Source organism: Doryrhamphus excisus, chromosome 15 (assembly GCF_030265055.1).
Source record: "Doryrhamphus excisus isolate RoL2022-K1 chromosome 15, RoL_Dexc_1.0, whole genome shotgun sequence".
Classification (NCBI taxonomy): domain Eukaryota; kingdom Metazoa; phylum Chordata; class Actinopteri; order Syngnathiformes; family Syngnathidae; genus Doryrhamphus; species Doryrhamphus excisus.
In genome coordinates, this window is record NC_080480.1 from 12960794 (window position 1) to 13247540 (window position 286747).

A 286747-nucleotide genomic window follows, 5' to 3' on the forward strand; every position below is an offset into this window, starting at 1 on the left:
CGCTGCGTCTCATGATGGATTGAGCGGAGGTTTTTGTAAATATACATGGACCCCGCCCTTGAGCTCGTTCAGCTGTCTCAGCACAGCCGAGCGCAGATGGATCGCTCGTTTTTTTTTTTCCCTTTGCCTTTAAGAAAAGGTTAAGTTACAATATTGTCACAGATCGTGGAAATATTAGTATTACTCCCCACGCACATGAATGCCGCCATGCACGTTTGATTTATCATGTGTGGGCTTGAAGGGGAGGAAGCATGATGTGTGTGTGTGGGGTGGGGGTGTACCGGCAGACAACTAACAGCCTGGGGAGAGAGTTTTGTCTTTATCTCCGTGCCACAAAGGCCACCCCGGGTACTGCAGGTGTGTCGGAAAGCGACTCCATCGATCCGGCCGCTGTACAGCCGATCTCTGCCCACATACTCGAGCCCTGAGGACGACTATACGGGAAAAGGCCACCAGTAAAAGGTCAAAGGATGTTTGCTAAATACAAGGATGAAGACTCTTGAACCAGTCATGATGTGCTATATATATATATATCACTATATTGACACTTACTATGGTACCCATTATGTCATTGTATGGCCATATCACCTTGTACTTTGGTATATGAAAAAAAAATTAAATTAAATTAAATTAAATTAAATTAAATTAAATTAAATTAAATTAAATTAAATTAAATTAAATTAAATTAAATTAAATTAAATTAAATTAAATTAAATTAAATTAAATTAAATTAAATTAAATTAAATTAAATTAAATTAAATTAAATTAAATTAAGCTGGTACAGTCACTTCATTAAGTATACTGTGTACACTTTGCACTGTAACTGCAGTGCTTTCCCAAATGAATGAATTGCATTACGGGGCATTATTATAAATTCATTCTGTTTTATCGTTTTCATGACTTCTGGACATATTGTACCGAGCAGCCTGGACAGAGAGACATAGCCTCAAAAGACAGACACAGCCTGTTTGGATGTTATTAATATGTTCTTAGTCCGGTTAGCACTGTATCACTCAAGCACAGTAATGCTAACAGATTACATGTGACCACAAACGAGTGCAGCATAACCTTTATGCCGCCACACACAAAGCCGCTGAGTAAAGAGTCTTGCATAAAAAAAAAAATTTATAAAAAAAAAACTAACTATATTAGGAAAGCAGGAAGTGAACAAATGTAACAGTTACTGATTGTAAAAGTACCAGATGGAGGGGTAGGATTTAATAAGATTTGCTTCTTCCTACTCCTTTTGGACATGTGGAACTGTGAACTGATTATGTGATGCATTCAATTGTAATCTGATGCATGTTCAAATGAAATAAAACCATTACCATTACCATGAAACTGGCATATCTGTTAAGTGACTTCATTGACGGGGCTTCCATTCTCGTTTCCAGGAAGCTTATTACCAGCTGCAAAACACCAGATCCCCACTTGATATTTTGCACCACCAAAACAAATAAAATAAATGAAATAAGACTACATTTACACGATGGAGGTGTAACTGGTGTCCCAAACAGGCTACAGTGGGAACCACAACAACAAAACATGCCTTGGTTGGGACCATTTCTACTAGAGATGCTCCGATCATGAGTGAAATCGGACGATATAATTCAATTAATCGGTGGGTCTGTTGCTTTAGATTTCTAATGCAGACAACACTTCCTAAATATTCTAAACAGGCAATTTAACACTGTTCGATATATACTGTATGTATTCACCGCTATTTATACATGTAATAAGATGTCACGCTTCAGTTGTTTAGCCTTAGCAGTTAATTCTGGACTGGAGTCAATGTCCATTAAATGTAATCTTGTTTTTCAGACCAGCACTTAAACCACAACTTCAGACAATTGGCCCCCCGATGAAGACATCATCCATCATCCTAGTGATGCTCTGCCAGAACACTGGTGTATAAATATGGAGGCTTTTCAAGTCCTACCTGTTTTGTTTTTTTTTGTTTGTTAGTTTTTTTTTTTTTTTAAATGTCAACACAATCATAACGCGCACAGACGAGAGTAAGATATTTCCCATCTATTTCTGCAAATCAAAAGAGTAAAAATAAACCCTCACACCTATTCATCAAGCACCAATCACTCTGTCAGCAGCAGCGGAAGCGTCGCCGTCTTTTATCTGGCGTCATTATTTCACAGTGCCGTGGCAGCTGTGTGTGTCCGTATTCGCGTGCGCGGTTCTCCTCGTCCATCTTATCGACTTTGCCATGTATGAAGAAACCCAAAAAAAAAAAAAAAATCACACAGAATTGAGCTCAGAAATGTGAGGTTGTTTGGCTTAATGAAGCTGTGAGCCACAAGAACACTTATCTCAGCATCAACAGCGCTGCCGGGGGGGGCTCGAAAATGTTTTCTGTACATAAGCGAGGCGGGGACCAGGGTGAGGCACCGAGGCATGGACTGCCAGGCTGGCCGGGATTGATAAAGTCCAGACTCATTGGTGTCTTTGTCATGTGATGCAAAGCCTTGAGTAAAGCAATACTAATTACAGAATTGGAATATGGGATTCAATTAGAGCTCACACATGAGGCCCACAAGCTGCCCGAACACCCACTCAGTAACCATCGCTGGAAAGTAGTGTGAAATCAAACAACAAAACACAGATTTTGGACTCAGATTTGGCTTTTTTTTTTTTTGCGTGTGCTCACTCTACACCTACACAGAAAATCCATGGACACACACACACACACACACACACAGAGGAATTCATCTATCAACGGTTCACTGTGCCCTAAAGCAAGCGAGATCTGCAGCAGACATTGATCAAAACGACTTCTTACATGAAGACGTTCAAATCTTGGATATCAAAAGCCTTTTACTGCCAGAAACTCTCCAACGCGGCGGCGAGAGTTGTTGGGAGAGGAAGCCGGCACACACGCAAACAGGCGTGTAAATACACAAACTCAAACACACACCAACTCGCCTTGCATGCTCATTATTTTTTTGCAGTGTTGTGCGCATCCGTACGAACACAATCAGAAGATGACAGAAACCACCTCTTGCACAATGCAAGGCAGTCAAGACCATTTTTAGACCCGCACTCCTACAGAAATAAGTCTTTTGCATTCTGGAAGCTAGAAATTTGGGGGAAATAAGATGAAACATACAGACAAGTACACATTTGACGACTTGTTTCAATGGAGTTCTACCATGGAGTCACTATGTCTTGAAGCATCGGACGTCAGTCTTCACTGCTATTTTCCCAACTATAAGTCGCTCCACACTCGTGAATAGGTAGGCTAACATTTATTCAGATAACTGTAGCTTGGGGTTGCACGGCGGTCGAGTGGTTAGCAAGCAGACCTCAGAGCGAGGAGACCACGGTTCAATTCCACCCTCGGCCATCTCTGTGTGGAGTCTGCATTGTTGTCACTTCCTGTTCACACGTCTGGAAGACACTTTTTTAAACACATTTTGTCTTAGATGGCTTATTTTCTCTGATTATATCGACTATATTGTGTAGTATGAGTGTAAAGGCGACTATAGGGGTGTTATTTCATGTCTAGAGGACTCTAATAATGTTAAAGCATTTTGTTTACAAATGTTTAGGAAGCGGCTGCACGGAGAGTCGAGTGGTTAGCACGCAGGCCTCACAGCTAGGAGACCAGGGTTCAATTCCACCCTCGGCCATTTTTGTGTGGAGTTTGCATGTTCTCCCCGTGGGTTTTGTCCGGGTACTCCGGTTTCCTCCCACATTCCAAAAACATGCTAGGTTAGTTGGTGACTCCAAATTGTCCATAGGTATGAATGTGAGTGTGAATGGTTGTTTGTCTATATGTGCCCTGTGATTGGCTGGCCACCATTGGCTGTACCCCGCCTCTCGCCCGAAGACAGCTGGGATAGGCTCCAGCACCCCCCACGACCCTCGTGAGGAAAAGCGGTATAAAATGAATAAATGAATGAAAATTGTCTAAGCAGGCTGCACAGCGGCCGAGTGGTTAGTACGCAGGCCTCACAGCTAGGAGACCCGAGTTCAATTCCACCCTCGGCCATCTCTGTGTGGAGTTGCCTGTGAGTTTTGCAATATTGGATATTGTAGTTCGGTTCCCCAGGGTGACAAAGTTAGCATTGTGTTACTTTGGAATGAAAATATAGTTTTTATTCTTGCAGCCGTATAGAAATAATCTTGTAATACCAGATATAAAAGTAATACAGACTAATGGAAAGTGAATGGAGTGAGGTTACGCAGAGTTAGCGTCTTGTTACCATGGAATGACAAGACCATTTTCATCCTGCACTCCTACAGATATACGCTTGCACTGTCAGATATGCCAACAAAACAGACTAGTGGAAAGTGAATGGAGTGAGGTTCCCCACAGTGACAAAGTTAGCACTTTCATACCTTGGATTGACCATTTTTAGCCGATATTCCTCTATAATAATCTTGCAATACCAAACATACTAACAACAGAGACTAGTGGAGAGTGAGTGGAATGAGGTTCCTCAGGGTGACAATGTTACTGTTTTATTTCCTTGGAATTGCAAACATACCAACAGCACAGACAAGTGGATAGCGAATGGAGTGAGGTTCCCCGGGGTGTTAAAGTTCTTTAAAATTGCTTTGGAATCAAATAATTTTTATTCTGCACGCCTACATAAATCTTCTTGCAATATCAGATATATTAACACAGATTAGTGGAAAGTGAATGGAGTGGGGTTCCCCTGGGTGTTGAAGTTAGCCATTTAACTGCCATTGGATTCAAATCAAATGATACATTTTATCCTGCACACCTTCATAAGATATTTTGCAGGCAAATCATTTGAGAAATAAAACTAAGGATGTATATTTAAACATATTTGCATTTATAACCCCTAAATTAAGAAAATTAGCATTTTGGGGGCCGGTTTCTGCTGTGGCTGAACTGCAACTTCCAGTATTCATGTAATTGATACACACAGTGATGTTATTACATCATCGCCTGGCTAGAATTATTGTGCGAGTTACGCAATCAGATGCACTTTCACTTGAATCAAAAAACACCTACTTCACTGGAAAAATAAGACAATGAGACGATACAATCAGATAATAAATACCCTGATAAATAAAATAATAAGATAACACCTATCATGCTATCCTCAAGAGTGAAAGTTGCCCCACTTGTAGTTCACATACTGTAAGCCTAAGGTGGAAAAAAAATAATAGAAACCTCCTCCGAATGCTCCAAAAGCCTCCACAAAAGTCAAGCAAAAGCGCCATCCTTCTGCACAGCTGCTAAGGAGTTCTTTGCCATTTCTCACACTGTTTTGCATATTTAGCCTCCCTTCCTGCCCACATAGATGTTAATGCACTCCCACACAAACAGATCGGTGTGAACAGGGCAAATATATTCTATTCTTCGTCTCTCTCTATCTCCCGCCGGCTCTCATTTCTCACCTTTCCGACGGCATCACACCGCCCAGATTTGTCCATTGCTTGCAGGTGCACAAAGTCGTTTATTTTATTTTTTTTTTTTTCCTGAGTTTCTACATCCCAGCATGCTGGATCAGCTGAAATAGGATCCTCATCCCCTCAGATCTCGCTGTACCCCTCTCCACACATACTGATGTAGCCTGATCTACCCACAGCCGGCACGTCTGGGGTTCCTAGAGAGCGTCTCTGGGGATTGACACAGCCTGTAGACTATAGCCGCTAAAGGTTGGTGGGTTTAGAGTGGTACTAAGGTCTGTGACTTTATACCAAACAAGCCGGAAACGGTTAAGCATGTTGAACAGTCGTAGGTTGCCTTGGTCCATTTTGAATTTCCTGTTGTGCAAAAAAAAAAACACAGTGTGCCAGCACAAAACTATTTTAATGTGCATTTCATGGACAATGCATTTCAATCCGTCCGTTTTCTATGCCACTTATCCTTGTTTTTATCTATCCATTTTCTATACCGCTTATCTTCACGAGGGTAGCGGGCATACTGGAGCCTATCCCAGCTGTCTTCGGGTGAGAGGCAGGGTACACCCTGGACTGGTCGTCAGCCAATCACAGGGCACATATAGACAAACAACCATTCACACTCACATTCATACCTATGGACAATTTGGAGTCGCCCATTAACCTAGCATGTATATGACAAATAGATAAGATGCACAGTCTACTTAAACTGCTGATATGTAATAAAATACTACAGTAATCCCTCCTATACATAAAATAAACCTGTTTACAACCTTCTAATTATGTTATTTTAACATTATTAGTGCAATTTAGAATGGAAATAACACCCTATTAGTCACCTATCCACTGGTATTAACCAACATAGTGGACATAATAAAAGAAAAGAATAGATATTAGACATAACTAAGACATAATAGACACACATATTAATTAGCATTGGGAAAGTGCAATGTTGTTCTTCCTGTTCTGGACCGTATTTCCCGCAGCGTAACATTACTGACACCTAGTGACCAGCGTAGAATACTACATTCGGAATATCAGGGGTGTCCAAACTTTTTTACTGAGGGCCACATATTGAAACATCAATAAAATCGGTGGGCTACTTTATTATTTTTTATAGTTTTATTATATTTTATTTTAATAATATTATAATATAATATTTATATGATAATAATATTTAAATAATAACAATATTTTATTTTATTATACTTCATTATATATTATTGTAATATTTTTAGCTATTTATTTACTTGGGCACATAAAAAGTTAGCATAGTGTTATTAATTATTACTATCAACATGTCTGATTTTTCTGTCTAATTAGTTTCTTCATTTTTCCCCATTTGTGCTGTTTTAAAAAAATTTACTTTATACAATATGCAATTAATAAATAAAACAAGTGGCGGGCCAAAAATGGCCGCTCTTTGGACACCCCTGCCTTATACTGTATATATTGTATTTTTGTTCATTTTGCCGTTTTTATGCTATTTTGTTTTTATTTGGACTAATAATGGACCATATTCAGCCACAAAACAGCAATGATTTATTCCTGAATATATTTTTGAAACACCCTGATAGAGCAAAGCCGTAAAATTCAAAGCACAAAGTGGCAAAGTATTACTGTAAGAAAAATACTTTGAATCTAACACTTTCTAAGGCTCAACAAGAGACAGGTCTGGCACGTTCAAAGGCAAACAGGCAAACATTTTTGATCTTTTCTTCTGGCAGTGGGTTTCAAATAGCACTACAGAGCCTTGTTGACACCTATAGGAGTATTAATAGATGCCTCATTGTAAAAAAAAAAAAAATGCAAGCTCAAGACCCACGACCATTGTCCCTTGAGAAAATATACAATTGGTTGCGTACTTTTTACACTGTGTCTATGGAGACGTATCTTCATGCATACCAAACTAACTATAAGACATTTGTCCCACATGAGCACTAAAAATACCCAAATCCGCTCTTAGGAGGCCGCATTTCCCCGTCTTCAAGTGACCACATTTGTCCTCATTATACACAACGCTCGGTCAACAAAAGCAGCCAAACAGTTTAATCTCATTTAATGTGGAAACAAAGTCTGCTTGCAAGAAGTTAAGGAGAAACTCTGATGCTCCAGCGATCCACCCCCCCAAAAAAGAGGTAATCAGTCGCAAGCGTTATTGCATAAAGTCTTATGTACAGCAAATATGAAGTTACTGATACGTTAATTGTTATTCTCGTCGACCCGGTGTCTACTAGGCGACCAAGCAAGCCGAAAAATCCATGGAAGGGGAGCCTGGCTGTAGACGTCTGAAAGACTCGCTCCATTCAAATTGAATTAGAATCATGGAGGAGCATCGTCAAGGCCAGAGTGCCATTAGATGACTAGATGGAGCAAGTAGGGGCAAGTAGGAGCAAGTAGGAGGAGGGAATGGTGATGGCGAACTCAGGGCAGCCGCTTGCCTCTCGTCCTCTTCAGGCTGGGCTATCAAACATCGAGATCGCTCAAATTTGGTTTGGACCTTCAATCAAAATCTATTTTTTTTTAAAAAGCGTATAATACAGTCGTCCCTCGTAATATTGCGGTTCGATTATCGCTCCCTTGCTATATTGCAGTTTTTCAGAAATTAATGATTGCATTGTTTTCTGGTAGACTGTGGTCTATTAATAACCAAAACATATTGAAATACAAGGTACTATACAAGTAGTATTCTGGTCACTAGACAGCAGTAATCTTACATGGATGACACATTACCCTCCCTTTCACTTCATATAACAAAGACACTGATGCAGAATGAAAAAAAGGTTCTCCTCGCATTTTGTGTGGAAGTGGTAAGTTTGTGACTTCTTGCTTTGTCCGTCTTTCCCACTATGTCTTGTAAACAAAGAATAATAGGAGCGTAATGATAACTGTAGGGGTGTTAGTTCATGTCAGGCGGCATCAGGTGTTATTTATGATATTGGCTGAGTTGATTACAGACTTTTTGTATCCGGCTTTTACTTTAAAATTAGTAATTTATTGCAAATGATCAATAAAGTATCACATTTTGGGAGTACCCCAAACAGGAGACAAAAGAAGGTTTTCGGGCACTGGGTCCTCCTTGGCACTTTTGTGTATTAAAAAGACTGGAATGCTATGTATTTGTTTACAGCAGGGGTCTCAAACACGTGGCCCGCGGGCCAAATGTGGCCCACAGGACACTAGTTTGAGGCCCCCGCCTTGATACGAAAGTTTAATGTTAGTGCGGCCCGCGCAAGTTTGATATGGATGCTGTATGGTATCATGTACCCAGAAAAAATTATTACATTTGATTAATGTTCATGTTAAAGGTTAAATAACTGTTAATAGTTATCCTCCCTATCCGTGTGGAAGTGGTAAGTTTTTGGCTATTTAAGTTTAAAGGAAATAACTTGGAGGCTACCATTTAGGTCACTAGCTCTCTAGTGTGCGAGTTAGCATGTGTCTCAAGACCCTGTAGTTGCGCAATATGTTGTAAATAAAAAAAGTATAAATGTGACTATAGTCGTGTTTTGTCATGCCTACAGGGCTCTAATAATGCTTTGTTAATTTTAATCTGAAAAAAATAATTTGTCTACCCACCAACTATATGTGGTTTCTTAAGTTTTTATTATTTGCCATCTTATTATTATTATATTTATTTATTACTGATTGATTGATTTTCTTTATTCTTGATTTGTTTATTTTTCATCTTATTTTGTGTAGAAAAATAAAAATTAAGATATTTGAGAACAGTGGAATGTTTTATCAGAGCTTTTCTTGTAGAAAATCGGAACCAAAGCAAAGTTTATTCATTTTTCTGTTTTTAATAAATGAGTTTTTTGTTGGGTTTTTTTTTTTTAGGAAAACCTGATGCAGCCCAGTCTCACCCAGACCTTAGCTCCAGTGGCCCCCAAGTAAATTGAGTTTGAGACCCCTGGTTTACAGCAAGGGGGCCACATATGGAAAAGTCATAGGAGACGGGGGCCAATTTAATACTTTAAATTGTATTTAAGAACAAAAGACCAACCCCCACAGTATGATTACACTTTTTTTCCATTGTTGCTGTTGAAAAGCCGCAAATGGCCTCTGGCCCGTAGTCTGGACATATCGAGCGGATGCATTCCTATTTCATAATCCTGTCCCATACTTGCTGGACTCCACGTGATAAGCCGCCTTACCGTACCAAAAAAAAAATAAAAAATCCGATCACGAATACATGTCTTGTATATCCCTGAAGCATATGCATCAAAGTTTCCATGTTTGACTACAGTGACAAAGATGAAATATTAGGAGGAGGACACTTGCAAAAAGGGGGGCACAAAAGACGCAGCTGCAGCGACTGGGCGGCGTGAGAGGAAGCGAGACGGGTGACAGACTGAGAGAAAGATGAAAGACCGTGGGAGGAAGAGGAGGCGTATTAAAGTCAAGCTGAAAGCAGGTCAGAACCAAATGGAAATAGCAGGTGATTGATATGCCTGTCAACGCACTATGACTTAGGGAAATATGGCCCGGGAAACATAAGGGAGGATTCAGAAGATTACTGTTAGATGGACACATTTGGTTGCAGGGAGGATGAGGAGACACTTTTTGGAGGAGAAGTGGCAAAGAAGAAGAGGAGGAGGAATGCGATTGAAGTCATTTGGATACAGTTTGGAGAGCATCGTGGTGTGAAAAAGGAGATAGCAGGAAGGCGAGATATGAGAGTTGGCCAGATAGAGATAGATGGACTGGCCTGCAGTGAGACAGAGTTATCGGCCGTGATCGATCAGGCCCGGCTGATGCCAAATGGGGGGTGTAATGGTGGGTAATGATATGAGCCTGCAGAGGCAGCACACTGCATATATGGAAGTGTGTGTGTGTGTGTGTGTGTGTGTGTGTATTGCATCAGTGACCACGTAGCTCACACTTTCATTAATTATCACACATCACAAGCAGGGTTTAAAAAAAAAAAAACTCACAGGCCTCAATATTGGGTACACCTACGCAATCTAATGAGCTCCAATACAAGAGCTGCCATCAAAAAAATTGAAAAAATGCTCACTTTTTTTTTTTATTAAAAAAACAGTTACTATGGTACCGACTATGTCATTGTATGGTCATATCACCTGACAAAAAAAAAAAATAATAAAAAGTGGTCGAGTGGTTAGAAGCCCAGGGTTCAATTCCACCCTCGGCCATCTCTGTGTGTGTAGTTTGCATGTTCTCCCCGTGCATGCGTGGGTTTTCTCCGGGTACTCCGGTTTCCTCCCACATTCCAAAAACATGCTAAGTTAATTGGCGACTCTAAATTGTCCATAGGTATGAATGTGAGTGTGAATGGTTGTTTGTCTATATGTGCCATGTAATTGGCTGGCCACCAGTACCCCCGCCTCTCGCCCGAAGACAACTGGGATAGGCTCCAGGACCCCCCGCGACCCCGTGAGGAAATGAATGAATGAATGAATATTAGGAAAGCAGGAAGTGAGCAAATGTCTTGAACCAGTCATGATGTGCTATACATATCACTATATTGACAGTTACTATCAGTACCTCGTACTTCGGTACGTGATTAAATTAAATTAAATACTTTAACTATATTAGGAAAGCAGGAAGTGAACAAATGTAACAGTTACTGATTGTAAAAGTACCAGATGGAGGGGGTAGGATTTAATAAGCTTTGCTTCTTCCTACTCCTTTTGGACATGTGGAACTGTCAACTGATCATGTGATGCGTTCAATTGTCATCTGATGCATGTTCAACTGAAATAAAACCATTACCATTACCATTACCGCTTTAGTCACACTATTCAACGAGGTGTCCAAAAAAATGACAAAGAGCTGTCAAGTATGATGTCTTCCAATTCTGCACCGATGTAAACAACTACCGCAATAATAAACACGGCGTTAAGTGAAGTGTCAATCAAAAGTCAGCATTGTTATGAGCCGTAAATTTGGCACGTTTTTTTTTTTTTAATGCAACACCTATACTGGGTTAGATCACTCATCCTGTACTCTCTATTATAGTCAATCTGTTCGCTTTGTCCCCATAAATGCATTACCACCAGCACATCAATTGATGAATCATGGTAAAGAACACACACACACACACACAGAGAGAGACAGACATACGTTTATCTGCACGCCCTTGGCAGACCTACTGACTCTTAAACAGTTTCCACAGCAACATGAAGTGGCCGACAATAATGTATTCTGTTACAGCTAGGGCATGATTTGAATCGTCCCTCTGCCTTTCTTCTCTCTAATCGAGCATTAGCCTTTTTTTTTTTAATTTATTATTTTAAAACCACCGCATCGAAATTGACTGCAAGCTGCTCGTGGACATAAAAGAGACAAAATGCCCTCCTCGCATTGAATCCCACTAAATATATGCAACAGTTCTTCTACGGAGTGATACTCAAGAGGATACAAAAGTATCCCGATTGGCTGAAAAACAGTCCTGCAAAAATGCATGCTCACTGGCACCACTCATTGGACTCGTCTCTGGCCATTACTATGGTAACAGAATCAGGAGTGCAATTCAGAAATTTAGGCCAATAATATATCTCGGTAACCTCACTCCTCCACTCACAGGCTGGACGAACAGACACACTGTAGACCGGAGGACTACTTTAGTGTTTTGGTTAGGATTTATAGAAAAGAAATTCATATTTTTACCTGAATAAAGTTGCACTTTATGTACTAAAAAACTTCAAGCTGGTTAGCTAGGGAGCTAACTAGTTTGTTCCTTCTGAACTTAAGACGGCAAAAAATGTACCACTTCCACACAGATGATGTTGCACATGCCATGTTAAGGGAATGTCATGTCAGCCACAGTTTTGTGTCATTACTGCCACCTAGTAACCTGAATACTACATATCATATTTCAAAATGTTTTGACTAATAACAGACCATAGCCTACCATTAACGGGGGGTGTAGCGTGCAAGAGGTACGGCATTAAAAGGGATATTTTAATGCATGCACAAGCACCAACTAGTTCATGGTACATTTTTATTTTCATAAAATAATTATTAATAATAATTTATATATCATAAATAATATAATAAATATAATAGAAATATATAACATATGTATAATATTGATAATATTTTAATTATTTATTATTTATATATTTATTTATTATTTTATTATTAGTATGTTATTAATAAATGTATCAAAGCATTTCTCCCTATTTTTGTTGAAAACAAAATACATTTTGATGAACTTATTTACTAAAGAATGTAAAAAGGTAGAAACAAGCTTTATTTCCTGATTAAAGATTAAAGAGTCTAATCCACGGGTGGGCAAACTACGGCCCGAGGGCCACATGATGCCCACCAAGCATTTTAATCCGGCCTTCCAGTTTTTCAACTTTCAGTATTTCAACTTTTAACATACAAGCTGGCAACATGACTTGCAAGTCGGATAAAAAAAAAAAACAATAAAATTCAATTTCGGAAATTGATGTGGTCTGATGTTTAAAGTGCTCATGAAAAAAGATACATATAGCTGATAGTGTGACACTTTTACAGATAAAATTAGACAACTAATTCAATGCAGAATGTTAGAATTATAAGCGTAAAATAGTGTGTGTGTTAAGTATATGTTCTGCCCCCCGGGGCCCACAAGTCAAAAAGTTTGCCTAAACTGTGTTTTCCCATGTTAATATAGCCCTAAAAAACAATATTCTGTGATAATCGAACAGCGAGACACCATAATAATTACCATGAATGTATGCATATGTATGTAAAACAACGATTTCATATTGCTGTAATATTTAATAAACCCACTTAAATCATGCATTATATGGGTTCTACAAAAGAGGAAGAAAAGAAACCTCATACAAGAATGTGTAATCTTGTTTGATTAAATTATGAAAAAGAAACGCGTTTCAGATGTGGAGTTTAAAGCGAACAAGGGCAATTAAATTTAAATGATTACACTTGCAGCCTGTGAGGACGGGGATGTGAAGCGTACTGCTCGCTATGCAACATGCTGCGAAAATCCGGGCTACGCCGATGAACAAGAGAGATGGACTTGAGAAAAATAGATATTGAATTTCTGCAAAAATACTTAATAAAATATACTGTAGCTAGTTAGGACTGGAACTTGTATGCCTCTAGTGGGCTTACATGAACCATTTCATAAGAAAAAAATAACTGTTGCATCCCTGATTAAAAGTCAGGCTCACTTTAATCCAAAATGTTGCTCCAAACATCATTTGTGACATTAAAAAAAAAAACATACATCCGATGGCTCATTTTCAGTTGACCTCACGCAAAGCGATGAAAAGCTCAACGAGAAGCAGCGACGGCATCTTTCCTTTTTCGCAAACTTCTCGCCGCATCACAGGCCGTGTTGTGGACAAACTGGCGAGTGAGGATGAGGGGGGAAATAAATGAGAAGGAAAGGCTCGTTAATGAGAAATGCTATTTTTACCGCTTTGATGTCCCCCATGCACATAAGCACACAGCTTAGACAAAAACAAATTAGAGACATCTACAGCCTCCCAAAGACATTAAAAACATATTAGCACCACTACCATGCCAGGACCCACATTTGCACATGTGCTATGTGTGTGTGTGTGTGTACATTTCCAAACTTCCCAAAAAGTATATTGCGCGTGTTTGCACTTGTCCACGCTGCATGGCATTACGCATTCACTGTGACAGTCGTTCCTTATGGCTCGTAATAGACAAACAACATAATGGCACTATAGTTTCTGCAAGGCGAGATGACTCACAGGCGCGCGATGATTAATTTCCCAGCGGAGCTCGGTATAGAATACAAATCAACAAGCCAAGTGGTGATGAATGCACTTTGTCTAACTTTTACAACTAATACAGATGTCAATTCTCTATCTGCTCCGAGGCTGTTACTCATATTTTGGCATGATGGGGAGGAGATATGAGCTTGAGGCTGAGGGGCGGGCGGGGCGGGGTGGGGAGGGGAGGGGGGGGGGGGGGGGGGTTTGGGGGAATGGCCAAACGAAGGAATCCAGCCTTGTAGGAGGGGAAAGTTTACAAAGATTAATTAGTGAACAGCCACATTGCCTTTGTGCTGCCTATTTAGGATGGACTCCAATGAGTATCATTACTGTGATGGAGGAAGAAAAAAAAAACATTTTAAGCAACTTTTTCGCTATTTTACCACCACTGAAATAAATTTTAAGTACTTTTATATGATACTTCCATGTGACATGTGAGACATCTGGAGCAAAAATCTGAAATCAGTCACAATTATGTGAAACATGAACATTACTGTGCATTCTAGGCATGAGAAAACTAGTTAATATGAGCTAGCTAACAACGGACATCATAGAAAATACAGTCTTGTGCTGGAAGACACAGCCATCCCAGGGACAGAAGACATTGTCAGTGTTGTTGCTTTATGTAGTATGTGTATCTAGTATAATAATAAATAAATAATACATTTTATTTGTATAGCGCTTTTCAAAATACTCAGAGACTTTACAGAAAAATGGAGTTGAATTAAAACATGTAAACGGTGTAAAAGATACGTTAAAAATACAACATTCATTCATTTATACACAGTTTATACACAGTATAGTATGTCTATTAAGTACGTATGTATGTATGTACACCTTTAGTGTGCATTCTAGGCATGAGAAAACTAGTTAATACGAGCTAGCTAACAACGAACATCATAGGAAATACAGTCTTGTGCTGGAAGACACAGCCATCCCAGGGAAAGAAGACATTGTCAGTGTTGTTGCTTTATGTAGTATGTGTATCTAGTATAATAATAAATAAATAATAATACATTTTATTTGTATAGCGCTTTTCAAAATACTCAGAGACTTTACAGAAAAATGGAGTTGAATAAAAACAAGTAAACAGTGTAAAAGATACGTTAAAATACAACATTCATTCGTTTATACACAGTTTATACACAGTATAGTATGTCTATTAAGTATGTATATATGCCTTTTGGTAGTGTTTTAAATCATTAAAATACATATTGAAACTATTAGTACATGTTATCATCAGTGTACGTGTTAATACATGATCACAGCATGTATATTAAATGATGCAACGTTGTTAGAGGTTTTTTTTTGTTTTTGTTTTTTTTTTTTTAAGAGGTGTGTCCCAATGACGTGCATTGTTAGCTGGCTCATATTGACTTGTTTTCATGTTTTATATTGCACAGAAAAGAAACCAAAAAAAAAAGCATGGAGAACATGTTCAATGTACAGTTTAAAAACAATAAATACAACAGAACTCTTAAATTCTAACACACTGACTGACAAATGATCGTCAAAACAACAGCCTTCTTTTATCCTTTGCAATAATCCCTTACACAGACTACTGTTGCTGCTGTGGCTCCATGCCCCACCAGAACACATTCACAGCAACACACACCAGTACGAACCTTATTTATGTCTTAAATGGCCTACTTTTATGTCTACTATATTGGGTAATATAAGTGTAAATGTGACTATAGAGGTGTTATTTCATGTCTAGAGGGCTCTAATGTTGCAACTGACATTTAGAAGGTAGTAAGCAGGTTTTCTATGTTGTAATTAAAAAATATTCATTTTATAAATAAGAATTCCGGATCTGAAACCAATTAACCACAATAGGGTCAACCTGATGCTATCATATCATATTATATCGTATCATATATCATATCTGTACAGACAATGTATTAAGAAGCATTTCAAACAGTCTCACTTGCCATGTATGGACGTATGAACATCCTGCCTCTGACTCTAGCTAATACTTTTTTTTAAAATATTAGAGCCCTCTTGACATGAAATAACACCCCTACAGTCACTTTTACACTTGTACTGCCCAATATATTTGACTTAATAAAAATAAATAAGCCTTTTAAGACATACCGCAATGTGTTGCTATAGAGAAGAGTGAGTGGCGGACATTGAAGCGACGTCGTGGGTTCAAAGTTGACTTTTATCTTGCCGTTAAGGCTGCTATAGTGCCGTAATGTTTCAATTAGGGGTTACTGTGCCTGATGCGAGATCATATTCATATCTGCAATAAAAGCCTGTTGTTCAGGCGATCAAAAAAAAATTCATCTTTGCGTGTTTCACGAAACATTACAGTAACATTACTGACACCTAGTGACCAGTGCAGAACATTCACAGCGTCTTTGAATGCATTTTCTACATGCCTGATATTTGTGTTGCAGTTCATTTAGCCATTTTTATGCTTATGCTTTATGCAAAGGTATACATCATTTACTTCAATATGTATATTTTGGACTAATAACAGCCCATATTCAACCACAAACACCATGAATGAATATATATTCTTGTAAATCCGTGATAGAGTGAAGCCGTGGAATTCTGCTGTGCTGTATGTCCGCCTTTCTACTTACTCATGCACATAATAGCCTCGCTGCAATTATCGCCTACTTTCAATTAATGTTCTCTTTGCTGCCTCAGTAAATAAATGCCCCCCCAACTAGAATTAGAGCATTTAAGGTAAAAGTAGCCTTTGCGGACCTACCTGATGGATTTATTGGTATACATATAGGAATGCCACAGGGTCTCACTTTTTGGACAACTTCCCAGTAAACTCAAGTGACAAAACAGAAAAAAAAAAAAGAAAGATTCTTTTAAGTGTATCACAGTTGATCGCATGCATGGATTTCAACATGGTTGCCTGACGGACAGAAAGTAAAGAAGTGAAAAAAAAGACACTTACGGCGTATCTGAGTGAAAACAGAGAGGACAGGCGAGATGAGGCAGGACGGCTTTAAAACGAGCACACAAAGAAAACGTCTGCAATAACTGACCAGTGACTCTGGACCGCAGTTAATATATCTAAATAGATTTTAGCTCCAGCGCCACAGAGCTAATGCGCCGGCGCCAACACGCTGCAAAAACAAAACCAACTCACAATTGCTTTAATTCCACCTGCTGGCTTTGAAAGTGAAAATAGGAAGTGACATTATACACACACACACACGTATATATACGTATATACACACACACACACACACACACTGTGCTTGGCTTTGGTGCCTGCCTGCAGCTTCATTGGGTAGGTGGGGGCAGCAAGGTTGCGGGCTGCAATATTAAACCATCAATCACCCCACCCCAAATTAGGCATTTTACATCACACAAGCACTTACAGCCCCCCACCCCCCACCCCCTCCCACAGGTGGGGTCCAAGCCCGAGGAGAAGAGATTACATCACATAAGCAATGATGGGGGGGGGGGGCAGTGAGAGCCATGAATACATTACACCATCACTTCCAACACAATAATCGATCATAATGAATAAATATCACATTAACTTGTTATTTCTTTACTCTCAGGTATATATGAAGTATGCATATGTTCAAGTTGCAATATGGCTCCCTGCACGCACGCTTCCAGTAATACAATAAGTGATTCACACATGCACGTTTTGCAATATTATCTGAAACGCTATATAGATTTTCTAAATAGAAAATAGGGTTCATCCTTTCGTTTTTCAGTATGTGGCCCTCAGTGCAAGAGGTACCAAGGAGAAACCAGAGCCATTGAACACTATAGAAAGTAAACTTGGATATAGTAGCGTAGTCGGTGTACAACTAATCCACATAACTTCGAACTTCTTCTCTTCACTACAGATGATGTTCTGTCCCGTCTTGTGATCAGGACGTCATTAACAAGCACAGAGCAGCACAAGCAGCAAAGAAACCAAACAAAATGACAGCGAGGCGTAACGCGATGGCCTCTAAGGTAGGCTGGGGGAAACGTAGGAGTTGAAAAAGAAGACAGTCGGGAATATACGCAAGGGGGGGGGTTAGGTTAAATGACGCATGTACTTGTATTTAGCCCAATTAGCTCTACTTGAAGGGGTCTCAGATAAGCTGGGAGATATCATTTTCTACCGCTTATCCTCACGAGGGTCACGGGGGTGCTGGAGCTTATCCCAGCTGTCATCGGGCGAGAGGCAAGGTACACCCTGGACTTGTGGCCAGCCAATCACAGGGCACATATAGACAAACAACCATTCACACTCACATTCATACCTATGGACAATTTGGAGTGGCTAATTAGCCTAGCATGGTTTTGGAATGTGGGAGGAAACCGGAGTACCCGGAGAAAACCCACACATGCAAGGGGAGAACATGCAAACTACACACAGAGATGGCCGAGGGTGGAATTGAACTCAGGTCTCCTCATCCGCCGTGTAGCCGGGGAGATAACAGGATAACATTCATTCATTCATTCATTTTCTACCGCTTTTTCCTCACGAGGGTCGCGGAGGTGCCGGAGCCTATCCCAGCTGTCTTCGGGCGAGAGGCGGGGTACACCCTGGACTGGTAACATGATAACATGATTTATTCAATTCATGTTTATGGGCAACCAGTCCAGGGTGAATCCTTCCTCTCACGCAAAGTCAGCTGGGATAGGCTCCAGCACCTCTGTGACCCTCGTGAGGATAAGCGGTAGAAAATGAATGAATGAATGAATGTTTATTGGCAACCGGTCCAGGGTGAATCCTGCCTCTCACCCAAAGTCAGCTGGGATAGACTCCAGCATAGAAAATGGATGGATTTTTATGGGCAAAAAGATTCCCTATTCTGTGTTTCTAAAAAGATATATAGACAAATCAAATTATTTTGTGAATTAATATGACCTATTAGTAAAAACAAAATCAAAATGTAAGCAAACTTTTTGTATTTGTTGCCTAAATTAAGCATTTTCAAGCCTAAAAATAACAAATAAAAGGCCTTCATGGGACAATGATTTCATGGATGTGTAGTATTCTACATGAGACACACAAGCACCAGTCTTGGTCACCGGAAGAACAGGTTCTATTTTCGGTCTGAATTGTCTCACAACAGACACAATATAATCCCTCATAAAAATTCTCAACCCCCGACATCACTTCCTGTCTGACCGCCACTCTGCTCCCCTGGAACCACATTTACAGTAACACACACAAGCTATACAAAAATATTGTATAGGCTTTATTTTCTGTTGTGTAAAATAGAGTAATATGAATGTAAAAGTTACTATAGGGGTGTTATTTCATGTCTAGAGGTCTCTACTCGTATTGAAGAAGGTTGGAAAAAGGTTTCCTATGCTCTATGAAAATATTAAATTTCCATGATACCAATTAACCCCGGGATTACTGTATATGTAAAAAGATGATGAAGAGACAGCTCATTAGCATTAAAGCTACAGACACAAAATGAGGTGTTGCGTGAAGAGCTGACTTTTAAACTGTCTAAATTCCAGAAACTAGGTTTAGGACACAATTGTTGGACCTTTGAGACCGACTTTAAATATTGGGCCATGAATCCTACCAAAATATGAACTTGGTTGAGTAGTATTTGATAAGAAGACTACAACGTTGGTACATGAGCTGTAGAGCCCGGAGAGCATCATCACCGGGGAATATAATGTACTTTGTTTATGCTTTTGCACATAGAGCAAATTTTGGGTAGGGGATTGATAGAAAAGCTTATGAAAGCCGTTGCTCTCACTCATGGTAGCTCCGGCGGGATTTTTTAGAATCTCGTTACATTGGCTGAGATAAGCTGCCCGTGGGCGAACACTTCTCTCTGTGCTTCTGACCCCGGCCATGCAAAACAATGTAACCTCTGCAGCAACTTGTGCACAGGAGGAGAAGGTAATCAAGAGCATGGAGAACATTTGTGGAGCTGAGGAGGAGGAGGAAGAGGAAGAGGAGAAGGGGGGGTTGGTGGAAGGCAAAGAGGAACTGAAAGGTAAAAAGCGGCGTATCTCGAGGAAGTAAGAAGCAATACGGCGTCGGCAACAGGAAAAGGCGAAGAGAAAGAAAGAATACAAAGTGCTTGTTGCCTAATGGAATACATTAAACCAGGGGTCTCAAACTCACGGCCCGCGGGCCACGTTTGGCCACGCTAGTTTGAGGCCCCCACCTTGATATGAAAGTTTAATTTGTTTAATTTGTTTTTTGATTTGCTTATTTATTTCTCCATCTTTTGTGTTGAAAAATAAAAATTAACATTAAACATTTAATTATTTAATAATAAATAAATAAATAATTTGTTCATTTGTTAATTTGTTTTTTGATTTGCTTATTTATTTTTCCATCTTATTTTGTGTCAAAAATAAAAATTAAACATTTATTTAATAATTAATAAATAAAAATTAATTTGTTAATTTGTTTCACTTGTTTCGTTTGTTTTTTGATTTTGTGTCAAAAAATAAAAATTAACATTAAACATTTATTTAATAATTTAATAATAAATAACAATGAATTTATAATAATTTATTATAATTTAATGTTTGATCAGAGTTTTTGCAAAGAACCAACGCACTGAAAAAGTGGAGGGTATAGCCGAAGCATTGAAGACTATTATATTATGTATATATTTATTAAGATTTAATATTTAATATAATTAATATTTAATAATATTTTTATTCCATTTATATTTATTTATTTATTTATTTATTTATTTTTACCTGACCCAGACCCTAGCTCCAGTGGCCCCCAGGTAAATTCAGTTTGAGACCCCTGCATTAAACCATTTCATTCATCTGTGACAAAATATAATACACATAATATACATTTATCTACAGTATACAGCCAGCAATGTTATATGACATCATTTCCTCTGGGTGTGACCTTTCCGGCTTCAAACCTGAGACTGCACAGGAAGAGCGACACCTCGTGGTGTACAATCGACCCCAATCCACCACCGCCGCCGCCCCCGTCCCCGTCCCCACACGTCCCACCTCAATTGACTTTAGCATGACACCTGCCTCCTCTTCAAGGAGGCTTAATGAAGCCACATTCATCATAGCGGAACACTAACTATAGCAATTATTGGACTGACGTGTGCATCACTCACCATCACTCTCTGAGTGTGTGTGGTTTCTATAGCCCAAAATTAAGACCACCGGTTATGGATGAGGTGTCAGATATTATGGCTGCTCAACAGTAGAATGCATTAAAAATATATATTTTTTCTTTTAAAAAGGGAGGAAGAACGTTTATATTATTGATCGAGAATCATCACACCCGGTGCGCACACACACACACGCTCACATTGAGGAAGCAATTATAAATCAATTAGAGCTGAAATGAGGAAGCCTGGCTGTGGCACAGTTCACAACGTAATGTTTAGTTTGGAAAAGGGAAAAACGGGGGCTATTTTTCTAAATTGTTGTGTGGGGGGGCTACATTTTCATAAGGCAGGAAGGGTGATGGGGACGTCTCCCTTCACTAATTATGATGATTGTGTATAAAATACTCACGCCTCATAACTTACACTAAGTGGCGAATATAGTCGTAAATAAAACCAGAATGTGGATGAATATGAACATGGATGCTAGTCGAACGTGCTGCTTTTAAGGCCCACCAGTCAAAAAATACTCTCGGTATGACAGGACTGCTGCCAAGGGCCGACACCGGAAAGCGGCGACCCTTCCCACTTCAGTCCTTGAATGCACCGTGGTAGATGATGATGATGTAGCCTTTTATTCTTGTCACTTATACAGAAGTACAAGCGAAATAGTGCAATCACCCGTCCATACGTATACAACATACTATGCAGTGAAACAAGGGGTGACAGGACGGGATGATTGGGCGATAAAGGGGGGGAGGAAGGGGGACAACACTAGAAAAGGGGAGTGAAAACAACAACTCCAAACTAGACTCCTATATGAAGGACTGTTAGCTAACGTTCTCCGATGCTGCACAGCTAGATTATATTGGATCTTCCCGGTTCTAGGTTTCCGGTTATTGCCAGTCCCGCCTCAAAGAGATGGGGCGGGTTGGGGAGGGGCAAATAAGCGTATCTGTAAATGGAAGTTCTGTAAAAATCAGAGCAAAAATACCGCATTCATGCTCCGTTCTTGCTCGTTCTATGGCCATATTAATATGCAATAAATACTGTTGTGTGCACGACCCCTCTCTCTCTCTTTCTCAGCCTCGACATGCTTGTCGCTCAACACTTGTTGCTTGCAGGACGAGGACTGGGCTCCTGGCCTAAAGAGCGGGTGAGGCGTACGGGCGCCTGCCTCTTTTGTACCTGTTGGTCAATCCCCGGAAGCTGAGGGTACTGATGTCATAATGCAGTTTTTTTTTTTTTCCTAATCGTCATTTTAGCATGACAAGACTGCTATGCTGCTTTTAAGGTCCTACCATATCTTACTTATTGTGTGGAAATATGGGGTATTAACTATAAAAGCAATCTTCACTCGCTAAATGTACTGCAAAAAAAGGTCAGTAAGGATAATTCATAATGCCGCCTACAGAGAACATACTAACTCCTTATTTCTAAAATCACAAATACTTCAACTTGCTGATATAGTTCATCTTCAAACAGCTAAAATAATGCATAAGGCTAAAAATAACCAATTAATGTCATGCTAAAAATGTCATCCAATACTTCTCTACAAGAGAGGAGAAATATGATCTCAGGGAAGAACTACATTTGAAACACTTATATGCTAGGACTACGTTAAAAAGCCATAGCATTTCAGTATGTGGAATCAAACTATGGAATGGATTGAGTAAGACCCTCAAACAATGCACAACGATGAGCCAATTCAAGAAACAATACAAGCAGTTGATGTTTGCTAAATACAAGGATGAAGAGTCTTGAACCAGTCAAGACTGGTTGACAGTTACTATGGTACCCATTATGTCATTGTATGGTCATATCACCTCGTACTTCGGTACGGGACAAAAAATTACAAAAATTAAAACAAAAACAAAAAAAACATTAAACTGTATTATGGAAAGCAGGAAGTGAACAAATGTAACAGTTACTGATTGTAAAAGTACCAGATGGAGGGGTAGGATTTAATAAGCTTTGCTTCTTCCTACTCCTTTTGGACATGTGGAACTGTGAACTGATTATGTGATGCATTCAATTGTAATCTGATGCATGTTCAAATGAAATTAAACCATTACCATTACAAGATCCTGTACATAACAGGACCCTTCATCTGTTTAAGGACATACAACACAAAATGTGAGTCAAAGATCCCCCATAGGACTCCTTCCCTTCGTTCCCAAGTCCTAAAGTCTAGCGCCCGCTAGAAAAATTATTCGCGGAACTATTCATAGGAAGGGTTGAAACTAAAGTCTTGCCATCACTCTCCCAGAAAGGAACATGACACCTGTGATTAGACGCTGTACCTTCACAATAAAAGTCGAGTCATCAAACTCCTCCAGGTGCTCAGTGGGCCCTCCCAGATAAAGCCACACAGACACGGCGGCGTTCGCCCAATCACAGAAGTTACAGGGTCGATCTATCACACCGTTATCTACGGAAGAGGAATATTACCTGGTGCCAGGATAGCCCCCGCCGGGCACGCGCCGATGTAGGAGGCCGATAGCCGAGCCAGCTGTCATCCCTCCAGCCTGATTAACGACGTGCCCGGACCGGTGTTTAATGCCTTTAATATGGGCCGATGACGACGCCGTCACGCGGGCTGGGACACGCCCATCTCTGGTGACTGATGGAGTCGGGCTCGGCGCTCTGCTTTGCCATGCAGATACTGTAAAAATAGAAGCACACATCATTAAGAAATCACTCCTTTTCATTTCATACCTTGCTTTGTGCCATGTGGCGTCGCTTGATCACACAAAGACACACACTGGGGGGTTGGCTGTGAGAAAAGCATGCATGGTGAAGCACTACTGCGTGTCACAATAAACTATCAATTTGAACCAGGCATGTCATTTACCACCCAGAGTTTTTTTTTTTTTTTTTTATTAACCAGGAAAGTAAATTAAAAAACAGTACAAATGGAAGTCGATACTTTTTTATATATTTTATTATATTTAGACATTTATTTATATTTTATTTTATTATATATATTTTTTCTTTTGTTGTTTTGTCTTATGTAAGATTCTGTGATTATATATGTGTGGGGAAAAAATCACTTAATGAACACTTAAGACTGGTGCTTGTGTGCCTCATGTAGAATACTACACATCATGAAATCATTGTCCCATGAATGCCTTCTCCACTGCTCTGGCGTGGAGAAGGGGTAGGATTTAATAAGCTTTGCTTCTTCCTGCTCCTTTTCAGACATGTGTGTGACATGTATGTGTGTATATACGTATATATGTCATTCATTCATTCATTTTGTACCGCTTTTCCTCACGAGGGTCGCGGGGGGTGCTGGAGCCTATCCCAGCTGTCTTGGAGCGAGAGGCGGGGTACACCCTGGACTGGTGGCCAGCCAATCACAGGGCACATATAGACAACATAACAACCATTCACACTCACATTCATACCTATGGACAATTTGGAGTCGCTAATTAACCTAGCATGTTTTTGGAATGTGGGAGGAAAACGGAGTACCCGGAGAAAACCCACGCATGCACGGGGAGAACATGCAAACTACACACAGAGATGGCCGAGGGTGGAATTGAACCCGGGTCTCCTAGCTGTAAGGTCTGCGCGCTAACCACCATATATATATTTATGTATTAATATGCGTATGTATGCTGCATGTATATATGTGTGTGAGAGTGTATATATATATATATATATATATATACGTATACATATATATATATATATATATGTAAGTATATAAATAGATATTGCAAGTGTATATGTGAGATACATTAATGTAACATAGTATGCATGTCTGAAATAAATTAAGAAGAACAACAATGAACTCATCAGTGGTATTAATACAACAGTGGCACTGTTCCTGCAGTGTTGCATCATATACCATATACGTCTTTAATGACTGTGATTTCGAGAAAATAGGTAAATAAACATAAGCATAAAATAAGCATTTCTGGCACTGAACAGTTTTCTGCAAGGGTATGAAATTCAACTGATAAAGCCAATACTTCTCACCATTATTAGGGAGCATATTGTACAAAGTACAAGTGTTACACTTCATTTGTTTTTGTTGGGGTTTTTTTTGACATATCGTACTCATTTCGTACACAGCCACAAGAGGGCGTACTTGCACAGTGTCTGGGTATTGTTATGATAGTCTGTGATGTATTGACTAGCAGTTAAGGCTGCAGCGGAGTTCACTTCCAACATGGAACACTACCCAGCACTACACAGCATCATTTGCTGTGACATTGACATGTTTGGAATTCCGGAATGATGTGCCGTCAGTGCAGCATGTGACCTTAACGTTGATCCAGTAAGATGTTGGGGGGGTGTCTGGGGGATGCTTCCACCTTCCTTGCACTGAATAATGAAACAGTTATTATTGTAGTAACTCCTCTACACAGTTACCGCAAACTCTCCTCCTCCTCATCCTCCCTCCTGTTGCTGTATCGCCATGATCTGTCTATTACTCTCGGCCCGCCTCGCTCTCCTACTCCCACCTGCTAATTTTCGCTTCCTGCCGCCAGTTCTCTCGCTCCTTTGCCGGCGCATCGCTCTTTTTCATCATCCATCACCTCCTCTGCAATGTTCTCATTTAATCATCCCCTCAAGAAATATATTCACCTCGGAACAAGCCAGGGCCCCTTGGAGATCATAGGCTGCCGCTGCAAACCACAGCCAATTCCAGAGCTCCCGGGGAGGCCAATGGGAAAGATGGGAGGTTTGTGTGTGTGTGTGTGGGGGGGGGGGGGGGGGTAAAGTCCAGGAAAAGAGGAGCTAAGAGTAGGAAGCGAGACATTTACAAGGAACAGGGGGCGGGTAGCTGCCAGCGTGTAGGAGTGGAACGCGACCAGACCCAGACCCGCACTTTGGCCACCCCTGCCATAAACATCCCTCGCTACATTGTGGCCTTTACTCTTACTCTCTTACTTGTAGTTGAATATGCCCTATTAGTTTAAAATATTGCATATTTAAGCAAATTGTATGAATTCTTGGCCGAGAGTAAGCATTTCCATCTATAGGATGATTAAATAAAGAAAATACACATACTGTCCCTTGTTTATCACTGTCAATTATGACTTTGAGCTATGAGCTATGACTTTCTAAACACTGTAAAAAAACGTACCACTTCCACATGGAATGGGAGGTGAACTTTTTCACTCCATTCACTCGTATCTACAGTACTGTAATGTATCATAAATGTAATATTATGTCTTTCAATAACTGGTCACTAGGTGTCAGTGACATTACATTGATGAGCCAATAATCAAAGCATCAAGATTATGTATTTCTTTTTCATTATTATATTATTATTATGATTATATAATTATTATAGTGTCTACTATATTAAGGAATAGAAGTGATTATAGGGGTGTTATTTCATCGCTAGAGGGCTCTAATGTTAAATTGTATTCAGGTTTTCTATATACAGTATGAAAATATTCTATTCATTATAGAAAGGAATTATACTTTGCTATTGATATTGATATTCACTTATCACAGATTGGTTCCGGAACCAACTAACTATGATAAACGAGGGGATGACTGTATAATGCAGCCCATACTTTCGCTAGCAATATAGTCTTGGAGAAGCCAGACCATTAATGCTGAACTTCGGCCAATAAGGAAGTTACATTTAGTAAAAATAAAACAATAATTCAGCCTGTTAACTATCATATGTATTTTTGAATGATTATGTCTAACCTATTACTGCTGGTGAGAATACCGAGTGGTAATTTGGTCCAATCCAATCCAATCCACTTTATTTATATAGCACATTTTATAAACAGTTTCCAAAGTGCTGCACAGACTATTAAAATTAAAATTAAAATTAAAATTAAAATTAAAATTAAAATTAAAATTAAAATTAAAATTAAAATTAAAATTAAAATTAAAATTAAAATTAAAATTAAAATTAAAATTAAAATTAAAATTAAAATTAAAATTAAAATTTAAAAAAGTACAAATTAACTTGAAAAACACGAAGCAAAGCAATAAAAGTATTTAAAAAAATACAATTTAAAAAACTAAAAACTAAAAATTAAATTTTTTAAAAAGGACTAAAAGACAGCAGAGTTAAAAGCCACAGAATAAAAGTGGGTTTTAAGACGAGACTTAAAGCTTTCGATGGTGGGGGGCCTTTTTAACTTGAGAGGGGAGCGAGTGCCATAGCTTGGTCTCCCCTGGTCTTGGGCACCACCAGTTGGATCTGATCCTCGGACCTCAGTGACCGCACTGGAGTGTAAATGAGGTCTGAGATGTATTTAGTGGGTCTGCCCATTCAACGCCTTAAAAGCAAACAATAAAATCTTAAAATCAATCCTAAAACACACAGGCAACCAATGCAAGGAGGCCGGAATCGGGGTGATGTGCTGCAGAGTTGTGGACTAACTGTAAACGGGAGAGAGATTTTTGTCTAATTCCGGAGTAAAGTGCATCACAGTGGTCCAGACGTGATTTGGTGTGTTGATATTCTTAACAGCCGGCCTGCATTAGCTCTGTTTAGTAACTTTAGTAAGCTATGGCTTCCAGTAACATTTAATAAAACAAGTTGAGAGAGGTGCTGGACCCAGGTGCTTAGTGCTAGTTGACTCACTCTTATCATGTGTGGGTTGGATTCAAATGTCTTCTTTTCCCCCTAGTCCAGAGTGGCATCCCGCAGGGAGTCTACCATGAGGTAAGCACACATCCAAAAACAGAGTGAAGGCGCAGGGTGAGATCACGATGTCCCCCCTCAGATTGGATTTTAATGAAATATCAGTTCTCAGAGAGGCTCGCCTTAAGGCTTGTTAGCTGGGGTTTGCATCACGAAGAGAATATCAATGACATCAAAGCCCGGTCCCCTCGGGTTTTTAATAAACACTCACCTGCCACTTCATTAGGTACACCTGCACACTCTAACAAGCTCCAAAAGACGAGCTGTATCAGTGTGTCTGCTTTTACAGACGGTAATGTTCAGTTTTGATGACAATGTCAATGTTTATTATTCTGGTTTTAGTTCATGGAGGACGAAATAAGTCGTACAAAGGTCAAGAGATGTTTTAGACCACCGTAACGGCCTTCTTAAAAAAAATATGATCTCAAGGAAGAACTAAATTTGAAACACTTATATGCTAGTGCCATAGCATTTCAGTATGTGGAATCAAACTATGGAATGGATTGAGTAAGACCCTCAAACAATGCACAACGATGAGGCAATTCAAGAAACAATACAAGCAGTTGATGTTTGCTAAATACAAGGATGAAGAGTCTTGAACCAGTCATGATGTGCTATACATATCACTATATTGACACTTAGTATGGTACCCATTATGTCATTGGATGGTCACATCACCTCATACTTTGGTACGTGATTAAAAAAATTAAATAAAAATTTAATTTAATTTAATTTAATTTAATTTAATTCATTTTCTACCGCTTATCCTTACGAGGGTCGCAGGGGGTGCTGGAGCCTATCCGAGCTGTCTTCGGCCGAGAGGCAGGGTACACCCCGGACTGGTCGCCAGCCAATCACAGGGCTTAAATTAAATTAAATAAAAAAACTTAAATTATCTTAGAAATGCAGGATGTGAACAAATGTAACAGTTACTGATTGTAAAAGTACCAGATGGAGGGGTAGGATTTAATAAGATTTGCTTCTTCCCACTCCTTTTGGACATGTGGAACTGTGAACTGATTATGTGATGCATTCAATTGTAATCTGATGCATGTTCAGATGAAATAAAACCAGTACCATTACCGGGCTCACGAAACGAGCTGTACTACATCTAGAATGCTGCTGCTCGAGTCCCGCCTAGAACCATATGACCATATTAGTCCAGTACCCAGGTCTAAAGTAGTTTGCATGTTCTGCCCATGTGTGTGCGTGGGTTTTGAATGAAAGCATGGTAAACTTAGGTGTTATACATACAGCACATGGACAGGTTGGGTTTAGTTACAGCTCATTTCCCCTTTTCAACGTCATGTTTAATAGATATATCCAAGTGTGATGCACTACACCACTACAAACAATAATAAACAGTATTGTTTCCATCAAGGTGTGTATATGATCACACTCTGTATGCACCCAAAGTGTGTTAAATGGATGCCAAAATGCAAAACATCACCAAATGCAGCAGGTAGCTTTTTCTACTGTGGTCTTTTGCTTGTTAAATAGATGGATTATGTGAAAACTACTCAAATGATACCCATTCAGGAGGGGGTGGAACATGGGCCAAGGAACAACTACACAAGAGGTGCTGAGGCAGGATTTTTGTTTGTTTACTCTTGTTAACATTACATTTTCCTTTTTTTTTTTCCTCAGTGAATAATGCATGAATCTTAATAAGAAAAGTCAGGCATATACAGGAGGAGTGTATTCATCAAGGTGTACAGTTTGTTGACATCGGAGCATACACGGCCGTGGCTGTTTTTTTCTTTAAGTTATTGTCACGTCGCACTTTTTTTTGCACTTCCTGTGAGGTTAAAGATGCCGCCTGCCCTTCCCATCTGTGCGTTTATTCACACATTAGCACTATTTACAGGCAAAGTGAAGACGCATACACACACACACCAAAAAACATGCACGCTTTCATGTGTAATTGCATATGCGGGGGAACAGAATGTAAATGCAGCAAATAGTTAATGCTACATTGTGCGCGCTAGAAGGTGAGTCCATTAGCCAGTATGATCAAGGACGTGTACCACAAATGAAACACTCCATACAAAATGTCCCCGCCGCTTGTAAAGCGACAAAAAGTGTTTTGATTTTTTTTTTCTTTCCCCATATATAAAGAGTCTGTGTAATAATCATCTATAAGTGGATAATCTAAGAGTACAAGCACGCAGCATGTACTGTAGATGTGATAAGCTACAATGTTTTCCAGCTCTCAGCTCCCAAGTGATGTATCATAACAATAATCACTGTCAAGCCCGGCATATGAAGGTGTTTCTTTCAGAAGATGCTGGAAGTGGAGGGGAGGAGGAGATGAAGGCAGAAGTGTGGGTAATTATGAAGCCGTAATGGAGTCGGCGTCTAGCAAGAGCCTAATGAGCTTACAATAGTCCACCGTTGAGAGTTGATTCCCGAGAAGAGGAAGGAAAAACATGGGCCAATAGGAGGTGAGTCCGGACATTCACAAGGAGCCAACATGCAAAATATACCCCCCCATGGGTGGTAAAATAATATTAACTCATTCAATCCAAGACATTTTTCAAAAGCAGTCCTCTTCATACTGGATTTGGATATTAACTGATTTTTCAAGGCACACAGAATATTGTGTTATTGGGCTTTGTAGACATGGTACAAGCCAAATTCATATAAAATGCACTTCTGCCATCTTATATCAGAAAATATGCTTGTTTGACACAGAAAAGCACATTTATTAGCATTTAGCGTCTACCAAGTGCTCACGCTTCATGACACACTCTTGGTAACAGTAATAGTAATAGTTTTATTTCATTTGAACATGCATCAGATTACAATTGAGTGCATCGCATAATCAGTTCACAGTTCCACATGTCCAAAAGGAGTAGGAAGAAGCAAAGCTTATTAAATCCTACCCCTCCATCTGGTACTTTTACAATCAGTAACTGTTACATTTGTTCACGTCCTGCATTTCCAAGATAATTTAAGTGTTTTGTTTTTTGTTCATTTTTAATTTAATTTATTCTATTCTAATTTATTCTATTTTAATTTAATGTAATTTAATTTATTCTATTTTAATTTAATGTAATTTAATTTATTCTATTTTAATTTAATGTAATTTAATTTATTCTATTTTAATTTAATGTAATTTAATTTATTCTATTTTAATTTAATGTAATTTAATTTATTCTATTTTAATTTAATGTAATTTAATTTATTCTATTCTATTCTATTCTATTCTATTCTATTCTATTCTATTCTATTCTATTCTATTCTATTCTATTCTATTCTATTCTATTCTATTCTATTTTATTTTATTTTATTTTATTTTAATTTATTTTATTTTATTTTATTTTAATTTATTCTATTGTATTTTATTTTATTTTAATTTAATTTAATTATCTTTTATTTAATTATCTTTTATTTTATTATCTTTTATTTTACTATATTTTATTATCTTTTATTTTATTTTAATTTAATTTAATTTGTCACATACCGAAGTACGAGGTGATATGACCATCCAATGACATAACGGGTACCACAGTAAGTGTCATGACTGGTTCAAGACTCTTCATCCTTGTATTTAGCAAACATCAACTGCTTGTTTTGTTTCTTGAATTGGCTCATCGTTGTGCATTGTTTGTACTCTTTGTGCTTGAGATGGTAGAACAAATTTGTTGCGTTCCCACCTTCTGACATCATTGCATATTATGATCTCTTCCTCCCACTTCTGCTGATTTTACACTTTTTTTTTTAAAACCAACATAGCATGTGTGCTTTATGGCATATATGTCAAACTCCGGCCCGTGGGGCCAAATCCAGGCCCGCAATGCAATTTTATCTCGCCCGCGGAACTGTGACCTTATCATGCAAAGTGTTGACAGCGATCTGTGTAATTAAGCGATTCCTCTAGTATAAACTACTCCACTGGGATTTTCATTTGAAAAGTAGAAACAACATTCTCTATTGCACAACAATAATCACCACTTAATACGGGTGCCATATTCAGATCAAAAGTCAAAAATTCATTGTACATAAACTAAAAAAGCAAAGCATGATGGGAAACACATCATCTGTCCATTCCACAGCTGTAAACTAAAAATACTGGACTCCACCGTGCAGCTCAGGCACACAAGAGTAAGTCGAAATTTCAAGCAGGAATGAATGGACATGAAAAAAATGCACATTTCCCCCATAAAAAATATCCACATGGGTCGGGGGTATTGTCTAGTTTGTCCCACCACCTAAAGTAGGCTTTGAGTTTTGGCCCTTTGTGCGATCAAGTTTGACACCCCTGCTTTATGGGTTAGTGAATAAAATGTCCGTTAATTATTGTAAATCCAATTGATGTAATACATCATTGGATAATTCTGCCCGGTAACTCAAAAATGGATATTGCCTGACTAACTTTTCTTATGGGATATCAGCCTTTGCACACATTGCTACAAAATCTTCAACAAACTATTTGGTTACAGGGCTGGACACTTGCCATCAATGAGGAAGATCAAGGAAAGATCCCAGAATGAAAGTACACAATTTTTTCATAGGTTGGCTGTTCCTGCGACTTATAAATGAAAATATATATAATTTCACACAAGAGTGCACTCTGGACTTTCATACCGATATCTCCTACTTCTTAACAATTCAATATTTAAACAGTAATTAGCTTACAAAAGACAACTGAGAACGACACAAATGCGTCGTCTTGCCTTCCAAGATGACGTCATGTCTGTTTTGGTCAAGTAGTAGTAAAATAAATTACAAACAAAAACTGCGACTTATACTCCAGTGCGACTTATGTATGTTTTCTACCTAATTATGCATTTATACGCATATATACGTGTATATATATATACACACACGTATATATACATACACGTATACATACACGTATACATACACGTATACACACGTATACACACGTATATATACGCGTATATATACACGCGTATATATACGCGTATATATACGCGTATATGTATGTATATGTATATGTATACACGTGTATATATACACGTATATATACACGTATATATATACACGTATATATACACGTATATATATATATATATATATACACATACATACATATATATGTATATATATATATATATATATATGTATATATATATATATATATATATGTATATATATATATATATATATATGTATATATATGTATATATATATATATGTATATATATATATATATATATATATATGTATATATATATATATGTATATATATATGTATATATATATATATATATGTATGTACGTATGTACGTGCATATGTATGTATGTACGTATGTACGTGCATATGTATGTATGTACGTATGTACGTGCATATGTATGTACGTATGTACGTGCATATGTATGTATGTACGTATGTACGTGCATATGTATGTATGTACGTATGTATGTGCATAGGTATGTATGTACGTATGTATGTGCATATGTATGTATGTACGTATGTATGTGTGTGTACGTACGTATGTATGTGTGTGTACGTATGTATGTGTGTGTACGTATGTATGTGTGTGTACATACGTATGTGTATATATATATATATATATATATATATATATATATACACACACATACGTACATATACATAGCAGTTTTCTGTAGAAAGTGAAACCTAAGCCTGTGTGCACTGAATGTGCCAGGTGTGTGTGAAAGTGAGAGTCAACTCTGACTGAGACCAATGTACAGTATCTACTGTATCTCCCAGTGATTTCCCATGAGTCATAGCTTAGTGCTAGGTGAGTATGTGATAAGTTATTGGACTGACAATACACTGAGCTATTACACTGTATGATACCTAAGCGTGGCAGAGCCTCTGAGCAGGTTACATTGACTGTACATATACAAGTAGTAGACTACAAAATGAATATAATAGACTGCTGGGAATCAGTGAATACTATTTCATGGAAGAAATACTACAATTTAGCAATGTTTCTGATAGTGTTTGGGTCAACAGAGAAAGCTCTGCTGGCCCTGACTGCACGCCACGGTCCCTTGAGAAGCTGTAATAAAAATGTTTGATTGCTATGTTTATCCAGCAGGAAACATCTTATTTTTCTAAATCAACACCACAAAGAAAAATCTTAGAAAAATTCTGTCATTTCAGATAAAAAAACAAAACCATTTGGAGATACATGCATTTTATTGGGCAACATCTGTTATTATGCGGTGATGTATTAGCCTCCTTTGTTTACTTTTTTCTTTAGCAGTTTGAGTCAACTTCTTGTCATTTTACTATGATTTATTTTTTTGAACACTGGACATTCCTGCTGATGTTTTTGTGCCTAAAGACCCAGAAAAATAAAACAAAACAGGTAGGTACTGTACATTACAGGGGAATAACTTCACTTTTAACAGAAAAGCAGTGGGAGACAAAGCTTTCAGGCTCAATTTTCACACATACTTCACTCACTAAGTGCTCTTTGTGAGCTTTGTGCATGTTTCCCTTCATTACATTTACTACTAAATACAGCAAGGTGCGTGAAAATATGCATTTAAAGTTAAACTGCTGCAAGTCCCACGTGTAAAAAAAAAAAAAAACTAAATTCAAATAAACCAGTGAGGACATTAAAAAGGGAGTTAAACTGAGTCTTTAATAGTTTTCCAGCGACTACGGCTTATAACGTAATCCTAGATGACATGTTTTGGAGTAAGTGTGAAGATTAGGCGGTATTTCAGTGGCTTTATCAGAGGCTTTTGGGACACACAAGTCGCTTCCCACCCCACACACACACAGGCATCCCACTTTGCACAAGCCCGCCACGAACCGCTCCTGCACGGCTCACAAATATGCAACAGCTGTAAAAGTAAATCGATGATGAAATCAGGAGGAGGCGGTGTGCACACAGAGTGACAGTGGAATATAAATGCAGTTTACTCTACCATATGTAACGTGTGGGAACAAAGGGCACAGTAATGACATGTACCATGAAGCTATAAGAAGATTCAGTTTAAAAAAAAAAAAAAAAAATCATCACCCTCAAACATTGGCATTTTATGCCGTTTTTGGGTGCTTCCGGGGGCCCCTGTTGAGTGTTAGGTTTCCTCTTTTTTTTTTTTTTTTTTACTAGAAAAGTGCATTAGAAGCAAGTTGAAAAAAAAACATACTAACCCCTTACGTTTTTTGTCAAAAATCACCAAATTCAAACACTGGCATTTTATGCCATTTTTGGGTACTTCCGGGACCCCTGTTGAGTGTGTGTTAGGTTTCCCCATTTTTTTTTTTTTTGCTAGAAAAGTGCATTAGAAGTAAGTTGGAAAAAAAAACTGAAAAAACCACATACTAACACCCCTTACGTTTTTTGTCAAAAATCACCAAATTCAAACACTGGCATTTTATGCCATTTTTGTGTGCTTCTGGGGCCCCTGTTGAGTGTGTGTTAGGTTTCCTCATTTTTTTTTTACTAGAAAAGTGCATTAGAAGTAAGTTGAAAAAAACTGAAAAAAATGACATACTAACTAACCCCTTACGTTTTTTGTCAAAAATCACCAAATTCAAACACTGGCTTTTTATGCCGTTTTGGGGTGCTTCCGGGGCCCCTGTTGAGTGTGTGTTAGGTTTCCCCTTTTATTTTTTTTTTTACTAGAAAAGTGCATTAGAAGCAAGTTGAAAAAAACTGAAAAAAAAAGACATACTAACCCCTTAGGTTTTTTGTCAAAAATCACCAAATTCAAACACTGGCATTTTATGCCGTTTTTGGGTGCTTCCGGGGCCCCTGTTGAGTGTGTGTTAGGTTTCCTCATTTTTTTTTTTTTTTTTACTAGAAAAGTGCATTAGAAGCAAGTTGAAAAAAAAACTGAAAAAAACGACATACTAACTAACCCCTTACGTTTTTTGTCAAAAATCAACAAATTCAAACACTGGCATTTTATGCCATTTTTGGGTGCTTACTGGGCCCCTGTTGAGTGTGTGTGTGTGAGGTTTCCCCTGTTTTTTTGACCTGTAAAGTGCATTAGAAGCAAGTTAAAAAAAGGAAAAAAAAAAAAAAAAGAAGATTCAGTTCCGGTTAGCTTGACGATACGGTGGTTAACTTCTCTTTAGTCAGTTAAAATGTTACTTCAAACAAATTCTGTACTGTACTTCTGTACTTTTATTTTAAATGGCGCTACGGTAAATGATAGAGAGCAGTGCTCTCTATCACTGAAATTATTTCCGGAGTGTTTAAAAAAAAAAAAAAAAAAAAAAGCATGTGACACAGCACTATTATTATTGCACCGCTTTGAATTTTTTGGGAGCCAGTGATGTATTACCTTTTAGGGCAATTTCTGGTAGCGCTCCGGTCTAATTAGCAAGCTAATTCATCTCACTTGCACTGTTTTTTCAGTAACACCTCCATGAAGGCGGCCATGGCGGGCGGCGTATAAGAGGAGACGATTGTCAAAGAATGTCGGTACATTAACTGGAGATTGCCAACAGAGGTCAATAAAGGTCAGAGATGACTTAACAGCACTTTAAAAAGCACCTGAAAGAAGGTTGCATTCATTATAATAATAATGTCGATTTTGCTTTTATTGGTTAAATGCACAAGCGGGTGAAGTTGTATATTAATAATAATACATTTATTTGTATAGCGCTTTTCAGAGTACTCAAAGATGCTTTAGGAGTAGAGAAAAAATAAAAATACAGTTGAGTAAAAAATGCATTAAAATACAATATCCAAACATTCATTTAGAGCTAAAACAAGGCTAAAAGCGGGGCGCAGCAGTCAGGTATAAAAAGTTAGACATTAAAAACAGATTTAAACAGTTTTGAGTTGTTTTTTGAAGGTGGGAAGGTCAGGGCAAGCACGGAGTGAACGGGGCAAAGAGTTCCAGAGGGTGGGGGCAGCAATGGAGAAGGCTCCGTCTCCCCAGGTTCGGACTATTCTGGTTGATTATAGCGGCGTATGTAGACACGCAATTGGAATATTCCTTTCCATGTATACCATTGCTTTCCGAAAGGTCATTCGGAAAAACTCATGTAAAGGTGGCCACTGTTAAGTTTCAGGAAATTGTGTTCCATCCATTAACATTCCATTCCATTTTTTCCCGAGAAAGACGCAACACTGGTGTCTCAAGTGTTATTATTTTGTTTAAGTGAAGGAGTATAGGTGCACTTGAGGAAGGCGGCTATCAGGAAGCACGCAGCGTTTACACGTCGACACATCGAGCCACTGAGGCGTGTTGCTATAGAAGCGAGGGCGGGCAGTCCCCCCCCACCTCCCCTCCTCTAAAAAGGGACATCACACACCTACACACAAAAGAAGTGTTCACTTAATGTGCTCCTGAGGGACCGGCTCTCTCTGCAGCACACCATTCATGCCTTCAACAGTCTCCCCTTCTCCTCCGCTGCCTTTCAATCACCGTTGCGCTCTTGTGCAGGTAAAGGGTGTATATGAACAGAATACATGGCATTTTATTTTATTGGGCTCTTAAGGTATCCACTTAGAACAACTTTTTGTACCACTTGATTATTGGAGATTTTCCTTAAAGGTGCACGCTTCAACGCCACATAGGAAATAATGTTATTGTTTGCTAAGAATTGCACTAGAGGGCAAAACGCCACCAAGGCTGAGGAATCCAATCTCATACATTTAAAGCAATGACAGTCGGGACAATATGTTCAGTACATTTTGCTGGATTTCATAAGAAAACATGAATCATCTTCCAGAAGCTACTTTTCCATGGTAGTTATAGGTTATCACATGGTTTGGCTGGTATCAGGCCGAAGGTCGAGTATGTGATGATCTTATTATCACATACTATTTAATCATGAGCTTATTATCGCGTACTATTTAATCAAAAGACCATTTTGTTTCCAGAAAATGTTCAGTTTATTACATGTATTATATCTAAACAGTGTAAACACAACAATTGCCAAAATATTTCAACCATAATATTTTATCAACAGTCTTATCTTATCAATGTCTGACAATTAAAGTTCCATTAATCAAGTTTGGGTTTTTTGGTGACTGGAGAAGCACTAGGAATATTTATAGTGTGTGTTCACGCTCGTGCGCTGTTCTCTGATTGGTTGTTTCACGGGCACGATACCAGAGCAGCGCGCTCTGAGTGGACAGCTACAGGGGCTGATACTGGACATTATCACATACTACAGTATTAATTGTCCCTGTACCCTAGAAAAGGCCGAAATGATACTGTGTCAAAGCCCAGGGCAGTGATACTGATAAAATATAGAGTTTAACCATGTCAGTATCAGCCCCCGTAGCTGTCCACTCAGAGCGCGCTGCTCTGGTATCGTGCCCGTGAAACAACCAATCAGAGAACAGCGCACAAGCGTTTTTTTTTGCTGTCGTCTGTGCTCTGTCAACATGTCAGCGGTTGACACACCCGGCGAAAGACAAATAGGGAAAATAGCAAACAGAATATTAGAAATGGAACGTTTTATCACCATTAATGAGGAGGACACTCTTGAAATGATCGAAAAAACTAAAAATGCAAATACAAGTCGCGACTGCAACTGCAAGAACGAACGAAGACTGGTAGAAAGTATTCCCCCGCGTGAGTTAGACAAATACGTGTCTATGTTTATTGTAACGTCGTTGCCGACGCTATGGAAAGGACACGACTGTGATCGCTAACAAGCTTTTATTACACAACAATACTGGCTACTGTCGGCCGTAACCACGCCGTTGCAACCACCGCCAGCAACGCAACAGTGCTTCCTCAACACGACACGCCCCCACCCCTGGTGCATTCACAGTCACGCGGAACAGTCAGACACTCAAGAGCACAACATGTCAACATGAACACGTCAGGGTCGCTACATTATTTTATCAATCAGAAGAAAATGGGGATGAATACGAGCCTGATTCTCTCAAATCAAAATTCAACTCTCTGGCACGTTACATGATGGAAAAATGAAAGTACGTGATAAGCTCATGATTAAATAGTATGTGATAATGAGATTATCACATGGTTTGTCTGGTATCAGGCCCAGTATCATGCCCCCGCGTGCTAGAATCAGCTGGATGACACAATCATCATTTCGGCCTTTTCCCGTATCATTCATGAGCAGTTTCTAGGGTACAGGGCCAATTAATACTGGATAGGTTATCACATGGTTTGTCTGGTATCAGGCCAGGTATCATGCCCCCAAGTGTCAGTATCAGCCCAAGACCGAAGGTCTACTGGACACAGTTAAACTCTATATTTTATCAGTATCACTGCCCTGGGCTTTGACACAGTATCATTTCGGCCTTTTTCCCGTATCATTCATGGGCGGTTTCTAGGGTACAGGGACAATTAATACTGTAGTATGTGATAAAACCCGGTACACATTTTCTTGGAAATAAATGACATTATCGTGCCGGCTGAAGCACAAACAGTAATGAAAATATCCTCCTTGGCAGAACTAACAGCAACACTTAAACGGAGTGTGGCGCACACGGAACAAACACGCTGGAACGCTACAATGTTCAATGAGAAGGCGAGGCTCACGTTGGCGTTTGTGGATGGTTGAAGGTCTCTCTGTGTGACTGAACCAAGGCCAAACATTCACAATGGACGTTTGAAGCAAGGCGGGGGGGGATATCGCATGCACAACATAAATAAAGCAATTAAATGAAAAGTCTTTAAAATTATACACTATGTCTAATTCAATGAAGTCGCCTCTTATTTTCATTTAGCTTTTTCACCCAATCCCAACCGCCCTCGCCGTTCCCTACACATTCACTATTTGACCCTGACGTTTTTCCAGCGCGCAGGTTAAAGCGCTATCCGCAAGACGTTCACCATTTATAGCGGCACACTTTGACCCCCCCTCAGGTAGAGTCTTGGCTTCAGTTCCATATCCATCAGGCAGGCAGTTGTGGAGGAGGAGGAGAAGGAGGGAAGGATGACAACATTTGCAGGCGTGCATCATAAGAGCCTGCAGCACTACAGCACAGTGTGAGTACTACCCGAATGACATGGAGGGGTTTGAAATTGCTCACTGATTGTTGACTCCGAGCATCGCTTGAAAACGTGCGGGGCATCGGCTGTTGAGAAATGCCAAGCATCAATTAAACAGCCGACATGGACCTTTGACGCTCTTCTGTGGATGCATGGTGGTTGTTGGGATGCACGGCTACAAATTTCACAAAGCGTATCCATCATGTGCAAAGTCAATTTCACGTACTGAAGAACGAAAGGATGCAAGGGTCACTTTGATATTTTGGAACCCAAAACATGCCAAGAAATTTAAAATCGCAGCTTTGTGATGATATACTGTAGGTGAAAATGTTATTTTTATGAATGTGAGTGTGAATGGTTGTTTGTCTATATGTGCCCTGTGATTGGCTGGCGACCAGTCCAGGGTGTACCCCGCCTCTCACCTGAAGACACTATGATAGGCTCCAGCTTATCCCTCGTGAGGATAAGTGGTACAGAAAATGGATGGATGGACAATTAAATTAATCAGTAAAATGATACTAAGAAGAAAAAAAAAGATGTCAAGGAGGAAGTAACAATTGACCTTATATGACTTAATACTTCAAAATCAGTATTTCTAACATTTAATGACGGATATAACTGCAGTGTTTCCCATACATTCATTCATTTGGAGCGGCCCACCACAATAAATTTGCCCTTATAAAGCCATTGTACACACCTGATCTGCCAGAGAATAAGAAGACACAGCAGGAGGGATTAGAGTTGCCAACTTAGCAACTTTATTGCTTTGGCTCAAAAAGTGTGTAATACCGCTCCTGATAACACTTTACAATAAGGTACACAAAATTACAGTAGGTAGGTTTGTTCCTCGTGTTCCTAATGAAAAACAAACCTACCTACTTTGTTCCTCATTACTTCCTTAGTAACTACTCAATTTACAGTATGCACCATTGTTCCTCAGGAACTACTCTGCTCAGTTCTCACTCTAAATTTATGTGGCTTAGTTCCTTTGTAAGTACTCTAATCATTACTTCCTCAGTAACTACTCAAAATTGATGTGTCCTAGTTCCACAGTAACCACTAATAATTGGTGGTTCATTAGTTTCCCCAATATCTACCCAAAATGTATGTGCCTTAGTGATTAGTTAATTGGTAACTACTCTAAATTTATGTTTCTTTTTTTCCTCTCACTAACTGCTCTACACATTAGTTCAATAGTTCCTCGGTAACTACTCAAAATTGATGTGTCCTAGTAATTAGCTCCATGGTAACAACTCTAAATGTACATTCCTTTTTCCACACGAACTGCTCAAACACATTAGTTCAATAGTTCCTCAGTAACTACTCTAAATGTATGTGCCTTAGTTCGCCAGTAACCACTCTAATCATTGGCGGTTCCTTAGGTTCCTCAGTAACTACCCAAAATGTACGTGCCTTAGTAATTAGTTCCATGGTAACAACTCTAAATTTACATTCCTTTTTCCACACAAACTGCTCAAACACATTAGTTCAATAGTTCCTCAGTAACTATTCTAAATGTATGTGCCTTAGTTCGCCAGTAACCACTCTGATCATTGGTGGTTCCTTAGGTTCCTCAGTAACTACCCAAAATGCACGTGCCTTAGTAATTAGTTCCTCAGTAACTACTCTAAATGCATGTGCCTTAGTTCCCCAGTAACCACTCTAATCATTGGTGGTTCATTAGTGTCCCCAGTAATTACCCAAAATGTATGTGCCTTAGTCATTAGCTCCTTGGTAACTACTCTAAATGTATGTTGCCCTATTCCTCACTAACCGTTCTACACATTAGTTCAATAGTTCCTCAGTAACTACTCTAAATGTATGTGCCTTAGTTCCCCAGTAACCACTCTACACTGCCTCAGTTTGTAATCAGTTCCTCGGTAACTACTCTACTCAGTTCTTGAATTAGTTAGTTCCTAAATAACTACTCAAAATGAACATATTTTAGTATTTAGCTCCTCAATAACTACTCTAATTGTGCCTTAATCATGACTTCATTTGTTCCTAAGCAACTACTTTATTTTTGTGCAGCTTATTGTATAAGTGAGACCACACTACCAATAGTGTCATTTAGTGAGCCTACACTGGGATCCTAGTCTGTGGTCTATAAAGATCTGTTCTAATCTCCAAGGATTCCAGTAATACTATATAATAATAGTACTTGACCCTGGTCCCTCAGGCTGTTGTGTTGTTGGAGACAATTGTCTCCTCATTTGTCATTGGCCGAGACGTACTATGACACCAGGAAGTGACTTGGCCAAGATCTGTGGTTCTGATCTCTAATTCATAGACTGAATGTCTTTATCTGGGAAATATCAAGTGGTCACATTGTTGGTGGTATTGCGTTGTCATATTACCATGACAAAACACAGTCACCACTAAAAAGCCAACATATGGATGGTAATAAAGCTAATTAGCATCTGGCTTCCTGTGGTAATTAGCATCGCGCAACGCGGAGTGCAGACAGTTCATTTGTCCGGCTTACTTATCGGCCATAAAAGCGTAATTAGCCGTGTTAAGGGCACAGGTGATGTAGTATAATCATTAATAATGGATGGGTGTCACCTCTACTGAAACTCTGGGGGTGTGACAAAAATCCACCCGAGACTTCATGAAATACAGCTGGCATCACTAATATTGACACTAGTCCTTATTTGCAACTCTTCTGTATACTTCAGGGTCGGGAAATGTGCATTTTAAAGGTTTCAACAGGTGCACCTAGAAAACCCCACGCCCTGATTCCAAGCTGCTATTTTCAAAAAGAGAACAGGAGCAACAGCAAAAAAAGCCGTGGGGGGGTGGAGGGGGGGTCAGAGATGAGTCACACTTCAGGGCCAAAGCATGGCTCTGAGTGAATCAAGGCAAATTAAGCCAGTGGGGGGTGGGATACGGTGGGGGGGTGGGGTCTAAAAGATGCTGAACACTTCAAGGCCAGCAGTGGTGCTTTGGTCCTCCCTGGTGGAGGACTCAATTCTCACCACCTGCACTTTAATTAGGGATGACGATGCTTCATCCATAGCCCGCATGCAGAGAGCAGGGCAGGACAAGAGGGATGCATACTATATGTAAAGAGCCCCGCTAATTAGTGGATCTTAGTGTACACTTACAGGGAGGAAGGGTTGCATGAAAAAGACTTACTGTAAATTAATAAGGGTAAAAAAATTATTATTTTTTTCTTCCGCCAAGCACAAATCGCACAAGGCGAAATGTTTTCTACCCTGTTGATACGTTAGGAAGGAAGCAGGATGAAACAAAAACAAAAGTGATTTACATCCCCCCCCCCCAAAAAAAAAAAATAATGAGTCAATTTTATGCACCACATATACTGCACACACTTAATGTTTTTAGCTTCGAGATAGCCCATTTGAAATGCATATTTAATAGCGTGAAGTTAATTATTAATTACAGTAATCAAGGACATTGTTTTGTGGCCGAGTGGAGCAGTAATCCACCAGTTCCAGTGAAGATGGCTGCTTATTGTACAGTGGAACCTCAGTTTGCATACACCCCCGGTTAGCGTGTTTTTCCATTTGTGTCAAAAATTTATGTTAAAATGATGCCTCAGTTTGCGTATATGTCCCAATTATTGTATATTACGCCATACTTTTTGTCATGTTATTAATACATAAATAAATGCCTCCTCAGACCTTACAAACCGCTGGGCTTTACTTTCTGACGTCGTTAATTAATGCGCGCTAGTTTTGTGTGTGAGATGAAGCATACGCGGCGACATTGCAGCCATCTTGTTTATATTGAGTATGTGTTCCACAGCGGTTTAAGATGCTAAGGTGGCAGCCATTTTTAGCTGTTCCTGCGACCTGACCTCGGAGAAGTGGAAGGCGATGGATGGATAATGATGCTAACTGATATTCCACCGTATGTGTAGGTGAATACCTCGGATTTATGGTCACAGCTAGATTAATTTTGGGTATACGAAAGGAACAAAATCCAAAAAAATCTATTTAGCTGTTTAAACAGCTTTAAATATTATTTTAAATGAAAGCTAAAAACATGCACACTGCTAGGTCTTTTTAATAGGTAAATAAATATAATAATAATCACTCACACTACCAAGTCACTACCTCCACCTAGAGGACTGGAGTGGAACAGTCTCACCCAGCACGAATTAAATCAATCCTCTCCTGAATATTTGACCATTCCTGTGTCCCACCCTGTTAGCATGAATGAAGTCTTCCAACTTTCCAAGCTGCGAACTTTCCACCGTGAATTTTCGGTCCTTTCCTCAGAGGACATGTGACCGTCTAAGGGTGGCTGCCTTCTCCAGGATTAAAAAAAAAAAAAAAAAAAGGTGCTTGTTAATCCCCTGCCTTTGTGGTGATGGCGGTAAAACACATTTCCGTGCTCATGCTCTGTAGCAGCCAGCTTTGGTGTGTGTTGCTGGCTTAAGCTTTGGCACAACAAGGAAGTGAGCAATGAAGATCCAGACATTTTTTTTTTCCTCTATGAGAGAGATTTTTTTCCCCCCCCTATACTGTTGGACGCGTGTATTTTGAGGATTAGTGGCTTAATCGACCTTGTAATGGGGAGATCAGAGTGGCATGGAGGCATGGAGAGAACCACACACTCACACGCCGATACTCATATTTGGACTATTCTGTCATTTAAATGTTCCCCACAGTTCCACACCTGACTGTGGTCAGTACGGGTGTCGAGATCTTGCAAGATGAAGACATGTTGAGAGTTCTTGTTTGGTGACAACATGACCAAATCATGAATACAGTAATATGGGAGTGGCAGTGGGCAAGGCATTATTGGAAGCGCACATTTACATTTACACGTACAAAGAGGTGATGATGCAACTCTACAATAGAAGAGAGCATGTTTGATGCAACCACAAGGCAGCAAAAGTACATTTTATAAAAACTCTACCCGCATTTCTCACACAGCAACCAGGAAGTGAAAAGGCATCTTGTCGTATTGCGTGAAAAAAGTTATGCATTCAAGGGAAATTTTAAGCACACGCACACCTGCAACCAGACGTGTGTACACACAATTCAGTTGCAAACGTGAAAATTGTAAATTTGCATTTTTTTCATGTAATTTCAAGTTTTGTGTTTGTTTTTTGATGAATATACATAGCTAAATTTGTGTCAAAGTGAAAGTTATGAGCCTGCACTGTGGTTGAGTGGTTAGTGTGCAGGAGACCCGAGTTAAATTCCACCCTCCACCATTTCTGTGTGGAGTTTGCATGTTCTCCCCGTGCATGCGTGGGTTTTCTCCGGGTACTCCGGTTTCCTCCCACATTCCAAAAACATGCTAGGTTAATTGGCGACTCCAAATTGTCCATAGTTATGAATGTGAGTGTGAATGGTTGTTTGTCTATATGAGTCCTGTGATTGGCTGGCGACCAGTCCAGGGTGTACCCTTCACATAAAGCCTTTTCCTCCCTTTTTTTTGTTAACGATATTTTGCTGAAACTGACCTATGTTTTACTGCTGATTACTAAAGAACGGAAAAGGTTAGAAACACCTTTTATAAAGAATATAGATATGATAAAGATAAAAGAAAGTGTAATATTTCTTTTGGTATATACCATGTCTATAGTATAGTCCAACAACACAGTATTTTATGTGCCTTAGTCAAAAATGGCCGGTACCAAGAGGGTCGGATTTTTAAAAATGGGATTGTATGATTAACTGCTTTAGGCACATCTTGCAATCCACCCTATCTTGGTGTTCACAGCACCAGTGGGTGACGTGAGGCTGTTGTTGATGTCCAAGTAGAAGTTGTAGAATTCTACATTTGATCAACTTTACTTCAACATTTGTCAGATGAACCCATGTAGATGGTCGAACTTGTCTGGACTCTTAATCACAGAGCGGTTCCGTTGATGCTCATTGCATGTAGCTCAGCGCTAACTTACAAGTACCAATGATCACCTGCTAATATTGTTATACAATATTATAGCAGTAGTTCATTTGGTCTCTTTGAGAGTCAATTTGTGGGACAAACATTTTAAAATGCACCTGCATTGCTTTTTGACTCATTAAAAAAAATTGTCTAGTCATATTTTCATTGTACTTTTCTTAAAAGTAATGTTAAAATCTCACCTGGTCTTGCTGTCACGGAATGCAATCGTCTGCGTCGAATGTGTCGTCTCATCTTGTGAGTTGCTTGAGTTGGTATACTAATGATGATAAAATGAAAAACGTTCTGCCTTTTCTTGATTGATGATTTAATCCTGGACACTGGAGGGAAAATGGACACAAAAACCTGACATGAATATCATGGTTTCATAGAGCGGCTCTGATATTAACTGTAATTTCATGCTGTAAAATGATTTGCCGTGGAAGTCATTATTGATGTGCTGCTGGCATAATGTGCACACAATTTCTGCTAGACAGATAATATTGACCAAGTGGAGGAACTTTGGAAATTCAATAACAATAGTTACCTTACATGTCTGCCACCATCACACGCGTTAATTAGCATAGGAAGCGCTCTGAGCGCCTTATGTTTTGCTGCCAACACATACCAGCTTGCACAGCAAGAACCTGGGCTATAATTATGGGCCATATTACTGAAGAAAACTTGAGTTAATTATGGATTGATATCTAGAATCATTGTGTCCAAACCATCATGATTGTTGTCACAGGCATATTTTGGATGCTAGGTTTTATTTGGCACTCTTTTCCGTGACCGTAACATTAAAGACTGCAAAAAAGTATGTACGATTGATATTGCACACACAACATAGCAACAACAGAACCAATGTTGTAATGGTGGTACGGACCAAACCGCTTAGCCGCCGTTAATCCAGCTGATAAGTTCATTGTAAACAACTGTAACAATACAGTAAATGTAGCATGCATGAGTTTCAACTGAGTAGTGCAGAATCAATATTGTAATAGTGGTACGGACCAAACCGCTTAGCCGCCATTAATCCAGCTCATAAGTTCATTGTAAACAACGGTAACAATACAGTAAATGTAGCATGCATGAGTTTCAACTGAGTAGCAACAACAGAACCAATGTTGTAATAGTGGTACGGACCACTCCGCTAGGCCGCCATTAATCCAGCTGATAAGTCCATTGTAAACAACTTTAAAAATACAGTAAATGTAGCATTGCATGAGTTTTAACTGAGTAGCGCAGAACCAATGTTGTAATAGTGGTACGGACCAAACCGCTTAGCCACCATTAATCCAGCTGATAAGTTCATTGTAAACAACTGTAACAATACAGTATATGTAGCATGCATGAGTTTCAACTGAGTAGCGCAGAACCAATGTTGTAATAGTGGTACGGACCAAACAGCTTAGCCGCCATTAATCCAGCTAATAAGTTCATTGTAAACAACTTTATCAATACAGTAAATGTAGCATGTATGAGTTTTAACTGAGTAGTGCAGAACCAATGTTGTAAAAGTGGTACGGACCAAACTGCTTAGCCGCCATTAATCCAGCTAATAAGTTCATTGTAAACAACTGTAACAATACAGTATATGTAGCATACATGAGTTTCGACTGAGTAGCGCAGAACCAATGTTGTAATAGTGGTACTGACCAAACTGCTTAGCCACCATTAATCCAGCTGATAAGTTCATTGTAAACAACTCAAACAATACAGTAAATGTAGAATGCATGAGTTTCAACTAAGTAGCGCAGAACCAATGTTGTAATAGTAGTACGGACCAAAATGCTTAGCCGCCATTAATCCAGCTGATAAGTTCATTGTAAACAACTGTAACAATACAGTAAATGTAACATGCATGAGTTTCAACTGAGTAGCGCAGAACCAATGTTGTAATAGTGGTACGGACCAAACTGCTTAGCCGCCTTTAATCCAGCTGATAAATTCATTGTAAATAACTGTAACAATACAGTAAATGTAGCATTGCATGAGTTTCAACTCAACTAGTGCAAAAGACGTTTTAAAGTGCACGCAGAGGTAGATAAAGATGCTATAGGCTGGCCAATCACTTTGAGTGGGTAATAAAACCGGCGTGTGACCCGTTACAGTTACGCAATGTAGTACATAATGCAGCAGAATGTTCACGGCGAGGTACACTGTATTCGCTTGATATGAGCAAGGTGTAAAATGAAGTTATGCATTGTGCATATGCTTTCATGACATGAATAAATACTATTTATTGAACCGAATGAATATATTTATGAGTAGGTTAATGTTTGCTGCCCTACCTCCTCAACATGATACTCCACATAAGGACCTTGAGTAATAAATGTGTAAGAATCCATTATACTGCACGAATATGACCTACATGTAAGTGTCAGAAACCTGAGCAACAGTATCAACATCATCTTCCTTCTTTTACAGAAAATTATAAAAGTCGAAGGAAATGATATATATATATACATATAGGAATTATGGATGCGCCGAATGATCAATATCGGCTAATTTCCATGAAAAGCATATGTTTTTGCAACAATGACAGCTTGACACAAGCTTCACCAATCGCTTCCCTTACCAAACCTATTCTTTCACCTTTGTTTACACGTTTTGCCTAGTTGTCAGTGCCCTTACTTTGCAAGTTATTTGCCTCGCTTCTTGTCGTCGGACTCCAAATATGACTTTTTACCACAGTGACATTTTGTTTTTAAAACAAAACAATGCGGTTAATTGAGAGCTCGTTTTTGTCCCACGGGAAAGCTGCAAGTGGATATCACGTGCTTGGGGTACGTACTAACTTCAAGAATCACTGAACAACTTTACAATTTTGTTGTCATTATACTAATTGTGTCTTGTTCTCCAAACACTTGAGTGTGGCTGTTTAATGAACATAAAAGGAGCACAAAATAACGAAATAAAGATGGTCACATTGAGTGGAGGTCTGCATCCTTAGTAGCAATGAACACTTTCATTTTCCATCTCATTCAGAATTGCTTGTTTTTCCACCCACAGACAACTCTGTTTTTCATGTTGTTTTTACTTCTAAATGTACTCTAAATGGGCAAATCCTATCCTAACCAATCTGAAACAGAGTGTAGACGTTCAGTGCTATTTATTGATTGAATGCCCAATGCAATAGAACACATATCAGTTGCATGTTCCAATACTTTCAATTGCATGAAAAATGGCTGAGTTCTAATAAAAGTTGCACCTAAGCCAGGGGTGGGCAAATATTTTGAGGGCCGCATTCAATAACAAAATTGTCCGGGGAACCAGAACATAAATTTAACACACACACACACACACACACACACACTATTTTTGATTATAATTTTCCTTGAATTATTTGTCTAATTTTATCTGTAAAAGTGTTCCACATCATTCATTCATTCATTTTCTACCGCTTATCCTCACGAGGATCGCGGGGGTATGCTGGAGCCTATCCCAACTGTCTTCGGGCGAGAGGCGGGGTACACCCTGGACTGGTGGTCAGCCAATCACAGGGCACATATAGACAAACAACCATTCACACTCACATTCATACCTATGGACAATTTGGAGTCGCCAATTAACCTAGCATGTTTTTGGAATGTGGGAGGAAACGGGAGTACCCGGAGAAAACCCACGCAAGCACGGGGAGAACATGCGAACTCCTCACACAGAGATGGCCGAGGGTGGGATTGAACTCGGGTCTCCTAGCTGTGAGGTCTGTGTGCTAACCACTCGACTAGACCACATAAAAACTATGTAATTTAATTTTACAGTTTTGTTGCAAGTCATGTTGCCAGTTTGTATGTTAGAAGTTGAAATGCTTAGAAAGCAACTGGCGTGTCGGATTCAAACGCTTGGTGGGCTGCATGTGGCCCCCGGACTATACATAGTTTGCCCACCTCCTGCCCTAATTTGTGCAACTGGTCCAGAAGTAAGTACCTGGAAATAAAAGCGAAAATGTTGCTCTTGGGTCTCGTATTCCTCCCGTCGTCAAACCCTACAGCAAAAATAAAGTAAATAACCTCACTGATGCAGTACTATTAGAGGGTACTATATGTTGTATGGGACTACACTTGGACTATGCAAATTGGTGTCACCATCCCGTTTATTTACAATATCTGTGTTATAAATCGCCAATGCATTTATGACACATTGCCAACCTAAACAGGGACCTTGCTTACCAAAAGGGTGGCATCGGACTGTGTGTTTTTAAACTACACTGGTATGAGTTTAGCATAATTCATGCATGGGGAGGTGTGTTTGGGAACAACTGGCTGCCTATTGGACCGGCGTATCGGCACACATTGGAGGCCCTGGCAGGTTTGGAGATGTCTGGATTAGGGGGGGAAGATTAAAGTGGTGATTACACAATATCTCCGCTCTAATGATCCCAACTGTTTGTTCATCTTATCAGCCGCGCTGCACCGGATTCCGCTTTTCGGAGATAACGCACGGATTACAACTCCAACTCAAAACCACTTCACCAATGCCAGTCAGGTGGTGGTGGTGAGGGTATAAATGACGGCGGGAATCAGGCCGACAGAGACGAGATGGAGCGGCGCTGCTGGAAATTCATGCCGGGGTGACTCAGTGGGCAGATCTCTGGAGTCCACACAAGCATTAGCCAGAGTGCTCATTGTTCATTGAGACAATACGCCGACCCCCCCCCAAAGAGACCTCTGCCTACTGTGCAGCCGCAACATATTACCTATGTGGGAGCTGTGAGTGGGGGGTAAAGTGTACAATGGACTCTAATACACCATGCCTGAGTACATTCTCTGCCTGTTGAGGAGCAGAGGTATGAAGTTATTAGTGTTCATGTGTGGTGTGTACATACACCCCCCCCCGCGGGAGAAGGCAGAGGCAGTGGCCTTTGACAGAACGGTGGGCATGTGCTTTTAATATAGTGCTGCTTCGTTTCCTTCAAGGTCCCTGATAATATAAAATGTAATTTTTAATGATGTTATAACAGTAATATGTGTCCCTAGAGACGGGTTATGAGCACCAAACGTGATATAACTCACTTTTTAGGGAAACGGTCACCTTTTGTGATGTCCTGCTTCCTTTGTAGACGTGACACTACGGCTGTGTTCGAAACCGCATACTTACTACTACATACTATCCGTACTCCAGACTGCATACCCAATCCATCAGACGGTATGCAAAGCGTTTACACTACAGTGTACTACATGATAAACCACAATGCATTGCGCTCCGACCCGAGCCGAAATCGACAGACTGAAGCTAATTTCACTTTAGCTCTAAACTCTTTAAAAACATAACTTTGAGATTTTTTTTTTTGTTTTTTAAATCAGGCAAGAAAGTGGCCGTTTAGATCCAGAGTGTGCCATTTATTTGTCAAAATACTAACAGTTTACAATTTCGTTCAGACGAATTCGGCAAAATTCAAGCTAGCTTCCGGTTATTTTCACAAAATAAAACACCCCCTTATTTTTCTCATACAAAAAAAAAAAAAACAATGATAAATCACTGCTTTTACTTTGAAAACAAAAAGCAAAGCAACTCGCATTATATCCTGCTTGACACCACCGTTTCTTAAGCAAATAAGCGGTTCAAATTCCCACAAATTGTCCATAGGTATGAATGTGAGTGTGAATGGTTGTTTGTTTATATGTGCCCTGTGATTGGCTGCATGGCGACCAGTCCAGGCTGTACCCCGCCTCTCGCCCGAAGACAGCTGGGATGGGCTCCAGCACCCCCATGTGAAGAATATTAATATTCCAAGATTAATTAGCGACTCCAAATTGTCCATAGGTATGAATGTGAGTGTGAATGGTTGTTTGTCTATATGTGCCCTGTGATTGGCTGCATGGCGACCAGTCCAGGGTGTACCCCGCTTCTCGTCCGAAGACAGTTGGGATAGGCTCTAGCACCCCCATGTGAAGAATCTTAATATTCCAAGATTAATTAGCGACAGTGTGAATGGTTGTTTGTCTATATGTGCCCTGTGATTGGCTGCATGGCGACCAGTCCAGGGTGTATCCCGCCTCTCGCCCGAAGACAGCTGGGATAGGCTCCAGCACTCCATACGACCCTCGTGAGGATAAGCGGTAAAAAAATGAATGAATAAGATTTAGTAGCAAATGAGTGCTTTTTCGTGGTTATTATTGGTCCAAAAAATATGTGGCCCAACTTATTACAACACAGACACACGCTCAAACATACCACTGTTTTTTCTGAACTAATAACAGGCTTGGAAGAAAAGAAAAAAATCAATACACTCTCAGACGGATAAAAAAAATAATAAAAAAATCAAGCTTTCCTTTCTACTGCTACCACTCTCACTGCCTTCTGGATTGAAATTGTCCGCCTCCAGATCTCCGTGGAAGTCCATGCAGCACCGGTCACTCCCTTAACACCCCTGAGACTGATCGATACCAATAATAAGACATTTTCCCAGGATGCTCATCTTGTTTCTACGACCCATGCCCCCCATCAAGGCCCGGCCCAGGAAGCTGCATATCCACGCATCTCTAGGTCATTCCAGCCCTTGCATTTTGTTCTGAAGGTCCTCCAGGATTCGTCATAGCTCTCTCTCATCACCCGTGGATATAAAAAGAACGGAAGAGGAAGCCATTTGAGGAAACGTAGATGCCGTAGAATTAAATTCATCCAATCTGGCATCTTTTCATCTTTAATGGAGAGCAAAACAAAAAGCGGATTTCTCGATTTAGGCTGCAGATGGACAGAAGACTGGAGGCGCTCAAGATGGGCAACAGGGACAGACATCATTCCCATTTCTTGCCGTCTTCCAATAAATTGAAGGAATTGGAGTAAGACATGAGTAGGCAGCCTGTTTTTTTTTTGTTTTTTTTTTATTTATTGTTTTGTAAAGCCTTGGCTCAATTAAAATGCTCTATGCATGCCAGTGAAGCCCGTTTGAAATTAATTGAACCGACAGCCTGCGAGACAAAGACAACCAACAGATATGTGTCAGCGGTGGGAAAAAAGAAAACTCTTTATGACCCTCAGCCCACTTTTTTTTTTTTTTTTTTAATATAATATACAGTATAGAACCCCCGTTCCATCGCTGCAGTTTGTTTTATTTATTTGAAGTTAGTGGCTTAATGAGATCCCAGTGGTCCTACCATAACTACCACGAGGAACAAGAGGGAGACAATGTCAGGAAAAAGCAGGGAGGGAGAAATGTAGGCGAGGGATGACACAGGAGACAGGAAGGATGGCTATGGATCAAACTAAGTGAAGGGGGGTAACAGTGCATCTATTTGTTTGGGAAGCTTCTACTCCTGACCCACTGCACACAAAAGGGTGAATATTTGTGTTGAGGGTGTTAATATTTTTCTGTTATTAACCACCATGAGTGGGGATGACTTGAATTTTCTCACACACACACCTCAAGAAAACACACACATGAATTCTATATGCATGTATTCGGAAAAGCATGGAGTGTAACATGCAGAAGGTTACACAATAAATGGAATTTGTTCCACATGTGAAAATTGTAAGTTCATTTTTAGTTATATTTCTAGATAAATTAGTATTTTAATGCAAAAACATATTTTGTGTGTTGTGGCATAGTAGTTTAGATATTTTGGCTAAATATATACGTAGCTAAATTTGTGTCAAAATCAAAATTATGCTTGAAATGCATCTTTTCCGTGTTCTGTGTTCTACTGCTGATGACTAAACAATGACAACAAATATCCTTGCATATAATATAATAGTGTCAAACTGTGGTCGGCTACACGGTGTACAAGTGGTTATCGCGCAGGCCTCATAGCTAGGACACCCGAGTTTTTTATACGGATTTTCAAGCAGATATTGGCTAAAATATATAGCCAATATCGATTAAATTTGCGAAAGTATATTCATTTTAGGCTGCACGGTGGTCGAGTGGTTAGCGCGCAGACCTCACAGACCTTCAATTCCACCCTCGGCCATCTCTGTGTGGAGTTTGCATGATCTCCCCGTGCATGCGTGGGTTTTCTCCGGGTACTCCGGTTTCCCTCCCACATTCCAAAAAACATGCTAGGTTAATTGGCGACTCCAAATTGTCCATAGGTATGAATGAGTGTGAATGGTTGTTTGTCTATATGTGCCCTGTGATTGGCTGGCGACCAGTCCAGGGTCTACCCCGCCTCTCGCCCGAAGACAGCTGGGATAGGCTCCAGCACCGCCCCCCGCGACCCTCGTGAGGATAAGCAATAGAAAATGAATGAATGAATAAACTGTGGTCTTAAATCAGCCATAATTGCCAATTCGTTTAGCAGTCAGTTGCCATTTACTAAATAAACACAGCTGTCATTCCGACTATAATGATAACAGAACATCAACAAAACGTTAAAAAAAAAACTCACATTGGCAATGATTACTGCACCGACAGTGTAAACATAAACATGGAGAATTTTTAATAGGCAGCACCAAATTGTTCCGTGGAGGTCAAAATGAATCAGTGTCAAGCAGCCACTATACTACATATAATACAGTACAAGGATGTATGGGCAACACTGCTGTAACATTAGCATGTTTTTTTAGCACAAAACATGTCCGCCATCAAGAAACATCTTTGGTGGAACTTAGCCAATTTACTGGCCATAAGTTATTGATCATTCGTCTAATAAATGATCATCTGCATTGCACGCATGGTCGAGTTGAACCTGTTTATGTTGACACCCCTTTGGACTGGCTGACTGATGTCAACATAAGGGGTTACGGACATAACCAAAACAAGTTATTCACTTTCGCCATAAAGAGACAAAGAGAATGAGCCATCATATATTATATAATATTTTTTTTAGCCTACATCACTTTGTTGACATTATTTTCCTCCATTTGCACGTCTTTTTATTTACATTCTGTATTAGTGTTATCTAACAGAGCAGCTGCAGTAATTTTGTTGTACGTCTTGATAACAGTGATAATAAATCTTTCTCTCAGTGGGCCACAATTACAAAAAATAAATGGGTGCTTTTGTTGCTATGGTAAGCCTTGTTTACGCTTACAACATACAGTATGTGCTGGTGGTGCGATTCTGCTCATCTCATTCATTTGAACGGGTTAACTTTTCCACCGCCTATTAAATCAAGTCGGGTTGAATTCTCAAGTAATTTCTGTAGTTACCATGCATACCCATGCGGCAACAAAATCCTTTCCTGCCAACGCGCACCATTTTCAGTCACAAATTACATGCCAAACATGACATTCATGTGTAAACAGAATGCAAACAATGCACATCGCGTATTGCTACAGTAAATTGTGGTACAATGTGGATGCAAAATGTGTAAACACTGCTATATAATGTGACCTGTGTTTGATTCATCCAAAAATATATAATGTATTAGTTATTTTTTTGTCTAAATTAAGCATTTATAAGCATAAAAACAGCTAATTTAACTAAAATACAAATAGAAGGCATTAAGAAGACTGATATGTAGTATTCTACGTCACTAGGTGTACTGTAGTGAGGCATCCAACATTGCAGAAACTCGTTTACCATGGTCGGGTGTGGAACCAATTAACCGTGATGAATGAGGGATTACAGTACTGCCTTGCTTTTATTTTGAAGCTTACTTTGCACAGAACAGGAAGTCACTGTGTGCACGTTTTCAGACTGTATGTTGGCGTTATCGTTTCACATTTCTTCGTGAAAATGATGTTAATATGACAAAACAGACAAACGGACTGATTTTTCGTCTAAATGATAAAAGCATGTCGACGTTGGCTTAACCGGACACCTTTCAGTAAGAAGAAGAAGAACTCTGTCGACATAAACGGGATGGAAATAAGCGGGTATTACACGTATCCAAAAGAAATAAAAGATAGTTGTGTTTTTTTAACCGAAAAACAGTCGTCCTGTGGTGTTCAACAGTTGCTTATTGATAAACATCCCTTGTGAGCGACCAGATTGCATACCTCCAGCTCGGCCCGAGACCGATTGGCCACAGCGCCGCACCGGCAGCGAGCCAGCCCCTTTGTGCCCAGCAGAGGAATAGAAAACAGATGCCACATAAAATGCTCTGGCTGTGTGTTGTTGATTCACTCGTTCCATTTTCTCTCTTTGAACAATGCTGCTTTAATACATGGCTAAATATACTGGGTGTGCTTAGGCACCACGGTGGATCGAAATCGCTATACAAAAACAGACCGCTTAAAAAAAAAAAAAAAACACACATCTAACAATTGCAGGGAAATGTTGAGGGGAAAAGCACCATTATTTTATATATTTATCAGCCATTTATGTCGAGTATGAATGCAATTTGCTTTTTAATCCCCTTGTCAATCAGATTTACAGGATGTCAACACAATAAGAGTCCTGGTGCATTCGAGGGAATATTTATTATGAAGCCATTCAATGTCAGGAGTTCAATTCAGACCAATTCAAGGCTCAGGTTTTACAGTTCATTAACTGATTACAGTGCTGAACTTATCAATATCACCCTTATCACCCTGGACTGGTGGCCAGCCAATCGCAGGGCACATATAGACAAACAACCATTCACACTCACATTCATACCTATGGACAATTTGGAGTCGCCAATTAACCTAGCATGTTTTTGGAATGTGGGAGGAAACCGGAGTACCCGGAGAAAAACCATGCATGCACGGGGAGAACATGCAAACTCCACACAGAGATGGCCAAGGGTGGAATTGAACTCAGGTCGGGTGAGGCCTGTCCGCTAACCAATGTGCAGCCATGTTCTTGTTTTATGAGATACCTAAATTGGAGACATTTCAACATTCTTGAAATATTTCAGTTTGTGTGCAGTGAATCTATAAAATCAGAGTTATAACTTTTCGATTGAACTACAGTGGAACCTTGGATAGCGTCAATCCGTTCCAGAAGGTCCGAGTTGACCCAAAACGTATGCTAACTAACCCAAAATGGAGCTAAGGAAAGTTGCAAGCTCAAACATTTGATTAAGGTCAGAAACACTATTGAATTAAAGAAAATAACTAATGGCAAAACAGGAAGGTGGCGTCCATTATGATTTGTCATTTATATACATTTCGAATTGTTTTATACATGAAAAACTATAATCATAAAAACACGTGTTGTGTTACTACAAAGTCAACCACTGATGACATCATAGACAGGTGACAGAGCTGACTTCCGGTGCCTGTTTCTATTTATCCACAAGCAAACTGGTTGATAACGACAATTTGTGTCAAAAAAATACAGTGTATTAAGAACACAACAAGATGCACGCCATATTGTATGGTAACCAGAAAATGTACGCAAACCGAGGTAAAGTTTTCTATGTTAACCGGGGCATACACTAACCAAGGTTACACTGTACTGAACTTGGACCAAATTACATTTTTTGAAACTAAAAAAACTAAGACCGGCTAGCATATGTATAACAATTGCAAGTTAAAATGCATAAAAATTGTTATTTTTTATTTGGCATGAACAAAATAACCGGCATTCATAGCTCTTAGTCTCAGAAAGACAGATAAACAAGTTGCTCCTGCCCTCAGTCTCCTGTTGGATAAAATGTGTCAAAAATAGTTTGCCACAACAAAATAGGATGCATTCATCTTGCGTGATAATCCTCAGTTGAGGTTTTTCTTTGGCATTTTTTGGCTCGGCCACATCATTTCGGACGGAATTGCAATTTGCCGTCTGACAAAGTGAAGGAACGTCTCTGCTACTTGGCAAGCCCGTGTGGCCTGATTAACAGGAGAAGAGGAGATCTCAGTCAAAGCTGGAGACTGGTATTGAATATCTTCTCCCCAGTCGCACTCGAATCGCACTTCATTGTGTAGCACCAGTTTAACACCTTTTCTTTGTCTGCAGAGAATCATCGTCACATGTGAACATCCTCTCTTCTCAACTTAATAGCTTCGATGATGTCTCACTCCCACGTTCGGATCCAAACCAAAAGTTCATCAGTGTCTTCTTTAGTGCCAACTTGGCTTGTTTACCTTTTCTTTGGAAGGCGTACAAGGACCGGTAGAGGCAATATAAAGTTAAAATGTGCGACGAATCGAGGCAAAGGACACAGAAGGGCGAGGAGATGAGGGAAGGAGGGAATGCAGGGCTGAAGGGTTTGCAAGAGCTAAATCAGCACTTATGCAAACACTCCACAAAGAGTGACGCACACATTTAAAAAAATTGTACACAGCCATTCATGATGTGTGTTTTGGTGTATGACGACTATCATCCATATCAGGATGTCACACTGGGCTAAGTCTTCTCTTGGAATAAAAAAAAAAAAAAAAAAAAGTGACCGCCCCGTTGTGCTGTGAGGCTATTACATGGTCTAACAGAGCTAGACTAATAACATGGACAGACTGAGTCAACCTTCCAACTTATTTCCCAGATCATCACGTGTTGGACAGGAGTTAGACCCATTTTTTTTTTTTATTCCTACCACCACCTCATACCTCTCAGCCATGATTGTTCACACACACACGGACACTTGCAATGATGCATGCACGAGAGGTATGACTGTAAATGACAATTGCACTGCTCCCTATGGGATACTATATAATATATGCTAGCATAGATTGGACAAACTCACCTTTTGTATGCAGCGGTTCAGGAGTAAACCAGGGGCGTCCAAACTTTTTCCACCCAGGACCACATACTGAAAAAAAAGAACACAATGGCAACTTTCAGATTTTGGCAACACATGTAGACATGCAAAGAATTATATTATTTATAATTATATTATTTATTTTATTTATTTATTTTATTTATTAATTTATTTATAATTATTGTAATTATATTACAAGAAAAAAAATGCATCTCAGCTTTGTGATATAGGTGGAAAAGCATAAGAACTGCTCTTTTTTTCCCCCCATTTTCAATTTTTTTTTATAAATAATCAACATACAATTATTATTCTAATTTTCCCCCAACCTAATTATCAAAAATGAATTTTATTTTGTTGTGTTTCATAATCTTAACATTAAAAAATAATTTTTGTATGCTACAAAAATATTTTTGCTAAACCTTTCCTCCTAATATTTTGTCATTAATATTTAAACATGCTACAATGCTACTTTTTTCCTCATTATGATGAGGAAAATAATATAATAATAATTATTATTTTTATTTATAATAATAAAATTATGACTTTTCTTTAAATCATAATGTATTTCTTAATATTTTTACCTTAAAATTAATGTAGATTTTTCAGTTTTTGCTGTTTTTTTTTTTTAGTTTTCTTGTTAAATTGTATTTTTAGAGGTTGCAGTGAGCCAACAAAATACTTCCGCGGGCCGCATTTTGAACACCCCTGGTGTAACCCCCTAAACACTGGCCTCCTTTCTTTTGAATTATTGAGCTCTTTCTTTCAAGGAGACCGCTTCTCTCCCCCCCCCCACCCTACATCACATGAGTAGGCCGCCATCAAAGCTGCTTCACCGCTCCTTCACCCATGTCTGCGGACACCACCCGCCCCAGCCTGACGTCGCCTCGTGACATTGACGGAGTCGCTCTTACGTCCCCTCACTCTTTTCTGCCTTGCTCCCTCTCCATCTTATTTTAAGCTCCCTACCCTGCTTCGCCTTTTTTTCTTTTAATCTCTCCAGCTTGCCTGCGCTCTCTCAATCTTTTTGTTGTTGTTTTCGCTTCAACCCTCCTTCTTCACTTCTCTCCTTCCTTGACTGTGCTTCTCTGTAATGTCACGGCCCACAGATGGGTGTCATTGAGTTGATGATGGGAGAAATGAGTCAAGGCAAGTGGGGGGTTAAGGCTGCGTTCTCAATTGTGGTTCGGCACTCTCATCGAGAGAAAACATTTAAAAAAGATACAGTGGAACCCCGCTGAGCACTAGTAATCCGTTCAGGAAGGTCAGACTATAACCGAAACATACTCTAACTAAATGTGTTTTTCCTATAAGAAATCATAAATAAATACATCCAAATTACTTATCAAAAAGTCAAAACAGTTTGAGTTCCCATCGTTGTTCGAAGTTCTCACTTGATGCATATGCTCTTTACTGTACAACCTCACATTCTGTGTGGAAGTGGTAAGTCTTTTACAGTTTTGTCCATACTCTTTTACAGTATTGACAGTTACTATGGTACCAATTATGTCATTTTATAGTCATATCACCTCATACTTCGGTACGTGACAAAAATCAAATAAAATAAATAAACAAATAAAACATAAAAATAAATATATTATATACATATAATGATTATAAAAAAATATATAATATAATAAATAAAATAAACATAAAAAATATATTAAAAACAACTATATTAGGAAAGCAGGAAGTGAACAAATGTAACAGTTACTGATTGTAAAAGTACCACATGGAGGGGTAGGATTTAATAAGCTTTGCTTCTTCCTACTCCTTTTGCATGTGTAACTGTGAACTGATTATGTGATGCATTCAATTGTAATCTGATGCATGTTCAAATGAAATAAAACCATTACCATTTTGTCCTTCTTTCCCACTCCCTTTCAAACCCTTAAGTTTAGAATAAATCAATTGGAAGCCAACTCATTAGCTCGGTAGCATGTAGCATCGGCCATCTCCTGTGTCCCTGAAGTGATCCCGTTGCCTGCGCATTATAGTGAAGTGGTGTTATTCCATGTCTACAGGGATTTAATAATGGCAAAATAGGATTTATAAATCCAACTATTTTCTATGCCGCTTATCATTAGCGTCGTGGGGTATGCTGGAGCCTATCCCAGCTGTCTTCTGGTCGCCAGCCAATCACAGGGCACATATAGACAAACAACCATTCACACTCACATTCATACCTTTGGACAATTTGGAGTCGCCAATTAACCTAGCATTTTTTGGAATGTGGGAGGAAACCGGAGTACCCGGAGAAAACACACAAACACATGGGGAGAACATGCAAACTCCACAAAGAGGTCGGTGGTGGTGTCTCATGTTAGAATGCTCGGTGCATTGCCATCCAGACACACTGCAGTTAGCACGCTGCCACTTGCAATGGGAGGCCATTCAGACGGGTGCTTGTGTGCGCTCTAATGGCGTTCCATTACAATCCCCCAAAGGACCCCTTTTGAGCAGACGCATGCATTGTACCGCTGTGTTATTATGTCACCTGGAACCAAGTGTATTGCTTGGAAGATAAGATGTGAACATTTGTAGTTGGGTAGCTCCATCTTTTCCCGGTGAATGGTCAAATCATTGTAGGGGGGGGGGGGGAACAAAAAAAATAGCAATGACACCTTTTATTCCCTGCTCTGTTTTCCATCACTGAGAGCAATGAAGCAAATGTGGAGGTAATAGGCGACAGTGGCAGTACACGGAATCCCAAACCTCATCAAGGACACATTTTGGCTCTGCGCAATTACAACATGGAGATAATCGATATGAGCTCTCTATTAAATACAATGATTTTGCACGTGTCATCTCCCTTTATCGCTCACGGCGGTCCGTGGAATCGATCCAATCAGTGGCAAAGCACGGAAGGCAAACTTTAAAGTCCAAAAAAACTGTAAATATTTCCCCAGCCTGTAACAAACAACTGTTTCGGGGAGCAAAAGGTGTGGATGTGCAAAAGGATTTGGACCTTAAATGTGTTGTTGTGAGCTTTGTTTGAGCAAGAGACAGATGTTTGCTGAGCCGCAAAAACAATACATTCAGTGGAAAGTGCTTCTGGAGAGCCTCCCACTGCTTTTTTTAAACTAACAAACAATAAAACAGAGCAACCTTCCTTTAAATCTACTCTGTATGGAGGAAAAAAGTACGGCGGAACCCAGAGGCAGTCTGCACTCACTTCCACTTTTTATATTTCAATATGGCCACCGCTCAGCTGGACTTTAGGTGATACAGTACGACGCAGTTAATTGGTTCAAGACCCAACTGTGATAAGTGAATTTCCACAAAGCAGGATTCCTTATTTATAAAATGAATATGTTAGTAGAGAGCCGAACGGTGGACGAGTGGTTACCACGTAACCACCATTCTGTTATATTTTATAGATTCCAAAATTGTCGACAGGTATGAATGAGATTGTGAATGGTTGTTTGTCTATATGTGCCTTGTGATTGGCTGGCGACCAGTCCAGGGTGTAACCCGCCTCTCGCCCGAAGACAGCTGGGATAGGCTCCAGCATACCCACGACTCCAGTGAGGATAAGCCGCATAGAAAATGGATGGACGTTAACTGGCGACTCTAAATTGTCCATAGGTATGAATGTGAGTGTGAATGGTTGTTTGTCTATATGTGCCCTGTGATTGGCTGGCGACCGACCAGTCCAGGGTGTACCCTGCCTCTCTCTCCCTCTCTCTCTCTCTCTCTCTCAAAGACAGCTGGGATAGGCTCCAGCATACTCACGATCCTAGTGAGGATAGGATTATTTCAGAGTAGGCCAACACATGTAGGCGTACTTCTGTTGTAGTCAAAGAGAGCCATGTTTTGCTTTACACTTTCTCATGCACTCCACATCACTACTGACTCAGACAGCTGGGATAGGCTCCAGCATACCCCCACGACCCGAATGGATGGATGGATATCATGTATCTTATATTTTTTTTACCATTTCTAATTTTAATTAGCTATACTTCGTTTCCTTATTTGACTTTAAGCAGCGTGTTGTGGCACTTTTTGATTCTGGAAATTAACGTGAAACCGATGCCGTATTTCTTATATACATACGTCTACTGTTGTCTAAGAAAAATAACATTAAATCAACTTTCAACCGACCTTCCGGTCCTTTCAGCAACACAAACTCGGCACAACGCCACACATTCAGTCCATACTCAACTCATTTCACTCGCTCACTTCTTTTGGTTTTGCAGCATGTTTTATAGAGCAGCAATTTCTCATTTGAAAAAAGAAAAAAAAAACATCACCCAGCTTCACCTCTTGTTCTGTTTGCACATATACTGACAGTCAGTCCATCTTAATGTATAAGAACTGAGTGGATGTTTCACTGCCCGTTCGGTTGGGTGGGACGTAACTGGCTCTGTACATCTTGTACGGAACAGTAGTGTTCATGTAGGGGCGTAGCCGTCTGATGAAGCGACTGCTCGGTCATTGCTCCCATCCATACCACCAAGTTTGTAGAAAGAGCGAGCGGAAGGCCGTCATTTACTTTTTTTTTGGGGGGTTGAGTGTAACTTGCCTGCGGAATAGCTAGAAACTGGAATGTGGCATCTGATCCTTGACAGAAAGGCTATGTACAGTCATCCTTTGCCACTGTGTGCTTTCAATTTCGCAGCATCACAGTGAGTTTTTCAGAATACTGTATATTAATTAATAAGTCAACACTGTTTTGTGGTTGACTACAGCCTATTAGTAAATAAATATGCATATGGTAGCAAACAATGCACAACGATGAGCCAATTCAAGAAACAATACAAGCAGTTGATGTTTGCTAAATACAAGAATGAATGTGCTATACATATCACTATATTGACAGTTACTATGGTACCATTATGTCATTATATGGTCACCTCGTACTTCGGTATGTGACAAAAATAAAATTAAAACCAAAAAAACACACAAAAGAAACTTAAACTATATTATGAAAGCAGGAAGTGAACAAATGTAACAGTTACTGATTTTAAAAGTACCAGATGGAGGGGTAGGATTTAATAAGCTTTGCTTCTTCCGACTCCTTTTGGACATGTGGAACTGTGAACTGATTATGGGATGCCATTGTAATCTGATGCATGTTCAAATGAAATAAAACCATTACCATTAGCACATATTTCTGGCACAAGGTAAGCATTTTGGGCGGCACGGCGGTCGAGTGGTTAGCGCACAGACCTCACAGCTAGGAGACCAGGGTTCAATCCCACCGTCTGCCATCTCTGTGTGGAGTTTGCATGTTCTCCCCATGCATGCGTGGGTTTTCTCCGGGTACTCCGGTTTCCTCCCACATTCCAAAAACATGCTAGGTTAATTGGCGACTCCAAATTGTCCATAGGTATGAATGAGAGTGTGAATGGTTGTTTGTCTATATGTGCCCTGTGATTGGCTGGCTGGCGACCAGTCCAGGGTGTAACCCCGCCTCTCGCCCGAAGACAGCTGGGATAGGCTCCAGCACCCCCCGCGACCCTCGTGAGGAAAAGCGGTAGAAAATGAATGAATGAATGAAGTTAAACCCTTTCAAGCAACTAAAGTAGGCATTCAGAAGACGCATTCAAAGACAGTGAGGAATCTGAAAGTGAAAAACCTGAAAGACAGACTTGTTTAAAGAATTAAAAATGAGTAAGTTTCAGTTTACTACCTGTACCTATCACATTGCATTAGCCATTTTACTATGCTTCTAATACTAGGTCTCTCATGTGGATAGAGATGGCTCACAAATAATGTAACCATATCGTTATGTGCGACACAATGGTATGGTATTTGAACTAAAACTTTATTTTGGCTTTATGTTGTAAAGCAGGGTTCTAAAACCCATGGCCCACGGGCCACCTTACTTGATGTCAAAGTTTATTTAAAGTGCTGCCTGTGTTCCCTGTGGGGATCGGGACAGGCACTAGCTTGCAGGCAGGTTGAAGGCAGCTCTTTGATTGGGCAAGCAATAACCAGCACGGAACCCGAGTGAGTACTGGGCGTGTGGTGGTAAGGCCGACTGGCTCAACCATACATTTTCCCAGCACACCATGAAGTCTCACTCCATGGGTGCCCATTACGGTCAAGCTAGCGGTAGATCACCGAGATAGTTTGGGTTCATCGCACAAATGTCACTTTGTAGATTTCGTATGACATCAGTCAGCTGACATTAAGCTCCTCTCCTGATTCACTCTCAGTGGTAAGATGCCTACATCTCTGACAAAAGTACCGTACACAAAAAAATATATATAGTAATACATGAATGCTAGGTAGCCATTTTGACCGACATATGAGTAGGACTAAGATTATGTACTCAACTAGTAAGGAATTATGTATACCGGTACTATGTGTGTATCTTTATTTCCATATTGAATGTCATCTACTACTTTGATTATATGTAAACACTGTTTTGTAATTTACAATAAGCTGTTATTAGTCTGAAATGTATATTTAAGCAAATTTTTCATACTATTGACCTAAATTAAGTATTTAAGCACCAGACTTGATCACCAAGGACAGGCTTGTATTCTGTTTTGGATTATCTCACAACAGTAAATACAAACATTCATTCATTCATTTTCTACCGCTTATCCTCACAAGGGTTGTAAGGGTGCTGGAGCCTATCCCAGCTGTCTTCGGGCAAGAGGTGGGGTACACCCTGGACTGGTCGCCAGCCAATCACAGGGCACATATAGACAAACAACCATTCACACTCACATTCATACCTATGGACAATTTGGAGTCGCCGATTAACCTAGCATGCATAATAGCAATAATAATCATTATCATCATAATACTACTTACTCCAGCGAAAACTCCACTCTGAATCCCGGGCGTCATTTATTTATGCCTTATTTTCTCTGATTGTATGTATATACTATATTAGGTAATATGGCTGAAATGGTGACTATAGGGGTGTTACTACATGTCTAGGGGCTCTAAATAAAAAAAAACATATATAGCAGGCTGTAAATGGGTTTTCTATGCTCCATATGAAAATATTTCAATTATGAATAAGGAATCCTACTGCGGAAATCAAGGATTACTGTATGTTGTTACTTTTCTGACCCCATCAAGTTCTTTCCTTCAACACCAACACTCGAAATAGGGAGATAGTCACCACTGATGGCGGGGGTGTCATGTCAAAACAATATATTTTATTTACATTCTGCGTGTGCCTTCCCTGAACTGGGTCTTAAACCTCCTAGTGTTAGTGCATTGAGTGGAGTGAACTTAATTTGGCCTTGTGAAAAAGAAGGTAGGACTACCAGGACTTACACGTAAAAAAAAAATAGACATTAATTCAGAGATTTAGCTCCAAGCTAAATGAATGTTGAGCTGTGTAAAAATAAAAAAGGGGTCATGCAGAGTGAAGCTGTGACAGAAGAACACAGATTTTTTTTTTTTTTGCTTAAAATGTATTTCTAGGGGCCCCAGACTTGTATTCTAAAATGTGAAAATGTAGTATAGTGGGATGATAATAATAGCCGCCAAGCTAATTAGAAGATGACTTCAATTAAGCATTAAGCAACAAGATAATCTCTGTCATTTCTCCCAACTATAATGCGAGTGCTGATATTCATTTGTGTGAAAGATGGTATTCATTTTCTCTCTGTCTCACACACACACACACACACACATACAGAAATATCCCCCTTGGTGCCACTAGAATGCACTGCTTGGTAGTTTATTTCTGGGTTTGATGTGTGAAGGGGTTACAGTGCATCCTGCTGGTGGAAAGCAACCATAACAGGCCTGGAGCGGCATTAGCCGAAGGAGTTCTATTGCTTTCTAAGTTTTTACAGCAGGTATTGACATGTTAGAAATATAGTACATGACAGTAGTTGTTAAAGCTACACTATGTAACAGTTGGATTATCGGACCATACAGCACAAGGTTGTGAGGTGCAATGTTGTACACAAACTGAGACAATATACTAAAACCGAGGTAAATATCCAACCAAAACCAAATCATACAAAAGGTTATACAGCAGGGGTGGGCAAATATTTTGACTTGTGGGCCACATTGAGTTAACAAAATTGTCCGGGGGGGGGGGGGGGGGGGGGGCAGAACATATTTAACACACACACAATTTTACGATGTAATTTAATTTTACAGTTTTGTTGAGGTTTTTTTTTTACTAAAGACATCCGACTTGCAAGTCATGTTACCAGTTTTTATGTTCATTCATTCATTTTCTACCGCTTTTTCCTCACAAGGGTGCTGGAGCCTATCCCAGCTGTCTTCGGGCAAGAGGCGGGGTACACCCTGGACTGGTGGCCAGCCAATCACAGGGCACATATAGACAAACAACCATTCACGCTCACATTCATACCTATGGACAATTTGGAGGTACCAGATAACCATCCATTTTCTATGTGGCTTATCCTCAGCAACTGGCGGGCCAGATTCAAACACTTGGTGGGCCGCATTTGGTCCCCGGGCCATAGCTTGCCCATCCCTGCTACACAGTAATCTCTCTTTTATTGCGGTTAATCAGTACCAAACCCGACCGTGATAAGTGAATTTCCACAAAGGATTTATAAATAGAATATTTTCATAGTTTGAGCATAGAAAATCTTATATCAACCTTCTAAATTTGGGTTTTAACATTATTAGGGCCCTCCAGACATGAAATATCTTACCTAATACAGTACCCGATACAGTAACTCGAGCATTTAAAACAGAAATACGACTTGTGTTGCTGTAAATGTGTTCCGGCACATGAGTCGCGACAGTACTGGGCCTGTTGTGAGCTCATTCAAACCTGCAATAAAAGCCAGTTGCTCCGGTGCTGGTGCTTGTGTGTCTCACCAAACATTACAATAAGTGACCCCTAGTGACCGGTGTAGAATACTACATGCCTCATTACAGTTCATTTATCCATGTTGTTGCTGTAAATGTATTCCGGCACATGAGTCGCGACAGTACTGGGCCTGTTGTGAGATCATTCAAACCTGCAATAAAAGCCAGTTGCTCCGGTGCTGGTGCTTGTGTGTCTCACCAAACATTACAATAAGTGACCCCTAGTGACCGGTGTAGAATACTACATGCCTCATTACAGTTCATTTATCCATGTTGTTGCTGTAAATGTATTCCGGCACATGAGTCGCGATAGTACTGGGCCTGTTGTGAGATCATTCAAACCTGCAATAAAAGCCTGATGTTCCGGTGCTGGTGCTTGTGTGTCTCACCAAAAATTACAATAAGTGACACCTAGTGACCAGTGTAGAATACTACATGCCTCATTACAGTTCACTTATCCATGTTGTTGCTGTAAATGTATTCCGGAACATGAGTCGCGACAGGACTGGCCCTGTTGTGAGATCATTCAAACCTGCAATAAAAGCCTGTTGTTCCGGTGCTTGTGTGTCTCATCTAACATTACAATAAGTGACACCTAGTGACCATTGTAGAATACTACATGCCTTAGAGTTCATTTATCCGTGTTGTTGCTGTAAATGTATTCTGGCATGAGTCGCGACAGTACTGGGCCTGTTGTGAGATCATTCAAACCTGCAATAGAAACCTGATGTTCCGGTTCTGGTGCTTGTGTGTCTCACCAAACATTACAAGTGACCGGTGTAGAATACTGCATGCCTCGTTATAGTTAATTTATCCATTTTTATGCTTGAAAATATTGAATTTAGACCAAAAATACGTTGTATCACATTACATATTCAACCACGAAACAGCATGATTTATTCATTAATATATTTTGGAAAAAGCATGATAAAAGTGAAGCCGCAAAGTTTGAAGTGGCATGAGACGACTGGATAGTAAAATTCAAATCAAACAAGTCCGGTAATGTCCAAAAACTTTTAAGCAACAAAGTTCTTTGCGGCGTCTCACGTCACCGCACTCCCAGATGCTAAATATATGTAAAATAATGCTAAATAATTTCTAAATAATGACGCCGGAGAGATAAAGTCAAAGAGCTTCATTCATCCCGGGAGCCATGCAGACGTTTCCCTCGATTATTCATGCACCTCCAAACTGAATCATAAACATTTATTCTGTACACACGTACAAATGACGGCAATCAATTTCAAGTGTCGTTCAAAGACAATATGAAGTACATCAGTCTGTGATTATTAACTTAGTGGCGTTGAATGCGTCCAGAGGGGCTCACTTTCAGACAAATGGGCTTCTTGGAATTTTCCACATTAGGGCGCCAAGCGCCGGTGCATTGGAGGGTTGGCGCCGGTCGTTGTTTAGGCCGCAGAAAAATACAGCCTTCATCGTCAAAATTGGATGTGTGTACATTAATATAAAACATTACTGGTATTAATTTGTAGTGTATTACATCTTAACCATGCATGCAATGTACAAATCAATATAGATATTTTAATACCGGCTTCTGTACCATTAAACTGGCTTTATGATGCCATCTTTTAAAGCAGCGTGTATGTTAGAGATCTAACAAAGCATACATTTTATTACATTAATCCGCCTAACAGCCTGCAGGCCTCATTTGTAAACAGCATGTCATGAAATAGTTGCAGATTTAATATCCACCCAATAAAGTTGGGAGTTGCACATTACATGGGTGAGGGTTGTTAACGATTAGGACGTTAATGTGACGTCTGCAGAGATTCACGATTTGCAACATTAGGAACACCTGCATAGTCAATACGAGAGCAGGCAGATTTTTAGCATCAGATCATCCATTCAACTGAATTATTCTTTTACGCAACGCAAAAGACACAAAGAATACGTTTACACCAGTCAAAGATCCTTTATAAATCAGAAAAGTGCAATTTTGAGGGGAAAGTCATGAATTTAGTACTTTGTCAACTTTATTGTGGTAATATTAAGGCTTTTTCTCTCATAAACCTTCAACTTTATTCTGAAAAATGTCTGACTTTTTTCTTGTTCTTGTTATGTTATATACATTTTTTTCAGAAATTTTTGACTCTCAGATTTAAGGCGCTTTTTCTTGTAAATTTGCAATTTTATTCTCATAACTTTTCCTTGTAAATTTTTAACTTTCTAAAATTTATGGTGCTTTTTCTTGTAAATTTACACGTTTATTCTTGTAATTTACGACTTTTTTGTTAGAACTTTGACTCTCAAATTTATAGCACTTTTTCTTGTAAATTTAGAATTTTATTCTTGTAATTTACGACTTTTTCCTCATAAATTTTTGACTTTCTGAAATTTATGGCGGTTTTTCTCGTAAATTTACACCTTTATTCTCATAATTTACATTTTTTTCTGGTAAATGTATGGCTTTTTTCTCGTACATTGTACAAAAAGTTGTACAGTTAAGAGAAAAAAATATTTACAATTAAGTAAATTTATGAGAAAAAAGTCATACTTTTTTTGTCTCTCGTAATAAATGTTTCTCAAAATGACAAAAAAGTCTTGACAACTTTATTTTTGTTTATTTACGAAAAATTCAATATTTGATTCAGATATTTTCTATTAAAAAGTCATACATTTACGACTTTATCCTTGTGAAAGAAATGTTACATATTTGAGAATAAAGTCAGAAATGGTGGCCCTAATACTCCATTGTACTCTATTTTGAATCACCTACTCCAAAATCACAAAAAGTCAAAGATCCTCTATATGACAGGAGTGCACTGGTGCTTTTAAAAAGGACCAACTACAAAAACACAAGTCAAAGATCCTCTATATGGCAGGAGTGCTCTGCTGTTTTTCATGACCTAATCTGCATAACCCACCAAGCCGACTGTTATTATTGGTAGTAGTATTATTAACTTACCGTTTAGTCAAAATAAGTTCCACTTCCTGTTCTATACGGTCTTCATCCCACTTATGGTGTGGTATCACAATAAATTAGAGATTAAAGAAGGGACATCACGCATGAGCGGGGGATTTTCCAGAGACGATATTTCTTCTGAATGAAAGAAATTTAAGGGCATGGAAATCAAAGTTATTGAATCCAATGAATTAATTATCTGTTACATTATTCTCTGCCGTAACCGTTATTTTTGATTCAATGAATAAAGCTCCGGACATTCCTCCAATGCACACAATCCGTTCATCCAAAAAGCCTAAAAATAGCACACTTATCAAACCCAGGAGAATATGAAACCAAATGCAATGCAACCATTTTTTCTGCAAAAACATAAAACATATTCCATCATTTCCCCTTAAGCCGCCTCCTGGCTTTCAGCGCATGTGGACCGGCATCGTGTTTAAAAAGTTTAGGTCAGCATCTTTTCTTTTCTTTTTTTTTTTTTTTAAGAACTTGCTGAATTTGCTGACTTGGTGGTTCCACCTTAATTTCCAAGCCAATAATAGGAGGTACTTTGTTGTTCTACATTGCACCTGATGAGATTTTTCTCAGCGCTACCCCCTTTTAAGCTGGTGCAATAATACTAATAATAATAATTCACACAAGTAAACACAAAATGGGTAGAAATAAGCCTGCACTGTTCCATCTATAGCCCAGTTAAAGAACTAGGCTACAACTGAGATCATATTTTGGTCGTTTCAGTGAATGTGTAGTACCCATGTTTGTCCACTAGCATGTGCTATTGCTACCTGTGATCAAATGAGCACAAAAAGCTGCTTGTTGACATGCACATATGATAGGAATATCCTTTAAATTGCAATCAAATCAGCTAAATTACAAAAAAATTTAACAATTGTGTTAACATATTTTTTTCAAAAATTAAACCATTACAACAAGAGTAATGTGCAAATTCCTGCAATAAACTATGACCATAATATAAAAGACAAAATAAATAACAAAATAAATGATAATGGTTAATTCAAAGATAACATATCACCACATATTTTTTTTAAAAAGTCAGAGTTAAAATGAATAATACAATTAATTTAAAACAATGAAATTGAGCTCACCCGTGATCATAATAACAGCCAGTGATATAAATGTATTAATAATTCCAAGTAAATTGTATTTTGTTAAATATTTTAAATAAAAAATACATCTAAAATAATAAATAAATACAACCGTGCATTAGAAATAATATACAATTAAAATCGATTTTATTTGGTGTACATACACCAAGATATGAGGGCTTATATTATTTTTAGAAAAGGTAATTATTTAAAAAAAAATGCTTCCTCGCTGGCTAGTAAAAACGCCATCATTTCCTCTGAACAGCAAAACATTGTTGTACCAAATAGGTCAACGTTTGCATGGGGGGGAGACCCATCAACAATATTCAATGTGAACTATACAGGGCAACAATACTTCATACTGTAGTCCAATTTTCTATCAACACATTGTACCAAGTGGATAGAATAAATCCGCACAAGATGTGCCTTCGGGAACAATTTATTCCTCACAAAATGAGGGAAATGTCATTTTGCACATATTGTGGGCACGAATGGTCTGTTGGAAGGCGGAGGGTTTTTTTTCGGGGGGGGGGGGTTACTGTGACATTGCCGTACATTCATTCTAATTCCAGAAATCGCCACAATAATTATTTTATAAATAGAATAATTAGTAATTCCAATAGAAACATACCAGTGGAAGGGACGTTGTCTGCAGTCAGGTGAGTGAGCTGAAAAGTGGGAAAAATATTTTTTTTTAGTAATTTGACACACACAATACCCAACAGATAGAATAAACACAAATGATGCATTCAATGTCACCTTGCAAGCGCAGCTATTCGTAGAGTCGATGTTCTTTTCCAAAAGAAAACCCAAAGTGTTAATATATTTTGGCTTTTTGTAAATCTAAAACCATTTCTGCTACACTTAAAGTAACCTTTTGGCAATGACGAGCGTACGTGTAATCGCAAACAACCTTGATTGCTTACAGGTGTGCGTGCTCTTACAAATTAGGCAAAAGTGCAGACCAAAAAGATGCTGTACGAGTGGGATATAATTGTGGGATATAAATGTTTACAGAAAACTACAAGTGGAACACAGCGAAATTAGACCACGCCAAAATATTTTTTAGATAATTTAGCTAGCTAGCTAGCGTCTTTTTATCGACAGAGCTGCAACCCAAAACCGGAAGTAGAAGAGACACTTTTCACAACAAAACCGGAAACGTACACAACTCGAGTTGCAAGTCAAAATGTGAACAGATGCTATGTTTGAATTCGGGGTCTGCATCCTACTAGGTCAGTAGCCTATCTAGTCTACGAAGGCCAGGCTCCTCCTCCAGCCGCGTACAACAAAAGCCTTGTGAATTCAGACGGTCTAGCCTTCCTTACACTTCCTGGTTGTGTCACGTGATCTCGTGTTTACACTGACGTCCTGACAGAATGACATTTGTCTTCAATCCCGAGTTTAGTAGCATCACTAAAGTGAAGTAGAACAAACAAAATTTACATAATAGCAGATAAGGTTATTCGTTTTTTTTATATAGGTTTTAGAGGGGAGATGTATCTCCAGTTAACAGCGTTAATTCTGCTTTACAAATGATTACTGTATTTAAATATAGTAATCTCACAGCACGATGACGTCATGCGTCATGCGCACTTTTAACCAGGCTAAGGCAAGACAGACAGCTAGATAAATAGTAGATAAACTATAGGCGGGTCTGTATTAAAAAAAAGTCAAAGGAGAAATAAAGGGAAGTGTGATTTTGTATGTGTGTGCGTGTGTGTGTGTGTGTGTGTGTGTGTGTGTGTGTGTGTGTGTGTGTGTGTGTGTGTGTGTGTGTGTGTGTGTGTGTGTGTGTGTGTGTGTGTGACGCAAATAGTTTTTTTTTACTGTTTTGCTTCATAGTTCCCATCAAAGTCAGCGATGGGGTGGAGGTATAGGAAATGAATGAAATCTTCCTTTCATATCTATAAAGCAATACTCCATTGATTCTGAGTCAAATTAAGGCCGGTATAAGGAATGCCAATCCGATACCGATACAAATTCACTTTATGTGTTTGGTAAATTATTAAAATGTAGTGTATTTCATAGAATAGTGTAATGATTGTTGTTTCGTGGTTGACTGTGGCGTATTAGTTGTCAAAAAATATTGAAAACAAGTACCCATAATCATATAGAAGTTAATGTAACCCAAGGAAATAAGTCAGCTTCTACCTCAGTAGATATATTAAAACAACCTATGCAAAAATTGTAATGGTAACACCAATACTTTATATTCACTCAACATATTGCATAAATAACAGCATTTTAATTGGGTGGAAATTCTTTCCATAATTTTATTACGTTATTTTACTAAGCACCAGTGCACTCCTGTCATATAGAGGATCTTTGACTTGTGTTTTTGGAGTAGGTGCTTCAAAATAGAGTACAATGAAGTATTAGGGCCACCATTTCTGACTTTATTCTCCAAAATGTAATTTTTTTTCACAAGAATAAAGTCATAAATGTATGACTTTTTAATTGAAAATTTCTGAATCAAATATTGATTCATTATTGATTGATAAATGACAGCATTTTAATTTTTTATTACATTCACCCAAGAAATTATTTCTTTGAGTGTATATATAGTATTCTGGTCACTAGACATCAGTAAACCCTGAAGTATATCGAGGTAACAGAATGATAGAGATCCAATGAAGCTCTAAAAACTTGTCATGACAATCGTGAAATGTTTCTTATTCTGAAAATAAACGCACGGGCGTCAGACTTAGAGCTCTCACAGTCTCCATCCTGACTGCGGGGCAGGAAGTTGTTGAGACAGCTGGGCTGGGTTTGGCTCGGAGGTCCCTCCTCATTGTTTGAGAACTCCGAAACATGCACAGTCAGACACAAAACAGTCGCAAATTGTCGCATGTAGGTGTTCCATCTCTACACAGGCAGGAAGAAGGTGGGAGAGATAACAGGATAAAGGGGCCCTGTCTGCTTGCAATGTACATCAACTCACATGTTAAAGCCTCCAGATGTCATTCAAATATCATTTATGGTTGTGACACAGACTTACCACATCTGTCGGAGCACTCTTCCTGTAATTCTGACTCTTTGTGCTCACCAAGACTCCTTTTTTTTTTAGGTCATGTTTGTGTCAGCAACATTTCAGCTCCAGCTCCCCTGGAGGCGAGCTGTCTGTCACTCTCACGCCAAAAGTGACCACCCAGCTTGGCAGTGGTATGGTGGAACGCGGTGACCTACAAACGGCCTTGTCACTCCGGTTGCTCAAAAAGGGAGAAAAGTCACCGAAAGGTTGTTGGTTTGTTCACTCAAGTTGACATGCATGGCCAGTACAGAAGATCATCAAGTGTTGTGATGTTTAGATAAGACACTGGACAAAAAATAGAAAAGAAGAACTATATCAGAACATCACACCCCCTCCTTATTCACTGTTTCTGCTTTTATGCTTATTACATGTGGAATTTTTTTACACTATATGCTTGGGGTCTTGTCCCATTCCATCTCACATGCAACCTGTCGCTAGGCAGAACTCACACCCATAGGCCAATGAAAAATAAATAAATAACAAGGCTGTTTGAATGACAAATTATGGGAACTTATGGCGTCAGAAAGACACACTTTAAAAATTTGGGTATTTTTTTTATTTTATTTTTTAATTTAATTTTTCAAACTTTAAACTTTTAATTATTATTATTTATTCAAAATTATGTAAATTATTTGTGAAATTTTCTGTTTACGCTGTACATTGTTGTTCATATTTGATGTCATCTATTTATTCATCACATTATTATCATTATTTATTAGTTCTATCTATCTATCTATCTATCTATCTATCTATCTATCTATCTATCTATCTATCTATCTATCTATCCATCTATCCATCTATCCATCTGTCCATCTATCCATCTATCCATCTTTCTTGGTGTGATGATAACCATAGAATCAGGAATACAACCCAAAAGAATATAGTAATAGATTTTTTTTAATTCCTGTGATGATGACCAAGGGTGGAATTGAACTTGGGTCGCCTTTTCATTAGATATAATATATTTGAGTTTAAAAATTTGTCGCCACATGTGATGAAGGCGTGATGGTGGCACCTGCACCCAAACCGGTGTTTTACATTATATCTGCTATGTTTTTGGATAATATTGCGGTCTTCAGCAGGCACAGTATCATAGTCTCAGCTACTTGTTGCTAGGCGGAATTCACTTTTGTCCTGTCCAGCATTTGGGGCAGATAGTATTATTGATTTAAATACCCTTACACTACACCTTTCCTTTTTATATGGAGTATTATTTGACTTTACTTGATGTTTTGTTGTTATGCAAATTTGGAGCTGCAGGACGGGAGCAGGAGGGGATAGAAAAGAAGAAAAACAAAAACAGAGGGGTGATGATTATAAAGACCATATTGGAGAGGACAAAGTATTAAACAGCCAGTGATATTACAGAAATGAAATTAGTGGTAATAGTAGTAATGAAAATATGAACCATGAAAGTAAACAGAGTGACAATAACACACAATAATATAATAATAACAATAACAACTATGATGTAATTCGATCTGTCCCTTACTCAGATCCTTTAGTCTTTTTGATGTATTTTGGTATTCTTTCATGACAACTTTAAAGGCTGTAAGCACGTTTTTATGCTCTGTTGTCTTTAAATGGTGAGTAATTTTACTTTATTTTTGTTTTATTTTGGCCAGTGTACTCAAAGCAGTTTAGCGTATCCACGCAGCAAGTTGCCCCACAGGCAGTGTGTCCCCTGACCCTCTGTCCCTACATCACAAGATGCCTTACACCCCAGGGGAAAAAAAACCCAAATTAGAAAATGTTTTGAAAATACGACCTCTATGTTCCAAGGTCAAAATCAGGCATCGCTGTCCCATTGTTCCACATGGACACAATAAGCGGCAGCATCCATATATATGTCATCATCATAGTTATAATGTAATGTAATGTCCCTGCTTGGCATCCATCTGGACGCTGTGAAACAATGACAGGATCACACAGTCTAACGTATCCTCCAAAAACAGAATGATGACATACAAAGCCTGTACAAAATATTCACCCCTTCATGTTCCCCATGATGACCAGGATTTCATTAATAAAAGCAATAAAAGGCTGAATGATCAAAGGGGGTAATACTTTTTAAAGGTACCGTATAAGGAAGTTAGAGGCTGACTTTTGTGCAAAAGCATCACACACACAAGCAAGCAAGTCAAAAGCGAGTGAGACCTCCTCCCCTCTGTGCACGTCCCGCCAATCAGGGTCGCATTAATCGAGGGGCTGTCAGTGTAGAAGAGAAGCAAAAAGGGAAGAAAGTGAAAAGAAGAGAATAGTTGTTTCTGGTCACCATGGCTGGGAGGAGGACACTTCTTCTGGGTGAGTGGAAACTCTGCTCCTGTACAGAACTTCAATGGAAAAATCATCTGTTTTTAGAACTTTTCAAACTTGAAAGCCTTTTAAGATGACATTTGCCTAAATAGAGCGACATCTATTTGGGGAGTTTTAGACTATTTAGACATCTTTCTATGGGTTATGATTGATACTTTTTAGCAGATAATGATGCGGAATAACATGAGGAGAGAGAACTCGGTAAATAGCAAGTAGCTCCACAACAAATTGATGTGCAAAATAAACTAAAATAAACTAAAATAAACTAAAATAAACTAAAATAAACTAAAATAAACTAAAATAAACTAAAATAAACTAAAATAAACTAAAATAAACTAAAATAAAAAATATAATAAAATAAAAAATATAATAAAATAAAAAATATAATAAAATGAAAAATAAGGGGCGGCACGGCGGTCGAGTGGTTAGCGCGCAGACCTCACAGCTAGGAGACCAGGGTTCAATTCCACCCTCGGCCATCTCTGTGTGGAGTTTTTTCCGGGTACTCCGGTTTCCCCCCACATTCCAAAAACATGCTAGGTTGATTGGCGACTCCAGGTTGTCCATGGGTGTGAGTGTGAGTGGTTGTTTGTCTGTATGTGCCCTGTGATTGGCTGGCGACCAGTCCAGGGTGTACCCCGCCTCTCGTCCGAGAACGGCTGGGATAGGCTCCAGCACCCCCCGCGACCCTCGTGAGGAAAAGCGGTAGAGAATGAATGAATGAAAAAATAAAATAAAATAAAATAAAATAAAATAAAATAAAATAAAATAAAATAAAATAAAATAAAATAAAATAAAAAATCAGACAATGGACAACTTTCTATACAAGAAAATAAAATAAAATAAATTCAGACAACGGACAACTTTCTATACAAGCTGTACACTGACTGTACTACAGTATGTGCATGAGTAGTATTGTCCCTGTATTTTCGGGCACTAATAGACAAAAACACACTCACACCTATGCCAGTTAACCTGACTTGCATGTTTTTTGGAGGAAACCGGAGTACTTGGAGTAAAACCACGCATGCACGCACACGGCGCGCATGCAAACTCCGCACAGACATGCCCAACCAAAGATTCAAACCCATATCCTCCCGATCGCCTGACTGTGTGGCCAACCTGCTAACCACTCGTCCACCGTAAATCCAGTTTCAGAAAAGCTTACTACAAAACACGTTTTTACCATTATAGTTTTGATATGCAGATAACAATTTGACATGTATATCAATAAAAAAGATGAAAGAAGGGGATAAAAAAAATACTGACTTGACATGACTGCTCCCAAAGACACAATGTGGCAGCGAGATCAACCACTACCAGCTTTGTGTTTTGCCATGAGTTATTATTTATTGAAGCGTATTTTGTCTTAAGGGAAGGTAAAAATGTTAATTTAATCCTTTCATTGGTAAAATACATAACAACAAGGGTGGATACTGACCAATGTACTATTCCAATGTACTGTAATAAAAATACTTGGTGGAATGTGAAGGGTGTGTGGAAGGAAAAAGTGTCGCAACCAGCCTCTTTCTTCCTGTCTCCTGATACTTTATACCCATTTTGGGTGTCTGAGACAACCACAGAGGACTGACTGTGTTCACAGCGATCCGAGAGGATGTTAGTTATATTTTACTCCCACCAATGCCAGCTAAGGTTTCCTCACTTCATAGGAAGTGAATGATGGCGCACATGGCGTTTGGGAACAATCTGAGGAAATGAGGGTGAAAAGAAACGAGGGCTTTTGACTCTTTGACAAAGTTTCTTTTCAAACTAATTCATGTATCATTTGACATCTGGGCTGACACGCTTTTAGTCAAAGTGATTGAGGTGAAACTGGGTGCCGCTTTAAGAGATGTCATGTGGGAGGGAAGGTGATGAACTGTTGTCATCTTGACTCCAATGTCATGTCTTCTTCCTTTCAGCTCTATGCCAGGTGTCCGTCTTGGTGCTGTCAGAATCACGCTGTCCAGCGGGATATACTTTAAACAATGGCCGATGCGTTGGTAGGAATTTTATTAAACTCACCAAACAACAAAAAATATTTACAAGGTTTGATGCAAGTGGTTTGTGGCATCCAGCAGGTGGTACTGTTGCAAATAAAAGCATTTCCATTATATAGTATAACCTTGGTTAGCGTCATTAATTCGTTCCATTAATTCGTTCCATTCAACAAATGACAAAAACTTCAACACAAAACACCTGTTACATGCAGCATTCAAATACATACATGCATTCAAAATGCATATAAATTGGGGCTGTCAATCGATTAAAATATTTGATCATGATTAATCACATTTTTTTGTCCATAGTTAACTCACAATTAATCGCATTTAATCGCAGATGGAAATAAGTTTTTATGCAATTTCATGTAAAGGGATATCAATTTGTGAACTTTGGGCCATTATTTAAAACAATACAGTCAGCAAGCATATTTTTGTATTACTATTTTTCTTTATTATTAGCATAGTAGCTCTTAAACTCGCCCATAAAAGTTCAGCAAATACAAAATGTGAGCAAGTGAGACCGCTCACACTAACATGTTTTTGTTTCTTTGTGTCAGCTCAAAATAAGATTTGTGTATTTATGATACTGGTTTTAAATTCAAAATGTTTATGTAAAAAAGCCTATTTAGTAGCATTCAGAAAGCATTATTATTAAATAATTGCCTCAATGCACCTTTCCTTCATGAAATGTACAAATGAAAATACCCAAAACACAGGGCAATAGTCATAAAACATTTCATCCAAATTGTAAACCTAATGTGATTTCATTTCTCTTTTAAAACACATTCAAATACATAGAAATTAACCATTATATTACTGTAAATATGATTTTGTTACAATACTAACTATTTTCAGTTTTTGAATGTGCGATTTGTCCTACTTTTTCGACTGTCATTGAACGCACCGACTCACCCTTCACCAATGCAAAGAGGGCTGTATGGATGTATTTGGATGTATCCCCCCCCCCCCCTTTTTTTTTTCTTTCACCTCATACTTGCTCCCGAATGCTGATACTATGTGGGAATGCATAGAGGTAAGATTTGATGACTTTGAGTGCTAATGTGCATCATTGTGGTAGTTTGATGCTAAATCGCTAACGCTAGCAAAACACAGCAACAGGAGATACGTACAAATAACTTTGGTCTCACTGGGCTTTGAAGCTAACTTTACCTATCTAAATACTTTGCCGCCGTTAAAGGGAACTTCCGTTAACGCGTCATTAAGCATTAACTTTGATATATAAATAAGAATATAAATAATCATGAAAGGTTACTTTTACTTTAACTAAAGACAATACTGTCATCAAAGACATTATGTGGTAATAAGAGCAACCATCACCAACTTCCTGTTTTGACATGAGTTGGGTTTTTTTTCTTCCTTCAATAGGGTTTCTCACTTCAATACTGTAACCGAAAATTCATAATTCATTCATAATTCATAATTTAGATTTATTTGGAATTTTTGAGTCAACGGCTGATGACATCATATACGGGCGACATAACATCCGGGTTCGGTTGCCATTTTGTTTCCTCGCTAATAGGATGCTAACAAGTCTTAACAAGTCTTTCATTGTCAAAACGAAACACAGCTAGCATATGTCAATTTCACATTCATCGTCTTGGATTTATTTTGCTTATTTATTTTTGATTGAAGTAGAAAGATACATTTTCAGAGAATTTCAACTTCTCATGGCTCCTTCCAAAGATGTCCGCCCACTTTCATCTTAGAATCATCTTTACTGTCCCTACCCTTCCCCCCCCTCAGGTAAAGGAAAGCGGGTCTTTGATATCTACGTTTGTCTTGTGTTACCATGGAAACGCTTCCTGTCCTGAATCCATCGACGCTTTTCTGCTCATAAATATCACATGGCACTCTAGTGCACCTTTGACTGTGTGTGTGATTGTGTGCGACACATATATAAAGATATAGATTTGTGTTAGTTTGCTGTTTTGTATTAACATTTTTGAAAGTCAACCTCTGATGACGTCATATACGTGGTTTGAAACCCAGTTGTCATTTTGTTAGCAAGCTAAGGATGCATTGGTAAAACTACATTACATGACATTGTATGCTAACCGTAAAAAGTACACAGGCAAAATGTGTAAATGTTATACATTAACCAAAAAACATGCTAACCGGGGCAGATGCTAACCAAAGTGGTACTGTATTTGTATAAATGCAAAAAACAATATAAACCACATGTTCATAGCTCATCTGAAATAGCATAAATTGTGTTTACTCTAAGTTGAGAACCACTGACATAAACAGTCAAATCAAATCCCCAATTAATGTGTCTTGTATTCTTATTGTTCTCATTTCTGACTCACAGATTTCGACGAGTGCGAGGAAGACTTGGACTACAATATTCTATGTTCCATTTACTCTGTTTGTGTGAACACCATTGGCAGCTTCAGATGCGATTGTCTCGATGGTTTCCAAAGAAATGAGGAATACTGTGAAGGTATCATACATCAATTATAAGAATACGATTTAAGAGCTTTACAGCTGGTTTCATCTGTTGCATTGGTATATTTCATTTCCAGATATAAATGAATGTGCGGAAAGCAACGTATGTGGACCTTGGGCCACATGCATTAATACCGTACCACGCTATGATTGTGTGTGCAATGAAGGATTTGTCTGGAAAAATAATTCTTGTCACGGTAAGATGCATCACTATTATATGAATATGTAGTAATTAAGGATGTCCGATATTGGTACACACCTTTAGAGGACTAAAGCAGGGGTCTCAAACTCGCAGCCGCTAGTTTGAGGCCCCCACCTTGATACCAAAGTTTAATGTTGAAATGACAGCTTAAAGCTGTGTGCATACCGGACACAAGTAACATGATTTTAGCTTCATTTGCTTTGGATTAGCAATGAAGCTAAAGGCTTATGAGGGTACAAATAAATGCAGGAAATGATTTGGAATAAAAGGGAAAATACACATCAAGATAAAGCATCTCATCAAACATGTTGTTAAAGTTACGACGCTGCTCCCAGATGGAACTGAGTACGATGCTAACTTGCTAATTGGGTAAAATTATTAAGTTTCATTAATGTTCATGTTAAAGGTAAATAACTGTTAATACTGTACATTTCAATCTGAAAAAAAATAATTTCTCTACCAACTGTATGTGGTTTCTTACGTTTTTCTTATTTGCTGTTTTATTATTATTTTACTTATTTAATACTGATTGATTGATTTATTGTCTTTATTAATATTAATTTGTTTATTTATTTTTTTTAATCTTATTTTTTGTATAGAAAAATAAAAATTAAGATATTTGAGAACAGTGGAATGTTTTGGTGTGGAAAACCGGAACCAAAGTACTGAAAAAGTGTAGGGTATAGCACAAGCAAAAGCATTGAAGATAGTTTTTTTTATTGATTTTTTTTCCAGTTTTTAATAAATGCGTATTGGGGTTTTTCTTAAAACCTGATGCGGCCCAGCTTCACCCAGAACCTAGTTCCGGTGGCCCCCAGGTAAATTGAGTTTGAGACCCCTAGACTAAAGTTTGAGCAAAATTGCTTGAAAAATATGGCCGACATCAAACAAAAAGACTTGGATGTGAGCAACTAATTTCTCATGTGTCATTGAGCATTTGTCTAATGGTTATGTGATATCTATATGACATGTATACCACGTCTTGTGAGGAATGTGGATCAGTACAGAATTATGAATGTCATTTATGTATTTGCTATGTAGATGTGAATGAGTGTCTGCAAGCATTTCATTGCGGCCATGAAAAGATATGCATCAACACGCAAGGCAGCTATTACTGCGCCTTGTTAGAGTTCCCCACCGGTTTCTCAGAAGAAAAGCCATCTGAAGGTGAGAACTAAAGAATATTGCACCTTGCAAAAATTATATACAAGATAACGTAACACATTTATCTGCAAAGTAGAGCATAAATTATCTCACACTATAAATACATTGAAACTGTTGGCAACATCCTGGTGTAGCTTACATGACAATATTTAACTTCTAAAGAGATAGTTATGGAATCTTTGCTGTGAATGATAATGTGCAAAATAGATTGATGAAGATGATGGATAGATAGATTATGGATATTGATAGATGATGGATGGATGGATAGACTTCCTTTATTGTCATTGCACAATAAAACAGCAGTGAAATTGCCAACAAAATGCTGTTGCCTGGCTCCCATATAATAATAATAATAATAATGTGGAGAATAAATAGATGACATCGAATATGAACAACAATGTACAAACAATATAATAATTCTACATTTGATCAAAATTAAGATCTGTCAGATTCATACCTCACATTCATACCTATGGACAATTTGGAGTCGCCAATTAACCTAGCATGCTAATTCCACACAGAGATGCCCAAGCAAAGATTGGAACCCAGGTCTTGATCTCCTGACAGTAGCCTATATATACAATGCAAATTAAAGGCAGTATTATTTATGCTAGGAGTCCAGTGGGACGGCGCCCAAACTACCTCCTAACTGCCTCGTGGTGGCCCGTAACGGCGGCAAAAAGTTTTCGGCAATAAATGTCAAAATGTTTAAAATCCTCATCACGCCGATTTCCTGATCAAGTGTCCACCGAGTGGAACCAAATGTTGCAAACAATCCACCTATTGAAATCCACTCGAATGGCCACTACGCACCAAACACATAATCTTTGGCGTGAACTGGCACCAAGTGGCACCGGCCCAGTAGACTCCTAGCATCATAGGTGCAAACATGGCTCGCGCCATTACATTCCAGTGGATTCCAATAGGCGGATTGTTTGCGACATTTGGTTCCACTTGGTGCACACTTGATCAAGCAATCTGCGCGACCAAGATTTTAAACATTCTGAAATTTTATTGGGGCTGCACGACGGTCGAGTGGCGCATAGACCTCACAGCTCGGAGACCCGAGTTCAATTCCACCCTGTGTGGAGTTTGCTTGTTGTCCCCGTTCATGCATGGGTTTTGTCCAGGTACTCGGGTTTCCTCCCACATTCCAAAAACATGCTAGGTTAATTGGCGACTCCAAATTGTCCATAGGTATGAATGTGAGTGTGAATGGTTGTTTGTCTATATGTGCCCTGTGATTGGCTGGCCACCAGTCCGGGGTGTACCCCGCCTCTTGCTTGAAGACGGCTGGGATAGGCTCCAGCACCCCCCACGACCCTCGTGAGGATAAGCGGTAGAAAATGAATGAATGAATGAAATTTTCTTGCCGCCAAACTAATTTTTTGCCGACGTTACGGCCCACCATGAGGTAATTGGGAGGTAGTTTGAGCCACTACACGCCACTAGGCACCTCATTGGCGACACTAGGGGCCACAGCAAAAGCCCAGCTATGAAAAATACACAGCATTTACAGCAAAGTTGAAGACTGGTATCAATGAATGCTCTTGTTTTGATTTTTATTGTGTCTTTGTGACCTCATTTGTGCCCTTTTTGTTTTTTTGTAGACATATGTTTGTCATATGACTGCGGAAATGGAACCTGCCACATCGGAGCCAGTGGCCATTACTGTGAATGCCATGTAGGGTTCACCAATTATGACAACAACACTGCACCTTGCACGGGTAAAACACCATCAGAACACATTTTATGCAGCAATGATTGTAATCTGTAATTAAAAATCCTCTTTCCTCAGCATTAAACTGCGATGCGTTCAAGGACACGGAGGATCTGAAAGTGGTAAATCCACACAAAGAACACAGAGAAGATTTGAAACGATCACCTTGTGTTTACCTTTAACCGATTCCCCTCTAGAATCTTCCCATTGCACGTGATCTCATAATACAGCTGGAAGGAAACTGTGGGGATCCAAAAGGCTTGGATGCGGAGATGCTACTCTCGGTATTTCCCGCCAAAACTTTGCTGAAGAATATTCATTCATTCATTCATTTTCTACCGCCTATCCCAGCTGTCTTTGGGCGAGAGGCGGGGGTACACCCTGGACTGGTGGCCAGCCAATCACAGGGCACATATAGACAAACAACCATTCACACTCACATTCATACCTATGGACAATTTGGAGTTGCCAATTAACCTAGCATGTTTTTGGAATGTGGGAGGAAACCGGAGTACCCGGAGAAAACCCACGCATGCACGGGGAGAACATGCAAACTCCACACAGAGATGGCCGAGGGTGGAATTGAACCCTGGTCTCCTAGCTGTGAGGTCTGCGCGCTAACCACTTGACCGCCGTGCCGCCCTGCTGAAGAATACAGTTTTTGAAATAAAAAGCTATGTACTGTGTAGAATTATAATGCATTATACTGACATGAGACTAATATTTAGCTGAAGAATGTAGATTAAATATTAAAAACAGCTCCAAGTAAGGAAATTAATTACGTTACGTTACCTTTTTTAGCATAATTAACACATACGCAACATGGCAGGCCATGCCTCATTGTTCATAATAACACAGCTAAAGTGTGATGGAAACTGTAGCGCTCTGTTTAGTGTTCTTTGTGAGATGACACATATGGTTAGTCAGACTGTTATATTGAGTAATGACCTCCAATTTCCAACGGGTTGACAAGGTCGTTGTGGGTTTTTTCATAGCTCATGATTGGCTCCTGTCAAAACAGTTTTACCTCTAAATGAAGTGAGTGTGGTTTAATACGCTGGAATTTACGGCAAGTCCCGTCCTGTCATAAAATACAGTACATATTTCAGACATAGCCGGAAATTGTGATGAATCATGATTAATTCGTTTTTTAAAAACAGCGATTAATCATAAACATAGCGAATGAATACCTGTCGGATCCAGTCAATGATGCAACCCTGAATTTGTCTTTCCGTTATGGCTGCAGGCACTCTTGGATATAATTGATCAGATCTTATCAACTGGAGTCCTGACAAATAACAGGAAAGTGTCCATCTTTCTGGACTTTGTGGAGAGAGTTCTGAAAATGATAGGATCTTTCATAAACTCCCCCAGGGAAAAAAGATCCACTAACAAAACAGGTAAGTCCAGTAATACAGTAAACCTCGGATATATCGGATTCAATTGTTCCCACTGGTTTTGTCCGATATAAGCGAAATCCGTTATATGCGTATACCGGAAAATGTCCGTTTTACGCATATATCGGATTTATATCCGGTATATGCGTAAATCGGATTTTATCCGTTATAAAAAGGCACTTCCTTGACTATGTTTCCAATGTACCTGGACTGGGCAATGAAAAGAGACGTAAGGTAATGAGAATTTAACTTTATTGGACTCTGAGCATAACAAATTGTTAATTAAGCTAGGCCCTGTTACGCCCGTCAGGCCTACGTTATTTCCAATAGTGAGGTTAAGATCTCATTCACTGCTGTGCTAGTATTATTGACGTCACTCACTTTTATATTTGTCCTAAATCTGGAGCCAGGAGAAAGACAATAGCCAGTGACATCAACAAGATTAGCATAACGATGCGGCCATCCGATATATGCGAGGGAAATTTAATGGAAATGCATTGGAACGGGACTGGAGATTTTGTCCGAAATAGGCGAAATCCGTTATAAAAAATCCGATATATGCAATGAATTTTTATTGGAAATGCATTACAGAAAAATCGGTTCTTTTTTATCTGTCCGTTGTGAGCGAATTTCCGATATATCCGAGTCCGATATATCCGAGGTTTACTGTATTACAGTGTGTTAATATGTGTGATGAGACATTTTTTTATGTGGTCTATCTTCAGAATTGGAGCTTCTTTCCTACAAAGGATCCGTGTCACCCAAGGAGGTTGTGAAATTATCAACCAAGCCAGTCGAGTTAGATATCCACTTGGAAACAGTGGCTGGAGATTCCTCGCAGGTCCAAGGTGGGTGGGGGGGACACGGCCATTGCTTAATTATGACGATGGTACTGTTGGGCGCATCACCTTAATTGTGGTGTTTTTACAGGCTGTTCAACCGTGTTCCTGCTCAGCTACGCAAACCTGGAGGACTTCACTGAAGGCTTCTACAGCAGCATGAATGTGCAGGCAAAACAGAGGTTCATCATCAACTCCAAAGTAGTGACCGTCTCCGTCACCAACACCAACACGAGTCACCTGGAAGAGCCGGTCACGCTGACTTTTCACCACATCAAACAGGTAATTATCGGCTTTGCAATAAAGGAAGATAAAATGGTTGAGGCATTATTATTATTATATTATATCAATATTATAATATTGTATTGCAGTTATTATATCAATATTTTATAATATTATTTTAATAATAATGTATAAATGTTATTGTCATTATTATTTATTATATTATATATATATTATAATATTAAATATATTATTTATTTATTATTTAGTAAAAATGATATAGATAATAATAATATAATAGAAACTCAAAATCAATAATAATAATAATATAATATAATAATTATTATTGATAATAATAATAATATATTATTTATCATTGTCATTATTATTATATATTATTTATCATTGTTATTATTTAGTGATAATAATCTAATAATATAAACACTCAAAATCATTAATAATAATAATAATAATATATTCATATTATTATCAATAATATATTAATATGGTTATCATTATTATTATTTAATAATAATGATAATAATAATATATTATTAAACATATCAATAATAATATTACTATTCATTATTATGAATGAATGATAATAATATATTAATATTATTGACATTATTATTATTTAGTAATAATGATAATAATATATTATTATTATTATTATTATTATTATTATTATTTTATTATTATTATTATTATTATTGATTTTTGGGTACTGTGGCTTCCTCCCACATTCCAAAAACATGCATGTTGCGTGTTCCATTGGCTTGCGGCAAGTCCAGGGTGTACCCTGCCTGTCGCCCAAAGACAGCTGGGATAAAGAGGATAAGCGGCATAGAAAATGGATGGATAATTTTTTCTTAAATTTTGTGAAGTCAAAATCATTAAGTCAAAATAGTCTCATATTAATGACATCCATATGGTTGCCGTTCCCAGGTGAATGGTAGCAACCACGTCTGTGTGTTCTGGAATGGCTCCCAAGATGGGGGCTCCTGGTCTTCTAGCGGCTGCACCCAGGTGGAGTCCAACCCTGAATTCACCGTGTGTTCCTGCAACCACTTGAGCTCCTTTGCTGTGCTAATGGCCCTCTACGACGTAGAGGTAAAAACATGACGTAGTGACACCCAATAGCTTGAGTCTCTTCATGCGACTGTCTCTTCTCAACAGTATAGGTTTGAGTTGCAGCTGTTGACCAGGTTGGGCTTGTCCCTGTCACTCGTTTGCCTGCTAGTGTGCATCCTGACGTTCTCGCTCATCCGCACCATCCAAAGCTCCAGGAACACCATCCATTTGCACCTGTGCATCTGCCTTTTCATCGCCATACTCCTCTTCCTTGGAGGCATCTCCTGTACAGAGAACCAGGTGAGTCCAACCTGCCTGTTTCACACTGCCCGCACCGGGGCTCGAACACAGCACCTTTTGGAATGGGAGATGAGAGCGCTGACCGGACTGTCGACCCAGCGTTCAGCGCCTAGGGAGTGAGATTTTACAAACATACACTCAAACCTCACTCCCATTCAGGTCACGGCACCAATGTAACTCGTATGTTTCACACTGCCCGTGCTGGGGTTTGAACACAGGACCTTCAGAATAAGAGACAAGGAGAAGCGGCATAGAAAACAGCTGACCGTTGGGCTAAAAGGCCAGACTGTTGACCCAGCGTTCAGCGCAGCTCTGAATATGATAGAATGATGTTTTGCCAAGTAGGATTTTATTTTATAAATGGAAAGTTTTGGTATTTAGAGCACAGAAACCCCGTTTATGACCGTCTAAATAGGGTATTTAACATTAGACATTAGAGCCCTCTCCACATGAAATAACACCCCTATAGTCACCTTTATGCTCATATTACCCAATATAGCATATTACCCAATATAGCAGAAGAAATACCACATTAACATTATTAGAGCCATGATTACAGCTCTCTTCACATGAAATAACACCCCTATAGTCACCTTTATGCTTATATTACCCAATATAACAGAGGAAATACCACATTAACATTATTAGAGCCCTCTCCACATGAAATAACACCCCTATAGTCACCTTTATGCTCATATTACCCAATATAGCAGAAGAAATAACACATAAACAGACTCACACTTATTTAATATTGGGAGACTTTTTGTTGTTTACATGTCACTGTCTTTCAATGCGTTTTCTTGTTATTTTTATTTTAGTTAATTTTAGGTCATTTTTATGCTTGAAAATGCTTAATCTAGGCCAAAAAGACATAAAATGTGCCTCACACTTCAGTTCAATTCCACCCTCGGCCATCTCTGTGTGGAGTTTGCATGTTCTCCCCGTGCATGCGTGGGTTTTCTCCGGGTACTCCGGTTTCCTCCCACATTCCAATAACATGCTAGGTTAATTAGCGACTCCAAATTGTCCATAGGTATGAATGTGAGTGTGAATGGTTGTTTGTCTATATGTGCCCTGTGATTGGCTGGCGACCAGTCCAGGGTGTACCCCGCCTCTCGCCTGAAGACAGCTGGGATAGGCTCCAGCATCCATGCGACGCTCGTGAGGAAAAAGCGGTAGAAAATGAATGAATGAACATTATTAGAGCCCTCTCCACATTAAATAACACCCCTATAGTCACCTTTACGCTCATATTACCTAATATACCAGAAGAAATACCACATTAACATTATTAGAGCCCTCTCCACATTAAATAACACCCCTATAGTCACCACAGGGCACATATAGACAAACAACCATTCACACTCACATTCATACCTATGGACAATTTGGAGTCGCCAATTAACCTAGCATGTTTTTGGAATGTGGGAGGAAACCGGAGTACCCGGAGAAAACCCACGCATGCAAACTCCACACAGAGATGGCCGAGGGTGGAATTGAACCCTGGTCTTTTAGCTGTGAGGTCTGCGTGCTAACCACTTGACCCAAGTGTGGACACATAGTTGCAAATAGGTTCTGTAAAAATGCTATTCTGGTTTCCATTAGATCGTCTGTTCAGTGGTGGCCGGCCTTCTTCATTTCTTCTTCCTGGCATCCTTCTGCTGGATGTGCATGGAAGGCGTGCAGCTCTTCAGGATGGTCATCCTGGTGTTCCACACCAACCTTCAGACCGTCTACTTGATGGCAGGCGGCTACGGCATCCCGGCTGCAATTGTGGGTGTCTCGGTTTTTGTCAACCCCAATGGATACGGCACAGAGAAATAGTAAGTACTTGCTGGTGATTGTGTATTTTCAAGTCACTACAGTACTTGCAAATACTGTACGTGTTGCAGTTGCTGGTTAAATCTGGAATTCATTTGGACTTTTTGGATCCCGGCGTGTGTCATCATTGCTGTAAGTACCAAAAAATAAATATGGATAATGTCTCCACTATTGATGCTTTTTTTTTGTTTGTTTTCCAGATAAACTTGGTCTTTTTCATTATTACCATTTGGAAGCTGGCGCAAAAGTTCACAGATTTAAACCCAGATTTGGACACCTTGGCCAGGATAAAGTTGAGTCGGCTTGTGTGAAAAATGAGTCCCACACAGCAATGTGAAACACATTTCACTGACGTACCCCCGCCCTTTTATGTTCCTTTGCTGCCCCCTGCAGGGTATTCACCGGTACTGCAATAGCCCAGCTGTGTGTGCTGGGCATCACGTGGATCTTTGGCTTTTTCCAATTTGGGGAGAGAACAATAGTGATGTCTTACCTGTTCACCATCTTCTCCAGCCTCCAGGGGCTCATGCTTTTCATTGTGCACTGCCTTTTCTCCAAACAGGTCAGCCACAAAACGTCACTCAAAAAAAAAAAAAAAAAAAACCTGAGCAAACCTTTCAAAGCATTTTGGATTTTAGGTCAGGGACGAGTATGGAAAATTCCTGTGCAGATTCTGTGCACCTCAGAAGAAGAAAAACTACAGAGAATTAAGCTCACATTCCAGCAAACAACAGGTAGGCACGTACATACATTTGTATACACAATATATGTACGTGTATATGTATTTCAGATAACCCTGCCTTATGAAAGTGTATTGACTTTCATTATGTTTTAGTCAAATTGGTTATAGCTGGGCTATTTTCCTAGCATAATAGTGTCTACCGATGAAAATGGCTAAAACTGTTACTATGCTAATGTTAGCATGCTCGCAATTTTAACATACTAACCCCCGATAGTGGTGTTTATATATGTCTACCCATTAAAATTGCAAAGAATGCTACTATGCTAATAGTAGCATGCTAGCAATGTTAACCTAACATGATACCACAATGTATGTGTTAATCAAATTGGAGTTTATAGCAGGGCTATTCAACATGTTAATGAGTATGGTAGTATTACCTAGTGTAATAATGGCTAAAACTGTTACTATGCTAATGTTAACATGCTCACAATGCTAATATGCTAACTCCCGAGCATGATAGTGGTGTTTATATATGTGTCTACCCATGAAAATCACAAAGCTAGTATGATAACAGTAGCATGCTAGCAATGCTAACACCTAGCATGATAGCACAATGTATGTGCTAGTCAAATTGGAGTTTATAGCAGGGCTATTGAACATGTTAATGAGTATGTTAGTATTACCTAGCATAATAGTGTTTACCGAAGAAAATGGCTAAAACTGTTACTATGCTAATGTTAACATGCTAACCCCCTAGCATGGTAGTGGTGTTTATATATGTGTCTACCCATGAACATCACAACGAATATTAGTATGCTAACATTAGCATGCTAGCAATGCTAACATCTAGCATGATAGTGGTGTTTATATATGTGTCTCCACATGAAAATCACAACGAATGCTAGTATGCTAACATTAGCATGCTAGCAATGCTAACACCTAGCATGATAGCGCAATTACCAGGCAGGCTCAATGTCCTGAACAAGTGCTCTGACCATTCATTCATTTTCTACCGCTTATCCTCATGAGGGTCGCGGGTGCGCTGGAGCCTATCCCAGCTGTCTTCAGGCGAGAGGCGGGGTACACCCTGGACTGGTCACCAGCCAGCCAATCACAGGGCACATAGTATAGACAACCATTTACACTCACATTCATACCTATGGACAATTTGGAGTCGCCAATTAACCTAGCATGTTTTTGGAACCCACGCATGCACGGGGAGAACATGCAAACTCCACACAGAGATGGCAGAGGGTGGAATTAAACTCAGGTCTCCTTGCTGTGAGGCCTGCGTGCAAACCACTCAATCCACCGTGCAGCCACATTTACACCTATTAAAAATCAGTCCCAATTTAAATATAACAGTTTTTTAAAAGTTGAAATAGAAATTAAATGAAATACTGTGGTGAAAAAACATGTGTTGTCTGTCATATAGTGACAAAGCATGATCCAGAGCAATACATCACTGCAAGCATATTTTTTTTATCCTGCTGACAGAGCAGCAGGGCCTCTACTGATAATGAATGAGCAATAAAGTTGTCTGTGGTGACTGATAGTCTCGTCTCTATCTTCCTGTCATCCCAAGGCATACAAGAGCAGCCAGGAAACGGTACAGTCACGCCTCTGAGGAGCGCAATACTCGCCTTCTTCCGTCATACTCAACAACCGCTGGCCATCATTGATTTGCAGTTGATGCACCGATCTGCAAAATGATATCAACTGCAGTATTTTTCACTGTGACTGTTTTGGAAGCTACTGACATGGAAATGTTAATCGTGTCACAGTAATTCGGTATTCTGTTGTCTGAACTGAGAAATTATTGAATCAATATGTTCAAAGGACACAACCCCAAGTGCATAATGGGCTTTATGCATATTACTCCCATTTGTTTCATAAGTGGATTTAAACCAAATTATCCAAATGATTAATAATTGTATCAAGCCTGTCAGCTTGTGTCACCCAGGTACTGTATCTAATTAGGCCAGATAAGCTCTTGTTAGTGTCTCTGATGTGATTTATTTTGTATGTATATGTTGTTTATTGTTTTCCTGGCGTTTTCCACTGTATAAAATGTATATTTGTTAGTGACAATACATTAATTATTCAGGATACTAAAGTATTTGTTTGAATAACAATCATATACAATATTTATCAAGAATATTTTGCTCCTTTACACAACCACAAAGGCCTTACATCCGCATTGTATCAGAGTGGTTCCGCATCATGGTGCAACAAGTCATAACAGTTTCCTGTGTGTCATCTAACCGATCGCCAGTATCTGTGATTGAGAGCTTTGTACTGTACTAGGTGTTTTCCACAGACAGTGGATGCCCCAACAAAGTCGATGATTCTTCATAAAGACTGCGGACTCTCCATGATCCGACTGAATTCACCGATTCAAGTCGACGGATTGAGTGCAGACTCGTAATGATTGAATTGGTTAACTGACTTGAGACTCACTAGAAAAAGAGTCGATTCTGTAGTATGACTCAGTAAAGAAACTGAGACGACTCATTGGTCCCAGATGCGTTATCATTTGATTTAGTGAGTGAAGTAATATGTTGAATATTGCAACACCACTGGCTTTGAACACGTTTGTGTCCCACTGTGACTCTTAGATTGTTGTAATCACTTATTTTTGTTTAAATGTTTCTCAAAATTAAAATATTTTAATCGAGTTGTCTGACAATTGATTTGCAACAGCACCCATGTGAACTTGAGTGACGAGCCCAAATCCATAAACTAAAGCAAATTCATCATCACGAGTGGATAGTATTTGTTTAATAATGATAATAAATGCTCTGAACGTCTTAGTCATCTTCCACAGAGACGCCGACATAACGGAGGATGCACAAGATACTTATGCAACATTGTATTTAGTAATCTGTGCCACTGGTACCATTGTCACAGCAACCGCCAGCAAATCCGGTGTGACGGTAAAGGGGCGGTGTCAATATCATCCAATAGAAATAGCGCTCTGCTTGACGAGCAGGTCGTTTCATCAATAGCCGAACTCCTAGTGGCGCTCACGTGACAATTTGGGCGGTGCTTAGTCGGCGACGTCTCTTCAACATGGAGTGCTGAAAAAAGGCAGGACCACCCTAAACTTCTCAATAAGATTTATATGTCTTAAAGTTGATAGATACAAAAACAATGGACACACACATGTAAACGCCTGAAGACTACCCGACTACCGTCATACGTCGAACGACATTGGAGTGCCTTTTTTTCTTCTTTTTTTTACAGCAACCACGCTAACCTACCGGCAGCGGCATATCAAAGTGTCACAACTAGTTTCAAAAAAGAAGAAAGGACGCCATCGCATCCACATAATCGATAAGGATAACATCGATAGTAACTTCCGTTAAACTTATCAAGTTGTGACGTGACCTCTAGTTAGGGTTACTGGGTGAAAGGTGACGCTATTCGATCGGTCTGTTTATTTGAGGTAAGTTGGGTTCATGCTGTGTGTGGTCAACCTAACATGCTTGGTGTATATGTTTTAACTAGGATATGAGTTAACCTCATGTCAAAATATATATCTATATTCAACTGTGTCTTTCTTTTTCGACCATAAAAAGAGAGAGGACATTAATGTCTTTGCATCTAACTATTTATAGAATGCACAATGTGGCAAGTGTATCCGCCTCCCTGGGCTCCATGGGGCTGCTGCGTCTCTGTGGGGTGTCCTGGTCCTGGAGTGTTGCAGCCGGACTGGGCATGTATTTGGGCACGAGAAGCTGGAAGTATTTCTACATCGCGGCACGCACTGCCAAGAGGGACGCCAAGTAAGTCAAACACGGATGGTAAAAAAAAAAAAAGTTTCCAAAAAGACCCTGTAGAATAGGTATGTCCAACTCGCAGCTTGCGGGCCGAATCAGGCTAATCAATGACTTAAGACCAGCTCAGGAGTACTGTACTAAAGTAAGTCCATATTCACTCGTCCCTTGCCATATCACAGAATTTTGCGTCTCACTTCCTGTCTGTCCTCCACTCTGCTCTCAGGGAATATATTTATAGCAACACATATGAGCATGAGTCTTATTTATGTCTTAAAAGGCTTATTCACTCTTATTATGTCTGACATATTGGGTAATACAGGTGAAAAGGTGACTATAGGGGTGTTAGATCATGTCTAGAGGGCTCTATTCATTCATTCATTAATTTTCTACCGCTTATCCTCACAAGGGTCGCGGGGGGTGCTGGAACCTATCCCAGCTGTCTTTCAGGCGAGAGGTAAACCCTGGACTGGTCGCCAGCCAATCACAGGGCACATGTAGACACATGGAGACAAACAACCATTCACACTCACATTCATACCTATGGACAATTTGGAGTAATTAACCTAGCATGTTTTTGGAATGTGGGAGGAAACCGGAGTACCTGGAGAAAACCCACGCATGCACAAGGAGAACATGCAAACTTCACACAGATGGCCGAGGGTGGAATTGAACCCTGGTCTCCTAGCTGTGAGGTCTACGCCCTAACCACTCGACCGCCTCTAACAATGTTAAAAACCATATATTGGACATATCAGGTGTCCACATTTACACAAATTGTGTTTGTCCCTGCTGTCCCTTCCCAGGGGTCTGTACGTGCTGCTAAGAGTGAAGCTGGCGTTGTGGCGCTACATGCGCAACGGAAGCAACGTCCTCTCCATCTTCGCCCAGACGGTAAAACGTAACCCAAACAAGATTGCACTAATCTACGAGGCCACCGGGGAAACGTGGACTTTCGCCCAGTTGGATCAGCTGTCCAACTCGGTGGCCAATTGGGCGAGAAGTCAGGGCTGGATCTCGGGGGACGTGGTGGCCCTTTTTATGGAGAGCCAGCCCCTGCAGGTAGCGCTCTGGCTGGGCTTCGCCAAGGTTGGGGTGGAAGCCGCTCTTATCAACTTCAACCTCCGCAGCGACTCCCTTCTGCACTGCATCGGGGTGTCGATGTCTCGGGCTATTGTGTTTGGAGCTGAGCTTGCTGATGGTAAGAAATCTGTGCTTGTATTTTAACTTAAGAAATAGCCATGACGTCTTATTTCTTCCATATGTCAGCCATGTTGGAGGTCAATGCCTCCCTCAACCAGTCCATGGTGCGGTTTTGTACCGGAGACCTCAGTGCTCATCAGATGGCCTATTTGGCTGCGACACCGCTGGACCCCATTTTAGCATCTACACCGGGGCACGCCCCTTCACCTTGCATCCCACGGAAAAGCATGAACGGTGAGCAGAGTTATTCATTCATTCATTCATTTTCTACCGCTTATCCTCACGAGGGTCGCGGGGGTGCTGGAGCCTATCCCAGCTGTCTTCGGGCGAGACTGGTGGCCAGCCAGTCACAGGGCACATATAGACAAACACCCATTCACACTCACATTCATACCTATGGACAATTTGGAGTCGCCAATTAACCATTTTCAAGCATAAAAAATGGCTACATTCACTTAAATACGACAATAAGGTATTCAGAAGAGCATTGAAAGACACGTTGTGCTATGTAGTATTCCACACAGGTCACTAGGGGTCAGTAGGTGTCCATTAAGTTACATTGCAAAGTGTAAAGGTGACTATAGGGGTGTTATTTCATGTCTGGAGGGCTCTAGTAATATTTATTCATTCATTCATTTTCTACTGCTTATGCTCACGAGTGTCGCGGGGGGTGCTGGAGCCAATCCCAGATGTCTTCAGGCGAGAGGCAGGACTGGACACCCTGGACTGGTCGCCAGCCAATCACAGGGCACATATAGACAAACAACCATTCACACTCACATTCATACCTATGGACAATTTGGAGTGGCTAATTAACCTAGCATGTTTTTGGAATGTGGAAGGAAACTGGAGTCCCCGGAGAAAACCCTCGCAAACTCCACACAGAGATGGCCGAGGTTGGAATTGAACTCTGGTCTCCTAGCTGTGAGGCCTGCATGCTAACCACTCGACCTCCATGCAACTGAGTTACTTTCTTAAATATAATACATTTTCTATTCTTTCATATTAGACTCTGAAGTGTAAATCACTGAGCAGTTCTATCCATGCTAAAACGACAAAGTTTCCATACATCCGACCACTTGTTCCGTTTCATAACACACAGCATACATAGAAGAGATTCCTGTTATTCGGTAATTAAATACAAGCCATCAACAAAGGTGTAGAATCCGCCCAGCAGACACAAAGGAGTGAGCTCCACTTCCTTAACGTCATGCAATGCACTTCTGAATGCTGTAAAAAAACAAACAAAAAACAATGCAACCCAACTCCTAGCCAACAGAGCCATGAAAGTACAGTTTGGACACAATCCTCTGTCGCCTTGCTGCACCACACCTACCTGACAAAACATGCTGTTTGGTTACCAAAAAGCCAGCAAAAGTGGGAAAAATAGAACAAAAAGATGTAGTGTAATGAGAAAAAGTGTAAAGTAAAATGTTCATACTAATCATTATATTTTTCCCACCAAAATAAATATTTTTAATATATTTATAATATATTAGGGCTGCACGGTGTGGAGTGGTTAGCACGCAGGCCTCACAGCTAGGAGACCCAAGTAAGACTCCAAATTGGTCTCAAATTGGTCGTACCTCCCCCATGCAAGTCACCCTTTTAACATGCATTCTTGTGCTATGACATCATTTAGACGTCAATAAGTCTCCAGGTTCCACAATAGTTTATTGTCCAAAATATGATGGGCGGATAAATGAGGCGGGCTCATCTAGCTAGGGGGCGGGTCAGAGGGTGCTAACATGTTCATCCATGACGTCATGACAACTGGAACTTCAAAAGAGAGTGACTGAAAAGTGAGAGAGATGATACATGCTGTGCTGCACAGCGACCGAGTGGTTAGCACGCAGGCCTCACAGCTAGGAGACCCGAGTTCAATTCCACCCTCGGCTATCTCTGTGTGGAGTTTGCATGCTCTCCCCATGCATGCGTGTTTTTTTTTTCTCCGGGTACTCCGGTTTCCTCCCACATTCCAAAAACATGCTAGGTTAATTGGCGACTCCAAATTGTCCATAGGTATGAATGTGAGTGTGAATGGTTGTTTGTCTATATGTGCCCTGTGATTGGCTGGCGAACAGTCCAGGGTGTACCCCGCCTCTCGCTCGAAAACAGCTGGGGTAGGCTCCAGCACCCCCACGATCCTAGTGAAGATAAGCGGTAGAAAATGAATGAATATTTTGCATTATTATGAATCTTGCATTATTATATTATTGCTACTGATATTTTATTTATAATTATTGTAGTGTGTAACTGGATTCACTGTTGTCTTCTCTGCAGATCATTTGTTTTACATCTACACGTCTGGCACCACAGGGCTGCCCAAAGCTGCAATTGTTGTCCACAGTCGGTATGGTACCCCTCACTCAAAGTTCTCCGTTAAATAAAATAAATAAAAGGCACACATCTGATCATATACTAAGAATGTCTGCTTTGTGTTTCCACCACAGGTACTACCGGATCGCCGCTTTTGGCTACTATGCTTTCAGCATGCGTCCGAATGACATCATCTACGACTGTCTTCCCCTGTACCACTCAGCAGGTTTTTAAAGTCTTTGTGAGCACTTTTTTCCCCACCCATGACAAGTCAGAGCAACTAATGTATTAACTTCCCTCTGTGCAAGGTAATATCATGGGTGTGGGCCAGTGTCTGATGCATGGCCTCACCGTCGTAGTGAAGAAGAAATTCTCAGCAAGTCGCTTCTGGGATGACTGCATCAAGTACAACTGCACTGTGAGTGATTTAGCTGTTTGTTTGTGTTTTAAATTGAAATTATGGCGGTGTTTCAGAACTCCTATTTCCTCACAGGTAGTGCAATACATTAACTTTTACATAACTCATACATGATTGACATGATGACATGATTTTTTTCCACTACAACATCCATGAAACTCTAAAAACTATTGTAAAAACTAAGGCAAAAATGTACCACTTCCACACTGAATGGGAGGGTAACTTTTTTCCCACTACAACATCCATGAAACTCTTTTAAAAAAGATGTACCACTTTCACACTGAATGGGAGGATAACTTTTTTTCCACTACAACATCCATGAAACTTTAAAATAAATTGTACAAACTAAGGCAAAAATTTACCACTCCCACACTGAATGGGAGGGTAACTTTTTTTCCCACTACAACATTCATGAAACTCTACAAAACGTGTACCACTTCCACAGTGAATGGGAGGATAACCTTTTTTTTTCTCACTACAACATCCATGAAACTCTAAATAAAAAAATGTACCACTTCCACACTTTTTTTCAATTCAAATTATGGCGGTGTTTCAGAGCTCCTATTTCCTCACAGATAGTGCAATACATTGGAGAAATATGCCGCTACCTCCTGTCTCAGCCCGTGCGACCGTCGGAAAAGGGCCACAAGGTTCGCTTGGCTGTGGGAAACGGTCTACGGCCCAGCGTGTGGGAGGCCTTCACCGATCGCTTTGGGGTGAAGCAGATCGGGGAGTTCTACGGAGCTACTGAGTGTAACTGTAGCATCGCCAACATAGACGGCAGGGTCTGCAATCACATTTGTTTTCTTTACAAATACTGTACTAAACTAATGTAATCTAATTCTACATGTTCAGGTGGGAGCATGTGGGTTTAACAGTCGCATCCTGCCCAACGTTTACCCCATCCGCCTGGTCAGAGTGAATGAGGACACTCTGGAGCTGGTCCGGGACAGACGTGGCCTCTGTGTGCCCTGTCAACCCGGTGACTAATCACCCACTTTTTCGCTAATGTTAAAAATGACATGAAACCAGACACGTTCTTGTCCTCCAGGAGAACCAGGGCTCCTGGTGGGTCGCATCAACCAGAAGGACCCCTTGAGGCGCTTTGACGGCTACGTTAATCACGAAGCTACGAGGAAGAAAATAGCCCATAATGTCTTCAAGAAGAACGATTCGGCATACTTGTCAGGTTAGCAGACATGTTTAGGTTAAATAGTCAATGGAAATATAATGATGAATTCCCTCCTTCTTTGTCTCCTAGGTGATGTTTTAGTGATGGATGACCTGGGTTACATGTACTTCCGTGACCGTGGAGGCGACACCTTCCGCTGGCGAGGAGAGAATGTGTCCACCACAGAAGTGGAGGGCATACTCAGCAACCTTCTGGGCCAGACAGATGTGGCTGTGTACGGCGTTGCAGTGCCTGGTAAGCTGCTTTTAGCAGTATGGGTACTTATTATTATATATGACATTTGTTACTTGATTGACTTCCACACTGAATCGGAGGATAACTTTTTTCCCACTACAACATCCATGAAACTCTTTTTAAAAATGTACCACTTCCACACTGAATGGGAGGATCCGTTTTTTTTTCACTACAACATCCATGAAACTCTAAAAACTAAGGCAAAAATGTACCACTTCCACACTGAATGGGAGGATAAGTTTTTTTCCCACTACAACATCCACAAAACTCTTTTTTTAAAATGTACCACTTCCACACTGAATGGGAGGATCCATTTTCTTCCACTACAACATCCATGAAACTCTAAAAACTATTGTAAAAACTAAGGCAAAAATGTACCACTTCCACACTGAATGGGAGGATAACTTATTTCCCCACTACAACATCCATGAAATGCTTAAAAAAAGATATACCACTTCTACACTGAATGGGAGGATAACGTTTTTACCACGACAACATCCATGAAACTCTTAAAAAAAGAAGTACCACTTCCACACTGAATGGGAGGATAACTTTTTTTTTCCCACGACAACATCCATGAAACTTTAAAAACTGTTGTAAAAACTAAGGCAAAAATGTACCACTTCAACACTGAATGGGAGGATAACTTTTTCCACGACAACATCCATGAAACTTTAAAAACCATTGTAAAAACTAAGGCAACAGTGTACCACTTCCACACTGAATGGGAGGATAACTTTTTCCACTACAACATCCATGAAACTCTAAAAAAAATTGTACAAACTTCCCAGGTGTGGAAGGGAAGGCAGGCATGGCCGCCATCGCAGACTCTGACGGCAGTTTCGACTGCGGCAAGTTCCTGGAGAGGATTCAGGCGTCTCTCCCGCCGTACGCTCGGCCGGTGTTCCTGCGACTCTCGCCGAGCGTCGACACCACGGGTAAGAACTCTTCACTGATGATTTCATATTGCTGAATCACAAATTCTCACATATATTATATTCACCACACATGCAGGTACCTTTAAAATCCAGAAAACCAGATTGCTGAGGGAGGGTTACGACCCTCGCCTCACCAGCGACCACATCTACTTCTTAAACGGCAAAGCCGCACGCTACGTAGCGGTAGACGAGGAGCTCTACGTCGCCATAATGGAGGGCCGCATGCATTTATGATGTGGATCGTGGATGGAAGACTAAGCGTTTACTGCACCACTCGACAGGAGTTTAACGCCTTCAAGGAGCACTGTTGAGGTGACGACTCACTCCCTAGGAAGTACTGTTACTCATGATTCATTTTTATTTAACGCCGTAGGGATAAAATGTCGCGACATGTAAGGGTATTTATCCACTCCAATAACTTCCATACATTAAATGCCTCACACCGCATAGAGCGGCTTTGGTAGCTGAGACATCCCGGTCAGGGATTCCCATGTAGGATTTATTCTTATAAAGTAAAACTCCTGTTGTGTGTCAGGATGAAGCCTCTGCACAGGAGGTTATAGGTCAAATACTAATAGTTTTCATTTTTTTAATACAGTGCACAGAATCTAATGTCCACACATCTCAAAAGTAACGTATGTGCCTTACGCCTATGTGTGTGTGTGTGTGTGTGTGTGTGTGTTTGAAAGACCGTAAAAGAAAGTGCTGCTTGTTAACTGTAGTTATTTAAATGTATGTATACTTGCCTCGTTATTGATTACTGTATTAGCATTTCATTCTTTTTACCAACCAACAATGGATCACCGGTATTGTACAATGTATTTTAAGACAGCATTTTGGTTACCAAATAGTTTGTTACAACAAATAATTCCAGAAAACAATGGTATTGCATTCATAATGCAATTATGCATAATGCAATTAACCTCCGGTTTGTTTATTCTAAACTTTTTTTTTATGTAAAAAAAAAATGTACCACTTCCACATTGAATGGGAGGATAACGCAAAAAAATGCGTTTACAAAGAAGGATTTTAGCAGGACAAAAATGATGAGTTTGACGTCTGTGGTTATGTAAAATTATCCACAGTCATATCATGTAGCAGGTTTTGAAATATTTCAATATGCATCCTCCAAGTTGTTTTTAACGAAAATTAAACCATTTCAACTTAAAACGCGCCTCGTGTTGTTATTTTTGTGAACCGATAATAACTGTGGTGTGTGTAGCACTGGTGTGACGCCGGATTCATTTTGTGGTGCGTGAGCTACCATAGCAAATAACCACCGCCGTGTCTGACTAGCGCAGCTGCGGCTGTAGGCAACTTCTGAGTCGGTCCTGTGGTGTGCAATATACAGTACTTATCGATAAATGATCATGTGATCAAGATCAAAGAGAGATCGAATTTTTTTACACTTTCTCATGCACTCCAAATCATTAGTAAAGTTAGAAAATGTACTTCCTGGTAATTGATGCTACGCAGAGGCAGAAAAAGGGGTGGTGCTTGTAAAGCAAAATGATCAATATGTCAATAAAACGCAAAGCTGGTACAGTTATTCCACTTTATTCCCATTATCTATTCCCGTAATTCTTCGTCACTTTTCAACTTTCCGTGGCTTCAGTCCGTTGAAAGATTTATCTTTGCCGGCAGGATTTTCAGCGGATGCTCCTTACAGGCCGTGCAAAAGTAAGGAAAGGCTTTTGGGGTAATGACATCATTGAAGGTGTACAGCGGCACTCTCTCGACGGGGTCATAAAAGGTCACCTTTCCTCGGTCCATGTCCAAAAGCACCCTGATCACATCCGGCTTGGTCGTCATATTGAGCGGCTCCCAAGGCGCCGTGCAGGCTTTGTGCTCGCCGTTTCGAAAGCGTATCGTCCAGAATCCTTCACCGGGCGTGAGCACGTGCTTGCCCTTCCTGTTGATGGACTCGCTGGCCACGCCCACCACCCAATAGGTGTTCTTCTTCACCTCCACGCTCCAGCTGTGGCGCCCGGAAGAGTAACCCTCGGCGCCCAGCATCTCCGCGCTGATATCGAAACGTTCCGGGTTGTTTGGAACCTTGAAGTTCTGCGTGGAGTTTTGAACCACCATCAGGTCCTCGGATAGGATGAAGCAGTTGGCCGCCGTGTTGGGATCCACGATGACTGGACCTTATGATGAAAAAGAGGCCATATTGTTAAAGTTTTAGGGAAATAATCTTGGAAAGGGCTGCACGGTGTTCGAGTGTTTAGCGGGTAGACCTCACAGCTAGAAGACCCGAGTTCAATTCCACCCTCGGCCATGTCTGTGTGGAGTTTGCATGTTCTCCCCGTGCATGCGTGGGTTTTCTCCCGGTACTCTGGTTTCCTCCCACATTCCAAAAACATGCTAGGTTAATTGGTGACTCCAAATTGTCCATAGCAAGTGGTTAGCACGCAGGTCTCACAGCTAGAAGACCCGAGTTCAATTCCACCCTCGGCCATGTCTGTGTGGAGTTTGCATGTTCTCCCCGTGCATGCGTGGGTTTTCTCCGGGTACTCCGGTTTCCTCCCACATTCCAAAAACATGCTAGGTTAATTGGCGACTCCAAATTGTCCATAGGTATGAATGTGAGTGTGAATGGTTGTTTGTCTATATGTGCCCTGTGATTGGCTGGCGACCAGTCCAGGGTGTACCCCGCCTCTCGCCTGAAGACAGCTGGGATAGGCTCCAGCATCCCCTGCGACCCTCGTGAGGATAAGCGGTAGAAAATGAATGAATGAATGAAAGGATACTATTATGCTGATTTTCCGACCCTTTATATTGAGTAGTGGACTCCTATAGAGCAGCTACACACAATAACCTTTCTAGATCTTCTACCCCGCCTTTCTCACAAAAACAGCTGGGATAGGCTCCAACGACCCTCGTGAGGATAAGTGGTAGAAAATGAATGAATGTGAGAAAGAGTGATTCACTGTTATGGGAATTAATGCCCACTTCTCATAGTATTAGGAAGACTTATTTAAATTTTATATATAAATTGAATGGAAAACCCTGTTAAATGTATAAATGACCCTAAATTCCCTGTTAAATGACATTACTTCATGAATTCCCATGGATAGTAAACATGTACAAGTCTTCTCAGCACCATTGTATTTTAATGACTGTTGTTTTGCACCCCTAAAGGGTTAAAACCGTTGGTGTTCGGGCCTGCCTCCACCTTAGAGGATACATTCTGTGGATCCTACACCATCCTTTCACACTATACCTGGTCTATTTAGTCTTTGAGTGTAAATTCACCAACTTCGCGATGGATTCAATGCCCTAAGAAGGCATGGATGAGTGAGAATATTCGCAGGCATTTGTTAAAGGACTCACTGTATTTGACTATTTTCTTCATTTTCTCCCAAACTTGATATTTGAGTCTTCCAAGATGCTTCGCCACATCAATCAGCGCACCAGAAAGCAATTCTGGCTCAAATGAATTGATCCAGGTTCTGTAAATACACGGTATAGTTATAGTTATAGTTATATTATAGTTATCTTGTGTACCGTGAGATAAGTAAGTCTTTAAATCAAACGTACCTTCTGATGATTTCTTTGTAATTCTGAAAACAACAACAAAAACAATCCTCACTGCATTGTTTTCGACAGTTATATATACAAAATATGTTGATGGAATCGTACTTTAAGAAATGGGATGTCTTGTGTTTTCATCTCCTGTTCCACCAAGCGGATCACATTAGAGAGCGACGCCATCTCCTCGTTCATCTCCTCGATGCTATGCTGGATCATCAGGTTCTTCTGAGCCTCCTCGGCTTTCAATGCGGAGAGCCTGGCTTCCTCCTGCTCCTTCAGGAAGCGATGGAGCGCCTCGAATTCCGCTTTGATCTGAGTCTCTGTGTGTTCTGCCTGGCACTGCGTGAGAAGATTAGAGTGACAGGTCAGTTGCATGCTCACGTTTATGGTAATGGTAATGGTTTAATTTCATTTGAACATGCATCAAATTACAATTGAATGCATCACGTAATGAGTTCACAGTTCCACATGTCCAAAAGGAGTAGGAAGAAGCAAAGCTTAATAAATCCTACCCCTCCATCTGGTACTTTTACAATCAGTAACTGTTACATTTGTTCACTTCCTGCATTTTTAAGAAAATTAAATTAAATTAAATTAAATTAAATTAAATTAAATTAAATTAAATTAAATTAAATTAAATTAAATTAAATTAAATTAAATTAAATTAAATTAAATATTATTATTAATCAATTATTAAATTAATTACTTTAAATTAATTAATCAATTTTAATTTAATTTAATGTAAAGTTTTTTCATTTTATTTTATTTTTTTATCACGTACCAAGCTTTTTGATTGGATTTAGGTGGCAAAAACAATACAGAACTATATTTTCCTGTCTTGTTAGCACCCCTATGGTTGAGGCAGTTAACTTTCATTAATAGATGACCTCATGTACAGTATACACAGTGTATGGACATATGTTTTTTTTATGTAAAGTTTATAAAGTTATCCTCCCATTCAGTGTGGAAGTGGTACATTTTTACCTTAGTTTTTAGTTTACAATTTCCATGAGATAGCTGTGTTTGGAACCGTACCTTGACATGCTCGACCATGTCTTCACACACCATTTTGGCCGTTTTGTACAGCTGCAGCTTCTCCTTCAAAGGCCGCAGGGCACCCCTCAGCTCCTCCTATAGAACCAATCGACGGGTAAAACATAATTGAGATTAATTGAAATCTATCAGTCTGTAAAAGGTTATAAAGCCATTTTCTAAAGCTTTGGGGCTCCAGCAAAACACAGTGAGAGCCATTATCCACAAATGGTGAAAACATGGAACGGTGGTGAACATTCCCAGGAGTGGCCGATCAACAAAATGACACCATTTTAGAATGTGGGAGGAAACCGGAGTACTCGGAGAAAACCCACACATGCACGAAGAGAACATGCAAACTCCACACAGAGATGGCCGAGGGTGGAATTGAACTCGGGTCTCCTAGCTATGAGGCCTGTACGCTAACCACTTGGTGACCATGCAGCCTTTAACCGTGACAAACACTTTCTCACACCACTGTACAGTAAATGTATCACCTTATGATATTATTACACATTTGATTATCATTTTTATTCATTCAGACTTGTATTGAAATGAGATGTCAAGGTGAAATTTGAGTATAAACTATCTTATACTTGATTTTAAATGAGGTTTGATGACAAGAAAATATACTCCAGAACTGTATGCAACTGTAAGCATTTGTACCTTTTGCTTTGGTGGGCCACATATAACAATATGGCAGACCCAATCTGGCCCCAGCGCCTTGAGTTGGACACTTGTGCTTTAATACAAGGTCATTGCGGCATGTGGCGTGGAACGTGAATGAAGATGCCATGATGTGATGGCGCCTCATAAATGGATGACATCTGTGACGAAGGCTGAGGCTGGGCGACCTGATGACAAGCGTAAACCTAAACTCACTCAGCTTTGGGGCCAAGCGTGTATTCTTTTCACATTCGTACCGCAAGTCTTGCGAGAGGCGGGCGGACGGACGGGCGGACGGGTGGGTATGCAGCAGAATGGAAGCAGTATCATAAAAACCTGCAGGGGGTCTCAAGTTTCAGGCCCCATGCGGCAACAGTCGACCAAAAATATACATCTATTATTAGAATGTGAATTATCTCTGCTAAACATCAACATGAATATTCCAGAAAGTCAATAGCAGTGGGAAGGAAAAAGCCATAACATATTAAATTAATAAATTAAATTAAAAAAATATTGAATTAAAAAAGAATAAGAAGTTTGAGGAAAATATAAAAATTGTTTAATTAAAAATACAAATATAAATCTATCATTAGAATGTGAATTATCTCTGCTAAACATCAACATTAATATTCCAGAAAGTCAATAGCAGTGGGAAGGAAAAAGCTATAACATATTAAATTAATAAATTAAATAAAAAAATATATTGAATTAAAAAAAAGAATAAGAAGTTTGAAGAAAATAATAAAATTATTTCATTAAAAATAAAAATGTACATCTATTATTAGAATGTGTATTATCTCTGCTAAACATCAACATGAATATTCAGGAAAGTCAATAGCAGTGGGAAGGAGAAAGCCATAAAATATTAAATTAATAAATTAAATAAAAAATATATTGAATTTTAAAAAAAGAATAAGAAGTTTGAAGAAAATATTTAAATGATTTAATTAAAAATAAAAATATACAGAATAGATATAAACATCAACATTAATATTCCAAAAAGTCAATAGCAGTGGGCAGGAAAAAGCCATAACATATTAAATTAATAAATTAAATTGAAAAAAATTGAATTAAAAAAAAAGAATAAGAAGTTTGAGGAAAATATTAAAATTATTTAATTAAAAATAAAAATACATAAAATAAATGTTAACAAAATTAAATAAAAGCAATGAATAAAACAGTAATCACAAACAACAAAAAATAATTTCAACTAATTCTTTTTAAATATAATATTATATATATATGTCATAATTACATTGAAAAATGCATAATATACTGTCAATCAAACCTACAAATATTTGACCCATAATTTTCCATCCATCATTGCTAGAGTGTGTCAATAACACCATTATTGATTATTGGTACTAATGTGGCTGACGTGGCTTTGCTTACCTTACAGTCATGAGCTCCTTCTCCAATGGGATACAGCCTGTGTCCTCTGTGGGCTGCGGCCTTCCCACACATTCCACAAATGGGCTCCAGGTCTTCCAAGCAGAAGAGCGTGAACTTCTCCCCGTGTTCGGCGCAAGCCTCTGGGTCTCTCTTGCTCCTGTCGTCTGTCACGAAGGCCTCATGGGCCCTCTCCAGCACCATCTGATCCATGGAGGTAAGAAAGGAAATCGGGCACTTGTGGGTCCTGTGAGACAATGTGGACGCTATTAAGCGGACGGGAAGAGGTCACCGGGTAGGTGAGCATGTCCGGCAGCCATGAGCAAGACAGGAAAATATCAGAGGGGCCCCTCCCACTCCCTGACCCCCACCCTCCCCCATGCAGGACAACCTCAGACTTTAAGCCCAGAAATAAGTGTTAATACCCAAGCTCCCAGAGGCATATCTCATGTCGGGCCGCGTTGTTTGACTATGCATGTTTGCATGTTGCACGTTCTCAAATAAACACTGCACGTCTAAATAGAACAAAAGGGCTTACTTACAAGCTAGTGTGTCACGGCTCGCAAAGCCTGAGAAAGACAGCGGGGGGAAGAATTGATGACGCCGAAATATTTGAACTCAGTAACGACATGATCCCCTTCGTGATATTCGAGATGCATGTTGAAAATCATACAAATAAATAATAATAATTAACACGTCACATAATTGATAATTGATACATTGATTATCCAATCCAATGCACTTAATTTATATAGCACGTTTTATAAACAGTTTCCAAAGTGCTGCACAGACTAGTAAAATAAAAAGTCAAAATAAAATACAATAAATAAAGGTACAAATTGAATTTAATCAAAAACTAAAAGATCAAATCAGAAATAAAATAGTAAAATAGATATTAAAATATTAAAAACAAGCAAAGCAATAAAAGTATAAAAACAATTAAAATAAAAAAATAATAATAAATTAAATTAAGATTATTAATTAAGATTAAAAAATTGCTTGCATTTAAAAAATTTAATAATTAATAATTATTCAAAGATTGAATAAGATTTCATTATAATTAAGTTAATTATATAGTATTATTTATGAAATACTTTTATATATTTTTATAATTAATAAAATAAAAAATTGTGATTTGAGATTGTATTTAAATGTAATTTAATTTAATAAATATATAAATATATAAATATATAAATATATAAATATATAAATATATAAATATATAAATATATAAATATATAAATATATAAATGTGTAAATATATAAATATATAAATATATAAATATATAAATATATAAATATATAAATATATAAATATATAAATAAAGTGATTATATTAACTAGGGATGTCCAATACTGGCCTTTTTGCCAAAAACTGATATTGTCCAACTCTCAATTTCCGATTAAAATAAAATAAAATAAAATAAAATAAAATAAAATAAAATAAAATAAAATAAAATAAAATAAAATAAAATAAAATAAAATAAAATAAAATAAACAATTTCTAATACCGATACAGGTATCGTGATTGGGAAAAAATCTGATCTAGATTTCAACTGCATTTTTATGCTGATATCTGTACCGATAATTATCAGACATCCCTAGTAGTAGTAGTAGTAATGTGAAAATATGACAATGTTCATTTTTCATGATGGGGGGGGGGGGGTAATCTGATACCGATATCAACCAATGTCACTGATATCGGGCCAATAATTAGCAGACATCCCAAATATTAATATGAATTAAATTCTACAAACCTTTCTACAAACATGACTTATTTGACTCTAAAATAATTTCATTAAAAATATGATGTAATGATAACTTCTAACATATAATATACTGCATTATGCTGATAGCTGGTTCCTGATCACATGAAGATGCGCATTACTGTCCTAATTTGAACTGTAATATAGTATTATGTTGTGGGAGCAAATTACTAGAACTAAAATAGGCCGCAAACATGTGGAGTTGAAATCTTCCAGGGAGGGGGGGGATACAATCCTGCCAGTAGTGCAGTGTATAACATGATTGAGTTTCCCTCACAAGTGCTATTTTAAGACACCCAGTCCGCTGTCAAAGCAGGCAGGTGAGGCCACAAACAATGTGAAGTGTATTTGTGGCGACTTCAACTATTTACTACGACTCTTGTTGTTGTCATTGGAGTAGACTGATGCTACGCTATGGTGCATGTCTCCTATAGGAATAGTCCTACTGCATTCTGCCGGTGAAAGCTTAATCTCCCCCTCATCCTCACGGACCAAATGAGTCATCTATATAGTCTTGTCCACACCAGCGAGAGGGCGGCGGTTCAGAGTTAATGGGGGGGAGCTGCTAACTGACGGGAGTCAACAGATGCCTACTCAGATGCCATGCTAAATTGGTAGTACCCCCCCCCCCCATGCAAGTCACCCTTTTAACATGCATTCTTGTGCTATAACATCATTTAGACGTCAATAAGTGTCCAGGTTCCACAATAGTGTATTGTTCAAAATATGATGGGCGGGCTTATCTAGCTAGGGGGCGGGTCAGAGGGCGGTAACATGTTCATACGTGACGTCATGACAACTGGAACTTCAAAAGAAAGTGAGAGAGATGATACATTTGATACGTTTGATGCTGTGCTGCATGGCGACCGAGTGGTTAGCACGCAGGCCTCACAGCTAGGAGACCCCAGTTCAATTCCACCCTCGGCCATCTCTGTGTGGAGTTTGCATGTTCTCCCCATGCATGCGTGGTTTTTTTTCCAGGTACTCCGGTTTCCTCCCACATTCCAAAAACATGCTAGGTTAATTAGCGACTCCAAATTGTCCATAGGTATGAATGTGAGTGTGAATGGTTGTTTGTCTATATGTGCCCTGTGATTGGCTGGCCACCAGGCCAGGGTGTACCCCACCTCTCGCTTGAAGACAGCTGGGATAGGCTCCAGCACCCCCCACGACCCTTGTGAGGATAAGCAGTAGAAAATGAATGAATGAATGTTTGGTGCTGAGAAGCAGTCTCTACGGGAGGGGTGGGCAAGATTTTTGACTTGGGTTAAACAATTTGGCGAGGGGGGGGGCTATATATAGGTGGCATCAAGCAAAATGACTTGCATTAAAAAAAATTTAAACATTCCAATGTAGGTATACTATAAATATTTCGTTCATTCATTCAATCGCAGGGGTGATGGAGCCTATCCCAGCTGTCTTCGGGCAAGATGTGGGGTACACCCTGGACTGGTGGCCAGCCAATCACAGGGCACATATAGACAAACAACCATTCACACTCACATTCATACCTATGGACAATTTGGAGTCGCTAATTAACTTAGCATGTTTTTGGAATGTGGGAGAAAACCGGAGTACCCGGAGAAAACCCACGCATGCACGGGGAGAACATGCAAACTCCACACAGAGATGGCCGAGGGTGGAATTGAACCCTGGTCCTTTAGCTATGAGGTCTGCGTGCTAACTACTCGACCGCCGTGCAGCCTCCCATAATATTATTATCATTATTAATAGCGTAAATACTATAAATATTTCAACCTTTTGTTGTTAATGAGCACTTTTGTTTCATTGTATTTTTTTAAAAGTGCCGCAAGCCAATAAAAAACAAGCCCCCCCCCCACGGCAGTACATAGATGAACATGCAACTATGTTTTCCCTTGGGGCTTCATAAATCTTAATAGGAGAAAACAAGACAGTTGAACCGTCGACACTCGCTCAACCCGTCTTTCCGGATTTTTATTTGCAAGTCGTATGAAGAAAAAAAAAAACACATGTTCACCGTGTTGACTTTATTAATGATTTTTCACATCACTGATATCCAACACAGTGCCTTGAAGAAACATATATTGTAGTTAGCGGTTGTTAGCTTAGCTGCAGTAGCAAGAAAGATATGTAACAACAAACGGCATACCAAGAATGTATGCAAGAGATTTAAAAAAAAAAAAAAAAATCCAACTACGTCAAAGCTCTCGAACATGTGAGCTTTTGCATGCGGCTCACATGACAATACAGCATCGTCGTCGCCATGACACCGTGTCAATACAATAATGTGCTTTCACAAGGACTATGTAGCATGAAATGTGTTTCACTTGAAATGAAAGAAAAAAATTCATACATATAAATACACCTCCTGACAGGAAGTCACATGATCAGATTGTATTGCATCATACCGTGAGCTGTTTTTTTCAAGCACAGTGTACAATAATACTAATATTATAATTGAAAATAGAAAGAGCTCTCAATAATAAACATTGAAGATCAAACTCATATAATATATTTAATTTATTGTATGATTTTAAATAAATTAAAAAATCAGTACTTCATTAATCGTGAATTAATCTGAGTTGAAATGAGTGTATTTACATAACATTCTTATTACAGTGTAAGCTCCATTATGTTAGTTAATTAACACTTTGTGGTTTCTGCCTCACATCAGCTTCCGGTCAGGCAGCTCGGACGCCCGTCCGGAACGTTGGTGCCGCACTTCCAGGTGTTTGCTCTGCACGCTGTCGAAATGCAGCAGGAGTTCGGCGTAATCCACTTGGGCCTGCGATGCCCACTTGGCGGCGGGCTTGCGCTTGGCGTCCATGTACTTGGACTCGTCCACCGTCCTCATGAGCTCCGGGTTGGGGACGCACTGCAGGCGATGCGAGAGCAGCTGGAAGGCCTGGCTCTGAGGGAGGAGCATGAGGAGGCCGTAGAGAGCCTTGATCAGGTAGGGGTTGTTCTCCACATCCAGCAGCTGCAGGCGCAGGTACGTGAAGATGGGACTCTCGATGAGCTGCACCAGCTTGTCCACTTCCATTAAGAAGTCCACCGTCACCTCCAGATCGCCGAACTTCTGAATGAGATCATACGCGTGTTGGTAGTTCTGCGTGAGGAAACAGAGCGACACGGTGGCGACGGGGTTGTGGCACCAGGATCGGTACAGGCAGCAGAAGAGCGAGCAGCTCTCCGCCGTGCGTAGATCTTTCAGCTGATTACGCAACTGGAAGAGCTCAGCGGATGTGAGCAGGATGGTGTTGAGCGTCTGCACCATAGTGGAAGCGAACTTGAGGTCTTCCTCCTTAAGCAGGATATCCGCCATGGAGTGGAAGATGTTCTCGGCGTGGAGCAGCAAGCAGAGCTGGCGGATAATGAAAGCGCCTCTGCTCTCCAGGAGCTTCCTCTCGGTGCTGAAACGTTTCAGAAGGTTGATCATGAACTTGTAGAAGTACGAGTTCATGCTAGGGGTCGACGGGGAGGATTCGGATGTTTTGGCGCCTGGCTTGCTACCATCTGGCACCTTGAGCTCCACACCATCGCAGGTGACTGTTAGATCCGTCTGTCCGGCTGGAGAAGATGCAATCTCTGCTAAGACCTCCAGATCTTTAAGTATCACCTCATCTGACTCGTCTGACAGCGTCTTGAGCAGCATCGGGAACAGGCTATCCGTGTGGCGGAACATTTTACGCGGCGTCTTAATATAGAGATGGTACAGCCACTTGAGCACGGCGATGCGGGTCATCATACCGGTGGAGGTGTCATGGAGATGGCGGTCCAACACCTGCACGATTCCATCCAGGTCCAGAGTCACCTGAGATCTGTCGGTGCTCGCCGGAGCGAAGAAGCTAATATTGCTAAAACTGACAGTTCCCTGTGATGCGTTGAGCGTATCGCCGCTGTCGGGCTCCGCCTTGCTGAGACTATCTTCTCTGGACGGGGACTCGGTGCTCTTCTCGTCCTCGTCATCATCATCATCATCTTCAGGGGTGACAAGTTTCATGAGGCTGTGGTTGCAGGCGCTCGCAGCTTCTTTCGTGTTCTTCTTCCTGTCGTCGTACGAAAGGCAAGGAAGTACGGCGGTGAGGATACCGGAGGAATACGGCAGAACTACTCGTCCCGCAAGCTGGATGAACTCCCTCATCCAAGTCATGGCCGTCAGCTGGATGAGATCATTGGTGATCTTGGCCTCATCCGCTACCTGACAGTGTATAACCAGGATGTTGGCCATCTCTGCAAACTTCACACTGGACGGCGTTTTCTTAATCTCTTTCAGGAACTCCCCGAGAACCACTTCGCAGGTTCTGCGGATCTCCTTGCTGTTGTCGCCTAAGATCTGAAAAAGACCGTCAAGGATTTCCGGGAGGTAGTCAAGTAAGTTGATATCGGGTACCGACTCCAGAACGTGAATCCAGGAGATGATGAACTGTCGGGCATATTGATTGTTGGAATAAATTCGCTCCCGAAGCAAAGGGACAAACGCAACTAAGTCGAACTTGTTGCTTTCTGTCACAATGTCTTTCAGGAGTCGGTCCAGAAGCTCGGACCCGCTCTTGACATTGGGGTCCGGGTCTGCTGCAAGCTTACTGAGTCCATCAAAAAGCAGGTTAAAATGGGGCAGAACAGCCCCCCTGGCCACCTTAACGATGTTATACAGAGCCTCGCATGCGTAGTAACGCAAACGGCTGTCCGAGTCATTAAAACAAGTAAGTACAGGCTCAATTAGCTCTTTCAGATACAAACCAGAGTCCTTCCCCAACGCGATGGAGCAAGCAGCCAGGCCTATCAGCCCCCCTTTGCGGCTGTGCGGGTGCTGAGAAAGCGCAAACTCCGAGGCCAGAATTTGAATCACGTGACGGATCTGCGTGGAGTTGTTTTGAGCCACGAACTCCCGTACCAGTTTCTCGATTTCCAGTGCCGCTACTTTCCTCTTCTCGTACAGTTTATCATTGAGAGCCCTTACGATGTTGGGCGTCAATGGCGAAAAGTCCTTCTCTGTGTTCATTGTCGCGGCGGTGGTCCAAACAAGCTGTCTTTTAATGTTTTATTCCTGTTAAAGACTACCGAATAAAGCGATAAAATGATTTCATTTACATGAAATGATGCGAAAAAACGATCTCTTGACAGAACCAGGAAGCGGCAAGTAAATGCAACGCAGCTGACCGGTTGTTTCCGCCGGAAGTGTGTTACTGTTATTCTTCTTCTTTTGGTTTAATGGCGGACTTTTAAAAAAGGTGCACACCGCCATCTACTGTACCAGAGTATGCAACTACAGCCATGTAGCTTATTTTCTATTAATTCAGCTAGTGAGAAAGACGAAAATAATAATAACTGTAATATTCTAATCATATATATTATTTTATTACGTCACTGATTTACGATAAATTCTTAGCAAAAACGATCTTGAGCGTTGCTTTTACCGGAAATACGTCACCGATTATTACCGTGTGCCATAGCGCTAGATTTGGTATCAATCCGATACCAAGTCAATACACAGCCGATATCGATACCGATACTTTGTGAAAAAATTAAGCAATCTGAATCAATCAACATCTGAATTAACGGTTATGGTCTTTTTGTGATTTAACTTTTAGATTATTAATCAGTTAAAATTCAATTTTACAGTTTATAAGTCAATATAAAGTACATTATTAGCACAATTATCACCCGACAATCAATATTATAAAAGATGTAAAACAAATAATTTGTTAAAGTAGTATAGATCTTACATTTTGAATGAAACCGCTGCAGTTGAACTGGAAACCTGCTGAATCCTAATTATTGATCTTTTCCATGGGTATCGATTAATATTGATACCAACGTTGGAATCGGTATTTGGATCGATCATCCAGCCACTACCGACTATTCTCATAATCTGATTGGTTGACGCTCGTTTTGAACTAGTAGCCTTGATGTTAGCTGCTTCCGTGTGATTGTTTAATGAAACTTGCATTGTACACTCATTTATTTCTTATTAATTCTTACTTCCGGAAACGTCTTTAGTCATAGAGAAACGTTTGGAATAGACGAACGCGATGGAGTTGACTGATTCTCTCCAATCAAAGCTTTCCACCATCATGGACACAATGGTAATGCCCGCCTTGGCAGAGCTCTGCAAGGTGGTGGGTGAAGAAACGGCCGAGCTTCGTTTGGAACTGGCCCGGCTTCGGACTCTTAACACGGCCCTGACAGAGAAGGTCAACAAGCTGGATAATGGGTCGACTGGTGCCGGAAGTGTCGCCTCCAATTCGAGGATAAAATGTGCTGTGGCCGTTCAAACTGAACAAACAGTGGAAGCCAATGCAGACGGTACCAAGTGATTACTTTCATCCTGAATATCAGGGGTGTTTACAAATGGGACAGTCGGCGAACTTCCCTTCAGAGAATATAATACGGTTGGGACCTCTTCTATTTTATGAAAAAGTCATATATTTTTTTAGAAGTGGTATTTTTACAGTATTTTCAAATGTGTATCCTCAAGCATGGTATAGGGGGTCCCCAGCCATACATGTATTTTAAAAAATAATATACAGCTTCGTCTCGGCCATAAGTCAACTGGGGTAGGCTCCAGCGACCCTCGTGAGAATAAGCGGTATAGAAAATGAATTATTGGACGCATAGTAGTTAAGTGGTTAGTGTGTTGGCCACACAGTCAGTGTCTACGTCTCGGCCAGAAGTCAACTGGGGTAGGCTCCAGCATACCTGTGTCCCTCGTTAGGATAAGCGGTATAGAAAATTAATTATTGGACGTATGCATGGTGGATAAGTGGTTAGCGTGTTGGCCACACAGTCAGCGTCTGCATCTCGGCCAGAAGTTAACTGGGGTAGACTCCAGCATACCCGCGACCCTCGTGGGGATAAGCGGTATAGAAAATGTATTATTGGATGCATGGTTGATAAGTGGTTAGCATGTTGGCCACACAGTCAGCATCTGCGTTTTGGCCAGAAGTCAACTGTGGTAGACTCTAGCATACCCGCGACCCTTGTGAGGATAAGCGGTATAGAAAATGTATTATTGGACGCATAGTAGTTAAGTGGTTAGCGTGTTGGCCACACAGTCAGCGTCTGCATCTCGGCCAGAAGTTAACTGGGGTAGACTCCAGCATACCTGCGACCCTCGTGGGGATAAGCGGTATAGAAAATTAATTATTGTACGCATGGTGGATAAGTGGTTAGCATATTAGCCACACAGTCAGCATGTGCGTTTTGGCCAGAAGTCAACTGGGGTAGGCACCAGCATACCGGCGACCCCCGTGAGGATAAGCGGTATAGAAAATTAATTATTATTATACATGAGTAGCGACTTGTCCCGCGTTGTTAGACGGTCCTTGAAAGCACCACCTAATTTTTTCCCACAAAGTTAAGATGAGTGCTAATGAGCAAATTTTCGGCGGTACACCTCTCTTAGAAGCAAACTCCAGGCTTGTACTGGTGGTCTGTATTCATTTAGTGCTGTTAATTTGATGTTATGTAATGTTTTACATAGGTTTTGTGTTAAATCTTTTGGGGGGACTAGCTAGCACGCTGTTAATGCTATTTGGATCCACTCTAATCTTCAGCTATGGTCACTGTGACCAAAATCTGCCAATATCGAACTACTCAATTAATTAAGATTATCCGGTGACTGTATTCATTTATGTGGCTTTTGTGAACGTCCAACTTCAGATGGAGACATAAGAGAGGAATTGTGTCTTCGCCTGTGGAAAGAAAGATACCATTGTAGTCAGAAGGAAGACAATTCCACATCTCAGCAAGGAGAAAAGGTGAGATATGTTTCATATAAGACTCATTGTGCTACTACGTCCACTATTTGAGGAAACAATTGCAGAGTCCTTTTTTTCTCCTAAAAAAAGCTTAGAATTGCATTTTACAGCACTTTTATTGTGTTTTGCAGGGTGTGATGTCTAAATTTCCTGTGGTTCATATCAAAAGGGACACTCATATCAGTGACATTGCCAACCATCCAAAAGGTACAATAAAAAGGTGGCATAACTAATTAGAATTTTTAGATGCACATTTGGTTTTTTCTTATTGTATTTCTGTGTAACAGAACAGCAAGAAGAAACAAAAGGCGATCTCAACATGGAGGTGGATAAGTCACCGCAAAAGAGTTTTGAGTTGGACGGTTCAGCAGATTTCTATGTAGACACGGAGGACAACTCTAACACCAACCAAAAATTTTCCTGTGACCAATGTGGCCTGGTGTTTTTTAACAAGGGAACACTGACTCTACACCAAAAACAGCACATCATCAACACCACCTTCTGCTTCAAATGCAAAAAGCAATTCCTGCACTCAACTAATCTGAAATCTCACGTATGCCAGCCTCAAATCTCTTTTGTTGACGCTACAAAAACCTGCGAGGTGTGCGGTAAGACATTTAGCAGCCCTTCTGGTTTAGAGATGCACAAAGTGGTTCACACTGGGGCAAGGCCTTTTGTGTGCTCCTTCTGCGGGAAAGGATTCACACAAAAGGGCAACATGAAAAATCACATGCGAATCCATACGGGCAAGAAACTATTTCACTGTACTCAATGTGACATGTCATTCATGCAGAGTGTTCAACTTAAACATCATTCATTGTTGCATCATGGCAGCAGTTAAACAGTCCAACACAGGGAGGTCTTTTAACGTCTAATTTTTCCAACTTTACTTTGCTATTTTGAAAAAAAAAACTGTTTATACAGTTATTAACGATCAGTTGGGAATTTTATTAAATCAAGCTTTTGTATTTCACTTTAAAAATGTCATTTAATTATACATTTAAAAAACTATCGTTGACTTGAAGTTAATACACAGCGTTAACGAGCGCTTAATATCAGGAAGTTATATAAACAGGAAGTGTTACGTTGATTTGTGCAATTTGATTGGTTCAGCTACCGGAAGTACGTCTCCAGCTACATTCACAAGGCTAACGTCGAAAGCTTGAAGTGTCATGCACTTTTATGTTCATGTAATTCTGCTTATACTGTTTTGTAATTGAAGTTTGTAATAAAATATATATTTTTAAAAAAGGCTTGAAGTGTCATGTCGATTTGTGCAATTGGATTGGTTCAGCTACCGGAAGTACGTCCCCGGCTATATTCACAATGCTAACATTGAAGGCTTGTAGGCTTCAATAGCCGAACCGGTTTTGTTTTGAGTTTGATACTTGAGTTGATGTAAGTAGTCAAATTTGCCATATCTTATGTTTCGATAAAAACATAATTTGGTGGAGAATTAAGTGTTAGAGTCTATACGCGCAATGGCGTTTAGTGTTTCCCTACAGTCAAAGCTCTCCTCCATAATGGAGGCGATGGCTACATCCGCCCTGTCTCAGCTGTGCAAGGCGGTGGATGACGACACGGTGGAGCTGCGCTTGGAGTTGTCTCGGCTCCAGACTCTTAACTCGGCCCTGACGGAGAAGGTTGACGAGCTGGAGTGCGAACTGACGGCCGCCAGATGTGACGCCCGGAAACTGGGTAAAAGTCACCGAACGGTCGCCATCCAGACAGCTGCCTACATGGACATCGGAACTGATGGTACGTTTGTGTTTATTTTGCAGTGTAGGACATATCATTAGCTCCGCTCTAATGATATCCAGCAGCGTCACACAATATGCATTTGCAAATGTAGAAGTGTACCTAATCTTCACTATTGTGTCTGATTGTGTCCTTACCTTCTCAGAGTCTGAGGCTCCTGTCATAGAGGGAGTCTTTGGAAAAGACTGGTGCCTTAACTTGTGGAAAGAAAGGTTCCATGGCAGTCAAATGAGAAACACCACAACATCTCATCAAGTGGACGATGTGAGTTTCCGAGTATCTCTGATACATATTTACACAGCTAATGTCTTCCTACCCCTTTTGCAGGATATGGATATGTCCATGCCTTTGGACTTTGGTTTTTCTTCAAGCGACTCAACAGAGCTGGAGAAAGGCGCAGAGTTTTGGAGTTTCGAGTCTCTTTCGGAGGCTGTTGAACGCTGGCAAAAGTCCAATTTGGTGGAGCTCTATAAGCGTAGTTCCAGGAGCGTGGAGAATGCCACAAAGCGGGCGAGGAAGAAATCGTACAGTCGGGATTTAGTTTTCGCCGAGCTGGACTTTGCTTGCACTCACGGTAGCAGAGGGTAAGTCATGCAGCAAAGAGTCCAGAATGTATTTTGGCTCAATTCAACATGTCTGGAAAGGAGTTGGAGGACTCATTCATTCATTCAACGAGGGTTGCTGGAGCCTATCCCAGGGGTACACCCAGGCACATATAGACAAACAACCATTCACACTCACATTCATACCTATGGACAATTTGGAGTCGCCAATTAACCTAGCATGTTTTTGGAATGTACCGGTAAAGGTACCCGGAGAAAACCCACACATGCACGGGGAGAACATGCAAACTCCACACAGAGATGGCCGAGGGTGGAATTGAACCCTGGTCTCCTAGCTGTGAGGTCTGCGCGCTATCCACTCGACCACTGTGGAGTTGGAGGACTTATGTTCTCTAAAAGAGAAAGAAAACAATAAATAATGCATACATAGATAGCATGATAAATAGTGAGGTTCCCTCTCATCAGTTCATGCATAAAGACTAGGTAGGACTTCCCTGCCCTATCAGTTGAGTTAGGGCGGTCTAGGTAGGACTATTCTATTTCACATTAGCATACTGCTATATAATTCTTTAATCAGTACGTTTCTTAATTTGACTCTACATGCTATAAGTATAATAATTAGCACAATTGTAGTTTTTAACTTATGTCTTCCATTTTTTCTAGCCCCGCCTTAAAACGCTGTCCATTCACCATCAAAGTACGAGTTACACCCGACGGAAGGAAGCTGTTCGTAAAGGACATCAGTAGTGTGGATTGCCACAACCACGACATATCCCAAGTGAGAAAATATACACTGTGCCGTAAGATGATGCAAATCATTTTTGTCACCTCGGTTCCGCACATTTTGCAGGTTTTGATGCCCGGTTCTGAACAAATGGACGTGATTCAGGTCAAAGTCGAGGATTATTTGGAGGACGCCGCCGACAGCTTCCAACAGGAAACGCTCTGTCAAGAAGGTAAGTGAACTACTCATGTATGTTTTATTGATTAAAAAAAAAGCCTCCAATTCACGACAAACATGACCTCAAAGCTCTTTCCATATGTAGCAGGTCTAAAACTATGCTCCTTACACACCAATTGAAACCCATACAAGAAACTTTGGCGACGGAAGCAAGGAAAAACTCCTAAGGAAGAGACTTCATTATGATGGTATTACACGTACTAAGAATAATTATCGTAGTTATTAGGTGCTAGTAATGTGTGGTCTTGGAGGAGCATGAAACTGCTGCAGTGTTGTTGGATTCAGTTTACATTTTGGGCGTTTCTACTGTCAAAAATTGGGGTCTTTGGTTGGGGAATCAAACACAGTAGTGGGAGACACTCGTGGTAGGGTGGAGCTAGCCTCACTGTCTTTTGTTTATTGGCTCACCAGTGAATCATCTCAATGGGAATTTAATGGGACAAATGTACATAAGAGGGGTGTAACGGTACATAAGCATAACTTGTTTTTTTTATGGTCACACTTTGGTTCATTTTCACTACAGTAAGGGAATAAAAAACTGATTAGTAAAATTACTCAAATAAATAGAACAGGGGTGTCCCTGTGGTGTGGGGGCTTCTTTTTTTATTTGGGTGGGGGATTCAATTAAACAAAAAGCTTGTTACCACGACTGAAAAAAAAGTTATCTCAATGGTAAGTCAGAATTATGAGATGAAAAGTCGAAATTATGAGCTTAAAAAGTCGAAATTATGAGTTTAAAAAGTCAAAATTGAGATCAAAAGTTGTAATTAAGAGATAAGTTGTAATTATGCTGCACAGGCCTCACAGCTAGGAAACCCGAGTTCAATTCCACCCTTGGCCATCTCTGTGTGGAGTTCTCCTGCTCCTCTCTGCATGTTCTCCCCGTGCATGGGTGGGTTTTCTCCGGGTACTCCGGTTTCCTCCCACATTCCAAAAACATGCTAGGTTAATTGGCGACTCCAAATTGTCCATAGGTATGAATGTGAGTGTGAATGGTTGTTTGTCTACAGTCCCTGACAAAAGTCTTGTCGCTTATCCAAGTTGTAGGAACAACAAATAATAACTTGACTTGTAGTTGCTCAATTGGAATCAGAAATGACTTATATGAAAGGCAAAGCCCTCTAGATTATGCTTTTTTTATCAAAATAAAGTTTTGTACCATTCATTGAGTTTTATCATTTAATTAGGACATAAAGGTCAGATTTTGCTTGGACAAAAGTCTTGTCGCATACAAAAAAATGTAGAAATAATACATATACTTAATGTTGAATACACAAATGTGCTACAATAACATCAGAACATAAAGTCATTGTACCTTGGAAAAAAGAATTAATATTGTGTATGGCTTCCATGAGCTTGGAGGACTGCATCCATACGTCTTGGCAATGACTCAAATAACTCATCTGGAATGGCCAAGAAAGCAGTCTTGCAGGACTCCCAGAGTTCATCAGGATTTTTTGGCTTCATCTTCCAAGCCTCCTCCTTCATCTTACCAGACATGCTCAATAATGTTCATGTCTGGCGACTGGGCTGGCCAATCCTGGAGCACCTTGACCTTCTTGGCTTTCAGGAACTTGGATGTGGAGGCTGAAGTATGAGAAGGAGCGCTTCTCATCCACTCTGCAGATCTGTCGCACACCCCCATACTGGATGTATCCCCAAACCATGATTTTTCCTCCACCAAACTTGACTGTTTTCTGGGTGAATCTTGGGTCCATGCGGGTTCCAACAGGTCTTCTGCAGTATTTGCGGCGATTGGGATGCAGTTCAATGGATGATTCATCAGAAAAATCAACCTTCTGCCACTTTTCCACTGTCCATCCTTTCTGCAAGCTGTGGGCCTTGGCAAATGCAACACGATTTTTTTGTTGGCTGTTGATGGCAACATCAACAGCCTGAAATATCAAGAAATTCTCGCTGCCCATTACATTCCAAACCACAAGAAAGGGCAAATTCTGCAGCAGGATGGCGCTCCTTCTCATACTTCAGCCTCCACATCCAAGTTCCTGAAAGCCAAGAAGGTCAAGGTGCTCCAGGATTGGCCAGCCCAGTCGCCAGACATGAACATTATTGAGCATGTCTGGGGTAAGATGAAGGAGGAGGCTTGGAAGATGAAGCCAAAAAATCCTGATGAACTCTGGGAGTCCTGCAAGACTGCTTTCTTGGCCATTCCAGATGAGTTATTTGAGTCATTGCCAAGACGTATGGATGCAGTCCTCCAAGCTCATGGAAGCCATACACAATATTAATTCTTTTTTCCAAGGTACAATGACTTTATGTTCTGATGTTATTGTAGCACATTTGTGTATTCAACATTAAGTATATGTATTATTTCTACATTTTTTTGTATGCGACAAGACTTTTGTCCAAGCAAAATCTGACCTTTATGTCCTAATTAAATGATAAAACTCAATGAATGGTACAAAACTTTATTTTGATAAAAAAAGCATAATCTAGAGGGCTTTGCCTTTCATATAAGTCATTTCTGATTCCAATTGAGCAACTACAAGTCAAGTTATTATTTGTTGTTCCTACAACTTGGATAAGCGACAAGACTTTTGTCAGGGACTGTATATGTGCCCTATGATTGGCTAGCGAAAAGGAAAAGCTGGAAACAGTTCTCAAATTTCAAACCAGGTTTTCCTATTAGTTGGAGGAGTATAATAAAACTAAAATAAAGTAAAACATTGGTTGACTTCCTAGCTCACTCTTTCCCTATGTCGCAGTGAGTTCCATAGGTATGAATGTGAGTGTGAATGGTTGTTTGTCTATATGTGCCCTGTGATTGGCTGGCCACCAGTCCAGGGTGTACCCCGCCTCTCGCCCGAAGACAGCTGGGATAGGCTCCAGCACCCCCACGACCCTTGTGAGGATAAGTGGTAGAAAATGAATGAATGAATGAAAAGTCGTAATTATGAGAAAGTCGAAATTGAGATAAATTTGTAATTATAAGATAAAAAGTCGAAATTATGAGATTTATGCATGTGCCATAAGTGCCGCCGCCTTCACTTGGCAAAAATGGCGACACAATTGTAGGTTGGGTATACTATGTAAATGTTCGATGTTTGCTACATGTGAGTTTTCCGTGGTCGCATTCTTGTTCAGTAGTTAACCCACCTTGCTTACATTTTTACTGTCTTTATTTCAGTAATTAGTGATTATTATTTATTGTATGTATAATTTTCTGCAGCACCTTGGAAACTGTTTATAAACAATAGCAATAGAAATAAAGTGGATTGGAGTTAATAATGCGAACCTAGAGCTGACTAAAAATACGTACAAAATGTCTCTTTGTTAGCTTTTTACAAAATAAAATAAAACCAAAATGGACCCCGCATTGTAGACATGTGACTTTGGATAGTTGTACTTCTTTCCTTCCTCAATTAATGTGTTCCGTGTGGGAATTCGGTACACAACTGTGCCGATTAAAAAAAAAAAAAAAAAAAAGATTAAGAATACCGTTACACCCCGAGTAAATAACCGAGAGAGAATTCAATGTAGTTCATGTTTTTTTTTTCTGTAAAATATCAGCCCACAACAGCACACCGTGGACTATCCGCGAGGTACAGACCTTCCTCGGCATCCTCGCCGAAGACGAGGTGCAGCGGGATCTCGTTGGCGCGGTGCGCAACAGGAAAGTCTTCCAGCTGGTCTCGCAAAGGATGGCCGCCGAGGGCTTCCACCGGACGTGCGGGCAGTGCCAGATGAAATGCAAGAAGCTGCGGTGCGAATACAGAAAGATCAAAGAGCAGAACAGACAAAAGGCGTGGAGGTGGTTCGACCTGGTGGACGCCATATATGGCCGCAGGCCGGCCATTGAGAGGAGGGCGGGACACATGCGTACCACCACTTCTCTGCTGGAGGCCATGATGGAATCTGTCGGTATGTAATCTACCTGCACTATCAATTAGTAGTTATAGTACATGTCTTATATGTTTAATTGAGACTTTCCTGTGTTGTGTGGCATCAAGTTTGGTAATTTTGTGATGAAAATGTAAGCAAAACACAAATTGTGTGACAAAATCAAATTGGATGGCTAACTGAAGCTGAATTTACTTTAATTATCGCTACTTTTTGTGGGCCCATTGTGGGTATACGCCCACCACTTCACAGGGCAGCTTTGAAAAAAAAAAAAATCAATCAGAAATCACTCCACACTCTTTATTGCTCCCTGGTTCTACTATATCTTACTTATTGTGTGGAAATATGCGGTAATAACTATAAAAGCAATCTTCACTCGCTAAATGTACTGCAAAAAAGGTCAGTAAGGATAATTCATAATGCCGCCTACAGAGAACATACTAACTCCTTATTTCTAAAATCACAAATACTTCAACTTGCTGATATAGTTCATCTTCAAACAGCTAAAATAATGCATAAGGCTAAAAATAACCAATTACCTAAAAATGTCATCCAATACTTCTCTACAAGAGAGGAGAAATATGATCTCAGGAAGAACTACATTTGAAACACTTATATGCTAGGACTACGTTAAAAAGCCATAGCATTTCAGTATGTGGAATCAAACTATGGAATGGATTGAGTAAGACCCTCAAACAATGCACAACGATGAGCCAATTCAAGAAACAATACAAGCAGTTGATGTTTGCTAAATACAAGGATGAAGAGTCTTGAACCAGTCATGATGTGCTATACATATCACTATATTGACACTTACTATGGTACCCATTATGTCATTGGATGGTCATATCACCTCGTACTTTGGTACGTGATAAAAATAAATAAATAAAATGGAAAAAATTTAAACTTTAAATTGAGTTTAATTTAATTTACATACTAAATTAATAAATTTTTTACTTACTGATGGAATATGAATACATAAATTGTCATAACACACACAATACCATATTGTGTGCACCACAGTCCAGTTTGGACCAACAGTCCAAAATTAATTTAATTTAATTTAATTTAAACAAAAAACTTAAATTATTTTAGAAATGCAGGAAGTGAACAAATGTAACAGTTACTGTTTGTAAAAGTACCAGATGGAGGGGTAGGATTTAATAAGCTTTGCTTCTTCCTACTCCTTTCGGACATGTGGAATTGTGAACTGATTATGGGATGCACTCAATTGTAATCTGATGTATGTTCAAATGAAATAATATCATTACCATTATTAATAAATAAAGCAGGCTTTGCTACGCATCTGAAAACAAATTCTGTAGCTCCACCACCCATGAGTCACTTTGCTCCACACGTGGTGTTTTATCCCAACTTTTTCAGTTGAAAACCTGGACTCCCCCTGCGACAACAGCGAACAGCTCATCTCTGTCGGTTCCGGCGAGATACTAACCTCACCGAGCAGTTCGCCTTGCACAACCCCAGATCCTGCAGAACCGGGACCGTCAACCCAGTGCAGCCCTCGCCTTCTTCATATGCCTTCCAGAAAGAGAAAGGCTCTGGAGGAAATGTCAGCGGCGGCCCAGAAGATGGAGGAACTACACGAAGAGCGCTTCCACATGTACATGGAGGACGCCCGCCAAGCCAGGCGGCAGGAGGCCCAGTTGGTCAGACAGAAACTGAATCAGTCGGCGGCTGTCAACGACGCCTTTTTTAAGGTTTTTCATTCTGAGGTGAAGCGTGGCCAAGCGAACTGAACTTTGCTTCTTATTTCAGATGCTCTACTGTTGTTTTGATAGATTGTGTACCCGTGCCATAGAAGTAAGTCACTCAAGAGGGCGTTGAGGCCTCCAAAATAAAAGCTTTCCATGCTGAACTGTTCTGCTTTCTGCTACCATGTGTGGAAGACATGAACCAAGGAAGAACCCCATTACTGTGTGGGGAAATACACGTAAGTATCCCATTGTGTGCCGCTCTCTTTCAACAGTACATGGAGAATGCTTCTTCAAGGAACGAATCATCATTGGATGAACACAAGCCCGACCACACGGATCAAGCCTTCACCTCAGTCAGCTAACATGGGCGATGTAAGTTTCATATTTTGGTTTTGCTTCATGCTAGTATTGCTATCATTCGTGTCCTTATGTCTCACTCCTTCATGTTATGTATGGGATATATAACATGGACGCTAATGTGTGTCCCTGCTTATCAACACCAAACATGACAAAAATCTATTCTTCTACTTTTTAGTGGTCAAACACTCTATTTTGAAGGGCTAGGCTTCATCACCTCATTAGTATTAAAGCTACAGACACACAAAAAGCTGTGTGCCCAGTCGAGCTTGTTTACTAAAAATCACTGTTTAAATTCCAGCATCAAGGCTATTATGGGACATTCATTAATTCATTCATTCATTTTCTACCACTTATCGTGAGGGATGCTGGAGCCTATCCCAGCTGTCTTCAGGCAAGAGGCGGCGTACACCCTGGACTGGTGGCCAGCCAATCACAGGGCACATATAGACAAACAACCATTCACACTCACATTCATACCTATGGACAATTTGGAGTCGCCAATTAACCTAGCATGTTTTTGGAATGTGGGAGGAAACCGGAGTACCCGGAGAAAACCCACGCATGCACAGGGAGAACATACAAACTCCACACAGAGATGGTTGAGGGTGAAATTGAACTCAGGTCTCCTAGCTGTGAGGCCTGAGTGCTAACCACTCATACCCCGTGCAGCTCAGCACAATTCATTCATTCATTTTCTACCGCGTTTCCTCACGAGGGTCGCGGGGGGTGCTGGAGCCTATCCCAGCTGTCTTCGGGCGAGAGGCGGGGTACACCCTGGACTGGTCACCAGCCAATCACAGGGCACATATAGACAAACAACCATTCACACTCACATTCATACCTATGGACAATTTGGAGTCGGCAATTAGCCTAGCATGTTTTTGGAATGTGGGAGGAAACCGGAGTACCCGGAGAAAACCCACGCATGCACAGGGAGAACATACAAACTCCAAACAGAGATGGTCGAGGGTGGAATTGAACTCAGGTCTCCTAGCTGTGAGGCCTGCATGCTAACCACTCAGACGCCGTGCAGCCCAGCACCAAACATGAAAAAATGTATCATTTCTCATTTTTCAGTCACTCTGTCATGACATCATGGATGAACATGTTACCGCCCTCTGACCCGCCCCTTAGCTAGATGAGCTCGCCCATCATATTTTGGACAATACACTATTGTGGAACTTGGAGACTTATTGACATCTAAATGATGTTATCGCACAAGAATGCAAGAGACATCTGAGACTTTTTTAAATTGTTACTTTTAAGATTTGCCTAGCAACATGAAGTGTCCTTTTTTCTATTGGTCTTGCACAATTTTGTACAGGTATTCATTTCACTCCAATAACGGCCCCACTAATTTATTCCAACTATCAAACCATTTGCTAATGTATATATTATTGTTTTATTTTTTTGTTATAATTGCGTGTGGGCCATATCAGTAGTGTAAATTAACAAGACGCTTCACTCGGGAGGTAAGAGATTTATTAAATAAAACATCCCTCAAAAATACAAGTGTGCTTTGTTTTGAATGAAGAATGCACTGAACTTGATTGAACGTTTGCACATTTTTTAACACCTCACGATCATGGCGGCGGGGGGGAGGGGGTGGGTTAAATCTGAACATGCAACAAGGAAAAAAACAATACAGGGAGGGGGTCATTTCTATTATGGCAAGTGCACGCTAATCAAGAAACGAAACAATACTCTGGCGTTGTTTCATTACAAGGCAGTTTGTCAGGTTTTATGGTGATAAATGCTAAAGAAATATCTCACCATTTTCCCATAAATAACATTTAAAATCCCATTCCTGATACTAAATCAAAGAAAAGTTGAAGCGGGATTTCTTGCAAAGAATAAATTGCACCATTACATCTATGTTGTAATCTTATTCACCCCCTTTCAGGCACAAGAAATTAAAAAAAAAAACAGACTGAAGCTCATTCACAAGTACAGAAATTGTGCGTTTACACTGTATTAAAAAAATGTGACGAGGTAGTTTCGCTATGTGTGCAAACAATGTATTATTGTAGCTTTAAACTAGACCAGACCTTTTGGATGGCCTTGGAGGAGGTATTTAAAAGAACATACAGCAAATGTACGAGAACATGCCATGCAGATGAGGTCAGCGGTTCGATGAGGTATTCACAATAAGTGCCATTAAAAGCGCTATCTGGTTGACCACCACAATGTATTTGGCCCGTGTTCACATCTGTGAAGTGCTGCGATAAATTGTTCCAAATAGAACTCATGTGAACTGTGTTGTATACACACACAATAAAGCCTCTTGAAGGGAATAATCAGTCAACCACAAGAAAATAAAACTAATGCAGAAATGCTCTCTACTTGTTTGGCTGTTGCAAATTTACAGATACTTACTTTTTTTTTTTCAATTTATGACCTTTCATGAAAGAGTGTTAGGGTGACACTGAAAAGGAAACACAATTTTAATTGTAATAGTTACACAATGTCAGTTATTATAGACGTTTTCCTTCTAATATTTGTTAATTTGTTGTAAAATAATACATGTAAAAAATAATACATATCCTGATTTTACATAATTTTTTATGTAAAAGTATATATATTTTTTAATTTTATTTTGGAAAATATTTTTTATTTTTATTTGTAATACGACTCCATCCATCTATTTTCTATACCGCTTATCCTCACAAGGGTCACATGAACGCTGGAGCCTATCCCAGCTGTCTTCAGGCGAGAGGCGGGGTACACCCTTGACTGGTGGCCAGCCAATCACAGGGCACATATAGACAAACAACCATACACACTCACATTCATACCTATGGACAATTTGGAGTCGCCAATTAACCTAGCATGTTTTTGGAATGTGGGAGAAAACCGGAGTACCCGGAAAAACATGCAAACTCCACACAGAGATGGTCGAGGGTGGAATTGAACTCGGGTCTCCTAGCTGTGAGGCCTGTGCACTAACCACTTGACCTCTGTGCAGCCCATTATGGGACTTCTGAGACTTATTTTACAGTAATTTGACTAATAGATTATTTTTGTAGTATTATACATTTATTTCATAATTTCGTAAATTTATTCTTGTAAAATTATTACTTTTTCCATATTATTTCAAAACATAGGGAAATTTAGATGCACAGGTTATCTTTTTTTTCTCTCAATTGCTGTTTTTAAGAAAAGTTCCAGGCCTCTGTTGATAAGTTGTGTCAAGTACAACAGGTCAGTGTTGCCTCAGTGGAATTCCTTTGGCTGTATGAAAATATCACTACCAACTATTACAGGCAATATGGACTAGAAATGAGCATGAGTTTTGTGTTTTTTTATGTTTTGAAGCATTTGAGGCAAAAGGGATTGCACTACTCGCTGCAACCACCAGAGGCGCTGTTGAGTCCGTTTCCACTAGCAGCAGTTTTTTGGTGTTCTTTATGTTGTGGCATTGTTGTTTATTCAGTCATTCATTTATTTTCTACTGCTTATCCTCACATTGGTTGCGGGGGGTGCTGGAGCCTATCCCAGCTGTTTTCAGGCGAGAGGCAGGGTACACCCTGAACTGGTCGCCAGCCAATCACAGGGCACATATAGACAAACAACCATTCACACTCACATTCATACCTATGGACAATTTGGAGTCGCTAATTAGCCTAGCGTGTTTTTGGAATGTGGGAGGAAACCGGAGTAAACACATTCATGCAAACTCCACACAGAGATGGCCGAGGGTGGAATTGAACTCGGGTCTCCTAACTGTGAGGCCTGTGTGCTAACCACTCGTCCGCCATGCAGCCCTATTTAAAAAAATGCTACCTTTTATTGTTGTGAAATGTCTGCCTTATTGTCATTTTATGTATTTATTTATGTTTTTTTTTTTTATCTTTTCAGTGTGGCCCTAACACTCCTTGGTAGACACGTCGGCACAGGCCTCAGCAGAAGTACAGGTCTGCTCCTGTCTAGGTGTTCTTCATGTGATTGAAACACTGATGGTGGTTCAAACCGTACTTGTAAGCGTAACATTTCCCACAGTCCACGCAGCTGTACGGCTTCTCCCCCGTGTGCGTCCGAAAATGAATGTTCAGGGAGCTTTTCTGCGAGAAACTTCTTCCGCAGTCCGGACAGCTGTAGGGCTTCTCTCCGGAGTGGACGCGCTGGTGAAGCTTCAGGTACGTCTTCTGGGCGAAACGCTTACCGCAGACCGTACAGCTGAAAGGCTTCTCGCCCGAGTGGCGTCTGACGTGGACTTTCAGGCTGCTGAGATAGTTGAACACTTTACCGCAGAAGAGACACTGGAAGTGCTTAGGTGGCCTTGTGGGTTTTGGTGGATAGCTGACGAAATCTTTGGCGGCGGCGTTTGTGTAGTCGACGTATTCGCTGCTCGTGGCGGGAGGGTTTGTGTTGTTGTCGAGCATCGTGCTCATCGCTGCGTCCTCGATCAGTTTGTCCATAATGCTTGGCTGCGAGCGCTGAGCTTGACCGTCCACCATCAAGGGGAAGCTGCTCAAATCCTCTGAATGAAGCTGCAGTTCACTGACGGATCGATGGAGGGCGCTCTCGGCCTCGAGCATCCCCATATCTGCACAGCATGAAAAATGACATCATAGTAACAATCAATAATAATGAGGCGTTTAATGTCTATTCACCTTTCCGGTTATCTGTCATCCTTCTCTGCTGGCCGAGGGGATGATCGTCATACGTTTCCTCCTTGACAAAAATGAGGTCGGGTTCTCGGTCCATTATGTCCAACACCTGACAAAGACAAACACATAATCGTCACCAAGCCTTCTCACTGGGTCAACATGGAACCTCAAGTTATTCCTGAGACCTGTGTTCCCATGCTGGACATGGCGACAGGCTCCACCGTCTCTTTCCTCTGAGGCGGGACTCGTTTGTCTTCTCTCCACAAGTCCATGCACCAGTCCTTCCCAAAGACGCCATCGATAGCTGGGGCGGCCTGCTGATGCTGCTGGTCTGAAAGTGAGACCATTGTCTTAATACAGCATGCTTTTAACAAGCAGAAAAACCAATTAGGATGAAAAGGACGTACTTTAATCCAGATTCACACTTCCTATATTGTTAAAATTTCACATTAAACACACCAGGAAACAAAAGATCTCTGGGTTTACACAATACAAAGTCTGGATCTAAACCGGATTTGTTTGCATCTTGTACACAAATTGAAATGACTCCTAAATACACAATCTAGATCAGATCTAGATTAAATTTACAGGTTCTAATGCTGAATATGTGCGGTCAGATTGCATATAGTAAACATGACCACTACTTACACTATGTACTATGTCCATTTAAGACATATAGTATATATAGCCCTAAATATAACCACTACTGACACGATGTACTATGTCCATTTAAGACATATAGTATATATATATATAGCCCTAAATACAACCACTACTTACACTATGTCCATTTAAGACATATAGTATATATATAGCCCTAAATATAACCACTACTTACACTATGTACTATGTCCATTTAAGACATATAGTATATATAGCCCTAAATATAACCATTACTTACACAAAGTACTATGTCCATTTAAGACATATAGTATATATAGCCCAAAAATAACCACTACTTACACAAAGTACTGTCCATTTAAGACATATAGTATATATATAGCCCTAAACATAACCACTACTTACACTATGTACTATGTCCATTTAAGACATATAATATATATATAGCCCTAAACATAACCACTACTTACTCTATGTACTATGTCCGTTTAAGACATATAGTATATACTACATATATATAGCCCTAAACATAACCACTACTTACACTATGTACATTTAAGACATATAGTGTGTGTGTGTATATATATATATATATATATATATATATATATATATATATATATATATATATATATATATATATATATATATATATATATATATAAAACCACTACTACTTACACTATGTACTATGTTCATTTTAGACATATAGTGTATATATAGCCCTAAACATAACCACTACTTACACTATGTACTATGTCCATTTCAGACATATAGTATATATAGCCCTAAACATAACCACTACTTAGACGATGTCCATTTAAGACATATAGTATATATAGCTCTAGACATAACCACCACTCTTCATATGCCAATTCAGATTGGTTTCAAACACAAACCAGATCAAATCCTGATTACTTGACGGTTTCTGATCCCACGTTTAAATAGCATCCTACAAATACCCTTACGATGTGAATTACCTCAGGATTAATGTTAGGTTGCTTCCAAAAACACAACGGAGATCAGATCCGGATTAAATTTCGAGTTCCTCAATGTGGCACCTTGGACACCCCTGAGCTACGGTATGTGGGTGTCAATGTGGACACGTAAAGTCAACAAAAGAGACACATTACCGGATTTATGTGGCTCTTGACCTTCGGGATTCCTGCGGCCGATGTTGTTGACATGTGCCGGGTAGTACTGCGCCTCCCGGGCGGCCCTCAGCTGCACCTCCAGGGAGTAGCACTTCTTCTTCAGGGCCTCGTTCTCGCTTTTGTGCAGGGAGATCTCGCCCAGGAGCACGGAGGAGAATTCGTCCGCCAGATTTCCTATCTCCACCAGGGCCGTCTTGGTTATCTTCTCCAGTATAACCGCTAGCTGCGTTCGGAAATTTCGGTTGCTGGTGTCGCACATCATATCGGCGGCTGGAGGCGCAGTGTAAATAGAGATTTCGCCCCCGCTACGTCCCTCATGTATCAGACAAAAGCTGAGGGAGTGGATAGTACTCTGACAGTTAGCTGTTAGCTGCGCCGCGGTGCATTGTGGGGTGGAAGACTTTGCCCTTTCCGAGTTGCGCCTGAAGGCCGCACTGTATATTACAATAAGACACTGTTTAACCAAACGAGAATATATTTCAACCAATTACATTTCTGATAATAGTGTGATATAATAATGATTATAACAATTATCGTCTATAAGTACCTTCTTCGTCCTTATCTTTTAATCTGCTTATTTTTAAAACGCGATTTTCTTTAATAATTACTATTCAAAGCGTTTATGTGAACATGATTTATTCAACTCACTCACATCTGAGGTGTCCTTGACTTTTATTTCGAAAAGCCTTCCGGAAGTTATTGTTTTTAGCATCGTATCTACTGCCACCTACTGGTTTAATTGAAAAACTGACGACACATTCAAGGTTGTTTATAATGCAAACATCTATAGAAGGTACAGGAATAGATAAATATTGTATTACATGATTAGGACAAATTATTAATATTTTTGTTCATTTCTGTACTTTAAATGCAGCATCCCTTACAACCTATGAATGAATTACAGAGTTTTTTTTCCCCCATGTTAAATGTTGCACCAGGAAATTGAGTTAATTTGTTGTACTGATACCTTTATTATTGTTGTTTTTATATTTTAGAAGATCTGGCTGGAGAAGAATGCTTGACTTCACGTTGACTGATTACCATACATCTGCAAATCTGGATCAAGATGGACTAAAAGGTGCTTTTTCAGGTTGCAGTTCTTTGTAAAACCCTTTCCGCATTGCACACAAACAAACGGTTTCTCTCCCGTGTGCGTACGCTGGTGCATGTCGAGGGTGCACTTCTGGATGAAGCCCTTTCCGCAAACGGGACAGCGGTACGGCTTCTCTCCCGTGTGAGTGCGCTGGTGCGTATATAAATGCCCTTTTTGTGCGTATCGCTTCCCGCACAAGGTGCACCTGAAAGGTTTCTCTCCCGTGTGACTCCTCTGGTGTATTTCAAGCTGGCTGTAACACCTGAAGCTCTTGCCACACTGCAGGCAACCGAACTTCTTAGCGGTGGAGTTCCTCAGGTTGTGCATCTTCACACTCCTGAGTGGAGAGGCGACAATCTGGGGGCTGCTTTTGGCGGGTTCTTGGTTTGTGTGTCCAGGTGGAAGCTGTGGATTCCACTGTGCATTTCTGTGTTCGGGTGCAGGGAGAGATGGGGGTGCGTTCAGGGTCACAATACAGTCGGGGAACACTGGCTGAAGGCGTTCTTTAGAATGCTGGCTCACATCTGGGCTCTTCTGGGTGTCTGCTAACAAATAGAAAGTCATTTTAAATCAAACTGGAATCAAACTATGGAATGGATTGAGTAAGACCCTCAAACAATGCACAACAATGAGCCAATTCAAGAAACAATACAAGCAGTTGATGTTTGCTAAATACAAGGAGAGTCTTGAACCAGTCATGATGTGCTATACATATCACTATATTGACACTTACTATGGTACCCATTATGTCATTGGATGGTCATATCACCTCGTACTTCGGTATGTAATTTAATACATACTTAATTAAAATTTAAATTAAAATTTTAATTTTAATTTAAATTTAAATTTAAATTTAAATTAAATTAAATTGGCACGGCGGTCGAGTGGTTAGTGCGCAGACCTCACAGCTCAGGAGACACCCTCGGCCATCTCTGTGTGGAGTTTGCATGTTCTCCCTGTGCATGCGTGGGTTTTCTCCGGGTACTCCAGTTTCCAAAAACATGCAAGGTTAATTGGCGACTCCATAGGTATGAATGTGAGTGTGAATGGTTGTCTGTCTATATGTGCCCTGTGATTGGCTGGCGACCAGTCCAGGGTGTACCCCGCCTCTTGCCCAAAGACAGCTGGGATAGGCTCCAGCACCCCTGCGACCCTCGTGAGGAAAAAGCGGTAGAAAATGAATGAATGAACTTAAACTATATTAGGAAAGCAGGAAGTGAACAAATGTAACAGTTACTGTTTGTAAAAGTACCAGATGGAAGGGTAGGATTTAATAAGCTTTGCTTCTTCCTACTCCTTTTGGACATGTGGAACTGTAAACTGATTATGTGATGCATTCAATTGTAATCTGATGCACGTTCAAATGAAATAAAACCATTACCATTACCATTTTATATGCTTAAACGTTAATGTTAGCATCTTCTGAGCATTTACAGTTTCTCTTCCAGATCTTTGATCAGTCATCCGTAGGCAATAGAATAATTAAATACATACTATTTTCCGGTGTTCTCTCCTGTTCAGACTCTCCATCCTCCACCTCTACTGGCTCCTGCTTCACCACCATCAGTTCAGGTTGCTCTTGAGCTGACTGAGGAGGCCAATTGAGAACACACAAAAATCAGAATCTATTCTAAGGTCATATTTATGCAAACATGACAGAAAACTTACTTCAAACGCCGGAGTCTCCTCTTCTTGCAAAGGGGATGAGTTATTGTTGTCCCATGGAAAGTCACTAGGAAGCAAAAGTTTCAGAATAAATACAGAGTCCAGCTGCCAAGGAAAAGCCATGATAGCACCGACTTGGTATCTACCTGCAGGCTGCGAGCAGGAGGCAACAAGCCATACCTCTTAATGACAGGTCTTGTCCTGTCAGGCTCCAGCAGCACCGAGTTCTCCAAGCCGACCCCTGTGTCCTGCTTGCCTCTCTGTGCCATACGGAGCAGTTTCTCCATTAGATGCAGCTTCTCGGTGAGGGAGGCGACTTCGTTCCGCCCGCGGGTGATCTCAATTTTTAGCATCTTCGACTCGATCTCCACCAGCTTTCCAATCTCCATCACGGCTGCTTTGGACAACGCGTCCATAATGGATACGAGTTGGGTCTGGAAGCAGAAAGCGGACATGTTGTACACCGGGAAAGAGTTAAAAGCCAGGGAGAGGCGTACGTGCTTGCAGCACAAAAAGTGTTTTAATATTTGCAGCACTACAGGAAGTGCTGCTTCCATCTAGCGGTTGGGAGGGAATCCTACACACGAACTTTTCGACGTGTATCTGCCATTCCTGGAAATAATTTGTCAATAATTTACATATTTTCTAGATTGTTTTAATAATATACTTTTAAACGCTTATCCATTGCCCCTCGAATCTAAGACTTCACTTACCACCGTGTATTGTATACACAGAACGTGATTGGCAACATTTTCTCTCAGGCCACTGAGTTGGACACCTCGTTTACCATAATGCACTGCGCCCCCTTCATTAACCACCGTGTATTGTATACACAGAACGTGATTGGCTTACAGAAACTCTTTCCAGGAAGTGAGTAGTATTTAACCATTTAATTAATTATAATCACTATAGCACACTGATAAAACATCGTTTTTCATCAACGTGTTTAATTAGGCATATTTTTAACCACTTACTAATACAACTTTTTCTCTCAGGCCACTGAGTTGGACACCTCGTTTACCATAATGCACTGCGGCCCCTTCATTAGCCACCGTGTATTGTATACACAGAACGTGATTGGCTTATAGAAACTCTTTCCAGGAAGTGAGTAGTATTTAACCATTTAATTAATTTTACTCACTATAGCACACTGATTACACATCATTTTTATCAACATGTTTAATTAGGCATATTTTTAACCACTTACTAATACAACTTTTTCTCTCAGGCCACTGAGTTGGACACCTCGTTTACCATGATGCACTGCGGCCCTAACACAGACTGTGATTGGCTATTGAAACCCGTTCCCGGAAATGATTTACATTTGCCGACTGAAAATCTTCCTCTTCCAGTTTTAGCACTGATACGTTGGGTAAATGCTCTTTTAACACCATAAACTGCAGTTTAACAACTAATAATATCTCATGTGTACGAAATGTTATCCCTTTCGTGTGTTTTAATTTATTGTGATGTGTTTTGTAGCTTCCCAGTTCTAGGTATAATTTAACATTAGAGTAAACACAGCATTGCACAAGTAAACAAACTCACAGGCGCCATGATGACTTGCAAAACTTTGTTTCCTCTCATTTTATTGCACCATTTTTATCTGTGCTTCCCCCAAGGTAACATAGCATAGCATGGCTGGCAGGAGAGTCGTGGTGTTCCCCTCCTCAGCAGAGCTGGGTCCAGCATTGGCCCACTTGGTGACCTCCCGGGCTGAGAGGGCCATCAGCTCCAGGGGCAGGTTCACCCTGGGTCTCTCTGGAGGAAGCCTGGTGACCATGCTCAGCAAAGAGCTGCTAGCTATCGCTGGCCTGGACTGCAGCAAGTGGGTGGTCGGGTTCTGTGACGAGCGAGTGGTGCCCTTTGATAACCCTGATAGCACATATGGGCTCTATAAGGTACAGTATAAGAGTGAATGCTTTTGTTTGCTTGATTGCATATTACTTAAATATTTGCTTGACCTTTTTTTTGCAGAATCTTTTCTTTTCCAAGGTTAACATTCCAGAGGATGGAATCTTGTCCATTGACGCCTCGCTACCAGTGAATGAGTGTGCTGAGGATTATGCCCACACACTGAAAAAGGTGCATCTACTTTGTTTGATTTGACCTGTTACATTATTTTTATATTACACGCTTCCAAATATATGCAGGCCTTCCCAGATGGTGACATACCCGTGTTTGATATGCTGCTTCTGGGCATGGGGCCTGATGGACACACCTGCTCCCTCTTCCCCAACCACCCTCTTCTGGAGGAGAGCGAGAAGACGGTGGCACCAATCAGCGACTCTCCCAAACCACCACCAGAACGAGTAACCATGACATTTCCTGTTGTGAACGCAGCACGTGCTGCCGTTTTTGTATCCACTGGAGGGAGCAAAGCGCCTGTTTTGAAGGTAAAGTACAGCTGAGTTAAAGCAGCCATTTAAATGTGACATTTTGAATGTGTTTTTTTTTTGCTGCAGGAGGTATTAGAAGGAAGAGAGGGTCCAGCATTCCCAGCAGCCCGCGTCTCCCCGACTAACGGCGAGTTATTGTGGCTCATCGACGAGCCCGCTGCGGCCTCCTTGACTATGCAGGTGGAAAGGATGGGCTCTGGGGCCAAACTTTAAAACATTCCACACGCAAATGATGAAGAAGCTTTTTTCCAAAATGGAGACAGACTAATGTAGTACTTACTTACTAGAAACATGTTTGTCTGTGTCCTGCTGCATCAGAATAGATAATACTTAGTTTGCAATACAAGGAGTCACAAACATTACTAGAAAAGCCAATTAAAGTACATGCGTCTTTGCTGACTGTTTGGCGTTTTACTACAGTAAAAAATGAAAACTAATACTCATTTTGCCTTGACATATCTTCATAATCTTATAAAGAACGCGAGAATGTCTACTATTTGATGACCTAATTTACTGTAGCTGCAAAGGAGTCAAAATGTTAGACACAGCTTTCAACTACAATAACAAACTACTACAGCAAAATGCTGTCTTTGTAAAGGCTACATTCTTTTTGTATTATATATAATAATAAATTTTATTTATTTATATTTATTTAATATTAATTTAATATATAACATTAAATTGTAATGCAGGTAAAATCTCCATAAGAAGCAAAGTTCTACAACTTCGAGTATAACATCGTTCACATCTATGGTAAAGATCCCTTCTCTCCTGCAGGGCCCATCCCCTTTAACATGACACCTCCTCCCCTTTAAAGCCGAACTTCTGCAGCTTCTATACAATCTTTTTTTCCCCCCCTCTACTGGTCTAAGATGTCCCCAAAGCTGACAGCTGCAGCATAGCACCGTGTTTCCACCGACCACTTATTTATTTCATTATCTTCCATCCGTGTCGTGTGGAATCATGAGTGGAATGCACGGTTTCGCCTTCCCGCTACTGCTGCTGCTGTCCAGCTGCACACCTTCCCGGGGATACTTCTCGGAGGAGCGCTGGAGCCCCGAGTCGCCGCTGCTCGCACCCCGGGTCCTCCTCACCCTCATCTGCCGCAACTCGGAGCACTCCCTGCCCTACGTGCTCGGCACCGTGGAGAGGTTGGACTACCCCAAAGAGCGCATGGCTGTGTGGTGAGTAGTTGCTAAGGAAATGAGGAGGGGTCTTATCAATCATAATAAGGCAAAGTATTACAAAATTTTCCCCCCAGATTAACTCCCATCATAAATGTGAGTTAGCTCACTTTGTAGTGAAGAGGAAGCATACATTGATCTGTATACGTGGAGGGGGTGGGGGCGGGATTTTGTTGTTGGGGGTCCAATACACACTCAGACTATTACTTATTTCTTATTATTATGAAGTATTTCAACTTTATTCCCATTAGTCTTTTTTCTCATAATATTATGACACAATCCAAAAAATATTTAGCCTTTATTTTTGTCATATTGTAACATATTCCTCAACCATTTTTTGTTTTTTTCTCACAATATTATAACTTTTGGAAAATATGAATGTCCTTTTTTAATTAATGTCTCAACAATAATATTATTCATAATCATAATATACAACTTAATTATTGTAAAGTAGTAAACATTCACTTTCAGTGGCTTTCTATTTATGATTCTGCCATGCACTAACCTGCACTGAGACAACTTTTCTATATGAAAAATAATGTTTTAGACCATTGAGCCCACTTCAGCCTAGGCAAAAGTGAGGGGCGGTAAAAAGAAGGGTATGTGTTTCCCTCCTAATAGCTTAACAACATGCTGCAACAGCCCACCCGTGCTGAACAGTGTAGTGCAGAACTCGGATGAGGTATGCTTCAGCTTCATTTTATGTGGGCAAAGTTGTGAATTGTCCCCCCTCGTTTCAGTCAGTGGAACTTTCTTGCAAATGCGCATGAGTGGAGGACTGTTTCTTCGATCCCCCCCGCCCGCTCGGCATACATCAGCAGTGTGATGTTGTAAAGACTGTACAAGTGGACGCCGGATGTCAATAGTTATGCATTGCAATGCTAAGGGCGAACATTCTTTCAGGCCGATAGTGTGTGTGTTTTGCCATGTTTGAGGATATGAAAGGTAGTCGAGCAATGGCTTAGCACGGAGATGCTGTGTTGTCACGCTTCTTTGTGAAATGTGCCTCATTCCAACCGCTTCTGGCTGTTGCCCAGTGTGAGCTAAATACCAGCTCTGCCGCTCATGGTTGACCCGCAACACAACTCGGAGATGGTGCTTAAGCTTAGGACTTTAAAGATGTTGTGTCAGCAAGTTTCTTCATTTTGACTCCTATATAGCCTTGAATATGTGGCAGGCGTCAGTGTGACATGTGACACTGCATTGGCAGCAGCATACAGCCTCGTTAGCGCAGTAGGTAGCGCGTCAGTCTCATAATCTGAAGGTCGTGAGTTCGATCCTCACACGGGGCATTTTTTGGGGTTGTGTGTTTTACGTGGCAGCGTCACTGTTTACACTCTTTGCACTCTAACGTTTTGACCTCTGCTGACCCCTCAGGGGAGTCAATGAGGTCAGTTCTAATATGCACAGACAGGTCATTGATTTAGCGATGCCTTTTCCCCCTTTAATGTCCATGGGTAACCAAAATACATACTAAAAAACACTGCAGTACTCAGCAGCAACCAGCAGAGGCGCTGTTCAGTAATGTATGGGCAATTGATGTACAAAACAACCATGCAACGTAACTGTATGAAAAATATATAATGTTAAAATTAACATGAACATGTTGAAAAGCCGCAGTTAATTAATAAATGAAGCTTTTCCGTCAATTTTGTGCAACTATATAAGCGGTAGAAAATGAATGAATGGTTGTTGATTCATCTTGTAGCTATTGAGTCAAAATGGACTGTAGTACTTACTACAGCCTGCTGAAGCGCTGTTGAGTCAGTCTAAACTGAAAATGCAATCAATTAATTGTAGTATAATTCATCTAAAAATGATCTCTTGTTGTATTTTTCCAAAAATAAGAATTTGTTACAAATTGGGTTGAGAGTGCTTATTCCCACAGCTGTAGGCAATGGTTACAGTGGTACATTATGTTGATGTATGATCCAACAGGGTAGCAACCGACCATAACGAGGACAACACCACAGCCATCCTGCGTGACTGGCTCATCAAGGTGCAGAATCTCTACCATTATGTGGAGTGGAGGCCCAAAGAGGAGCCCAGGTGGGTTTCTTCTCTTCATTGTTGTTGTTTTTGGAGTAAATGAAACCCATTTATTATGTTTCTTGCAGCCACTATGAGGATGAAGAAGGTCCCAAACACTGGACAGATCCCCGTTATGAGCATGTTATGAGGCTTCGGCAAGTTGCACTGGAGTCAGCCCGTGAAATGTGGGCCGACTACTTTATGGTAAGTCGCTGTTTAAAGACAAATCCACGTTCCAAGTGGTTCCCAAGCTCCAAGGTTGTGTCGTTCAATAACATGAGTCGGATAAGTACAGGGCCGTTTCTGGCCCTGGGAGCCATGTTGGAAGTTGAGCCTGTCATATTTGTCTGCCTCTTCTGGTTAAAGATTATCTGTTGTGGTTCTTCTGGATGTCTGCTCATACAGCGGCACAAAGATGAACGTCGGTGCATGTTTCTATTTGTACTCACTGCTGCTTTGGGTGGGTGTATAATTTAGCAGAGTGTTCCGTTTAGAGAGGAGAGCTGCAGCTTTTTTGAATGAAAACTCAATTTGGCCTCTCACATGGCTTACTGTATCTGCTTTTTGTTGTCGGGGTTGCCATAATTTCAAGGCATCCTGCCTCCATCTCATTTGTCATCCTTCTCCTCGTGTAGGTGATGGACTGCGATAACCTCCTCACCAACCCAAATGTCCTCTGGAACCTCATAAGCGAGAATAAGACAGTCATCGCTCCCATGCTGGACTCCCGTGCCGCTTATTCCAACTTCTGGTGCGGAATGACCAGCCAGGTACACACCGTGCTGACGTTAGTGACCGAGACGAGGTATTTCCTCCGCTAACATTATTCGGCTATCCTCAGGGCTACTACAAACGCACCCCAGCCTACATGCCTGTGAGGAAGCGCGTGCGTAAGGGCTGTTTTGCAGTTCCCATGGTGCACTCCACCTTCCTCATCGACCTCAGGAAAGAAGCATCCAGGCAGCTGGCTTTTCACCCGCCTCACGCAGAATACAATTGGGCTTTCGACGACATCATTGTGTTCGCCTACTCGGCTCGAAGGGCAGGTAAAAACTTAACAAACTGACACCATATATAAGTAATGTATTTAGACTTCATTGTTCTGATGTAAATACGTCGTTGTTGGAATCTCCTTATCAACCGACCTGCACCAGTTTTGCCTATTAAAGGAAAACTGCACTTTTTGGGGAATTTTTCCCACCCACGGACACGCACATCTTTCTCTTTTCTGTGCTTTATAAAGATATACAAACAGATAAAAAGAGGCAGATAATTAAAGCAAAGTAGTACAAACAGTACAACAGTAAAAACACTTATTATAGTAATTTGGTCATTTTTGAAGCATTACCAAGACTTCCTTCCTTGGTGTATTGATTTCACATAGCAACACAGAAAAGAACACTACACTTAACATTATTAACTTGTCTAAACTCAAAACCAAAACATATAGCATGGGATGGCCAGTAGCTAGCAGGTGGTGTGTGTGTGGTGAGGTGTCACTACTCCAGTAATATAGTTATTGGGCGTAACAATGTTAATAACAATAATAAAAGCAATATCACTGTAGCTTGGTTCAGGTCACTTTATGTAAATGGTGCATTGAGTTTGTCGCTAACATGAAATTAGCTCATTCATTCATTCGTGAGCATGAATGAATAAATGAAATTAGTATTGTCAAAATTATAAATAATAATGATAAATAATGTTCATTCATTTTCTACCGCTTATCCTCACGAGGGTCGTGGTTGGTGCTGGAGCCTATCCCAGCTGTCTTCTGGCAAGAGGCGCAGTAAACCCTGGACTGGTGGCCAACCAATCACAGGGCACATATAGACAAACAACCATTCACACTCACATTCATACCTATGGACAAATTGGAGTCGCCAATCAACCTAGCATGTTTTTGGAATGTACGGGGAGAAAATGCAAACTTCACACAGAGATGGCCAAGGGTGGAATCGAATTCTGGTCTCACTAACCACTCGTCCACTGTGCAGCCTAGTTGACTTTTTATTGTATGTAAATATAAAAAAATTACTTAAAATATTATATTATCAGGCCTATTCAAATAATCTTCATTCATTCATTCATTCATTATCCTCACGAGGGTCGTGGGGGTACTGGAGCCTATCCCAGCTTTCTTCTGGCAAAAGGCGAAGTACACCCTGGACTGGTCGCCAGCCAATCACAGGGCACATATAGACAAACAACCATTCACACTCACATTCATACCTATGGACAATTTGGAGTCACCAAGTAACCTAGCAAGTATTTGGATAACATGCAAACTCCACACAGAGATGGCCGAGGGTGGAATCGAACTCTGGTCTCGCTAACCACTTGACCACTGTGCAGCCTAGTTGACTTTTTAGTATGTAAATATAAAAAATGACTTAAAATATTATATTATCAGCCCTATTCAAATATCTAAAAAAAACAAAACAATTAGTTATTACATGTTATTATTAACAATTAGGAGTGTAGTACTTAATGCTACCAGCAGAGGTGCTGTTACATCAGTCTCAATTCAATCCGTTTTTATTATAGGGTAAAGAGGTGTAAAAAAACATTTTTTTTGAAGTTATTTTATGTATATATATGTATATATATATATATATATGTATATATATATGTGTATATATATATATATATATGTATATATATATGTGTATATATATATATATATATATATGTATGTATGTATGTATGTATATATATATATATATGTATGTATGTATATGTATATGTGTATATGTGTGTGTGTATATATATATATATATATATATATATATATATATATATATATATATATATATATATATATATACAGTACCACCCTGGTGGTCAAAGGTTATAGCGCTACCTGCTACTATAGTATATGAGATTTTTTTAAACACCATTGTTAAGTGCTGAGATTTTTTTTCCCAAAGCCACAGAGTGGAGTCAACATTCAGTTTTAAAAATACCCCGTGCATGCGCCTCCATTGTTTTTGCCATTTTCAAATGAGAACACACCAAATGTGGGCCTTTCTTTGCTGTCAACAGACGTGCAGATGTTTCTCTGCAACAGAGAGACGTACGGTTACCTCACCGTGCCGCTGCGTGCCCACAATACTTTGCAAGACGAGGCCGACAGCTTTGTGCATTCTGTGTTGGAGGTAAACGGTGAGTATATCACTTTTTTTTATGTCCTTGCTCACATTGGCTGGCTTATTCTACTTTATGATATCTTTTTGTAGTGCGCCACCCCCCGGTGTTGCCATCCCAGTTCATCCCAGTTCCCTTGAGACAGCCGGACAAAATGGGGTTCGATGAGGTGAGGGAACGACTTCTTTGCTCATTATCACCCCCTTGCTGTTCAGAACGTCACTAAGCACTTCTACGGCATCATCAGGTGTTCATGATCAACCTGAGAAGGCGTACTGACCGCCGAGAGCGTATGCTGAGAGCCCTCCATGAGCAGGAGATTGCATGCAAGATCATTGACGCCGTAGATGGAAAGTGAGTTGAATGTCATCTTTAAAGGGGTCATTTCACTGAAGTGTAGTTTCATCATGACTCTCTTGTCCCGTGTGGTAGGGCATTAAATAGCAGCGATGTCCAAGCGATGGGCATCCACATGCTCCCTGGATACAGCGACCCTTATCATGGCCGCCCGCTGACCAAAGGAGAACTGGGGTGCTTCCTGTCCCACTTTAACATCTGGAAAGAGGTAATGATAAGTGTAGGACTGTTGGCGTTATATCATGAAAGATAGAAGAAAATGCCATATTTACAGTGATTATGCACTTCATGTTTCGACTATAAATTATATAAATATAAATGTATAAATAAATATATATATTTCTGTTGATGAAAAAAATATAGAGATATTTAAAATATGTTTCACATAAGTTTATAAACTTTACCAATATTTATGGAATTATTTTATTTATTTATTGTATTATATTATGTAATGTTATATTATTGCTATATGATTATGTGCATATACTATTTATATAAATATATTATCAGCATTAATATATTATATTAATATGTATTATATGACATTAACAATCATATATTAATATAATTAATCTATATAATTAATATAATCTATATTATGATATTATATGTATTATAATTAAATTAATATTCATACATTAATATTTGTATATGATAGTAGAAAATGAAGTAGAAAATGTTTTTAGCACTTTTTGTTCCAAATGCAATTTTGTGTTTAAAACCCCCCCACAATTTAATAATGTAAAAATAATAAATATACTACATAAATTTAAAGTTTTTTTTCTTACTAAAAAAAATGAATAAAATATTAGAAACTATGCCATTTATTTTCTGTAGACCATTAGAAGGGCAGTTAAAAATTACAATAAAAATCGGGGTTGTCAAAAATAGCTAACTAGTTTTTTTCACGAATTACGTTAAAATATTTACCATCATTAAATATCCCGCAGAGATTAGCTCTACTTTATAACTTCATTCTGACCTGAACACATCAACAGCAGTGCAATTCCAATACCATTTATGTATCTCCAACTAGTTCGTTCATCCTGGGTACGACACTTCCTCATTGTCACTAGAAGACAGCGAGGTGCATTCAATGACACTCCGAAAATCACACAACCTCTGTATTACATGTGTACATTACATGTGTGGTGTAAATAAACAGAAAGACAAAAATCGGCACATTTCACACATTGTGGCAAATGGTGATTAATCATGATTCATTCATTTGAAAACTGTAATTAATTTGATTAATATTTGAAATCATTTGACAGCCCTGAATATTTAAATATGCTGAAGAAGCCCTGCCTCCTCACTAAAATAAAGTTTTCCGTACACATTATTAAAGTAGTAAATAAGCGCAAATAACGATAATAATTTTTACATCGGATGCTTGATGTCAGGTTGTGGAGCGAGGCCTGCCCACCTCGCTGGTCATCGAAGACGACCTGCGCTTCGAGGTCTTCTTCAAGCGGCGCCTCATGAACCTGATGAGCGAGATCGAGGATGAAGGACTGGACTGGGATCTCATGTCAGCGTTATTCTTAACTCCTTCCACTTCATCCCCGAGCTTGGTCCTCACCCTTCTTCTCCACTTTCTCCCAGTTACATCGGTCGCAAACGAATGCAAGTGGACCACTCCGAGAAAGCGGTGCCGAATATTCACAATCTGGTGGAAGCGGATTATTCCTACTGGACTCTGGGTTATATGATCTCCTTGCAAGGAGCTCAGAAGCTTCTAAGAGCCGAGCCTTTAAAGAGAGTCCTGCCAGTGGATGAGTTCCTACCAATCATGTTCAATAAACACCCAGTGTGAGTCACGCTGTAGCCTACTCTCAACGCTCTAATTGGAAGCATGAAAACATTCATTATATGGAACAATTCAATGTTTTTCCTTTCAATAATGATATAGAGTGCATGAGAAAGTCTCTTTGTCGGCATGGTCATATATTAACAAGTGTATTGCACAACACAGCAGCAACAGAACCAATGTTGTAATCGCAGTCAGGAGGTAACTGCTCAGCAAACTTGTATTAATGCCACTGATAATAATAATAATAATAATAAAAACAACAATAATAATTATTATAATGATTACTGATAATAATGATTGGTATTTAATTAATTAATTAATCAATAATAATAATAATAATAATAACAATAATAATAATAATAATAATTATTATTATTATTATTATAATTATTATTATCAGTGGCATTAATAAAAGTTTGCTGAGCAGTTACCTCCTTACTGTGATTACAACATTGGTTCTGTTGCTGCTGTGTTGTGCAATATACTGACTTATAATTATACTATACTTATATAATAATAATAATAATATATGACTATGCCGACAAAGAGACTTTCTCATGCACTCCATGTCATTATTCAAAAGAAAAACAACAACAACAATAATAATAATAATAATAATTATTATTATTATTAATAAATTATAATTATAAATGTATATATAAATACATTATAATTATAAATTTGTATACTTAATTATAATTATAATTATAAATGTTTATATATAATAATAATAATAATGCACACCAACATCCAACATTTTAAAGCGCATGCAGAGGTACATAAAGCATGTGGGTTATAGACCCTTTAGTCGGAGTATTAACTGCAAATATGAAATATTATATTTTCTAATCTAACCTTCTCCTCCACAGGTCAGATTACATGAAGCAGTTTGAGACCCGAGACCTCAAAGCCTTCTCAGCAGAGCCCCTCTTGGTGTACCCCACCCACTACACGGGCGACTCGGGCTACATCAGCGACACGGAAACGTCCACCGTGTGGGACAATGACAAGATCCGCACAGACTGGGACAGAACACGCTCGGGGAAAACCCAGGAGCAGGCTGAGCTCAGCACCGAGGCCCAGAACTCCGACGTGCTTCAGTCGCCTTTGGACAGCACAGCACGAGACGAGCTATGAGACACCACACCCCGCACAAAAAGTACCCTTTGTTTTTTTTTAAGTATTATTTGGCTGTGGCATTACAGATTAAGGGATGTAACAAATGTTTGTGGTTGATCAAAAAGGCACTAGACTTGCCATACGAGATGGCATTTGCAGTACCCAACCTGTGTCTGTCATACAGAAACAAACCTTCATATATTTTTTCACGTCCATCGTGACGTTACACTGTGAATCAGGCTACGACTGCATGTCACTGCAAAATTAAATTCATCCTAAATCATGCAATCTGCAGGCCTTTAAAATCTAGAAATCGCATTTCTGTTCACAATTTGCATGTGGATGCTCCCCCTCATATTTCACAGCACACCTCATAATCCATACAAAATAAAATAAACCCCCTGCTGTCTTTCAGCAGCATTTTTGGACATGCCATGACACCATTACTGCTACAGAAAAAATACAAAAAATCTGGGAAAAATAGTGTAGAAAGAAATCCTAAAAATACAAGAAAATATGTCTAATTTTACAAGATTAAAATTGAATTATTGTAGTTTATTAGAAAAAAAACCTTTGAGAGAAAAATCTATATAATAAGAATAAATAACATAATATTACAATGATCAAGCTGTAAGAAAGTGTATTTTTAACATTACAATAATAAAGTAATAATTATTAAAATATTCAAGTAATAATTATAACATTGTAAGAATAAAGTAGGACTTTTTAAGAGGAAAAAAAATCATAATACATGAATAAAGTCAACTTTTGACATGACAAATGTATAATTGACAAGAATAAAGTTGGATTTCTAAAGGAAAAAAAGTATAGTACAAAAATAAAGTCAACTTTTGATGTGGAAAATACATAATTAACTAGAATGAAGTTGGATTTTTAAGAGAAAAAAGGGTAGTACAATAATATTTTTCATCTTTTTATATGAAAAACATATAATTGACAGGAATAAAGTAGGATTTTAAAGAGAAAAACATCAAAATACATGAATAAAGTCATTTTTTATGTGAAAAACATATAATTGACAAGACTAAAGTTGGATTTTTAAGAGGAAAAAAAGCATATTACAAAAATAAAGTAAACTTTTGACATGAAAAACATGTAATTTATAAGAATAAAGTTGTTTTAAGTGAGAAATCCATAATTGACAAGAATAAATGTGATCCTTTTAAGTGACAAAATATAATAAATTGTAAGAAATTCTCAATATAACCAGAATAAAACTGCATATTTCAAAGAAATGTTACAGTCCTCATCTTAACACATGATTCTGTTTATGTTCATAATATGAAAACCCTGTAAAAAAATACTTTATTCACATAAATTGAAGCCTTTTTCTCTTTATAAAGCTACTTTAAAATTGTCCTCTGCTGCCCCCTACCATGCAATTCCCACAGTGCCACATCAGCTCCAAGGAGCAGCTGTTCACAGTGTTGTCGGTGAGGCAAACCGCCGTGCAGGCCTCAAGTGGGAAAAGCGTTTGCAGATGCCCCTGTCAGACATCCACCCTGATGCCTTTATCTTCCAGCCCAACATCTGTAGTGACATCTCGCCTATTCCATATCCATAGGATTCTAAATACTTTATAATAACACTCTCCTGCAGATGCAACATCCACTGCTTATGTAATCGGACAGGCTCATGCCCACCATAAGACAAAATAGCCTTCACTTGAGAACTAACATGCACTTTATGTCAGTCAGTAGAGTTTTTACACCTTAAGTCATTTATGGCGCATGTCTCTAATTATCCCCTGAATGCGGACTGCCAAGGGATGCCGAGCTGAGGCGTCGGTTGTACATTTAAGAAAGTGAATTGATTAAAAGACACAGTAAAGCTCACTTGGAAGTCCCGGTGGTCACATTTATTGATGTTTGACCGAGGTAACAGATGTCAACATGTCTTTGGTTACCAGTACATCGAGACCAGAGCGCTTAGCACATGGATATCGTAAAAGGTTCCGTCTCGTCGTCTGTCCTTTTATAGTGTCCCCTCTCCATTGCCATACTAGATTAACAAAATATTTTCATAGTCCGAGCATAGAAAAGCTGTTTAATATGTTTTTTACCATAATTACCCCTGTTGTCACCTTAATGCTAGGAGTCTACTGGGCCGGTGCCAGTTCGAGCCAAAGATTATGTGATTGGCTCACTGTAGCGTCGAATTAATGTTCGCTCGGCATGTTCCCATGTTGCCGTTATTCTGCGCCACAGCGAGCCACTACGCGCCAATCACATAATCTTTGGTGCAAACTGGCGCCAGCCCAGTGGACTCCTAGCGTCATTGGCGCAACTTGGCTCGCGCCATTACATTCCAGTAGGAATGTAATGGCGTAGGATTCCAATAGGCGACATTGTTTGAGACATTTGGTTTAAACATTTTGAAATTTTCTTCCCGCCAAACTCAATTTCTGCCGCCGTTACGGGCCACCACGAGCCAATTGGGAGGCAGTTTGAGCCACTGCACGGCACTAGGCACCTTATTGGCGACACTAGGCGTCACAGCAAATTGCATTGGCGTGAACTGGCACCAACTGGCGCCGGCCCAGTGGACTCCTAGCATTATTGGAACAACTTGGCTCGTGCCATTACATTCCAGTGGATTCCAATAGACGACATTGTTTGTGACATTTGGTTCCACTTGGTGGATGAAGATTTTAAACATTTTGACATTTTATTGCCGCCAAACTAAATTTTTGCCGCAGTTACGGGCCACCACGAGCCAATTACACTAGGCGCCACAGCAAATTGCATTGGCGCGAATTGGCACATCTTATCATTACTCTCCTAGTATTCTTTGTTTACACCATAATACGCAGGCTACAAGATCACTGAAAGCTTTAAACATTAGCATGCTACCGAGCTAACTCATTAGCGTACGTTTTATGTACTCCAAATTTAAGAAAGGGCTTCAAACGGAGTGGGGGAAAAAGACAAATTAAGAAGCCAAAAATGTACCACTTCCACACTGAATGGGAGGAGCTCTTGTTTTCATGTCGGACATGCAGCGTTGTTGTAATTAAAGTAATTAAAGTAACATTACTGATGCCCAGTGACCGGAATACTACATGTAGCTTGTCTTTCAAGTTTTTTGTACTCATAATTATTTATTTTATTTTATCGCTTAAACTGGTTTACATTTAATACTGATTCCATTTTGTTATGTTAACCTTACCTCATATCAACTGTTTTTTTTAACCTGTTGCCCTGAGATCACATGACGAAGGTGAAGGTGAAGGTGCCATCATTAACTGATGCTCTCATCCCGCCACCGTTTTACCGCTAACACGAAAAGTGATACACATTTATGGGTTCCACCTGAATTTTCCGTAAAAAAATTGGACTCAAAAGACAAGTGAGTTTTGTTTTTCTTTGGCTTTTTTGTGTGATGTCAACACGGAAGAATACCCATAAGACGCCACTAGGTGACAGTATTGCTCTGTTCCAAATGGTGAGTAAACATACACTCATATTATTGTTAGGAATGTTAAAATGACATAGTTAATAAATGTACTATTTTGATGTTAAGAATATATGCTAAGCTATGTGTCATAAAAAAAAACATCCACAATACCCGCAAGTTGAATACCCCTGTATTGACTATGTTTCATTCTAACGTCAAAACACAAGCAGCTTGTAGGCGGGCCGAGATGCACTTCCTCTTCCTATGGACCAAACCATCAACAGGAAGATGCATTCAACTGAATGTCAGAGTGGCGTTCAGTGAACACTCGGCTTCTACTACTGAGGTCATGTGATGTTTGAGTTGTTAAGTTGCAGTTGAAGAAATGGAAGAGGCTCAAGGGCCATGTCAGGAGTCCACTCAAGCGACAGGTGAGTATAAAGTTGATTTTATTTTTTTATTCCATTCCGATGCTTAGTATTTTTTTAATTCAATGAAGCAATTTCTGTTACCGTCTGCAACATCCTCTTTGTCAAAACCGGACTGGCAAACTTCCTGAAAATGCTGTTCTTCAAAATCCATGTTTCATTTTTTCATGAAATGAATATAGCATGTGATTTGACTTGATAATAATTTCATAAGCATAACTTGATTTCAGGACGCCAACTGCACACAGGATGTGGTTGACCAATTTTTTGCACCATTTGTCATATCGATGCAACGTGTGCATTGTGTTCTCTCTAACGTAAACCCTCCAGAGGGGACGCGAGCTCCTTTAAGGGTTTTTTTTGGTTTTCCCTTCCAGTCAGAACTAAAGATTCAATATCACAGTGACCCAGTGCTTCTCAAATAGAGGGTTTGATTGTAATACAGACCTGCCAACATGTACACATTTATAGTACTCAACATGCAATTTGAATGTGGAATCACACTCACAATTATACCTATGGACAATTTGGAGAAGGCAATTAGTAGGCTAATGATCTTTTGACTGTGTGGCTTATATGCTAAACACTCACGTGCAACTGGAGGGTATATTGTGGCAGTATACTTTAGAGTAGTCAGTGTACACCTTTTCTAAGTAGGCACATTCATTCATTCATTCATTTTTCTACCGCTTTTCCTCACGAGGGTCGCATGGGGTGCTGGAGCCTATCCCAGCTGTCTTCAGGGCTGAGAGGCGGGGTACACCCTGGACTGGTCGCCAGCCAATCACAGGGCACATATAGACAAACAACCATTCACACTCACATTCATACCTATGGACAATTTGGAGTCGCTAATTAACCTAGCATGTTTTTGGAATGTGGGAGGAAACCGGAGTACCCGGAGAAATAAAATGTGTACGTTTTATTCCTGTTTTTATTTTATTTTTGTGTATTTTAGTCCAATTTTAAAAATACATACCCACACTACTTTACTTTTAACGCTTCTTTCCCTGCAATAACTGCTTGAAGTTAGCACATTTCTGTTTTTTGGGTGTTTTTTTTTTTTTAGAAGGGAAGTAGCATTGAGATAACGGCAAATACAAAATTGCGAGATTCTGACACCCTTTTTTTTTTGGTGTTTCTTTACAGTTCTCGTCTCAGATGGGCCCAAGGTGCACCACAAATCGGAAATAAAGCGATACAGCGAGATCTTCAGAGACTTTGACAACCTTGATTTGTCCTTTATTTCCATGTAAGTAACACCGTCCACTGTGTTGGACATGCTAGGATGCATTTGTTATGGACGAAGCCCATCAAACACCTCAGGGATGAACTACAGCAGAGTCACCATCAGTGACCTCGGGTTTGAGCTCCAAAAGGGGAACAACTCCATAATTTTCTTCCATTTTCACTTCCTGTAATGGCTAAACCGGACCGATACTTGTGTCACTGTTGTGTATGTGTCTTTTGTCATCACAAACCAGACGTGGCTCAGACACACACCATGCCCTCTCTCACAACATTAGGTATAAAATTAGATGGAACCACCGCCCTGTGCAGGAGAATGATGCAATTCTTGGAAGATTTTTTCACTTTAATTATTGACTCCCGAAGCTCCTGCGGTACACAGGCGATAATTCATTGGCCTTAAAATTTTAAATATGTACTGGCCACAACAATGAGGGACACCTTTACTCTCTAATGATATCCAAGATGTTAGTTAGTGTTGCATCCTACTACTGGGAGCTGTTTATAATGTTGTTGTAGCTGTTTTTTTTAGCTTTTTTTTACCATTTTTTTCAGTGACAAGGATGACCTTATGTCGGATTCTTCAGAGTTCAACTCGGAGTGCATACTTGGAAAGAACCCAGAACCTGCAGAGCGCCAGGAACCATCTGTAAGTTGTTTATATTACGGATTATAGCAAAAGGGCTGCACGGTGTTCTAGTGGTTCGCGCACAGGCCTCACAGCTTGGAGACCCGAGTTCAATTCCACCCTCGGGCATCTCTGTGTGGAGTTTGCATGTTCTCCCTGTGCATGCGTGGGTTTTCTCCGGGTAATTGGCAACTCCAAATTGTCCATAGGTATGAATGTGAGTGTGAATGGTTGTTTGTCTATATGTGCCCTGTGATTGGCCTGGCGACCAGTCCAGGGTGTGCCCCGCCTCTTGCCCGAAGACAGCTGGGATAGGCTCCAGCACCCCCGCGACCCTCGTGAGGAAAAGCGGAAGAAAATGAATGAATGAAAACGTTTCTTGAAAATGTTTCTTGTTATTTCTTGTTTTTAGCTCAACCCCTAGAACATTGAAACGTTTCAGGAAAATATCAGTTCCCGACTAGAAAACCAGCTTTTTGTGAAAAGATACTTTTTAAAGGGGAACAGCACTTTTTTGGAATTTTGCCCATCATTCATAATCCTTATTTTTTTCCCTTTTCTGTGCATTATAACACGAGAAAATGAGTTAATATGAGCTAGCTAACAATGCTGTCATAGGGATACACCTATTTTGACTATTAAGCTTGGTTTCGTCATCGACTATTTACCAAAGACGTATAAATTTGTTGTTGTGGTGTTTGGTATTGAACGACCTCATGATTGCTCATGTTTATCGTTGTATTGATAATGTAAAAGTACCTTATTTGAAGTTATTTTTCTGTTTAGGAGCGCAGTGTCACCATCGAAGGAGATGGGAACTCATCAGGTAAGACTTGCTGTGGCGGGGGTCCATTATGATGCATCATGGAACGAGTTTACCATCTTAAAACGACCAGTATGATGTTGGCAATGGGAGGCTGTATAGAGCATTTCTCTGTTGTGTTGAAACAGGAGCTCAGAACATTCATAGAGTACCAATTACTTGCCAGTACTGCCTTGAGTTGTAACTGCGGTACCATAACAAGATTAGGATAAATCCAGTCAGATTAAGCAGGAGGCAGATGCACTCTTTTGCCTTGCGAGGTGTTGTTTTGTTAAAGTAAACACAAACAAAAAACACAGACAGTTCAAAGCAGTGTACTACACAGCAGGAGAGCAGCGCTTCTAATGAGTGTTTTTTAAAACGCCACGGCAATTGGAAGGTGGAGGGAGTGAAAGCTCACCGACAGTCATCTTGAAACCACTTTTCTTAAATGGCTCTTCTTTTTGTGGTCTTGTTTTGGCTCCGTCTGTCTGTCTGTCTGCGCCACTTGAACAGCACTTCCCCTCATGGAAATAATTCACCTCCACCAAGAAGTTTGTCCTGTAAGTGTTCCGTTGGGGCACGCCCTTGTGCTCGTGTGTGGGCCATCGTTTAGTTCATGATAGAAGGTTGGCTTTTTCCACTTACTTCTGTTACGTGAGAGGGAGGTTATTGGAATAACTAAATAACTACAATGGAACTCCATGCTTCTCGGATCAGTATATAGGTATTTCTTATGGTTCTGGGCTGTGATTCAGGTTTTGGGCTACAGGGGGCAGCGGCGTTTGCTTGCTAGTTTGAACCAACCCAATACAATATTTACAATATCAATCTATCCTAATTAGGAGTATGCTGGAGCCTATCCCAGCTGTCTTCAGGCGAGAGACAGGGTACACCCTGGACTGGTCGCCAGCCAATCACAGGGCACATATAGACAAACAACCATTCACACTCACATTCATACCTATGGACAATTTGGAGTCACCAATTAACCTAACATGCATGTTTACAATATTTCATACTCATATTAGCTATGAGGAGACCCGAGTTCAATCCCATCCTCGGTTAGCTCTGTGTGGAGTTTGCATGTTCTCTTCAGGGTTTTCTACGTGTACTCCGGTTTCCTCCCAATTTCCAAAAACATGCTAGGTTAATTAGCGACTCCAAATTGTCCATAGGTATGAATGTGAGTGTGAATGGTTGTTTGTCTATATGTGCCCTGTGATTGGCTGGCCACCAGTCCAGGGTGTACCCCACCTCTCGCCCGAAGACAGCTGGGATAGACTCCAGCATACCCCCCGCGACCCTTGTGAGAATAAGCAGTAGAAAATGAATGAATATTTAAGCATTATTAGAGCCTTCTAGACATGAAATAACACCCCTATATTGACTTTTAAACTCTTATTACCCAAATTTGTAAACATATACAACCTTTTAGGGGCACGGCGTGCGAGTGGTTAGCAGTCAGGCTTCACAAGTAGGAGACCTGAGTTCAATTCCACCCTCGGCCATCTCTGTGTGGAGTTTGCACACAGTTCTCTTATGTTCTCCCCGTGTATGCGTGGGTTTTCTCCGGGTACTCCGGTTTCCTCCCACATTCCAAAAACATGCTAGGTTAATTGGTGACTCCAAATTGTCCATAGGTATGAATGTGAATGGTTGTTTGTCTATATGTGCCCTGTGATTGGCTGGCCACCAGTCTAGGGTGTACCCCGCCTCTTGCCCAAAGACAGCTGGGATAGGCTCCAGCACCCCCGTGACCCTTGTGAGGATAAGCATTTGAAAATGAATGAATGAATGATATTAGCTATGCTAATTTGCCATGCTTTTATTTTGATTCTTATTTTGCATTGAACAGGAAGTCAATGCTGTGTAGGTTTCAATGCAGAGTAGTTACTGTATGTTGTCATGCGCTGTTTAGCAATAATGAGGACGTTAATGATATCACGACACATAATTTGCATAATTAGCCATGAAACGTGCTTCTCATTTTTATGGATGCTGTGGAAGAGACTACATGTGAGCGAGTAGAAAACATGAAAGCCAAACAAATACGTTCTTCAAGATTTAGATGTGGGGTGGCGGGGCCCGCTGCTCATTGAGAAGAGCAACACTTCCTTTCATCTTAAAGTAGTGAGATTTATTGGCAATGTTCTGACTACTTACCAAGTGTAAGAGAATGATCTTTGGCAGCCTTGAGTGTTCCTCCTCCCATTGGCTGGGATTAATTACCCATCAGCCCTTTCACACCCCATCCAAACTGTTACACACCAGGTGGCCGTCCTGTAAAGCTCCTAACTCCCGGCAATCTGGGTTTCCTCTGCCGGCTAATCCTACATGGGAACAGTGAGGACACCGTGACGCTAAGGAATCCACTCGGAGATTTATTTCTTAATAAAAATACGCTGAGGAATCAGTTTTTTTTTTGTGGATAAGTTTTAACTTCCGCTTTTTATCAGTCAAATATGGCCGTGGAAAGAAGGAGAAGAAGGAGCGTAGTGTGCAGACACAATTATGTGCAGTCATGCCAACTAGCTTTTTCTGGCCTCCATACTTACATCCTGAACATCCAAGCGACACCTTCTGGAAATTATTGTTTGTCTCCCTGAGTGGAAAGTGATTTGTCCTCCAAATAAGAGCGTAGAACCCGCCGTGATGTTGATGTACTCCTTGGCAGCCCACGAGGCCGACCTGGCGCTCTGCCGCTGTGAGGATGGCGTGGAGACGGCCCTGCGGTACGCCAAGATGTGGTGCCGCTACGCCAAAGACCTCCTGGCCTGGATGGAGAAGAGAATCAGCTTGGGTGAGCGAAATACACACCTGGAAATATGGAGTTAGCTTATTTACAACCCAGACTAGATGTGTTGTCGTCTATATGAGCGGTTTCATGCATGACCTAGCAACAATGAGGTTTTTGTGTCATGTTAAAGGTAGGGTTGATGGCTACATACTCGGAATACGCAGGAAGGATTACAGCAGGGATTACCAGGCTCCATGCAGAGTGGGACAAATTATGCTCCGACTTTTCTTTAGTTAGTATTGGTAATAGAGTCCTTTTTAAGTTGTCTTTTTTGTTTTTATTTTTATTTATTGTGTATTATTTTATTAGCATTTATATTATTATTTATGTATTTATTATTATATTATTATTTTATTTATTATATATATGCATACATATAATAATTATTAAAATAATTAGACATTTAAAAATATTTATTATTAATCTATCTCTCAAATAATGTTTTAGCTCAATTCATCATATTTATTTATTTTTCAATCAATATTTTTAAATTACCATAAGTAATAATTACAAATATAAACACCATAAAAATAAATACAATAAAATATGTTATTTTTCCGGTAAACACAAGATAAAATTAGATGAAAAAATATATTTTTTGTTAATATTACAAGAAAGAATTTTTCTTTCCAATTAAATCCATTGTGGATGATGAAATTGCATTGCCTTGTAACTGAAGATCAAGATCAAAATACGATTTATTTCCGTTGGTGGTAGAACAAGAATTTGCCAAAAACATCATGAAGGCATCCGAAGCAGCAAAAGCCAGCTTGACATCACAGGTAGACCTTCTTGTTTATTAGTTTACAGTAACTAGCCAACGTTTATGTATTGATCTAAAGTCTCCTTGCTTGCATAGGAAATGATGCCCCTGCAGTACATCTACACCATGGCTCTAGAACAGGACCTGAAGAACAGCTGGAACTCCAAGAAGACTTCAGAGCTGGTGCAGAACCGCTGTTACCAAGTACAGTTCATACCCAGATTTGATGGTGTTTTCTTTTGGACGTTACTGTCGAGCGTTGTTTTTAATCCACAATCTCTTCATCCCCCAAAAGGCCTTGGCTGCCAAGAGGAATGAGATTGAAAAGTGGCGCAGGGAATTCAAGGAGCAGTGGGTGAAAGAACAGAGGAAGATGGTAAGTCAACTGAATTACTAGTATTTTTGAGACCCTGCTCCATTTCGGGAACGCGACAGTACTCTCTTGCCAACAGAGGAAGACGGTAATCAACTGAATTACTCGCATTTTTGAGACCCTGCTCCATTTCTTTGCTGTAGTTTTAGTCATATCCGTTGTGTTTTATGTGAAAATAAAGAGCAGGATATATACCAGTAACGCGACAGTACTCTCTTGCCAACAGAGGAAGACGGTAATCAACTGAATTACTCGCATTTTTGAGACCCTGTTCCATTTAGTTTCTGTAGTTTTAGTTATATCCATTGTGTTTTATGTGAAAATAAAGAGCAGGATATATACCAGGAACGCGACAGTACTCCCTTGCCAACAGAGGAAGACATAATCAACTGAATTACTCGCATTTTTGAGACCCTGATCCATTTAGTTTCTGTAGTTTTAGTTATATCTGTTGTGTTTTATGTGAAAATAAAGAGCAGGCTGTATACCAGTAACGTGACAGTACTCTCTTGCCAACAGAGGAGGACAGTAATCAACTGAATTACTTGCATTTTTGAGACCCTGTTCCATTTAGTTTCTGTAGTTTTAGTTATATCCGTTGTGTTTTATGTGAAAATAAAGAGCAGGATATATACCAGTAACGCGACAGTACTCTCTTGCCAACAGAGGAGGACAGTAATCAACTGAATTACTCGCATTTTTGGGACCATGCTCCATTTCTTTTCTGGTGTTTTAGTCATATCCGTTGTGTTCCATGTGAAAATAAAGAGCAGGCTATATACCAGTAAATATATACCAGTAACGCGACAGTACTCTCTTGCCAACTGGATATCAGGAAATTGTTCTAAAAGTGCGCTTTAAATATGAAGTCACATTGTTATGAACATTCCAATTCAACATATTCAAAGTTATTAGTCAATATTTTTGGTGATGGGACTGTTGTATGGTATTGGAAGGGTATTGAATCCTGTCTGAAATAGGTTCCTTGTTGTGTTGTTTCAGAATGAAGCAGTGACATCTCTGAAAAAGGCCCGGCAGCAATACTTCCAGCGCTGTGACGAGCTAGAAAAAGCTAAAGCTATCACAGCTAAAATCGTGGACGACATGGGAGGCATGAAAACTCTGGAAAGGAGGAGGAAGTCCAAGGATGAACAGACAAAGGTAAGATTTTAAAAAATGGGTATTTACCTTCCGGCAGTGCTTATGTGTTATATTACCCAGGTGATGGAGGCGGAGCTTCTGTACAAACAGTGTGTCCATGACGCCAGGATCCACCAGGATGAGCTGGTGAAGGTGAAAGAGAGGATTATTTCCCACATTCGTAAACTCATCTGTCAGGGAGACACAGTGCTCAAGCAGGTTCTGCGCTACAAGTCCTAACAATGTTTCAGTTGCAAATCCATTGTAGAAACCGGTCTTCATCTTCTCCATCAGTCCGCAGTCAACATGTTTTACTACCAGCGGCAACAGACAGAGCCGGTTCCTTTGGGATATCACAACCTGGAGCTGACGTGTCGCTCCTTGGAGCCCGGAGAACCGTACATGATGTACATACGGAGCAGAAGATGCCAAGAACAGCCTCTGCCCATCTTCTCCTTCCAGGAGTATGTGGCTCAGGGGAAACGGTAACAAACGATAACATAGCGGAGTATCATATCTAATATCGATCCATCTTTTTTATACATTGTGTCATGGTAAATGTTTCACTTGAAAGGAAACATCGGAAAACCAGCAACCCTCTTAGCTCCCTACGGGACTCATCACCACAAAGAGATGAAAGTCCCTGCAGACAACCAAGCGAAGGCAGTGAGTGTTCCTCGCTCAAAACCACACACCCTGTACTTCATTCGAAAGTTATTAGTCAACATGTCCGCTTCCCGTTAGAGCGATTTGCTTTCAGTGACAACGAGAGCATCGAAGGCAGCTTGGAATCTCTGTCCAGCCCTGGTATGTACAAGTCTACACGGTATTCATTTGGAACGACGTGTTAATGACGATAAAAAGACGTTGTCTTCTGTGTTGGGTTTTTGCAACAACAACAACTACAAAAATGGCAGCCCACTGTACTAGGAGGATTCACAAAACAACGTTCAACTTGCTCTCAGACGACCCGGATGACCGCGACGTGGCATCAGAATCTGGTTAGTGACGTCTCTTCTATGCTACAACTGGCTGCCAGCCAATCACAGGGCACATATAGACAAACAACCATTCACACTCACATTCATACCTATGGACAATTTAGAGTCGCTAATTAACCTAGCATGTTTTTGGAATGTGGGAGGAAACCGGAGTACCCGGAGAAAACCCAACATGCAAACTCCACACAGAGATGCCCGAGGGTGGAATCGAACTCGGGTCTCCGAGAAGCCCCGGTAGCTATAATAATAATAATAGTAATTATTATAACCGTATGCACAGTTTAGTGATTAGTGTTTGGGTTTACTCCGATTCAATCTCTCCTAGTTAGGCTCCAAAAGTAATCCGGGAAGTAGTCAGCTTTATTTTTTCATAATAATTATAGACGTTTTAAAGCTGGAAACACTTTAAAAAACATACATACACATAATATACATAATATACAGAAACATACACTTTTAACATACTACATGTTCTTCTTTAAACACTCCAAAAAGTCAAACTTTTTGTGCCAAGGTTAGCATCTTCCTCCCCCTTTTGGATGCACAACAGTTAGTGTCGCCAATAAGGTGCCTAGTGGCGTGCAGTGGCTCAAACTGCCTCCCAACTGGCTCGTGGTGGCCTGTAACGGCTTCAAAAATTTAGTTTGGCGGCAAGAAAATTAAAAAATGTTTAAAATCTTTGTTGCTTCGATTGCTTGATCAAGTGTCCACCAAGTGGAACCAAATGTCGCAAACAATACGCCTATTGGAATCCACTGGAATGTAATGGCACGAGCCAAATTGCACCAATGATGCTAGGAGTCCACTGGGCCTGCGCTAGTTGGTGCCAGTTCACGCCAATGCAATTTGCTGTGGCGCCTAGTGTCACCAATAAGGTGCCTAGTGGCGTGCAGTGGCTCAAACTGCCTCCCAACTGGCTCTCTAGTGGCCCCATAATGGCGGCACAAATTGAGTTTGGCGGCAAGAAAATTTCCAAATCTTCATCACGCCGAGTGCTTGATTAAGTGTCCACCAAGTGGAACCAAATGTCGCAAACAAAACATCTATTGGAATCCACTGGAATGTAATGGCGCGAGCCAAGTTGAGCCAATGATGCTAGGAGTCCACTGGGCCGGTGCCAGTCTGTGCCAAAGATTATGTGATTGCCGCGTAGTGGCTCGCTGTGGCATGGCAACATGCCGAACAAACATTAATTTGGCGCCACAGCGAGCCAATACGCTCCAATCACATAATCTTTGGCTCGGACTGGCACCAACTGGCGCCGGCCCAGTGGACTCCTAGCGTTAGCCAGGACGCGGAACACAATGAGGGGAAAAAACGGGATACATAAAAGCAAAAAAGAACCATTAAGTTAAATAAATAAGCAATAAAAATGACAAATACGCACATTTCGGCACCAATAAACATGCTAAATTGAATCCACACTAGCATAAATAGACATAGAATATTGGTATTTGACTTGGGTATCATCCTGTAGTACCTAGATATCATTGTGGTTAGGTTTTTTGACTGCATAATGGATCTCTTGTACACTTATTAGTGCTCCAGTTTGTTTGTTTTTTTTTAACCAGTTTGACCTTCAGCAGTTAGCTTGCGGCTGTCAACTCCTTTATTTTAAGGAATCGGTACCTCTCGCCAGTCCGAGTTGTGGGTTGTGGGTGTCGGCAAGCTATTCTGATCTTGTGTATTCAAGGAAAGCGTCCCATTTCCCAATGAAAACTAACCATATGCCAATCATGATGGTGTTTCCTTGGCAACTTGAGTGCGGTCTCACACCAGTGTTATGAAACAACCTCATCCGTACACAATTGAATTATGACTATTAGACGGGATCATAATACATTGTCTTATCAATATATTTTTCTGTTAGAGTGCCTCGATGGACAGCAGGTCAAAGTCCGAACGCCGTCCCGAGCCGCTCTGACGCACCGACTCAGGAAGCTGAAGACCAAGATGGTGAAATGCAAGCAGTGCGACAACTACATTTATGTAAACGGGGTGGAATGTGAAGAGGTGTGTGTGCCCCCCCCCCCAGGGAAACTCCAAGTAGGTTGATGGTGTTTTTATATTCATTTGTGCCTCTTTCAGTGTGGGCTAGGTTTGCACAGGAAGTGCATGGAGGTGTGCCAGATTGAGTGTGACAACAACAAGGGGACGGTGTTTGGCGTCCACCTGTCTTTGTTACTACGGGACACACGGGATGACGTGCCCTTTGTGGTGCGACGCTGCACGTCGGAGATTGAAAGTCGGGCTCTATCTGTCCAGGTATTTCTGGTGTGGACGGGACTATCAAAATAAATATATGTTAAGAATAGTACTTAGAATATTTAGTGTGAGCACCGTTGTTATGGTGCATTATCTGTTTAGTACTGTCACAGAAACGCATGGTGAAATGTAATGGTAATGGTTTTATTTCATTTGAACATGCATCAGATTACAATTGAATGCATCACATAATCAGTTCACAGTTCCACATGTCCGAAGGAGTAGGAAGAAGCAAAGCTTATTAAATCCTACCCCTCCATCTGGTACTTTTACAATCAGTAACTGTTACATTTGTTCACTTCCTGCATTTCTAAGATAATTTAAGTTTTTTGTTTAAATTAAATTAAATTAAATTAAATTAAATTAAATTAAATTAAATTAAATTAAATTAAATTAAATTAAATTAAATTAAATTAAATTAAATTAAATTAAATTAAATTAAATTAAATTAAATTAAATTAAGATATATATAGCACATCATGACTGGTGCAAGACTCTTCATCCTTGTATTTAGCAAACATCAACTGCTTGTATTGTTTCTTGAATTGGCTCATCGTTGTGCATTGTTTGAGGGTCTTACTCAATCCATTCCATAGTTTGATTCCACATACTGAAATGCTATGGCTTTTTAACGTAGTCCTAGCATATAAGTGTTTCAAATGTACTTCTTCCCTGAGATCATATTTCTCCTCTCTTGTAGAGAAGTATTGGATGACATTTTTAGCTAATTGGTTATTTTTTAGCCTTATGCATTATTTTAGCTGTTTGAAGATGAACTATATCAGCAAGTTGAAGTATTTGTGATTTTAGAAATAAGGAGTTAGTATGTTCTCTGTAGGCGGCATTATGAATTATCCTTACTGACCTTTTTTTGCAGTAGATTTAGCGAGTGAAGATTGCTTTTATCGTTATTATAATATATATTTCCACACAATAAGTAAGATATGGTAGAACTAGAGAGCAATAAAGAGTGTGGAAATTTTGCTTTGTTCAATATTGAAATATTTCTGGCTACTTTATGTTGTATATTTGTAATATGAGGTTTCCAGCTCATATTTTTATCTATTGTGAAATGTAAATTTATTTTTTTCCTGCATAAGGGGGTGTATCGGGTCAGCGGGTCCAAGCCTCGCGTCCAAAAACTGTGCCAGGCCTTCGAGGAACACAAGGAGGACGTGGACCTCTCGGAGTTGTCCCCTCATGACATCACCTGCATCCTGAAGCACTTCTTCAAGGAGGTACATCATCAAATAGACCCCTGAATCCCTTCATTTTGTTCTCCATTGTTGTTTTTCTTTCAGCTTCCCGAGCCACTGATGACATTTGACCTCTACAACGACTTCATGGCGGCGGGGAAGAGCATTCAGCATCTGGGCGACTGGGAATCCATGCAAGACACTAACGAGTTCATGGATGTGGCTCACAGCCTACAGAGGTTACTGCAGAGGCTGCCTCCATGTTGCTACGGCACATTACAACATGTTATAGGACACCTGCAAAAGTACGCTTGAACCCTTTCTGTTTTTCCTTGCCTCCGTCGCCTCCTGCTGTGTATAAGAAATGTTTAATTATCTTATCTTATTAATTGTCTTATCTGCCGTCTGGCGGCTACAGAGTTTCCAGAAACAACGAGAACAAAATGTCCGCCAGCAACTTGGGCATCGTGTTCGGCCCGACTCTCCTGCGCCCCCCGGTGTCCACAGACCAGCCCACGGTGGCGCTGCAGGAAACCACCTACCAGGCGCTGCTGGTGGAGTTCCTCATCTCACAGCATGACACAGTCTTCCTGTGTAAGAAGAGAGAGAGAACCGGTACACCCACACCTCCCGTTCCCATCGGTCCGCTTCCGGAGACCCCTCCCAGGGGACGTGGCTGTCAAGTGGAGGGGGAGTTGGACTCAAGACCCGAGCAAGGAACATCCTCCCGGGAGCGGCCTTACTCACTGGAAGTAAGTCGGGTTCTCTTTTGTCTTTTTTCACTTTAAGATTATTTGTTGTTTTCCTTCTGCCTGCACGTCACTCTTTTTAAGCTTCTTTTCCACTTGCATTGCTTCATATTTTCCAGCATGGATTCTCAAACTGCAGCACAAGTACCGCTAGTGGTACACAGGCGCCCTCTAGTGGAGGCATAAACCCATACTAAAATAATTGTGCAAATACAAATGTAACCACATTCATTCATTCATTTTCTAACGCTTATCCTCACGAGGGTCACCGGAATGCTGGAGCCTATCCCAGCTGTCTTCGGGCGAGAGGCGGGGTACACTTTGGACTGGTCGCCAGCCAATCACAGGGCACATATAGACAAACAACCATTCACTAACCCTAACAATGCAAAATAATGACTTTGTCATTGTCATTGTAGACATCCTGGCAATAGTGTTTGTCACCTTCTTTATCAAAAGGCTGGCAGTGGCAACTTTCTTTGGCCCCATGGGGGGTTATTTAGCACTGGCACGCAATAAAAAAAAATGCTAATTTCTGAAAATAATGCAAATTTTCCATGAAATTCTCATGAAAACCAAACCGCCATTGTGAACTCCCATTACACACTCTGATTGGATCATTTCCGGGTCAACCGGCTCCTGTATAAAAGGCACAGGTGTAAGAAATTGAACATCTTCTGTGATAGCTCTGACGCCACTCAACTTGTGTCGTTCCAACAGAGCGAAAGAATGAAGCGAGAGTCGAGCGAGGGTTATATATCTGACAAGTCTTCATCCAATGAAGCAGTGGACCAGATCGGCCCTGAAGCCAATGACAGAGCAGGTAGGCGGGACTAGAGTCATACATCACTGATGACAGTTGGAGCTTATTTACTTTACAGTTCTTCACGCTTTGGTGGCTGGCTTTCTTACTTCCTGTTTTTTTTTTTTTTTTTTTTTTAACATGTCTGTGTGACTTTCCTGTGGTTAAGTAAGACTTCCTCCCATGTTTTACCAAGTGTTCATGTACTCTTTCTGTGCCCTTCAGATCTTTGTTCTCTTTGTGGCAATGGCAACACACACCAGAGATTATTATTATTAATAGAGATTATTTTATTTATATCACATTTATGATGTTAAATTTGCTGCCGAAGGTACAAACCTAGATCCAATTTTAGTTTTGTGGCGGTTGACTGTACACAATATAGCTTATAAACTTTATTTTTTTAAACCTAAGGTTTCATATAAAATTATGTATATAGATATTAAAACATTTATTGTGATATTTGTCATTTATTTATTGTGATAAATGTAATCATAAGGTCCTTGGAAAAATACCCCAATGTAATATTTATAATTTAATATTTATTTTAATAAAATAATAATAAATAATTATTATAATATTTAAATTATTATAATCGTCATAATACATGTAATAAAATATATTTAAATAATATAAAACAATATAATAATAATAATAATAAAATAATGTAAAAAATATAATAAATTAAGTAATATAATTGTTCAATACATGTAATTTAAATATTATATTTTCCCTTAGAATTGTAAAATCAATTGTAATTTTAACAATAAATGTAATCTAATTATTGTATTTATTCCAATTACATTAAATTGTAATTGTAATAATGTAATCATAATGTAATCATAAGGTCCTTGGAAAATGACCCCAAATGTAATATATTTGTAATTTTATATTTTATTTTCATAAAATAATAATAATAAATAATAACAATTATTATAATTTAATTTTAATTATTAGAATCGTCATAATACATGTAATAAAATGTATTATTAAAATAATGTAAAACAATAATATAATAATATAAAATATATAAAAATAATATTAGAATAAATTAAGTAATATAATTGTTCAATTCAATACATGTAATTTAAATATTATATTTACCCTTAGAATTGCAAACTCAATTGTAATTTTAACAATAAATGTAATTTTATTATTGTATTTATTCCAATTACATTAAATTAAATAATATTTTATTATTTTTATGATATTTAGCATTTATTTGCTGGTTGCCATCAAAATTTCATCATAAGATCCCTGCTAAATATTTCAATGTAATTTTAATAATAAATGCAATTTAGTGATGGAGTTTATAGTTATGTTATGATTAATTATGATTCATTAATGTGTGGATTTCATGTCATACCAAAAGTGGACATTGTTTTCATATATTTGTATGAAATATGAAAAGACTTAGCAGGTGTGCCTAATGAAGTGTCCAACGGGACTTGATTTCACGAACCACCTGCCTTTCTCCTTCCAGTCCTGGCTATGAGCGGTGCCCAGCACGACCCAACGGGGGACTTTGTCACGTCCAACTTCCGCTTCACCAGGCAGCCTGTCAAGTACCACCGCCACCACAACCCGAGGAGCCGACCTCCCGCCAACCAGACCGTCGCTCCCAGACCGCCGCCCCTGGCTCTTCCGGTGACTCCTAGTAGCGCCGACAGCAGTCGCAGCTCCTCCCCGGAACAACGATCACCACTCGCACCTCCTCAGAACTCTGACGCCTCTTGCGGGAACATCTGCCCGCCTTGTCGCCGAACCGAGGATGCTCCTCTAAACCCACGTGATGTTGTGCAGTACATGCTAGGACTGGACACGCCGTCTCCGGGGGCGTCTGGTTTGGCTGATGTCAACGTGGATGTCTCCAATAATTGTGGACAGAGGAAGACTCTCTGTCGCTCACCCAAGTCTCTTCCTGCAGAGCAACACTTCACCTCACCCGCACAGAAGATCCTGTCTGGTCTGAAGCTCAGACGAAGCCACTCAGGGAAGGATGAGCAACTTTTTGTATGAGCATTGACTTGAAAGTTACTATCCACTCAGAAAATAAGACATTATTGTACTTAATAGCTTCGTCTTACTACTTCGGTACTTTTTAGGCCCTGACAATGGTACAAATTGTGACTCTTTGAGGTACATTTGCATGGATGCTACCTTGACAGACGACGAAAATGCACTTTCAGCCCAAGGTACCATATTTGGTATCTTCAAATGTGCCTTGACATTGGAGAAAAAGGCACATTATCCTCATTCTTCACTCATATTTGCTTGTTAACCACTTCCACACGCTCATATTGTGTCAACTGACCACACATAAATTATATTAATTATAGCTAAACACACATATATTAAAATAATCCGACCAAAAAAAACATAACCAGAGAAAAATATGAGCAAATTTACTTGTTTCATTTTATATAGTACTTAAGGCCAATGCCAGACTTACAGTACACATGACAACCTGCAGGTGGCGCCAAATGACTTATTTCCCTCAAGCAAGTTGGAGGTTTTTCGCTCTCACACACCAGTGACCTAGACAGATGAAAAGATTGTTAATTTTAACTGACTCCAAAGTTTTTTTTATGGTACAGAACAGACCACGCTTCAACTGATGTTTAAGTCTATTAACTGCGCTCTTCTGGAAAAACTACAATTAAGACAATAATAAGCATTTCACGGTATAAAATGAATAAATAGCAGTCAAACTATATATTATAACAAAAATTAATGTCAAATGACATGCGGTGTGCGCCTTCTGACCATAAATGTAGAATCTCTAGTTATTAAATTCGTCTTTACAGTCGTTTTTTATGTGCTGCTAGCATCTTGCATCACTTCCAAACGTTCTCTTACGTACCCGGAAGCTTCCTCCCCGGTCATGTGACACAGCAATACACAGTTTTAACAGCAGAGGGCGCCATCAAATTTAACACACACAAACAACTTAAATGAGTAAATCTAAAAGACGGCTATGCTAAATTGAACGTCATGGTGACCAATGAAGAAGAGTCAATTTTCACTCGGTGTGCATTGAATTTATATATATATTTTTTAATTAACTTTTCAAAGATTTATTGACATCCACTTGTATATTCTACAAATTATATTTAAGTTGTTGAAAAAAAAATATTAAATTCTTCTATACAGTCGTTTTTCGTGTGCTGCTAGCATCTTGCATCACTCCCAAACTTTCTCTTAACCACGTGACCAAGAACCCGGAAGCTTCCTCCCCGGTCATGTGACACAGCAATACATAGTTTGAACAGCAGAGAACGCCATCGAACTTAACACACACAAACAATTTAAATGAGTAAATCTAAAAGACGGCTAAATGCTAAATTGAACATCATGGTGACCAATGAAGAAGAGTCAATTTTCACTCGGTGTGCGTTGAATTTATAAAATATATTTTTTAATTAACTTTTCAAAGATTTATTGACATGTGTACACCTGTATATTCTACAAATTATATTTAAGTTGTTGAAAAAATACTGTAATGTACTCAATTTTCTTAACAACAGCAAAATACAATGCATACTGAAGACGAAATATTCGTAAATATTGTGTCTCTATATAACATATTTGTACATTTGACGTGTTTTTGTGTCGTCTACTACAAGAGTAGTGATCCACTATTGGGATTTTTGTCTTGTACATTTCACGTTTGGACACTAGAGAGCGTTGTTGTCCATTTACAACGCCAGACACCATCATTTTTTTTTAAACAAAGGGTAAGTATATTGTTTATTATGAGTGACAATGGCTTATTGTGCAACTTGTGAGCATCCTCGTTGAAAGGTGAGTTTTTTTTAACAACTTGACTCCTACTGACATCTTTAAACGACCTCCTAGGTTGGATCATCACTCATCCATCCCACCTTTTTTCCCTCCCTCTTCTGTAGTCCAGAAGAGGTAGCCTGCGCTGCTCTGCTCTGCAAGCCCATTTTCACTCACAAAAGCTACTGGAGAAGACAATCGCCTGCCTGAGTGCAGTGGAGTGTCATCATGGATGCTTAAGAGAAAGAGAGAGAGAGTGGAGGTGTGCACTCTTGCAGGTAAACCGGTCCCTGAACTACCACTTTTTTTTTTGCTGCCACTTTTATTTTTGTTTTGTTTTTCCAATTGTTTTTTTTAATGTTGCCCACCGAGATATCAGCTGTGTGTTTCACCTCAAGGTAAGCAAACAACACACACTGTGTCATTGATATCATTTCGTGAGGATTTTTTCTTAGTATTGCGGGAGTGTTAAAGCCAAAATGTAACACTTTGGACGTGTATTACGGTAAATGGTGGACGAGGCGACTTGTCTTATTATCATAATTACGGTAAATGAATTGGAATTGTTGTTTGAAGGGCCTTTACATTGTGTTGGTGTCATTTTTGTGCGCTTACTAATGTATTTGTGTACTTTTTTCTTTTAAAACTTAAAAGTTTTGGTGTGAATTATGTAATAAATGTTGTTTTAAAAAAAATATTAATCATATCCCCGTCATTTGTAGTTATTATTATTATCGAGGGTACTTTTCACTTTTTTCCGTGCCATTTTTTTATATTAATTACACACATTTTTATTTTTTAACGTAAATCTCGCGCGTTTTTTTGTAAATGACACTATCAATATCAATTTAGTTTAATTATTTCATGGTTTCCATGCAATTATCAGCACAACAAATGTGCCACTAATGTATTCGCCCCCCCCCCCCAAACCCTCCGTTAGGAAATAAAATCAGATTACAGGCTTGAATTTACATAATTCATTTCTTTTATTGTTTCATTATCTTCACGGCCAAACCATCATCAGCCGATATTTAGCCCATAAATGATCTATAAGCTCTCCGTGACACCTCCAATTGACAAGGCCTTAAATATGACGCCATTTTATTTAAGACCTGTATGTATTTCCTGTATCAATTGGCACGAGCCAGGTCACCTGATACAAATGCGGTACCACGTGGTATATTTAATACTTGTAGAAAAAAACAAGGAAGTTTCAACAAAAATGAGTGTAAAATTCGATGCCCGCGTTAATATTGCGCACCAAGTCATTATTTTATTATTGTTATCAACTATAAATCGAAATGTTATTATTGTTATATATGGAATATCTTCAGTTATATTTGTTTTTCCTGCTCGTTTATGTTGAGCGACCATACTGAGGCAAGAAGAGAAGGCATGAAAACGGAGGAGAGCCAACAATCGTGTCTGCAGCAGCCTCCATCTTCCACACCTTTTGTCGGTCAGTGATATTTTCAATATGTATTTTAATATATACATTTGTGTACAATCACAAATATGGGAAAGAAAATAAAAAAGTGGGATTTAAATTGACGTTTTAGTGGAGGGGAAACGACCTATAATAAATATATTCCTATACCCTCAAATGGGCCATAGCGCCGTAGATGTTGCGTTTGTGTGTTGTTGTTTTTTTACCAATACAATATTAATATAGAGTATTAAATGGGATTACAATGATTTAAAGCAAGAGGTGGAACGAAAATGGGTACATTCCATCACTTTTTTTTAATATATGCTCGGTTTTAAAATGTATTATTATTATTTATTATGGGGTTAAATACACTAATATAAATAAATCTTACTGGGAGGTACTTCGAATGTGGGTTTGTTTTGTATTTTAATATAATTTCTATGGGAGTTTAAATACACCAAAAAATAAAGATAATAATAAAACATATTAAACCCCCCTGCAGTGCAAACCACAAGCACAAGTTGGTGGTGGCGTACCTAATGTTGTGTCCTATTTCCAGGTCCCGAGTACTCGGGTGGAGGTGCTGGTGGCGGCGGAGGAGGTGGAGGAGGAGGAGAGGTGTGCGCAGGTTGCGAGTCTCCCATCGCTGACCGCTTCCTGCTGCGCGTAAATGAGCGCTCCTGGCACGAGACGTGCGTCAAATGCACGGTGTGCATGAGTGCCCTCACTGGGACTTGCTACTGCAGGGACCGACTGCTTTACTGCAAGCCTGACTATGAAAAGTAAGAGCAACTCTTATTGTGTGTGTGTGTGTGTGTGTGTGTGTGTGCAACATATAAGTTGTCAATACAAAGCCTAACACGTGCTGGATATTTGTAGTTCATCATTAATCAATAAATGTATCTATATTAATATATAATATATATCAACAGCAGTTTTAATAATTCCAGGTAATAATAAACAGACAGACACAATTTTCATTTCATTAAAAATGACATTTAAAAATATTGTTAATTATATAAAAATATAGAAATAAATCCCCCCAAAATTTATTTTAATATAATTTAACAAACTAATTACCTATACACAGTAAAGCCATTTTTATGATTTAATAAACTAAATCAAATGATAAAAACAAATTTAAGTTAACTTGACTTAAACTTGAGTCAACAAGAAAAATAATCTTTAATTGAAAATTCAATTATTGGAACTGTAAGAAATAGATATATAAAAAATATTCATTTTTAATTACAAATATATCTATAAATGGTTGTTTGAACCCTGCCTCTCGCCCCAAGACAGCTGGGATAGGCTCCAGCACCCCCGCGTGACCCTCGTGAGGAAAAAGCGGTAGAAAATGAATGAATGAATGAAAATTAAATGATTGGAACTGTAAGAAATAGATATATAAAAAATATTCATTTTTAATTACAAATATTGCTATAAATGGTTGTTTGAACCCTGCCTCTCGCCCCGAGATGGCTGGGATAGGCTTCAGCACCCTCCGTGACCCTCGTGAGGAAAAAGCAGTAGAAAATGAATGAATGAATGAATGAAAATTCAATTATTGGAACTGTAAGAAATAGATATATAAAAAATATTCATTTTAAATTACAAATATAGCTATAAATGGTTGTTTGAACCCTGCCTCTCGCCCCGAGACAGCTGGGATAGGCTCCAGCACTCCCCGCGACCCTCGTGAGGATAAGCGGTAGAAAATGAATGAATGAATATAGCCATATTTTTTTACACATACATAAAAAAAATGTAAACATTAAAACAATATCATGAATCCCCATATTGCTATATATATTAAATATTGACATAAAATACCCCCCAAATTAATTATTAAAATTATTTAAATACATTTATAAAATGTTTGAATGATGAAAATGAGGTGTCGGCATTTATTTATTTATTTTTTATTTTATATATTTTATATTTTATTATTTTATTTATACTTATATGTGATGTATGGTATTACGGGATAGATGACATATAATAACCGGCAGATAAACTATATTATGAAAATGCTGTTTTTGAAGAAAAATAAGGTTTTAAATAAATATGTGCATGTGATATAAGAAATATTATGAGATTTGTAGAAATTTGTTGACATCAATATTGGCCCTCGGTGGTGGAAACACCGATTTTAGTTTGTCATATAAATGCAAAGGTGACTTAAAAATGGACGTGTAAAGGCAGATATAATAATGTGGTGTTGTGGGTGTGCTGCATGAGCATGCGGCTTTGCTATCAAAGTGTTTTGAAAAGTGTCAGACGCCAACCAACAGCTCCCACTCTTGTATCTCTGACATGATGAGGTGCAGAACAAGGACTGATGAAAGTGCAAAAAAAAAAAAAAAAATGAAGGTTTGATTCCTTCCGGTTAGTTTTTTCCTATAGTTTTCCTAGCTGGCTATACACTATACATTGTTGATGTTGTTCCCCTGGATGAATTCCATATGGATTGTTGCCGTCTGCTTGTTCTTGTCGGCATCAGACTTGGCACGGGATGCTGCCCTTGACCTTCAACGCATCAGCAACAATGTCTGCTTGTTTTCTCCATCAGTGCCTCCCCCGTGCATGTGGAGCAGGTGTGTGGTTAGGGTGTGCGAGGGGGAATTTTTCAAAGATTTTGGAAGGAACTCTTGCAGTTGTTCCTAATATTATGGTCATTGGGTGGATAGTCGTATATATTCTCAATAATGATTATTTTCATTTTTGTCTGCTTTGTTGTCCCCCCCCCCCCCCCCCCTCCCAAGTTCAATCTAATATGGAAATGAGAGGATTTAAAAAGCATCATGTGTGATTTCTACATGCTGTTTAGGACCAGATGTTTCTAGTGATCATGACAGACTTCCAACTTTTTATAAGAAACATATCATATCCGCAATAACAGCTAACTTTTATACTCGTCCTATACACTTCTTTCCGATCGCAGTTTTACACGTGCACAATTCATCATGTGCGAAAAGGAGTAGGAAGAAGCATTGTGGCCTTTTATTACAGCCAACTGAAGGGACACTAATATAGGGACATAAATATAAAATGCCCATCCATTCATTTTCGCGGGTATGCTGGAGCCTATCCCAGCTGTCTTCAGGCAAGAGGCGGGGTACACCCTGGACTGGTGGCCAGCCAATCACAGGGCACATATAGACAGACAACCATTCACACTCACATTCATACCTATGGACAATTTGGAGTCGCCAATTAACCTAGCATGTTTTTGGAATGTGGGAGGAAACCGGAGTACCCGGAGAAAACCCACGCATGCGCGAGGAGAACATGATTTATTATTAAATTTTCCAAATATTTCAATTTTGTTCTTAAGTAATCTTCATGTATTTTCTTTTTGCAATATCATGACTTTATGACCACAATATTTTGACCTGATTCCCATAATATTAGAACTGTTTCTCCCAACTTAGTTTTCCAAAAATGACAACTTTTGCTTTTGTTTGTTTCTCGTAATCCTACCACATTAATATATATATATATATATATATATATACATATATATTTATTTTTATTTTTTTTAATATATAATATTTCTTTTTTTTCCCCTCACAATATTCCAAGTTTATTCCTGTAATTTTTTTTCTTATTAGGATTCAACTTTTTTCTTTATATTTTGTCTTTATTCCCATAATATTATACCACCCCATTCAAATCTAGGCTACTAAATTAACTTTCCCCCTCAATATTCTACAATATTGCAAGTTTATTCCTGTATTTTTTCTGATTAGAATAGGACTTTTTTCACAATATTTTGACTTCATTCTTGTAAAATTCTTTTATTAGTATTTCTTTTTTTATTTCTTTCTTCTTGCATAGTTTCTTCTTGTAGATAGGACTTTATTCCCATAGTTTGCTAGCTCTAGACTCGTTACCTTATAACCCAATTTTCCCCAAAATTACAACATTATTTTTTGTTTTATTTGTTTCCTACAATTTTATGACCAAAAACATATTTTTTATTATACCTTTGAAATTTATGCTAAAATACTAAAATTACATTATTTTTCCTCACAATACAACACTGTTATTTGTAAAAAGTATGGCTTTTTATTGGATTAAAATATTTTATTTTATTTTATTTTATTTTATTTTATTTTATTTTATTTTATTTTATTTTATTTTATTTTATTTTATTTTATTTTATTTTATTTTATTTTATTTTATTTTATTTTATTTTAACCATAGTAATCTGGATTTATTATCATTACCTTTGCAAAAATACCCTTACAAAAATATTCCATATATAAATAAGGAATCCTACTTTGCAGAAATTCACTTATCGTGGTCAGGTCTGGAATCGATTAATTGCAAAAGATGCATTTAAAGACGCAAACACTACACTAGTCACTAGGTGTCAGTAATGTTAATGTCATGTTCTCTGAGACACACAATAAACAGACTTGATCCCCGGAACAACAGGCTTTTAAATACCCCACAAGTCTTATTTATGTCTTAAATGGCTACTTTATTATTATTATGTCTATTATATTGGGTAATAGGAGTGTGAAGGTGACTTTAGGGGTGTTATTTCATGTCCAGGGGGCTCTAATAATGCTAAAAGATGTATTTAGAAGCTTGGAAACAGGAAACTATGAAAATATTCCATTTATAAGATCCAGTATTTATCACGTTCAATGAACTGTCCACTCACTTGTGAGAGTATTGATGTTTTTTTGTGTAAAAGGCAAAATTCTGTGTGAAAGTGCTCGCTCGTTCTTAAGCAAACAAGCCTCTTGACAGCTCCCTGTCTCTCCCCACGCCGCCTCAAGCTGCGAGCTTTAAAAGCAGCGTTTCCTGGTCGATGCTGTTGAGTGCAGATAGAATGACGACCGGTCTGGATGCCCCCTTGTAAGCCCCCATAAAGGCAACCTGGGCCCCTTGTGGAAAAAACAGGTCACCGCGGGTGGATAAGGACTAAAGCCGTGGGTTTAATAGCTAACTCTGTGGGGTGGAGGCCGCTACACTGACTACATCTTTAACTTCATCAACTCTCAGACAAACGGACCACATAGATGCCGCGTGTCCAATGCCGTCCGCCAGCTACCGTGTCGTCTCTCCACGATTTGCCGCCTCATTCATCACTGTCTCCTTTGCAATCATATTCCTCCATCCCAAACCTCATTTCCCCATCAGTGAGATTGATAGCGGCGATGACGCCAAACACTTTATCTCTTGTTTTCTCTTAATGTGGCCCCCCCTTTCATACAAGTCCAGCCGCCCCCCCCTTTGCGTCTTTATGTTCCCAACGCCGCTAATTACGTGGACGTGTGCGTCTGTCTTGCAATGACTGTGGGGAAATACCGTTAACTCAATGACGTGTCAACTAGCCTAGTTAGCAACAGCAGGCGGCTAAACCATGAATTGTCTGTCTATATATGGCTACATTGCATAGCCAAAACAGTTAGCTAACATTTCTACTCCCGAAGCGCCGCACGGAAATTTGTGAAATTTGGTCAAAACATACACGGTGACTGTGTAGCCCGTGCTATTAACTTTCCGACAAATTCACCACACGGCGGCGCTGTTTTTAAACCCCATAAGTGTGATTGACTTGAAATTTCTCACACAGCTCTCCAAAACAGTCAGTATAACTTTAGAGTGTTTTGTCCAATCACTGTGATATTTGGTACACACCTCAAGGGGAAAGTCTGGGCAAGATTAGCCGCCATTCATCAACCGTTTTAGTCATTAATTATACAAAAGTCATCGACTTTTCAAATTAAGACATGCTTTGAATTTTTTTTTTATTTTGACGCAGATAAAAAAAAACTGTGGGACACAAATGAGCTCTAGGCTGGACTTTGGACACCCTTTTTTCCCTTTTTTAGTTTAGTCCCCTTGTAAAAAAATAAAATGTTTACTCCTAGCTTGACTTTACCAGCTACATATATATATATATATATATATATATATATATATATATGCTGATGTTGCTAGGGTGTTGCCAAGGGAACCCGTACAGTAATTAATCCCTCATTTATCACGGTTGATTGGTTCCAAACCAGACCATGATAAGTGAATTTCCTCCTCAATACAGTTTTTAATATTATTAGAGCCCTCTAGACATAAACTAACACCCCTATAATCACTTTTACACTTGTTTTACCCAAGCCACTTGTTTTACTAAGCCATTTCTGATGGAAATAAGACTTTGCATGTGTTACTATGAATGTGTTCCCCAGACGGACAAAAACTGACATCAGTCCTACAGAATGGAGTTCCATCTTTGCACGGGTTATGGGTTATGCCTGTGTTTTCTTTTTTATTAGGGATTATTGTTATCTGTTGTGAGATTATTTAAACCTGAAATAAAAGCCTGTTGTTTTGGCCATCAAGTCCGGTGCTTGTGTGTCACACTAGTACAGTAACAGTACTGGCATCTCGTGACCAGTGTGGAATACTACATTTCCTTAATGTCTTTGAATGCATTTTTTGAATGCTTTATAGTTCACTTTTTTTACTTTTACTTTACTTTTATTTAACTTTTTTACTGTTTTGCATTTTTGTGCATGGAAATGCTTAATTTTGGCACAAAAGATGCTCAATTTGTTGACATTTTTGATAAGTAATAGGCTGTGTTCAAACACAAAACAGCATGATTTATTGATGAATATATTTTTGAAAAATTATGATAGAGTTGAGACGTGAAATTCAACATACAGAGTGGTGGCTTCTAGGACTAGCGAGAGTCAAGGCAACAGATGATAGGTGAAGCGGCGCCCTGAATAAGGCAGAGACAAGAGCGCTGTAATGTTTTTATGGAGTATTATGGGCTGTAAAAGGCCAAACGTCATTTGATGGAGGAAGCTTTGAAGTGCCGTCATGGAGAAGGTAAAGAAGACAAGGTGGTCTTTTTTTTTTTGTTTTGTTTAGATGCGGGGGGGGGGGGTGTTATTGCCACTGTTTTTGCATAATATGAAACCCCATCATCTTTACCCCCCCCCCCCCCCCACACACACACATTTTTATAACAGACAGCTAATAAATGTTTCATGGCAGAACAAGCTGCTCGCCTTTGCCTTTATTAAATCTCAGATAATAAAAGCAGAGAGGAAGAGGGGGAAGAGTGTGAAAGAATAGAGAAGGTTGGGGGGGGGGGGGTTGGGAGTGGGAGTGGGGGGGGGCACAGACACTTTCCAAGCAAAATCGACTGGCTGCATCTCCTGTTTCTGGGGCAACGAATGCCGCCGCCTCCCCCCCTACCACCACCACCACCATCACCTCATCCTCGTCACCACCCCCTCCTCGCCGCTCCGCCTGAGACAGACAGGAAATGAGAAACGGGCAGACAGGATATTGCGTTCTGGTGGCCTGGGGATTAACTGTTTTATCTAAACCAACACACATCTGAGCTACGCACATCGCATTAATTCTTGGTGGCATCATCAGGTGAAAATCAAACTCTACTCTGAGACTCATAACAATATGAACGCCGTGCATGCAGATTTTTATTTTATTTTTTGGTGTGGTCGCTTTCCATCAGCATATTTCTACCGGAATATAATATATAAGATCAGGAATTGGAGTCTGGATGTGAAACTTTTGCAAGGAACCATATTTGGACCCCATAAATGAATTGTTTAGCCACACATTCATTATGGGTTATACATTTATTTATAGATTAAAACATATTATCTATTTGTTTTGAGTGTACCCCCCTTCAATCAGGAAGAAAATTGACTAAAAATCATAAATATTATAAATATTATACTAATAAATAAATATTAAAAATCCAATACCGATATCAACCAATGTTACATTTTTATGCTGAATCCTCATTAACAAAATCCTCATTAATATAGCAAAGATTTGCTGAAATTAAATTAAATTTCAATTTATTCATATTGAACTCCCCCTCATACATCTATTACCTGTGAGTTAGGATCATTCCAAGGGCCCCTGACTGCCCCGGGGGTCCCTAAAAATAAAGATGTGGTCAGGGGGGGCGTTCCAATTTGATTTTTTTTTTTATGGGTCCAGATTTTTTGGAAGTACAAGCCACTTATTCCAATCCAAACTCTGCATACAAATAATAGAAGTCCATATTTAAATGAGAAAGTGACGGGAAAATGTGGCAAAATTGGAGGGGTTCCCAGGTTTACCAACTGCAAAAACTCTCGTCCAGGGGGGTCCAAACTTTTTCCACTTGAGGGGGGGTACAGAAAAATCAAAAGATGCAGGGGGCCGCTTTGATATTTGTACATTTTTATATGATAATAATTTATTCTTTTATTTATTTTTTGGGTGGGGAGGGGTGAAAATTATCAAAATTTTTTTGGTTTAATTTGTTTTGAGAAATAATCAAAATTTTTGTAAAAAATAATGATTTTAATTTTTTAATCATATTTTTGTTTTAAATTTTAAAATTAAAATGTAATAATTGTGTAATAATATTTTAATTAAGAATTTATTAAATAAGAAATATTATTGTAATTTAATAATTAAAATAATCATAAAAATATATGATTTTCAAAAACTAAATAACATTTCCAACTTTGTAAATTATTATAATTGCTATTATAAAAGCTTTGTGTTTTTTTTTGTTATCGGTATCAACGTTTCAGCTTTTGAGATTCACACTTCTTGTCTTTTGGTTTAATTTTATTTCTGCTTTATGCAACAAGCCACTAAAAAAACAAGCCATGGGCCACAAATGGCCCCCGAGGCCACACTTTGGACACCTCTGCTCTAGCCCAAGATCCACTTTCAGACAGGAAGAGCTTCTGCTCTTTTTAAGCTCCAACTGCGCAAACACCGGTCAAAGATCCTCTATATCAGGGCTTCTTAACCTTTTTGACCTTGTGACCTATTCAAATATCGCTGCTGTTGGTTTGATTTGTATTCCTAACTAAATTAAATCCATTTACAGTTTAACGATAGAATAAAACCTTCCAGTATCAAAAATTGCTGCAATATATGTTGATATTCCGTCACTATGTCATATATTTGACTCCGGAAAGAGCCTTGTTTTATACTATGTGGGTCTTTAAGAGATAACATAATTAAAATGTTATTTTTTTAACTAATTTGTGAAGCTTTTATTTCAAGCAAAAGGAGTGTTTATGATGATGTGAGTTTATCAGTGCCCAAACAACAGCATCTGGCCTTGTTTTATGAACGTGTGTGCCCGGGCACCTTATCTGGCTTTCCACAAACTGAGCATTTGTGTTTATGTGACTGTGTATATAGCTACATGTGTGTATACATGCTTGTATGTGTGTGTGTGTGTGTGTGTGTGGGTGGGTGTATGAGTGAATGAGTGAGAGGTGGCAGGGTGGCAAGTATCGTGGGGAATGCTGGGAGATTTTAATAACACAGAAGCAGTGCAGGGAGATTTAATAAACGGAGATGATGTGATTACTGAACCCTGGCTTGGAGCCATTTTGCTTCACAGAGCAATATCCGCCCAATGTACACACACACACACACACACACATATATATATATATTTCTATATAAAAAGATGGAGACTAAAGTGACATAAAAGTATAATTGTTGCATATCATTTGCTATTGTTCTCAAATATAACATCTAAAAATATGATATTATATGTAGCAGAACTCCAAATGCTGCAGGTGTGTTGCAATACAAGCATACGTCTTTAAATATTCAATATCGTAATTATAGAAGCGTGTAACAATTGTGATGATGCTGAGGCATATTTATGAAAAGGCTGTGTATGTGTGTGTGTGTGTGTGTGTGTGTGTGTGTGTTATGGGGCACAATAGAACACAACACAGCTTAGGGAGATGACAAAAGATTGTCACAACAACGCAGCACTGACAGTTTTTCTTCTTGTGGTTGTGATCTTGTAATGAACCGTGGCCTCTAACCCCTCTGCAAACACCACATCGGGAAGTCTGCCGTGTTCTCCGTTTGTCTCAAAGTCGTCTGCTGTCTGGCATCTTTTGTGTCCATATACGTGTTTTTCCTTGGTGTTGTTTCATAATTTTTTGTACAGTGGTGATTCAACGGCAGTGTTTACTACTACTATAATCATCCATTTTTTTAATTGTTGTTTTAAATTGTAATTTAAAAAAATCTTTTATTTGTAATTTTAATGTAATTTTTTATTTGTAGTTTTATTTTTTCGTGGATTTTTATGTTTTATGTATTAAATTTATAATTTTATTTATTGAATAAATAGTATAATATTAGTATATATATATAGTATAATTCATTATTTTAGTTATTGAATTTATTATTTTTATTTGTTATTTTATTATTTTTTATGTATTTATCATTTAGAATTTATATTATATTATATTATATTATATTATATTATATTATATTATATTATATTATATTATATTATATTATATTATATTATATTATATTATATTATATTATATTATATTATATTATATTATATTATATTATATTATATTATATTATATTATATTATATTATATTATATTATATTATATTATATTATATTATATTATATTATATTATATCATATTATATTATATCATATTATATCATATTCCTGCTCAATGCAAAATAAGAATCAAAATAAAAGCATGGCAAATTAGCATAGCTAATATCATTCATTCATTTTCAACCGCTTATCCTCACAAGGATCGCGGGGGAGGGGGGGGGTTGCTGGAGCCTATCCCAGCTGTCTTCGGGCGAGAGGAGGGGTACACCCTGGACCGGTCGCCAGCCAATCACAGGGCACATATAGACAAACAACCATTCACACTCACATTCATACCTATGGACAATTTGGAGTCACCAATTAACCTAGCATGTTTTTTTTGGAATGTGAGAGGAAACCGGAGTACCCGGAGAAAACCCACACGTGCACGGGGAGAACATGCAAATTCCACACAGAGATGGCCGAGGGTGGAATTGAACTCGGGTCTCCTAGCTGTTAGGCCTGCGTGGTAACCACTCGTCCACCGTGCAGCCTATCTGTATTACCCTTTAAATACTAAATATGGCATCCAGTACAATAGATCCCGGTCTGCGTATACCATCCTGCAGCCAGGTCAGGTCCAGTTTGAATGATACTTCTATTAGGGGGGGATTAGGCTGATCTACTTACAGACCCCCTTCTGTGGCAGTTGCCCCAACTTGCCTCCGTTTGCCGTGCTGAGTAAATTCCCATCATGCTGCGTGCACCCCTATTTAGGGAATGTGGGACTTAACATAGACGGTCTCATGTTGAGCAACCCCGGTCATTCTGGAGCGTTTTGTTGCCACGGTGAAAAGGAAGTGTGCGGTGTATTTGGAAGGAAGACTCCCCCCTCGAGAGTGATTTCACTGACTAGCGTCTGTGCCGCAACGGATGGATGTCTTGCAGGTAGACGCCACTGAGTGACAGTGACTTAACAATGCAGTCATTTGGGGAATTTGGGCACGAGGTTTTGGCAGATGGAGTGGAAGAGATTAGCCGTGGCAGCTGCGTTTGGGATGGAGCTCTAATGTGCAGACCTGGCTCCACATTTGGGCAGCAACACCTTCCTAACACTCGGTCAGGGAGCCACAACACTTCTGTTTTTCATCCATCGCTCCTCCTTACTTCATCACCCCCCCCCCCCCCCCCCCCCCCCCCCGCCTGTCTTAAGTGCCAGTTTCCAAAAGTCCTCCTGCATACCAAAATATTTCTATTACTGGTTACATGGTAATAGTTTCATTTGTTTTGGACAAGTTACATTGAAGATAATTCAACATGTCCGAAAAGGAGTAGGTAGAAGCAGAACTTGTTTAACCCGAACCCTTATCTCATGTCTCAGCAGTTACTGAGAATGGATGGATGGATGGCTGGATGCATAGATAGATAGATACCACACAGTATCTTTGGTGTGTGGGTATGTGGTCTAAATCAGTGGTTTGCAACTGGTGAGTTGGGACCTAAAAGTGGGTCGAGGAGCCTTTTTCAGTGGATCATGGGGCATCGAGAAAAGACTTACCATGGCATTCGTCCAACTGTGTGGCACTCGTCCACACAGTTGCAGATATCTGCTGGAATATCCGCCTCAGTGCTGCAGCTCACATTGTGTTGAAAAGAGACATATGAGTAGTTTTACCTGAAAACTTCCAGCAATTTTCGTCATTACTTGTCATTGAGGGGTGACAGTGGGTCCCACAACCAAACCAGTTGAGAACCATTGGTAAACACTGGTAAACTACGTAAACACAAAGGAAATGAAAGACAACAAGTGGTTACTTTAATTAGCATTTGTGCTCAGAAATCCTGAAAAATACACTCATAACATTCAAATTAAATAACTTATTGACCCATCATTGCTCATAAAAAAACTGTGATTCAAATGTTCTTGCTCCTATTAAAGAGTTAAAATCTATATTAAATGTATAAATATATTAAATGTATAAAATCAGGTCCTGTTGTTTATCTTTGTATTCGTAAAATACAGTAAAAATGGGCATGTTTTAGATGGTGATTAATTAGTTTGCAAACTGTGATTAATCAGATTAAAAGTTTTAATCATTTGACAGCAGTAGTTGATTGTGCCAATGGTTATGCCGGTTTTAGCAATAATATATATGCACTAAACATAACTGAATTAAATAATAATAATAATAACAATAATAATACTAATAGATAATAAAAAATAATAAAAATAATGGGAAATTGCATAAAAAGATATAAAGTAATACATGCATAACAAAGTGACATTGTGTAAGAATTATAAATGCAGGATATAAATGAAGCAATAATTTATGAAATAATGATGAATGAATATGTATTGATACTTGAGTGCATGAGTGTGTGTGCAGATGTTGTGTGCATGCATGTGTGTGTGTGTGTGTGTGTGTGTGTGCATGTGCGTAAGTGAGCGTGGAGAGATTAACCCCATGCTATCCTCAATCCCTGGTTATGAGTTTACAGCGTCTGTCTGGCCATCGCACTGTTTAAACAACAATCTAATTAATCCCGTCTTTATTAGTTTCGGTGAACTGGGGGAGGCAGGCTGGGAGGCCGTGAGGGAGAACTGGGAATGCTGGCAGAAAGCAGGAGGAAGGGGGGAGGGAAGCGGTGTGAAGGGTGTGTGTTAGGAAAAGCAAGCACATGGATTTGAGAGGAATTTAATGGCGGGGAATGAGGCACTCGTGCAATGGGTGTGTGTGGAGACATGGTGCGGATGAAAATGAGGTTGAGGGAAAAAATAAACGCAAGGTTGTCTTTATGATATTAAAGATTGTGGGTGGGATATTATTGACAGGTAGCATTAAAAATCATGTCAGCATGAATTCCATAGGGAAAGCACTTCAATCACAGGCTCACTACTGCCATCTACTGTCATGAGGATGCAAGTAGAAAACACACAGATTGAAACATACTACAGTAATTCCTTGTAGCAGATGTTCACCTTGTTGCTCTGTGAATTGGGGAATGCTCACGCGGCCTTTAATTAAGAGACGATGCTAATCTCAGGAATCATTGACGGGATAAATGTGCTCCATCTTTAATTACCTCACCTCCGTTCATTCAACTCCTTGACCCTCATGCTGCTCTGCTTTTACATGCAAATATGTCCGCCTCCTTCACCGTGTGTTCCCCCCCTCTCCGTGTGTGCACGCAGGCTATTTGTGAGGAAGTGCAGCGCCTGCCTGCAAGTGATCGGCCGCTCTGAGTTGATCATGCGGGTCCTGGGCCAGGTGTACCACCTGGGTTGCTTCAGCTGCTGCGAGTGCGAACGAAGGCTGCAGAGAGGCGACGAGTTTGTGCTGAAGGAAGGCCAGCTGCTGTGTCGCATGGACTACGAGAAGGAGAGGGAAATGCTCGCCGCCATTAGTCCCGCTCCCACGGAATCAGGTGGGATGATGAAGTGTAAAACGACAACGTTTCGACAACGGCCCAGTTTCTGCTTCAAATTGTCACAGAATTTCCCTAAATGAACCACAGCTCCCAAGTGTCGGCAGCACTCGTGCAGCTCCAGATCATGACGATCATACTGTCATCATAAGACGTGTGACAAACGTTTTATCACAATACATTGAAATGTGTGCTTCCGCCACCAATGAACCACAGCTCCCCCCACTGCCGGCAGCACTCGTGCAGCTCCAGATCGTGATGATCATACTGTTATCATATCATATGAAATGTCCAAATTGTCCATAGGTATGAATGTGAGTGTGAATGGTTGTTTGTCTCTATGTGCCCTGTGATTGGCTGGCCACCAGTCCAGGGTGTACCCTGCCTTTTGCACGAAGATAGCTGGGATAGGCTCCAGCTCCCCCGCGACCCTCGTGAGGAAAATCGGTATAAAATGAATGACTTTATGAATTAATGTTGAAATCTGTGTTTCTGCCTCCAATGAACCGCAGCTCCCCACTGCCGGAAGCACTCGTGCAGCTCCAGATCATGACGATCATACTGTCATCATAAGACGCATGACACATGTTTTATAACAGTACATGTTGAAATGTGTGCTTCCGCCACCAATGAACCGCAGCTCCGCCACTGCTGGCAGCACTCGTGCAGCTCCAGATCATGACAATTATACTGTCATCATAAGACGCATGACACATGTTTTATAACAGTACATGTTGAAATGTGTGCTTCCGCCACCAATGAACCACAGCTCCCCCACTGCCGGCAGCACTCGTGCAGCTCCAGATCATGACAATCATACTGTCATCATAAGACACGTGGCACACGTTTTATAACAGTACATGTTGAAATGTGTGCTTCCGCCACCAATGAACCGCAGCTCCGCCACTGCTGGCAGCACTCGTGCACTCATACTCCCACCACCATGCTTGCTATTTCGACAATCACATATGTGTTGACTCATTTTCAGTGGATAGTAAATCTATACTACTGACTTTAAAGAATACACAATTTTATACAAGATAATGCTTAATCACTCCTGCGAGACACTGTTGACTCATCCAGACATGTTCAATTCCATGCTTCCAATTTTGTGGGAACAGTTTGGGGGAAAACCCTGTTTATTGTTCCAGTGCGCTAAGCAGGCGTTTGCATTGGAAGAACTTGAGAGGCTTGACCTTTAACCCCATCCAACACCCTTTTTGATGAACGACAACAGGTCAGAGGTCACCAATAATGTGACCTATGAACTGACATAAGCTCCCCAAAAGTCAAGTATGTTGATTGTTATTAAAATGCAGCCTGAGAAATATTTCATTAATGTTAATGCCAGATATAATAAACTGTGTGGGACCTTCAATCATTCTGAAAACCGTTGTCCCAATACTTTTGGACAGTCCACTATATTGTACTGTTGCTCCGCTCAGTGAAAAGCGAGGATGAGGACGGCGGTGGCGGCTCAGGCGGGGGTAAAGGTGGCGATGAAGGGAAGGAGCACAAGCGCTCAAAGCGGCCACGCACCATCTTGACCACGCAACAACGGCGCGCTTTCAAGGCATCTTTCGAAGTGTCGGCCAAGCCTTGTCGTAAGGTACGTGGAGCGCATCCCAATATTTGTATTACTTTGTACCGAGTACAAAAACTGCTCAACTCTTAACGTGCAGGTGAGAGAGACGTTGGCGGCCGAGACCGGGCTCACAGTGCGGGTTGTGCAAGTGTGGTTTCAAAACCAGAGGGCCAAGGTAACACTTGACGCACTTATTTCATTATACTCCATTATACTCCATTATACTCCAGTATACTGAGTATTTTGTGTGTGTCAGATGAAAAAGATTGCTCGCAGACAGCAGCAACAGCAACAACAGCAGCAGGAGCAGGAACAGCTAGGAGGAACCAGAAGGGGGGCCGGCCGAGGGGGTCGTCAGAGCAACGATGATAGTGAGGGTGAGTTCCATTTGAGGTTCCCGCGTGAGGTGTAACGGCGTGTAATGTGTTGTCATCTTGACATAGATGGCTCCAGCAGCCACGGCATGGATGGCATGCTGGGATATCCTTCTCTGCCCAGACAGCAGCTACTCACCCTGGACCCCAACATCTACGGAGGGGAGCCTTTCAGACATGGGCTTACTCCACCTCAGATGAACAACGACGGGCTCCATCCGTATGGTAAGAAGGAAGGGTCAAACCCACTCTGATCCCTGGGAACCACAATCTTTTAGTTTGTTTTAATATATATATTATCCTCATGAGGGTTGTGGGGGTGCTGGAGCCTATCCCAGCTCTCTTCGGGCGAGAGGCAACGTACACCCACTCGACTGCCATGCAGCCCCTTTTAATATATATAAGTATTATAAAGTATTAATATAATAAATTATTATAAGAATCATTGATATAATTAAAAATAAAAAATATTAAATAATTATTATATAATAACAAATATATATAATTTATTGTTAATATAATAAATGATTATATGATAAATTATTTAATAATTATTATATAATTAAAAATAAAAAATTATAATAATCTTATAATCATTTATTATATTAATACAGCTGGGATAGGCTCCAGCACCCCCGCGACCCTCGTGAGGAAAAGCGGTAGAAAATGAATGAATGAATGAATGAAAAAGAATAAATTATTAAATAATTATTATATAATTAAAAATTATAAGTTATAATTTAGTATTAATATAATACATGATTATATGATAAATTATTAAATAATTATTATATAATTAAAAATTATAATAATCTTATAATCATTTATTATATTAATACAGCTGGGATAGGCTCCAGCACCCCCGAGACCCTCGTGAGGATAAGCGGTAGAAAATGAATGAATGAATGAAATTATTATTAATAATTAACTAAAAAAATATTCCATTACAAATAAGGAATCCTACTTCACTGGATAATAAACAAAATTAAATTAAAATAAATTCATTAAAATCATTTAATAAATACAGTAACATTTAAATACATTATTATTTATATTTTTATGATAGTTTTTATTTTTCTGTATTGTATTTTTTAGATATTAGATATCGCATAGAGCTATTTACCTTTTAGTCAATACACTGTAAATGATTCAAATATATATTATATTAATATTAATCAATTTTATTCATATTTCATTCAAAAATAATATATATCATACATAATAATAAACAATAAACATTATTATTATTGTATGCCTCTTATTAGCATTATTAGAGGTAGCTATAGCAGTAACAAATACCATTTGTTTTTCTAGGTACTTCGATACACTGAAATAGTAGTGTTATTGAATATAAACATTGTACATTGTAGTAGTATACAGTATTTCTTAAATAAAGACTCCTGACAGTACTTCAGTGAGTGACCAATGAGACTGCAGTGATGTCATCACATGCCTGTCCCCGTCCCGACAGACTCAGAGACGGTTTTCCACGACCTGGACAGCGAGGGAAGCCTGGGTCACCTCGGCGACTGCCTCCTAGCGACGGGGGAGGGTGGCCTCCTGGCGGGCCGAGTGGGAAACCCCATCGACCGTCTCTACTCCATGCAAAACTCCTACTTCACCTCGTGACCCTTACAAACTCTCACCCGTCCTCCCCTTCTCCACCTCAGAGATGCAGCTAATGGGAGTGTGTCCATCAACATGCCTGACAGAAAAGAACAATCACTCACCAAAAACACTTGGCCAACCAAAGTCAATCAAAGACGAGATTAGTTGCCATCATTTCCTCCTTGTTGAGAATCACTTCCTGGTACGAGAGACACTGGAACTCTTTTGTTTTGTGGCATTTATGTTTAAGAAAACACTGCACTTTTAAAACCCTAAAGACACTTGCCAAACACTGACAACACTAGTAATGTACAACACGGGTGTCAAGGTTACTCAACTGGCGGCCTGGGGCCAAATCCGGACCATTTAATTCAAATCTTGGGGAGCAACTAACATTTTTGCAGCCGATTCCTAAAAACACCAAAGCGCTCTCACATAGAGTTTTTAGGCAGTCGGTCCTTAAAAATAGTAGAGCACTTTTGTCATAGAAAGGATCTTTGACCAACATTTTTGGCAGTAGATTCTTAAAAACAGAAGAGCTCTTCTGTCATTTGGTGGCTCCGGGACTAATGTTTGTGCAGTTGATTTTTCAAGCAGCAGAGCACTTCTGACATTTAAAGGAACTTGTTGGTCCTCAAAAATAGCAGCGCAGTTGTGTCATAGAGAGGATCTTTGACTGTTTTTTAGTAGAAGGTCCTAAAAAACACCAGAGCTCGCCTCATTTCAAGTACCTTGGACTAGTGTTTTTGTACTAGGTACTTAAAAATAGCAGCGCTCACCTGACATTTAAAGGATCTTGGACTAGCATTTTTGCTGTAGGTCCTAAAAAACACCAGAGCACTCCTGTCATTTAAAGTACCTTGGGCTAGTGTTTTTGAAGTAGGTACTTCAAACCTGCAGAGTACTCCTGTCATTTAGATGATCCTTGACTAGCATATTTGGTATTATGTTCTTAAAAACAGTCAGAGTGCTCATGTCATTTAAAGAACCTTGGACTTGCGTTTTTGAAGTAGGTACTTAAAGCTCCTGTCATTTAGAAGATCTTTGACGAGTAGGTACTATGTTCTTACAGTAAACACAGCAGAGTGCTTATGTTATTGTGTTATTGTGTTATTATGTTATTTAAAGGATCTTGGACTAAGTGCACTACAGGTACGTATGTCTTTAAAAATTACTCAATTTAAAGGATCTTGGACTAGTATTGTTGCAGTAGGTTCTTAAAAACAGAAGTGCTCCCATCATGTAAAGGATCTTGGACATGTGTTTTTGGACCAGATACTTAAAAACAGCAGAGCTCATCTGTCATTTAAAGGATCTTCGACTAGTATTGTTGCAGTATAGGTTCTTAAAAACAGAAGTGCTCCCATCATTTAAAGGATCTTGGACATGTGTTATTGTACTAGATACTTAAAAACAACAGAGCTCATCTGTCATTTAAATGATCTTGGACTAGTATTGTTGCAGTAGGTTCTTAAAAAGAGAAGTGCATCCATCATTTAAAGGATCTTGGACTTGTGTTTTTGGACCAGATACTTAAAAACAGTAGAGCTCATCTGTCATTTAAAGGATCTTGGACTAGTGTTGTTGCAGTAGGATCTTAAAAACAGAAGTGCTCCCATCATTTAAAGGATCTTGGACTTGTGTTATTGTACTCGATACTTAAAAACAGCAGAGTTCATCTGTCATTTAAAGGATCTTGGACTAGTGTTGTTGAAGTAGGTTCTTAAAAACAGAAGTGCTTCCATCATTTAAAGGATCTTGGACTTGTGTTTTTGGACCAGATACTTAAAAACAGCAGAGCTCATCTGTCATTTAAAGGATCTTGGACTAGTGTTGTTGCAGTAGGTTCTTAAAAACAGAAGTGCTCCCATCATTTAATGGATCTTGGACTTGTGTTATTGTACTAGATACTTAAAAACAGCAGAGTTAATCTGTCATTTAAAGGATCTTGGACTAGTATTGTTGAAGTAGGTTCTTAAAAACAGAAGTGCTTCCATCATTTAAAGGATCTTGGACTTGTGTTTTTGGACCAGATACTTAAAAACAGCAGAGCTCATCTGTCATTTAGAGAATCTTGGACGAGTGTTGTTGCAGTAGGTTCTTAAAAACAGAAGTGCTCCCATCATGTAAAGGATCTTGGACTTGTGTTTTTGGACCAGATACTTAAAAACAACAGAGCTCATCTGTCATTTAAAGGATCTTGGACTAGTGTTGTTGCAGTAGGTTCTTAAAAACAGAAGTGCTCCCATCATTTAAAGGATCTTGGACTTGTGTTTTTGGACCAGATACTTAACAACAGCAGAGCTCATCTGTCATTTAAAGGATCTTGGACTAGTATTGTTGCAGTAGGTTCTTAAAAACAGAAGTGCTCCCATCATGTAAAGGATCTTGGACTTGTGTTTTTGGACTAGATACTTAAAACAACAGAGCTCATCTGTCATTTAAAGGATCTTGGACTAGTATTGTTGCAGTAGGTTCTTAAAAACAGAAGTGCATCCATCATTTAAAGGATCTTGGACTTGTGTTTTTGGACCAGATACTTAAAAACAGCAGAGCTCATCTGTCATTTAAAGGATCTTGGACTAGTGTTGCTGAAGTAGGTTCTTAAAAACAGAAGTGCTTCCATCATTTAAAGGATCTTCGACTTGTGTTTTTGGACCAGTTACTTAAAAACAGCAGAGCTCATCTGTCATTTAAAGGATCTTGGACTAGTATTGTTGCAGTAGGTTCTTAAAAACAGAAGTGCTCCCATCATGTAAAGGATCTTGGACTTGTGTTTTTGGACTAGATACTTAAAACAACAGAGCTCATCTGTCATTTAAAGGATCTTGGACTAGTATTGTTGCAGTAGGTTCTTAAAAACAGAAGTGCTCCCATCATTTAAAGGATCTTGGACTTGTTTTTGGACCAGTTACTTAAAAACAGCAGAGCTCATCTGTCATTTAAAGGATCTTGGACTAGTATTGTTGAAGTAGGTTCTTAAAAACAGAAGTGCTTCCATCATTTAAAGGATCTTGGACTTGTGTTTTTGGACCAGATACTTAAAAACAGCAGAGCTCATCTGTCATTTAAAGGATCTTGGACTAGTATTGTTGCAGTAGGTTCTTAAAAACAGAAACGCTCCCATCATTTAAAGGATCTTGGCCTCACTCTTTTGCAGTAAGTTCTTAATTACAGCAGAGCGCTCTTGTTATCTCGAAGGCTCTTGGACTAGCGTTTTTGTGGTAGGTTCTAGAGCACACCTGTGATATAGGGGATCTTGTCCTTAATTTACAGAGTAATTAAAACAGTAATTAGTGATGCGGCCGATGAGATACTTTCTAATGATCGTGAGTACAGTTTTGCTCTCAGGTTAGTGTGTGTATGTTTGTATTACCTGAGTCCTAACTCAGGATATGACACTGGATAGGATGAAGGTGTAACGATTATTTGTATATGTGAACAACCTTCTATTTGAAAGACTTATTTCTTCATTTTAATGGCATGACTGGCTTATTCCAGACCAAACTAATCAAGTCATCATCACTACTACAGGGTCACTTCTATGGAGCCTTATACGGCGACAGGGTTATTTTATCACTGAAAAAAAGCTGATAAGTAAAAAAAAATTAATAAAAAGAAACACCCACAAGCAAAATGGAAATGTCTTCTAACTGTAGTCTCTTTCCACACTCATTTCTTTCTCTGACAGCTCCAGTTAGACGGTGTTAGGTAGATATTTTGTACTTTCCTCTGTGATAAACAACACATATTTAAACTGCAGCATGGTATTTGTCACACAAATAGTCTCCAGACACATTATAAAGACAGCAGAAAACAGCGGGATTAAAAATAATCAGACTACAGGCGATGCTTGTGTTCAATTCCGACGCTAGCCTCCTCTGCATTTCTCCAGTGCTATTTTGTGAATGTAACTTATTTGTGCGGTGTTAGCTCAGTTTCTTCTGTTCAGTGGCTACCGGGTGACGTGTTTTGAATGTATTATGTTACTGTATATTCAATACAGTCTGCAATTTCATCCCAGTTTCTGCTTGCCTTCTTTGTGTTTTAGTATTCGGCAGGGGACGACCCAATTGTGCCCTTGAGGCCATTTTTTCGGTCGACGGCGTGTTTTTTTTTTATCGCCCTTAAGCAATTTACTTAATTCATTATTAATAAAATTGAATATTATCACAGCAAACACACTTTGCTACGTGAACTTTAAGAGTTTTCTTTAAAAGCATACTCTGTGAAAAAAACACTGCTTTCACCACTATTACGTTCATGTTTTAATAACTGAAGCGGAAAAAAAAATGTGTTCTGCTCGTTGGTCACAGAGCTCATAACTCAACATCCTCCCCTCCTGTGCAGGTCGCTCGTCTCACTGATTAGAGAGAAAAAAGAGAGACATGTCTCCTACTTGGCTTTCCATCCCAAACTCCCCATTTCTTAGTCGGTGAGTAGTCAGGAGAGTTTGTGTGGGAGTGATACATTCCGGTTTAATATTTGACTCATTGTGCCGAATGGGACGGGTGAGGCAGATATATGTAGCAGAAAACAAAAGAAGAACCCCCCCCCCCCCCCCCCCCCCCCCCCCACTGGGTGAGTAATACATGCCTCACTTTTAATCAACGTCAAATTTATTACAAAGTCTACACAAACTCACAAGTATGTCAGGGAAATCAAATTTTTCTGAGTTGTTTTTGCAAATAACGTGTCAAAAAATGATGCTTGAATGCTATGATGGCACCGATACTGGATTTTTACCTGGAGTAAAAAGAAGAAAAAGAAGAGAAATATGTCAATTACAGTGTTTCCCGTACATTCATTTATTTGTCACAAGTACATTTGGACCGCCACAAATACATTTGGTGCTACCAAATCACACTTGCTCATGAACACATTATAACGGGACTGTCTGTGACAGGAGCGTGTCATTCCAATTCAATACAGTAGATGGCATTGTAACTAAGCTTCTTAACACACCTCATTATGCATCTGGTTCGCCAGAGAATAAGAAAACGTAGCAGGAGGGGTCAGTGTTGCTAACTTAGCAACCTTTGTCACTGTATTTAGCGGGTATTCAGATCCTTTAAGGATCTGTTTTTTTCCCCCAAAAAAAGTCTATAAATAAATCCATTGACTTTTTCTGGTTTAATTCGACACTTTTGGTGTCCAAATGCAGCCAGCGGGCTGTATTTTTTTATTTTACTGGCCCATGGCACATCCTGAAAACACAATTCAACAAAAAAATGGAAAAATCAGCAGTAGTTTTACAATAATAAAGTCTAAATATTATGGGAATAAAGTAGAATTACGAAAGTATATTAATATTTAAAATATTTTATGATAACATTTTTTTAAAAATAGCAGAGTAAAAAAACATCTGTGAAATCATATTCTGACAATAAAAAATGTATGCAATTATATGAGAATAAGCTTGTAATACTATGAGGAAAAATAATAAGTAGAGTAGAGCTGAAATATTAAAGATTTTTAAAAACCGGGAGGAAAAAAAACAAAATTAAGATTTAATTTTTGGAAAATTTGATTGGGGAAAAAGTTATAATATGATTGTAATAAAGTCAAACTATTATGGGGAATAAAGTCACAAACACACTGCAGTCCCGTGGGAAACACTGAATTATTTATGCATTAGCATGAAACAAATAATAGTAATCAATTTTACATACCATGAAGTAAAAATTATTTTGATCCACTACTGATTATACAAAGACATGACGAGTGTATATTTTACACCGCAGCGTTCATCTTCAGATGGCAAACTAGTGGAGCCTGAATCAACAGTGCCTCTGCTGGTTGAACCCAAGTAGTGCGCTCAATTTTGTCAAAATGACGTTGATTTAGAAATATCAATATGCCCACTCCTTGTAGTATGTTACTCATCTTTTACATTAATTGTATAGACTTTGCAGCCAGAACTTACCCACTCCATTGAGGTCCACCGTCTCTGCACAGCCTAAAAAGCGAGCCACATGGGCTGAGCAGGAAGCAGGCGTTCCCTGGTTTTCCCTGAGACACTTCTCAAACTCCACAAACTCCTTCGAACAATCTTCTCTGATCTTCTGGATCACTGGACTAGCACAGAAAAATGTAAGAGTTAGCAGCCAAACATAAATGATGATAATTATGTTATAATTATACAACTTACTGTGATGATGTACACTGTGCAACCTTCATTTTCAATTCATGACACGTCTCCTGCCATGTTGATGGATTGGAGGCCACACATGATCCGTATGCTTCCATTTCTTTATGGCAGTACCTTGCTGTGATATTGAAAGCAGCCTGCCTAGGAGTAAAACAGTTGCAGGTACTGTCACAAAGTACTCACCTTGTATTTGCAACATAATGATACCTCTAATACCAGAGGTGGAAAGAGAAAATGCATTCAGACCAAAATGTTGTGTATGTAATGTTGTGATGTGCCAGGTACAATACTTAATAATGACTTAAAAAAACATACGTAAGTAAAAGTACAAGAACAGACTTCTAAAAAGTACAAATACACGTGAAAATTACTCAAATTATTCAACCATCTAGCTAATTGTTAAGCATTCAAACAACACCGTAAAATATACGTTTACAGTTTCCACTACAGAATGCAGTGCCCATATTCACAATAAAACGTCTTACATTATGTTATTTTGAGCTGGTTTGTAGCGATGAAGCAGATCAGCCAAGGTTACAACTCTATTACTACATGTGGTGCCATGTCTGCTCGTTTGCACACGCCTCCTTCTATCCGATTGGATGGCAGCCAAGCAATCATTCATCTGATTGGGCGGAAAACAAGCAATGGAACACTATCTCATACCCTATTGGTTAATATTGACGTCAATTTTATAGCTTCTGCCCTGGTTCTACGATGACGACAGCTGTGTTAAAGGTACAGCGCCTTCATTTGACATTTGTATCACAACTACAATGTTGTGTATGTCACAAAAAAGGTTCAGCTATGCGCAAATAATACATACAGACAAACTTTTACCGTTTGATATTACAAGCGCTTGTGTAAGATTGATATTTCCGGGTCATTTCGTCAACGACAGATATTACGCATTTTACGTGCTTACGTATGCGGAAGTGGCAGTCAGTGGACGAAGGATTCGACTGAAGGGTTCTGTCGGTTGGACTCGACAACGTTCTGCGGGTAAAAACAGCATTTTAACGGTTCCAGCACGACGGCGCTGCGGTGGATGATAGAGGGGGGCAAGGGGTGAGCAGAGCAACATGAACCACGCCAAAATAGCAGGCGATATGACGGCAGACGGCGATATACAAATGGCCCCCTCCGTGAGCAACAATCAGCATGACAATGGCACCGGCGACGAGCTGGTGAGCTCGGTGACGCTCTACAGGCGAAGGCCTCGGCTGTTACACGGCACCATCCTCCCGTTCCTGACTGTTCTCTACCCGGGTTGGATGTACGTGTGGTTGGGAGTGTACGGCGCCTCGGAGTATCCGGAGGCAGGCCTCCTGGCGTTGGCTGCCATCGGGATCGCGCACGTCCTCACTACGCTTTCTGGTTATTGGTCCGTGCATGCCCACTGTTGGCTCACTTGTTCCAAGGTAAACATCCATGCAAATATCACTATTATAGTGTCACTGTTATTCTTCATTGAGATATCACAGCATGGCCACTGTTATCTTCAGGTGATATGACTCTTGTATGATTTTGTCATCTGTTCTATCAACAGGAACCAGACCCAAACAAGGCCACCCTGGCAAAGGTCATCCCTACCCCAAATAACGGTTCAGCTGAGCTTGTGGCACTGCAGAGGGACCAGGTTAGTCGGGGCCACTTGTCCTATTGTATTACACAAATAGGCTAACATTGTAAAATAAACACTGATAATAAGTCAACAGCAGCGTGGCTGGATTCTAAGGGGAACAATTTGCAGCATGAATGCATCAGCACATGATTTTTGATCTTGCGGCCTTTATGTGATTACAATATTTTAAATTTGCAGTATTTTCCCCTTGCATATGTTTCATGTATGTGTGTATCCTATCAGCTAGCTCCTTGCATGTACTATTTTCAGGTAAACTTTCCAAAATGACCAAAAGCGCCCACTAGTGTACAGGAGGTGTACACAGTGTGGCCAACAATTGAATTAGAGCAAGTGCCCGGTTAATGTGTGCATGTAAATATACCAACTAGCCACGTATACATGGACCCAAATGTTCCAATTCCATTCGGGTTATTTGCTCAAACTGAAAGAATGTAACCTTTGTATACACCTCATTCCGAAAGAAAAGTGCCAATCCGAATGAATATATAATCAGATTCACAGGGGTGGAATATTCCTTTCCCCAATCCGATTGAGGTATCTTGTACCCGCTCAATCGGAAAGTTGTCAGACTGCGTTCTTCTTCGTGGTGTTTTTCTTCTTCTGTTGTTTATTGGCGGTTGGCAAGCAGCTTTCGTGTGCATTAGCGCCATCTGTGGAACAGAATCTAAACCCTTCTATACGCCATTCACAAGTCCAGTTTTATTACAAAAGAAAATACATATCTATATAAAACATGTGCCGAGCTTAATTATAAAATATTAGCAAGATTGAACTTTATCTTTTCCTGTTCCCGATTGCGTTCTTTCAGCGAATGCTGAGATATGACGTAACACGCAGCTCCAGATGTTCTTCGATTTAAAAAAATGGAGGCGAGCAATCAGCACTGGACTGCTGCGGAAAGTTCGTTTTTGATTCAAACTAAATTTCAAGACTGGACGAACGAAAAACTGGCAATACGGAGTTATTCCAACAAGTGAAAGAAAAACTCAAGAAAGTCGGTATCACATGATGTTAATGTTTACGCTTTACTGGGCATGCCCCATTGACTATTCTGGTTGATTATAGCGCCGCATGTAGACACGCGATTGGAATATTCCTTTCCATGTATACCATTGCTTTCGGAAAGGTCATTCGGAAAGAGAAAAACTCCTCATGTAAACGTGGCTACTGAAACCAATGGCTCCTTACTTCCTTCTCAACAGGATGACAACGGGGAAGACATTCTCTCTTTTGAGTTCCAGAAAATCCGCTACACCTTTGACCACAAAGAAAAGAAACGCTTCTTCCCCATTGCCTTCCCCATCAGCCACCCGATGGGCTACTTTCAGTCGTGGCGAGGCTACCAGGAGGAGGTCGAACTCAAGGCTGCGGAAAAGCGCTACGGCACCAACCATGCCGAGATGGTGGTTCCCGATTTCCTGGAACTGTTTAGGGAGAGGGCTACTGCACCCTTTTTTGTCTTCCAGGTTTGTTGTTGCAGTGTTTTTTCTTGTATCTTTCATTATGTTCACTATAAAGCAGTGTGTTTTCCATCTTGCAGGTGTTCTGTGTGGGACTGTGGTGTTTAGATGAGTACTGGTACTACAGTGTTTTTACGCTTTTCATGCTGGTGGCCTTTGAAGCCTCACTGGTCCAGCAGCAAATGAGAAATATGTCCGAGATCCGCCGCATGGGGAACAAGCCCTACATGATTCAGGTGGAATTTCAATCGACTTTCCATGCAACATAAAGGCATTCCAGTGTAACATTCGATGTTGTCTGGCAGGTTTATCGCAACCGCAAGTGGAGACCCATATCAAGCGACGAGCTCGTCCCTGGTGACATTGTCTCGATTGGTAAGGGTACCTTAAGTGTCTTAACTACAATCAACACGAGTGGACGGTTAGTGCATATTTTTACGGTGTCCCAGGACGGTCCCCCCAGGACAACCTGGTGCCGTGTGACGTGCTGCTACTCCGGGGTCGCTGCATCGTGGATGAGGCCATGCTGACAGGAGAGTCTGTGCCTCAGATGAAGGTGAGAGCTCACATCGCAAAAAGAACCCCGTTCTCTCAGCTCCCGAGTGGCTCCTCTGAGAAATAGTTTCTTTGTACTCTGGAGGGAGTACAGACGAAATCATTAGAAGAAATGGTCACACTAAAAAGATGGTTTGATGATAGTAGATTGTCCTTGAACCTAAATAAAACTAAAATCATGCTGTTTGGTAACAGCACAAAGGACACACACCAGTAATACAAATAGACTGTGTAGACATTGAAAAGGTGAAGGAAAATACATTTCTGAGGATCACAATAGATGAAAACATGAGATGGAAAACTCATATTACAAATATACAACATATACAACATTACTTATTGTGTGGAAATATGGGGTAATAACTATAAAAGCAATCTTCACTCGCTAAATGTACTGCAAAAAAAGGTCAGTAAGGATAATTCATAATGCCGCCTACAGAGAACATACTAACTCCTTATTTCTAAAATCACAAATACTTCAACTTGCTGATATAGTTCATCTTCAAACAGCTAAAATAATGCATAAGGCTAAAAATAAGTTAGCTAAAAATGTCATCCAATACTTCTCTACAAGAGAGGAGAAATATGATCTCAGGGAAGAACTACATTTGAAACACTTACGTATATGCTAGGACTACGTTAAAAAACCATAGCATTTCAGTATGTGGAATCAAACTATGGAATGGATTGAGTAAGACCCTCAAACAATGCACAACGATGAGCCAATTCAAGAAACAATACAAGCAGTTGATATACATATTACATATACATATTACTATATTGACAGTTACTATGGTACTATGTCATTGTATGGTCATATCAGCTCGTACTTTGGTACGTGACAAAAAAAACAACAAACTTATACTACTATATTAGGAAAGCAGGAAGTGAACAAATGCTTCCTCCAGCGCAGTCACACTTCATCCACCTTACCAGTGCCGCCCACTCCGGTGTGAAAAATGTGATTGAATGTTTGGTGGCTGTCAGAGACGTCTCTGAATTGGCGGCCATGTTTGTCCGTTCCGATTATGATTGTTTTTATTCTAATTCTAATAATTTGTTAACATTTCCGTGTTTGGACTTTCAGGAACCTGTGGAGGACTTGGACGCAGAGCAAATCCTTGACCTTCAGTCAGATTCTCGCCTCCATGTCATCTCCGGCGGGACCAAAGTGGTCCAGCATAGCCCCCCTTTAAAGGCCAGTGCTGGACTCAAACGTAAGCACGGTCAAGTCACCTCTTAATGTTCATGTTTCTGCTAAACTTATGATGTCACAAAATCCAACAAAGTCGTGATTTTTCCTTGCGTGTGCAGCTGTTGACAACGGTTGTGTGGCATATGTCCTGAGAACGGGATTCTACACCTCTCAGGTGAGTCTTTTTTTTCTTCATTCCACCCACGGTTAGGGGAATTCAACCCTCATTCTGAAACTGGTTCGCACGCAGGGCAAACTTTTGCGCACAATCCTGTTTGGCGTGAAGAGGGTGACGGCGAACAACTTGGAGACATTCATCTTCATCCTCTTTCTTCTCGTGTTCGCAATTGCCGCCGCCGCCTACGTGTGGGTGGAAGGTGAGGTACATGGAAATGAGCGGTTTATTTGGTAATGGTAATGGTTTTATTTCATTTGAACATGCAGCAGGTTACAATTGAATGCATCACATAATCAGTTCACAGTTCCACATGTCCAAAAGGAGTAGGAAGAAGCAAAGCTTATTAAATCCTACCCCTCCATCTGGTACTTTTACAATCAGTAACTGTTACATTTGTTCACTTCCTGCTTTCCTAATATAGTTTTTGTATTTTTTATTATTTTTTGTTTTTTGTCATATACCGGAGTACGAGGTGATATGACCATACACTGATATAATGGGTAGTGAATGTTGAACAATGTGGGTTCACTTCCTGCCTCTCTAATATAATTTAACATTTTTAAAGCATGGTTTAAATTTTAATTAATTAAATAATTTTAATTTATTTTACACATTTTTATTTATTTTTAATTTATTTATTTATTTATTTATTTTTTGTCACGTACCGAAGTATGAGGTGATATGAGCATCCAATGACATAATGGGTACCATAGTAAGTGTCAATATAGTGATATGTATAGCACATCATGACTGGTTCAAGACTCTTCATCCTTGTATTTAGCAAACATCAACTGCTTGTATTGTTTCTTGAATTGGCTCATCGTTGTGCATTGTTTGAGGGTCTTACTCAATCCATTCCATAGTTTGATTCCACATACTGAAATGCTATGGCTTTTTAACGTAGTCCTAGCATATAAGTGTTTCAAATGTAGTTCTTCCCTGAGATCATATTTCTCCTCTCTTGTAGAGAATTTTATGTAAGTGGTTATTTTTAGCCTTATGCATTATTTTAGCTGTTTGAAGATGAACTATATCAGCAACTATTTAGCAGTAATCCCAGTCAAAGTGTCGTACATAGCATCTTAAGTACTTTTTTGTGCTCCGCTTTCCTTCAGGGACCAAGGACATCAGCAGGAATCGCTACAAGCTCTTCCTGGAGTGTACCTTAATCCTCACTTCAGTGGTTCCACCTGAACTCCCCATTGAGCTTTCCCTGGCTGTTAACACATCTCTTATCGCCTTGGCCAAACTATGTAAGTAAGCATGTGTGCATTTACTTATCAGCGGTGGTTAATTCTTTTTTTTTATTTTTTATTTTTTTATCCCTCCCGCTGTCTTTTAGATGTGTTCTGCACTGAGCCCTTCAGGATTCCATTCGCAGGGAAAGTGGAGGTGTGTTGTTTCGACAAAACCGGAACGCTGACGAGTGACAGTCTGGTGGTGCGAGGAGTCGCGGGCCTCAAGTAACCCCCCCCTCCTTACTTGACATGTGTTGTAGTATTTGAACTATATTATTTATTAGACTTGTACATATCCGACAAGGGAGGGGAAGGAGGTGATGCCTGTCTCGGAGATACCAGTCGAGACACATCGGGTGGTAGCCACCTGCCACTCACTCGTCACTCTTGATGATGGACAGCTGGTTGGAGATCCACTGGAAAAAGCTATGCTGACTGCCGCTGATTGGACCCTCACCAAAGGTAGAACGTGTGTCCCACTTTGTTCAATGCGGTGCCAATTCAGAGAGGAAACCTTGTGTTCCAGATGAAAAGGTCTTCCCACGCGGCATCAAAACCCAGGGCCTCAAGATCCATCAGCGCTTCCACTTTGCCAGCGCTCTAAAGAGGATGTCAGTTCTGGCTTCCTATGAGAAACTGGGATCCACGGAACTATGCTACATCTCAGCTGTTAAAGGGGCTCCGGAGACACTCAGAGCCATGGTACACATGAGCGCCATTCTTTATGCATCACTGCGTTGTGTTGTGTACAACAATGTCATTGTCGTTGCAGTTTTCAGAGCGTCCAGAGAGTTATGACGAAGTACACAAAGAAATGTCTAGAGAAGGGGCGAGAGTGCTGGCTTTAGGTTATAAAGAGATGGGACACCTCAGTCATCAGCAGGTTCTTTTTGTTTTTGTTCCTCCAAAAAAAAAAATGCTCCAGTGAGTCGTATATTTTGACTGAATCTTTCTGAATTTCCCCAGGTGCGGGAGATGAGCCGAAATTCCCTGGAATGTGACTTGACCTTTGCGGGTTTCATGGTCGTGTACTGCCCCCTCAAAAGTGACAGCAAGGCAGTCATCCGAGAGATCCAGGAAGCTTCGCATCATGTGAATAATCAAATGCGATGCATGCTAAATGCTACATTTTTTTTTGCATTTGTAAAGTACATGCTTTGTGCTGTCGTGGTCTCAGGTGGTGATGATTACCGGCGACAACCCCTTGACGGCGTGCCATGTCGCCAGAGAGCTCCACTTCATCCAAAAGGAACACACACTTATATTGCAACCAGGTCCCAATCATGGTAGGTGGGGACTGGATTTTGCAGTGATATAGACCTGCATTGCATTGTAGCCCTCAACAACAACCTCGGTGCTGTGTTGCTTTCTAGGCAGCTGGCAGTGGGAGTCAATCGACGGCAGCGTGCATGTACCTCTGCCGCCTCCCGCGGTCTCGTCATTTGTTCGCCAGTACGACCTGTGCATCACTGGCGAGGGTCTGGCCAGACTGTGCTGTGACCCCCGGCTGCTGCACACCCTCTTGCCTCACATAGGAGTGTTTGCAAGAGTCAGCCCCAAACAAAAGGTAAGTCGGTAAACACAGGATGAAGAATTTCCAGCATTCAAAGGGTAATACTCATCACTTATACATGCAAACACTGCCTTATTGATCTGCTTATTTGGTGCATTCCACTCTTGACCAAACGGATCGTGATACCCGTGAACGCATCCTTAGCAAACACTAGAGGAGATGGTATGATGGTCATTTTAAGACTAGCAGAGTAAAGAAATATGATTAATAACACATGATATGGTAATGTTTTTATTTCATTTGAACATGCATCAGATTACAATTGAGTGCATCCCATAATCAGTTCACAGTTCCACATGTCCAAAAGGAGTAGGAAGAAGCAAAGCTTATTAAATCCTACCCCTCCATCTGGTACTTTTACAATCAGTAACAGTTACATTTGTTCACTTCCTGCTTTCCTAATATTTTTTTTTTTTTTTAATATAATTTTTAGGTTTTTTCATTCATTTACTACCGCTTTTTCTCACGAGGGTCGCAGGGGTGCTGGAGCCTATCCCAGCTGTCTTCGGGCGAGAGGCGGGGTACACACTGGACTGGTCGCCAGCCAATCACAGGGCACTTTTATGTTTTATATTTTTTAATTTTTATTTTTTTAATTTTTATTTTTTATTTTATTTTTGTCACGTACTGAAGTACAAGGTGATATGACCATACAATGACATAATGGGTACCATAGTAAGTGTCAATATAGTGATATGTATAGCACATCATGACTGGTTCAAGACTCTTCATCCTTGTAGTTAGCAAACATCAACTGCTTGTATTGATTCTTGACATGATGACTGAATTCAATGATTGAGCAAGTGTTTTGTTCAAAAATATATTTGGGGTTTGTCCTATATTCTGTTCAAAGTCGTCTTATATTCGCTATACGCTGATACTCTTGGTTATGTTTGCTGATATCCTTCTAGCTGCTTTTGCAACCCCATTAAAGCCCAGACATGGCTTGTGAATCTTCAACGTCCACGATTGGGTATCGGCATTTTCCGATATCAATAGTGGATCAGATAGACCCCATTCGTACTTGTAATACCGTGCAATATTCTGCTGTGTTGCAGGAATTTGTCATCACCAGTCTCAAGGGGCTGGGTTACGTCACACTGATGTGCGGCGATGGCACAAATGATGTCGGCGCTCTCAAACACGCCCACATAGGTAATGTGATGAACATTTATGTCCATTGAGGTGACGCATGTCATATTTATTATACTGTACGATCATTTTACACAGGTGTCGCCCTGTTAGCCAACGCCCCCGAGCGCATGCCTGAAAAAAAGAAACGCGGGCGAGACAAGGAGGCACCCGTTGCAGAATCCAGACCGTTGCCACCTGTTAACTCAGGGGGCAAACTGAGCTCCAGGGGGGCCAGGCAGAGGGTGATGGCCCAAAGGGAGGAGCAACTCGCTGCGCAAAAGGTGGGGATCCCGTGATTACTATGCTATGTATGTTATGTATGTGTAGTGATTTCCTATTATCATTGAATCATATAATAAAGTAGCACCTTTTTCACAGGAGAGAATAAGTCAGGTCTTGCGGGAACTGGAAGAAGATCAGGTGCAAATAGTGAAACTGGGTGACGCCTCCATCGCCGCCCCCTTCACCTCTAAGCTTTCCTCCATACAGTGCAGTGAGTAATAAATATTAAAGTTCCAAACCTCGTGCCACTTCTAAACGTCTTTTTCTCCCTCCAGTCTGTCATGTGATAAAGCAAGGCCGTTGCACTCTGGTAACAACGCTACAGATGTTCAAAATACTCGCTCTCAACGCCTTGGTGCTCGCCTACAGCCAGTCGGTGCTCTACCTCGAGGGGGTCAAATTCAGCGATTTCCAAGCAACCCTGCAGGGTTTACTGCTGGCCGGATGTTTCCTCTTCATCTCTCGGTCAAAGCCACTGAAAACATTGTCTCGGGAGCGGCCATTACCGAACATCTTCAATCTTTATACTGTGTTGACGGTGCTGCTGCAGTTTGCGGTCCACTTTTGTAGTCTGGTCTTTCTCTACAGAGAAGCGCAGAGCAGAAGTCCGCCGAGGTAAGGGGTTTCGCTGGACTTAGTAAGATATCGCATCTGGTTATTTATAATTTATCTTCTCTTTTTTTCCAGAGAGGAGCAGTTTGTGGACCTGTACAAAGAGTTTGAACCCAGTCTAATTAACAGCACCGTCTACATTATGTCCATGGCTATGCAGATGGCCACTTTTGCCATTAACTACAAGGTGATGCTCTTCAGCATTCATGTGCAATTTCTAATGTAATTAATAGTATTTAATATTACAAGTGCCTTATTTCTTGGACAGGGTCATCCTTTCATGGAGTCTCTCAGTGAGAACAGACCACTACTATGGAGCATCGCTCTGTCGGGCTTGGCAATTGTGGGACTCCTCACTGGTTCCTCACCCGAATTTAATGAACAGTTTGCCCTTGTAGATATTCCAACTGAGGTGAATTGACACAGCATTGTATTGTTTTTTTCTGTAACTGTATTTTAGTAACAGTGTTCTTTGTTTTCCCTTGCAGTTCAAAATGATCATCGCCCAGGTTCTGGTGGTGGACTTTGCTGCCGCACTATTGGTGGACCGCGTCCTGCAGTTCCTGCTAGGCAAAGGAACTCTGAGGGTGCCTTCTTGAACTCTCCTTGCCATCAGCACCTGCTGCCCTTACCTATTCTAAAGGGAGAAAAGACTAACGGAAAGGAAGAGGATGGAAAGGAATGATGCTGAGATGGTCATGGCGCGCAGTACTGTACACTCCCCTCCTTCGGTCTACCTTGTTACTGTATTACCATCAGCCCTCCCTAAACTTTATCTGGCCCCTCCCCATGACCACACAAGGCCACGAAGACAACAGTATTGAGTGCAAGACTGTGCCAGCAGAGTGACGCATACAGACACACAAGAGGGACATTCTCCAAGAGAATTGACGAGTGTTTAGATTTTTTTTTTTTGATTACTGTCCTTGATTTTGTAAAAAGACATCTCTAACAGACTTATAAAAAGAGTTACAAAGTAAGAGGTCTGCAAGTTACTGAATTGTCGGTGCACACACACTGGCTGTATTTTTTAATCTAGCACTACAGTTATTAATGATTATATGGATTATTTGTAATTTGTAATTATTTGTAATTGCTCAAATTAAGCATTCATTGTTAATTTGAGTATAGCATAATTTTTATAGTATATATTTTATATATATGATTATTTTATATAGTGTATATATATATGTATGTGTATATGTATATATATATATTATATAAAATAATTATATATATTATCATCAGTATATTTATATTGAGGAAATAAGCCACTTTGGGGATAGTTTGCATAATAAGCAGTAAATCTATTCTGCTGATCAATGCTGCTATTGATGAGTTACTTCATTCAACAAAGCTTCCATCACATACATAAGCAACTAATATGCTTTTACCCTTTTTTAAATTTAACTAGAATTTGAAATGAACAGCCAGATCAGTTTTAGCTGCAAACCAGAACTTCTACGTCATCGATCGGATATACTGTAGTTTGTTTACACTCCTTGCTGTTTAAATATATAAGTTCGCAAAATGTCTCTACAATATTCAAAATATCCTCCAGGTTAAGTAAATAACACTACATTTCCCACAATGCTTTCTCGGGGAAATCGTTTCCGGAATGGGCGGAGCTTTTTGGGCGCGCGTTGTTGAAAAAAAGTATTTGAAAGAAAAAGATGGCGCCTGAAAAACGTTCGCTCACAGACCAAGACGGGTTTGTCATTCTCATTTCTTGTTGCTATAAATTGTTTACCTTGCTGTGCGGCTGAAACATAGTAAAGACATGCAGGATTATGTACTTCTTTTTCGACTTCGCCGTAACGACACCTCAAGTCGCTTTATGCTGGGTGTGCTAACTGACACTGGACATCAAATGCTTCCTTGTATTTTTTTTTTTTTTACTTGCACCGGACAAGGTTATCTTTTATTAAGTTGTTGTATAATTGTCTTGCAGTTGCGGTACTGTCGCCGCTGTGGAAACGACGGATGAGGTAAGATGAATCAATGTGAGATTTTAGCTAGCCTTCGATAATGATACCGTTTATCGTTATTAGGTTATGGGTGATTGAGCCTATCCCAGTGGGGGAACCCATATTATCCCATATTATCGTCTATTCGTTTTCTATGCCACTCTATGCCCTCATTAAGGACATGGGTGAGCTGGAACCTATCCCAGCTGATTGGTGGGGTACATCTGGTTCCAACTATCCACACTCACATTTACACCTAAGCCTAATGCATATATTAGGAGTGTTGGAGGAAGCCCATGCAAGCACGATGAGAACCCAAAATGATGTTCCAACTAACATTCGAACCCGGATCTTCATCAGTATGACATGATAACCGCGAGGCTACATGCAACCCTAATATGATAGCAACACATTTAGTTAATATTCATTTGATTCTTGTCTTCTTCTCTCAGGCCAATCATGCATCCAAACTAAAATGCTCCCCCTCCTCCTCCCAGGGCAGTGCCCCGCCGCAAAAATCACCCCGTATCGAAATGCAGGCCCCCAAAACGATGACGCCAGAAACCGGAGAGGAGCATCCGGACTCAGACCTGCTGGAAATGGCATCTGGAAGCGCGGAGAAACCGGCGACGTGTCCGCCAGCCAGTCCCACTACTGCAAGGAGGAAATCCTGGAGGAGAGCCACCATGACAAGACGCTCCCTGCCTACACTTCCCAACCCGTATCAGAGTGAGTTTAGTATATCAGAGGGCGGAATGATTGTGAAATAAATGTCTTCATCAATGTTCTTTTTTTCTTTTTTTTTTTTAGCTTTGTGCAGGAACATCAGCACATCTTTATCACAGCAAGAGAGGTTGAGTCTATTGACGGAGGCTGCCATGAAGGTCATTTCCAAAGTAGAGATGCTTGATTTTGGCTTTCATTCCAATATCCATTGTTACACTTCATTACTGCTCTTTCCTTAAGATAGTGTCATGTAATGATAATGAACACATTGTACTTCTTTACTGTACTTGTACTGGATGCATTTCACAATTTAATACTAATATGCAATACATGTAATATGTGGTGGGTTGCAGAGGGATTGCTGTTTCATGGTTGACTTTGGCCTATGAGTCAAAAAATATTGATCGTAGTATGTAGTATACTGGTCAATGTGTGGAAGCATTTTTTTTTGCCCCCCCCCCCCCCCCCACTCCATTTGAAACCCTTAAAGTGTAGAATAAATACATTTGAGGCTCACTAGTTAGCTCGGTATCTTGCTATGCTTAAAGCATCTCTTGTGTTGCTATAGTGATCCCATTGCTAGTGCATGAAAATTGAGCAGTGTGGTGTAAACAGAGAATGACAGGAGTGTAAAGGTGACTATAGGGGTGTTAATTAATGTCTACAGGACTCTAATAATGGTTAAAGTCATATAGGTTTTCTGTGCTCTGACTATAAAAAAGGCTGCTCATGCACTGATATCATTATTGGCAGAAAAATCGATATCGATTGGATCAATATCTCATTTTTATACCAGTATCAGCCAGTATTATTAGACATCCTTATTCCAAAGGCATCCGCATCAAATAACAGTGTTTCAAATCGTTCTTTCTGTCTTCAGCTTGCCATTGACAGACTTCAAAATCCACTCAAATCAGTGACAAATTCATCTCCAGAGGTTTTTCAAAAACAAGGTGAGTGCTTGCCCTACTTCCTTTTTGGCTTGCTTTAGGTTTGCTTTTTGGGGGTCGCGGGGAGATACGGCCATATTTAATCCAAAACTGTGTATATACAAATGTATATTTCCTACTTTCTATAGTTGAAAACTTGCAGACGGAGTGGCACTCTCTGACCCAAAGCACAAGCAATGAACAAATACCTGACAGTGCAGCAAGGTTAGTTGTATCCCTGATGTGTCTTTTTACTTGTTGTGTTTTCTCATTCGGTGCAGCATTTTTAGTCATGTAATATTTGCTTGCAGATGTGACGATCTTGCAATGCGGACAGCTACGGAAAAATTTGTGAATACCACTAACAGGTTTCTTTTCATGAATCTTTATATAGCCATAACAAAAGATTGTTTGTTTGTTTTTATTACACATTCTGTGTTATGTTTTAGGCTTCAAGCTGAAATTGAGTCCTGGGAAGGACTCTTACAAAAACACCAGAGTAGGGCAGAAGAACTAAAAAGGTAAGAATATGTGCAGTATCCGATCAAAACAGTTCTTTTTAAAGTTTGTGTCCTCTGTTTGTCACAGGAAAGTGGCTCAGGGCCATAAGAAGGCCGTCTCCTTAGATCACACATGTTTGGCCTCATCTTCACAATACCAGTTCATTCGAAATAAGCCCGACTACCACAGCCTCCTCTGTAGGCAGCAACCCGTCATGCACACAATGGCAGCAATTGTATGTATGCCGAGACCTTTTTCCATACATAATTTCAATTCTTTTTTATATAATTGTTTGTTCTCCTGTAGAGACTTTCACTATTATGTCAGTCCTGGTTTAATGTAAGCTAACATAAATATGGTATTAAGGTTTCTGTTTATATGTCCGTAGATGGATACTCAGTGTAAGATAGTCCGAGAACTTCAGTCCATCAAGGAGCAGTCACAGCTGATCGTGAAAGAGACCAGTGGTCGACTGGGTAATGATCTCTATTTATTTATTTATGTGTTTATTTTTAAAGCAAGGCTGCACGGCGGTCGAGTGGTTAGCGCGCAGACCTCACAGCTAGGAGACCAGGGTTTAATTCCACCCTCGGCCATCTCTGTGTGGAGTTTGCATGTTCTCCCCGTGCATGTGTGGGTTTTCTCCGGATACTCATTCCACATTCCAAAAACATGCTAGGTTAATTGGCGACTCCAAATTGTCCATAGGTATGAATGTGAGTGTGAATGGTTGTTTGTCTATATATGTGCCCTGTGATTGGCTGGCGACCAGTCCGGGGTGTACCCCGCCTCTCGCCCAAAGACAGCTGGGATAGGCTCCAGCAGGAAAAGCGGTAGAAAATGAATGAATTTTTAAATCATTGCCAGAATCATTCCTGATAACTTTTCTTTTCTCATCAGCGGCTCAAGCTGGATTCCGGGATCATTCCGCCGACATCATTAAGGAACTTGTGATGGCACCTTTCCCGTCCACAGCCACATAAGGGCCTTAAATGGAGGCAAGCCCTCAAAGGACATTGTATATAAATATATGTATATATTTTTTTTGTGGGGTGGAGTCATTTTGACTTTTCAATATATTTGATAGTGTGAACTATGCCTGTTCATACGTAAACAGCTGATAGTTGATGTAATTCAGTTATGTGACCAGCAGCTGGCAGTATGCATCTTAAAATAATGCAAAGTTGCAAGCTGCTATAGCTTCATGAAATGCCTCCTCACCTCCTAAAAAAAAAAAAAAAAATTAAATCCCAGAGACTCTTATAAGACTAGACAAATGAGTGCATGCATGGTGTCAATTTCAAAGAAATGTACCATATATATTTTTTGCAGTAGTACAAGTAGTAGAACGACCACTCTCCTTGTTTTCTTTATTCCCATTTCTTGTCTGTGCTCTTCCTTGGGCCTGTTTACTTATTTATTTATTTTTTTGGTGCTGCATCTATTTCACTTCATCAGTGTCCCCTGACCATTCAAGAGAAAGCCCCTCCCCCACAGTGACTCACCCCCCCCCCCCCCCCCATCCCATCTCTTGCATTTGGCTGGGTCACTGATGCAGAACGAAGCTTTGACATTGTACCAGTCAGTCAAAGCTTCGTTTGCTATCACTCGTCTATCTCCTGGAGCCCTTCACTAATTCATGCAAATCTTAGCTAATTGTGAAGGTTACAGCCTGAAGAGAACGAGAAACAAGCCCTGGTAGTTTTTTTATGGTTATGATATGGAATAGGTGACATTTTCAGTAGGGATTGCGTTGAAGGAGGTGACAGGAGAAGACGAGCAGGGTTGTGACCGTGAGAGTTGTGAGTGAGGGGCAGGATAGTGCACAGCAGGAGAGATCGATTCTTATTTAGATGAAAATGAGGCTTTATGCTGGTGGGGGTGAGAGGAGGGCACCTTAAGCATCCAAATGAATAGAGAAGTTTCACAGAGATGATGCCTAAATGAATGGGCGACAATGAAACGCCAGGTTTACAAAGACACCGTCGTCCCTTCACTTGCATGGGGAGGGTTCTCTCTTGACAGTCAAATGCAATTACTTTGGCATTAGATGGTAATCCTTGCAGTGTTTCACTCAAACTGTGAGGGAAGAAAACACTTTAAAACGCCTCAATGACCCATTTAGGAGTTAAGTGTTTGGTGTTTAATGTTTGGATAAAGGTGAGATGTGGCTCACCTTCTGCTTTTATTGTTTGGATAATGCTGTAATGAATGAAAGGGCTCGTTTATTTAAAAATACAACCACTGCAACTTTTGATATCCGCTAGATCAAACTATCATTCATTCATTTTCTACCGCTTTTTCCTCACAAGGGTCGCGGGGGTGCTGGAGCCTATCCCAGCTGTCTTCGGGCGAGAGGCGGGGTACACCCTGAACTGGTCGCCAGCCAATCACAGGGCACATATAGACAAACAACCATTCACACTCACATTCATACCTATGGACAATTTGAAGTCGCCAATTAGCCTAGCATGTTTTTGGAATGTGGGAGAAAACCCACGCATGCACGGGGAGAACATGCAAACTCCACACAGAGATGGCCGAGGGTGGAATTGAACCCTGGTCTCCTAGCTGTGAGGTCTGCGCGCCGCCCACTATCATACATAAGTATGTAAAAATAAGTTAACCACTGTCAGCCGTGATTGCAATGACAAACGCGATACCTCATTCATCTCATATTGTGATTTCACAAGTGTAAAAATAAGCCAAGCACCTTTAAAGCTACAAAACATTGGTTCCTAGCATTCTGCTTTCGCTATATACTTTGTAAACTCCATATGCTACACATTTTTATTGTTGTGCAAGAATACATGATGTATGTACACATGTGAACTCAGGTGTCTTACCTTTAATGCCCCCCACTGTTTCTTCCAACAATCATTTAATCCTAGTTCACATGTACTGTTTACCTTCTTCTCTATTCTTGCTGTCTCCAACTTTAGATTGATTAGCCCCCCGATTGTGGTAGATGGATGTAAGGAGAGTCAGCATAAAGCGCCGCCAGTTTGGGTCCTGCTGCCTTATGCACACCCATCATCATCTCATAGTACATCCGTCCGGGCCCGCTGCTGCTGCTGCTGCAGCACAGCAGCCTTTGCTCCTACACATGCATTCAGGCAGCCATTCGTCTTGGAAGACTGTCTCTCTGATCTGAGTGATAAACTGCAGCAGAATTGCCCAGTTTGCAAAAAAAGAAAAAAAAACAAGGACACTAGTTTTTCAATCTTTGCTGTCATCGTTTTTAAAACTAAACTGATGCAATGTTTCATTTGTTCCCCCCACTCCTCCACTCTCTCTGAAAGCGTGACTTTCTTCCGTTTGGTTTTTGATGTAAATTTGACCACTCTTAGCGTGATCAGAGATGATGAGCTCCTCTTCTCTCCTCTCGCAGCTCACTGAGCAGAAACACATTAGAGAGGTTTATATTGATGCACCTAATTAGCAGCCTTCTTTATTGTCTGCCACACAGTTTTTGCATGCATTACACACATTTTTTTTGTTCTGAACACATCACAGCAGCGACAGTTTTAAAAGAAAAATATGAAAAAGTCTTATCTGACATGGTTTTTGACAACATGTTTCCACTTTGGTAATGATAAAGACACATTTTAATATGAGCCACAGAGTCAAGATCATATGATTACACCTGAAAAGGAGAAGCATGAAGCAGAGCTTATTTAATACTAGCCATGCTCAGTAGTACACAATCTGTTCCATAATTTTACTCCACATATTTACATGTGGGCTGCATGGCGGATGAGTGGTTAGCACGCAAGCCTCACAGCTCGGAGACCCGAGTTCAATTCCACTCTCGGCCATCTCTGTGTGGAGTTTGCATGTTCTCCCTGTGCATGCGTGGGTTTTTTCCCACATTCCAAAAACATGCTAGTTTAATTGGTGACTCCAAAAATTGTCCATAGGTATGAATGTGAGTGTGAATGGTTGTTTGTGCCCTGTGATTGGCTAGCGACCAGTCCAGGGTGTACCCCGCCTCTCGCCTAAAGACAGCTGGGTTAGGCTCCAGCACCCCCTGACTCTCATGAGGATAAGTGGTAGATTTAGATGTTAGATTTAACTGGAAATAAATGCAATATACTGCAGTATGGCTGAGGTATATTCAAGTTTACCGTCAGTGCAATTTGAGACCTATGCTATTGATAACATGTCATATTTAGAGATGGTTTCAGTTAGCTAGTGTTCAAAGAAAAAGTGCAATTAAATAACCACTCGTTTTGCTTCCTTCCTAAGCCTTGTAAACGCCAAATGCTTCTTAAACTGCTTCTTTATTGAGGTCCTTACTCAATCTGATCCATAATTATTCATTTATTTTCTACCGCTTTTCCTCACGAGGGTTGGGGGGGGTGCTGGAGCCTATCCCAGCTGTCTTCGGGTGAGAGGCGGCGTACACCCTGGACTAGTCGCCAGCCAATCACAGGGCACATATAGACAAACAACCATTCACACTCACATTCATACCTATGGACAATTTGGAGTCGCCAATTAGCCTAGCATGTTTTTGGAATGTGGGAGGAAACCGGAGTCCGCAGAGAACATGCAAACTCCACACAGAGATGGCCGATGGTGGAATTGAACCCTGATCTCCTAGCTGTGAGGTCTGTGCGCTAACCACTCGACCGCCGTGCAGCCCCATCCATAATTATACTCCACATATGCTACATGTGTTGTGTAGCTATACAGTTACAGTTACAGTTTACAACTTTTGATGAAAACTGTGTTATATACTGTAATATCAGGTGTGTAGGTTCTTATAAAGAGCATACATGTGCTGGTGTCGCTCACAGACTATGACTGATTAAAAGCTGATTAAAAAAATGATTAAAAGCCACATATTTGCATTTGTATACACGGTAATAAGTTGAAATTGTTTGCTAGTCTTAAAAAAAACACTGGGCATTGTCTGAGGTCCTTAATTCATTCTATAATTTTACTCCACATATCGACAAACTCCAGATTTTTAATGCGGTCATACAAAAGTACAAGAGGTAAAATTCACAAGCTGTATGCAAAAAAAAGAAGTTACTGTTTTATTTATTCATGAATTGACATCACATTGACTAATGACTATCATGTTAATGACGTCAGTGGCTAGTCATGTGTAACGACTGCCTGCCACGAGGGTCCTTTCACCTGATAATTCACAATTTGGTGCTCGCGTCACAAAAAAAACAAAACAAATATGACATGAATATGTATTTGTCTGGTAACTGTTGTGACAATATGTTAGTCGTGAGGGGGAGTGTGGTGGTTTGCCACCCGCTAGCAAGCCGTGCTGTAGCTTGAGTTGCTTGAGCTCGCCCACAGTACAGCCCACATCGTCGCGCGACAGCAACAACAATGGCAAAGCGTTAGTGTGTGGCGCTAGGAGCTCTCTCTCTCTCTCGCTCTCGCTCTCTCGTATGCGGCCGCTACGTGTCCCCCTTTTCCTCCACTTTTAACTCGACTCGTTTTTTTTTTATTTTTTACGTCAAATTATTACAATCTACATCTTTTATCCTTCCACAATGTTCGAAGCGAACAGACCGTGTGTCCCCGTTGCTTGGCCGCTGGGTTGCAGCTACTAACCTAGCTGCCGTTTCACTCGGTGGTTAGCTAACATTTTTTTAGCTAACATTTTCCCCAAGCTCCGTCGTTTGTTTGTTTTTTATGTATGTAAAAAAACAAACAAAAAACGAGCGAATGTTTAAGGAGTGATCTGTTTTATGACAACCGTTGTCAAATAGCTGCTATTCGATACGAAGTGTTTGTATGTTTGTCGTGGAAACTAGTTTGCTGGCTAGCTAACAGGCTAGCTATTTGTGTGTATCCGCGTCAAGAAGGGAAAACGCTACCAGAGTTTCCTTTTTGGAGAAAGTAATGGATGACCAGACCAGGATGTTGACGGGTCTCACCGGACTTGGTGGACTACAGCCAGGCGACGTCGGCGACCCGGACTCGGTTCGGAAGCAGTCCCTGGGCCAGCCTCAGCAAGACATAGGGGATATCCTCCAGCAAATAATGGCCATCACCGATGAGAGCCTGGACGAAGCACAGGCCAGGTAAGAAGAGGCGAAGAGCCATTTTCCATCGAGCTGTGGTGGATCTTATACTTCACATCTATTATTCTATTATTGTCTCCATTCCTAATTTTCTTACAACTTTTGCAATCCATTATCACATAACCGAAGCAATTTAAAATCAACAACAACGCCAAAAAGCAGGACGGTTCTTTGTTATGTGCTCGGCTGCCTTTTTGGGTACATGCACTTCATTTATCATCACAACAAAACGGTCAATTTTGTTTCTTTATTGGGAAAGTTTCAACTTGAAAACGAGACAATGGTTGCTGCACTGCTAATTATCTCCAAACCACTTGGCTGCCACTTAAACTGCACTTGCATGGATCATATAACTGCCTCACTAGATTGCAACAGTAACATTTTTAGCACCGTTTATTATCATATTATTATTAAAATAACATGCATTTTTCACATGTTGCAAAATTACTCTTGTCCCCCACCACCCGAAAAAAAAAAGGTTCTGCAAAAGTTATGTTCCAAAAGCTGCACCACATCGCTGTTTGTGCCTAATGAGATTTGTCTAATTGCACCCAAATGTGTCTGAAAGGCGTTCTGCATCAAATGATAGTCGATGTCATTATCCGATGATATGCAAATGAGAGGGCAAAATGAATGCAGGGATTACTCAATTGGCCCAGTGACTGTGATGACAGCAGCCATTCATTCATAAGACTCCTCACTTAATGTTTGTATCTGAGACATTCCCTCCTTTCATTATCATTATTGTTACTGTTATTGAAGGGGAATATACGCCAGCAGTGAGCAAATTTGGATGCACCCATGTGCCATGTGGCCCAGGGAGCGTAAGGTCATCTTCCAGATAAAGCCTCACGATTTCAACAATAGGACGGCGTCCACTTGCAAGACTGTGGCCACGGTGTGATGTGTCATTAGCTAGTGATTTTCCACCCAACATTTGACCACCTGGTTCTCTTAATTAATTCACTCCCCTTTCACTCCCTCCCTCCCTGGTGTTCATCCTTTTCATTGTGTGCTGGGTGCAATCAATTCTCCTATAATGTGTACGCGAGTGCAGCTGTCCGCAAATCGAGTTTCTATTAATGAGGTGGTGTTGAAGGGGGAGGGATGATGCTATATGGCCAAACACGTTGGTATTTTTTTATGTGCAAGTTTGTTGAGAATGATATCAGACCTTTTCATTTTTTTCCCAGCATGGGAATACTGTGGTTTTAAAGAGGGCAATTACAGTAGTGTATGTAACAGGCTAAACAGGTTACAAATATATGTAACTAAAGGTGTGTCGGCTACAGACGTACACTTCATAAAAGTAGTGCTCGAAACTCATTTGAATGCCCTCTCGTGTGTCTCTTCCTAAAAACTTTCTGACATCACTATTGTGCAAACTATTTAACCAATACAGGTAATTCTATTCCATTGATTAGGTATTCATCTATTGAACCACAAGTGTGTGTGGGGGGGTGTCATTGTATAATTAGCATAATTGGCCTTGATGCATTTGTGCATGTCATTTTTATGGACGCTCAGACAAAAAATACTAAAAAAAAAAAAACAAAACAAGAAAGGCAAATATATTTATGAATGCAAAGAAACTTTATTCTGTTGCTTATTTTTGTGTTTTTTTATGTCACAAGCCTGTGAGTGTGTTCAGATTGAGAAGAGCGATAAGTACTTTTCATGTCTCTAAAATTCTTCAGTAAGACAGTTCCATTATAATGTGTTTATGAGGAAGGGTAAACAGATAGCTGCAAATCTAATCGTAGTGTAGTAGTATTGTAGTATACTAGTAGTATTGATTCGTGGACTGCTGTAGAGCAACTACACAGGATAGCCTATACAGAAAGCTTACTAGAACTTCCACTTTCTGTAACATTTACATGGATTTCCTGCTTCCCACCCAAACGGTCTGTTTAATTCATTCCACCCACGGCCCGCTGCCAGGCATGCCCACTCCGCTGTGATTGGTCACACTCCCAAGCGCTCCCGAGGACTTCCAGATTTACAAAGTGCAGTCAATCTGCAGCCCATATAAGGCAGTCCGAATCACATTGACGTCAGTAAGGTATTAAGAGCCAACCAAAACTTCTTTCAGGGCTCACTTCCAAATGCAAACCTCATTATCTGCCACTTTTGCATTGTTTTTCATGAGCATACAACATTGTAACAACATTATAGGTCAGAAAAGTGGAAAAGCATAACAAGTCCCCTTTTAAAATGATTTTCAATGGTAAGACTGGTCAGAAAACCTCATTGGAAATGCGGCAAATAAAGAAAAGGCTATTTTCTGATGCTTCCAACTTAATTTCAGTTTTTTTAATGACATAATGAATAGACGGTTAAGTTTATATAGTCAGTAGAGAGAGTAGAGGGCTGTGTAAATTTTTCAGGGAGTGGGGCAGGGGCCCTGAACTGTTTTTTTTCCTCTGAAGAGGGGGGCTCATTTTGCCACGCTTTTGAAAACCATGCACAAAACTTTCCGGCCTGAAAACTGTTTAAAAACTGTGCAATGTGTTTGTGTACTTTGGCAACAGCATTTTCGAGTCCGCAAAGGCAATGTTGTCAGAATGGTGGAAGGGTAAACTTTCCAAATGAGTGTAAATGCAAAAACAGGACACAGGCATGCATCTATACACGCACTAACACATCACTCTTGTTTACTACTGCTGATTTGGCATTTTTTTCATCATTTTTCTTATGTTGCTATGAATAATGCAAACACTTTCAGGACAGATATTCAGGTATTTGCAAGAAGTGGATATCTACGAAGGTACCGGTCCAAATTAGGATGGTTCAGCCCTGTGGGGAGTCTGCTAATACAAAACAGTATGGTTGTCTTCAGCGTGATACATTACTTTGGTCCGTTACGCATCCATTTCTCAGCCATGATTGACACACAGCCGCGTGACGACACATGACCATGACACTTCTGTTGTGGGGAGGGGGTGTGTGCTGAGAATGGGGTAGCGGTCAGGGCAGTGTGCCCCTTCCTGCACACCCTGCCCTGCCCTCATCCTCTCCCCCTCAACCATCCCAACCCCTCCTGTCGCCATATGTTTAGATGCTGGCCAGAGGATTCGCCGGCGCATTGGGGTGGATCAGACGACCCCACAGAGGGAGGGAGAGCAGGGGGGGGCATGGCAGGGGGTGGCCTGCCAGTCAACTTCCAGTACAGGTCAGTACAGGACCGCATGAGCAACCTCCCTCTCCCCCTCCTGCTCATACCCTCCATTCTGATGGCCGCCCTCGCCCCCCAACTCAAATCCAGCCGTGATGCATTTAGCGCCACATGCAAAACTTCTTAAATATTCTGCCTTCAACCCTCAGGATCCCGAGGCATGTCATTTAGGCTCGTCAATGCAGTCCCTTTTATTAACAATGCGATGGGCTTTCACTACTGGAATTGGTGTTGTGGTCAGGTGTTGCCAAATCATTCATTGTGGTTTTTCTCAAGAACAACTACTTTATTTCATTGTTTCATCCCATTCAGTCCACACTCATCCAAACCAGTCATGTGCTCTTGTTGTCTTTCATGTAAACACCCACTATCGGTGACCATTGCATCAAGTTGTGTTGCCATAGTACGCTTGTGTTGGTTCTTGCACAAATCACATCACATTTAAATGACGTCTATGACTATTTCAACAGTGTTTGGACATAATGAGATCCACAGAGGTAGCGGAATGAATCACACGCTTGGTTGATAGTCTTTAAAATGTGAACTTAATTAGTTTCTGCCCAACCTGCCTCTTTAAAAGTCAGCGCTAACTGTAACTGCAGTACAGCACAAAAGGTAAAATGACAGTGTTGCATTGTTTTGTTGACATTAAATAGAATATCTATGGAGATGATTTTCATATTTGGAGCCCAACATAGATTGCGGATCCATCCTGTTGTCACTCTACTCCAATACCTCTCCTATGCTAACTTCAACTTATAGGTGGATTTTGTGCATTATGGGCATCAATTATGTGAATTATTGCATGACTCAAGCCAAGATCTTGTATGATTTATAGTCGACAACCACCACACAACATGAAAACAAGCCAAACTATTTGTAACTCATTATTACTATTTGTAACTCATGAACTCTGACTATTATACGCCATTACTTTATCTCGCAGATTCATCCAAATGATGTCACAGCTTTTTTTTTCTCCCTTTGCATTGACACGTCAAGAGATAGTTCTGCAATGACAGACAGGCATTTCCTATGGAGAATGTCTTGAAGCTGTGTTGCTCTACGCTTTGAAACACTCGCACATACAGCCGTAGCATAGAGGAAGTTTTAAGAAGAGGGAGACGTGGAACAACTTGAGATGGAGGTTCTTTTTTATTGTGTTTCCTGCACGCTTTCTCCCACAACCCCCCCCTTCTGATTCCCTCTTCTGTCTCTTGCAGGAAGCATGCCCTGAACTGTCACAGAATGAAGCCAGCCCTGTTCAGTGTTCTCTGTGAGATCAAAGAGAAGACAGGTGAGTTTCTACTTCGCTCATTTCCTTCTTTTATTCTTGCGCTCCACACAGGTTTGGAGACTTGAGAGGTAGTGTGGCGCCTTTCCTGCAATTACGGCTTCCTCGATACAAAGTTACTTCCTTCCTGGCCCCACAGAATTGATGGAATATTGATTGTATTTCTTCTGTTTTGGCCCAGTAGATTCTTATTTTCAGAGTGTACGGGTAGCTGCTATTTTAAAGAATAAAAAATATCTCCTTTAGCCCCTACCTTTGTCTTATTTAAATTAATAGACTGCAAAAAAAACAATTCGATGACAACAGGCAGATATGAAAAAAATCTGCAGGGGGTTATTGCTTCACAGCGGGTGTATTATCCCATCTCCACATGTTATTTTTCTGGCGCACTCATACGACGTCTACACTCACACTGCATCGTAATGCAATTATGCATTGGTAATAAATTGCTATGCATATCCATGCAGTACCCTCAGCCAAACATAGAAAGACTTGTAATGTTTGATCTCATCTGGAAATGTGATAGAATATTATGTTTTAACATAAACACTTTAGTGAAGAACTTGCTCACGCTCACACAATTATTCTAAGCAAAACCAGCTGTTTATCGCCATCTTGTTAGCTATTCCAGTCAGCTATCTGACAGATTCTAGTGCGGTTCAAAGGACGAGGCTTAGGGAGGCTGGCAGATTGATGGTTATGGTACTGCGAATGGGTGGGTTTTTGAATTCTCGCTCCCCTCTCTTATCCCCCTCCCGGCTTCTTTTCTGTGTGCATCTTCTCACTGAAATCCTCTCTTGTTCAAATACAATTTGAAAATGCTGCACCGCTGCCTGTCGTGGCTCTCTGTCAATAATGTATTATTGCTCTCCAGTGATTGGAGAAAAGTACAGGCTAGGCTTGAGCGAGTGGGGCAGGGTACACAGTTTCCCCGGCAACCGGTCCTCTTATTTACCCTAATGCCATTCACTTTGATTTTCACATTTAGTCTGCCAGTGAACTAGCGAGAGAGGGTCTGTTAGTACCGTAGAGTAAAAGAGGAAAAAAAAGAAGGCTGATGAACGGTGGATTTATACTGGAGGTGAATATGCTAACAGTGAGATGCAGAAATATTTGGCTTGGCTTGTTAGCTGCTGGCCATCTGCCACGCACTGCCCTCCCAACTGCACTGTTACCTGCTTTGGCATTTCTCTGCTCCTCATAAGACCCCCCCCCCCTCCTCCCTCCCCCGCAGGCTCCATTATGTGCTGCTAGAATGGGAATTGACTTCTCCTCAGCACTGCCTTTTGGAAGACCCAATCAGTAACCCCCTTGTATCTCCACAGATTTTTTTTTTATGCAGTCTTTTTTATTTCCACTGACATGCACTTGTCAGCGCCTCCACATACACACACGCTCTCTTGTGCACATACAGTACAAGCACAGCAAAGGAGGATAAAAGCGATCTTTGGGTCTGCTCCTACTGATTCTGTGTTGTCCTCTCCTCCTCGCTCCCTCTGCCTCACTCCCTTTCTTGAAAGCGAAGACTTGCTTTGAACTCGGGGCTTTGATATGGTAATGTAATGGTGCTGTTGGAGGAGGGGATGGTGGGCCGTGGGGGAGGGGAGGTGAATTCCTCTGAGTGCTGCAGTTGGTTAGATTGTTTTCATTGTAAAGGAAATGTTCTGCGCAAATGCCGGTGCCCCCTTCTCCCTTACATCACCCCGCACCCTGCAAAAGCCACCCGTTATTATTATTTTTTTAACCCCCAAATGAAACATGACTACCATCTGCATGAAATGTAATACTCTTTAATACTTCATTAAAAACAGACCATGCGGGAGAAAATAAGTACACGGAGAGAGACAGGAAATGATCAGAGTGAAGAGTTAGGGGCTTTGCTGCAACTCTGTTCTTGCTCTCATGGGTATTTACTGTAAAAATAGCTCATAGTGCATTGGGACAGCATATGCCAAAAAATCTCCCACAAGCCACTGCAGCGATGCTCAGAAGTTTGTACATTTTAGTTTGGGCATCTTCTAGGCATTTTCTGTTTACCTTTTAAGTCCTCCGTTTGCTTTATGCACAACAATGTGAGCCTGTCACTCACTCTGTTCTGTCACAAGCGTCCTATTACGTGCAGCAACATTCCCGCTTTATTTTTGGATGTGTTTTGCATACAATTGTTTTTCAAGAAGAATTAATCAGACTGCGTGCAATGTTGTGCCGCGGAGACAGGAAAGTATAGTATAAGTACCTGGTTTCTTGCCAAACAAGTGCACTTTTTCATTGAAACACATGCCACTTAGCTTGAGTGGCCTTGTAGTCTAATGCAGGTAATTACCTAATAGGAGGCAAGCAGTGTGCAATTTTAATCTCAGTACCCGCAGATGTGGTCAGTATCTGTTATACCCCAACAATAGCCCATTTATGCAACCTATATACAATAGTGTTGTGGCTCGAATCAGTGGTGATAATATGACCCCGGGAATCCTTATCTCTGTTAATACTGCCGCGACCGTGACTACCCCCGCTCACTTAGCATTAGCAATCACAGTATAGTCACAGCACGCCTTATTGCATGCATGACAATACTATTTCAGCCACCAAATGGACCTCAATTACATGCTAATTGAATTGAAAGTTGTAAAAACACAAAGCAAACTGTTAATTAACTTAAGAGTTGTTTATTCAAAGGCAGAGCCGTGATTAGAATCTTGTTTTGATGGCTTTAACTTTTGAGTTGTTGAAGCTGACCCTCATGGGCAACCAAAACATTACAAGTGAGATAATAAGCCTTATCTTCCACTAATAATGATAACACCCCTTTTATAAATGATGGGAGAAACCTTTCTGAGGTTAATGTTGTTTGTTTGGAGGGCGTTGTTTAGCATTACCTGACGTATGTGCGATTAATTTTATGTAAGACGCATGAATCACAGGCCTCATTAAAGCCTCTTAATTATTACTAGTTTTTAAAGAGACCAATTTAGAACAGTGCCATAAAATTTTATTGTTGTGAGGAACCTATGGGCTGTCATTATTGTGTTTTTCATGAAGCCTTAAAGCAGTAGTAACCCCAGCTTCTCACTCGGACCGATACTCAGCTTTTTAATTATTTCCTGAGAGTCTACAATTTGATATTAATGCTATGCAGTGGAGCAGGCTTATCTCATTGCTTTTTGAGGCATCTCAGTTGTGTTGCGTGGTGTCCTGTCACTCACTCTCTGCAGAAGAGAATGGAAAAAAGATGGTGTGTTGGTGGGTGGGTGTAGACGGGGGGTGGTGGTGGTGGATGCAGGAGTGATACAAGGAGATTGATGAGGCAGTAAGAGCAGGAGTAATTACTCGATGTCCATTTCCCAAGCCAGATTGGCAGACGGCTAATATCACACAGACCCTTGGCCCTGACAGACGCACCGCCACCCTCCCACCCCCAAAACCTCAACCGCCACCCCCTCAGCATAGCACCTCAACCTTCAGCCCAGACCTAATGGTGTGTGGGCTGTGTGAGTTTCCCATGTGGTTTTAGTCCTACAGGAACAGGACGCATGCTTACTGACAAGGGTAACTGCCTAATATGATTTTGGCCATGTTTTGGTTGGTTATGTCACTCGGTTTTTACTCGTCTAAGAACAACATGAGCCTCTTAAAACTTATCAGTGCCATTTTTATAACGTGTTTACCCAACTCAGTTGAAAATGTCTTAATTTTAGAGTGACTGTATTGATTTCTATTATGAAAGGTGACTTATCACAGACATGACTGACAAGTAGCAATGGTATTACAGGCATTCTATGACTTGTGTTTGTGTCATTGAAGAGACAGTCGGCAGCGCTACCGGGCGCCAACATTTGAATATACTGTAAGCGTATATCCCGCCTCCTGCTGTGAGATACATGAGCTACACTGACGAAAAACACACACGCACAAGTCATGTTTGTTGTCAGCTAATACGTTCAATGACAAGCACACAATGACTGCTGTTGGTTGCTTCTCTGCGACTACTTTTGTGTATATACGTATACGAGACAGCAGTGAGTAACAGCCATGAACGGCACTCAATTTATTGGGGCTGAATGAAAAGTTACCTATTTTTTTGCTATTGAAAAATATAAATGGATGGGTTCATGCAAACCAGTCTTTAAAAACATATGATAGCCAATGGTGGTGCTCTTATAGATTTGGTTTCAAATTATATAATTTGGAGCAAGTTGCATTCCCCCTAACACCCTCATATGCAATGATCAAACAATGTACAGTATATTATATGCGATTTTAATACGGTTCCTTTTATGGGAACATTTTAAACGCACTTCCCTTAAAATAGAATTATTTCCAAATGAATTACTTATTGATCATTGCTAATTTTCATTGGGGTTACAAGTGACGCTATATAAGGTGGCCCCACACAGATTTATCTGCGCATTTTGCCCATTTGCAGCCAATGGCGGGTTATAGACTGGAAGCGCTAACTTGTACTTCATTACTTGGCAGTGCTTTTTATTTTCAACCCCATTACGTTTAAACGACTTTGCTTTTGGAAATCTGAAACCCATATCCTGTCACATTACTGCAATGTCATCATCTTTAAGTTGGGTCCTTCGCTTGTTTTTTTTTTTTTAAGAGAAGGAAATATTATGTGACTTGTCAGTACTGGGCCAGCATCACACGCCCGGTGACCTCTGACCTCTTGATCATCTCATCTGGTCTCATTCTCAGCATGTTCTGTGCCTCTCGCTGTGTTTTCTTCTAAAGGAAAGGTCTCTTTTAATCAAAGACATGTAAATATGGTCTCAACTGGATTGCAAGTAGGTTTGGTGGCAGAGGGGTGGGAGAATGTCGCATCTCAGCTCTTAATCCTGACTAATTAAGGATTAATTATAATTGATGGGAGCCTTCCTCCCCTCTGCAATTGTTCACGACACTATCCCAGTTGGTTTATTTCTCTCTTTTACACTCTCATAAATGTAAGAGTTGGCAATGGTGTAGCGGTTATAGTAGCCCCTGCACAGTTTACTCAGTCGAAAATGACTGTGATTTTGACCACCATTAGTCTGCACCGTTAGTCTCCTTGTGTATTTCACACTGGTTAAGATGCAAAAATTCAGCAATGTGACAGTCCTTCATTTTTCAAGGGGTGGTTTTAGGTTGAGGCTGATTGTATACAATGGAGCCCCGCATGGTCACAGATTTTTGCTTTAAAAGTGTTTCTTTCTACAGAAAATACATCTCATTCACCATAAGTCTGTGAATATATAAATACGTCATAGTACATGGTTGTCTTTATGCTTCACAAGTAATATTTTTTTGCACTCCATTGTCCTTGAAGGCACCATGTTTGTCAGGCAATTCTTCAGCATTGTGAATTATAATTTATTAGTAGAGACAATCTATACATTTTATATTTGGGTGTGACAGGAAATATATATATCAAGCTATTGCTTTTAGGGATGTTCGATATTATTGGACTATCGATAATATCAATATGGCCTTGATGTGTCAAACTGTGAAAACACCTCTATCTGATTTTTTTCCCTTTCAAACTTATGGATTGGACCTTCAGGACAAGATAAAATATATGTAGGATATACAAAATGTCATGTTACACATACCAGTATCAGTAGATTTCAGAGTTGGACAATATTGGCAGAAAAAGCCAATATGGGACATCCCTGTGATGGATTATCGATACACATTATCGAGAAATGTCCTCCACCGTTCCTCATCAGTGAGTCGCCATTTTACATGTTCTCTGATAGGAGGGCCTATCAAAAGCGGTAGGAAATTGGGCAGAAGAAGAAAAAAACAAACATGATGGCGGACCTGGCCTGTGGAACGTACAGATGGGCTAGCATACTTGATATCAAAAATGTGAACTAATGCAAAAATACGACACACGGCAAAGCCACCTTGTTCGTCACCACGCTCATGAAGAGAGCGCTTATTGAAAATGATATTTTTTATTCAAATGCTAAATGATGCGTTAAGCTGGAGTATGCTGCTGTATATCCCAGCTAAATCATAATCATTGAAACAGTCACTTTTATAGTAATTGTTCATCTGAAATCAGAGGACAATGTCAATGTCAAGCTAGCAGGTGGGTTTGATGGAGGGGGGGGCATCTTTATGTCAAAAATTGCTATTTTATTATCAAATTATCGCTATTTACTAACAGGCGTGGACCGTAACTCCCATAAAAACTGGGTATCTACTGTATCCCTCTTTCCCAATGTGTTCAGATTAATGACATAATGCTATACAAAGCTATATTCTGTCTCGTCTGTGGTTTGTTTTCTTTGATTTGGCTTTGAACTTCAATAAATAGTATTTTGATCCGCGATGAATGTAATTAGCCCGGTGGTTTTATTCCTCAAAGGTATATCAACCTGTGCAGGCCAAACATGTCCCCTCAGCTCTGTGACACCATCTGACTGTGTCATAATGCTTGTTCACGTGTTATAAATGAGGACCCGCTCGTCTGATCTATCGCTTAATTGCAGCATCATTTGCATAACAGTGCAAATTAACGACCTCTCAAATGAGCGTTCATTTTTCACAAAGTCTTTAGGAGCTCCTTAAGAGTCTGTGCTAATGAGCGCAGGAGGCAGCTGGCCTGATGAGAGTTGACTCGGATGGGGGGGTTGGGGGGGGGTGATCTGAGGCGTGCCATTGCCTCTTTTGCTTTTTAGGTGCTCTTCCTTGTTCTCCTTTTCCTCTTGTGACATTTCAGCTTTTTTTTAACTCGCTCTGTGCGCACAACTAAACAGGACATTTGGTGTTGTACTCAATATTAAGTCTTAAGCTTCCCAGGCCTAGCTAGTTTCTTTTGGTGGTTGACTCCAGGGATGTGCATATTAATTGATCGTTAAGATTTTGCTTAATTGTGGGGAATTAATTGTAATTGGATCTTGAAGTAATTGAATGCACCACTTGGCTGTAAGCAGCAGCGGTACTGCTCATTCAGTCTGGTTTGCTCTCTACAGACAGGGTGAGCATTAAATAGATGTAATTCAAGTATTTTATTAAATATAATGAGGAATAATTTACCGTAATTTAACACATAAGTTATTTGTGCGATTTGAGAATAGAGTTAGAAAAATACATTTGACTTTACAATTCTGGCTTCAATAAAACAAATTTACATATTGCATGTTTGTCCCCAGAGCAGACGGCATGACGACAGACAGAAGCACAGCAGAGTCAGTGTTGTTTTTTTTTTTAAACTTCATTCTGACCTGAACACATCAATCGCAGTACAATTCCAACACTGTACGCTGAATGTAGCTCCCAACTCACACACGTCTCCAGTCCATTCATCCTGGGAACGACACTTCCTCATACTCATTGCAAGAACGCGCCGTGTCACAAAAACGACTTTATAATGTTTGCGTGTAAATAAACAGGAAGATAAAGAAGAACATGAAGTGGATATTATCCTCACTTGCTTTGTAATTCATTCGGCTGTACAATTTGCTACATTATCTATGCTGGAAAATCCACTGAAAGTTCATTTACCTTAAATTACGTGATGTCTCTGAACACAACCCTTCGCATATTCTGCTACTATTAAAGAGACAAGTGTTAAGACAAATAGATTTTTATACTTGTGTGGTATCTTTTAGCCTGATTGACATATTCAGTTCATTTGTAGCTGTTAATACATACATATATATCATCCTGTCCTGTCATTTATCTTTCTGTTAATTAGATACAATAAAAATTGACATATTTCAGACGTAGTTGCTCATGGTGATTAATCATGATTCATTAATTTAAAAGCTGATTAATCTGATTAAAATCTTAAATCATTTGACAGTCCGAGTTTGTATATATAGAATCTATCCCTGTACTACCCTGTGCTAAGACAGTTATTTATTTGAGTGACTAGTAATTACACTAATTAAGTGGAATGCCTCATCCATGTGGTACATTATACTCTATAGTGTACATGATAGAAAATTCTGTTGTCCTTTCGATTTGTTACATATATTTTACTCATTTATTCTACCTACACAATTTGCCTAATAACCCAAAATATGCATATTTAATGATTAAGACATAGCAGGTCCTCAACGACTTGAGCTTTGTGCAGATGAAGTGACAACACTAATTGATCTATCCCTCATTAGTGTTTTGAGCGCTCGTGTGTGTGTGTGTGTTTGTTTGTGCTCAAGTGCGACGGTGTTTGTGCACGACTGTTCCAAGGCGGGGGTGAAGGAGGAAGTACGCGTCGTCATCTCTCTGGCGTCCAATTCGCTTCCCTTTTTTTTTTTAGTTAATTAAGTGCTGATTAATGATGTGCAGGGGGCTGAAGTGTAGCCCAAGGTATGAGTTGTCCAATTTTTACACCTTAATCAGACCGCAGCGTGTACACTATATATGTAAATGTGCGTGCGTGTTTGTGTCAGGGGTGGGAGGGCTGCGTGCAACAGGACTCTGGTGAGCTCCCCAAACAGATGCTGATTAGTGTGAGCTGCTTAAAGTAGCAATGAACATATGGATTGTGCTCATCAAGTTGACTGTACTTCACAGAAAAAAATCACCTTATTTCCTAAACAAACAGTACTTTATGTTGACAATGTATTTTAGTATTTAGAAACGCCGCATATTGCTGTGTTTTAGTCCAGAAGCCATTGTTTTAGCCTGCACTTGTACTGAGAGGAGAAATATGATCTCGGGGAAGAACTAAATTTGAAACACTTATATGCTAGGACTATGTTAAAAAGCCATAGCATTTCAGTATGTGGAATCAAACTATGGAATGGATTGAGTAAGACCCTCAAACAATGCACAACGATGAGCCAATTCAAGAAACAATACAAGCAGTTGATGTTTGCTAAATACAAGCATGAAGAGTCTTGAACCAGTCATGATGTGCTATACATATCACTATATTGACACTTACTATGGTACCCATTATGTCATTGTATGGTCATATCACCTTGTACTTCGGTATGAGGTGCATTATTAAAAAAAAAAAACTTAAACTGTATAATAGAAAGCAGGAAGTGAACAAATGTAACAGTTACTGAATGTAAAAGTACCAGATGGAGGGGTAGGATTTAATAAGCTTTGCTTCTTCCTACTCCTTTTGGACATGTGGAACTGTGAACTGATTATGTTATGCATTCAATTGTAATCTGATGCATGTTCAAATGAAATAAAACCATTACCATTACCATACTAGCACAGGAAGGAACCTGTATGTAACTAGCATGTATATCGCATTAAAGTTGCTGTCTTGGTTAGGCATAGCGTGGAGGCACTAACTTTTGGGCCGAAAATGGCCCTTGGACCCCACTTTGGACATCAAAACGGATATAGCTTTTATAACGCATTTCACAAATGTGCAAAAGTGCCTTTTCATTGCTTGTGAATGTCATTCTTCGCCCTCGGGGGGAAAACTAAAACATTAAACTTTGTTTTTACACATCTTGTTAAAATTCTAGGTCATTTGAGCGAGAAGTGGCAATATTTTTTTTTCCTGGGTAAGGTAAACTTTCACCATTATTGCACTATATCATTACTACGGAGATCTTTTTTTTTTATATAGTCTAGTGTGTCCCAATTCTCTTTATCTGTGTGAAGAAAGGCTAACTGATGCATTCTCCCTTTCTGGCACGTCTACTCAGGATTCTTTATATTTTCTGTAACCGTTCGGTGTCTCTCCCTCGCTTTGCACACTCACACACACACACAAACACACACATCTTCTCCTGTGACTCCTTTTTTGCAATTCTCCTTGGTTCTCCTTCCACCCTCCCCTCTCTCTCTCTCTCTCGCTCTCTCTCTCCCTCTCCTCACCTTTTTTTCCCTTCTTCCTCCCCTTCCCCTATCCTTCTCTCCCGCTCCCTTGCTCTCTCCCAGTGAAAGGCTGAGAATACCCAAGGGAGCTGATGCAATTAAAATGCTAATCCTGTCTGTCTACAGAGAGAGGGAGAGGGGGGGGGGCTGACAGCATGAGGGATTGCGGCTCACATGGAGAACTCGACTGAAATGGAGAACAGAGGGGGGGGGGGGGGGGGGTGCGCTGAAAGGGAGAGGGGGGAGGGGATGTGTGTTGAGGGGGGGAGACGGAGTGAAAAAGGGGATGCTAGCGAGGGGAAAGACAGACAAGGATAAAGCTTGTGCTGTGAGCTGAGCAATGATATACTGACTGCGTTTAAGTCTTATCTGTCCCCTCTGTGTGGACGGTTAATGTACATCACACCACAGTATTGCTTAGGCTCTTCACCCGTTACTTACAGAAGCCGCGCGTTGGCGTCTGCACAGCTTCCACACTGGCAGGACAGAAATGAGAATGATTATGTATGCAGCGAAAAGCCCAGCTGGATAGCCTGAATATTTCATAGTATGTGTTGCTCGCTCCATCTCTTGGTGCCACCACAGCCCGGCGAGGGTGGGAACATGTGCAAAGTACTGTGGGGGCCTAAGCCGGCGAATTTAAGGAGCGGTGCTTCTCATTAACGACACCATCTTACCTGCCGTGTCAGGGAGACGCTTGTGCAAAACGGCTGAGTTTTTTTTTTCTCTCCCCATTTTGTGGGAGATAGCATTTCCTTCTCCATCACATACATCAAGCGTGGGCCGTATAAACAAAAATGGAACCATACCGGTGGGCCACTTGAATACATTTTGTGCATGTAGGTCAGTACAGTCGTCTCTCGCCACATTGCGGTTAGAATTTTGGGGGTTCACTCCATCACAGTTGTAATAAATCTGAAACGTATTAGTTAAAATAATAACACCAGTTGTAGCTGCTACTACTAATCATATATGTTGATGTGTAGTATGTCAAGACATCTAAAATAGATGGAAGTAGATTAGCTTTATGTTTACGCTCAAAGAGCTACAGTTCCCATGATGCTTAGTGTGTGGAAACGGGAAGAAAGTCAGAATTAAACTCTGCTATCATGTTTTCATCGAGGTCATATGCAGCGTTTGTGTTTTGATCAGACAAATCTTAAGTATCTTTGATTAAATGTAGAATGACTACAGCTTGTTGAATTCCGATGAAAAAAAAAAAACAGTCCCACGTTGTGAGCCAGTGACGTAGGGAACGGCGAGTGCAGGTAGGATTGCGAGGATTATAGTGTGCGTAAAGCACTTAATGTGCGCTTCCAATCCCGCCTGGCGCACCGCCACTTCCATATTATGTATATCATCATTCACAGTAGCCATGGCGTAGCTTACAGTCTTCTGCCATGAGATAGCTTTTCTCTATACCAGAAATATTGTCATGTATTAATCTTGTGACACCCCTACTGATTATATCCACTTTATTGGGTCATCCAAGTGTAATGGTGACTATAGGGGTGTTATTTCCTGTCTAGAAGCCTCTAATGTTAAAACTTGAGTTTAGAAGGTCGAGAACAGGGGCTTTATAAGCCCCTATAGGGCTAAACTATAAAAATCCTACTTCTCAGTAAACCACCAAATAAAATAAAAGGAATATTAACAAGTAAAAAATATATTTTTGTCCATAGGATACAAGTACTCTATTCCAACTCATCCCAGCAGCTGCTTTAATACCACTAGACTGTGCTTGAGTGCAATTGTGGGTAATCACAGCTTAATTGGAGTAATTAGGGGAATGTAGGGGCATTAAGCTACAGCTGGGGGCCATAATGAGGTTGGTGGGGCGGGGTGGAGGGGCAAAGAGGGGAGGGACAGTTGGCGGGTGTGTGGGGGGGGGCAAAGCGGTGAGAAGCTCTAGGAGCCACAGTTGCCCTCTGTACTGTACATCAGCTGTATTCATCTCTGAGTGGGCAGTAAAAACCAACCCCTGACCCCCCTCCCTTTATGATGGATATTCAGCATGATATGCAGCACGTTAACTCGCATGTAGGAAAGCCCCAAGTCAATCCTGTTGTACAACAAGTCCAAAAGAGCACTTTTTAGTCTGCACGCTGTTGTTTTAATGTGGTTAAGTAGTGAGGGAGAGTGCCGGTGAGTGGCTGCAAGGGAGGGAAAAAAAAGTGGAGGGAAAATGATGGGCGAATCAGGGTCATTAGTTCAGGCGGCAGGGTCTGCTGCATTCCTGAGCCCTAAGATGGGGGAGCAGCAGAGCAGGAATGTGCCTTGGAAAAGAGACGAGACCTAAGCAGAGGGAAAGAGAAACAGGCAAGAAGGAACAAGAAAGAAAGAAGCGGAGGGGTTGGGGGGGGGTGGGGTTGGTTGGGAGTTGGACGCTTTGCTACAAATGGTGGAACTCACTCATTTATCAAACGAAGGTTAGGAAAAAAAAGCTCATCTGATCTGTCTGTTGCATCTGGAATGTTCCAGCAAAACTTTTCTTAACTAACCACATTTGCTGTGGAACCGCTAACCTGTTTTTCCATGTCGCTTTCTACACAATGACTCACAACAGCACTATTGTAGAGAGCCTTTTGAATGAGTTGACTTTGTGCACTCTGCAACCTTTGACTGTAATCCTTAAGGGAGGACGAGCTGCTCGCTGCACACACTTTCCTACAGGATTACTCATGCAACTAAATAATATAGCCTGAATTATAAAGAAACATTTGTGTGTGTTCCTAATTAATTTGCTCGATGCTAAACTGCGCTAAATTGCAAATTGTGTGGTGAGTTTAATGTAATTGTCATAATTGAATAAAAAGCATTTTCACTTTGACGCATTAGCCCTCAAATGGGGCCCGAGTAAACACCCACAGCAAAGAGGGAATGTTTCCATCTTAAGTCATCGTTGCATCCATTAGTACATACCGCCTTGAGCTACTTCACATGTGTACACAGTCGAGACTTCTTCTCTTACCTGTGAAAGATTTAAAATGGAGTCAAATGTTTGAGGCGGTGAAGGGGGGGAAAAAAAAAAAAGATAGTTGTCTCCCACCAGAAAGTTTCCACTAAGAGAGTGTTATCTGGAGGTTTGTGTATGTGTGAAAGAGAGAGATGAGAGCGGGCCTGCGGGCTGACAGAGGTCCTGGTATAATACAGTGGTGGAGAGCAGCGACTGATAACTATACTTATGGCCACTGGGGCTCATAGTGACAGCACATGCACTCCCATTACTGGTCCCATGCCTCATGCCCTTATCTCTGGCAGCCTGCCACCGAGGGACCACACTGCCCTCTGCTGTGCATCCTGAGCAAGCTGAGGCTCATTGCGTATTCAGTGGTTGCGTCCACTCGGGGGGGAGAAGAAGCCTGACTGGGTTTGACAGAGCCGCACCTCTTTTTTGAATTTAAGTTCATCCTCCAGTACTCCCGCTGAGCGCGCCGTCCTAAAACCGTGTGGTCTTTTTTTTTTTTTTGTGAGAACTTCACATACATCACCTGACCTAACCGCTTTCCATTTCTGCCTTCTTCCCCCCTCCAGTGCTGAGTATACGAGGTGTACAAGAGGAAGACCCCCCGGATCCCCAGATCATGCGGCTGGACAACATGCTGCTAGCGGAGGGCGTGTCGGGGCCGGAGAAGGGCGGCGGTTCAGCCGCGGCGGCCGCGGCTGCAGCCGCAGCAGGGGGCTCGCCCACCGACAGCAGCATCGAACACTCTGACTACAGAGCCAAGCTTGCACAAATTCGCCAGATATACCATTCAGAGCTGGAGAAGTATGAGCAGGTGTGGTCCTCAGGCTACTTTAAAGTACTTATGTTAACTTGTGTTGTTCAATGACGTGTGGGCGTGAGTTCTCTCCGGGTACTTTGGCTTCCTCCCACATTCTAAAAACATGCGACATGCGAGTGGTTGCTTCTTCATATCTGTTTTGTGATTGGCTGGCAACCAGTCCAGGGTGTACCCCGTCTCCCAGTCAGATGGAATAGGCTCCAGCATACACCTGAAATGAATGAATGGAGGTTCCAATGAAATAAGTCAGCAATCATAACTTAAATATTGATTTAATTTTCTACCGCCTTTTCCTCACGAGGGTCACGGGGGATGCTGAAGCCTATCCCAGCTGTCTTCGGGCGAGAGGCGGGGTACACCCTGGACTGGTCGCCAGCCAATCACAGGGCACATATAGACAAACAACCATTCACACTCACATTCATACCTATGGACAATTTGGAGGTACCAGATAACCTCCATCCATCTATTTTCTATGCGGTTTATCCTCACTAGGGTCTCCGGTATGCTGGAGTCTATCCCAGGTTAACTTGGGGCGAGAGGCGGGGTACACCCTGAACTGGTGGCCAGCCAATCACAGTGCACATATAGACAAACAACCATTCACACTCACATTCATACCTATGGACAATTTGGAGTCGCCAATTAACCTAGCATGTTTTTGGAATGTGGGAGGAAACCGGAGTACCCGGAGAAAACCCACGCATGCACGGGGAGAACATGCAAACTCCACACAGAGATGGCCGAAGGTGGAATTGAACCCTGGTCTCCTAGCTGTGAGGTCTGTGCGCTAACCACTCGTCCGCCGTTCCGCCCCATAACTTAAATATATGCAACTTATTGTTAAGACATGTAATTTCCACTTAGCAGCGCAGTTTTGAATAATTAAGTCTAATCTGGTTTCCACATTAGGGTATATATAGCGGCACAAACCACAAATGGAATTTTAGATACCACTAGTGTCATAACAGTGTTAGATGCATATGAAGTATGTAAACAATGCAAAGAGAGCAAAGTCACCGTAATAAGTGGAAAGCAGTGTTTATAGCCCCGCCCTTTTAGTTTCCGCTCCATTGTTATAGGTTACCTGGACAGCAGAGTGGATGTATGAACCTGATGAATCGCATTTATAAAAACACTTTTTAAGCCATGATGTTTCCACAAAGCGGCTGAGTTTTCAGCAATTAATCCTGATCTGAATTGCGTTTCCACAGTAGAGTATGTAGGCGTGATGGCAATAACTGAATTTGTTGCTGTATTTGTTACGTTTTCATCAGGGGTGCCCAAGGTCAGGTTGTTTACTGACCCAGTAGCATAGCCCAACGACAGGAAGAGAATGCTTAGCACAATTTAACCAGTATTGGATTGTTTTTTAGCATGTTTTTTTGTTGTATGTTGCCTCTGTTATATATATAATCACATTTCATAGCCGTGCAACACCACACTGTCCATATGAAGTACACAAGAATAAGATTTTTTTTATTACATTTACCAAACTGTCTGTGGTCATAGCGCCTGACAGCCACTATACTTGGGAGGGGGAAAAAAAACCATCTTTCAAGGCTTTCTGTCTTCCTTACCTCCGCAGGCGTGCAGTGAGTTCACCAACCATGTAATGAACCTGCTGAGGGAGCAGTCTCGAACACGGCCCATCTCGCCCAAGGAGATCGAGCGCATGGTGGCCATCATCCACCGCAAGTTCAGCTCCATCCAGATGCAGCTCAAGCAGAGCACCTGCGAGGCCGTCATGATCCTGCGTTCGCGCTTCCTCGATGCCAGGTCTGTATGGCTGCTTTTTGCACTGTGTGCGCGCGCCCGCTCGTGTGTGTGTGTGTGTGTGTGTGTGAAAGCTAGTCCACAATCACATTCCAATCACGTTGCCGATTATCTCCTCTCTTCATGTCAGACGTAAGAGGCGCAACTTCAACAAGCAAGCTACAGAGGTGCTCAACGAGTATTTCTACTCCCACCTATCTAACCCTTACCCTAGTGAGGAGGCAAAGGAGGAGCTGGCCAAAAAGTGTGGGATCACAGTGTCTCAGGTAAATTAAACCATTACACAGTGGTTACAAAATGCATTTATAGGCAAATTTTACATATGTCTTTGCCTAAATTGAGTATTTTCAATTATAAAAGTGGCCAAATAAGCTAAAATACATCAAATGAAAATGCATGCAAATTGTGAATGTCGTATTCTATATTTGTCACTACATTGTTCAGTGAGACAAGCCGCAGTGAATAAACAGGTGTTTTATTCACAACTAAAAGTGAACTTTGAACCCTTGACATCACTTCCTGTCCTCCACACATTAGGGACACATTTACTGCAACATGTACAAGCCCCAGTTTTAATTGTCTAATTAATTAATTAATTGTCTTTAATTGCCCCAGTACTATAATGTTATTTCATGTATAAAGGGCTCTAATCATGTTTAACTGTAGAAGATTAACAGGATTTCCTATCCCCTAACTAGGAAAATATTATATCTATAAAGAAGGAATCCGACTTGGCGGAAATTCACTTATTGTGGTACAGTTTATAACCAATTAACTGAAACTGAAAAACTGAATTAACTGAAATAAAAGAGGGATTAGTGTAAATCTAAAACATCTTAATGACATTGCATTTTTCAATTGTTTTCAATCCATCAACGTTATCTATCTGTCCCCAGGTCTCTAATTGGTTCGGCAACAAAAGAATACGTTACAAGAAGAACATTGGGAAGTTTCAGGAGGAAGCAAACCTCTACGCAGTCAAGACAGCGGTGGACGCCGCCAATGTGTCGGCACAGGCTAGCCAGGCTAACTCTCCGGCGACGCCCAACTCAGGTATCATGTGTTCCAACTCCTCCGTTATCTTACACTAACTAATGTTTTACCTCAAAATAACACAAGGATGTGGGAATAACACTGCAAGAAAAGTGAGCTGCTGTTTTTTTGTCATGTCAAAATGAATCTCAAAATTATCCCGAATTCTAAATTAGATTGAAATTATCCATTAGTGGCAAATGTTTCTCTCAGGACTGCAGTCTATTTGTGGTGGAGGTGTCCAATTATGTTGCAAAACGTGAATAAAACATGAAAATCAAAACAAACTTTCTTCTGTTGCTGCTTCTGGAATGCCACAAGATGGAGCGCTCTATAAATGTCTTTAGGTCCTTACCAATATTGCATGATTATTGGCCATCCCTAATTTGAATTCAAATAAATTTTTATTAATTAAAATGACAACTGAATTTTTTTTAATTAAATCTTTTTTTTTTTTAAAAAGCGTTTTTTCATAGCTTAAAATGGTTTAGGGTTCTTTTTGTGTGTATTTTTAACTACAGATAGTACAAAAATAAATGTATATAATATATATAAGTGTAATAGTTGTCATCTGATTTTGGGGTGGTGGTTTTATCCACCGGGTGAACGCTCCAGGTCATTGTTTGACCCCTTTCAAATAAGCTAGAGGCACTCCCCTGATACTGAAGCCCCTTATTTGATGAGAATTTACCACCATCTCCTCCTCCTGTCAGCGCACATGACCAGTGGTGACCTTTCACCCCTAATAACAGCACTGGGGCTCATTGGCTGTTTGGCTATACTTTCATAGCTGTATATATGTTGCCTGTGGGGTCACTGGGGTCATACGGTTTGTCTCACGCAGGCGATGCCTACCTTGGGTTGCGATTGCTGAACGGGGAGGGCATCAACATCGCCCCCTCTCTACAGCCGCAGGTATGCGCGCTGAGGGCAGTCGCGCTCGCTGACCTCAATGCTGGGATTGCTACCCTTTAGCATAGCATCCTCTTGACTCCCCCTCAGCCTCTCCTCAGACCCTGTCCTTTAGCTTTACCTTTGACCCTGACGTCCTTCCCCAGGAGATCCATACAAAGAGCTAGCAGAGTGATGTCAAAACCTTTTAGTTGTGTGAGCGATATAGATAAGCACGTCCTGTTTGAATTGATCCCTCCACGCTCCTCCAAGCATCCCTCTATATGTTCATACATACACCCCCCCCTTCCTGTGTAGAGCAAACAGAACACAACTTGTCCCAGTGAGTCTTGTTCCATGCATCATCATGTAAGTTATTATTAAGATGAAGCACAACATTTCATGCTTGGCTGAGAGAGAGAGAGAGAGTTCTAAATACACGAACAAAGTCGTAGCGCTGATGCGTACAGTACAAGATTATGGACACTCACTCCGCTATGTTGTTGTCTGGTTGTGGAGTTCTACATAATGACTTTGTGTAGTCACTGTAACGGACTAGTGTGTTTGTGTGTCATGTTGACAGGTGGATACCCTGCACCGTGCTACACACCTGACGGGCGGCTATGAGGAGCTGTCAGGTAGTGGCCTCTACACCCCTCATCGCCTGGATGTAAGTAGCAGTACTGCATAGAGACAGTATTACTGTCTAAACATGTAGTGAAGACCCCAATGATGTGGAAACCTCAAAGTTGAACGGGGGGGGGCTTTTTCCCATAGGAACCTTAGTGAGGGGCTTAATGCCCGTCTCACCGAACACTGACACCTAGTGGCCACTGTGGAATACACTACTAGTCACAATTATAGTAGGGGTGGGCAAAACTGTTCATTCAGTAAAAAGATCCGTTCATTTCGGTCAGTTGGTCGTTAGCCTGTGATATCCAACTGTGTATAGACTTGCTCAGCCGAGTCGAGTCAGTCCGTTCACTCATGTTCATTTTCGTTCCGACTCAACAGCGCAACAACACGTGATGACTAGTGGTGTGTCGGTCATGAACGAACGGGTTTTTTTTTTCCCCATAGGAACCTTAGTGAGGTGCCGAATGCCCGTCTCACCGAACACTGACACCTAGTGGCCACTGTGGAATACACTACTACACTACCAGAGTCACAATTACAGTAGTAGTGGGCAAAACTGTTCATTCAGTAAAAAGATTAGTTCATTTCGGATTTCCAACTGTGCATAGACCCGGTCAGCTGTGTCGAGTCAGTCCGTTCACTCATGTTCACATTCGTTCCGACTCAACAGTGCAACAACACGTGATAACTTGTGGTGTGTCGGTCATGAACGAACGGGTCAAAAGAACTAGTTCTTTTTTGTGAACGGAATGAACAAGGTCACAGACAGTGTCGGTCTCGGTCTTTCAGTCAGCTAACCCCACACACTCACTGAGCGAGGTGCGACGGTAGGATGAAACGCAGATACTCCCGCCCTGCAAAAGGAACGGTGACGGTGGGGCGGTGAACTCGTTCATTCTGTTCACAAAAAAGAACTAGTTCTTTTGACCCGTTCGTTCATAACTGACACACCACTAAATTACAGTGATTCCTTCATTTAGTTCGATCATTTTGCCATTTGTATGCTTTAAAATGCTTAATTAAGGCCAAGAATAAGTGGAATTTGCTTAAGTTTTAGTTCAGCTACAAAATAATGATGATTTATTTATTCATTTTTGAGTAGTAATCACCTTCCACCGCTCTTTTTTTTAGGCTAACAGCTGGCAGGACACAACCAACCCCCCCTCCGTCACCTCTCCTCCCGGCGCTCCTGGCAGCGTCCACTCCGACACCTCCAACTGATCGGGTGGCTCCCTTTCCTCCCCCCCCGGACCCCCCGCACTCTCATCGACTGCCCCCCACCCCCTGCCATCCGTCACGCCATTCCCTCCGGACTCCTCCTCTCCACAGGATCATTTCATATACACACTGTGCTGGACCACAGGACAGTCTAACCCCGCCCCCCCCTTCCCCCAACGGCTGTGTCATGATGTCTATACATGCACGTTGACCTCACACAGTGCTCTTCACCATCACCACCCCCTACCCCCCGCCTGAGAATCGCCTGTATGTCATCAAGCCCCGGCCGGCAGTGCAGGAAGCGGACCACCTCGCTCTTACCAAAAAGTGCAACACACACACACCGCCTGCACCTCCTCCTCCGCCGCCACCACCGCCATCGTCTCGTACGTCTCCATCAGCGTCGTGTCAAGCACAAGCGTGAGCATCCTCGTCATGAGAGGGCGCTAAAGCTGTTCAAAAGGTGGAGCCGGTAGGAAGAAGGAAGGTGGATGGAACTATAACAGCCCTTTTTTTTTTGTGTCGCTAACCACTAGAGGGCGTCGCTAACTTCTTTGCTTTCCGTCTGCTAGTTTCTTTAATTGTAGCCGATTTTGTTGTTTTCCTTCTAACGCTGTTTCACCAAGAATGCACCAGCCGCCGCAACCCCCCCTCCCAAAAAAAAATCCACATGCTAAAGCATCTGGAACGGCGTCAGGAGTGAAGTGGGGATGGGGGGGGGGGGGGGCTTTCAACATAGCAAAAATTGTCTTCCATGCATGTTAGGACTTCTAGGCGTGTTCTTTTTTTTTTTTTTTTTTCATTTAACTCTTTTCCCAGTTTTTAACTTTGTTTTTATTAAGTAAAACTTAGAAAAAAATGTAAAAAGGGTATAATTATGACAGTCAAGACCAAAAAACAAAAAAAAGGAGAAAGTGCAGCGTGTTGTTGCTATGATGTGTGCGTATCTCCATGTGGGGGGCGTGTGCTGCTCCCCCAACACGGAAGCACACCTTCTGTTGTACCAAAACCAAAAATACCACAGTCAGTAATGATGATGATGATGATGATGATGATGATGAGATGATGCCGCCACCCTTTCTTGTGTGTCTTTGTCTCTGTACGGCGGCCTCGTGCCTCAATTATTTTGTGTGTTTTTTTTTTTTTAAGGGGGGGGGTCGTTGCAGTGAAAACATACATATAATTCATTTTTATTTTTTGTAACTTTATTTTCTGTCCAATCAGGTGAGGGCTTCTCTCTCTCTCTTTCTCTCCCCTGATACCAAAAAAAAAAAATACTACACTCTTTGGAACTATTTTTTAGCTGTTTTTTAAATAAAGTTGTGATCATCAAGTTAGGTTGTCGCCTTATGATGGGAAAAAAAAAGTAATGTCCTTTTAAAAGCATAAACTGGCATCCGGCGTGGTTCTCCTGACTTTTGTTGCTCATGGCGGTTCATACGACTGTATTTTAGAAACGAAAACACCAAAATTGTCATCAAGCCCTGCCCTCTCCTCGCCCTTGCCTGCCCTGCCCCGCCCCATTCTTTTTTTTTTTCTACCTGTTGTAATGGATGTCACTGTACAGTTTGTGTAATGTTTCACGATTTCTTTTATAATGCTCGCTTAAGATGCTAGTTTTTATTTGACCTTTGACCCCCAAACAAACACACACACACACAGGACTCTATATAACTCTGTATCCACTTTTGATTATTATTATTTAGTTTTTCTTTTCGTACATAACCGGGTGGAAATGTTGGGTTGTCTGCTTGGTCATTTGCTGCTGTGGAAATAGTCTTTTTATTTTTTCTTTCTTTCTTTTAAATGGGTGAAAATGTAACAATGTGATGGTTCCCAAAGGGTTTCAAATGAAGCTTCTGTTCAATGTGAAGGTGCATGTTTGCTTTCAAGTGATGAAATGACCTCCACGGCAGCAAATGACCCATATAAGCCCTTTTTTGATTTATGATTATTTTCTTCTTAGTATATTTGTATCTCCTCTCTTTCCCTTGTATTTACCCCTCTCTCTACCTCTGTCTTTCCATCTCTGTTGTATATATAACCCCCCCAACCCTCCCACTCCCCCCCCCCCCCCCCCGCTGTTTTCAGACCTGTGCGTCTGTATGAACTCCTTTTATACCTCAACTTTAGAATTGTTCTAGAAAGAGTAAAAACAAAAAGGAAGAATGACAAATTGTAGTGTTCTTATTAGAAACTTAATAAAAAAAAAACAATTTAGTGTGATTTTTTTTCTCCCTTCCTTCTTCTTCCAGTATTTGATTTCAGATTTTAGGAGTGTTTCATTTTATAAGTTGTCACAAAAATGCTCTTGTGATAGTCAAATGTAATAAAAAGGAGAGATTGCACCATCTTCAGTCTTATAACTCTTTCAACATCAGCAAAACTACTATTTCTTTTATGCTTTTTGTTGGAGAAAAATTCAGATTGTGATTTAAAAACAATACTCCCAACTATATTTCTAAAAATAAACTTTAGCAATAATTTAATCATATTAGCTCCTCTTTTAACACAAACATTATCTTATATTGTATTAAGTTAATAACCAAAAATGTTAAACTTATAGCAGATTGAAATTATATAATAGCAGTTAAAGAAAGTGAAAATTCCCAGCCAAAAAGAGACACCCGAATGCCTCATAACCCCTGACCCCCAACTTTCAAGATGGCTAACTTAGACGACAAAACCCGGCAAAATTATTTTCCCCACCACACACACACACACAATTGAAAGACATAACACCTTTAATACTGTACAAAATTTTATGTAAAAACTATTTAACATGTTTTAACGTATTAGATAAAGGCTTTTCGTTACACTTTGTGTTGTAGTAATGCTGCTGACCGCCATCTTGTGGCTGTGGTAAGAAACTACCTTAGACACGACTGCATATCTATATATTGTATCTCGAAATTGAAAGCTGAATATTTTCAAATACAATGATTGAACTGAATGAATTGGAAAACAAAATATTTTTATATTTGTCATGTGTTTCGAAACTGACGTGCTAGCTTGCTCGGAGCAGTAGCATTCCAGCACACTATATAATAGGACACTGCATTGAATTAAAAATGAATTTAGAAAAAAATGAATTTAGAATTATTGTATTGTATGTATTTATTTATTATTATGAGCCAAAATGGCTGCGCAATATGCTAGTGGTGGTAACTGTTTCCAGTCGATTACGTATTTGGTTTACTTTGAAGAGCTTTACCGGAAATTGAGCAGACTTCCGCTTTTGTGTAATACAATCATTGGACACTAGAGAGCAGCAGTGGTTTTGGCCACGGACCTCAATGGAACGCTGGAGAAAATCGTGCCATCTGTGCCTTTTGTGTGTTTGCTTTTATGTTAATATTTTGAATATATTTATGATGATGTGGTTCACGTCGATCAAATCAGTATATGACGATGCAAAAATACATTCATGTACCAGGTTGCCATGAACTAAGGAAAAAAAATAAAAAGGAATGTGTAATAATAGAGTTAATATACTTTGTAAATAGCTTATTCGGTAATAAAAAAGATTACATACATGAGTAAAATCTGTTTAGGGAATAAATAAATATATTAGATAATACTGGATAAATTCGGGGTAAATTACATCAGATAGACATAAAAATTATGGAAATGCATCAAATTAATAGAACAGCAAAGCAAATTAAATATTCACAGAGAACCTCACAGATATCTAACCACAATGTTGAATTTACAAAAAAAAATAATTTTTATTTTAGTCAAGTTGCAGCGGACTCCCGCTCGTGACGTCGTCGACGTAAGGACCCTGCGTGTGACGTCACCGACAAGGAGAGGTGCTCATGATCCTCGGAGAGAAAGAGCCCGCGCGCCCTGGCAACCTGATAAAACCAGGTAAACGCCATTGTTTCCAAACTCTCTTCTCTCGCTTGTTTTTTCGTCGTGTCGCGTCGACTGTGTGTGAGAGTGTGACAGAAGTATGAACCCACAGCGACGGCGACACACAAAGCCCTTAACGGCTGGCGCTGATACAGCCGGCGCCCGCTGAGAGCGTTGACTTAACACGGCGGCCTGCTCTCTTTGCTAGCTAGCTAGCTACCTCGCTAGCTTATTAGCTTGCTAAAAGCTAGCTGGCAGTTGTCTACATAAAAGACACAATAACCGCACATGAATTGTGTGTCTGTCTGACATCTTATACACGTATTAAACACTCTTCGGTCCAATTCTAACACTTATATCCCATTAGAGGCTGTCGAGAACGCAGTGTTCTGCGGCTATGGCTACTTTTGCTCGTCGACTGTCTTGTGTTGTGGGTGATGATGGCGCACACTCACACTGGGGCTATTTAGTCAGTGCAGGGAAATCACTGATTTCAGGGGCTTAAGTGTTGTGAATTATGCAAACGCAACGCCCTTTGTGCATGTTTACCTTCCTGTGTCCATGCCGAAACTGCTTCTAAGCTAACCCCCCGTGGCCCAACGTTAAGGTCTTTGCTACCAGACGATGCTTTGCCGTTAATCGTTGAATTAATCACGACTAGCAATGGCTTCTATCCTCAATGTGTGACTGTAATGACAGTTATATGATCCGACTTGTGTCTGAGTGTGTGTGTGAGTGCGCCAAAGCCCGTTACATGGCAGACTGCTCTATTCTTAGCAGCAGAAATTTTGATTCATGCAAACACATGCTGTAACTTTGTAGTGGCAGATCATAGCTACATGGAATGGCGTGACAACATTTTTTTTGTTTTGATGTGTGTACAATACCACAATGTACAGTCAGGTCTGAAAACACTGACGGGTTAAATTGTGTCTTCCAGTGATGGGTCGTTACAGAACGATCTGTTATTTTTCTGAGGGAACAACTGAAGACGGCTCCTTTGATGAGAAGGAGTCGTCTGTTGTTTTTTTTTTGTTATGGTACATGATTGGTCAAAAATGTGAGATGCTGTATGTGTTGACATTGAGCAGAAAGGGGTTGGTGGTGGGTGGGATGACAGTGGAAGAACATCGCTGTATAATTGGACTATGGCTGGAAAGGCGAGGAAAAGACCAGCAGGTAATAATCTTGTCAGTGTGTCAAATGTGACCCAGACCTTGTTCGTATGCGGATATAAGTCTGATATGACCTATGTGTCTTTGAAAAGCATGTTTGGCCTTGTGAGAGTTGAGGAAAGGTACTCATGTAGGCAAAAGTTACTGTTGTCACCTGAAAAATTATTTTACATTTCTGTGCCAGTTAAGCGACAACCGTAAATGTCCCATCGCTCACTTTTTAGACGTTTTTGTTGATGCTTCTGTCTCCTCCTGCTCTCTCTTGCTCCGTACATCACATGCTTTGCTATTCTGCTATTCCTAGTCCTCCAGTAGCCACGTATACATGGACCCAAATATTCCAATTCCATTCGGGTTATTTGCTCAAACGGAAATAATCTAACCTATGTATACACCTCATTCCGAAAGAAAAGTGCCAATCCGAATGAATATATAATCGGATTCACAGGGGTGGAATATTCCTTTCCCCAATCCGATTGAGGTATCTTGTACCCGCTCAAACGGAAAGTTGTCAGACTGTGTTCTTCCTCGTGGTGATTTTCTTCTTCTGTTGTTTATTGGCGGTTTGCAAGCAGCTTTTGTGTGCATTAGCGCCATCTGTGGAACAGAATCTAAACCCTTCTATACGCCATTCACAAGTCCAGTTTTATTAAAAAAGAAAATACATATCTATATAAAACATGTACCGAGCTTAATTATAAAATATTAACAAAATATTATATTATTTTAAATATTATTATTAAAATATTGAACTTTATCTTTTCCTGTTCCCGGATGCGTTCTTTCAGCGAATGCTGAGATATGACGTAACACGCAGCTCGAGATGTTCTTCAATTTAAAAAAATGGAGGTGAGCAATCAGCACTGGACTGCTGTGGAAAGTTTGTTTTTGATTCAAACTAAATTTCAAGACTGGACGAACGAAAAACTGGCAATATGGAGTTATTCCAACAAGTGAAAGAAAAACTCGAGGAAGTTGGTATCACGTGATGTTGGTGTTTACGCTTTACTGCGCATGCCCCATTGACTATTCTGGTTGATTGTAGCGGCGCATGTATACGCGCGATTGGAATATTCCTTTCCATGTATACCATTGCTTTTGGAAAGGTCATTCGGAAATATTCCATTCGGAAAGAGAAAAACTCCTCATGTAAACGTGGCTAATGATGATGATACCGGTAAGAAATGTAGTTTAATTGCCACTATGAAGGCTATGATTAATAACTTTGAGGAACAAATGCCCTCCCCTGTGTGGACGCTATAATTACATTGATGACACTTTGCAGCTTGTCACAGCATTGGTTGTTTAAAACAAAAAAACTTTATGTACAGCATATATTAATAAGAAAACGTCCATTGTTTTGACATGTTTACTATAACCAAGCTATGTGAAATGACTGTGATGCTTAGCTCTTTGCCACTTACATATAACAAACATCCCCTTCATCATACCCATATAAAAGAAAGACTCAGAAAGACAACGTGTGGTAAATGTGATATGTAATAGCACATTATGTAAATAAGTTAAATAAATAAGCTCACATGGTGTGTTTAATCAAAGGACGAGGTGTAGAAAAAGTTTCCTTAAATGCGTATTCCCTTGATGTGGCTTTCTAGCAAATTGTCCGACCTAGGAAGGGATGGTTTGCTGACTAAGCAGAATCATAAACCAAGCTTTAGAGGTTTATGACTGTCGTAAATTGATCACCATCATCTGTATCGTGACTCAATCCCTGTGTAATCGGAATTGGAAAACTAAAATGGAATATACTGAGAAACGTAGACTGTAGCGGAAATGGATTGGAAATCATGTGAATGAAATGCTGTCATCGCGAGGAGAAGGAATGTTTGTGTGTGTTTGTGTTGCGTCATCTCCCAACAAACATTAAACCGCCCATCTTCCTGAACTAAACACGTGGAAGCTCTGTGGTTTGCTCCATATCACTTTGGAGCGACCCAAACACCGCCACTCAACCGATGGCGACAATAGCCCCATCTTCCGAGGATAACTTTTGGAATTTCTCACATTTCTGCATAAAATCACCATCAAATGCGATCTGATCTTTGTCAAAATCACACAGATGAAAAAAAACAGTGTATGCTTTAACTAAAACCACCCAAACATTTGTATGTTTTCATATTTTAATGAGGATAGCATGCAAACAATGACAGAAGGGGGAGGAATAAATAACTGAACCCTCTGCCTAAGGAGACTTAAAGACACTGTTTTTTCATCTGTGTGATTTTGACAAAGATCAGATCACATTTGATGGTGATTTTATGCAGAAATGTGAGAAATTCCAAAAGGTTCAGATACTTTTTCATACCACTGTAGATGCCCCCTTAGCACCGCATTACAAATAGAACAAAAAAAAACCAAAAAGGTTGTCTCTGATTGGTTCATATTTCTGCTACTTTCGAGTAAATATGTTGGCAACAGATTTACCGCCTTAATCGACCTGAAATTTATCGCAATCATACAATCACCGGGCCATACTCAAGGTAATAAGAGGTGTTAACCAAAGTGGTTAGACTGGCTTTTCAAAACAAGATTGCTTGACTTAGCAGTTTTTAAATGCGATTAATGATCTGGAAAAACGGGCTAAAATTGTCTGCTGGGCTGCTTGATATACCAGGTGAGAGCTGTCACATAGCGACTCACTGGAGAACACACTTTTCTTAGCCTATTGTTTTTTTTTTTTAAATCTCCCCACTCTCTATTATGATGCTGTTTTTAGTTCTGCTCTGTAGTTGCCATGGAAACTCATTTTTGGCCCAGTTGCGAATGACCTCGAGATGAAACTGACTGTTCGGTTGTGGAGCAAATGACCAGGCAAACCGTATTCCTAGCTTTTTTTTTTTTTTATGAAAGAGGATATACAGTATAGTACCGTTATTCTTGGGGGTTGTGTTCAGAGACCACTTGCAAATAGCTGGATTGTGCTGCTGCATTAAGGAGCCGCAGTATCTACACCAGGGGTCTCAAACACACGGCCCGCAGACCAAATGTGGCCCGCAGGACACTAGTTTGAGGCCCCCGCCTTGATATGAAAGTTAAATGCTTGCGGCCCGCGCAAGTTTGATATGGATGCTGTATGGTATCATGTACCCAGAAAAAATTATTACGTTTGATTAATGTTCATGTTAAAGGTTAAATAACTGATAATAGTTATCCTCCCTGTGCGTGTGGAAGTGGTACGTTTTTGGCTATTTAAGTTTAAAGGAAATAACTTGAAGGCTACCATTTAGGTCGCTAGCTCTGTAGTTTGCAAGTTAGCATGTGTCTCAAGACCCAGCAGTTGCGCAATATGTTGTAAATAAAAAATGTATAAATGTGACTATAGTCGTGTTTTGTCATGTCTACAGGGCTCTAATAATGCTTTGTTCATTTTAATCTGAAAAAATAATTTGTCTACCCACCAACTATATGTGGTTTAAGTTTTTATCATTTGCTGTTTTATTATTATTATTATTATATTTATTTATTACTGATTGATTTTTTTGATTCTTGATTTGTTTATTTATTTTTCATCTTATTTTGTGCAGAAAAATAAAAATGAAGATATTTGAGAACCGTGGAATGTTTTATCAGAGCTTTTATTGTAGAAAATCGGAACCAAAGCACTGGAAAAGTTTGTATATTTTTCTGTTTTTAATAAATGCGTTTTTTTGGGGGGGGAAACCTGATGCGGCCTAGCCTTGCCCAGACCCTAGCTCCAGTGGCCCCCAGGTAAATTGAGTTTGTGACCCCTGATCTACACGTATCTACATAATCCACACTGCTTAGATCACATGTTAGCTTGTGGTCACCTAGCTGCAAGTTTTGAGACGTAAGAAGAAGACTGTGTAAGTTGATTTTAGTAGTATGAGTGTCCTGTTACAACCTTCTTACTTCCGATCCGATTCCAATATCAGCACAGGTCATTCCTGCTTTTATCACTCGTTTAGTAGCTTGGAATGTTGGCGAGATATTACCCTAGAGAATAATTACCAGCAACAGTAGGTATGATATTACTCACCACCGACTGGCTGGCTCTGTTCTATTACAGCCAATGACTTTTTGACGACAGATTTTGCTAATACGTCAATGAGTGGATGTTTTAGGAAGCCGTGGTGTTGCGAAAATCCTTTTACGAGTGCCTGATGAGATAGTTCGTAGTAAACTTCCCTATTTCTGTGCCACAACGGGAAAATGACCAATTTTGCACTTAGCTGCTACTTCTTTTTCGGACTTTTAATGAAAATGATAGTACTCCAGCACTTCCTGTGGGGTCTGCATCCTGAAGAGAAGTGATGCCGCAGTGTCTGGACTGCTTGTATCAATCAGAGTGCCAATATCTGACATTTTAGATACAATCCGATATTGTTTTGTTTTGGCTAATATCATACAGGGACTCTCCTCCTTAGTACTTCTGTTGCCACGCGGGACTTACTTCATATATGTATGCAATTTTTCCCCCCGCAATTTATTTGTGCAGACGTAATATGTGGACATATCAAAATTTTGTCAATGTTTATTTTCCATCAGGCAGCTACATGCATAAACAGATAATAGCAACAATAGCCACGTTTACATGAGTTTTTCTCTTTCCGAAAGGAATCTTTCCGAAAGCAATGGTATACCTGGAAAGGAAGATTCCAATCGCTTTTCAACATGCGCCGCAATAATCAATCAGAATAGTCAATCGGGGCATGCGCAGTAAAGCGTAAACACCAACATCACGTGATACCGACTTCCTCCAGTTTTTCTTTCACTTGTTGGAATAACTCTGTATTGCCACTTTTTCGTTCATCCAGTCTTGAAATTTAGTTTGAATCAAAAACAAACTTTCCGCAGCAGTCCAGTGCCGATGGCTCGCCTCCATTTTTTTAAATCGAAGAACGTCTCGGGCTGCAGCATTTGCTGAAAGAACGCACCCGGGAACAGGAAAAGATAAAGTTAAATCTTGCTAATATTTTATAATTAAGCTCGGCACATGTTTTATATAGATATGTATTTTCTTTTTTAATAAAACTGGACTTGTGAATGGCGTATAGAAGGGTTTAGATTCTGTTCCACAGATGGCGCTAATGCACACGAAAGCTGCTTGCCAACCGCCAATAAACAACAGAAGAAGAAAAACACCACAAAGAACGCAGTCTGAATATTCCCCCCCTGTGAATCCGATTATATATTCATTCGGATTGGCATTTTTCTTTCGGAATGAGGTGTATACAAAGGCTAGATTCTTTCCGTTTGAGAAATAACCCGAATGGAATTGGAATATTTGGGTCCATGTATACGTGGCTATTGTACTAGATAGCAAGCAGTATTTTGAGTACATGTTGGGTATATTCTACCCATTAAAATGACACTTTGTAAATGTAAACTAAAGCACTTTCAAAATGTTTCTCCTGGTGACACGCTACTTCCTCACTGAAACCCGTTTTGCATTACCGTCGGCTTTAAATGTTTTGGTGATGATCAAAGTCTTACGTCATTTGTAACCATGTGGTTCTCCACGCTGTTTAATGAATCCAAAGGAATGTGATCAAGACCTGGCCCTTGAAATAATTCAATCATGTTTTTTTAATTAATTTTTTTTAATAGAAGCCACATTAAAACTGCATTTAATTCGCATTTAATTCGAAATCCGTACTATTACATGGCGAGGTGTCAAATCCCCCTTCACATTTGGCTCCTTCAGTGCTCCTATGATTAATGGTGGCTCCCTCACGCTTCCTGGCTTGTTCTCATCTTCATGGGCTGCGTTTCATCAGTCTCCTACCCAACCCCCAAGGCCACGTGAAAGCCCTTCTTCTCTCCTATCATTTTCTTGTTGCTTGTGTCTTGAATACAATTTAACCCCCCCCCCTTCTTGTTTCATGGCCACGGTCCCTTTCGGCCTCCTCTGCATGGCAATAGTCGCTGTAGCAGCTGTTGCATTGTCTCAGGGCGTAGTGCATATGGCACGTAGACAGTCACGTTGGTTGATGCAGACCAAGCTGGTTTCTTGATGGAGGAGCTAGCTACCTGGATTCATATGGAACAGCAGACAAAGTTGACCATTTTTTTCCAAACTATTCCCACCAACCGCTTCACACAAAAGGTGAAAATTGGCCAAAACATGCACTCCTACTGGCCTGACTTCGATTAACTCGACATTTCTCACACATTTCAATGTGCACTACAAAATTAGAGAATATTTTACAATAAGGTTTTGCTAATTGCATTTTGTCTTATTATTCTTGTTTAACCTTTGTACTGCTGCTGTCTTGGCCAGGATTACAGATTACTTATCAGAAAGTAGACATTTCTGTCGGGATTTTAACCATTTCAAATATCAAAACCATTGCCATGCAATGATTGAGCTCAGTAGTACATTACTGCTTACCTCCTTCAGAGCCAAGACCCGTTTTGTAACAACGTAATACATAATAATAATTGCCGTAATTAGGCGGGGCGCTCTTAATTGACGGTTGTTTTGGTTCTTCCATTTTTGGTTATAAAAAAATAAGTACGTAATAGCTCTTCCAGGAGGAAAACTGAGGATTTGAACGGGACTTAATTGATCAATATTTTCTTTGGGAAAAAAATATTGATATTAAGGAATCGCTGATCGATTGGCCACCGATCAGTATCGCCAAATTCCGATAAAATAATGTAAAAATCACAAAAGCCGATCACCTCTGGCTTGTGCTACTGCATCCTGCAGCATGTAGCAATCACCCCCACCCGCTGTCCTTCACACTGCGTAGGCTGACCACACCCACAACAAACATGTCTGCCGTTGGTGACAATACTTCCAAACTCTCCTTAAAGTACGTTTGTAAAGTGTGTGATGAGTATTAGCCAATTACACTCAACAGCATAAAATGATTGGAGCGTCCATAATCAATAGATATCTCAAGATGGATAAAAGATGTATATTGATGCAAATGTTACCAATATTATAAGATTTAATAATATAACCATTTATAATATAATACTTTTTCTATATACAGCCCTCTTTGGAAAAAGTTAGAACACCCGTGGGTTATAAAGGATGGGTTTAAATTGCTGGGGGGCAACCAAAATCACCCAAAGGAAGAGAGTAAGTAAGGGTGTAGCGTGATGAAATGGACAGAATCAAAGACAGGAAGGGGTGGGGGTGTTAAAGGTGTGTGTGTGTGTGTGAGAGAGAGAGAGAGAGAGAGAGGGAGCGAGCAAGGACCTCCAGCTATTGATGGGGAATGAGGGGAGGGGTGGAATGAGCAAGCACGTAGGAGAGCCAGGAAGGGGAGGGGTGTGTGTGTGTGTGTGCGTGTGTGTGTGTGTGTGGGCTGAGTCTCTGCTGAATGAGGAAGCAGCAGAGCCATTTTCACTCTTGAGAAACTACACGCCGGTGGTGTGCCTGCGCGCGACAGAGCGCCAGCCCAGGGGGGGGATCAAAGTCCTCCTGGATTCGCTCCGCAATTCCCACGTCGCACCGCGCTCGCCTTAGCCTACCTCCCGCTCTCCGGCTACTGGATTTAATTTGAAGTTGGGGCGACCCAGAAGAAGACACAATGGAGCGAAGAGCCTTTGGCAACTGGGCCGTTGTACTACTGAGAGGGGGATGGGGTAGAGAGAAGACCGGTTCACACAGCTAACACAGCCTGCTGGGCTGCAGGCTTCCGTGGCCTCTCCTCCTCCTCCTCTCCCGAACCCGCTCTTCCCGTCCCGGGCTGTTTCTTCTTTTCCTGGAACAGCCGCCCCCTCAAACTCCACTAGGACTACGCAATGGATTTACTCGTCATGTTCTGTGGGATTTTAGGATACACACCAGAGCCTCTGGCTTAAATCGGTGCTCTGGATGACGGAAAAGGAAAAACAAACTTTCCTATATCTTTTTTTAACCTCTTTAGGGATTGTGGCTCGTCTCAGTGTCGCGGAGTTTATTTAAATGGATTTCAAGATGCATGCCAAGTCCAATGATTTGCTGGATTTCCAAAAACTGGATGCCCTTCTGGAAAAGATTGCGCATTCGGTCTCAGTGAAAAGGTAATACAGTGAACTTTTCCTGTTAACCACGCAGTGCCGCCAATTTGTTTAATACCATCAGTTCCACACCATGTGTGGTAACAAGCTGAGAAACAGCCTGAAGTTATGGTTCTTGGGACTGTCATGTGGTTTAGCTCTATCTGTTGTTTTTTGTTTTGTTTTACATGGCCAGACATAACCATTCAACCCCCCCCATACCTCACTTGTTTGTTGCACTTTAGAATCTTGAGGACAGTATTGTTATCCGGATTTCTGCCAGAAGCCATGAATCTACCTCCCGGCGTGAGAGAAGGGTGGTGGGGGGGTGGGGGAAGGGGGACTACAGAGGAAGAAGGGGGTTGTGTGTCGGCTGATTCATGGAGTTTGGCTTGCATATCCCGGCCAGCTGGAAGTTAAACGTGAAAGAGCTGGCTTCTTTTCTGTCGGCGTCTGTACTTGAGTCACGGTTAGCCTATTTGAGTCACTTGGTGTCAACGTGCGCTGACTCATTCTCACAGTAAACGCTTATAATAATAATAATAATAATAACCAAGTGGGGAACTCCTTTACTTTTTACTTATTGCACGCTTTCCAGTCTAGTTAAACTTGTAGTTACATAGTTTCACTCTAAACTTTTAAAAGCGCTTTGAATGATCTCGCTATCTTGCACGTACAGTGTTACATTATACTAGGTAATATCATTTTTATTAGGGATCATGATTGACAGAAACATATTGTGATTGTAATTATTGCCGTGTTATTTACTACCAAATCAAACAGGTGAAAAATGCACATAAGGTGAAGTTTTATGGTTAACCTCCCATTAGTGGCGTAAAGGGGGTAGCTTCATTTGCATATGAAAACAAAATGAACCTGTCAGAGAAGCAGCTGAAATTCCTAGGAGTGAGCAAATGTTACTTTCCTTAAAAAAAAAGAGGCTCCAATGACATGACGGCAACAGGTCAGTGATGTCATTCATTCATTTTCTACCGCTTATCCTCACAAGGGTCACGGGGGGTGCTGGAGCCTATCCCAACTGTCTTCGGGCGAGAGGCATTGTACACCCTGGACTGGTGGCCAGCCAATCACAGAGCACATATAGACAAACAACCATTCACACTCACATTCATACCTATGGACAATCTGGAGTCGCTAATTAACCTAGCATGTTTTCAGAATGTGGGAGGAAACCGGAGTACCAGAAAAAAAACTCCACACAGAGACGGCCAAAGGTGGAATCAAACTCAAGTCTCCTAGCTGTGTGGCCTGAGCGCTAACCACTCGTCCACCGTGCAGCCTCCAGTGATGTCATTGTTTTCAGAAAAAAGCAGGCTGCTTTTCTACATGGAAACAAGCTGGCGTTATCAGATCAGTTTTTCTCACTCTGGAAACCGTTTTTCCAAAAATACTATTTGAGGTCACCCAGAACACTTTCATGTGGGTGAAAGGCTGAGACGCTAAAATACTTTTTCAAGTATGCATCCCATACGGAGTTGACAGAGGGACTCCCTTTGTCCCTTATTACTATGAGATTGAAAAATAGTGCCCACAGTTAGCTAGTTTTCTGCTTAGCCTCTGGTCTTCGGACTCCAAATGTGACTTATTCAGTCTCTAAAACATACAAGCAATAGTTTGTTCGTTGTGCGGCTACCACATTTCATGGAGTACATGCTAACTTTTTTTTTAAAGCGTCACATAAGCTTTTTCTGTAGTTATCATTAGAATTATGTCTTGTTTTCAAAACAACAGGTTGTGTGTCTAAGTTGTGTCACAGAAACACGTAGTGTATCCAGCTTTGAGTCACGCAGTCACACGATGATGGGGGTGTCCAACTCAAAACAGTTCTATTCAGACATGATGCTTTATTTGTAATGTTTCCAGTCACAAAAAACAAAGCTCACCTGTCCGTTTTTTGTCAGAGTAGCTGCCATCATAAACGTACACACTGAATTTATACAGGCAGATATATAGGCAGACTTCTAGGATAGAAACAGGGTGGTTGGAGAAGACTTGTGAATATTAAGTCGATTTCTTTGCTCACTCATAAATTTCTACTGTTTTTTTGTATTTTGTACTAAATGAATATATCATCTGCAGTTTATAATCGACATAGACATTCACCGATGCAAAGATTTTGCCATGTTTACAATCACTTCCCTGCACGTTTCAGCCAATGGTCAGATGAGTCCCCTGGGTAGCGCTGAAACACGGTCATCAACTTTCTAATTAATGCAAAGCATCCCTGCATTGCACACTTGTATCCTTGCTTATACAGCAAATGTCATTTTTATGGCATGTCCCTTCAAGAGTATTTGGATTTTTTAGACGTCTTCAGCATAAAAGATGCTAGAATTTGCTGTGAAGGTTTTTTTGTGTGTGTTGTGACCACTCTGAGATTACATTTTTAATCGGTTTTAATGATTTTGTTTTTGGAATATCAACTATTGATTGCAAATCTATTGTTAAACTGTAATATCTCAAAACTGAATGCAAATGTAGATTCCATCCATGCGCACACAATGATTTATCACTCATCATCCAATCCTCATGATGAACGTTACCTGTATTCACATCATTGACCTACTTAAGGGAATGATTGAGGGCCCTCATTTGTTTACATTCATTACAGCCTTGTCCTGGTATTTGATGAGCACAACCGTGTTATCGGCAAACATGCTAGGATTAAGTAGAAATTGCTTAGCTGTGATAAGGGTTAAGGTTGGGGGAAGGGAGGTGTGGGGGGTCCTAGACTTGGTGCCGTAAATTATTTAGTCATTTACTTTTAGGCGCAAGATGCGTCACCGAAAAGATGCTTCAAGTGGAAAACTGCACAGTCCGACAGCTTTACCTGAACTTGAACCTACCCCGTCTTACATCAATGATTCATATTTGCTTTCATAGGGGATTGGACATCTTGCTTTGGTGTTCTTTTCTCCTTAAGAACACATTTCCTGGAGTGAGCTGACACCCCCCTCCACCCACCCACACACACACGCACACATTGTAACCAAAGCCTCTTTCGCTTGTCTGAACATTCCAGAGCAGTCTGCAGTGATGTATGTCCAGGTCAAAGGTCAACTGTTATTCCAGAGCTTAGGGCAGTGTAGGACATGCAAGCAGCAGGAAGTGGACTTCACGATTGCCCCTCACTTTGGCGCTTCTGCACAGTTGATTAGTCTCACATGCCGGCATTGTTTGTCCTTCAGGGCTCCTTCGTAATATCGGCTTGAATATGTAGAACCGCATTGTCTCCCGTTCTTCGGCAAATAGTCATCCTGAAGCTGTAGGGACCTTTTCTGCAACGAGAGCTTCTTGTCTGGGGTCGTGGAGGTCCCTTGCGAATTGTGATGTCTGCAATTAGCGTGGCGTCAGGCGGGACGAAGCGGCACCAAATGTGGCAGAGTGGCGGTGACAATGATACACCCATGTGTCGCGCATTCACGAGACGTAAACCGGAGTGCGGCATTTTGTGCCAGTGCACACCCATTTTCAGTCACGAATTGTGTGCCAAGTACACAACGTCTGCATAAACAGAATGCAAACAATGTGCAAGCTAGTCTTCACACTTCGTACTAAAAGACACACATTGCCACTGTGAATTGCGGGACGATGTTTAGGCAGAAATTGATGATGATAATAAAGTGATACATTGAATACCATGAACACTTTCACATACCAAATATAAGGGTCATCTTAGTATCATCATCCTAGTACTTACTTAATAGACTGAGGTCATGATTGAGAGCCCCCATTTGTTTACATTCATCACACAGTACAACTTCCTGGTTAGAATGGATTGTCACCAGTAACATGACACGTCTACTAAAAAATTGACCTTAGACCAGTATTTTTTGTCATCACCCACCCCCACTATCTGAGAAGCTCTGCCTTAGACTAATTACGTCGACTAAGTCGCAGCAGCACAAGTTTGTTTGATAAAAGCACCAGGTACATAGACCTGTTCTGCCAGATAGTGTGTATATATATATATATATCCTCAAATGACTTATGTTTTATTTAAAATGAAATGAACTTGGAAATGTACAGTACATAAATAACGTCATAATAGTACTATGATCCAAATATTGGATGCTTAATAATTTTCTGATTATTTTCTGATAAATGTATTTATAATACATGTAGTTTTTTTTCTCGAATAATTTTTCCTAGTTAGACAGTTGCAAATATTTCAGGGATGTTTGACTTGAATCACTTGGGCTGAGCAGTGAATGCAACATCTTAAGCCGAAATCTACACATCCACAGGCCGGGATAATTGGGTTCCACTGTATGGGCAATATCCATTGGCTGATTCTCTGCTAGTGGTTTGCCAGTTTGTGTTAGTAAACACTGTTTTCTTAATTAATTTGAAGTATATGGACTGTTAAGTGCCAATGAAAAACCTGTTTTCCTGTTTGGATTCCGTGACTTTCTAAGGGTTTTCATAACAGACCAACCGACACTTATGTAAGACGATCTGCCAACAGCTTTGTCTATACAAACGATCATCGTATTAAAGCACTGAGCATGCCAACCTGACACAATTCATATCTGGGGAACCCCAAGAAGTTTTAGTATATTGTAAGTCTGAATAAAGCTTACTCATTGTCTCTCATTAAGTATTACATATACGCACAGTGTGGAAGCATGGGGACATTTTCTTGGAGTGAATCATTCTCACAATGGCACACAGATGTACACTTCGGTCACTGACCTACCAATGACTTGGGCTGGACAAACAGAGACTCGCCTCTGATGGGGCATCCTGTTGGGGCTGGTGAGGTACATTGAGTTTTTACGGTATAAAGCTATACTTTCTGACGATATATAGGATGGCACAATACAGTTTATATCAGTGTGAGTCAGTGTTGTGGATTTAAAAAAGATTTTTTTAACCATTTCTTTGCACTTCACTCTCTGTGGAGTATTAATACTTTGGCTTATTATTAAAAGCGGTGGCTTTAATGTCTTACTTTTGTCCACACTCTTATTACTGAACACAGTAAAGGAAGAGTGACATTGTATGCACTGTTGAATTGGTGAGAGGTGTTTTAGTTAGCATTTTTTTTGGCCCTATAATTCTACAGTAACAGCATCACAGAATTGGTCGAGTGGTTAGCGCACAGTTAGGACACAGCTAGGAGATTCAGGTTCAATTCCACCCTCGGCAGTCTCTGTGTGGAGTTTAACCCAGTTCTCCCCGTGCATGCGTTGGTTTTCTCTGGGTACTCCCACATTCCAAAAACATGCTAATTGTCCAAATGTGCGACCAGCGACCAGTCCAGGGTGTACCCCGCCTCTTGCCTGCTGACAGCTGGGATAGGCTCCAGCAACCTCGTGTGACCCTTGTGAGTGTGAGTCATTTAGGATAAGCGGTAGAAAACAAATGAATGAATGAAATGCTGTCATCGGTAGAGAAAGAACGTTTGTGTGATCAAGTATTTTTCTGGCGGACCCCCTCAATCATGGCGGAATCTCATCACCAACACTAGCCCACCCCCTCCCGGACAAACCATGTTGAAACCGTGACCAGAAACAATGGCAAAAGCTGGTGAAAAAACATCAAAAAGGTAGCAGAGTTAGCTTATTTTAGCAGAGCATGCTAGTGCGGCTGTGTGTGTGTATATGACGATATTTCAGGGCACCCAGAATGTCATATCAATGGAGCATCATGGGACACCGCATGTTGGAGAGTATAAACTAGACCAAGAAATTATTGGAACTGTGTTGTTCAACTTTCAATTTACATATAATGTGCAGCTTACTCATTTTAAATACAGAACGAAACTGTCTTTCCTTAAAAAAACATGAGATGCCATAACTTACTAACCACATGCCACAAAAGGTGTGTAACATGAACAATGTGTGTCAGAAACTTGATGAGTGGAACTTGAGCTTTCCATGTGCTGTATCAGAAGTATTCAGTTGCACAAGATGCCAACCGATGCCCGCATACTCAAATAGACATGAAGGGTGACAATGTGGAAAGCTATTGTGAGCCGTTTTCTGAGTTTGCTTGGATCTGTGCCTGCGACAGATGCTTGAAACCCGCAGCAGGTGTAGTTCATACTCCCTTAAGTTTAGAATTGGCATTGTGTTGTTGTGAATATGGGTGAATGTCACTGAGTGGGCTGATGTTAAGGATTGGTTGTGTGTCATCTGGCAGTATTTATTTCTAGGATAAAATGTTGTAATGCACTGAGGCCGGAGACCAGGGAGTGCTGTGTTGTGGCTCCAGTTTTTGTCTTTGTCCTTGGTTATGGTATACTTTATATTTTATTCTATATCTTTCAAACTTACTTAAGAAAGTTACATCACATGCACAATCCAACGTGTCCGAAAAAGAGTAGCATGAAGCAGAATCTACTTAATCTCACGATCTACTCACTTCCTGTGTCTCATGTTGCCATTTTATAATAGTCAAGAATGTATAATAATGAATAGTAGGTCTACACAGGAAGTTGCGATATCAATTCACTTAGTGTGATCTTATTTACAAATGACAACAAAGTGGTTAGCGCGCAGACCTCACAGCTAGGAGACCAGGGTTCAATTCCACCCTTGGCCATCTCTGTGTGGAGTTTGCATGTTCTCCCCGTGCATGCGTGGGTTTTCTCCGGGTACTCCGGTTCCATCCCACATTCCAAAAACATGCTAGGTTAATTGGCGACTCCAAATTGTCCATAGGTATGAATGTGAGTGTGAATGGTTGTTTGTCTATATGTGCCCTGTGATTGGCTGGAGACCAGTCCAGGGTGTACCCCACCTCTTGCCCAAAGACAGCTGGGATAGGCTCCAGCGCCCCGGCGACCTTCGTGAGGAAAAGCGGTAGAAAATGAATGAATGAATGAATTAATAAAAATATTTGAATCAACATCAGAAACGCACGCTGCCATTTTTGTTGTGGCACCAGTTTTTGTCTTTGTCCTTGGTTATGGTATACTTTATATATAATTCTATATTTTTAAAACTTACATAACAAAGTTACATCCCATGCACAATCCAACGTGTCCGAAAAGGAGTAGCATGAAGCAGAGTCTATTTAATCTCACAATCTACTCACTTCCTGTGTCTCATGTTGCCATTTTATAATAGTCAACAATGCATAATAATGATTAGTAGGTCTACACAGGAAGTTGCAATATCAATTCACTTAGTGTGATCTTATTTACAAATAACAATATAGAAATATTTGAATCATCACAAACGCATGCTGCCATTTTCTGCAGTGACTCACACTGCACCGGCGTCAGCAGGGCAGCCGACACTTCCTCCTTCCTACTCATTCTTCCTTATGTCACCGCGATCACATGAATTCATTGACTTGTCTTAATTACTTGCCTGATCTGTACTGTTGACTTGACTATGCATTATTTTCAGTATATCCGTGCATTTCTGACAAAGTCACTCAATATACCGCTAGAAAAATTCCTGAAATGCGCCTGGATATGTAATCCATGCTGAACAGTACTCACGTTGCCCTTTGCACTCTGCTCCTGCTTACATACTTTCACTTTGATGAGTGACTGTCTAACCCATGTAAGTGTTCTGCACACAGTAGCTTCTTTGACCACGGTCCTTTTGTGCATTAAGGTATTACATCTTGGCATCATGCATGCCCTCAGTCAGATTCTCTACTGTGTTCGAATGCCCTTAGGAGGCAAAGGCGGTGGTCATGTGTTTGCACAAACTGCTTCCCTTTTCCCATGAAGTGACTTGTAAAGAATGCGCTTAGTCACAGACCCCACACGAGTGTGTATGCCTCAAGCCTTCACGAGGAGATGGCTTTCATGGCTGGGTTTTAATAACGCAAGTGGATATATAAGTCATTTTCAGGCCTAAATGGGATCACTAATGCTTTATTTACACTACATGGTGCAAGTGACACACAGTCGGATATCCTCAGAGTACAATCAGGCATAATAATGTGCATTGAAAATCTAATAGCCCTCCAAAATGAGCTGTTAGCCTTTGAATTGTTCATATACTGGAAGTTCTCATTGACTAAATTTGGCTGTTTTAGTCAACACTAAATTGCCTATTTGTTTTCATCTCAGTAAACATAAGTGTCGGTGTTAATTAGAAGAAGATTGAACATTGATGAGCTTCTGTTACCTTGTGTATATATATATTGCCTATATATGCGTAAATAATTTTGTACCACAACTTCCTAATGGGTTTTCCTCCCACATTCCAAAAACATGCTAGGTTAATTGGCGACTCCAAATTGTCCATAGGTATGAATGTGGGTGTGAATGGTTGTTTGTCTATATGTGCCCTGTGATTGGCTGGCGACTAGTTCAGGGTGTAACTCCGCCTTTCACCCGAAGACAGCTGAGATAGGCTCCAGCACCCCCCTACGACCCTCGTGAGGATAAGCGGTAGAAAATGACTGAATGAATGAACTTCCTAATGAAGCGTAGCAAATGTTTACAGTGTTCTACTGTAAAACAAGTAGTGACCTAGTCGAGTACACTAATACATTTAGCAGCAAAAGGCTTTCTAAGTGCTTTTCCCCCACTGTGGGTCTGTTAATTAAATTGTCTCAGACTGTGTTAATGGCAGCATAAATTGAAACACTGGCACGAGTTGGAAACAAACGTCTGCCCTCTTCTTTCTCCCCCTAGAGAGTCCAGCGAAGAGTGCAATGGGATCAGCGGTGCTCTGTCAGTGGAGTCTGTGCCGGGGCCAAGATTGAACTGGTGTACTGCCAACCCCGCTCCCTCTGCCCTCGCTCCAGCCCCTGCTCCGGGGCCAGAGCCCATGCCCAACCCTGTCAGAATGGGGGACGGCCTGGATGCAGCGCAGATGTCGGGCAGCAGCAGCAGCAGCAGCAGTAGTAGCAGCGGCCAGGGGCAGCACCACATGGCAGGCAACCCCCCGCCCCCGGAATACAACAACCCTGACAGACCTAAGCGCCAGACCAATCAGCTGCACTACCTGCTCAAGGTGGTGGTGAAGACCCTGTGGAAGCACCAGTTTGCCTGGCCCTTCCAAGCACCCGTGGATGCAGTCAAACTCAATCTGCCCGTACGTTTGTGCTTACTTTTAATTTTGACAATTGAACACACTCATCATCAAACACGGTTTCTTTGCAACGATGATGTTATAAGACCTTTGCTAGTTTAGTCATTGATTTGTCATGAGCTTCCTCTTTTCTTTGTGATGTAAGCAAAAGAGGAACGCCCACTACAAAGCTTATCTCCTACGCTGTCAATCTAATTTGTGTTCACCCCCTTTTGCAGGACTACTACACAATAATAAAACATCCTATGGACATGGGAACAATTAAGAAAAGGCTTGAAAACAGCTACTACTGCAATGCCCAAGAATGTATTCAAGACTTCAACAAGATGTTTACCAACTGCTACATGTACAATAAGGTATAACGAACGTCGGAGCTGTTGGTATTCAGGTGCAAGCACAGAGGCTGACTGAGTCTCCACTCAAACTCGTACGTGTTTGTCTGTCGCTGCAGCCTTCCGATGACATAGTCTTAATGGCTAAAGCCCTTGAGAAGGCTTTTCTCCAAAAGGTCGCCGAAATGCCTCAGGAAGAAATTGAGATTCCGGTCATGACAGGGAAGGGCAGGGGCCGAGGTCGAAGAGATGCCGGTATGTGTTTTTCAAATCCATATCATTATCATGCGTTGTCATGCGCCGCTGACTCTTGTCAAGACTATTGAACGTTGTCTCCCGTCTTGCGTTGTCCAGGTCTCAGCTTGAAACCAGGGGCTATAATTGATCCTTTGTCCACAACTCCTCAAACACGGGGCCTGTCCAACCTCTCGGCGGCACCTCAGATCAGAGCATCGGTGCAGGGCCCGCCTTCACTACCTCCTCAGCCTTTAATGCAGGCCCTACCGTCCCACGTTCCCCCGACGTTAGCAAGCCACGCACCGCAGCTTGGAGTACCCTACTCCTTGGGCCAACTGGATTGCACTCTTCAAGTTCCTATGATGACCTCTGTGCCTCCCCCTGCTCAGACCTCCCTTCCCCCAGCATCCATCCAGGGCACTGCCCCCCTGCTGCAAAACCCTATCACCATGACCAAAGTAAGTGCGACTGACATGTGGGAATCATTAACTTTATTTAATAGGTTAATCTCTCAGACATCAATATATGTTTTGCAAGAGCGAGATTAGCGTGGCTAGATAAATAGGAACAGAGGTTAGGCACACAACAAGACATCTGCACAAACAACCAGGTTATAGACACGTGCACAAGCAGAGGACAGTGTGTAGTCATTTCATAACAATAACCCCCCCCCCCCCCCCCCCCCCCCCCCCGTCTTCCTTGTTGTTTCTTTGCCCTCCAGCAAAGAAAGAGCCAGAAACGAAAAGCAGACACTACGACACCGACAGCCAACGACCAGCTCAATGAGTCTTCCCCGGCGGAGTCCAAGTCGGGTAAGACGCTGCCCCGGCGGGAAAGCAACCGCCCCACCAAAATTATCAAGAAGGAGGCGCCGGACTCGCAGCATCAAGTAGCGATGGGGATGGGGATGGGACTGAGTGGCCCGAGTAGCGGCCATAGCCCCGTTCCACAAGATCAGCTGGGATACTGTTTGAGTCTGGTCAGGGAGATGTTGTCCAAGAAACACACGACGTACGCCTGGCCCTTCTACAAGCCCGTGGACGTGGCTGCACTGGGACTGCACGATTATCACGACATCATTAAGCATCCCATGGACCTAAGCACCATTAAGGTGTGTTGAACGTGGCCGGTATATATCATGACTCCAAAAATCATTCATTTCCTTGATTTGCATCACCAGGCCAAGCTGGAGAACAGGCAATACCGGGACCCCCAGGAGTTTGCTGCTGATGTGCGGTTAATGTTTTCCAACTGTTACAAATATAATCCGCCAGACCATGAGGTGGTGGCTATGGCACGCAAGCTACAGGTAAATGTTGCCGCTAAACCGTACCAGTGTTTATTTTTAGTCCCACCAATTAACCTCTGTATACCTTTTTTGTTATTTTGTAGGACGTGTTCGAGATGCGCTTCGCCAAGATGCCCGATGAGCCAGAGACCAAGCCTCTCGCCTCCGTCCCAGCACCTCCGCTTCACCACCCGGCCCCGGTTAAACCCCAGCCTCCAATGGGCCACGTCGCGTCTTCCTCCGACAGCTCCAGCGACTCCTCCTCTGAGTCCGAGTCTTCAACGGACGACTCTGAAGAGGAGCGAGCTCAGAGACTGGCGGAGCTCCAGGAGCAGGTCGGTGCCAAATTGAGGACTTTTGGTGCTCTGTGAAATTCCTTGCCCCGTGATAAGACGTTTGGTCCCGTTGTCTTGGTGTGCAGCTGAAGGCTGTCCACGAGCAGCTGGCCGCCCTGTCCCAGCCTCAAGCCAGCAAACCAAAGAGAAAAGAGAAGGAAAAGAAAGAGAAGAAGAAAGACAAACACAAGAAGAAAGTTGGCATGCCCGGCCTTGTCGACGAGATCCAGGATGCTACACCTGTTTCGCAGCTGTCTAAAAGGACCAAGTCCAGTACCAATAACAACAAAGAGCTTCCCAAGAAGAAATCCAGGTGGGTTCATTTAGCTTCACTTCACAACCATATGACCTACAGTGAGGTCATGACCCCTAAGTAGCTATAAATATCATCTGAAGACATTTACTATGTCAAATTCGCGGAAATGTATGAAAGTGGATTGATGTAAATGTGTATTATTTATGAGGTCAGGGTTCGGAACGTCTTCCTGTTTGTACTGTCTTTATTTGACTTTAGACATCCCTTTGATGTCAGGCTCTTCAATGTGGTTCCGTTAACAGACACGCACGTCTGTATTTTATTCACAGTAAAAAAGAGGGGATGAAAAACAGCCAACCCTCCGCACTTCCGCCTGTTCTCAGCCTGGAAGACGATTTGGCGACTCTGGCTTCCGGGGAAAAGTGCAAGCCGATGACGTACGAGGAGAAGAGGCAGCTAAGCCTGGATATCAACAAGCTTCCCGGCGACAAACTCGGCCGCGTGGTGCATATCATCCAGTCCAGAGAGCCCTCGCTCAAGAACTCCAACCCTGATGAAATTGAGATAGACTTTGAAACGTTGAAGCCTTCCACGCTGCGGGAGCTGGAGAGATACGTGTCCACGTGCCTTCGAAAGAAGAAGAAAGGTGGAGGTCAGCTTTTGTGGGATTACTGGGTGGGTTGATGGGTGCGGACGTGTTATTCACACTGAACTGTCTTGCAGCGGAGAAGTCTTTGGAGTCCATGGCGTCCTCCAAAAAGATAGGCTCTTCCTCGGATAGCAGTGGCTCCAGCTCAGAGAGCGAAACGGAAGCTCCAGGTGAACGTCTGCATTTTCATTCATTCATTTTCTACCGCTTTTCTTCACGAGGGTCGCGGGGGGTGCTGGAGCCGTCTTTGGGTACACCCTGGACTGGTCGCCAGCCAATCACAGGGCACATATAGACAAACAACCATTCACACTCACATTCATACCTATGGACAATTTGGAGTCGCCAATTAACCTAGCATGTTTTTGGAGAAAAAACCCACACATGCACGGGGAGAACATGCAAACTCCACAAGAGATGGCCGAGGGTGGAATTGAACCCTGGTCTCCTAGCTGTGAGGTCTGCAAGCTAACTACTAGACGATCGTGCCGCCCTCGTCTGCATTTTTGGACAATCAAATTCTCGCTAATATTTTTTCATTCATTCATTCATTTTCTTCCGCTTTTTCCTCACGAGGGTCGCATGTGGTGCTGGAGCCTATCCCAGCTGTCTTTGGGCGAGAGGCGGGGTACACCCTGGACTGGTCGCCAGCCAATCACAGGGCACATATAGACAAACAACCATTCACACTCGCATTCATACCTATGGACAGTGTGGCCAATTAACCTAGCATGTTTTTGGAATGTGGGAGGAAACCGGAGAAAACCCACGCATGCACTTGGAGAACATGCAAACTCCACACAGTGATGACTGAGGGTGGAATTGAACCCTGGTCTCCTATCTGTGAGGTCTGCACGCTAACCGCTAGACCGTCGTGCCGCCCTCGTCTGCATTTTTTGGACAATCAAATTCCTTTTCACGCTAATATTTTTTCTCTCCCAAATTTCCAGGCATGGTAAAGCAACAGAAGAAGAAGGCCCAGTCTGTGAAGGAGGGAAAGAAGACGCAATCTAACGTACAGGGTGTTCCGGCTCAGACTGTGCTTCATCCTCATGCAGCAGCTTTTCAGCCTCAGATGAAGCAACATCAGCCACCCCCTGTGGACTACATGGCTCCGCCCGTCACCGCCCTGGAGTCTTCCCAAAACTTGGAGAACAGCTTTGAGTCCCTGCCTTCTTTCGGCCAGCCCCTCATGCATCTTTCCCACCACACTGGCAATTCCTCGTCCCCTGCGCCGCCTCAGCTCAGTGCTAACCCTGCCGGGCCAGTGTCGCCCGAGACGCATCCCTTCCTCAACCAACATCATATTCTCCCATCTCCTGGTAGGTTCCGTTTCAAAACAGGGGTGTGCACCGTCTCTACATGGGGACATGGCAGTAAATTGTATTCAATGTATGCTTTTTTCCAACTGGTCTAGCCTTGCACAGTTCCCTGCCTCAGCAGCCCTCTCGGCCCAGTCACAAGGCGGCACCTCTTCATCCCAAACCCCCCCAGCAGCAACCAGCACCTCCCCAGCAGCAGCCAGTGTTGCAGCAACAGCCGACCCTGCAGCAACAGCCAACATTGCAGCAGCAGCAGCAGCCCACGTTGCAGCAACATCAGCAGCTCCAAGCCCAGTCCGCAGCTCCACCGCATCAGCTCCCCATGCAGATCCTTCACCCTCCTCAGCCCATGCACCAGAGGCCCATGTCCCCGCCGACGCTCACACCCCAGGGCTTGCTGTCTTCGCAGCCGCCCCAGATGCTGCTCGAGGATGACGAAGATTCAGGATCCGCAACGCCTATGAACCAAGTGCAATTGTACCTGCAGCAGTTCCAGCAAGCCCGTCAGCCCCAGCAGCCCATGCAGTCGCTTCAGGCGCAAGCCCGTCAGCAGCAGCAGCAGTCAGGACAGTCATCTCTGCTGCAGTCGGTTCAGGGCCAACCTCAGCTCTCATCCCAGAATGCACTGCCCACCCCTCAGCTTCCAATTCAGGCGCAGACTTCGATAGCCCCGCCGCACCAAGCCCCGGCCCAACAGTTGTCCCTCCACCAGGGTCGCCACCTGCCACATAGTCACCCTCAGCCTCAGCAGCAGCCGCAACAGCAGCAGCAGCAGCAGCTGAGCTATCAGCAGGTTCCTGCGCTCATTGGTCAGCCTCAGGGGCCACCACACAAGGTGGCCATGCCCAGCAGCAAAGCACAGCAGATCCTTCAGCAGCAGCCCCCAGAGCAGCTGTCCCCTCGCCCGGCCAAGCCTGACGCTTTCCTCACAGGTGAGTCTGGAAGACAAAAACCTTTATGAATTAGCGTGGCGACCATTTTGGCTGGAGTATGTATTTATTATGTATTTTCTTATGTGGACAGGTCACCTGAGGGATAACCCATCCCCTCTCATGATGCATTCCCCGCAACTTCCTCAGTACCCTCCAGTGTCACACCAGTCTCCCCCTCATCATATGCAGCCCAAGAAGGTGAGAGACTTGAATTGGTTGGACAAGTACTAGCAAATATTTGAAAATGAGAGCGAGTGGATGACTGTTTTTTTTTTTTGTGGCAATGCAGCAAAGAGCTCCCGGGAGTCAAGGAGTTCTCAAAGAGGAGAAGCTTCCTCCTTCACCGGTGATGAGGGGAGAGCCCTTTAACCCTGCCATGAGGCCAGAGCATCACAAGCATCCCGACAGCAAGCCGTCTCAGCCGGGCCTTAGTCAGCAGAGTAAGCAACAAAGACACGGTGAGTTCCTCCTCCCCTCTCGTTCTCTATCTCTCTCTGTGTCTATCTCCATAAAACATCACAGTGTTGTTTGTACACACTTGTGTTGAGCAGATGTGAAGTCCATGGACAGCTCTCGGCCCGTCATTCGCTCCTCTGAGCCCAGTGGACCGCCGCCCTCCCTGCAAGACAAGGAGAAGTTCAAACAGGAATCCAAGGCACCTATTGCACCCAAAAAGGTACAAAGCAGTGCTTAAAAGATACTTTTGAGCCAACCCAATCTAGCTGTGTCGTTATGTACCAAAGTATATCACACAGAAAAGCAAACTTATCAAATGAATACTGACTCACCATCGGTGCAAGCCTGGAGTTTGTTTTCCAGAGAGGCAATAATAACACGGTTTAATGTGCATGAGTGCCAAGCACAATGTACTTTTTCTGTCCATGTTGCCTCGGACTCTTGTATTGTAGTGGCCAGTGCCATAAATGCAGTCTGACACAAATAATTAGACAGGAAGGGCAACATCTTCAGTGCTATTGTGGAAATTTGGAGAAAATTATTTTTAACTTGTCTTTGTTGATTGCATTTAATTGGTTCCAGACCTTACCGTGACAAGTTAATTTCCGCAAAGTAGGATTCCTTATTCATAAGTTCATATTTTTGTAGTTAGAGCATAGAACACCTGATTACATTCTTCTAAATACGGTTTTAGCATTATCATAGCATATAATTATGTATATTATATTTTTTGAAAACCATATTTAAAGTTGCTGCTGTTATTATTTTAGTAGAATTTTTTCTTCTTTTCCTTTCATGATAGTTATTGACCTCTAGTGACAAAATGTTGTCACGTAGTTTTGTCTCTTTATGTAGCCAAAGAAATATTGTTTTATTAAATTAAAGAAGGCGGCACGGCAGTCGTGTGGTTAGCGCGCAGACCTCACAGCTAGGAGACCAGGGTTCAATTCCACCCTTGGCCATCTCTGTGTGGAGTTTGCATGTTCTCCCCGTGCATGCGTGGGTTTTCTCCGGGTACTCCGGTTTCCTCCCACATTCCAAAAACATGCTAGGTTAATTGGCGACTCCAAATTGTCCATAGGTATGAATGTGAGTGTGAATGGTTGTTTGTCTATATGTGCCCTGTGATTGGTTGGCCACCAGTCCAGGGTGTACCTCGCCTCTCGCCCAAAGACAGCTGGGATAGGCTCCAGCACCCCCTGTGACCCTTGTGAAGGAAAGCGGTAGAAAATGAATGAATAATTAAAGAAACCATGTTATTACATTTCACATTTATGGTTTATATTCTATATTTGGTGTGTTAATATTTTCATTATTCCCAATAATGATGTTTTTTCCCCCTCTCAGGATGTGAAGCTGAAGAACATGGGTTCGTGGGCCAGCCTGGCACAGAAGTCCACGTCTACGCCCTTGTCCGCCGTCAAGTCCTCGAGCGACAGCTTCGAGCAGTTCCGCCGAGCCGCTCGTGAGAAAGAGGAGCGGGAGAAGGCCCTCAAGGCGCAGGCTGAGCAGGCGGAAAAGGACCGACTACGTCGAGAGCAGGACAAACTACGGCAAGTTTTGGACCTCAACATAACCCAAAGCGAAAATGTCACAAATATTGTAGTGATTTTGGCATCTTTACTGCACAATTTTTTTTTTCCTTCAATCTATACGCAACTGCTCTGGAACAACTTTGGATACCCCGAAATGTTGTTAAACGCCATCTAGTGGCCAGATTGTAGTTGCAATGTAATAGCTCATTTCATAGTCTGTCATTACAGATGGTAATACTTGTAAAGTTGTCAGCTGAGGAGGATGAAAGCAGCTACTTTAGCATGTGTTCATATCTTAGTCCAAGCTGTAAATGTTTGTGAGTCATAACATAATGTTTTTCTTACTTGTAAGTTTGAGTTTTCTCAAGTGGCTCCAGATGTGCCTTTAAATGTTTCTTCAATGTGATCCTCCTCAAGATATCCCTTGTTCTGAATTATGAACCTCAAATGTTCCAGAGGTCGGGATGACGACGACATCCTGGAGCCGAGCAGAAAGGTGCACGAGGAACCACGCAGGCGTCTGGAGCAGCAGCAGCAGCAGCAGCATCACCACCATCACCACCACCAGCAGCAGCAACAACAACAACAGCAGCAGCAGCAGCAGCAGCAACACATCCCAGTACCCCCACAGCAACCCCCACAGCAACCTGAGCCTCAGCCAGCTGTCATCCAGCCTCCCCCACAGCCTCCAACACCGCCTCAGCCTGCCGTACAGAGTCCGCTTGACCAGCAGAGGGAGCTAGCACGGCGACGGGAGCAGGAGAGGAGGCGACGAGAAGCGGTAAGATTCAGCCTAACAACCAACATGCATGTATTCTTATTCTGGTAATTAACTCTTTAAGTTAGTGGATCAGACTATGGTAATGGTAATGGTTTTATTTCATTTGAACATGCATCAGATTACAATTGAATGCATCACATAATCAGTTCACAGTTCCACATGTCCAAAAGGAGTAGGAAGAAGCAAAGCTTATTAAATCCTACCCCTCCATCTGGTACTTTTACAATCAGTAACTGTTACATTTGTTCACTTCCTGCTTTCATAATATAGTTTACGTTTTTTTTAATGTTATTTTTGTCATGTTCTGAAGTACGAGGTGATATGACCAAACAATGACATAATGGGTACCATAGTAAGTGTCAATATAGTGATATGTATAGCACATCATGACTGGTTCAAGACTCTTCATCCTTGTATTTAGCAAACATCAACTGCTTGTATTGTTTCTTGAATTGGCTCATCGTTGTGCATTGTTTGAGGGTCTTACTCAATCCATTCCATAGTTTGATTCCACATACTGAAATGCTATGGCTTTTTAACGTAGTCCTAGCATATAAGTGTTTCAAATTTACTTCTTCCCTGAGATCATATTTCTCCTCTCTTGTAGAGAAGTATTGGATGACATTTTTAGCTAATTGGTTATTTTTAGCCTTATGCATTATTTTAGCTGTTTGAAGATGAACTATATCAGCAAGTTTAAGTATATGTGATTTTAGAAATAAGGAGTTAGTATGTTCTCTGTAGGCGGCATTATGAATTATCCTTACTGACCTTTTTTGCAGTACATTTAGTGAGTGAATATTGCTTTTATAGTTATTAGCCCATATTTCCACACAATAAGTAAGATATGGTAGAACCAGAGAGCAATAAAGAGTGTGGAGTGATTTCTGATTGAGAACAAATGTTGCTTTGTTCTATTCGTGTCGTGGAGACTGGGATCTTGATCATACCGTTTATGTGGTGTGTCCCTGGACGTAACCTTGAATGTTTCACCTGATGCAGGTCTTAATTGTCCTTCCTTGTCTTTCCTCAGATGGCAGCAACGATTGACATGAATTTCCAAAGTGACTTAATGGCCATCTTTGAGGAGAACCTCTTTTGAGCAGAGGAGGAGTGGAAACTTAACTGCAAAAAAAAAAAGGCCCCTCTCCCTTCATCCCCACGCAGAAGAGGGATGACGAAATCTTCATGTTGGCCGTAGAGAGCGAGGACCCACATATGGGCACACTCTGCTGCCTTTTAATGTTTCGTCTGGACGACGACGACAATGACGACGACGACGGCGTGTTGGAGGGGCGAAGGAAGCCGAGAAAATATGCTCTGATTACTTCCTGAACTAAAGTGGACGACACCGCTCTCTCTATCTCTCTTTTTTTTTAATGTTCTGTTTGTTGGATGTGAACACATGAAATGGTCAGAGTGGGGAGGCAAGGGTTCCACACTGTAAATGATGTATATTTCTCAATAGAGAAGGTACAGTTTGCCTTACACATCTCTCTTTAAGACCATGCGGTTCTGTGGCCTGCACACACATTTAAAGAACATTTAACCACAACTACAACATGTAGGAGCAGTACAACCTTTTACCCCCCCCCCCCTCCTCATTTCATCCTATCTACTACTGTAAAGAAGTATTTTCTTATACTACAATAACTATTATTTGTATTCTTTCCCCTCTTTAGCTCTTTTGAACCCATACACTCCCATCTCTCTCTCTCACACACACAAACACACACATCTATGCCAAACAACCTTTTATGCTCACTTTCCTGTCCTCCACCATTTATAGGTAGCTAGCGTCAAAACAAATATAAAATATATGCATCACCATGATAATTCCAGCAAGTATTTAATAATGTTTGAAGGTTTTCATAGGTCAGGAGCGTTTAGTTAATATTATTTGACGACAAAGAAAAAAACGGCGTACCTGTATCTAACCATCTTGTTTACTTGTTGAAAAAAACGTTCATATCAGCAGTCAACACTACTGGATTTTTTAGTCACGCGTCCATTCTAGAAGTTTCTATCCTTGTTCTTGGTTCTAGTGGATGTGAGTATGTGGGGAGGGGTGGGGGTGCATCTGGTCGAATTCAGTCAGCTTGTCTTCTGTATGGTGTTTTGTTTTTTTTTTTCTCCAGTGCCTGTATTGTATTATTACACTCGGAAGGGGCAGGGCTAGTGTAATACTATTTGAATTTCATTTTGAAAGAGTTTGTGTTAAATAAAAAAAATAAATAAAAAAAGGAAAAAAATAGAGGAGCGAAAGGAAAAAGAACAGCTTTTTTTATACTTGGCCCGACATTGGGGTTTTAAATTTAGTTTTAGCTGGACTTCTAATGTATGCGCTCTCTCATTTTAGCTCCATTTGTCTCAGCGTTACATTAGCTTATATATGTGTGGGTGTGTGATTGTGTACATTTGAATGGCTGTGTGTGTGTGTTTTATTTTTTTTTAAGTGTGTGATGCACAGATGCGTGCCCTGATGCAGAGAAGCGTTCTAGTGAAGAAGTAAACTTTTTTTTTTTTGTGCTTAAGCCACCTTTTTAATTCCCGTTGAAGTCCACCGAATATGAATATATCACTTATATTGTCGAGAACATGGCTTTGAATGGACAAAGAACTCAACTCCTTCTTAGGTTTGGTTTCCTCCTTTTCACAATAACTGTCAATAACTGTGCCATGTGTTCTATGGAGAATGTGCTGACTCGGCCCGAGAGTTTGATCCATTCAGGTATTTTATTTTGTGTTACATGCGTTCAGCTGTTTTGAGGGGGTTTTGTTCAGGCAATGTCCTCGATTTATTGTTTTGCTATGTGAGATCTCTGAGTCTGTTATGATCATTGAATAAATTCATCTCTTTTATAGAAAACAATTAAAAAAATAAACAAAAATTGGTTTCTTGTAGTCTTTGTCCTCCATGAACCTGTCAAGAGGTTGCACATATATATATATTTTTTTTCAAGGTGTGTGTATTTACAAGGTGTACCCAATTTAGCTGGGATAGGCTCCAGTATAGACCAGCGCCCCTAACAACCAGAAATGACATTAAACTTAACTTCCGTTTTTTGAGCCCTACTGCCTTCCTGTGGTTACACTTGTGAAGTGCTACTAAATGCGGACGTTTTGTGCTACAGCATGTTAAACTCTTGCCAAACTCCACCCACGTTATATAACAATTTTATATTAGACTAGTAATTTTTAAATTAACGTCTATGGTCTTAACACTACCGTACCTGTGTATCTTAAGGTTAAAAATCCTTACTTCCGTAATTAAGGCGCATGCGCATTGTCTTGTCCAATCATTGGGTCGCCAGGAAGAACCGAAAACACCAGTTTTCTTCTGAACTAAAGATATAATATTAATCACTGAAGCTGATAATCAAAAACAGAAAAGCAGTGAAAAACTTTCGTACATTGGAGAACGTTCTAAAAACAATCCATATGAAGAACAAGTTTAAGTAACATGTTTTCTATTGTTTTTATTTTGTTCTTATTTTCAAGCAATATCCCTCGCACATTCCTTTCTTTTGTTATTTACTTTTTCGTATTTATGGTGATATCGTTCTATAGAATTGCACTTTTATGTTCCTGTAATTCTGCTTATACTGTTTTGTACAACTGAAGTTTGTAATAAAATATATATTTTTAAAAAAAGGTTAAAATTCGTTACTTCCGTAATTAAAGCGCATGCGCATTGTCTTTGTCCAATCATTGGCTCGCCAGGAAGGACCGAAAAAAACACGCTGTAGTCAGTTCGGTGGGTGGCGGTAATGCGCCTACAATCTATCAAAAGAAGAAGTACCCCGGAAGTTGTGTGGCTTGTGAAGGTCTTGAGCTGGAAACTTCACGTTTTTATTCACAATGGGCGTCAAATTAGAAATCTTTAAGGCAAGTAGATAAAATCGAACATACAGTATGTCTCTAACACCGCATAGACTTCACCCGTGTATGTTTTTCTCACTGCCGTAAAGCTAGTCGTGATGATGATGTAACCTGCTGTTGTGTCTGTTATGAACAGATGATGTTTTATGTATCCTTCCCCGTCACTATCTTCTGGATCTCCAATCAACCGGACTATTTTGAGGAATACGTCTTGAAGAAGAAGGTTTCTAAGATATTTTAATACCTTGGCTTATTCTGCAGTGGCGCCACTCTTACATAAATTAATATTGCTCTTTTCTGCTGTTCAGAGGGAGATCTTACCCCCCAATGAGGCACATCAAGTAAGCTCATTTGTTTGTTTATATAGAGCGTATTTGACCAGCGTTTTTTTGCAGTAATTCCTTTAATAAGACTCAGTAATCAGGAAAAAGACGAAATAAACAAACAAAAAAAACACAGCATTCCTATATTGGGCCTATTTTATTCAATTAAATGAGTGTCTGTGTATTTATTTCCAGAGGAAGGAGTTGGAGGACTTCAAGGAGAGGATGCGAGTTCGAAAGGAGCAGCGGTTATTGAAACAAATCTCCATGGAGTCAGAGAACTAAATATATTTTGTGAAATGAAAGCTATATTGTATATATGAACCTATCTGGATGATGTTGATTATGATGCTTTCTGGAGCAAACAGTAAGCTGAGCTTTTATTACACAAAATATGATGTAATAAAGGTTTATTTTGTGGTGCGCAGTTTGTACTTGCCACTGAATTTTGTTATGTTTGATTATGTACAGTATAATCAAAATAAATAGTTGAAAAAATGTGATTGGAATTATCCTCCACAGTTGTAAGATATCTGTAAATATATATAATATCCCCCTGAAGCCCAAACATAGCTTTATTTCCAATTCTAAACACTACAGATTAAGTACATTAAAAATAAAGCATTTCTGACTGGAAAAAAACACTGTTTTAATGCAAATAATTAACGTAATACTATATTTCTGGGTCTCATACAGCTCATGCTATGTCACCAGCAGACACTAGAGGACGCTGTTACACAGGTAATAGTCATTACGAACCAACCAGGCAGTTTTTAACAACAAGGAAGTGACTTCCAACAAGTCACCCGACTCCTGTCAAGATGGCACCAAGTGGGCTAAAAACAATAGTAGGAGAAAGTAAGTCACATATATTCCTTCCTCGACATATTTTCAAGCCTTTCCCCCCAACTGAAATACTTTTGTTTCATGTTTAAAGTTATGTGTAAGACGTCGTATTCAATAGCTAATGTTAACGACAGGTTGGTTCCTCAAAGCTGTTTCCGGGCTCGAATACAGATTTAAAATGCCGAATTCAGGCAAAGTAGTTACTAACAAGTGGCACATCTTCATTTTGTGGAACTCCTGTAAAATAACTTGTACGTCGTTGGTTGTCGTTACCTTCGTAGGTGTACGTCTAAATGACTGGAAAGTTGAAGGCTAATGACAGCTAGCTTACGTACTGGGAAGTTCCGATTGATTACACCCATGGGCGTAAAATATGGAGCGGAAATGGGGTGTGGGGGGACCCCCCCCCAAAAAAAAATTTTTCATTTATTTAATTTGCAGTCAAAAAAGTAGTATTTGTAATAATTTCACAGTAGTACTGCACAAATCATAATTATTGCAGCCCTTTTCAGTACCTGATATGATGCAAATAATGGAATAAAGGGCCCCACTCATTCAAAATATATTACTGTAATTCTTTAGATAAAAATGTAAAGCATTTAATTAAATTATAATGCAAAATGGAAACAAAAAGGAGCGGAAAGAGTCTGTTTTTGTTGTAATTATGCAGGTGTTGACAGGATTTTAGTATGTACACACAATCTTTTTATTATAAAGCTGTACATAGACAATAATGACAATAATGGAACATTCGATGTGATGAGTATCTGAGGTGTTGGGGGACACATCATGTTATGGTTTTAAACATTATTTAACAATAGAATATGAAGTGCGTGCATTTTTTTAAACACTCACTGTTAATGAAAACAACAGGAATTTTGTTTTTTGGGCTGATTTTAAGATTTGTGAAAATGGTTGACCAAACAACAACAAGTGCCAAATAGATCTATAACAAATGTATTTGTGTTGGGTAGTGTTGTTCTACATCCTTCTATTGTTAGGTCAAGGCAACGCAACACTAAGTTTCAATCCTTGTGTTTGCCTCTATAGAAATCCTCAACGGTGTAATCAAGAGCGTAAAGAAAGATGGCGAGTGGAAGGTAAACATGCCCCAAATATATGAAATACAAATATTTTGTTCTGTTGAGTAATTGTTTTATGAATTGAGTTTAATCTGTCTTCAGGTACTTATTGTGGACCACATGAGCATGCGCATTCTGTCTTCCTGCTGTAAAATGTCTGACATTTTGGCAGAGGGTGTCACCAGTAAGTGTGCGAGTCTTAATACCATAAATTCTGATGTATAAGCCCCCACTTTTTCTGAAACGGTGTGGCTAATTTATGGTGAAGTTCTATTCTTGTGACATCTCCATGAGGTTGTGTGACTCATGGTGCCATGTTACAAAGAATGCTAACGTAGCTTGGCAATATACTATTACCAATATGAGTTTAAAATAAAGAAAATGTTTTCCCATAATGCATTGCATCCAAGCAAAGCATTCCCTGGTGCCTGCCTGGGCGCTGCAGTGATGTCAGCCTCCCTCTGGGTTTTTCTGTCTCCCTCTGGTGGACAGAGGGTAGTGTGGTAGGGTATGGTACTGGTATTGATACTTGTATATTTCCGAGCTACTTTTGAGTGTTAAGTTGCTGTGTGATGAGTTTGGATTTTTTTGTAAGATGACACCATGAATCGGTTATGTTAAGTAATGACCTCATGCCATTGCTGCTGTGTATTTGTAATTGCGTTCACATTGGTTGTCTTACATATAGGTTCTAAACATGCCATACCGTTTTTCTGCTTTCAGTCGTGGAAGACCTGAATAAAAGCAGAGAGCCCATAGCCTGCCTGGAGGCCATTTATTTGATCTCGCCTGTAGAAAAGGTCCGACGTCAGCTCATTTTACAAAATGTAGCATGTCATAAAAGTGATAACACAAGTCTGCTTTTGCCCTGCAGTCTGTTCGTGCGCTCATCAAAGACTTCAAGGACACGGCCTTTACTTACAAAGCGGCCCACATCTTCTTCACAGACAGTGAGATTGTAAAATACTCCAAAATGTGTCAAAAAATTGTTTGACAAATTGTTTTGTTGGCTTTGTTTAGCTTGCCCTGATAATCTTTTCAACGAAATTGCGAGATCCAGAGTCTCCAAGGCCGCCAAGACTTTAAAAGAGGTCAATGTTGCTTTCCTGCCTTATGAGTCTCAGGTAAGATGGCGCACTTTGGCGCCCCCTATCGGTTGTGTTCAAAATGCTGTGATCTCATGCCACAAGATCTCGCAAGATTAAAATGTGATTGGTATTTCTCAAGGGTGTAAGATTTTTTTTCCTCTGTTGGTCCTGCAGGTTTTCTCTCTGGATGATCCAACCTCCTTCCACACCTTCTACAGCCAAAAGTCCACTAAAGACCAAAGAGACAAAATGATGGAGACTCTCGCCGAGCAAATCGCAACCTTATGCGACACGCTCAAAGAGTACCCGGCAATCCGATACCGCAAGTATGCACGCTATTTATTCACCACATTTTTATTTTTTATTTTTTATTTTTTATTTTTTATTTTTTATTTTTTATTTTTTATTTTTTATTTTTTATTTTTTATTTTTTATTTTTTATTTTTTATTTTTTATTTTTTATTTTTTATTTTTTATTTTTTATTTTTTATTTTTTATTTTTTATTTTTTATGTATTATCCATCCATCCATCCGACCATCCGACGTGGATGGGTCCACTTTGAGTGGAATTTATTGAAAAGCACAATTCCCCTTGTGTCTCGTAGCGGGCCGGAGAGGAACGCCAAGCTGGCCGAAGAAGTCTACCAGCGCCTGAACGCCCACAAAGCTGACAACCCAAGCATGGGGGAGGTTCGGAACAGCCCGTTTCCCAGTGCATTAATACTGCTTCTCTGTAACGTGGCTTTCTTCTTCTCTCCTTTTATTCTGCTCTAGCAGCTCTTTCCATACAAGAGTGTGTATAGACCTCCACTGGGGTGATGCAGCTTTTGGCCTCTACAGGTTGTGGGTGTCTTTGATTTTCTTCTCCTTCCTCCTTTGCTCCTTACTCCTTAGCTCACCTTCCCTTGATCCAGCATGAGTCTTAATGCTAGGAGTCCACTGGTGCCAGTTGGTGCCAGTTCGAGCCAAAGATTATGTGATTGGCGCCACAGCGAGCCATTACACGCCAATCACATAATCTTTGGCACGAACTGGCACCAACTGCCGCCGGCCCAGTGGACTCCTAGCATCATTGGCGCAACTTGGCTCACGCCATTACATTCCAGTGCATTCCAATAGGCAGATTGTTTGTGACATTTGGTTCCACTTGGTGGACACTTTGTGCCAATTGCTTGATGCAAGTGACGCGACAAATATTTAAAATTTTTTGACGTTTTCTTGCCGCCAAACTCAATTTTTGCCGCCGTTACGGGCCACCACGAGCCAGTTGGGAGGTAGTTTGAGCCACTGCACGCCACTGGGCACCTTATTGGCACCACAGTAAATTGCATTGGCGCGAACTGGCACCAAGTGGCACCGGTCCAGTGGACTCTTAGCATAACAGGCATGTATTCTTTTTCCGTGTTCCCTTTTGACTGCATTCGGCATGAGAGACGTCAGTGTTTCTTACAGGACTGCGATATATTTACGTCGGGGATCATTCATGTTTCTGTTGCGTCTTATTGGCAAAATGTATTTGTGGCGGGCCGCCACAAATAAGCGAATGATGGGGAAACGCTGGAGGTTTGCAATATTGCATGACATTGGCATGACAATTTTACTTGACTTTTACTTTACACAGGCTTAATTGTGTACACATGTTTTTAATTAATCCGAACTTTAATACTGACTCCATTGCCTTTAGGGGCCAAACAAGGCGCGATCCCAGCTACTGATTGTCGATCGTGGATTCGATCCGGTCTCTCCTCTCCTACACGAGCTGACCCTCCAGGCCATGGCCTACGATTTGCTGGATATCCAGAAAGACATCTACACGTGAGAAATAAACTGTTACAATGCCTTAAATTCTCTTGTGCTGTTCAGAGTTGGAAAAGGATGCATGTTGAATACAGGAAGTGAACAAATGTATTAGCAATTGATGTGAAACAAACGGGGAGTAGGATTACATAAGCTTGGCTCCTTCGTACTCGTTTGTGGAATTGTGAATTGTAATAAGTCATCTTTGGTATTGATCAGTATCCTTACAGGACTGCTACTTTTGTTGTTGTTCAATTCCCTGTGAGTATGTTTTCTCCTGGCATCCTTACTTTTGTGTGCTTTTTTTTATCTCAAGTTATCAGACAACCGGCATTGGGAATTCCAAAGAGAGAGACGTGTTGCTGGATGAAGACGACGAGCTCTGGGTTCAGCTCAGACATCTGCACATCGCAGACGTCTCCAAGTGAGTGTGGCAAATTCGGACCCGGCTGTCACTGTCATTAAAAAAAACAAAAAAAACACTATGCTTTGTTTTCAAATTGTGTAGGAAAGTGACGGAGCTGCTTCACACTTTTTGTGCCAGCAAGAGGATGTCCACTGATAATGTGCGTATAACTAAATTAATAATTATTTTTAATTTTTTAATTACTGTATGTGGGGCTGTTTATGTTTTTGCACTTTAGGCCAACCTCAAAGATCTCTCTCAGATGTTAAAGAAGATGCCACAGTATCAGAAGGAGCTGAGCATGGTGAGCAGTTCACTCTTTTTAGTGATATTTTAATAGATTCAGTTACATTAAATGATCCAAATATTAAAACGAAAAGAGATTATTTATGCACATTTTCTTTATTGTAGTATTATTATTATTATTGTACACTAACGCTCGTGTTCCTTTACAGTACTCAACTCACTTGAACCTGGCTGATGCCTGCATGAAGAAGTTCCAGGCCTCTGTTGATAAGTTGTGTCAAGTAGAACAGGTCAGTGTAATACTCGCTGCAACCAGCAGAGGTGCTGTTGATTCAATTTCCACTAGCAGCAGTTCTGCATTTTTTTTTGGGTGTTCTTTATGTTGTGGCGTTTTCGTTTACCGCTTATCCTCACGAGGGTCGCGTGGGGGGGTGCTGGAGCCTATCCCATCTGTCTTCAGGCGGGGTACACCCTGGACTGGTCGCCAGCCAATCAAAGGGCACATATAGACAAACAACCATTCACACTCACATTCATACCTAAGGACAATTTGGAGTCCGCAATTAACCTAGCATGTTTTTGGAATGTGGGAGGAAACCGGAGCACCCGGAGAAAACACATGTCGTTTAGACATTTTGGATAAATATATATGGCTTCATTAAAAATGGCCGATAGCGAGAGGGACGGCTTTTGAGAAAGCTGGAATTGAATGAGTCAAGTAGCCATTTCTAGTGCTAAAATGCCCTTTCTTTTTATAATCTTTTTTTTATAATCTTTTTTTCATTTTATAATCACATAGCACACTGTTTGCCTGTCAACATCACAACAGAAATTATTATAAATGTATAAAATTGGATGTTGTAAACAATAACGGCCAGGCAATACTATATTAATATGTGTTGGATAAATATTGGTGTCTGTATACTGCATAACTAAGTGATATTTTGGAATATATTTTGTCGAGGTTGTTATTGAAACAGGAGTTCAGAACATTCATGTATTTCCTGAGTCTAAATGCAAAAAACAGTAATGTTATTGTGGCTGTGATATGTAACATGTGCAGAGGTCATCTTTCAGTACATCTGGCAGCTAAGTGAGTGAAGCTGCTACGTACATCTGTAGTTGACCATATAAATAGAAGTAGGATAATGGACTCTTGATCCCTCAGCACAGCACAGGAAAAGCAGCCTTACATTCCCAGCCAAGGCTTTTAAACTTCTCGGAACTTGTCTGCTCGTATGTGTTGTGAAAACAAACTGTATTTATTCAATCGGTAGGGATCAACGAACGTACGTCTGGCGCTGGTATTCTCCTTCCCTGCTCGGCGCACCAACTGACCTCGGCTGGCGTTTTATTTATAGCATTGGTGTGTGTTTAAAACGGTATTGACATGGTTTAGTGGTGGTGTTTAATGGAGAATAGTCATCGGAATTTTTTTTTTAAGAAGCTTGTAGCCCAACACCAACATATGTAGATGCGGGAGATGCTCTTATGTCATGACTGAGTGTTCGGACACTTGAAACATGTAAAAAATCATTCCGGGCACATGTCTGTGGCCTGGCTTTATCGGGGTATCCCATGTAGTTTTTGGCTTCGTGAGACCTTGTCTTGTGTCCAAGGAGTTTACAGCACAGATCCAGGTTTTGTGAGTGATGCGCTCTTGGCTTGTACGTTTGAATGCCACTGCCTTGTAAATCCAACAGGCTCATTTTAGCTCTTTAGACGGACACAGAGATCCAAACAGTGACAACTGCTGCCACCTGTCATCCTTAAAAGTGCTTAACATTGTTTGGCTGGAAGCATTACCTCTGCCAAGGGAGGTTAGGTTTTTGTTGCGATGGGGTTTAAATGACTATGCAAAAAGTACTTAACCAATTTCTAATAACTCTATGAGGCTTAAAAATAAGATGCTGGATCTCAATGGGCAACATTTCCTTCTATTGAATGTGAGTGATGCAATAATCTTAGTATTAGATGAAAGGGAATAATCCAGACTTTATTTTACATCTGAGGTTGCCATCCTAATTTTGGACTCATTTTGTTGGTTTCTTTTACTTAGTCAAATACCAATTAAAACTTCTGTACACCCGCATAACATTAAAGGGTACCAATTAGGCTAATTCCCGGCTCTTTGTATTGAGTTGTGGACTCCTATAGAGCAGCTACACATGTTAGCCTGCACAGAAAGCTTTCTAGATCTTCCAGAATCTACACCTATTCCAGCTGTACTTCCTTGGATTTTTCCAAAATGGTCTGTTTAATTTATTCCACCCACGGCCCACACGCCACTGTGTTTGGTGGCGCTCCCGAGTACTTCCGAAGTACTGCCGAACCCCACATTCTCATTTTGTTGGCATAAGATTGATAATAAATGAATAAACCCTTTGGAGAGGTACTTGAAAAGTGGTTAGGAACTGCTGGTAGAGTGGTAACGTAAGTTTTCTACAACATCGGTATTTGAAATGTGGTTATTACACTTTTTTTGCGAGACTACCCATGTTTAAAAAAACAAGGGTAGACCACTGTCCATGGTGGAAAAGTGGTATTAACAACTCCAGACATCGGTGAGCTTGTAATTTGCTCCCCGCTCCCTGTGTGCACACTCTATAATGCTACACAGACAACCACTCATAACAAATAAACACAGTTAGGATCCTGATAAATTGTTGCCTACAGCTTGCGCTTCTGACTCACGTCCATATAACTCTCTAAAACCGAGCGTTGCAGACCTCATGATCTGAAACGTTGGCATCATTTAACGCTAGAATACAACATTCTAACATCATTTATAGGTCAGAAAAGTTGAAAAAGCATAACAGGTCCTCTTTAGTGTATCGCTATGTTCAGTAAACCTTATAACCTTGGCCATCTCTCTCCCACAGGACTTGGCCATGGGGGCTAACGCAGAGGGGGAGCCCCTGAAAGATGCCATGAAGAGCATTGTGCCGGTGCTGCTCGACACCGGAATCCAGGCTTATGACAAGATCCGCATCATCTTGCTCTACATATTCCATAAGAAAAAAGGCAGGTAATTCTCTTCTTCTTAGATTCTATCATGGCTCTGAATCATGTCTTTGTGATGGATCTATGCAGGCATCGGGGAGGAGAACCTTGACAAACTCATACAGCATGCTAACGTGACGGCCGACAGAAACATCATCACCAACTTTCAGAATCTGGGCTGTAACATCATTGCAGGGGTATTTATTGATATTGATATTTTCAATGGGAAATAATGTAAATTTGCACCATAAAACCTCCATTGATGACCATACAAGTGTAAAAATAAGACATGTAACAATCAGAAAATATTTCATTCTAGTTCCAAGTGCATTTTATTTCAGGGCAGCAATGCCGGTGCAACAATGCCAGAGCGCAAACAGCGCACAGAGAGCACTTACCAACTCTCCAGATGGACCCCCGTCCTCAAAGACATCATGGAGGTATGGAAAAAAAAATTATGCAAATTATGGATTTTGCATTCAACTGCGTTTGCCTGTTTCCCCCACATCAGAATGCCATCGACGACAAACTGGACAAACGTCTGTGGCCGTACATATCTGACCCCGCCCCCATCAGCACCACTCACATACCAGTCAGGTGGGTCCCGCTTGTGTCATGTTTGGAACATTCCTAGACAACGTGAACCACTACTGTCTCTCTTTAATCAAAACTAAACACGGGTCACAGACAGATTATTTTTTTTTTGCTAAATAAAAGCTTTTATCCCTGTAACTAAGTCCTAGCAGAGCTTTTTAAGAGCAAAAAAAAAGTGAGTAGAGAGCTTAAAAGGTGAAAATAAGCCAGTTTTTGCCTTGAATGCTTCATATAATCCCGCAGGGAATTCCCATCTTGATGGTGTTTACGGACCCGCCGGGTTCAACTCCTAATCTGTCGTAATGCACAATGCTTGTGTACTTCCTGTTGAGCAAAGTGCAGAATTAAATCTTGAGTAGTCATTAAAATAGCTCCACATGCCGGCGGGTGAAATGGGTGTTATGTTGAGCGTCGGGAGTAACGGCGTTACTAATGTCATTACAGCTTTTTAGTAACAGGTCATCAAATTACTATTTCAAATGTTATGGCGGCCGAGCGGTTAGCACGCAGGCCTCACAGCTAGGAGACCCGAGTTCAATTCCACCCTGTGTGGAGTTTGCATGTTCTCCCCGTGCATGCGTGGGTTTTCTCCGGGGTCTCACGACTTTCTCCCACTTTCCAAAAACACCCTGGACTGGTCGCCAGCCAATCACAGGGCTCATATAGACAAACAACCATTCACACTCACATTCATACCTATGGACAATTTGGAGTCGCCAATTAGCCTAACATGTTTTTGGAATGTGGGGGGAAACCGGAGTACCCGGAGAAAACCCACGCATGCACGGGGAGAACATGCAAACTCCACACAGAGATGGCCGAGGGTGGAATTGAACCTGGATCTCCTAGCTGTGAGGTCTGTGCACTAACCACTCCAATTCTGTGATGTGCGTGCTAACCACTCGTCCTGCGTGCTAACCACTCAGTCTGCGTGCTAACCACTCGCCCACCGTGCAGCCCCGCTAGGTTAATTGGCGACTTAAAATTGTACGCACTGTTCGAGTTGGTAAGAGGTGTTTTAGTTTGTATATTTTTTTTGGCCCTATGATTTCCACAGTAACGGCATCACAGAATTGGAGTGGTTAGCGCACAGACCTCACAGCTAGGAGATCCAGGTTCAATTCCACCCTCGACCATCTCTGTGTCAATTCCACTCTCGGCCATCTCTGTGTGGAGTTTGCATGTTCTCCCCGTGCATGCGTGGGTTTTCTCCGGGTACTCCGGTTTCCTCCCACATTCCAAAAACATGCTAGGTTAATTGGCGACTCCAAATTGTCCATAGGTATGAATGTGAGTGTGAATGGTTGTTTGTCTATATGTGCCCTGTGATTGGCTGGCGACCAGTCCGGAGTGTACCCCGCCTCTAGCCTGTAGTCAGCTGGGATAGGCTCCAGCACCCCCACAACCCTCAACCCAATTAACTGCAATAAACGAGGGACAAAGAGAAGAGAGAGCTGTGGTTGCCAATGAAGATTTTGACTTTGCTATTAACTATAACTCATGACTAAGTAATTATGGCATCACCGGTTATGATTTTGTGACTTCCCGCCCTGCAGTGCCCGTGTTGGACAGTGGCACAATAACAAACCTGCTGCAGAATATCACACCGGGCCAAGGCTCATTATTTTCGTCATTGGCGGCGTGACCCAGTCGGAGATGCGCTCGGCATATGAAGTCACTCGCGCTAGCGGCGGCAAATGGGAAGTAGTGATAGGTAAGCCACGCCACATTAATTTTAACCCATTGCTTCATTTGTATTAGCATCGGCACGTGAATTCATATTTCATTTGATGTGGGCAGGCTCATCACACATCCTGACTCCAACCAGCTTCCTGAGTGATCTCAAGAGTCTGGACCAGGTTCCCAATCCGGTTTGTGAAGATAACATAGAGCCTAATAGAGGATGAGCACAATGACGAAAACGAGTTGCTCCTGTAGGTTTTATGTCATAACAAATATTTGAAGTCAAACATGAAGATACTTTTTTTTTTGTATATTTGCTCAGAAATTAGTTGTGTACACATCTCTGATTTAAATTGAATGAAGGTATTCACATTTTAATAACTGTACTAGCCTCATTGCTGCAACATAGTATGTCACTCTTATGATTCTCGTACTTTAAATTAAAACCCCGCCCCCAGAACTGCTGTCTTTAATAATATTGATGATTGATTTACTTAATATAGAGCTGGAATGTGGTGGCTGTTTTTCTTTGTGGTGTGTGTGTAAAATAAGTAATAAAAATGTAAAATGTTCACTTGAACTTTTACTGTGGTCATCATTAGCTTTCCCTTGCTAAATTGTGGCTGAATGTGATGCATGCAGAGATCTCCCTCAGTTGCAAACTTTTAAGCGAGAGTCAAACCAGGGAAGCGTACAGTACCTACCGATGAGAGATAGAGAGAGAGAGAAAAAAAAAAAAGATCATCCCTCTCGATGCTGTGGATTATGTTCTCATCTAGGATTACACTTTCAATGTTAAGACACACAGGCTTGAGGTTTTAATGGCGATGGGTTAATACTCCGGATTTAACTCTACTATTTAAAAGCATATCCTTCATGCTGCGGCAAGTACACTATCAGACTGGCGGGGATCCATACGTCTGACTACCACATGCAACAGCGACCCTTTACCGATCAGCAGGTGTTAATGGCAGCTGCAAAGTATCAGGTACTTCTAAACTTCATCTGAGGTACTGTGATTTTTTTTTTTTTTTTTTTTTTTAAATGTGTCGTTCATTTCAGGAGATGAGAGGTTTTTCACATCACGGCTCAGCGCCTCAAATTTCGCTGACCGAGAGCACCCCGGATATGAACAGGAAGTTGGTGTTGCTGCCGGGGAACCAGCTCCAGGTCCCCTTGGAGCAAGCCTATGCCACCTCCATCAAGGTGAGTTCAAGACGACCTGGGTTGTTAGATGCTGGTGGTTGTATGTGATAATGGAGTGTTTGCTCCCAATAGGCGCAGTCACCTGAGGAACAGCAAAAGTTTATGAATGTCATCCGTGGGCGCGTGGAGGACCATTCCGGCTCCATGGATCCGAGTCAGAGTGCCCCCTGCACCCCCCGGCACACTGATAGAAAACCTCTTGATGATAAATGCAACAAAGGTGAATCATCATTTTTGGTAAAAAACTTATTTTTTCCCAATAATAATAATAATAATACAATCTATTTGTATAGCGCTTTTCAAAGTACTCAAAGATGCTTTACAGTAGAGAAAAAAATAAAAATAGAGTTCACTAAAAAAAATAGGCATTTATTTTCTGCAGAAAACACATTGCATTCACACTAAGTCTTTAGATATGTGGTGAAATATACAGAATAGTACATTACCACTGTATGACCACTACATGTTCATGTCACGGTTAATTTTTTTTAGTCCTTGAACACACCGTAGTTGTGTGCTGTGAAATGCACACGTTTGTTTGACTCTTAGTCCAGCCTCAAATAATTTATTGGTGGTGAGTAACTATACATTTTATACTTTAATCAGTGTCTGTTAAGTATTTTTATGAGTCATGAGTGAACAATGGCAATTGAAGAGAGAAGATTTTTTTTTATTATTAATTGATACCGATTATTTCATTGCATGGTCATATCACCTCATACTTTGGTATGTGCCAAAAATAAAATAAAATAAAAAAACACAAAAAAACCCACTATATTAGGAAAGCAGGAAGTGAACAAATGTAACAGTTACTGATTGTAAAAGTACCAGATGGAGGGGTAGGATTTAATAAGCTTTGCTTCTTCCTACTCCTTTTGGACATGTGGAACTGTGAACTGATTATGTGATTCATTCAATTGTAATCTGATGCATGTTCAAATGAAATAAAACCATTACCATATATTTGCTTTTTGCTTTTGGCCTCGCCAGATTCCGAGAAGTTCTTCAACTTATTGGCCAACACTCAGGGTCGCCGTCTCGATGACCAGCGAGTGTCTCTCCCGTCGCTGCCTGGAATCGACAACAAGGATTCTCAATCTGCCTCAGATTCCAGCTACTTGTGCTACATGGTCTCCAAAGTTCAGGTTAGAGGAAAACAATTAGATAAATAATAATGGAAACCGTATACTTAATGAATAGTAGTATAGCATACTAGTATCAATTATTCCTCAGGGGAATAGAATGGACGACCAAAGATGCTCCTTAAGTCAAATCCAGCCTGCAGAGGAGGGCCAGTCAGCCAAAAAGGATAACGCTGCTTCAGGCATTTCACGCTCAGCCTCCTTCAGTCCAGGTTCAGACAATGTTAAGAAATCCCCCATAAAGGTAACATGCACTTAAGAACGAAGAACTAAACTAAAGAATGAGTGATGTTTCTAAATATTGGCCTTGTTGTCTCCTACACAGGACATAAGTCCAGCTGAGCAGGACCATTTCCTTTCCTTAATGCAACACGCCCAGCGTGGGCGCATGGACGAGCAGAGATGTGTCCTGAATGTCAGTCCCCAGTCTACACCGAAGCGTAAGCCCACCCAGAGCACTGCACCCACAGGTGAGAGACTCCTTTAATTCCACGATGGTTTATCGGGATTATATTATATTTATATATTATATTATATTATTCATTCCGCTTTTTCCTCACGAGGGTCGCGGGGGTGCTGGAGCATATCCCAGCTGTCTTCAGGCGAGAGGCGGGGTACACCCTGGACTGGTGGCCAGCCAATCACAGGGCACATATAGACAAACAACCATTCACACTCACATTCATACCTATGGACAATTTGGAGTCACCAATTAACCTAGCATGTTTTTGGAATGTGGGAGGAAATCGGAGTACCCGGAGAAAACCCACGCATGCACGGGGAGAACATGCAAACTCCACACAGAGATGGCCGAGGGTGGAATCGAACCCTGGTCCTCCTAGCTGTGAGGTCTGCGCGCTAACCACTTTTCCGCCGTGCCGCCCTATATTATATTATATTACATTACATTACATTACATTACATTATATTAAATCTATACATTTTACACTATCACTGTCAGCTCCCATATTGAAGGTTGAGACAGTTAGCAGCCCTCCAGGCTTAATTTTAAGATATGCAGCAAAGCCTTTTTTGTTTTTAACAAAGCTGTGTGTTCATTTAGATATTCACATGAAAACAGCAAAGGACAAATACACGTTTGGCCCCCAGTTTACCCAAATATAGGACCCCCCCCTGTAGAAATAACCTGTTCCAGGGCACCATCATGAAATGTTTATTAACCCATACTCGGAATGTTTTGCATAATTTTTAATTATGGCTATGCAAGTGTTTGACTTTCATATATGGCAATAAGTTTAATTTCCTGTTCTGCGGTTATCATCACATTTACTTTTATGTCATTGCTGGTACCTTTCCGTGGTGGCATCACCTCAAAACAAACATGGTTGACAGCCTTCATTGTTATCCTCAGTTTATGTCTGACTTTTGTTCAGCATATCGGATTTTTTAAAAATCATAATTATAGTAACAAAAACATTTTTTTTGCACTGCCAGGTCCAGATTCAGAGCAATTCTTCAACATGCTGGCCCACTCCCAAGCCAAACGTCTGGATGATCAACGTGTGTGTCTTCCAACTCTGCCGGGTATCCAGAATGGAGGCGCCTCTAATGATGCGAGCTATTTGTGTTACATGGTCTCCAAAGTACAGGTGGGTGCCCACGGCAAAAACAAAAAAATCAATATATACTGTCTGTGAAGGTGTAACACAATATATACTGTTATTGCTATGAATACCACCAACAGGGCTCTCGGCTTGATGATCAGAGATGTTCTGCGCCTCATATTTTGCAAAATTTGTGCACCCCGAACACCCAGCGCAAAGTCTATAACACTTCAGAAGCACCTGATAAAACGCTCAAGAGGTCAGGCTCCCTAAAGCAGGACAAAAGTGATCACCAGCAGCAGGTAAAACACCAGAACAGAGGCTAAACAATGCTAATTTGTGTATAGTCATTTTTGAGTTCCTGTTCTGCTTCTGTTTTTTAAAACCAGATCTCTGCGGCCGAGCAACAGCAATTCTTAAAAATCATGAATCACGCTCAGAGCGGACGCATGCAGGACCAGCGTTGCTCTTTACAGCAAAGCAGAAGCACGCCTTCCTCTCCCAAACACAGCGGCAGCTCCCCAAATGAAGTAGCAGCAGGTCTGAAAACACACACACAGGTCAAAAGGGGGTCAAGTATGTTGTCTTTGCCGGAGGCTGAACTAAGCCTTTTGGACAGGTGCAGACGCAGATGCATTATTTCGCATGGTGGCCAGCTGTCAGGCTCGCAGGCTGGACGACCAGAGAGTCACTCTTCCCTCTCTGCCGGGGATAAGTGGGAGGACGAGCGAGGACAAACACAACAGGAGCCGTGCAAAAGCTGGAATTCCAGTATGTTACCTTACAAGCTATTTTTTTTTAATTTGTTTGAATTAAAATATTCAATAGCTAGTAGTTAAGAATGAAGAAAATATTTTGACCGCTTGAGAGTGCTTTGAGGCAGGGCGGACTTCTGGGGAGCACCCGCTGATGTCCCAAAAAAATACGAAAGTTACCAGATTTAGAGACAAAGTTGCCCAACACTGGCTGTGTGTAGTTGACTAATAGGCCATAATC

General features: G+C 40.6%; 20 protein-coding genes and 1 non-coding gene across 39 annotated transcripts in view; 16 read left to right on the forward strand and 5 right to left on the reverse strand.

Annotated features, from left to right (window-relative positions):
- The window catches only part of adgrl1a (adhesion G protein-coupled receptor L1a), a 286520-nt gene extending 214504 nt beyond the window's left edge, over positions 1-72016 (reverse strand). Inside the window, exons 1-5 of one of the 3 annotated variants that reach the window (XM_058050254.1) lie at positions 71627-72016; positions 71499-71535; positions 58052-58117; positions 45755-45892; positions 23615-23828 (exon numbers count right to left, since the gene is read on the reverse strand). The gene's annotated coding sequence lies outside the window, so the exon portion shown is untranslated. The remainder of the gene's footprint in view (positions 1-23614; positions 23829-45754; positions 45893-58051; positions 58118-71498; positions 71536-71626) is intronic. The other 2 variants (XM_058050252.1, XM_058050253.1) reach the window with 2 other exon arrangements.
- Positions 72017-75988: 3972 nt separating this feature from the next.
- LOC131103754 (adhesion G protein-coupled receptor E1-like) lies at positions 75989-92784 on the forward strand. Of its 2 annotated transcripts, XM_058050269.1 has the most exons (19): positions 75989-76205; positions 78140-78220; positions 80550-80681; positions 80764-80883; positions 81930-82055; positions 83663-83779; positions 83851-83894; positions 83970-84056; positions 85019-85172; positions 85895-86017; positions 86100-86290; positions 87179-87343; positions 87410-87604; positions 89210-89427; positions 89497-89557; positions 89626-89717; positions 89819-89987; positions 90064-90159; positions 91693-92784. In XM_058050269.1, the coding sequence occupies exons 1-19, from the start codon at positions 76178-76180 to the stop codon at positions 91732-91734; spliced, it is 2241 nt and encodes a 746-aa protein (XP_057906252.1). In that variant the 5' UTR covers positions 75989-76177; the 3' UTR covers positions 91735-92784. The 2 variants fall into 2 exon arrangements, with proteins under 2 accessions (XP_057906252.1, XP_057906253.1); XM_058050270.1 differs by lacking the exons at positions 75989-76205; positions 78140-78220 and adding an exon at positions 78229-79253.
- A 350-nt stretch (positions 92785-93134) lies between these two features.
- On the forward strand, positions 93135-101360 carry slc27a1a (solute carrier family 27 member 1a). The gene is made up of 13 exons (XM_058050273.1): positions 93135-93555; positions 93728-93895; positions 94693-95087; positions 95156-95323; positions 97373-97442; positions 97543-97634; positions 97717-97826; positions 98402-98611; positions 98682-98808; positions 98878-99015; positions 99088-99252; positions 100044-100190; positions 100267-101360. The coding sequence occupies exons 2-13, from the start codon at positions 93729-93731 to the stop codon at positions 100422-100424; spliced, it is 1947 nt and encodes a 648-aa protein (XP_057906256.1). The 5' UTR covers positions 93135-93555; position 93728; the 3' UTR covers positions 100425-101360.
- Positions 101361-101757: 397 nt separating this feature from the next.
- Positions 101758-107109, reverse strand: trim35-13 (tripartite motif containing 35-13). The gene is made up of 6 exons (XM_058050290.1): positions 106815-107109; positions 104760-104855; positions 103833-104063; positions 103731-103753; positions 103524-103642; positions 101758-102337 (listed from the first exon to the last, which is right to left on the reverse strand). The coding sequence occupies exons 1-6, from the start codon at positions 107022-107024 to the stop codon at positions 101802-101804; spliced, it is 1215 nt and encodes a 404-aa protein (XP_057906273.1). The 5' UTR covers positions 107025-107109; the 3' UTR covers positions 101758-101801.
- Positions 107110-110562: 3453 nt separating this feature from the next.
- On the reverse strand, positions 110563-113758 carry vac14 (vac14 homolog (S. cerevisiae)). The gene has a single exon (XM_058050267.1). It carries the CDS (start codon positions 113562-113564, stop codon positions 111225-111227), a length of 2340 nt encoding a protein of 779 aa, XP_057906250.1. The 5' UTR covers positions 113565-113758; the 3' UTR covers positions 110563-111224.
- Positions 113759-114414: 656 nt separating this feature from the next.
- Positions 114415-117573, forward strand: LOC131103768 (zinc finger protein 25-like). The gene is made up of 4 exons (XM_058050293.1): positions 114415-114868; positions 116225-116322; positions 116454-116529; positions 116610-117573. Exons 1-4 carry the CDS (start codon positions 114595-114597, stop codon positions 117161-117163), a joined length of 1002 nt encoding a protein of 333 aa, XP_057906276.1. The 5' UTR covers positions 114415-114594; the 3' UTR covers positions 117164-117573.
- A 62-nt stretch (positions 117574-117635) lies between these two features.
- LOC131103761 (uncharacterized) lies at positions 117636-126176 on the forward strand. The gene is made up of 7 exons (XM_058050279.1): positions 117636-118080; positions 118226-118344; positions 118408-118664; positions 119307-119421; positions 119494-119599; positions 123136-123486; positions 124849-126176. The coding sequence occupies exons 1-7, from the start codon at positions 117804-117806 to the stop codon at positions 125220-125222; spliced, it is 1599 nt and encodes a 532-aa protein (XP_057906262.1). The 5' UTR covers positions 117636-117803; the 3' UTR covers positions 125223-126176.
- Positions 126177-127005: 829 nt separating this feature from the next.
- On the reverse strand, positions 127006-135407 carry LOC131103439 (zinc finger protein 37 homolog). Its single transcript, XM_058049727.1, has 8 exons — positions 134864-135407; positions 134687-134750; positions 134513-134606; positions 132954-133563; positions 131905-132359; positions 130336-130481; positions 130154-130259; positions 127006-130086 (listed from the first exon to the last, which is right to left on the reverse strand). Exons 1-8 carry the CDS (start codon positions 135238-135240, stop codon positions 129467-129469), a joined length of 2472 nt encoding a protein of 823 aa, XP_057905710.1. The 5' UTR covers positions 135241-135407; the 3' UTR covers positions 127006-129466.
- Positions 131813-137482, forward strand: pgls (6-phosphogluconolactonase). Of its 2 annotated transcripts, none has more exons than XM_058050299.1 (6): positions 131813-131853; positions 132921-133003; positions 136306-136584; positions 136661-136768; positions 136837-137079; positions 137149-137482. In XM_058050299.1, exons 3-6 carry the CDS (start codon positions 136321-136323, stop codon positions 137293-137295), a joined length of 762 nt encoding a protein of 253 aa, XP_057906282.1. In that variant the 5' UTR covers positions 131813-131853; positions 132921-133003; positions 136306-136320; the 3' UTR covers positions 137296-137482. The 2 variants fall into 2 exon arrangements, with proteins under 2 accessions (XP_057906282.1, XP_057906281.1); XM_058050298.1 differs by lacking the exons at positions 131813-131853; positions 132921-133003 and adding exons at positions 135680-135787; positions 135912-136055.
- Positions 137483-137953: 471 nt separating this feature from the next.
- colgalt1a (collagen beta(1-O)galactosyltransferase 1a) lies at positions 137954-148818 on the forward strand. The gene is made up of 12 exons (XM_058050274.1): positions 137954-138266; positions 140205-140315; positions 140384-140501; positions 140933-141067; positions 141139-141343; positions 143343-143462; positions 143537-143613; positions 143692-143798; positions 143877-144009; positions 145205-145332; positions 145407-145613; positions 146484-148818. Exons 1-12 carry the CDS (start codon positions 138046-138048, stop codon positions 146749-146751), a joined length of 1830 nt encoding a protein of 609 aa, XP_057906257.1. The 5' UTR covers positions 137954-138045; the 3' UTR covers positions 146752-148818.
- Positions 139486-139558, forward strand: trnam-cau (transfer RNA methionine (anticodon CAU)). The gene has a single exon. It is a non-coding gene; the product is annotated as a tRNA-Met (tRNA).
- Positions 148819-149089: 271 nt separating the features above from the next.
- gmip (GEM interacting protein) lies at positions 149090-167180 on the forward strand. 4 transcript variants are annotated; one of them, XM_058050262.1, is made up of 22 exons: positions 149090-150198; positions 150381-150581; positions 151728-151830; positions 152382-152475; positions 153241-153280; positions 155934-156059; positions 156774-156838; positions 156916-157023; positions 157115-157195; positions 158195-158353; positions 158414-158551; positions 158627-158817; positions 158907-158998; positions 159077-159139; positions 159250-159333; positions 161204-161346; positions 161422-161598; positions 162699-162836; positions 162900-163099; positions 163213-163546; positions 164264-164366; positions 165829-167180. In XM_058050262.1, exons 2-22 carry the CDS (start codon positions 150536-150538, stop codon positions 166362-166364), a joined length of 3021 nt encoding a protein of 1006 aa, XP_057906245.1. In that variant the 5' UTR covers positions 149090-150198; positions 150381-150535; the 3' UTR covers positions 166365-167180. The 4 variants fall into 4 exon arrangements, with proteins under 4 accessions (XP_057906245.1, XP_057906244.1, XP_057906246.1 ...); XM_058050261.1 differs by having other exon boundaries at positions 149090-150581; XM_058050263.1 differs by having other exon boundaries at positions 149090-150581; positions 158414-158485.
- Positions 167181-168254: 1074 nt separating this feature from the next.
- On the forward strand, positions 168255-191052 carry lmx1al (LIM homeobox transcription factor 1, alpha-like). 3 transcript variants are annotated; one of them, XM_058050289.1, is made up of 9 exons: positions 168255-168526; positions 169490-169587; positions 170117-170339; positions 183135-183367; positions 184813-184976; positions 185050-185127; positions 185209-185323; positions 185396-185551; positions 186798-191052. In XM_058050289.1, exons 1-9 carry the CDS (start codon positions 168486-168488, stop codon positions 186953-186955), a joined length of 1266 nt encoding a protein of 421 aa, XP_057906272.1. In that variant the 5' UTR covers positions 168255-168485; the 3' UTR covers positions 186956-191052. The 3 variants fall into 3 exon arrangements, with proteins under 3 accessions (XP_057906272.1, XP_057906270.1, XP_057906271.1); XM_058050287.1 differs by having other exon boundaries at positions 168263-168526; positions 185209-185329; positions 186798-191051; XM_058050288.1 differs by having other exon boundaries at positions 168267-168526; positions 169496-169587; positions 185209-185329; positions 186798-191051.
- Positions 191053-191535: 483 nt separating this feature from the next.
- LOC131103773 (coiled-coil-helix-coiled-coil-helix domain-containing protein 5) lies at positions 191536-194549 on the reverse strand. Of its 2 annotated transcripts, none has more exons than XM_058050301.1 (4): positions 194011-194549; positions 193086-193222; positions 192861-193012; positions 191536-191680 (listed from the first exon to the last, which is right to left on the reverse strand). In XM_058050301.1, exons 1-4 carry the CDS (start codon positions 194167-194169, stop codon positions 191652-191654), a joined length of 477 nt encoding a protein of 158 aa, XP_057906284.1. In that variant the 5' UTR covers positions 194170-194549; the 3' UTR covers positions 191536-191651. The 2 variants fall into 2 exon arrangements, with proteins under 2 accessions (XP_057906284.1, XP_057906285.1); XM_058050302.1 differs by lacking the exon at positions 194011-194549 and adding an exon at positions 193571-193937 and having other exon boundaries at positions 193086-193226.
- atp13a1 (ATPase 13A1) lies at positions 193997-203937 on the forward strand. Its single transcript, XM_058050260.1, has 24 exons — positions 193997-194506; positions 194635-194724; positions 195933-196196; positions 196271-196426; positions 196496-196565; positions 196640-196746; positions 197833-197962; positions 198060-198115; positions 198191-198317; positions 199234-199371; positions 199461-199581; positions 199661-199818; positions 199883-200058; positions 200129-200239; positions 200323-200448; positions 200534-200642; positions 200730-200923; positions 201988-202084; positions 202160-202344; positions 202442-202556; positions 202621-202960; positions 203033-203144; positions 203226-203369; positions 203446-203937. Exons 1-24 carry the CDS (start codon positions 194168-194170, stop codon positions 203554-203556), a joined length of 3576 nt encoding a protein of 1191 aa, XP_057906243.1. The 5' UTR covers positions 193997-194167; the 3' UTR covers positions 203557-203937.
- Positions 203938-204561: 624 nt separating this feature from the next.
- LOC131103767 (kinetochore-associated protein DSN1 homolog) lies at positions 204562-208435 on the forward strand. Of its 2 annotated transcripts, none has more exons than XM_058050292.1 (11): positions 204562-204668; positions 204909-204945; positions 205422-205653; positions 205735-205808; positions 206531-206603; positions 206729-206804; positions 206891-206947; positions 207029-207100; positions 207168-207315; positions 207469-207556; positions 207981-208435. In XM_058050292.1, exons 1-11 carry the CDS (start codon positions 204631-204633, stop codon positions 208061-208063), a joined length of 978 nt encoding a protein of 325 aa, XP_057906275.1. In that variant the 5' UTR covers positions 204562-204630; the 3' UTR covers positions 208064-208435. The 2 variants fall into 2 exon arrangements, with proteins under 2 accessions (XP_057906275.1, XP_057906274.1); XM_058050291.1 differs by having other exon boundaries at positions 204599-204668; positions 205377-205653.
- A 3908-nt stretch (positions 208436-212343) lies between these two features.
- pbx4 (pre-B-cell leukemia transcription factor 4) lies at positions 212344-238945 on the forward strand. Of its 4 annotated transcripts, XM_058050283.1 has the most exons (10): positions 212344-213136; positions 216195-216308; positions 217535-217608; positions 230926-231170; positions 232765-232955; positions 233083-233218; positions 233849-234005; positions 234829-234899; positions 235459-235545; positions 236643-238945. In XM_058050283.1, exons 1-10 carry the CDS (start codon positions 212955-212957, stop codon positions 236730-236732), a joined length of 1347 nt encoding a protein of 448 aa, XP_057906266.1. In that variant the 5' UTR covers positions 212344-212954; the 3' UTR covers positions 236733-238945. The 4 variants fall into 4 exon arrangements, with proteins under 4 accessions (XP_057906266.1, XP_057906267.1, XP_057906268.1 ...); XM_058050284.1 differs by lacking the exon at positions 216195-216308 and having other exon boundaries at positions 212350-213136; XM_058050285.1 differs by lacking the exon at positions 234829-234899 and having other exon boundaries at positions 212352-213136.
- Positions 238946-240482: 1537 nt separating this feature from the next.
- Positions 240483-269782, forward strand: brd4 (bromodomain containing 4). Of its 4 annotated transcripts, none has more exons than XM_058050250.1 (19): positions 240483-240599; positions 258366-258768; positions 258984-259121; positions 259217-259352; positions 259452-259792; positions 260056-260445; positions 260515-260643; positions 260727-260957; positions 261044-261270; positions 261543-261865; positions 261937-262032; positions 262813-263184; positions 263280-264116; positions 264208-264314; positions 264406-264574; positions 264668-264792; positions 265920-266125; positions 266564-266888; positions 267922-269781. In XM_058050250.1, the coding sequence occupies exons 2-19, from the start codon at positions 258502-258504 to the stop codon at positions 267988-267990; spliced, it is 4488 nt and encodes a 1495-aa protein (XP_057906233.1). In that variant the 5' UTR covers positions 240483-240599; positions 258366-258501; the 3' UTR covers positions 267991-269781. The 4 variants fall into 4 exon arrangements, with proteins under 4 accessions (XP_057906233.1, XP_057906234.1, XP_057906232.1 ...); XM_058050251.1 differs by lacking the exon at positions 240483-240599 and adding an exon at positions 241714-241763; XM_058050249.1 differs by lacking the exon at positions 240483-240599 and adding an exon at positions 249063-249760 and having other exon boundaries at positions 261543-261859; positions 267922-269782.
- Positions 269783-270636: 854 nt separating this feature from the next.
- On the forward strand, positions 270637-271514 carry LOC131103774 (protein PET100 homolog, mitochondrial). The gene is made up of 4 exons (XM_058050304.1): positions 270637-270776; positions 270907-270993; positions 271079-271111; positions 271289-271514. Exons 1-4 carry the CDS (start codon positions 270750-270752, stop codon positions 271376-271378), a joined length of 237 nt encoding a protein of 78 aa, XP_057906287.1. The 5' UTR covers positions 270637-270749; the 3' UTR covers positions 271379-271514.
- A 145-nt stretch (positions 271515-271659) lies between these two features.
- stxbp2 (syntaxin binding protein 2) lies at positions 271660-282410 on the forward strand. The gene is made up of 19 exons (XM_058050275.1): positions 271660-271951; positions 272990-273039; positions 273124-273205; positions 273745-273821; positions 273896-273971; positions 274042-274145; positions 274284-274435; positions 274715-274799; positions 275794-275924; positions 276223-276330; positions 276415-276472; positions 276551-276616; positions 276768-276848; positions 279441-279582; positions 279652-279758; positions 279903-280001; positions 280073-280158; positions 281712-281869; positions 281956-282410. The coding sequence occupies exons 1-19, from the start codon at positions 271915-271917 to the stop codon at positions 282060-282062; spliced, it is 1806 nt and encodes a 601-aa protein (XP_057906258.1). The 5' UTR covers positions 271660-271914; the 3' UTR covers positions 282063-282410.
- Positions 282411-282545: 135 nt separating this feature from the next.
- Positions 282546-286747, forward strand: part of LOC131103755 (uncharacterized) — a 17913-nt gene continuing 13711 nt past the window's right edge. For both annotated transcript variants that reach the window (XR_009119667.1, XM_058050271.1), the window contains exons 1-10: positions 282546-282826; positions 282901-283044; positions 283117-283264; positions 284035-284189; positions 284278-284430; positions 284512-284656; positions 285642-285796; positions 285892-286053; positions 286141-286291; positions 286371-286522. Coding sequence is in view for 1 of the 2 variants with exons in the window: in XM_058050271.1 (XP_057906254.1) it covers positions 282770-282826; positions 282901-283044; positions 283117-283264; positions 284035-284189; positions 284278-284430; positions 284512-284656; positions 285642-285796; positions 285892-286053; positions 286141-286291; positions 286371-286522 (1422 nt within the window). In the remaining variant the exon portion in view is untranslated. The remainder of the gene's footprint in view (positions 282827-282900; positions 283045-283116; positions 283265-284034; positions 284190-284277; positions 284431-284511; positions 284657-285641; positions 285797-285891; positions 286054-286140; positions 286292-286370; positions 286523-286747) is intronic.

Excerpts from the sequence above, each read along its gene's own strand:
- LOC131103754 (XM_058050269.1), top strand. The coding sequence starts at position 76,178 with ATGGCTGGGAGGAGGACACTTCTTCTGG. Across the intron at positions 82,056-83,662 it reads AGAAGAAAAGCCATCTGAAG|ACATATGTTTGTCATATGAC; the intron begins GTGAGAACTAAA and ends GTTTTTTTGTAG. Across the intron at positions 83,895-83,969 it reads ACACGGAGGATCTGAAAGTG|AATCTTCCCATTGCACGTGA; the intron begins GTAAATCCACAC and ends ATTCCCCTCTAG.
- slc27a1a (XM_058050273.1), top strand. The coding sequence starts at position 93,729 with ATGCACAATGTGGCAAGTGTATCCGCCTCCCTGGGCTCCATGGGGCTG. Across the intron at positions 98,612-98,681 it reads TCGCCAACATAGACGGCAGG|GTGGGAGCATGTGGGTTTAA; the intron begins GTCTGCAATCAC and ends CTACATGTTCAG. Across the intron at positions 100,191-100,266 it reads GCCGAGCGTCGACACCACGG|GTACCTTTAAAATCCAGAAA; the intron begins GTAAGAACTCTT and ends CCACACATGCAG.
- trim35-13 (XM_058050290.1), bottom strand. The coding sequence starts at position 107,024 with ATGGATCAGATGGTGCTGGAGAGGGCCCATGAGGCCTTCGTGACAGAC. Across the intron at positions 104,856-106,814 it reads AAGGAGCTCATGACTGTAAG|GAGGAGCTGAGGGGTGCCCT; the intron begins GTAAGCAAAGCC and ends TTGGTTCTATAG. Across the intron at positions 103,754-103,832 it reads AAGACATCCCATTTCTTAAA|AATTACAAAGAAATCATCAG; the intron begins GTACGATTCCAT and ends TGTTGTTTTCAG.
- vac14 (XM_058050267.1), bottom strand. The coding sequence starts at position 113,564 with ATGAACACAGAGAAGGACTTTTCGCCATTGACGCCCAACATCGTAAGG.
- LOC131103768 (XM_058050293.1), top strand. The coding sequence starts at position 114,595 with ATGGAGTTGACTGATTCTCTCCAATCAAAGCTTTCCACCATCATGGAC. Across the intron at positions 114,869-116,224 it reads AGTGGAAGCCAATGCAGACG|ATGGAGACATAAGAGAGGAA; the intron begins GTACCAAGTGAT and ends GTCCAACTTCAG. Across the intron at positions 116,530-116,609 it reads CATTGCCAACCATCCAAAAG|AACAGCAAGAAGAAACAAAA; the intron begins GTACAATAAAAA and ends TCTGTGTAACAG.
- LOC131103761 (XM_058050279.1), top strand. The coding sequence starts at position 117,804 with ATGGCGTTTAGTGTTTCCCTACAGTCAAAGCTCTCCTCCATAATGGAG. Across the intron at positions 118,081-118,225 it reads CATGGACATCGGAACTGATG|AGTCTGAGGCTCCTGTCATA; the intron begins GTACGTTTGTGT and ends TTACCTTCTCAG. Across the intron at positions 119,600-123,135 it reads GGAAACGCTCTGTCAAGAAG|CCCACAACAGCACACCGTGG; the intron begins GTAAGTGAACTA and ends GTAAAATATCAG.
- LOC131103439 (XM_058049727.1), bottom strand. The coding sequence starts at position 135,240 with ATGGAAGCAGCACTTCCTGTAGTGCTGCAAATATTAAAACACTTTTTG. Across the intron at positions 134,607-134,686 it reads AGGAGACTCCGGCGTTTGAA|TCAGCTCAAGAGCAACCTGA; the intron begins GTAAGTTTTCTG and ends TGGCCTCCTCAG. Across the intron at positions 130,087-130,153 it reads GATGACAGATAACCGGAAAG|ATATGGGGATGCTCGAGGCC; the intron begins GTGAATAGACAT and ends CATGCTGTGCAG.
- pgls (XM_058050299.1), top strand. The coding sequence starts at position 136,321 with ATGGCTGGCAGGAGAGTCGTGGTGTTCCCCTCCTCAGCAGAGCTGGGT. Across the intron at positions 136,585-136,660 it reads GCACATATGGGCTCTATAAG|AATCTTTTCTTTTCCAAGGT; the intron begins GTACAGTATAAG and ends TTTTTTTTGCAG. Across the intron at positions 136,769-136,836 it reads ATGCCCACACACTGAAAAAG|GCCTTCCCAGATGGTGACAT; the intron begins GTGCATCTACTT and ends AAATATATGCAG.
- colgalt1a (XM_058050274.1), top strand. The coding sequence starts at position 138,046 with ATGAGTGGAATGCACGGTTTCGCCTTCCCGCTACTGCTGCTGCTGTCC. Across the intron at positions 141,068-141,138 it reads GGTGCGGAATGACCAGCCAG|GGCTACTACAAACGCACCCC; the intron begins GTACACACCGTG and ends GGCTATCCTCAG. Across the intron at positions 144,010-145,204 it reads ACTTTAACATCTGGAAAGAG|GTTGTGGAGCGAGGCCTGCC; the intron begins GTAATGATAAGT and ends GCTTGATGTCAG.
- gmip (XM_058050261.1), top strand. The coding sequence starts at position 150,536 with ATGGAAGAGGCTCAAGGGCCATGTCAGGAGTCCACTCAAGCGACAG. Across the intron at positions 159,334-161,203 it reads CGACGTGGCATCAGAATCTG|AGTGCCTCGATGGACAGCAG; the intron begins GTTAGTGACGTC and ends TTTTTCTGTTAG. Across the intron at positions 161,599-162,698 it reads GTCGGGCTCTATCTGTCCAG|GGGGTGTATCGGGTCAGCGG; the intron begins GTATTTCTGGTG and ends TTCCTGCATAAG.
- lmx1al (XM_058050287.1), top strand. The coding sequence starts at position 168,486 with ATGTTGCCCACCGAGATATCAGCTGTGTGTTTCACCTCAAG. Across the intron at positions 184,977-185,049 it reads CGGCCAAGCCTTGTCGTAAG|GTGAGAGAGACGTTGGCGGC; the intron begins GTACGTGGAGCG and ends CTTAACGTGCAG. Across the intron at positions 185,552-186,797 it reads CGACGGGCTCCATCCGTATG|ACTCAGAGACGGTTTTCCAC; the intron begins GTAAGAAGGAAG and ends CCGTCCCGACAG.
- atp13a1 (XM_058050260.1), top strand. The coding sequence starts at position 194,168 with ATGAACCACGCCAAAATAGCAGGCGATATGACGGCAGACGGCGATATA. Across the intron at positions 194,725-195,932 it reads TGGCACTGCAGAGGGACCAG|GATGACAACGGGGAAGACAT; the intron begins GTTAGTCGGGGC and ends CCTTCTCAACAG. Across the intron at positions 202,085-202,159 it reads TCTCAAACACGCCCACATAG|GTGTCGCCCTGTTAGCCAAC; the intron begins GTAATGTGATGA and ends CATTTTACACAG.
- LOC131103773 (XM_058050301.1), bottom strand. The coding sequence starts at position 194,169 with ATGTTGCTCTGCTCACCCCTTGCCCCCCTCTATCATCCACCGCAGCGC. Across the intron at positions 193,223-194,010 it reads TGACTGCCACTTCCGCATAC|GCTGCTTTCAATATCACAGC; the intron begins GTAAGCACGTAA and ends ACTCCTAGGCAG. Across the intron at positions 193,013-193,085 it reads GCACAGTGTACATCATCACA|TCCAGTGATCCAGAAGATCA; the intron begins GTAAGTTGTATA and ends TTTCTGTGCTAG.
- LOC131103767 (XM_058050291.1), top strand. The coding sequence starts at position 204,631 with ATGGCGCCTGAAAAACGTTCGCTCACAGACCAAGACGG. Across the intron at positions 207,316-207,468 it reads TGCACACAATGGCAGCAATT|ATGGATACTCAGTGTAAGAT; the intron begins GTATGTATGCCG and ends ATATGTCCGTAG. Across the intron at positions 207,557-207,980 it reads AGAGACCAGTGGTCGACTGG|CGGCTCAAGCTGGATTCCGG; the intron begins GTAATGATCTCT and ends TTTTCTCATCAG.
- pbx4 (XM_058050283.1), top strand. The coding sequence starts at position 212,955 with ATGGATGACCAGACCAGGATGTTGACGGGTCTCACCGGACTTGGTGGA. Across the intron at positions 233,219-233,848 it reads GTGGGATCACAGTGTCTCAG|GTCTCTAATTGGTTCGGCAA; the intron begins GTAAATTAAACC and ends ATCTGTCCCCAG. Across the intron at positions 234,006-234,828 it reads TCCGGCGACGCCCAACTCAG|GCGATGCCTACCTTGGGTTG; the intron begins GTATCATGTGTT and ends TGTCTCACGCAG.
- brd4 (XM_058050248.1), top strand. The coding sequence starts at position 249,663 with ATGGATTTCAAGATGCATGCCAAGTCCAATGATTTGCTGGATTTCCAA. Across the intron at positions 263,185-263,279 it reads TCATATTCTCCCATCTCCTG|CCTTGCACAGTTCCCTGCCT; the intron begins GTAGGTTCCGTT and ends CAACTGGTCTAG. Across the intron at positions 266,126-266,563 it reads CGAGAGCAGGACAAACTACG|AGGTCGGGATGACGACGACA; the intron begins GCAAGTTTTGGA and ends CAAATGTTCCAG.
- LOC131103774 (XM_058050304.1), top strand. The coding sequence starts at position 270,750 with ATGGGCGTCAAATTAGAAATCTTTAAG. Across the intron at positions 270,777-270,906 it reads TCAAATTAGAAATCTTTAAG|ATGATGTTTTATGTATCCTT; the intron begins GCAAGTAGATAA and ends TGTTATGAACAG. Across the intron at positions 270,994-271,078 it reads AATACGTCTTGAAGAAGAAG|AGGGAGATCTTACCCCCCAA; the intron begins GTTTCTAAGATA and ends TCTGCTGTTCAG.
- stxbp2 (XM_058050275.1), top strand. The coding sequence starts at position 271,915 with ATGGCACCAAGTGGGCTAAAAACAATAGTAGGAGAAA. Across the intron at positions 271,952-272,989 it reads AAAAACAATAGTAGGAGAAA|AAATCCTCAACGGTGTAATC; the intron begins GTAAGTCACATA and ends TTGCCTCTATAG. Across the intron at positions 273,206-273,744 it reads TTTGGCAGAGGGTGTCACCA|TCGTGGAAGACCTGAATAAA; the intron begins GTAAGTGTGCGA and ends TTCTGCTTTCAG.